This window comes from Rana temporaria, chromosome 7 (genome assembly GCF_905171775.1).
Source record: "Rana temporaria chromosome 7, aRanTem1.1, whole genome shotgun sequence".
Lineage (NCBI taxonomy): Eukaryota > Metazoa > Chordata > Amphibia > Anura > Ranidae > Rana > Rana temporaria.
Window position 1 is genome coordinate 11,109,613 of NC_053495.1, and position 288,358 is coordinate 11,397,970.

Here is a 288,358-nt window from a genome sequence, read left to right on the forward strand (position 1 = left end):
GGTGTGATAATAAAGGATGACCATGACTACATGGGATACAGAGGTGTGATAATAAAGGATGACCATGACTACATGAGATACAGAGGTGTGATAATAAAGGATGACCATGACTACATGGGATACAGAGGTGTGATAATAAAGGATGACCATGACTACATGAGATACAGAGGTGTGATAATAAAGGATGGCCATGACTACATGAGATACAGAGGTGTGATAATAAAGGATGACCATGACTACATGAGATACAGAGGTGTGATAATAAAGGATGACCATGACTACATGAGATACAGAGGTGTGATAATAAAGGATGACCATGACTACATGAGATACAGAGGTGTGATAATAAAGGATGACCATGACTACATGGGATACAGAGGTGTGATAATAAAGGATGAATATGACTGCATGAGATACAGAGGTGTGATAATAAAGGATGACCATGACTACATGGGATACAGAGGTGTGATAATAAAGGATGACCATGACTACATGAGATACAGAGGTGTGATAATAAAGGATGACCATGACTACATGAGATACAGAGGTGTGATAATAAAGGATGACCATGACTACATGAGATACAGAGGTGTGATAATAAAGGATGACCATGACTACATGGGATACAGAGGTGTGATAATAAAGGATGACCATGACTACATGGGATACAGAGGTGTGATAATAAAGGATGACCATGACTACATGAGATACAGAGGTGTGATAATAAAGGATGAATATGACTACATGGGATACAGAGGTGTGATAATAAAGGATGAATATGACTACATGAGATACAGAGATGTGATAATAAAGGATGAATATGACTACATGGGATACAGAGATGTGATAATAAAGGATGACCATGACTGCATGAGATACAGAGGGGGGATAATAAAGGATGACCATGACTGCATGAGATACAGAGATGTGATAATAAAGGATGAATATGACTACATGGGATACAGAGGTGTGATAATAAAGGATGACCATGACTACATGGGATACAGAGATGTGATAATAAAGGATGAATATGACTGCATGAGATACAGAGATGTGATAATAAAGGATGAATATGACTACATGGGATACAGAGATGTGATAATAAAGGATGGCCATGACTGCATGAGATACAGAGGTGTGATAATAAAGGATGACCATGACTACATGGGATACAGAGATGTGATAATAAAGGATGAATATGACTGCATGAGATACAGAGATGTGATAATAAAGGATGAATATGACTGCATGAGATACAGAGGTGTGATAATAAAGGATGAATATGACTGCATGAGATACAGAGGTGTGATAATAAAGGATGACCATGACTACATGGGATACAGAGATGTGATAATAAAGGATGGCCATGACTGCATGAGATACAGAGGGGGGATAATAAAGGATGACCATGACTACATGAGATACAGAGGTGTGATAATAAAGGATGAAAATGACTGCATGAGATACAGAGATGTGATAATAAAGGATGAAAATGACTGCATGAGATACAGAGGTGTGATAATAAAGGATGAAAATGACTGCATGAGATACAGAGATGTGATAATAAAGGATGAATATGACTACAATCCAGCATAATATGTCTATATCTATAACAGGCACCTAGTAGCTTCAACACATGCAAAAATCAATACTATACTATCAAAATCTTCCTTTATATACAGCTTTTTTATTGATCGGTTTTACTTGTGCCTTTGTTCTAATGTGTGACAAATCACGTCTCCTGGCCTCGGACAGCTCCAGATGTAAGTTTCAATTGAATTTGATCCGAGTTCTTCTTTTATTGTTTAAAAGGATACTAAAGTCTTATTTTTATTTATTTTTTCGTTTAAAAATAACAAACATATTATACTTTCCTGCTCTGTGTAATGGTTTTGCACAGAGCAGCCTGGATCCTCCTCTTTTCAGGTCCCTCTTTGGTGCTCCTGGCCCCTCCCTCCTGTCGAGTGCCGCCCACAGTAAGCAGCTTGCTAGGGGGACACCAGAGCTGCTGCTCTGTTTTTCCATTCAGACACGGAGCAGTGGCTCAGCCCCACCCCTTCTCTCTCCTCATTGGCTCACTGACTTTGGTTGACAGTAGCGGGAGCCAATGGCACCCCACTGCTGTCTCAGCCAATGAGGAGGGATAAACCTGTACAGCACAGACTCTCGTGCAACATCAATGGATCGACATGGGGCTCAGGTAAGTATTAGGGGGGCGCACTGCACACTGAAGATTTTTTATCTTAATGCATGTCCCCATCAAGAATTGCCCTTTACATCAGGTGTCCCCATCAAGTGTGCCCCCTTACATCAGGTGTCCCCATCAAGAGTGTCCCCTTACATCAGGCGTCCCCATCAAGTGTGCCCCCTTACATCAGGTGTCCCCATCAAGAGTGTCCCCTTACATCAGGCGTCCCCATCAAGAATTGCCCTTTACATCAGGTGTCCCTATCAAGTGTGCCCCCTTACATCAGGTGTCCCTATCAAGTGTGCCCCCTTACATCAGGTGTCCCTATCAAGAGTGCCCCCTTACATTAGGTGTCCAGAACAGAGTGCTTGCTCATATCAGACATCCCTATCAAGCGTGTCCCCCTTACATCAGGTGTCCCCATCAAGAGTGTCCTATTACATCAGGTGTCCCCATCAAGAGTGTCCCTTTACATCAGGTGTCCCCATCAAGAGTGTCCCTTTACATCAGGTGTCCCCATCAAGAGTGTCCCTTTACATCAGGTGTCCCCATCAAGAGTGTCCCTTTACATCAGGTGTCCCCATCAAGAGTGTCCCTTTACATCAGGTGTCCCCATCAAGAGTGTCCCTTTACATCAGGTGTCCCCATCAAGAGTGTCCCTTTACATCAGGTGTCCCCATCAAGAGTGTCCCCTTACATCAAGTGTCCCCATCAAGAGTGCCCCCTTACATTAGGCGTCCCCATCAAGAGTGCCCCCTTACATTAGGCGTCCCTATCAAGAGTGCCCCCTTACATTAGGTGTCCAGATCGGAGGGCCCCCTTATAATCAGGCACCTCTATCAAGAGTGCCCCTTTACATCAGGTGTCCCATTCAAAAGTGACCCCCTTACATCAGGTGTCCCCAACAAGAGTTTCCTATTACATCAGGTGTCCCCATCAAGAGTGTCCTATTACATTTGGCGTCCAGATCAGAGTGCCCCCTTATATCAGGCGTCCCTATTACGTGTGCCCCTTTACATCAGGTGTCCACATCACAGTGTCCCCTTACATAAAGTGTTCCCATCAAGAGTGTCCCCTTACATCAGGTGTCCTATTAGAGTTTTCCCTACTTGGGTTGTCCTCAGAGTGCCTCCTTATATCAACTGCCTTCCTTTAGACTGACTCATGGATCAATGGATGCATTCTCAGAGACCTGGGGGGGCACAACTAAAATCTGGGGGGCGCAGCCCCCCCCCCCCTAGATTCAGCCTCACCCAGCAGACTCCTTGCTTCGTGTGTCCAGTCTGCTTCAACCTCTTCTGTAAGCTGCTCCCGGGCGTGGGCACACGTTTGTCCCCTTCACATACAAGACACTGGGGTGGATTCAGGTACGAATTGCGCCCTCTTACAGAGGCGCAGCGTACCGTTTTAACGCTGCGCCTCCGTAAATTACCTGCGCTACGCTTCATTCAAGCAGTAGCTACGTAATTTGCGCGAGCGCTCCTTAAAACTGCCCGGCGTAAGGGCGCGTCATTTAAATGATCCCGTAGGGGGCGTGGATCATTTAAATTAGGCGCGTTCCCGCGCCAAACGTAGTGCGCATGCTCCGTCGGGAAACTTTCCTGACGTGCATTGCGGCAAATGACGTCGCAAGGACGTCATTTGCTTCAACGTGAACGTAAATGACGTCCAGCGCCATTCACGATTCACTTACGCAAACGATGTAATTTTCAAACATCGCGACGCGGAAACGACTGGTATACTTAGCATTGGCTGCCCCTGCTAATAGCAGGAGCAGCCTTACGCGGAACCTGACGAACGTAAACAATGTAAAATGCGTACGTAGGGCGCGCGTACGGTTGTGAATCGGCGTTAGTATGCAATTTGCATACTCTACGCTGACCACTACGGGAACGCCACCTAGCGGCCATCGTAAGAATGCAGCCTACGATACGACGGCATAAGAGCCTTATGCCAGTCATATCTTAGGCTGCAGTCGGCGTAACGAGCTTTCTGAATACAGAAAAAAGTCGTTACGCCGGCGCAACTAAGCAATTGCGCTGCGTAACTATGGATACGCAGACGCAATTGCCTACTGAATCCACCCCAGTGAGAATAGCCCTTCATCGTATGGGAGGACTCCGACGCTCCATCCAGACTGGAGTACGCAACCTCGGCCCTCCAGCTGTGGTGAGACTACAAGTCCCATGAGACATTGCAAGACCCCGACAATCACAGGCATGACTCCTAGAGGCCAGAGGCATGATGGGATTTGTAGTTTCACCACAGCTGGAGTGCCGAGGTGGCCTACCCCTGCCTTAGATTAAGAAATTGTGGGCAATAGGTAGGGCACTGCAAGGGTTTTAATTATTTGTGTGCTTTAACTGCGGCAGAGAGGAGAGAAAAATCAGGGATCACTCGCCATGCCAAGCAGCGCTGTGTGGCAGAGCTGTGTAAATCTCAGCACTGGATGGACAGAAATGCAAACCCTTTGTTTCCTGCCCACAGCCCAACACTGGCTCCGGCTTTCTAATTCCACAACAAAAAAAAAATGTCATCTGGATTGAGTGCATTGCTGGGATCAGCACTCCCCCCCCCCTCCCAGTTCTGGTCCTTGTCCCCGCAGCCTCCTTCCACCCAGCAGGCAGAGACTCAATTTCTAGTGTAGATATGAAGTGACTGCACCCGCTGGTCACTTCATTGCACCGCGCTCCGCCCCTGCAGATGATCCCGCCATATAGTTTATTTCAGGAACTCTTACAGAGAGAATGGCTTTTATAGCACATGATTCACCCGCACTTTTATGGCCGGGCGCAAATCCTTATTTGATGTTCAAACAAGTTTTACTTTGTATTCCTCTATCAAGATGACTTCCGTATTTTACAGAAAGGACGCCAATTGTACTCCGGGAGGGTATGGTATGACTATGGTTATCATCAGGCCCCGGCTGGGACAAAAAATAGGGGCGCGGCGGCTATCAATGATGGGATGTGGGGTTCCAGCACCCTGCACCTCTGGACCCTTTTACATTACATAGCACCCTGCACCTCTGGACCCTTTTACATTACACAGCACCCTGCACCTCTGGACCCCTTTACATTACACAGCACCCTGCACCTCTGGACCCCTTTACATTACACAGAACCCTGCACCTCTGGACCCCTTTACATTACACAGCACCCTGAACCTCTGGACCCTTTTACATTACACACCACCCTGAACCTCTGGACCTGGACCCTTTTACATTACACAGCACCCTGCACCCCTTTACATTGCACAGCACCCTGCACCTCTGGACCCCTTTACATTACACAGCACCCTGCACCTCTGGATCCCTTTACATTACACAGCACCCTGCACCTCTGGACCTCTTTACATTACACAGCACCCTGCACCTCTGGACCCTTTTACATTACACAGCACCCTGCACCTCTGGACCCTTTTACATTACACAGCACCCTGCACCTCTGGACCCCTTTAAATTGCATAGCACCCTGCACCTCTGGACCCCTTTAAATTGCATAGCACCCTGCACCTCTGGACCCCTTTACATTACACGGCACCCTGCACCTCTGGACCCTTTTACACTGCACAGCACCCTGCACCTCTGGACCCCTTTACATTACATAGCACCCTGCACCTCTGGACCCTTTTACATTACATAGCACTCTGGACCCCTTTACATTACACAGCACCCTGCACCTCTGGACCCCTTTACATTACACAGCACCCTGCACCTCTGGACCCCTTTACATTACACAGCACCCTGGACCCTTTTACATTACACAGCACCCTGCACCTCTGGACCCCTTTACATTGCATAGCACCCTGCACCTCTGGACCCCTTTACATTACACAGCACCCTGCACCTCTGGACCCCTTTACATTACACAGAACCCTGCACCTCTGGACTACTTTACATTACATAGCACCCTGCACCTCTGGACTACTTTACATTACACAGCACCCTGCACCTCTGGACCCCTTTACATTACACAGCACCCTGCACCTCTGGACCCCTTTACATTACACAGCACCCTGCACCTCTGGACCCCTTTACATTACACAGCACCCTGCACCTCTGGACCCCTTTACATTACACAGTACCCTGCACCTCTGGACCCCTTTACATTACACAGCACCCTGCACCTCTGGACCCCTTTACATTACACAGCACCCTGCACCTCTGGACCCCTTTACATTACACAGCACCCTGCACCTCTGGACCCCTTTACATTACACAGCACCCTGCACCTCTGGACCCCTTTACATTACACAGCACCCTGCACCTCTGGACCCCTTTACATTACACAGCACCCTGCACCTCTGGACCCCTTTACATTACACAGCACCCTGCACCTCTGGACCCCTTTACATTACACAGAACCCTGCACCTCTGGACTACTTTACATTACATAGCACCCTGCACCTCTGGACTACTTTACATTACACAGCACCCTGCACCTCTGGACCCCTTTACATTACACAGCACCCTGCACCTCTGGACCCCTTTACATTACACAGCACCCTGCACCTCTGGACCCCTTTACATTACACAGCACCCTGCACCTCTGGACCCCTTTACATTACACAGAACCCTGCACCTCTGGGCCCCTTTACATTACACAGCCCCCTGCACCTCTGGACCCCTTTACATTACACAGCATCCCACAGTTTGTTACACAGACACCCCATCAATTGTCGCCACTGTGCCATGCCATCAATTGTTGCCACTGTGCCATGCCATTGCCGCCACTGTGCCCATCAATTGTCGCCACTGTGCCCATCAAATGTCGCCACTGTGCCATGCCAAACGCAGCCACTGTGCCCATCAATTGCCGCCACTGTGCCCATCAATTGTCGCCACTGTGCCATGCCAAACGCAGCCACTGTGCCCATCAATTGTCGCCACTGTGCCCATCAATTGTCGCCAATGTTCCATGCCAAACGCAGCCACTGTGCCATCAATTGTCGCCAATGTGCCCAGCAATTGCCGCCAGTTTGCCCCTAAAATGCTGCCAGGGGACTCTAACATACGGGATACTCTGGGAACCCTGATTTAAGGGGGGAACACTGAGAACTCTGATGTACAGAGAGCACTCCGATGTAAGAGGGAAACACTGTGACTTCTGATGTAAGGGGAACTCTGAGAACCCCGATTTACCTTAACCTACTCATTCAGAGGCAGGAGATAGAAGGGGGGGGAGACTTCAGTCACAGGCAGGGATGGATGGTGAGCTCACTCACTCCTTGGCAGTCAGCACCTCTTATCCAGATGTAGCTGAGGCTGTTGGAGTGTGGGCAGACACAGAGTTGTAGGGGTGGGAGGAAGAGGAGCAGATCAAGCCCTTTCTCCTCTCCTGTCTGTGTAGGGGGAGGGGTAATTTGTATGTTAGTGTTGGCTTTGGGCAGTGTGAAAGAGAGAGTAACAGACACTCTCGGCCTACACAACTGCAGCCAGCAACCCTGCTGGGAGGCCATAGTCCAGTCTGAACAACGTGTCCGGGTTTCAGGCGATCTGAAACCCGGACGCATGATTCCAAACCCGAACTGTCCAGGCGAATCCCAGACAGGTGGCAACCCTACTCCCTTGCAGCTTCACTGTCAGTTTCCTACTGTGCATGAGCAAGTCGCGTGGCTCTTTGTGAATGGCCAGCGGTCTTCTGGGACATACACACACAGGTCCCAGAAAACAGCGCACCTCCATTCTCCAGAGGACAGGAGGAGAAGAATGAAGAATAGGACGTGGCAGATTAGGACGATCTGCCTAGCAACAGCCATTTCTGGTAAGTATATATATAAAAAAAAAAATCTTTTTTTTTCCGTATTTTAGGAGCATTTTTATGGAACTTTTTTTTTTTTAGGGTGGACCTCCGCTTTAAGAGAACTTTAACCACTTCCATACCAGGTACTTATACACCTTCCCGCTCAAGCCAATTTTCAGCTTTCAGCGCTGTCGCAATTTGAATGACAATTGCGCAGTCATGCTACACTGTACCCAAACAAAATTGGCGTCCTTTTTTCCCCACAAATAGAGCTTTCTTTTGGTGGCATTTGATCACCTCTGCAATTTTTTTTTTTTTTTTTGCGCAACAACTAAAAAAAGACTGAAAATTTTGAAAAAAATTACATTTTTATTTTTTTCTGTTAATATTTTTTGGAAATAAGTACGTTTTCTCTTTCGATTACGGGCACTGATATGGCGGCACTGACGAGGTGGCACTGATGGAGACCGATGAGGTAGTACTGATGGGCACCCATAGGCGGCGCTGGTATGCAGCACTGATGGGCACTCATAGGCGGCACTGATGGGCACTCATAGGCGGCACTGATGGGCACTTACAGGCGGCACTGGGCACTCATAGGCAGCACAGATGGGCAGTCATGGGCGGCACTTATGGGTGGCACTGATGGGTACTTATGGGTGGCACAGATGGGCACTGATAGGTGGGCACTGGGCATGGTTGGGCACTGAGGGGTGGCACTGATGGACACTGTGTGGTGGCACTGATGGACACTGAGGGGTGGCACTGATGGATACATGTTGCCAGTCAGTGCCCATTTGTGGGCACTGATTGGCATCTTTTTTTTACTGTCCTTTTTTTATTTTTATTTTTTTTACTGACTTTTTTTTTTTTTTAGTGCCTCTTATTTTTTATTTTTTTTGCCCTTCCCTGGTGGTCCAGTGTGGGCTTCCCTGGTGGTCCAGTGTGGGCTTCCCTGGTGGTCCAGTGTGGGCTTCCCTGGCGGTCCAGTGTGAGCATCCGAGGGGGGCTGCGCTGATAAACAAGGGGGGGCTGCGCCGATCGGCTCTCCTCTACTTGCGTCCATCAACGGCTCTTCCTGTTTACATCGTGATCAGCCATGATTGGACACGGCTGATCACGTGGTAAAGAGCCTCCGCCGGAGGCTCTTTACCAAGATTGGAGATGCAGAGTGTCAGACTGACACATGCATCACCGATCGCCGCGCTGCGCTCCCCCAAGGGCGCGCGCCAGCATGAAATCCTGCAGGACGTCAATAGACGTCCAGTCAGGATTTCACAACCACTTCCCGGACGTCAATCTGCTATTGACCGGGCGGGAAGTGGTTAATATAGACGGTTATTATTGAAGAGGTGCCGATTTGAGAGGTCAGCGCTGATTTGTTTGTTTTTTGTGTGTTTGGACTCTTATACTTTGTTCATTTCTCCCCTGAAATAACCAGGATCTGTGTTGTTTACACACACAGCTCCAGGTCCTCGCTGTGTCATGAGCGATCGTGGGTGCCCGGCGGTCGTCGCGCCCGTTGGGCACTCGCATCGGCTCCGAGAGCGAGCAGCAGGCGCACGCGTGCCCCTAGTGGCCACAGGGCGAAGCGATCTAACATAATGTTGTTTCGCCCAGCCGCGCCATGCTGCTGCAGTGAAACTGGTCGGCAAGTGGTTAAAAACTAAACTCCCCAGTGATCCTGCCTGGAAGGTCCTTGCTCAGTCACTCTTCCTGGTATAGGGTGACAACTAGGGTGACCACATTTCCAAACTACCATTCAGGGACACCCCCCCCCCCCTTCCCAAAAATCAGCTTGTGCTGTAACGAATCACAGCACAGTGTTTGGACACAAGAGGCGGGATTTCTGATTTCTCCAATCACAAGCAGGGGGTGGGGATTGTGCTCCTCCAGGCATTCCCGGCCAGGACAAGTACTGTCAGTGAGTAAAGTGGTGATGTGGCGCCCTTTTTTGGGGGAATCAGATCGGCCCGGGGGGGGGGGGGGGGCTGTGTCAGTTTCATTCCGGGACACTGTATTGTCCTGGAATGAAGGTGCCCGGGACAGACCTGTAAAATGCGTGACTGTCCCGGGCAATCCGGGACAGGTGGTCATCCTAGGTGACATGGAGTTTGGTCTTGGAACAGCTTGTCCAATAGGTGACTTATTTACATCTCTCTCCTTACAGCTCTGTTACATAGAAGTTGATTTACTAAAAGCAAATAGACTGTGCACTCTGCAAGTTGCTCCAGAGCTTAATAAATGGGGGGGGGGGGGGGGCAAAGTGCACAAGTCTGTTTGCCTTTAGTAAATCAACCACTTGCAAAAAAAAAAAGGACAAACTAAAGGCAAATAGACTGTGGGTTCTAGAACCGCCTGTCCTGTGTGTGACTTATTTCTTCTGTCTATACACTAAAATCTTCCTATAGCCGCCTCCTCCTCTCCATACAATTGTGTTACATTGTATCACTGGCAAAAAAACAACAAGAAAAAAATATGTTTTTCTTTTCTTTTCTTAGAAATGAGCTAAACTCAGAATGAACAGGTGGCATGCAGTCTTGATTCTAGAACAGCCTGTCCTGTATGTACGGGACTGACATCTAGTTATAGACTGTAAGGGCCAGATTCACAAAGGAAATACGCCGGCGTATCTACTGATACGCCGGCGTATTTTCAAATTTGCCTCGTCGTAGCGTTGTTTTGAATCCTCAAAACAAGTTCCGACGGCTTTAGGCTTCGATCCGACAGGCGTCCGGCTTCGTACGCCTTCGGATCGTAGGTGTAATTTTCCGGCGGCTGCTGGGTGGAGTTCGCGTCGTTTTCCTGCGTCGGGTATGCAAATTAGATGTTTACGGCGATCCACGAAGGTACGCGCGTTCATCGCAATCGCTTACGTCGCTGCTCGTCGGTTTTTCCCGTCGCAATGTTACGAGTCCTCTTTAGGTGGTGTAAAATTACACCATCCATGTTAAAGTATGGGCGTCGTTCCCACGTCAAATAATTTTTTATTTTTTTTGCGTAAGACGTCCGGGAATACAAAACGACGTAACGCACGTCGCCGTTCAAAAAAATACATTGGGGCGCCGTAATTTCGCGCAAAGCACCGCGGGAAATTTCCTAACGGAGCATGCGCAGAACGTTCGGGGCGGGAGCGCGCCTAATTTAAATGGTACACACCCCCATTTGAAATAGGGGTGCTTGCGCCGGACGGCTTTACGCTACGCCGCCGCAAGTTTACACGCAAGTGCTTTGTGAATCAAGCACTTACGCGGAAAACTTGCGGCGGTGTAACGTAAACGGGATACGTTACGCCGCCGTAATCGTTCCTAAATCTGGCCCTAAGTCGGGAGACTCGGGACATAGAGGGCGTCTCTCTGACAGCTCGGTCTCTGTGCTGGGAGTGCCCGGTACGCACACGCTCTTGGCATGTAACTATCGGCTGCAAAGTGGCGCAAAGGTGCGACGTGTGTGCGTTGAAGCCCGCCCCCTTTTGCCGCCGCACATATGTGTTGGACCATTGCAGAGGGGGTTCTACACATCCCAGTTACAAGATACGTCCTCCTTTATGTTTCCTATGCTTGTATATTGATCTAAATGGCACTGCGGATGACCCCTGAAAAGGCCTTTCCCCTTCGCCCCCGAGGTCGGCGATTACGGCGCACACTCAGCTCAGTGTTAGGCGGCACACAGAAACGTTTGTAGCGGCTCGGTGTAATCTGTGTATTTGGCAGGGAGAGGAGGGTCAGATGTTTAAGCTGTCCATGTAAGCCGAGTCTCTGCGTTATAGGATTATTGACTCGGATCACGTAGAAGCAGCTACAGCCCAGAGCTTCGGCCGTGTCCCCCCCCCATCCCCTACCAGACACACCACAGGGACCCACTATCCCCCTTCGCCCCCCCCCCAAATGCACCACAAAGACAGGGACCCACTATCCCCCTTCGGGCCCCCCCCCCCAAATGCACCACAAAGACAGGGACCCACTATCCCCCTTCGGGGCCCCCCCAAATGCACCACAAAGACAGGGGCCCACTATCCCCCTTCAAGCCCCCCCAAATGCACCACAAAGACAGGGACCCACTATCCCCCTTCGGGCCCCCCCCAAATGCACCAGAAAGACAGGGACCCACTATCCCCCTTCAAGCCCCCCCCAAATGCACCACAGAGACAGGGACCCACTATCCCCCTTCGGGCCCCCCCCCCCCAAATGCACCTCAAAGACAGGGACCCACTATCATCCTTCGCCCCCCCCCCCCCAAATGTACCACAAAGACAGGGACCCACTATCCCCCTTCGGCCCCCCCCCCAAATGCACCGCAGAGACAGGGACCCACTATCCCCCTTCGGGCCCCTCCCAAATGTACCACAAAGACAGGGACCCACTATCCCCCTTCGGCCCCCCCCCAAATGCACCACAAAGACAAGGACCCACTATCCCCCTTCGGGCCCCCCCAAATGCACCACAAAGACAGGGTCCCGTGTCGAAATTTGAAAAATTGACGTCGTTTGCGTAAGTCGTCCGTGAATGGGGCTGGACGTAATTTACGTTCACGTCGAAACCAATGACGTCCTTGCGGCGTACTTTGGAGCAAAGCATACTGGGATATGTACACGGACGGCGCATGCGCCGTTCGTAAAAAACGCCAATCACGTCGGGTCACGAGTAATTAACATAAAACACGCCCCCCCATCCTCATTTGAATTAGGCGCGCTTACGCCGGCCGCATTTACTCTACGCCGCCGTAATTTAGGAGGCAAGTACTTTGTGAATACAGCACTTGCCTCTCTGACTTAAGGCGGCGTAGCGTAAATACGATACGCTACGCCGCCTTAAAGTTGCGGCGGCGTCTATGAATCTAGGTAAAAATTTGGAAAATGTCAAGGGGTATGAATACTTTTTCATGGCACTGTGCCTAATCCTACTTTCTAAGACTAGTATATTCCTTTGAAATCTCGATATTTATGTGTTTATATAATGATTGCTGTCATTTTCTTTCATTAATGTATTTCCTTCTCCTCTTTGGCACTTTAGGATATTTTCATGTCTTGTTCTCAGTATTTACAGTTACATTGTTACCATTTTAGATGATTCCACATCAGTGATATTCTTTTCTGTATTTTTGTGTTAAAACTCAATAAAACTTCTTGGAAAAGAAAACCAAAGCCCCGGAGCTCTGAGCACGTGCGCCGAGTGCCCTGCATGCCTGCCAAGGATTTATATTTCCAATTGTGACCGGAGAGGACTTTGTGCATCAATATAACCCCGGGCCGGGACAGTTATTTCTGTGTTGCTCAGGAAATAAGAAATATGTAATGTTTTAGAAGAGAAATAATCAGATTTGGTTCTCCATCAGCGCACAGTCAATCCTTAAATAAATAAAGCCTCCCGGGGACAGAGGGGGGGAAAGTTTGTTTGGGAAGAAATGTCTAATCGGAGGTTAGAGCCGAGGAGCCCAGTGTCTCTCCGAGATTGCTGCCAATTTCTTAAATATTTGCAGAATTTAAATATTAACATTGCACTTCAACCACCAAAGAACTCCACCATAAAAATATGGGATGACGCTCTAGAGGCCGCAGACGAAGGAGAATCTTGTCTCCTGATACTGCTGGACCTAAGCGCGGCTTTTGACACTGTAGACCACGGACTACTACTGGCTAGGCTAGCTGAAGTGGCCGGAGTCGCTGAAGGTGTTTTACCCTGGTTCTCCTCCTTGGAAAACCGATCACAAATAGTGAAACTGGGGTCTTTCACTTCTGAAAAACGTACGGTGTCATGCGGAGTCCCTCAGGGATCTCCCTTATCGCCCGTATTATTTAATATCTATCTTCGCCCTCTCTTTGAAATCATCAGTAACCAGCAGGGATGGACTGGCCATTGGGACTACAGGGAGTTTCCCGGTGGGCCGATGGCTCAGTGGGCTGGCTTCAGTGACAGCCGGCCGCCGCCCCCCTCCGCTCCTCTCTCTCCCTTCCTGCAGCGCTCACCTCCTCTCCCTGCCCACAGCGCTCACCTGGGGGGAACAAAAAAGCAGGGGGAGGAACAGAGGAGCAGGGGGGACGACAGAGGAGCATGGGGGGAGGGGACAGACAGCTCACTCAACAGCTATGGCCTGGGAGTTTCTAATTTCTGCCTAATCTTGTCCCATAAGGGGGAGCACCAAACTGATTCTTTGCCCCGGGTGAATTAATGTCTAGCTTCCCCACTGGTACTGCCTATAAGAGTACCAGTCGTTCTACTCTAATAAAGTAGAACGGCTAGTGGCTAGTGAAGGGGGAGTGGGGGCTTGAGTGGCCAGGGGTTGCGGTAGTTGTCCGGCCGCCATGGGAGAGACCTGTCAAAGTGGGCCAGTCTGGATGAAGTCCAGGGCCAAATTTTTGTCCCAGTCCAGCCCTGGTAACCAGAAGTTACTTTACCACTCCTATGCAGACGACACACAACTGTATTTCCGCATCTGCAACAAAAAGGATCATTCTCTTGGACTAGAGAAATGCCTCACTCTAATAGATAACTGGATGACAAACAGTTATCTTAAACTCAATGGTTCGAAAACAGAACTTCTCCTGTTTCACGCTAACCGGAAAAATCACCCTGCGTCAACATGGACTCCCCCACCCATTCTGGGTAAAACTATCACCAAAGTCAAAAGTCTCGGAGTCATCTTCGATACCTACATGACAATGGACGCACAAATAGGGTCAGTAGTCAGCGGATCCCACCATCTGCTGCGCCTACTACGCAGACTCACGCCCTTTATCCCCGAAAGAGGACATTGCAGTCGTGGTGGGAACAATCATCAATCCCAGACTCGACTACGCAAATGCCCTCTATCTAGGACTCCCCAAATACCAAATCACTCGTCTGCAAGTCGTTCAAAATACGGCCGCTCGACTCGTGACTGGGAAAAAAAACCATGGGTATCAATCTCACCTTCGCTGAGATCCCTTCATTGGCTGCCAGTAAAAGACAGAATCACTTTCAAGGCACTCTGTCTAATACATAAGTGTATTCAAGGCAACGCCCCCCAATATCTATGCGAAAAAATAAAAGCCCATAACCCCAATCGCATTCTGCGATCCACCAATCAAAACCTCCTCCAGATACCCAAAGCCAGATACAAGTCCAAAGGAGATCGAAGATTTGCAGTCCAGGGACCTCGCCTGTGGAATGCACTACCAACCACCATCCGTCTGGAGTCGGACCACTTGGCCTTCAGGATAAAGATTAAAACCCATCTCTTCTGAGGTCAAGGGGTTCCTTACCCATGAAATGGATACAGCGCCCAGAGGCGATTCAGTTCGCACGTGTTGCGCTTTACAAGTCTCTCTCTCTCTGCAGTGAAGGACCCTTGCTCTCTAGGTGGTCTCTCTGCAGAGAAGGACCCTTGCTTTCTAGGTGGTCTCTCTGCAGTGAAGGACCCTTGCTTTCTATGTGGTCTCTCTGCAGAGAAGGACCCTTGCTCTCTAGGTGGTCTCTCTGCAGAGAAGGACCCTTGCTTTCTATGTGGTCTCTCTGCAGTGAAGGACCCTTGCTCCCTAGGTGGTCTCTCTGCAGAGAAGGACCCTTGCTCTCTAGGTGGTCTCTCTGCAGAGAAGAACCCTTGCTCTCTAGGTGGTCTCTCTGCAGAGAAGGACCCTTGCTCTCTAGGTGGTCTCTCTGCAGAGAAGGACCCTTGCTCTCTAGGTGGTCTCTCTGCAGAGAAGGACCCTTGCTTTCTATGTGGTCCCTCTGCAGAGAAGGACCCTTGCTCTCTAGGTGGTCTCTGCAGAGAAGGACCCTTGCTTTCTAGGTGGTCTCTCTGCAGAGAAGGACCCTTGCTCTCTAGATGGTCTCTCTGCATAGACGGACCCTTGCTCTATAGGTGGTCTTTCTGCATAGAAGGACCCTTGCTCTCTAGGTGGTCTCTCTGCAGAGAAGGACCCTTGCTCTCTAGGTGGTCTCTCTGCAGAGAAGGACCCTTGCTCTCTAGGTGGTCTCTCTGCAGAGAAGGACCCTTGCTCTCTAGGTGGTCTCTCTGCAGAGAAGGACCCTTGCTTTCTAGGTGGTCTCTCTGCAGAGAATGACCCTTGCTTTCTAGGTGGTCTCTCTGCAGAGAAGGACCCTTGCTTTCTAGGTGGTCTCTCTGCAGAGAAGGACCCTTGCTCTCTAGGTGGTCTCTCTGCAGAGAAGGACCCTTGCTCTCTAGGTGGTCTCTCTGCAGAGAAGGACCCTTGCTCTCTAGGTGGTCTCTCTGCAGAGAAGGACCCTTGCTCTCTAGGTGGTCTCTCTGCAGAGAAGGACCCTTGCTCTCTAGGTGGTCTCTCTGCAGAGAAGGACCCTTGCTTTCTAGGTGGTCTCTCTGCAGAGAAGGACCCTTGCTTTCTAGGTGGTCTCTCTGCAGAGAAGGACCCTTGCTTTCTAGGTGGTCTCTCTGCAGAGAAGGACCCTTGCTCTATAGGTGGTCTCTCTGCAGAGAAGGACCCTTGCTCTCTAGGTGGTCTCTCTGCAGAGAAGGACCCTTGCTCTCTAGGTTGTCTCTCTGCAGAGAAGGACCCTTGCTCTCTAGGTTGTCTCTCTGCAGAGAAGGACCCTTGCTCTCTAGGTGGTCTCTCTGCAGAGAAGGACACTGGCTCTCTATGTGGTCTCTCTGCAGAGAAGGACCCTTGCTCTCTAGGTGGTCTCTCTGCATAGAAAGACCCTTGCTCTCTAAGTGGAAGCAATGGTTCCTCGGCAGAGATCCAACAAACCCCCTGTTGAGTCACAATCAGGAAGCACCATGAGCAATGCGTTAGGTTGGAGAAGGATTGCTATTCAGCTTGTCACCCTAATGATTCCTTTAAAAAATAGAGCAATTGTGTAACAGTTCTCTACACAGTGAATGAATCGAGTTGCAGGGACTACATATGGGATCATTCACACTGCTGAATCGGAGGTGTTAAAAAAAAAAATCCCCCCTTGCCACATTTCACGTGCGGTTTCCATCAGAACAAAGCTTCCATAGACATAAATGGTGAACCATGCTGGACTTGTAAAAAAAAGAAACGCATGGAAAACACATAAAAAAAAAAGCATGCAGAGGTGTGAAGGATTATGTGGTATAGCAGGTCTGTGATAACTATGAGGGGTCGTGTGTATATATATATATATATATTACAGGACAAGAATATTTATGTCCCAGGTATACGGGGACTTCCATGCCTTATTTTGTTAATTGATAAGAATAAACTAATAACACTTCTATATCTGAAGGCGTTTTTCATTTACAGCATTTTTTTTCACACCTGCCCAAAACTTTTGTACAGTACTGTGTGTGTGTGTGTATATATGTATATATACAGATATATATATATACACAGTGGGCCAGATTCACGTAGATTCCGGCGTAGCGTAAGCTATTTACACTACGCCGCCGCAACTTAGTGGAGCAAGTGCCGTATTCTCAAAGCACTTGCTCTGTAATTTGCGGCGGCGTGGTGTAAATGGCCCGGCGTATCCCCGTGTAATTCAAAGGGGGCGGCTTGTATTTAAATTAAGCGCGCCCCCGTGCTGAACGAACTGCGCATGCGCCGGCCTTAAACGTAGCCCAGTGCGCATGCTCTGTAGTACGCCGCAAATACATCGGTTTCGACGTGAACGTAATTAACGCACAGCCCTATTCGCGACGAGTTACGTAAACGACGTAAACGACAGAAAAACCCGACGCTGTCCCGACAGCCATACTTAACATGGCATACGGCGGACCGACGTAAGGTTACCCCTCATATAGCAGGGGTAACCTTCCGCTTACGGAAACGACGTAAACTACGGCAAAGCGGCGCAAAAACGTTCGGGAATCGGCGTATCGGCTCATTTGCATATGCAACGCTGAAATCTACGTAAAAGCCACCTAGCGGCCAGCGTAGTATTGCATTTAGGATCCGACGGTGTAAGTGACTTACACCAGTCGGATCCTAGCCTAATTCTGGCATATCCCGGCGGGATTTTCGAATTACGCCGGTGTATCTGTAGATACACCGGCGTAATTCTTTTGAGAATCTGGCCCAGTATATATATATACACACACACATACACACATATACACATATATTATATATATATATATATATATATATATATATATATATATATATATATATATATATATATATATATATATATATATATATATATTTTTATATATATATATATATATATATATATATATATATATATATATTTTTTTTTTTTTTATTATTATTTTATAATATTTATAAATATAAAATAATTATAATGAAAAAAAATATTTTAAAGGGTATGTCAGGAATGTATTCATGAAGACTTGGGCAACAGGGGCGCCGTACGGCCACCCAGAGGCGTACTAAGGGGGGGCAAGCTGCCCCCGGGTACCACACACTGGGGGGGTGTGAGACCGGCACCCCCCTCCGCGATTGTATTACACCCGCGGTGGAATTTTTTTCCTCTTTGTGTATGTTTAGGTGACCAGGGGGCAAGGGGTGAAGATGGGGGGGCGCCACAGGATTAGCTCGCACAGGGCGCCTGAACACCTAAGGCCGGCCCTGCCCGCAGCGCTCACCTCCTCTCCCTCCCCGCAGCGCTCACCTGGGGGGAACAGAGAAGCAGGGGGGGGGCGACAGAGGAGCATGGGGGAAGGGGACAGACAGCTGACTCAACAGCTATGGCCTAATAAAGTAGAACAGCTAGTGGCTAGTGAAGGGGGAGAGGGGGCTTGGGTGGCCGGATGGGCGGGGGGGGTGCGGGAGTTGTCCGGCTGCCATGGGAGAGACCTGTCAAAGTGGGCCAGTCTGGATGAAATCCAGGGCCAAATTTTTGTCCCAGTCCAGCCCTGCCCCCCAGTATACTCCTCTGGGTAATGATGTTCCTGCTCTCAGTACAATAACCCAGCAAGCTTCTCCTCTCTCTTTCTGTACCTTTATGACATCATCGTTCCCTTTATACAAGTACCTGCTGTTCCGTGTCATGTTGTAATGATGTAGATGTTCCCAGATAAGAGTGTTATGACTGTACAGGGAGGTAATAAAGATTACTAGTGTTTGGAAAGAAGCAGTAAATGTAGATGAACGCAGTGCGATGCGATTGGCTGCACCGGGTATTTGCTATGGGATTTGGAGTGAGGTGTTGGCGGCGATGCCTCCTGGGAGGAGAGGACGGGGGTGTTAAGCTGGTGATTTAAAAAAAAAGGAGAAGGGGGCCACAGTTAATTATCGCTCAATCACTGGAACATTACCAGCAGAGGTGTGCGCTAGACATGTGCACTGCCAAAAAAAAAAAAAAAACGTTTTCGTTGGTTTATTTTTTGTTTTTCGGGTCATTCGTTATGATCGAAATTCGCAAATTAGTAAAATTCAAAAATCTGTAAATTCGAAAATCCAAAAATTCAAAATAATAACTATTAATTTATAGCTATTGGAATTTCAGTTAAAATTCAGCTGTTAGTCAACGTAACGAATACGAATTTATCAAAAGTTACGAATTATCCAAAATAACGAATGCCGCATCTAAACAAATGGAATGGAATGAATTATTAATAATAATAATAATAATAATAATAATAATAATAACAAAATGTTTCTATTATTATTTCAAATTCTTTACGTTCCATTCGTTTAGATAGGGCATTCGTTATTTTGGATAATTCATATTCGTCACGTTGACCAACAACCGAATTTGAAAGGAAATTCCAATACCTATAATTTAATAGTTAGTAATAGTTAATTAACAACTGAAACAACTACAACTGAATAAAAAACTACAACTGGAAACAACTACTAAAACAACAACAACTGAAACAACTACAACAACTGGAAAACAACAACAACTGAAACAAAAACTACAACTGGAAACAACAACAACAGAAAACAACAACAGCAACAACAACAACAATAACAACTGAAACAACTACAACTGAATAAAAAACTACAACTGGAAACAACTACTAAAACAACAACAACAACAGAAAACAACAATAACAACTGAAACAACTACAACTGAAACAAAAACTACAACTGGAAACAACAACTACTGAAACAACAACAGAAAACAACAACAACAACTGGAAACAACAACTACTGAAACAACAACAACAGAAAACAACAACAGAAAACAACAACAACAGAAAACAACAACAACTGAAACAACTACAACTGAATAAAAAACTACAACTGGAAACAACAACAACTACTGAAACAACAACAGCAACAGAAAACAACAACTACTGAAAGAACGACAACTGAAACAACTACAACTACAACTGAAACAAAAACAGAAAACAACAACAACAACAACTGAAACAACTACAACTGAAACAAAAACTACAACTGGAAACAACAACAGAAAACAACAACAGAAAACAACAACAACTGAATAAAAAACTACAACTGGAAACAACTACTAAAACAGCAACAACAACAACAGAAAACAACAACAGAAAACAACAATAACAACTGAAACAACTACAACTGAAACAAAAACTACAACTGGAAACAACAACTACTGAAACAACAACAGAAAACAACAACAACAGAAAACAACAACAACTGGAAACAACAACTACTGAAACAACAACAACAGAAAACAACAACAGAAAACAACAACAACTGAAACAACTACAACTGAATAAAAAACTACAACTGGAAACAACAACAACTACTGAAACAACAACAGCAACAGAAAACAACAACAGAAAACAACAATAACAACTGAAACAACTACAACTGAAACAAAAACTACAACTGGAAACAACAACTACTGAAACAACAACAGAAAACAACAACAACAGAAAACAACAACAACTGGAAACAACAACTACTGAAACAACAACAACAGAAAACAACAACAGAAAACAACAACAACTGAAACAACTACAACTGAATAAAAAACTACAACTGGAAACAACAACAACTACTGAAACAACAACAGCAACAGAAAACAACAACAACTGAAAGAACGACAACTGAAACTACTACAACTACAACTGAAACAAAAACTACAACTGGAAACAACAACAGAAAACAACAACAACAACAATAAATGAAAAACGACAACTACTGAATTTTCGAATTTCTGAATATTCGGAAAAAATTGTTAAACAGGTTTTCGTTAATGCGGATATTTCCGAATTAACAAATTTGTCCAAATTGCACATGTCTAGTGTGTGCAGCTTATTGCATTAGGGCACCCAAACCTCAAAAACACGCCTTTCTCCGCAGCCTCCGCTGTACTGTACAGTGAATAAATCGGAAGTGCTCTGTGCTGAGCGGCTTCCTGTTCATTCACAAATTGAAGCATAGTAAACACATTTTACTATGCTTATGAAGGGACACAGTGAGTGAGTGTGTTCATTTAGAAAAGGAAGGGGCTGGTAAATGACATACAGTATTGACTAGCCCTTTTCTCCGCTCTCCATCCTGAAACATCCCCTGCAGCAGCCGAGCAAAAAAGTAAAAAATATTGCATTTTTTTCAAAATTGGCGCTCTATTTTTGTAGCGCAAAAAAATAAAAACCGCAGAGGTGATCAAATACCACCAAAAGAAAGCTCTATCTGTGGGGAAAAAAAGGACATCAATTTTGTTTGGGAGCCACGTCGCACGACCGCGCAATTGTCAGTTAAAGCGACGCAGTGCCGAATCGCAAAAAGTGGCCGGCCAAATGGTCCGGGGCTTAAGTGGTTAACCACTTTACAACCACCGAACATCTAATTACATCCTTGACTTTGTGCGGTGATATCTGAATGATGGGGGCAGCTACAGGCATCATTCAGATATCAACGTCTTCAGCCGGCGATTCTGTGCACGATAAGAATGATCAAAGCAGAAGTTCCGCCGCTTGATCGTTCTTATAGGCAGCAGGAGGGGAAGTCCCCCCCTCCCGCCGCCACCCGATGCTTTTCCGGGCTCTCCCCTGCCATCGGGGGCCCGGAGAGCGAATCGGTCGGCGCTGGCTGGGGAAGCATAGAGATGACTGGTGACCAGATGGAGCAATGCACACTGGGATATGTACACGGACGGCGCATGCGCCGTTCGTAAAAAAACGTCAATCACGTCGGGTCACCACCCATTTACATAAAACACGCCCCCTTATCCTCATTTGAATTAGGCGCGCTTACGCCAGCCCCATTTACGCTACGCCGCCGTAACTTAGGAGGCAAGTGCTTTGTGAATGCAGCACTTGCCTCTCTGACTTACGGCGGCGTAGTGTAAATACGATACGCTACGCCGCCGTAAAGATACACACATGTACCTGAATCTAGCTATAAATCCGGATCTTTGTAAAGGACGTACAGAGAACATTCACATGACTGACTTTTTTGTGTTTCTGCTCGGTGAATATCTTTTTCTCTCAGACCTGGCTGAGGTTCAGCTCTATAAATACATCGCTGAATGGAAATACCTCTCCATCATAACCTCTGACAATAGAAGAATCTCTGAGGAGAGGAATCTGGAGGACCTCGGGGGGGGGGGGGGGGGGGGAGGGGAGGGGGGGGGGAGTGCATCTGGAAGGAAAAATGAGACAAGTTTTATTACCGATGGACTGACGTGGATTGTTTGCCATCTCGTCTCCTTAGATATTATAGGCATGGGGATCGCTGAGGTTTGCGATTGGGTTTGGCAAAATCCTGAGGGAAAATCCTGGGGGAAGACATTTTCTGGTACTCCCATGTCTTCCTGCTGGAGCGGAATACCAAGAAATACAAGTTAAAGTGGGAGGTAAAATTAGGAGATGCTTACTGTACACGCCAGCCAGTAAAATAACTGGCAGATGCGCTCTGAAGAAACCAGGACCGTCTTTAATGTTGATTGGACCCCGGGCAAAACTATTTTTGCGCCCCGCCCCCCCCATGCAATTTTGCTCTCCACCTGCTCTGAGACATACAATAAATATCAGCTAGACTTACTGTATAGCTGGATTCAGGTAGGGCGGCTTACTTTTGAGGCGGCGTAGCGTATCGCATATACGCTACGCCGCCGTAAGTCAGAGAGGCAAGTGCTGTATTCACAAAGCACTTGCCTCCTAAGTTACGGCGGCGTAGCGTAAATGGGCCGGCCTAAGCGCGCCTAATTCAAATGTGGAACAGGGGGGTGTGTTTTATATTAATAACTGGTGACCCGACGCGATTGACGTTTTTAAGGAACGGCGCATGTGCTGTCCGTGGACATATCCCAGTGTGCATTGCTCCAAAGTACGCCGTTTCGACGTGAACGTAAATTACGTCCAGCCCGATTTGCGTACGACTTACGCAAACGACTTAAAAAGATAGCCCTGTTCCGACGTCCATACCTTGCATGGGCTGCGCCACCTAGGGAGCAGCTTTATCTTTACGCCGGCGTATCTCTAACGTAAACGGCGTAACTAATTGCGACGGGCGCACGTACGTTTCTGAATCGGCGTATCTAGTCATATGCATATTCTACGCCAAACTCAACGGAAGCGCCACCTAGCGGCCAGCGTAAATATGCACCCTAAGATACGACGGCGTAGGAGACTTACGCCGCTCGTATCTTAGCCTAATTTAAGCGTATCTGGTTTCCAGAATACGCTTAAATTTGCGACGGCGTAGATTCAGAGTTACGACGGCGTATCTACTGATACGCCGGCGTAACTCTCTGTGAATCTAGCGATTAAAAACAGTTTACTGTATCAGATCAGGCAGTGATTGTGATTGGTTGCCAGAGGTTACAGCAAATCATTACCACTTACTAACTGGTTGCTAGAGGTTACAACCCACATTTGGCTCACTAATTAGTTGCTAGAGGTTATAGCGCATGATTTCTTCTTGTTGATTGGTTGCTAGAGATTACTGTACAGTAATACTGCTCACTGATTGGTTGCTAGAGGTTACAGCATATCATCTCTTCACTGCAGAGGGGCATGATATACATATGACTGCTGCCTTAATTTACATATGAATGCCGCCGGCCTCAGCTATTTACATATGAATGATCCCTTTATTTAAATGTGAATGACGGTTATTTACATGTAAACACAGGGTCTGCAGGTGAGTCATCTGTACACAACAATAGGGCAGAGTTGGGCAGCATTAGTAGCAGCACTTCACACTGAGATATCAGGACACAGCACATAACTAAAACTTCAAGGGACGGGGGAATATAAACTGGGATAGTTGGCAAGTATGAGGCAGCTGCTTTGGGCCCCACAACACTGACAGGACCTAGGGCAGCTGCCCCTTTTGCCCTGCCTTAAAGACGGCCCTGGATGGTGGTGGGGTGGGATCAGGGACAGAGAGATGGTGTGATGAGATCAGGGGCAGAGGGATGGTGGGGGGGGGTGGGATCAGGGACAGAGGGATGGTGGGGGGGGGGGGGGGGATCAGGGACAGAGGGATGGTGTGATGAGATCAGGGGCAGAGGGATGGTGGGGGGGGGGGTGGGATCGGGGACAGAGGGATGGTGGGGGGGGGGGGGGTGGGATCAGGGACAGAGGGATGGTGTGATGAGATCAGGGGCAGAGGGATGGTGGGGGGGGGGGGGGGGATCAGGGACAGAGGGATGGTGTGATGAGATCAGGGGCAGAGGGATGGTGGGGGGGGGGGGGGGGATGGGATCAGGGACAGAGGGATGGTGTGATGAGATCAGGGGCAGAGGGATGGTGGGGGGGGGGGGGTGGGATCAGGGACAGAGGGATGGTGTGATGAGATCAGGGGCAGAGGGATGGTGGGGGGGGGGTGGGATCAGGGGGGGGGGGATGGTGTGATGAGATCACGGACAGAGGGATGGGATCAGGGACAGTTTTACCAACCTCCCGCAGCATTTTTTACTGACAAAACATGAATTTTTTACAGACGGAACATATTTTTTTACCGCCAACCTAAAAGTGAAAGAATTCTAAATTAAAGACTAAGACAGATCAATATTTAAACAGTATAAAACACACTATGGAAACACTGACAATAGTCATAACAAGTAATTTGCCTGATTTTATACTTTAAAAAGTTATCATAACATGACAAATAATTTTTTACACACTGTCAGTAAAATTACTGACGGTTGGCAATGCTGATCAGGGACAGAGGAATGGTGGTGGGAGAGTGGGATCAGGGACAGGGGTATGGCGTGGGGGGGGAGCAGGATCAGGGGGGTTGTCATGGGATCAGGGACAGGGGGATGGTGTGGGGGGGTGGGATGGGATCAGGGACAGGGGGATGGTTTGGGGGGGAGCAGGATTGGGGGGTGGGATGGGATCAGAGACAGGGGTATGGTGTGGGGTGGGAGCAGGATTGGGGGGTGGGATGGGATCAGGGACAGGGTGATGGTGTGGGGGGGGGGCGGGATTGGGGGATGGGATTAGGGACAGGGAGATGGTGTAGGGGAGCAGGATTAGGGGGGTGAGATGGGATCAGGGACAGGAAGATGGTGTAGGGGAGCAGGATTAGGGGGGGTGGGATGGGATCAAGGACAGGGAGACGGTTTGGGGGGGTGGGATGGGATCAGGGACAGGGGGATGGTGTGGGGGGGGCAGGATTGGGGGATGGGATCAGGGACAGGGGGATGGTGTAGGGGAGTGGGATTGGGGGTGTGGGATGGGATCAGGGACAGGGGAATGGTGTAGGGGAGCAGGATTAGGGGGGGTGGGATTAGGGACAGGGGGATGGTGTGGGGGGGTGGGATGGGATCAGGGACAGGGGGATGGTGTAGGGGAGTGGGATTGGGGGGGTGGGATAGGGACAGGGGAATGGTGTAGGGGAGCAGGATTAGGGGGGGGTGGGATTAGGGACAGGGGGATGGTGTGGGGGAGTGGGATTGGGGGGGTGGGATGGGATCAGAGACAGGGGGATGGTGTGGGGGGGCGGGATGGGATCAGGGACAGGGGGATGGTGTAGGGGAGCGGGATAAGGGGGGGTGGGATGGGATCAGGGACATGGGGTGTTGTAGGGGAGCGGGATTGGGGGGGTGGGATGGTATCAGGGACAGGGGGATGGTGTAGGGGAGCGGGATTAGGGGGGTGGGATGGGATCAGGGACAGGGGGGGGGATCAGGGACAGTAACACTCACTTGCTCTTAATTTCAGCCAATTCCCTCTCCCAGCTCAGTGTTCTGGACTTACAGTGCCTCCAGTAATGAATCTCCTGGTATGGGGGCACCGTCTGCAGACCTCACTAATAGGAGAGCTCCTCCCCCTTCACTTGACTGGTCTGTCAGTCAGCTGACTTTCTCCTCCACTCCAGTTTCTTCCTCCCGACATGGATCTGCTTGGAGAAATGGGCTCAGTTCAGGCACATTTCTAGAAATGGTGAGCGGTGCGTGGTGAGTGGTGACCCCCCCCCCCCCCACTGCTATGTGTGGGACCTAATGTCCCAATCATTGCCTAGAACTGGCCCCCCACAGTGGCGGGACGCGACCGCTGCGACCGTGGTCGTTTTGCACCTGATACACAGCACTTTACATATATTGTACATGCATATCGGTCACCGCCCCCAAGGAGCCAAAAAACCTACCAGCATATCTTTTGAGTATGGAGGAACCCAGAGTACCTGGAGGAAACCCCTGCCAGCCCAGGGAGTGCCATGGTTGGGATTTGAACCCATAAACTTAGTGCTGTAAGAGGGATAACCATTCAGCCACTATTCTGTTTACCTGGAGCTCGGCTTTATCCAAGTTGTAGACGCACACCTGAGAAAACGTATGTGAAGTACACGCGTGTCTTGTGCCTCTGCCCTGCTGCCACTTTCCCTTATCATTCAATTTCCAGCTGTCAAAATGATGGCAGAGATTTGCCGAGTTATTCCAGCAGCTGCTGTCCAAAAAAACAGATTGTGTGTCACAATGGGGTTGATTTACTGAAACTGGAGAGGAGAGAACAAAATCTGGTGCAGCTCTGCATGGGAGCCAATCGGCTTCTAAGCTTGTTCGATAAAAAATAAAAAATAAATAAACTTGAAGCCGATTGGCTACCAGATTTTGTACTCTCCTCTGCAATTTCAGGAAATCATCCCATGTGTTTATAAACATTGGGCTAGATTCGGGTAGGGGCGCGCAATCTAACGGCGGCGCAGCGTATCGTATTTACGCTACGCCGCCGCAACTTACAGGAGCAAGTGCAGTATTCACAAAGCACTTGCTCCGTAAGTTGCGGCAGCGTAGCGTAAATGGGGCCGGCGTAAGCGCGCGTAATTCAAATGTGTAAAGGGGGGGGGCGTGTTTTATGTTAATGTGTGTTGACCTGACGTGATTGACGTTTTGTACGAACGGCGCATGCGCCGTCCGTGTACATATGCCAGTGTGCATTGCTCCAAATGACGTCGCAAGGACGTCATTGGTTTCGACTTGAACGTAAGTTACGTCCAGCCCTATTCGCGAACGACTTACGCAAACGACGTAAAAAAATTCGAAAATCGAAGCGGGAACGACGTCCACACTTAACATTGAGTGCGCCTCATAGAAGCAGGCACAACGTTACGCCGAAAAAAGCCTTACGCAAACGACGTAAAAAAACGAACGTCGGGCGCACGTACGTTTGTGAATCGGCGTATCTAGGTCATTTGCATACTCTCCGTTGAAAACGACGGGAGCGCCACCTAGCGGCCAGCGTGAGAATGCACCCTAAGATATGACGGCGTAAGAGACTTACGCCAGTCGTATCTTAGGCTAATGTCGGCGTATCTAGCTTTCTGAATACAGAAAGTAGATACGCCGGCGCAGCTTAGAATTTACGCGGCGTATCTATGGTTCCTGCTCTACTCATCTGCGATTTCATTGAGACTCGCATCGACTCTTGTTAAATGAAGTCGTAATGAAATCGCACATAACGTCCCACTGATCTGCGGCTTTGAAATTTGCGCTGAAGTAGCGCGTTTTTCAAAGCCGCACCCGTATGCGAACCGGGACTCAATCTGCAAATGTTGTCAGCTAAAGCAACCCGACAAGGAAAAAAAATAAAAAACAGTTGCGGCAGTGGAACCATGGGGGGGGGGGGGGCTGCCGCCGCCTGAAATTGAGAAGCGGGGGGGGGCTGCCGCGAATTGAGAAGCGGGGGGGGTCCTTTACAAAAAAAGATGAAAAACAGATGAAATAAAGAAAAAAAAAGGGGGGTTTCCATCCTGGGCCCTGGGGGCCTCTGGACCCCTTACAGGTGTACTGCCTGTACCCCCGTGATGGCGGCCCTGGCAGCGGGGGTGGCCTTGAATCTCCGGGAAGAAGCATGGCTGACTCCGAATCATCCGAGGATGTTTATTTTGCCATAGAGATTGGCATCTTTCGACTATGGTCAGAAATCTTTTAGGGCCTTTTAAAATATGCGCCACGCACACACTTCACGGAATTCCATGTGGGTGTGGAACGCCAAAGACCGTGACTCATCGCCCTTGTGCCGGACCCCAGAGGTCATTATATTCAATCGCGTTCCTCAGTGGGAGGATCGGCATTATTGTCTGTCCAGACCCTCCCCGTTCTTGTATCTCTATCAGGATATCACATTCCTGCAGGATTAGTCGGACTTGATATGTGAGGGATTAACGAGAGAGATCGGCGGCCCGCTCAGAATCGCAACTGCCCCCAATGTAATGAGCACGCAATGGAAAACTTTATTTCAAAAAATAAAAAAAAACGTTTTCAAGCAGTAAAGACTGGCCACATGTTCAGCCAATCACTTCCACCGATTTTTCCCTCTCTATTTCCCCCTATTTTCAACATTGGGGCTGATCATGGGATCGCCATCCCACTTCGCCCTTATTGACATGGTAACAGGAAGCACTAGATACACTAATGCCGCATACAGGGCCGCTATCAGGGGGGTACAGGCAGTACACCTGTAAGGGGCCCGGAGGTCCCCAGGGGCCCGGATGGCAACCCCCTTAAAAAAATATATATATATATTTTTTAGGGGGCCGGAGGTTCCCAGATGGCAACCCCCCCCTTTTTTTATTTATTTTTTATAAAACATATATATTTTTTTTAAATATTTTTATTTTATTTTTTATTAAAGGGACAATTTTTTTTTTCGCATATACGCTACGCCGCCGTAAGTCAGAGAGGCAAGTGCTGTATTTACAAAGCACTTGCCTCCTAAGTTACGGCGGCGTAGCGTAAATGGGCCGGCCTAAGCGCGCCTAATTCAAATGAGGAACAGGGGGGGCGTGTTTTATGTAAATGACTCCTGACATGACGTGATTGACGTTTTTAACGAACGGCGCATGCGTCGTCCGTGTACATATCCCAGGGTGCATTGCTCCAAAGTACGCCGCAAGGACGTATTGGTTTCGATGTGAACGTAAATTACGTCCAGCCCCATTCACGGACGACTTACGCAAACGACGTAAAATTTTCAAATTTCGACGCGAGAACGACGGCCATACTTAACATTGGCTAGGCCAGCTATTTGTTCGACTAACTTACGTAAACGACGTAAAAAATGCACCGGGCGCACGTACGTTTCTGAATCGGCGTATCTAGCTCATTTGCATATTCTACGCCGAACTCAACGGAAACGCCACCTAGCGGCCAGCGTAAATATGCACCCTAAGATACGACGGCGTAGGAGACTTACGCCGCTCGTATCTTAGCCTAATTTAAGCATATCTGGTTTCCAGAATACGCTTAAATTTACGACGGCGTAGATTCAGAGTTACGACGGCGTATCTACTGATACACAGGCGTAAACGTCTCTGAATCTAGCTAATAGGGACCAACGTATGTCCCTTTTTCATCCGCAAACGGATGGATGAAAAAGCGGACATACGGTCCGCACGTCTGAAAGGGCCCTTAATCTGAATTATTGAAGAGTAAACTGCCTGTGGATGCTGCCAAGTCAGCAGGTGACCACACTGCCCAGGCAGACTGGGTCTAAGGAGGTATATCAATAGATAAAAGGGGTAGATCCACGTACAACGGCGCATTATTGCACCGGGCGTAGCGTATCTAAGATACACTACGCCGCTGTAACTTACTTTTTTTTGTTTCGAATCCTCAACGAATTCGCGCCGTAAGTTACGGCGGCGTAGCGTATCTCTTGCAGCGTAAGGGCGCGGAATTCAAATGGATGTAATGGGGGCGTGTTTTATGTAAATACGTCGTGACCCGACGTAAACAACGTTTTTTTTTAAACTGCGCATGCGCCGTCCCTGGGGGTATCCCAGTGCGCATGTTCGAAATTTGACCGGAAGAAGCCAATGCTTACGACGGTGACGTCATTCTACGCAAATTCCTATTCGCAAACGACGTAAAAAATTCAAAATTGTACGCGGGAACGACGGCCATACTTAACATTGAGTACGCCACCATATAGCACCTTTAACTATACGCCGGAAAAAGCCGAACGAAAACGACGTAAAAAATGCGCCGGGCCGACGTACGTTCGTGGATCGCCGTAACTAGCTAATTTGCATACTCGACGCGGATTTCGACGGGAACGCCACCTAGCGGCCGCCGAAAAATTGCTGCTTAGATCCGACGGCGTACTAAGACGTACGCCTGTCGGATCGATCCCAGATGCCGTCGTATCTTGTTTTGTGGATACAAAACAAAGATACGACGCAGAAAAAAATTTAAAATTACGCCGGCGTATCAGTAGATACGCCGGCGTAATCCTTTTGTGGATCTGCCCCCAAGTGTTATTTGAAAACAGATCGATAATAACTGTGAGGAGCAGCAATATATTTTTCTCTCTCCAGCCAACCAAAAAAATAAATAAATAAAGCCGCTGAGCAGACAGGCGCTCTCCTTCGCCTTACATGGGCCTGAAATGTCTAAAAGTTACGTTTTTGTTATTTTTGAAGAAAAGTAGCCGGGGACAGCTTCATCGTGTTTGCGGATGGGGAAGATTGATAAAAAAAAAACAGCTTTCAAACATCACGGTACCGACAGCCGCAGAGAAGTGACTAAAAATCGCAGACGTCCAGAAATAGCTCCCGGCTTCCTCCGAGCGCCACTCATGTCTGTATAAAGCCGGAGAGATCTTTCCAAACATACAATCCATAACCGGATTTATACAGAGAGGAGCCGTCACGGCGCACGCCGACTTCTTATACACATTCTATGAGTTATGTGCCGTGATGTGTAATCCTTTATTATGGATTCCTAGCATGCGATGCAAACCAGTTGAAATTTGAAATTTGCATTGGCCCAGATTCAGGTACATTTGCGCGATAATTGCGGGGGAGCAGGGCAACGATTTTGCCCTGCGTCCTCGCAAATATTTTGCGCTGCCCTCGATTCACGGCGTAAGCGCTCAATGTAAATGATTTAATCATTTAAATTAGGCGCGCTCCCGCGCCGAGCATACAGTGCATGCTGTGTCGGGAAACTTTCCCGACGTGCATTGCGGGAAATGACGTCGCAATGACGTCATTTGCTTCAAAGTGAACGTGAATGGCGTCCAGCGCCATTCACGAAGCACTTACGCAAACGACGTGAAATTCAAATTTCACGTGGCGGGAGCGGCGGCTATACTTTAGCATTGGCTGCCCCTACTATTAGAAGGGGCAGCCTTGCGCTAAAGTTGCCGTACGGAAACTCCGTACCTAGCTTGCGCAGGGCCCGCGCAAGTTTGTGAATCAGTGGTAGTATGCAATTTGCATACTACACGCTGATCACAATGGGAGCGCCCCCTAGCGGCCTACGCAAGAATGAAGCCTAAAATCTGCGTGGCATAAGAGCCTTATGCCGCGCAGATTTTAGCCTGCAGTCGGTGTAACGAGGTTCCTGAATCAGGAGGACTCGTTACACCGGAGCAAGTAAGCAATTGCACCGTGTAACTTATGGTTACACAGACGCAATTGCTTCTTGAATCTGGGCCATTGAGTGGAAGATGGCGAGTCAGAGCAGAAGTGATATAAAGTAGCCCTGTGAGCTGCCATCGCTGAACTCCTGGCAGATATAAAAACAGAAAGTAGTGCAGCTCTGTGATCAGTGGCGGTGCGTCCATAAAGGGCGCATGGGCACTGCCTCCTCTCTCCTGCCACCCAGTGGCGGCTGGTGCTCAACATTTTTTGGGGGGGGCGCAAACAAACGAAAAAAAAAAAACACATCAATTGCAGCCTCACTGTGCCCATCAAACGAAGCCACTGTGCCATGCCATCAAACGCAGCCACTGTGCCATCAATTGTTGCCACTGTGCCATGCCATCAAACACAGCCACTGTGCCATCAATTGTTGCCACTGTGCCATGCCATCAAACGCAGCCACTGTGCCATGCCATCAAACGCAGCCACTGTGCCATGCCATCAATTATTGCCACTGTGCCATCAATTATTGCCACTGTGCCATGCCAAACGCAGCCACTGTGCCATCAATTATTGCCACTGTGCCATTTTATCAATTACATTGCAGATACAACATTCATGCATCCGCCCCTGAAGAAGCGAGCAGGGTCTCGCGAAACTAGTAGGGCTTCACCGATGCGTGTTTTATGCCTGTACATGCTGGGTATTATTGATGTCTGTATTATGTCTACATATTTCTGTTTATATGTATGTACATTTTATTTGTTTATTGTATATGTGCATCCACTGGCCCTGCCAACTTTCAAGTTTTATTGTTGCTCATTGATGTATAACATTTGTAATAAATCTTTATACATTTACTTTCACCTGTGCTGTGTACATTGGCTATTATGCCGGGGAACTCACAATCATTGTTGTTGCCACTTCGTTACAGAACACTTTGAAAATAATGAATTGATTTTGTCTCATTGGCCCAGATTCAAGAAGCAATTGCGCCTGTGTAACCATAGGTTACGCAGCGCAATTGCTTACTTGCTCCGGCGTTACGAATGCTCCTGATTCAGGAACATCGTAACGCCGACTGCAGCCTAAAATCTGCATGGCATAAGGCTCTTATGCCACGCAGATTTTAGGCTCCATTCTTGCGATGACCGCTAGGGGGCGCTCCCATTGTGGTCAGTGTATAGTATGCAAATTGCATACTTACGCCGATTCACAATGTTGCGCGCCCCCTGCGTACGCAAGTTACGTCGTTTCCATACGGCGTGTTTAGCGTAAGGCTGCCCCTTCTAATAGCAGGGGCAGCCAATGCTTAACTATACCCGGCGTTCCCGCGTCGCGACGTTCGAATTTTACGTCGTTTGCGTAAGTGAATCGTGAATGGCGCTGGACGCCATTCACGTTCACTTTGAAGCAAATGACGTCCTTGCGACGTCATTTGCCGCAATGCACGTCGGGAAAGTTTCCCGACGGAGCATGCGCTGTAATTTAAATGATTCCCGCCCCCGGCGGGATCATTTACATTGCGCGCGCTTACGCCGGGCAATTTTGCCGGCGCGCCCTCGCAATTTACGGAGCTACTGCTCCGTGAATCGAGGGCAGCGCAAAATATTTGCGTGGGCGCAGGGCAAAATCGTTGCCCTGCGCCTCCGCAAATAAAGCGCAATTCTTTCTGAATCCGGGCCATTGTTGTTGCCACTTCGTTACAGAACACTTTGAAAATAATGAATTGATTTTGTCTCATTGTTGGTTGTGAACATTGGCTAAACCTCTCTCACCTCATTCAAAGTCCCAGGGCTGCCCCCCCTTTTTGTCTTTTCGTTTTCTGTCAGACAGAGCTTTGCTGCGTGGCAGAGCTGTGTTAATCTCAGAATTGGATGGTTAGAAATACAAATCCTTTGGCAAACAGAACAGCGCACCTGTATGTATATTAGACGTTGTCTGGAGTTCAGAGTCACTGACCCAAAACAGAAAAAAAGAAAGAAAAGGGATGCAGACAAGAAAAGAGGAAGCGTTGGCAGAACTCCATATCTACAATCACAAATGTGTTTCCTTCAGCCCAGGTTTCTGTAAAAGATAATTGTAATTTCAGTTATTCTTTAGCTGCCGCCATTTTTATACACAATGGGGTAGATTCAGGTAGGGCTGCGCACTCTTACGGAGGCGCAGCGTTCCGTTTTTACGCTACGCCTCCGTAAATTACTTGCGCTACGCTTCATTCACGAAGCAGCAGCTCCGTAATTTGCGGGGGGCGTTGCGTAAAAGTGGCCGGCGTAAGCGCGCGTAATTTAAATGATCCCGTAGGGGGGCGTGGATCATTTAAATTAGGCACGTTCCCGCGCCGAACGTACTGCGCATGCTCCGTCGGGAAACTTTCCCGACGTGCATTGCGGTAAATGACGTCGCAAGGACGTCATTTGCTTCAACGTGAACGGCGTCCAGCGCCATTCACGATTCACTTACGCAAACAACGTAATTTTCAAAAATCGCAAGGCGGGAACGACGGGTATACTTAGCATTGGCTGCGCCTGCTAATAGCATGAGCAGTCTTACACAGAAACCGACGAACGCAAACGACGTAAAATTCGAACTCAGGGCGCGCGTACGGTTGTGAATCCGCAATTTGCATACTCTACGCTGACCACTACGGGAACGCCACCTAGCGGCCAGCGTAAGAATGCAGGCTACGATACGACGGCATAAGAGCCTTATGCCAGTCATATCTTAGGCTGAAGTCGGCGTATCTAGCTTTCTGAATACAGAAAGTCGATACGCAGGCGCTACTTAGCAATTACGCTGCGTATCTATGGATACGCAGGCGTAATTGCTACCTGAATCTACCCCTATATGAATATAATCATAAATAAAATGTTAATTTTTAATATTGTGTTGAGAATCTTTTACTGGCAATGACTGCTTGAGGTCTGGAACCCATGGGCATTACTAAAGACTACCTTTCCGATGTTATGCCAGGCTCTACCTGCAGCGGTCTTCAATGTTCATCCTTTGTGGGTCTTTCTGCCTTTAGTTTTGCCTTCAGCAAGTGAAATTTCCACTCAGTTGGGTTGAGATCGGGTGATTGACTCGGCCATTGCAGAATATTCCACTTCTTTTCCTTCAAAAGCTCCTGGGTTGCTTTTGCAGCGCGTTTTGGATCGTTGTCCATCGGTACTGTGAAGAGCCGTCCAATCAACTTTTGCTGAATTTGGCTGAATCTGGGCTGGAAGTATCTCTAAAAACACGGCAGAATTCATCCGGCTGCTTCTGTCTTCTTTAGATTTTTTTGGGCAAAAGTCTAACCAGAGCATAGCTTCAATAGCAGCCCCATCATGAAAATTATCCTGGCCAAAAATGTGTGCCTACTAAAGACGAGTCCAAATACTCATCTCTCCTGTTGCCTATATAGTTTTAAGAAAATGAGCTCCAGTCCCCTGCATTTTCCTCCTGCAGCCACTGAATGCCTGTAGGAGGGAGAGGAGGCGAAGCAGGCTTTCAGCAGCTGCAGGAGGATAATGGAGGGAATTGCTTTCTCGATATGCCACCCCCACCCAGGGAGATCCTGGCAGAGCTGCGGGGAGACAAGAGGGTCCAGGGGAGCAAACAAAGGCCCGGGACAGCAGAAAGAAGAAAAAAGAGGAAGCAGGATAAGAGGAGCGGCAGGGGGAGCATTTAGAGCAGGGGTCTCCAAATTGCGGCCCGAGGGCCAGATGCGGCCCTTTGCTAGCCTTTATCTGGCCCTCAGGGCTTTATTTCTCCCACTGATATGAGGCACTATCACTATTCTTCCAACTGACTCCAACAAGGGGGCACTTTGAGGTACAATTACTCCTACTAATAGGGGCACTACTCCTTGTCCTACTGATCGCAAACTGTGAGGCCATATTTATTCTCACCAATGCTGGGCCCGGGGCTTTTTGTGTCCCCGCTGGCCACAATCCGGCCCTCCTAAAGGCTGAAGAACAATAAACTGGCCCTTTGTTTGAAAAGTTTGGAGACCCCTGATTTAGAGGAACCAATCCCTCCATTTTCCTTCTGTAGTCACTGAACACCTGCAGGAGCGAGAGGAGGAGAAGCGGGCTGTCAGCAGCTGCAAGAGGAAAATGGAGGGGGTCGGGTCTCTATATGCCACCCCCATCACCCTTCCTTTTTAGGTGTACAGGGGGGCTGCACGGGTCCCCTGGAGCATGGGGTTGGTCACAATTAGGACCTCTGTAATTACACCCCTGCTCCTGTTAGTCCCCTGCTTCCTATCCTGTTGACAACCCAGCCAGTCACTGGTGCAGAAATTTCCCTAAAAGGGATTTCCAACTGGTGGTGTTCCAATTGAACGCCCCGAATTGAAATGATCACAGCCCTGATAAATGGCCATTAGAAGATACATTTATTGGGGGGTTATCACAGTGCCATAAATTAAGCAGCAAAAATTGGAATTTCCAGTGAGTTTGATCGCAACGGCCTAAATTTTGTCTAAAAAATGGCGGCTGATGCATTCGATAATTTAGCAATCATAACAAAATACGAAATCCAAAAGTTTGATGGTACAAATCGGATTTTCATGTTTATGACTAAAGGGATCAACAATACGGCACGGCCCGCCGGGTCAAAAGGCTTACAATCTAAAGCCGTATGATTTTGCAGCGCACACGCGGGGGTTTCTAAGGGTCATTTATCCGTTGCGGCTGTGATGCTTCAGTACTTTTCCATTCTGCCTCGGATTCCGTTCAGTTGACAGCTGCTTGAAGAACACACGTGACATCCATCAGCTGGTGTGACAATTAGAAAGACGGCCCATCCAACGAGAGAGAGAGAGAGAGAGAGAGAGGGAGGAGGGGGACATTCTCTCGGCCGCATCCAGCCAAGACACCAGATAGCCTGAGAATGTCCTGGCACCGTTTATATAAACGAGGAAAAATGGAAAGATGCTTAGCGCTATTCTGTACAGAATATTGTTATATATATATATATATATATATAACATGACTCTGAAAATCACTTTAAGTAGGTCATGGGGCTTACAGGTGACTTTGAACATTCGTATTGTAAAGGAGTGCTAAGAATACAACGGCTCCGTGGTTGGCACTTCTGAGGGTTGGCACCCTCAGCATGGAGATTGCATGCTCTCACTGTGCTTGTGGGGCTTTCCTCCCACAAGCCAAATCATGCTGGTAAGTCAATCGCTCCTATCTAAACTGGCCTTAGTATATATACACGCTATATTACCAAAAGTATTGGGACGCCTGCCTTTAATGGCGTCTCAAAAATGTGCTTCTGGAAGAATGGTCAAACCATAGACACACTCCTAAACCTTGTGGACGGCCTTTTCAGAAGAGATGAAGCCGTTATAGCTTCAAAGGGCGGGGCCAACTCAAAACTGTTATAGCTTCAAAGGGCGGGGCCAACTCAATATTGAACCCAACGAACTAAGACTAATGGCTAGATTCACGTACCTGTGCCTAACGTTAGGCAGGCGTAGCGTATCGCATATACGCTACGCCGCCGTAGGTTAGAGAGGCAAGTGCTGTATTCACAAAGCACTTGCGTCCTAAGTTACGGCGGCGTAGCGTAAATGTGTCGGCCTAAGCGCGGCTAATTCAAATTGTGAGTGGGTGGGCGTGTTTTATGCAATTGTTTTGTGACCCGACGTGATTGACGTTTTTTACGTTTTCAACGTGAACGTAAATTACGCCCAGCCCCATTCACGGACGACTTACGCAAACGACGTTAACATTTCAAAATTCGACGCGGGACCGACATCCATACTTAACATTGGCTAGGCCAGATTTTTGTTGGACTAACTTTACGCCTGAAAACGCCTTACGTAAACGGCGTTTCTTTACTGCGACGGGCAAGCTTACGTTCGCGAATAGGCGTATCTCGCTGATTTACGCATTCTAGGCGTAAATCAGCGTACACGCCCCTAGCAGCCAGCGTAAATAGACAGCTAAGATACGACGGCGTAGGAAGACTTACGCCGCTCGTATCTTAGCTAGATTTAAGTGTATCTCAATTTGAGAATACACTTACATTTACGACGGCACAGATTCAGAGTTACGACGTCGTATCTACTGATACGCCGGCGTAACTCTCTCTGAATCTGGCTATAAGATGCCATTAAAGTTCATGTGTGTGTAAAGGCAGGCGTCCCAATACCTTTGGTAATATAGTATATCTCCAACAGTGAGATCACCTTTATGCTGAGCTTTGGTTCTGCCCATCTATAGTTTTATATTAATGGGGAAGAGTTAGACGTGGGGGGCAAGCATTAGACAACTGGCAGGGCATGCCAGTGAACAATAGCGCATTGTAGTCTTATTTTGTTTTAATATCTGAAATCATTGCTGTCCTGCTAATGGCGTGTTATATCATGATTAATGAGTTTAACTTGCCACTAGCAGTGCAGAAATCGATTACTTGGTGCGCACAGAACATGTTCAGCCCCAATACTGTATGTATTTCAGACCTCAGATCAGCCACATTGCATGCACATCAGTCCCCAGATCAGCCCCAATGCTTGTACATCAGATCTCTGATCAGTTTCAAAAGAATGCAGCGGCGGCCCATGCATTGTGGGCGCACGAGCGCCACCCCCCCCCCTAACACCGCCACTGCCCTCCCTATCCATGCGCCCGGCCCCTTTCAGAATGCCGGACACATGAATTACAATTGCGGGGATAGGCAGGGGTGTGTATCGTGGGCGCATATTTACGCTGGGCGCATTTTCCGCTCCCATTGATTTTCTATGCACATATGCAAATGAGGGAGATACGCCGATTCCCGAACGTAGTTGCGCCCGGCGCATAATATACGCGGCACACACAATTGTCGGTCAACAAACACGAACGTAGTTACGTACTACGTAATTTTTCGGCTCTTTAGCGCCAACCCTTGGGCACCTTCTGCCAATGTCGCGTTTGGTGAGCATTGATTCAGAGCATGCGTGTTTGTACTTTGGAAAATCCAACAACAGACCATTGTAATAGAAATTTCTCCAACAAGAACGGAGGAAAATAAAACGTCTTGAGGAGTTCCAACCATAATTGTAAATGATCAGATGAGCACAGCCCTGATAACGGCAGTCAGGAGATGAATTTATGGCCGGTTATCGCAGGGCTATAAATTAACAGCAGCCGGGCAGTGTGTTGTTTTCCTTTGGCGTGCTGCTGGTTTTGTAATCGGATGACGTTTCTCCGATATAGAATTTCCAGAAGTTAAACACTAAACCGTCAAGAGCCTATTCTCAGCTACAGATCGCCCAGTTCTTAATGGAGCGGCTCCAGAGGGTTCCCGGTATGTTCTGACCACCAAGTGTCCGGCGTCACCCAAGTGTCCGGTGTGAGAGGGACACAGCTGTCCGATTACATCATAACCATCCGGAATGCGTGAATCAACAACCCCCGTCCAATCACAGACAACTGCCGATGACTCTGATTATGGGCCAGATTCTCAGAAGAGTTACGACGCTGTATCTCAGGAAACACCGTCGTATCTCTGTTTTTTGACGCGGGTATCTATGCGAGGGATTCCTAGAATCATTTTCGCATAGATACGGCCAAGATCCGACAGGTGTAAGTGACTTACACTGTCGGATCTTAAATGTAATTCGCCGCTGGCCGCTAGGTGGCGTTTACGTTCAGGTCTCATTTGACTATGCAAATGAGCCTGATACGCCGATCCCCGAACGAATTTGCGTCGCGTAGTCGTCGTTTACGTCGTTTCCGTAGGCGTAAGGTTACCCCTGCTATATGAGGGGAAACCTTACGCCAGTCCGCCGTATGCCATGTTAAGTATGGCGTCGGGTCCGCGTTGGCTTTTTCCGTCGGTTACGTCTTTTTCCTAAGTCGTTCTTGAATACGACTTTACGTCAATGACGCTCACGTCGGCGTCATTGACGTTTTCCGTCGTGAGCTGGAGCAGTGCGCACTGGGCTATTTTTCAGCCCGGCGCATGCGCAGTTCAATCGACGCGGGGGCGGGCTTAATTTAAATACAAGCCGCTCCCTTTGAATTACGCGGGGATACGCCGGGCCATTTACACTACGCCGCCGCAAACTACGGAGCAAGTGGTTGAAGAATACGGCACTTGCTCCAGTAAGTTGCGGCGGCGTAGTGTAAATGGCTTACGCTACGCCGCCGCAGGATCTACGAGAATCTGGCCCTAATTTACTAAAGGCACATAGGAGTTGCTCCAGAGCTTAGTAAATTAGTAGAAACTCTGACGACTTCCATCCAGGGGCGGACTGACCATTGAGGCTCTCGGGCACTGCCCGAGGGCCCCATGCCACTAGGGGGCCCCATCAGGGTTGCTAGGCTCAATAAAACCAGGGACAGTATGTAAAATTCTGTGTTTTTTTTACATCTGTCCCTGAAATGTCCAAAACCGGCATGCTTTTGATGTAAAAATCCTGAGATTTTAGCTGCCCTGCCTCTGCACTGCCTCCTGGCGTGGTGGCCATCTGTAAGCCCGGGGGCCCATAAACTTCTATTGCCCGGGGGTCCCATGAGTTGTCAGTCCGCCCCTGCTTCCATCATCCAATCATGTGCACGCAAAAATGCCTTTTTTGGGTATTCTTTTCAAATTCCTCATTTACAGTGGAACCTCGGATTACGAGCATCATCCGTTCCAGGAGAAAGCTCGTAATCCAGAGTACTCGCATATCAAAGCGAGTTTACCCATTGAAGTCAATGGAAACGAAAATAATTTGTTCCGCATTGACATCAATGGTATGCAGTGGCGTTGCTAGGGGGGTGCGGGCCGCACCGGGTGACACCCACTAGAGGGGTGACACCATCCCGATTTAAAAAATTTTTTTTTAGCTGACATGACCAGAGGTGCAGGTGGCTGTGTCATGTAAAAGGGGTGCAGTGATGCAGGGTGTTGTGTAATGTAAAAGGGTCCAGAGGTGCAGGGGGCTATGAGATGTAAAGGGGGCCAGTGATGCAGGGTGCTGTGTAATGTAAAGGGGTCCAGAGGTGCAGGGTGCTGTGTAATGTAAAGGGGTGCAGAGGGCTGTGTAGTGTAAAAGGGTCCAGAGGTGCAGGGGGCTATGTGATGTAAAGGGGTGCAGAGGTGCAGGCGGCTGTGTAATGTAAAAGGGGTGCAGTGATGCAGGGTGCTGTGTAATGTAAAGGGGTCCAGTGATGCAGGGTGCTGTGTAATGTAAAAGGGGTGCAGTGATGCAGGGTGCTGTGTAATGTAAAAGGGGTGCAGTGATGCAGGGTGCTGTGTAATGTAAAAGGGTCCAGAGGTGCAGGGTGCTGTGTAATGTAAAGGGGTCCAGAGGTGCAGGGTGCTGTGTAATGTAAAAGGGTCCAGAGGTGCAGGGTGCTGTGTAATGTAAAGGGGTCCAGAGGTGCAGGGTGCTGTGTAATGTAAAGGGGTCCAGAGGTGCAGGGTGCTGTGTAATGTAAAGGGGTCCAGAGGTGCAGGTGGCTGTGTAATGTAAGGGTCCAGTGATGCAGGGGGCTGTGTAATGTAAAGGGGTCCAGTGATGCAGGGGGCTGTGTAATGTAAAGGGTCCAGTGATGCAGGGGGCTGTGTAATGTAAAGGGGTCCAGAGGTGCAGTTGTGGAGAGGGGTACACAGTAGTAACAAAAAGATATTGAAGGATGCAGAGGTATGCAGGGGGCACAGTGGGGTGTTTTTACATTTTAACGTGGGGGGGGTGCCAGATATTGGACCCCCCCCCCGGGTGCCAAATTCTCTAGGTACGCCCCTGGCCTATAGGCTCCTGAGATGTGAATTCCGGTCCTGGAGAAAGAGAGGTGGGGGGAGGGGACAAAGAAAAATGGAGAGAAAGAAGAAGGGATAGAACGAACAAGAAAGATGAATAGGGAGAGAGAGAAAAGGGGAAGAAAGGAGAACAGAGAGCAAACAGTAGGGTAAAAAATATTTGAATTTTTTTATTGGGGGGGGGGGGGGGGGGGGGTGACACCATATTTTACCGCACCAGGTGACACCAACCCTAGTGACGCCACTGATGGTATGCAATACCGCATGTGTCCAGAGGCCAGGGGGGGGCGCCGGAGAGCCTCGGAAACGGCCGGAAAGGCCCAAGGACAGTTCGACTGACCTTGGCAAATCTAGACACCCAACAAAAGCTGGACGCACGGATACCTTGTAGGAAAAGGATAGCAGGATGCTCAGAATGTGCAGCCTTATACCTGGGGTATTGGCCATTATGACTACCTAGAAAGAGGTCAGCTGGGACTTCCATCCAAATCTAAAAAGAAAAGCTTTGAGTAGACTTCTACTTTGATCTAAGGACCAGGCTCCTCGCCCCAGAGTTCTGTAAGATCGTCCCAGAGGGTTAGGGTCCAGATTTCTGACATTTTGTCATGGTTGGTGGAAAATCTACTCTTCAGTAGCAAGATTGTGTGACTCAATTTATCGTTATTTCATATTCGCCCCTTATTAGGGATTTTATGGCCAAGCTTCTGTCTCAGTACGTGCCAAGATGCTGTGTCAGCCGACGTGCTGCTCTGCCATGGAAAGTCTTTTGTCCTGTATGTATATTATTATAGCTGACGCCGGAATGGCCATCATTGATAGATTTGCCATGTTCCAAATTCTTTGCTTTCATTTTGCCCTTGAAGCAGACAAAGCCAGTATCGGGTTTCTGTTTGGGATGAAGGCTCCATAGCAGCAAGGTGATAAAAGCAACTCCTTGTATGGATGATAAAATTAACGGTGTTTAAATGGAGAGATTGTGTCACTGTGTTTCTAAGTTTTGACTATTATGGGCTTATTCAAACTTATCTGGTCATTTGCGGTTGTTAACCACTTGCCGCCCGCCATATAGCAAAATGACGGCGGCAAAGTGGTTTCAATATCCTGACTGGACGTCATTTGACGTCTTCAGGATATTGAGCCGCTGTGCGCCCCCGGGGGCGTGCATCGCGGCTATCATTGTTGCATGGTGTCAGTCTGAGACTCTTTACCATGTGATCAGCCGTGTCCAATCACGGCTGATCACAATGTAAACAGGAAAAGCCGGTTATCTGTCAGACGCGAGTAGAGGAGAGCCGATCGGCTGCTCCTCTGACAGGGGGGGTTTGTGCTGATCGATTATCAGCACAGCCCCCCGAGGATGCCCACACTGGACCACCAGGGATGCCCACCACAGGAATGCCACCCTAGACCACCAGGGATGCAAATCAGAAATAAATAATGGATGCCAATCAGTTCCCACAATGGATGGCAATCAGTGCCCATAATGGGCATCACCGATTGGCAGGCATTATTGTTTGGCACTGATTGGCATCCATTAGTACAACACATTACAGTCTATCAGTGCCCATCTGTGCCACCTATCAGTGCCCATCCATTTCGCCTATCAGTGCCCATCCATTTCGCCTATCAGTGCCCATCCATGCAACCTATCAGTGCCCATCCGTGCCACCTATCAGTGCCCCCTATCAGTGCCCATCAGTGCCGCATATTAGTGCCCATCAATGCCACCTCATCGGTGCTCATCAGTGCCCGTCAGTGCAGTACTATCAGTGCCCATCAGTGAAGTAGAAAACGTACTTATTTACAATGATTTGTAACTGGAACAAAAAAAAAACGTATTTGGAAATTTTCTGAAAAACTAACGATAAATCACGACCAAATGTTCATTTTTCGAAAGTTCGTTCGGACGATTTTTCGTGGAGTGTATGGCCAGCATTAGGCTCCATGTACACTGAAGCTGATAAAAGCTATAAAAAAAACAGGAGCCTTTCAACCTTTTTTTAGTTTTTTTGCAATAGCAAAAATAGCAGTGTAGCTTTTTTTTTCTGCGTTTTGCGTTTTTTGGCGTTTTTTCCCCGCCGAAAAACTGCACTTTGAACGCAAATTTCGGGCGTTCAGAAAAAATCCAATAAACTCCAAAGCTCATTAACACTAAAAAATGCCCAGGTGTGCATGGGCACATAGGCTAACATAGATGGGCTTTAAAAAAAAAAAAGCCAAAACGCCATTTTTTTTATCAGCTTCAGTGTGCATGGAGCCTTAGGCCCAGATTCACGTAGATGGGCGCAAAAATGTGCGGGCGTAACGTATCTCATTTACGTTACGCCGCCGCAAGTTTTTCAGGCAAGTGCTTTATTCACAAAGCACTTGCCTGTAAAGAGTACTTCACATTAAAACAGAGATAAATTGTGCTTAATATGAGATGTTGGCAAAGCAGTGCTTTATATAACACAATGACAGATCACATCCAGGCTATGAGGGAAATCCACTGATAAACTGCTAATGCCATCCAGGGGCTTATGTCTACTCATGTGCCAGGGGGCATCAGATTTTTTATCATTTATGTTGATTAAGGCTTACGGTACATTATTACATTTAGGCCAGCCTAAATTGATATTTTATTCAACTGGAGCTGGGTGGGCGGAGTCATGTGGCATTTTGTAAATTGTGGGAACTGCCACTGGAGATGCAAATAGAAGAAGAAAGAAGAAAAAAGAAGAAGGAAGAAGGAAGAAGGAAGAAGGAAGAAGGAAGAAGGAAGAAGGAAGAAGGAAGAAGGAAGAAGGAAGAAGGAAGAAGGAAGAAGGAAGAAGGAAGAAGGAAGAAGGAAGAAAGAAGAAAGAAGAAAGAAGAAAGAAGGAAGAAAGAAGAAGAAGGAAGAAAGAAGAAGAAGGAAGAAAGAAGAAGAAGGAAGAAAGAGAAGAAGGAAGAAAGAAGAAAGAAGAAAGAAGAAAGAAGAAAGAAGAAGGAAGAAGGAAGAAGGAAGAAGGAAGAAAGAAGAAGAAGGAAGAAAGAAGAAGAAGAAAGAAAGAAGAAAGAAGAAAGAAGAAGGAAGAAAGAAGAAAGAAGAAGGAAGAAAGAAGAAGAAGAAAGAAGAAGAAGGAAGAAGAAAAAAGAAGATGGAAAAAGAAGAAGAAAAAAAGAAGATGAAGAAAGAAGAAGATGGAGAAAGAAAGAAAGAAAGAAAGAAGAGATGGAGTTCAGTATTGAGTTGGCCCCGCCCTTTGCAGCTATAACAGCTTCGACTCTTCTGGGAAGGCCGTCCACAAGGTTTAGGAGTGTGTCTATGGGAATGTTTGACCATTCTTCCAGAAGTGCATTTGTGAGGTCAGGCACTGATGTGGACGAGACGGTCTGGCTCGCAGTCTTCGCTCTAATCCGGGGATATGCAATTAGCGGACCTCCAGCTGTTGCAGAACTATGATTCCCATGAGGCATAGCAAGACTCTGACAGCCACAAGCATAACACCCAGAGTCTGAGGTATGATGGGACTTGTAGTTTTGCAACAGCTGGAGGTCCGCTAATTGCATATCCCTGCTCTAATCCTTTCCAAAGGTGTTCTATCGGGTTGAGGTCAGGTGTCAGGGAAGATTCCATCCGCTGATGACACTGCCTGATATTTGGCGTGCAGTACTGTGGTCCACCAGCAGGTGTCTCCTGGCAGTCTGGAACTGCCAGGGGAGCTTTCCCCTGGTGGTGGTATTTTGTGATCTTTGACCCGCAGTACTGGCGTCCACCAGCGTGTGGTTCCTGGCAGTGTGGGGCCGACATCATCTCCTGCACTCAGGCATCCCCTGAGTCTGATTGCAGGAGATGTGTATTCAGTAAAACCTTGGATTGCGAGCATAATTAGTTCCGGAAACATGCTTGTAATCCAAACGAGGGCCCCATAATTCCTGATGGCGGCCCTGCTCCTAAACCTTGTGGACGGCCTTCCCAGAAGAGTTGAAGCTGTTATAGCTGCAAAGGGCGGGGCCAACTCATTATTGAACCCTACGGACTAATGCCGCGTACACACCATCACTTTATGTGATGAAAAAAAATGACGTTTTTAAAAACGTCACTTTAAATGACCGTGTGTGGGGGAAAACGTCGTTTTATGTCTTGTGAAAAACGACAAAAAAAAATTGAAGCATGCTTCAATTTTATGTGTCGTTTTTCAAAACGTCGTTTTTTACTTCACAGAAATTGACCGTGTGTAGCAAAAAACGTCATTTAAAACGACGTTTTTTTCACCCGCGCATGCCCAGAAGCTACTTATGAAGCGAGCTTCAATGGAAAAACGTGGTGAGAACGTAACCTCGCTTTGCTAGAGCATTGTGAGAAAAACGATGGCGTGTAGGCAACTTCGTCTTTGAAAATTGAAGTTTCAAAAACGTTGTTTTTTACTTCACAGAAAATGTCGTTTTTTTTTCATCACATAAAGTGATGGTGTGTACGCGGCATAAGACTGGGATGCCATTTAATTCATGTGCATGTAAAGGCAGGCGTCCCAATACTTTTGAAAATATAGTGTACATATATGTGCCCCAATATTCAGAGATTACATACCAATAAAATGTAATCGATAGCCAATAAAAATAGAACAAAATGTATTCAATAAAAATAGAACAAAATGTATTCAAAGTAATGCAAATATTATAAAGGTAGGAATTAGTGCTGTCAGTTAAACGCGTTATTAACGGCGTTAACACAAACCCATTTTAACGCCCTCAATTTTTTTATCGCGCGATTAACGTTCGGGGTTATACCGGGATGATGCCTGCAGCCGCAGGCATCATCCCGGTACCGTTGTTTAGAGCGGGCGATCGGCTATCCAAACATAACAACCGATGCGGCTAAAAGCCGCTCGGTTGTTATGCCGGAGGAGCGGGAGGGGACATCCCCCCCTCCCGCCGCCTTTCGCCGCTCTGACCGGGCCTCCCGTCCCACCCGGAGACCCAATCCTCCATCCGCCGCGTTCTGTGTTCAGGCGGAGACTGACACTAAGCCGTAAACGGCTTTGATTCAGTCTCCGCATTGAAACCACGGAAGCGGCGTCATGACGTCACTTCCGGGTTTCTCGGCTGCCAATGGCGCCGGATTTAAAAAAGTACACAGTATTCAGAATCGCCGTTTTCGGCGATCTGAATACTTTGAAGTGCAAAGGAGGGATCGGAGGTCTTTTAGACCCCGATCCCTCCATAAAGAGTACCTGTCACCACCTATTGCTGTCACAGGGGATGTTTACATTTCTTGTGACAGCAATAAAAGTGATCAAAATGTAAAAAAATAAAAAAACACAATTTAATATTATAAAAATAAATAAGAAAACAAAAAAAAAATGTTTTAAAGGGTGAACCTCCTTAATCGCGCGATTAATCGTGAGTTAACTGACATTAATGCGATTAATCGCGATTAGAAATTTTAATCGCTTGACAGCACTAGTAGGAATAAAAGATACTAATATAATACTTGCATTTAAAAAGAAAAAAAAAATACTAATGTGCGGAACATTCTTGGAATCTGTATAAAGACAGAAAGCTCTGGGAAGAAACTGCTCTTCAGTCTGCTTGTCCCGCCCACGTTTGGCCGCCACAGCCAATTACATTCTCTAATTTCCTCCCAGTCGTCAGGTGAACCCCCCTCCATCTTTTCGGTGAACTTTGGCGCAGGTGGCTGGAATGAAATTACTTCTCTTTTGTTTTCTTCCCTCCCGCACGTCAGCCGGGGAAAATGTCAAGTCATTTAGCAGCAATTTGTTCCCCAGACGGAAACAAAAAAGCCCTTCACAGCTTGAGATTTGCTGCCTAAAAATAATTAATTAACGACGTTAATCTGATCCATTAAGGAAGGCGGGGCGGCTGATTACAGCGACCTGACACAATGCATTAGGATTAGGCAAGGTTAGCGAAGGGGTGGGGGGGGGTCGACAAGCGGTTCAGCCGGGCCCGGTTCAAGGGTTCATCTCGGCACCGGAGCCAAGCATGACTTTTACATCTCAGTGTGAATTGAAAACAAAAACTAATCTTTTTAAAGTTCAACTTCCAACCAAAAAGTTTGTTTTCTGTTACTTTGTATCAAAATGTAAAGTCCTGAGCTATTAGCCAGGCCTTAAGGGTTAGTTTCCCCACCCAACACCTACCCTGCCCCGCCCCTGATTCCACCCCTAAACACGCCCTAATGAACTGACACTGTTAAATGGTTTATGCAGAATTAACCACTTAAGACCCGGACCAAAATGCAGCTAAAAGACCAGGCCGGGTTTTGCGATTCGGCACTGCGTCGCTTTAACAGACAATTGCGCGCTCGTGCGACGTGGCTCCCAAACAAAATTGGCGTCCTTTTTCCCCCACAAATAGAGCTTTATTTTGGTGGTATTTGATCACCACTGCGGTTTTTATTTTTTGCGCTATAAACAAAAATAGAGCGACAATTTTGAAAAAAATTCAATATTTTTTCCTTTTTTCTATAATAAATATCACCCAAAAATATATTAAAAAAAAGTTTTTTTTCCTCAGTTTAGGCCGATACGTATTCTTCTGCCAATTTTTGGTAAAAAAAAAAAATCGCATTAAGCGTTTATCGGTTGGTTTGCGCAAAATGTATAGCGTTTACAAAATAGGGGATAGTTTTATAGCATTTTTATTATTATTTTTTTTTACTACTAATGGCGGCGATCAGCGATTTTTTTCATGACTGTGACATTATGGCGGACACTTCGGACAATTTTTGGGACCATTGTCATTTTCACAGCAAAAAATGTATTTAAAATGCATTGTTTATTGTGGGAATTACAGTTGCAGTTTGGGAGTTAACCACAAGGGGGCGCTGAAGGGGTTATGTTTCACCTAGTGTGTGTTTACAACTGTAGGGGGGTGTGGCTGTAGGAGTGACGTCATCGATTGTGAATCCCTATAAAAGGGAAACACACGATCGATGCAGCCGCCACAGTGAAGAACTGGGAAGCTGTGTTTACACACGGCTCTCCCCGTTCTTCAGCTGCGAGGACCGATCGCGGGACTCCAGCGGCGATCGGGTCCGCTGGTCCCGGTGCTTCGGACCGGGTCGCGGGCGTGCGCCCCACGGCTGGGCTTAAAGATCAACCTACATATACGTTGATATGCCATTCTGCCGACGTATATGTGCAGGAGGTCCTTAAGTGGTTAAGTTACAAAAATAAATATGAACAACTTTATCAGTGCAGCCCATCAGTCAGTGTCAATGAATGCTGCCTCACCAGTGCCAATCAATGCAGCCTCCCCAGTGCCCATCAATGCAGTCCATGATTGCAGCCTCACCAGTGCCCATCAGCGCAGCCTCACCAGTGCCCATCAGCGCAGCCCATGATTGCAGCCTCTTTTTGCTTACAAGGAAAAAAATCCGTTTTTGTTTGCTGTAAAATAACTTAGAACCCCCAAATATATATTAATGCTTTGACAGTAGGGTTATGCACCTTCCTTCCAGGAGAGTTTCTCCTGGAAGGAAGGTGCATAACCATACTGTCAAAGGATGCTGTGTCCGTCCATGAACGGAAGAGAAAAAAGGACGCCAATTTTGTGTGGGAGCCACGTTGCGCGATTGTCAGTTAAAGCGGCGCAGTGCCGAATCGCAAAAAGTGCTCTGGCCTTCGGCCAGCCAAATGGTCCGGGGCTGAAGTGGTTAATGGAAAGCCTGCATTTCCATCCATGGATGTTATCAGAACCTCGGTGAATTTTAATTGGGATCAAAAGCAAACCGCTACATTCAAAAGTTCAAAAAAGGTGATACAAAAGGCGGCGCAGTAATTATATTGCCCTTCATTGCACGGCTACGAAATAACAGGAAATAGGCGATTAATTGGGTGCCGTGGGAAGCTCAGCGATCTCTGGCGAGAGGTACGGTTTTGGAATGAGAATTAAACAACAAGTTTTGATACAAGGCTGATAAATCCTTTTATTTTAAAAACAATTATAATGGCTGGAAAAATACAGAGGGACCCGCGCTCTAATTATTGAGTTCCGCTACAATTAGTAGTAGTACCCAAACATCAGCGCGCATGATCGTGTCATTTTACAACCAAAATGATGAAAGTTAAGGGCTGGTTCACATTAGACATGTGCGGGTCGTTATGTTTGGAATTGAAATTCGAAAAAAACAAAACAAAAAGGTAGTTAGAATACTTACCCCCCTGCTGCCACTCCCCAAATCCCCCCTTCCCTCCAATCACCTTATGGCACCACAGCCCCCCCCCCCCCCCCTCTACGGCCCCCCTTCTGCCCACCCTTCGTCCGGGCCCTGGATGTACGACATCATTAGCTTAGGCAAGAAACTCAAGGGAAAAAAAATGTTTTTATATATATATATAAATAAAAATATTATTAATAATAATAATAATAAAAAAAAAGAAATTTTTTGTCCAGGGTCCAATCAAGTGCTTTTATTTTAATTTTTACAACTACTGGCTTTTGAAATGCAGCAATTTAGAAATCGGATGAAAGGTTTAGCGCTGAGAAACTCTTTTTGAAAGATAACAATTTAATTTTATATACAACTATAGAGATCAGACCAAAATGAGGGACAAATGAGGGGGACAGAGGGACTGAGGGACAGAGGGACAGAAGGACAGAGGAACAGAAGGACAGAGGAACAGAAGGACAGAGGGACAGAAGGACAGAGGGACAGAAGGAAAGAGGGACTGATGTACAGAAGGACAGAGGGACAGAAGGACAGAGGGACAGAAGGAGAGAGGAACAGAAGGACAGAGGAACAGAAGGACAGAAGGACAGAGGGACAAAAGGACAGAGGGACAAAAGGACAGAGGGACAAAAGGACAGAGGGACAAAAGGACAGAGGGACAAAAGGACAGAGGGACTGATGTACAGAAGGACTGAGGGACAGAAGGACAGAAGGACTGAGGGACAGAAGGACAGAGGGACAAAATGACAGAGGGACAAAAGGACAGAGGGACAAAATGACAGAGGGACAAAAGGACAGAGGGACTGATGTACAGAAGGACTGAGGGACAGAAGGACAGAGGGACAGAAGGACAGAGGGACAGAAGGACAGAAGGACTGAGGGACAGAAGGACAGGACAGAGGGACAGAAGGACAGAGGGACAGAATGACAGAGGGACAAAAAGGACAGAGGGACAGAAGGACTGAGGGACAGGACAGAGGGACAGGACAGAGGGACATTGCTCCAAATCAGGGACAGTTGGGAGCTCCGAGTTCCTCCTGTAATCCTGACACAGCTCTGTATATCCGGATGGATGTTCTTCTCTCGGTCACAGCTAGAAGCCCCCGGGAAAGGAGAAGGGATGGTGGGGACCCCCGCAAGGCTGTCACTTTTCTCTGGGCGTCACTGTCATGAAGCAAGGACAAGGCCGGCGCTGACAAGGTGACATACAATCTCACCACATGCTTGGGATCATTCATTGGGGGCAAGGCTTAGGCTGGCAAATCCATGACAAGTACGAATTAAATGATTAGGCATCCTGGCAGATCGGACCTTTTCTTTAGTGGTACGTGACCGGATAACTGGCCCAAGGGCGAGGAGTTACAGCGCCAACCCGCCGCCGTCCAAGACAAGAGAGAGAGCGACGTTTTCTCAAATCAGAGCTGCAAAACGTGGTGCCGCTGTGCCTGGCAGCCAATCAGCTTCTAATGTGCAGGTAGAAAAGGTTTTTATTCTTCTTAAAGAAATCAAAGTGCCCGATAAAGACTTTATATTACTTTTACTCCAGTGAGACCGCACCATCATCCAGGGTTACCATCTACTTTCTGAACTGGGAAGGTGGCTCAGAGAGGACACAAATCATGTAAGTTCTGCCTGCGGTTGCTTCACCCTGTGACCTGTTGGTGTAAAAGTCCATCACACTAACAGCTCAGTCACTCCTTGCCTCTTTACTCTGTGACCTGTCATTGTAAAAATCAATCACACTAACAGCTCAGTCACTCCCTGCCTCTTCACTCTGTGACCTGTTGGTGTAAAAGTCCATCACACTATAACACAGCTTAGGCACTCTCTGCCTTTTCACCTCTGTGATCTGCCATTGTACAAGTCCATCACACTAACAAAGCTTAGTCACTCCCTGCCTCTTCACTCTGTGATCTGTTGGTGTAAAAGTCCATCACACTAACAGCTCAGTCACTCCCTGCCTCTTCACTCTGTGACCTGCCATTGTAACAGTCCATCACGCTAACACAGCTTAGTCACTCCCTGCCTCTTCACTCAGTGTGATGGACTTTTACAATAGCAGGTCACAGAGTGAAGAGGCAGGGAGTGACTGAGCTGTTAGTGTGATGGACTTTTACATTGGCAAGTCACAAACAGCTCAGTCACTCCCTGCCTCTTCACTCTGTGACCTGCCATTGTAAAAGTCCATCACACTAACACAGCTTAGTCACTCTCTGTCTCTTCACCTCTCATTGTAAAAATCAATCACACTAACATAGCCTAGTCACACCCTGCCTCTTCACTATGTGACCTGCTAATGTGCAAGTCCATCACACTAACACAGCTGTCACTCCCTGCCTCCTCACTCTGTGACTTGCCAATGTACAAGTCCATCACACCAACACAGCTCAGTCACTCCCTGCCTCTTCACTCTGTGACCTGCCATTGTAAAACTCCATTACACTAACACAGCTCAATGACAGGTCACATAGTGAAGAGGTAGGAAGTGACTGAGCGGTGTTGGTGTGATGGACTTGTACATTGGCAAGTCACAGAGTGAGGAGGCAGGGAGTGACTTGGCTGTATTAGCGTGATGGACTTGTACATTAGCAGGTCACATAGTGAAGAGGCAGGGAGTGACTGAGCTGTGTTGGTGTGATGGACTTATACATTAAGTCACTCCCTGCCTCTTCACTATGTGACCTGCTAATGTACAAGTCCATCACACTAATACAGCCAAGTCACTCCCTGCCTCCTCACTCTGTGACTTGCCAATGTACAAGTCCATCACACTAACACAGCTCAGTCACTTCCTACCTCTTCACTATGCGACTTGTCATTGAGCTGTGTTAGTGTGATGGAGTTTTACAATGGCAGGTCACAGAGTCAAGAGGCAGGGAGTGACTAGGCTGTGTTAGTGTGATGGACTTTTACAATCACTCCCTGCCTCTTTACTCTGTGATCTGCCATTGTAAAGGTCCATCACACTAACACAGCTTAGTCACTCCCTGCCTCTTCACAGTGACCTGCTAATGTACAAGTCCATCACACTAAGACAGCTGACAGCTTAGTCACTCCCTGCCTCTTTACTCTGTGACCTTCCATTGAGCTGCGCTTGTGCGATGGACTTTTACAATGTAGGTCACAGAGTGAAGAGGCAGGGAGTGACTGAGCTGTGTTAGTGTGATGGACTTTTACAATGGCAGGTCACAGAGTGAAGAGGCAGTGAGTGACTAAGCTGTTTTAGTGTGATTGATTTTTACATAGACAGGGTGTAGAGGCAAGGAGTGACTGAGCTGTGTTAGTGTGATGGACTTTTACAATGGCAGGTCACAGAGTAAAGAGGCATGGAGTGACGATCTGTGTTAGTGTGATACACCAACAGGCCAGGGAGTGAAGAGGCAGAGAGTGACTGAGCTGTTAGTGTGATAGACTTTTACGCCAACAGGTCACAGAGTGAGGAGGCAGAGAGTGACTGAGCTGTGTCAGTGTGATGGACTTTTACACCAACAGGTCAGGGAGTGAAGAGGCAGAGAGTGACTGAGCTGTTACTGTGATAGACTTTTACGCCAACAGGTCACAGAGTGAGGAGGCAGAGAGTGACTGAGCTGTGTCAGTGTGATGGACTTTTACACCAACAGGTCACAGAGTGAAGAGGCAGAGATTGGCTGAGCTGTGTCAGTGTGATGGACTTTTACACCAACAGGTCACAGAGTGAAGAGGCAGAGTGACTGAGCTGTTATTGTGATGGACTTTTACGCCAACAGGTCACGGAGTGAAGAGGCCGAGATTGGCTGAGCTGTGTCAGTGTGATGGACTTTTACACCAACAGGTCAGGGAGTGAAGAGGCAGAGAGTGACTGAGCTGTTATTGTGATAGACTTTTACGCCAACAGGTCACAGAGTGAAGAGGCAGAGATTGGCTGAGCTGTGTTAGCGTGATTGACTTTTACACCAACAGGTCACAGAGTGAAGAGGCAGAGAGTGAATGAGCTGTGTTAGCGTGATTGACTTTTACAATCACTCCCTGCCTCTTTACTCTGTGACCTACCATTGTAAAAGTTCATAACACTAACACAACTCACTCCATGCCTCTTCACCCTTTGATCTGTCAATGTAAATATCCATCACACACACACACAGCTCAGCCCCTCTACTGGCTCTTCTCCCTGTGACTTGCCAGTGTAATAAACCCAAAAACGTATAATATATTGCAGCTTACCAATCATTAGATGTGGTGGCTGCATTAGTTTTCATTTTCCCCTTCTCTGTTTTAACCTGGCAATCTGGCCAGCAACACACCTCCTGTATTAGAAATCCTCCACTCTGGATGAAGGAGCACAGGGAGCACAGCAGCACTGTCAGTCGGGGGGGGGGGGTGTTAGATGGACTAGCAGATTTAGATACACTAGCAGATTGAAGCCAAACTCCAGCTCACATTTTATAATCAGTCACAGTTTTGTTCATTATTGTGATAAAGGTTTTACATGGATAAATGAAAGCCAATCATTGTAAGCGCCCCCTGCCAGTGGTAAATGGTTTGTCTCATCTCTGTAACTGCTACATCTGCTGGAGAGCATGTTCTTTTGGGGAAAAAAAAACAGACTTACTGGCTGGATCACCAGATGAAAATGGAAGTAAAGAAAACAAATGCAGCCATCACATCTAAGAATTGATAAGCTGCAATATAATAAGGCCCGGATTCAGATACAATGGTGTATCTATTGGCGGGTGTAACGTATCTCATATCTCAGATACGTTACCCCGCCGTAAATTAGAGCGCAAGTTCCGTATTCAGAAAGAACTTGCGCCCTAAGTTAAGGCGGCGTAACGTATATGTGGTCTGGCGTAAGCCCGCGGAATTCAAATGTGGATGATGTGGGCGTGTTTTATTTAAATTAATTGTGACCCCGCGTATTTGACGTTTTTTACGAACGGCGCATGCGCCGTCCGTGAAAGAATCCCAGTGCGCATGCTCGAAAATTACGCCGCAAATTGCCAATGCTTTCGACGCAAACGTAAATTACGCACAGCCCCATTCGCGAACGACTTACGCAAACGACGTAATCGACGGAAAATTTGACGCTAGCCCGACGTCCATACTTAACATAGGATACCCCTCATGTCGCAGGGGTAACTTTACGCCGGAAAAAGCCTAACGTAAACGACGTAAAAAAATGCGCCGGGCGGACGTACGTTTCTGATTTGGCGTATCTACCTAATTTGCATATTCCTCGCGTAAATCTACGTAAGCGCCACCTAGCGGCCAGCGTAAATATGCAGCCTAAGATCCGACGGTGTAAGAGACTTGCGCCGGTCGGATCTTAGGGAAATCTATGCGTAACTGATTCTATGAATCAGGCGCATAGATACGACGCCGCACCCTCAGAGTTACGACGGCGTATCTGGAGATACGCCGTCGTAACTGCTATCTGAATCCGGGCCTCAATGTTTACTTTGGGATTAATAATACCACTTTAATTGTAAGCGGTGCAATGCCTGAAGTATGTGACCCAGTATGAGCCTCGTCTCTGTACACAGACCACAATAAAAACCTGCCAGGGGCTCTACACTCCATCCAAAACGAAGGAAAGGAGTTTTACCTTCACATTCACTTCAACACACGTAATGGAGAGACTATTCCACTGCATGAGTATAAGAGGAGCACAGCACCCCCTAGTGACCGAATATAGATATGGCATGTTCAATATACAGCAAATATTCATACAGAGAAATAAATGAGAATTTGTTCTTTTTTAATCCTTTTCTGCGTCTTTAAACAATTCGCTTAGAAAGTTCTCAGCAGAACACGTGTCCCTATTGGGAGATTTCTCCTTTATTCGGGTTAGGCCCCTTTCACGCTGGGGCAGGATGTGCGGTGGCGCTATACCGCTGGAATTGCGGCAGTATTCGGGTGCCAACGGTGCGGTATTAACCCCCGCTAGCGGCCAAAAAAGGGGTCAATATCGCCGGCAATGCGCCTCGTATTACTGCGGTATAAATGCCGCTCCTCTCACCGTTTCAAAGATGCTGCTTGCAGGAGATTTTTTTTTTTCTCCCGCCAGCGCATCGCCTCAGTGTGAAAGCCCTACGGCACTGAGGCGTATTTCAGCGCTAAAAATAACACCCGAAATAAACCTGCCCCGGCATTCTCAGTGTGAAAGCCCTCGGGCTTTCACACCGAGAATGCCGGGGCAGGTTTATTTCAGGCGTTCCTTTTAGCGCTAAAACGCCTGAAATACGCCTCAGTGCCGATCCTGACCTCCCTGGGGCCCTAAGCAAAATGACATGTCACATTACAGTTGAGAAGCGGGGGGGGACGGGGTGTTCTGCTGTCGGAAATTACATCTTACATTAGAGTGAGAAGCGGGGGGTGCTGACTTCTTACCTCTTCTCCCATTCACCCAGCGAGTTGAGGGGCTGAAAATTACTTCTCACCACCGGTGCATGCGCACTGAAGAAACGGCCACCCGTGCCGTGACCGGTGGCTCCCACGCACACAACCGCTTAAGACCCCTTTCACACTGAGGAGTTTTTCAGGTGGCACAGCGCTAAAAATAGCGCTGCTATACCGCCTGAAAAACTCCTGCCCAGCAACCTCAATGTGAAAGCCGGAGGGCTTTCACACTGAGGCGATGCGCTGGCTGGAGAGAAAAAAAATCTCCTGCCAGCAGCATCTTTGGAGCGGTTGAGAGGAGCGGCGTTGTCTATCGCTCCTTCCCATTTAAAACAATGGGAAACCGCGGCAATACCGCCCGCAATGCACCTCTGCAGAGGCGCATTGCGGGCGGTATTAACCCTTTATCGGCCGCTAGCGGGGGTTAATACCGCACCGCTAGCGGCCAAATCCGACTGTATAGCGCCGCTATTTTTAGCGCTACTATACCGCCACTGAGGCTCCCGCTCCGAGCCACGTCGCACGACCGCGCAATTGCCAGTTAAAGCGACGCAGTGCCGAATCGCAAAAAGTGGCCTGGTCCTTTAGCAACAAAATGGTCCGGGGCTTAAGTGGTTAAATGCAAGTCGTGCTGGGGTCTGGGCTCACGCTGCAGTGTTTTAAATGATGGGGAAAAAAAGAAAACAAACACAAAAAAAAATAAAACACAAAGAACACAAATGATTTTAGTCGGCTCTAAAAATAAAAGTTTAATTGACATGACGACATGTCCACTCCAACACAAGCATCAGCGATTTGAAAGTTCCATTCTAAACCAAACAGATACAGTAAAACCTGTACAAGCCTTCTGCTGCTTCCATCAAATATAAAAAAGGAAATTTTTGGGCCGACTTTCACACACCATCAAAATTCATTACAAAATAAAAACTGCGGCATCTGCCAAAAGGAAACACAATTTTGCTGTATTAAGATTAAGGCCCGATTCACACCTATGGCATTTTTAGTGCTTTTTGCACTACAGAACCTGTTCCATAGGAAACCATGATAAATGGAGTGTAGTGCAAATCTGAAAAAAGCACAAAAAATAAAAATGCATAGGTGTGAATCAGGTCTAAAGACTAGAATTGCCTCTCTGCAATGCAGAGCTACAGAACCCATAGGCAATCTGAAGCTCTCCTGCTGATATGAAACAAGGCAGTTTCTGCTCATCCCTAGCTGGGAAGGAATGCTGGGTCTTGTAGTTTCCCATCAGAAGGAGATATATTGAATTAGGCTCTGTGTTATGAACTCTTGCCATGAGCAAGAAAAATATCCCTGTGTCTGGGATTGGGTGAGAAGAGACAGTGGAGGTTCTTGGGACTCGGGCTTGTTAGAGACTCTTTGCTGAAACTCATCATCCAACTCTTAATGGAGGAGCTACGAGCACAACGCCATCACCGCGGACAAAAAGCATGGGGATGTTTCTCTTCGTAGACTAGAAGAGAAAATAAAAGGAACGTCACCGATTCATTCAAGCATGCCTATGGTCAAAACATAAAATCATAATTAATTTCCCCCCATTTATCGCTATACCCCCAGGCCGAATGTGACACTTACATGTAAAGACGTGCATTTTTTTTTTGCTAGAAAATTACTTTGAACCCCCAAATTATATACATTTTATGAAAGCAGAGAACAGAATTTTGGTAGAATATTACAGAGCTGCAGATTGAAAAGGAAAGGGAGGGAGGGAGAGGGATTTATGTGCCACCACCCCCCCCCCCCGAAAGTAGAGTAACCCTTTCTCCACCGGGCCTATTCTGGCACTTCTCTCCTTCATGTAAAAATCACAATGCAAATGTAAACATCCCTTGTATTAGGAATCACTGTGACAGGTCCTCTTTATGGAGAGATGTGGGGTCAATAAGACCCCACATAAGTCAATAAGACCCCACATCTCTCCTCCAGGCTTGAAAGCATGAGATTGTGCACTGATCTTATGCCGACAGCCGCAATTGCGGCTTTGTTTACTTCCGGGTAAACGTTGTGACGTCACACCCGGGCCTCCGACGGTCATAGAGATGACTGGTGACCAGTCATCTCTATCATCGTGAGCTGGCGCCGGCCGATTAGTTCTCCAGGCCCCCCGATGGCACGGGAGAGCCCGGAGAAGCACCGGATGACGGCGGGAGGGCGTCCCCTCCCGCTGCCTATAAGAACGATCAAGCGGCGGAAATGCCGATATGATCGTTCACAGAATCGCCGGCAGAAGAGGGGGATATCTGAATATAGATATATTCACCAGCACACCAAGGATCGTTTAAAACGTCCAAAAAAAATGTAATGCATAGAAACGATCACAGAAAACAGCAACGTTTCGAAGTCGCACAGGACCTCTTCGTCAGGCAAGTCACTTGCCTGACGAAGAGGTCCTGTGCGACTTCGAAACGTTGCCGTTTTCTGTGATCGTTTCTATGCATTAAAAAAAATGTTGGGACGTTTTAAACGATCCTTGGTGTGTATATATATATATATATATATATATATATATATATATATATATATATAGCGCTTTTCCAGTTCCCAGCTGGTGATCGGTTCAGCACCCTCTTTTCTCATTGGCCACTCTCCAGGAAGGTGTGCAATTTGAATATTTTTGAGAGAGGCGATATCTGAATGAGGCCTGTAGCTGCAGGCATCATTCAGATATCACCGCACAAAGTCGAGGACGTCATATGACGTCCTCGGGAGACAAGTGGTTAAAGTTACACAGGTGATCTAGCCCTATTTTTTTTTTTTGCTCTGATGTTTGCGGCGATACATCATATGCAATTACCATTTACACATGCAGGTCATTTGAATGTGAACAGGGGGGGGGGGGGGGGCTGGGTATTTAATTTTGTACACTGTCCCTTTTATTTTTTTTCCCTTGATCATATTTCTTGCCATGACAACATCCCTTGTGGTAAAAATAAGCATGACAGGTCCTCTTTATGGAGAGATCTGGGGTCTATTAGACCACCAGACCTAGCTTCTGATCAAACGGAGATTTGTTTGATCAGATGCCTTACAAGCCATTAACGGCTTGCAAACATCACACCGAAACCGGACATGACGAAATCCTCATTGATTCTGGTTTCTTACATCACAGAGAGGAGGAGGGGTATGGACGGATGGACCGCCACTGAGAATACGAGTGGTCGGTGGTACCCAGCTCCTCAGGTCGCGCCAGACAGCCGGCCGGGGGAAGGGGGGGGGATGAGAGGAGGCAGAGTCAGTACAGTAATTTGCTTGCAGGCAGCAAGGTACAATGGGATATGTAGTCCTTAGAAATGGAGGAGAAGCTGCAAAGCATGCTGGGAATCCATGAAGTTGTGGAAAAGAGATGGCCAGCAGACAGGCAGAGCTCACAACATGAAAGGAGATTTCTCAAGGAAGATTATATTGGATTGCCAAATATAACAATGCATTTACAATGCTGATGGTATAAAATGAAAGTGTATGCTGTGACTATAGAACTCCTTCATCTAGTGAGAACATTTTACAAACATAGCGGTCATGTGACTTGCACTCACCTTATAAATCTCCTCATAGGTTTCCTCATCAATTTCGATGGTGGTCACCGTCTCCTCCACATCTCCCAGGATCATATTCAAGTGCTGATCATAGGCCTGTCCAGACAGGGAGAGATTAATGTAGATCCCGGGGGTTGTAATTATACATCATAGAGATAATAGGGAGACACTCACATGTAACCTCCCCCGGAGTTCTCTGTCGTTCCTCATCTTCACATAGATCCGTTCATCCAAGCTCAGCCGGATCAAGTCCAGAGGCTCCTCCACCGTGTTTGTGGTCGGCTGCCGGTCAAAGACAGAAGGTATCAGTTAATATTTGTAAGACTCAACCAATCAGTGAGGTGCTAACACTATCCAGCCAATACGGCAGCTGTGTTAAGGTCAGAACTAGGGTTGTCCCGATACCACTTTAAGACCGAGTACAAGTACCGATACTTTTTTCCAAGTACTCGCCGATACCGAATACCGATACTTTTTTTCAATGTCATGTGTCAGTTTGACAGATGGGGACGGATAGGCGGCACTTATGGGCACTGACTGGCGCTGATGGGCAGTAATAGGTGGCTGGCACTGATAGGTGGCACTTGTGGGCACTGATAGGTGGCTGGCACTGAAATGCTGCACAAATGACACTGAATAAAAATAAATGCTGCAACGCCCATCTTGGTACACCCTGCACTCCGCTGCAGCAACAGACATCTTGTTACACCCAGCCCATATAGCTCAGGCTGGTTGTAACAAGATGTCTGCTGCTGCTTACTGCAGCGGAGTGCAAGGTGTACCAAGATGAGTGTAGGGACGTTCAGCCGCTGACATGTTACACAGACCCCTCCCCCTTACAATATAGATCCCCCCCTACACTAGACACCCCCCCTCCTACAGGGTGTACCAAGATGAGTGTAGGGACATTCAGCCGCTGACATGTTACACAGACCCCTCCCCCTTACAATATAGATCCCCCCCTACACTAGACACCCCCCCTCCTACAGGGTGTACCAAGATGAGTGTAGGGACATTCAGCCGCTGACATGTTACACAGACCCCTCCCCCTTACAATATAGATCCCCCCCTACACTAGACACCCCCCCTCCTACAGGGTGTACCAAGATGAGTGTAGGGACATTCAGCCGCTGACATGTTACACAGACCCCTCCCCCTTACAATATAGACACCCCCCCCTACACTAGACACCCCCCCTCCTACAATACAGATCCCCCCCACTTCACACCCGTAATTGCTGTAGGCTGCTCAGATGACCAGCGGGCAGCATGGCTGCGACAGAGAGGCAGTGACACACAGGCTGAAGCCTGGCTTGGGGGGGGGGGGGGGGGGTTGGGAGTCAGAGCCGCGGCTGGGTCCCGGGTGTGTGACGACGGACCCCCCCGCAAAGCCAGGCTTCAGCCTGTGTGTCACTGCCTCCCTGTCACAGCCATGCCGCACGCTGTTCTTATCAGTCGCGGAAGCACCGGCCCGACACCCCCCTCTACAGCCAAACTCCGCCTGCACTCCCCCCGCATTCCACAGACACTGACTCCTCTCCGGCCACATAAAAAAAAAAAGTATCGGGGAAGCATCGGGAGCATTTGCGTGAGTACAAGTACTCGCGCAAATGCTCTGTATCGGTCCCGATACCGACACTAGTATCGGTACAAGCCTAGTCAGAACATTTACTTTGTTTAACCTTTACTGGAAAATCAAGTATGTAGGTGAGGAGTTCTGGCTGCACTGGCTGTATACTTGTTGCAGTTCGGAGGCTCAAAGCAATAAAGCCAGGGGGTACAGCATGACAGCTCCACCGCCGTCCTCTGGATTGAGTCCCCAACCCCCCGGTACACAGAGCCGCTAGGAGTCCTTCGGTGACCATCATGGGACATCCATAACATCGGGCCTCAGACCTCTCTATATACTTGCCAGTTGCTATTTAGCCCAAATAAGTTTGTTTTTCCCCTTAACCACTTGCCGACCTCCTCATGTACATATACGTCGGCAGAATGGCACGGACAGGCACATCAACGTACCTGTACGTCCTCTGCTTGACGTGGGTGGGGGGTCCGATCGGGACCCCCCCCCCCGGTACATGCGGAGGTCGGTAAGCCTCGGGGAGCGATCCGGGATGAGGGGGCGGCTATTCGTTTATAGCCGCCCCGTCGCGATCGCTCCCCGGAGCTGAAGAACGGGGAGAGCCGTATGTAAACACGGCTTCTCCGTGCTTCACTGTGGCGGCTGCATCGATCGAGTGATCCCTTTTATAAGGGAGGCTCGATCGATGGTGTCAGTCCTACAGCCACACCCCCCTACAGTTGTAAACACACACCAAGTGAACACTAAATGTTACAGCGCCCCCTGTGTTTAACTCCCAAACCGCAACTGTCATTTTCACAATAAACAATGCAATTTAAATGCATTTTTTGCTGTGAAAATTACAGTGGTCCCAAAAATGTGTCAAAATTGTCCGAAGTGTCCGCCATAATGTCGCAGTCACGAAAAAAAAAAAAAAATCGCTGATCGCCGCCATTAGTAGAAAAAAAAAAAAAAATGCAATAAAACTATCCCCTATTTTGTAAACGCTATAAATTTTGCGCAAACCAACCGATAAACGATTATTGCGATTTTTTTTTACCAAAAATATGTAGAAGAATACGTATCGGCCTAAACTGAGGAAAAAATACGTTTTTATATATGTTTTTGGGGATATTTATTATAGCAAAAAGTAAAAAATATTGAATTTTTTTCAAAATTGTCGCTCTATTTTTGTTTATAGCGCAAAAACTAAAAACCGCAGAGGTGATCAAATACCACCGAAAGAAAGCTCTATTTGTGAGGAAAAAAGGACGCCAAGTTTGTTTGGGAGCCACGTCGCACGACCGCGCAATTGTCTGTTAAAGTGACGCAGTGCCGAATCGTAAAAACACCTTGGGTCTTTAGGCAGCATATTGGTCCGGGGCTTAAGTGGTTAAACACTTCCTGCCGGCCGTACGACCGCAGTGTGGATGCCAATTGCCGCGGGGGCCGTCTATATACGGCCTCCAGCCACTGGGGGGCACGCTAGCGCCCGCCGCATTACTGAGATGCCAATGCGCATGCCTGGCGGCCGCGATTTCCACCAGGCACCCGCCGATCGGCGGTTACACAGACAAGGACGTGGATCTGTGGGTGTAAACAGCCTGAAGGGAAGGGGGGGGGGGGTGTTAGTAAAACCTTCCAGGGCTGAAGTGAATAAGACAATCGATTGAAGTCAATGGGCAGCCAACACACAGAAATATCCTGAAAATTTGACCCGCCATAAAAATAAAAGGCGCAACGCATCATGGCGGACTGCGACACTCTGCAACACACCATCTGTGATTGGCCCAGCCACGTATGTTGCCATGGGGAGTGCTCTGGGGGCTCATTGTGGTAACCCATGGCAACTAGAGTTGCCACCTCACCCCTTCGAGCCCAATAACACATAAATGATACGGGTTCTGAGGCTGATTTAATACAGGTAATGCACCAAGTGAACTCAATTACCACCTTAATTAGCCACAGGAACTATGCGATTCATATGTGTTCGGTTTTAAAGGGAAGAGGTGGCAACTCTAGTTGCCATGGGTTACCACAATGAGCCCCCAGAGCACTCCTCCAATGAGGGGCCAGCTATAGGCTGAGAGGGAAGGTCAGACACAGGGGACCCCTCTATACACAGGTCTGAGAACACAAAGGACCCGCCGGGGCTCCCCCCTCTGAGCACAGCCTCACCTGCTCTCCATCGTCCGCCATGTTACCGGTGGCGCGCAGCGGAAGAGGCAGAGTCTCCAAAGGTTACCGCGCTCTCTCGCGAGATATCCGCGGCCAGTCCGGGACAGCAGGAGGCGGCTCGGCCAATCAGAAAAGAGCAGAGTGACACGTGACTTCCTGCGAGGAAAGTGGGGGGGGGTGTGGGTTTGTTACACAACAGAGGCATGTGAGGACGGAGGGGAGCCACCGGGATGGCAAAGAGAGGCGGCGGGGAGTCCGGGGGACCGAGCGGGGGGAAGAGAGCCAGGAGAGCCCCCGCCAAGAGGAGAGAGGGTGAGGGGGGCGGGGACTACTGCTCACAGGGGATTGGTGGAGAGACACTGCAGAGTGTCACATGCCCTGTACACCCCAATCATTGTCATTATAATACCCATTATCATCATTATATACTTTATTATCTGCACCCCATCATCATTATATACTATATTATCTGCACCCCCATCATCATTATATACTATATTATCTGCACCCCCATCATCATTATATACTATATTATCTGCACCCCCCATCATCATTATATACTATATTATCTGCACCCCCATCATCATTATATACTATATTATCTGCTTCCCATCATCATTATATACTATATTATCTGCACCCCCCATCATCATTATATACTATATTATCTGCACCCCCATCATCATTATATACTATATTATCTGCACCCCCCATCATCATTATATACTATATTATCTGCACCCCCCATCATCATTATATACTATATTATCTGCACCCCCATCATCATTATATACTATATTATCTGCACCCCCATCATCATTATATACTATATTATCTGCACCCCCATCATCATTATATACTATATTATCTGCACCCCCATCATCATTATATACTATATTATCTGCACCCCCATCATCATTATATACTATATTATCTGCACCCCCATCATCATTATATACTATATTATCTGCACCCCCATCATCATTATATACTATATTATCTGCACCCCCATCATCATTATATACTATATTATCTGCACCCCCATCATCATTATATACTATATTATCTGCACCCCCATCATCATTATATACTATATTATCTGCACCCCCCATCATCATTATATACTATATTTATTATCTGCACCCCCCATCATCATTATATACTATATTATCTGCACCCCCATCATCATTATATACTATATTATCTGCACCCCCATCATCATTATATACTATATTATCTGCACCCCCATCATCATTATATACTATATTATCTGCACCCCCCATCATCATTATATACTATATTTATTATCTGCACCCCCCATCATCATTATATACTATATTATCTGCACCCCCATCATCATTATATACTATATTATCTGCACCCACATCATCATTATATACTATATTATCTGCACCCCCATCATCATTATATACTATATTATCTGCACCCCCATCATCATTATATACTATATTATCTGCACCCCCATCATCATTATATACTATATTTATTATCTGCACCCCCCATCATCATTATATACTATATTATCTGCACCCCCATCATCATTATATACTATATTTATTATCTGCACCCCCATCATCATTATATACTATATTTATTATCTGCACCCCCATCATCATTATATACTATATTTATTATCTGCACCCCCATCATCATTATATACTATATTATCTGCACCCCCATCATCATTATATACTATATTATCTGCACCCCCATCATCATTATATACTATATTATCTGCACCCCCCATCATCATTATATACTATATTATCTGCACCCCCATCATCATTATATACTATATTATCTGCTTCCCATCATCATTATATACTATATTATCTGCACCCCCCATCATCATTATATACTATATTATCTGCACCCCCATCATCATTATATACTATATTATCTGCACCCCCATCATCATTATATACTATATTATCTGCACCCCCCATCATCATTATATACTATATTATCTGCACCCCCCATCATCATTATATACTATATTATCTGCACCCCCATCATCATTATATACTATATTATCTGCACCCCCATCATCATTATATACTATATTATCTGCACCCCCATCATCATTATATACTATATTATCTGCACCCCCCATCATCATTATATACTATATTATCTGCACCCCCCATCATCATTATATACTATATTATCTGCACCCCCCATCATCATTATATACTATATTATCTGCACCCCCATCATCATTATATACTATATTATCTGCACCCCCATCATCATTATATACTATATTATCTGCACCCCCCATCATCATTATATACTATATTATCTGCACCCCCATCATCATTATATATACTATATTATCTGCACCCCCATCATCATTATATACTATATTATCTGCACCCCCATCATCATTATATACTATATTATCTGCACCCCCATCATCATTATATACTATATTATCTGCACCCCCATCATCATTATATACTATATTATCTGCACCCCCATCATCATTATATATACTATATTATCTGCACCCCCATCATCATTATATATACTATATTATCTGCACCCCCATCATCATTATATACTATATTATCTGCACCCCCATCATCATTATATACTATATTATCTGCACCCCCATCATCATTATATACTATATTATCTGCTTCCCATCATTATCATTATTATCATTATATACAATATTTATTATCTGCACCCCCATCATTATTAATATTTTATTTTACTATATTTATTATCTGCTCCCCATTATTATTATTATTATTATTATTATATACTTATGTTTATTATCTTCTCCCTATCATTATTATTATTATTATTATTATGATATACTAGATTTATTATCTGCATCCCCATCATTGTCATCATAATAATAATAGGGATGCAGGTAATAAATATAGTAAAATATAATATTTACTATATTATCTGCATCCCCATCATTATTATTATTATTATATACTGTATTTATGATCCTCATCCCTATAATTTATTATTATTAATCATTATATACTATATTATCTGCATCTCCATCATTGTTCTCATTATTATTGTACTATATTTATTTTCTGCACCCCCATCATTATCATTATATGCTATATTTCTGCACCTCCATCATGTGTTTTCATTATTATTAATATTATTTTATTTTACTATATTTATTATCTACATTATTATTATTATTATTATTATTATTATATACTGTATTTATGATCTTCATCCATATCATTATATACTATATTTATTATCTGCATTCCCATCATTGTCATATTAATTATAATGACAATGATGGGGATGCAGATACTAAATATAGTATATAATGATATGAATGAAGATCATAAATACAGTATATAATGATAAGGATGTAGATAATAAATATAGTAACATTAAAATAATAATAATGAGGACAAATAATAGGGATGCAGATAATAAATATAGTATATAATGATGATGATAATAATAATAAATTATAGGGATGATGATCATAAATACAGTGTGTGTATGTATATGTATGTATGTGTGTGTGTGTGTATATATATATACATACTGTGTGTGTGTGTGTGTATATTTATATATATATAGGGATGCAGATAATAAATATAGTATATAATAATAATGATGGGGATGCAGATAATATAATAATAATAATTTACTATATTATCTGCATCCCCATCATTATTATTACTATTAATAATAATAATAATAATAATAATAATGATGGGGATGCAGATAACAAATATAGTAAAATATAATATTAATAATATTTTACTATATTATCTGCATCCCTATTATTATTATTATTATTATTATTATTATTATTATTATTATACTATATTTATTATCTGCATCCCCACCATTATTATTATATACTGTATTTATGATCCTCATCCCTATAATTTATTATTATTATTATTATCATATACTTTATTTATTATCTGCATCCCCATTATTATCATTATATACTATATTTATCTTCTGCACCCCCGTCATTTGTTTTCATTATTATTACGATTTTTTTATTTTACTATATTTATTATCTACATCCTTATCATTATTATTATATACTGTATTTATGATCTTCATCCATATCATTATATACTATATTTATTATCTGCATTCCCATCATTGTCGTATTAATAATAATGACAATGATAGGGATGGATGCAGATAATATAGTATATAATGATATGGATGAAGATCATAAATACAGTATATAATAATAATAAGGATGTAGATAATAAATATAGTAAATTAAAATAATAATAATAATGACAATGATGGGGTTGCAGATAATAAATATAGTATATAATGATGATAATAATAATAAATTATAGGGATGAGGATCATAAATACAGTGTGTGTGTGTATATATATATATATATATATATATATATATATATATATATATATATATATATATATATATATATATATATATATATATGATGCAGATAATAAATATAGTAAAATATTATTATTATTATTATTATTATTATATACTTATGTTTATTATCTTCTCCCTATCATCATTATTATTATTATTATTATTATTATTATTATTTACTATATTATCTGCATCCCCATCATTACTTTTAATAATAATAATGATGATGGGGATGCAGATAATAAATATAGTATATAATGATGGGGATGCAGATAATATAGTATATAATGATAGTATCACCATTATATACTGTATTTATGATCTTCATACCCATCATTTATTAATTTATATTTTCAATTATATACTATATTTATCTGGATCCCTATTATTATTATTATTATTAATATCATTATTATTATTATTATGAATGCCCTGGATGTGAGAAGTGACGGCTCCTCTATAAAAACAAGCCCGTCCTATATGAAGGCTGGAGCGCCCCTCCCCCATGCAGTGTTTGTCCTGGCTGAGCTTTGTAGTCCCCCCGGGTGGTTGTAGTACAGACAGTTGCTCGTGTCTCCCATGTTGCTCTGTGTGAGGTTTATCACCTGTGAACATCTTCTGTTTGTTGCTCTGATCTGACAGATGAGAAGGCGGACGTTTCCGATGACGGGAAGGTGTCTCGGAAGAGACGCAGAAGCTCGGCGCCAGGTGGTAAAACCACAAAGAAGGCTGATGGGGGCGGAGAGATCGCGGCAAAGAGAGGCGCCAGAAAAACAAAGAAAACCACAACGATTAAATCTGAAGACACGGAGAGGGAGATCGAGTGAGTGTGTCATCAGATCACCGGAGAGATATTATAATTTTATTATATTTATAATAAAAGGCGAAAAGTGCTAACATCAGAAATTCCCTATTTTATATCCTTTATCTGACCAATGTGTACATAAAAATATGATACTATATTACCAAAAGTATTGGGACATCTGCCATTACAGTGTGGGGTTGTTTTTCAGGGATTGTGTTGGCCTCTTAGTTCCAGTGAAGGGAACTCTTAAGGCGTCAGCATACCAAGACATTTTGGACAGTTTCATGCTCCCAACTTTGTGGGAGGAGATTGGGGACGGCCCTTTCCTGTTCCAACATGACTGCGCACCAGTGCACAAAGCAAGGTCCACAAATACATGGGTGAGCGCGTTTGGGGTGGAGGAACTTGACTGGCCTGCACAGAGTCCTGACCTCAACTTGATGAATTAGAGATGGGACTTCAAGCCAGGCCTTCTCGTCCAACATCAGTGCCTGACCTCACAAATGCGCTTCTGGAAGAATGGTCAAACATTCCCATAGACACACTCCTAAACCTTGTGGACGGCCTTCCCAGAAGAGGTGAAGCTGTTATAGCTGCAAAGGGCGGGGCCAACTCAATATTGAACCCTACGGACTAAGACTGGGAGGCCATTAAAGTTCATGTGCGTGTAAAAGCAGGCGTCCCAATACTTTTGGTAATATAGTGTGTTTGTGTATTTTTTTTTATATAGTATATATTTAAAACTTCATCTATTTGTATAAATCAGCATAACTCCAAAGGTACAAAATTGCATTTAATTACACATCTTTCAGTAAAAATAAATAAAATAAAATTAGATGAGAATGCCCCGAGTCAATAGATACCAAACATGTCAAGCTTTAAAATTTCTCGCACCCCTGATATGGTGACAAATATTGCTACTTAACATTTTCCATAGGCGCCACTTAAAAATTTCCCACAAGTCATCAGTTTGGAGTGATTTTTGGGCCTAGAATTCCGAGGGGGAAAGGTGGCCGGGGCAGCGGGTAACTAGGAAGCCCGGGGGGGGGGGGGGGGGTAATCATATAGGATGGGAGGGAAGAGGGCACCTGGTGGGAAAGGTAAAGAGGAGGGGAGGAGAGTCTCGGGGATGGGGGAGGAGAGGCTCTGGGATGGGGGAGGAGAGTCTCGGGGGTGGGGGAGGAGAGTCTCGGGGGTGGGGGAGGAGAGTCTCGGGGATGGGGGAGGAGAGGCTCTGGGATGGGAGAGGAGAGTCTCGGGGGTGGGGGAGGAGAGGCTCGGGGGTGGGGGAGGAGAGGCTCGGGGGGTGGGGGAGGAGAGTCTCGGGGATGGGGGAGGAGCGGCTCGGGGATGGGGGAGGAGAGTCTCTGGGGTGGGGGAGGAGAGTCTCTGGGGTGGGGGAGGAGAGTCTCTGGGGTGGGGGAGGAGAGTCTCGGGGGTGGGGAGGAGAGGCTCTGTGATGGGGAGGAGAGGGGAGGAGAGTCTCGGGGGTGGGGGAGGAGAGTCTCGGGGATGGGGGAGGAGAGTCTCGGGGATGGGGGAGGAGAGTCTCTGGGGTGGGGGAGGAGAGTCTCTGGGGTGGGGGAGGAGAGTCTCTGGGGTGGGGGAGGAGAGGCTCGGGGGGTGGGCAGGAGAGGCTCGGGGATGGGGGAGGAGAGTCTCGGGGGGGTGGGGGAGGAGAGTCTCGGGGGGGTGGGGGAGGAGAGTCTCGGGGGGTGGGGGAGGAGAGTCTCGGGGGTGGGGGAGGAGCGGCTCGGGGATGGGGGAGGAGAGTCTCTGGGGTGGGGGAGGAGAGTCTCTGGGGTGGGGGAGGAGAGTCTCTGGGGTGGGGGGGGAGAGTCTCGGGGGTGGGGAGGAGAGGCTCTGTGATGGGGAGGAGAGGGGAGGAGAGTCTCGGGGATGGGGGAGGAGAGTCTCGGGGATGGGGGAGGAGAGTCTCGGGGGTGGGGGAGGAGAGTCTCGGGGATGGGGGAGGAGAGTCTCGGGGCTGGGGGAGGAGAGTCTCGGGGCTGGGGGAGGAGAGTCTCTGTGGTGGGGGAGGAGAGTCTCTGTGGTGGGGGAGGAGAGTCTCTGTGGTGGGGGAGGAGAGTCTCGGGGCTGGGGGAGGAGAGTCTCGGGGATGGGGGAGGAGAGTCTCTGGGATGGGGGAGGGGTCATTTCTTGATCCTTTTTATCCAGATATTTAGTTTCTGTATTGTATTGTGTTGTGCAGAGCCTTGCTGAGTTTGGAAGGGAAAGTCCTGGATGTGACTGTGATAGAAGACAGCAGTGCGGAGGACAGCGATGAGGAATGGGAGGATGTGGAAGGTATCACTGCAAATATTAAAATCCGCCAATGAGATCATCCGTGTGCTTCATACATCACTTCTGGTGTCCAATAGAAACCTTGCAGCTTTTTATCTCTTTATAGTCCTCTACCCTGGAATGTTATAATTTGTGGAAATGTCTTAAAGCAGAACTAAAGGCAAAAATTTTGTTTTGGATAAAGTGGAGAGGGATTAGAACCCCTGTCGGGTTTTTATTGCTGTGTGTTTCCCCCGGTAGGGAGATTCTTCCTCTCTGTTTCTCATGTTTACCATGAAAGAAAATCCCACATTTTAAGTGGTTGTTGGAATAGAGGGGAATCTTCCAATGGGGACACTTGTTCTGGTGACAACCAGGGATTGCCCCAATTTGGAGGGATTTCCTCTCACTTCCTGTTTTAAAAAAACTGTGCCGCCAATCGGTGCTCACCAGGGCCGCCAATTGGTGCTCACCAGGGCCGCCAATCGGTGCTCACCAGGGCCGCCAATCGGTGCTCACCAGGGCCGCCAATCGGTGCTCACCAGGGCCGCCAATCGGTGCTCATCAGGCCCGCCAATCGGTGCTCATCAGGCCCGCCAATCGGTGCTCATCAGGCCCGCCAATCGGTGCTCATCAGGGCCGCCAATCGGTGCAAGTTTGCGGTAAAATCTCAGCAAGTTTGCGGTAAAATCTCAGCAAATCTGCCGGAAAATCTCAGCAAATTTGCCGGAAAATTTCAGCAAGTTTGCGGTAAAATTTATGTGAATTTACAGAAAAATCGCAGCGAATTTGTGGTAAAATTGTGGTGTGTTTTTGGTGCCATTCTTGTCAACATGGTCGAATGTCGATAACACAATTTTTTCAAAATTGCAGATATGTTTTGGCAACCGAAATTTCGGTGCATCTCTGCTTCCAAGCATACCTTAGTACATTTTCAATCATCGGTGCTGCCAATCGGTGCACATCAGTGCTGCTAATCGGTGCTGCCAATTGGTGCACACCAGTGCTGCCAACTTGCTGAGATTTTCCGGCAAACTTGCTGAGATTTTCCGGCAAACTTGCTGAGATTTTCCGGCAAACTTGCTGAGATTTTCCGGCAAACTTGCTGAGATTTTCCGGCAAACTTGCTGAGATTTTCCGGCAAACTTGCTGCCAATTGGCGCACACCAGTGCTGCCAATTGGCGCACACCAGTGCTGCCAATTGGCGCACACCAGTGCTGCCAATTGGCGCACACCAGTGCTGCCAATTGGCGCACACCAGTGCTGCCAATTGGCGCACACCAGTGCTGCCAATTGGCGCACACCAGTGCTGCCAATCGGTGCTGCCAATTGGTGCACATCGGTGCTGCCAATTGGTGCACATCGGTGCTGCCAATTGGTGCACATCGGTGCTGCCAATCGGTGCACATCGGTGCTGCCAATCGGTGCACATCGGTGCTGCCAATCGGTGCACATCGGTGCTGCCAATTGGTGCACATCAGTGCTGCCAATCGGCCCAAATTCGTGGTAAAATATCTGCAAATTTGCCAATTGGTGGACATCGGTGCTGCCAATTGGTGCACATCGGTGCTGCCAATTGGTGCACATCGGTGCTGCCAATCGGCCCAAATTCGTGGTAAAATATCTGCAAATTTGCAGCAAAATGGCAGCGAATTTGTGGTAAAATCGTGGTGCGTTTTCTGTGCCATTATCGGCACCATGGCCGAATGCCAATAACACAATTTTTGGACAAAAAATTGCCCATATGTTTCGGCAACCAAAATTTCGGTGCATCTCTGCTTGCAAACATATCTTGGTACATTTTCAATCATTGCATTGGAGGATTTTTTTTTTACTTATCAACATGAAAGAGGAACCGTTATCAACCTATCAGATTACTCCTTTCATCTTCTTCAGATTTCCATTAGTTGGTAGGTTGGTGGGGAGCACAGGCAGTTCTTTTCTCAGACACTTTGATGTCTACGGTAGTCAGTTCTTTCCATGACATGTTTTTCCATCAACTATCCGTTTTGTGTGTTTAGAGCTCAACGAGCCGACTCTGGAGTCGTTGCAGGCCTCCACCTCTGCTGACCGGGAGCCCTCGGTGAAGCCGGTACAGATCGAGATCGAGACCGCGGAGGCAGCAAAGAAAAGACTGATGAAGTAAGTACATATTGGACAAGCGATTGGTCAGGAAGCTTTGCTGACAAATCTGGGAAATGCCCCCCTGAGGAATAATGCCCACCCGGTACTTCGCTTGCGCATTACGGAGCCGCCAAACATCGGAATTTACGATCAGCCGTAGACGGCGCCTGCGCACAATCCGCCCCTTGCAGACTCGCACGAGCATCGGGAGCACGTGGCATAACGTCGGCGATTGTGCGCAGGCGCCGTCTACAGCTGATCGTAAATTCCGATGTTCGGAGGCTTTTAGGCGGCTTCGTACTGTGCATGCGCATGCGCACTCCCGGCTGGCCTTATTCGACATGGGACATTTATTGTCAGAACACCGGTCCTGATATCCAAAGGACTTAAAAAATATCAATGAGATTAATTTACTAACTTTGGAGAGTGCAAAATCTGGTGCAGCTCTGCTTAGAAACCAATCAGCTTCCAGGATTTTTTTTTTTTTTGTTAAAGTTTAATTGAAGAAGCTGAAGTTAGAAGCTGATTGGCTCCCAAGCAGAGCTACAACAGATTTTGCACTCTCCAATTTTAGTAAATCAACCCCAGTGAGTGATTAACCTCTTGCCGCCCGCCAATGACAGATTGACGTCGGCAAAGTGGTTTCAATATCCTGAGTGGACTTCATATGACGTCCTCAGGGTATTGAGCCGTTGCGCGCCCCCGGGGTCTGACACCCCGCAACACCGATCTAGGTAAAGAGTCTCTCACGGAGACTCTTTACCACGTGATCAGCCGTGTCCAATCACGGCTGATCACGATGTAAACAGGATAAGCCGGTAATCGGCTTTTCCTCACTCGCGCCTTACAGACGCGAGTAGAGGACAGCCGGTCGGCTGCTCCTCTGACGGGGGGTTTGTGCTGATCAATTTTCAGCGCAGCCCCCCCGAGGATGCCACTAGACCACCAGGGATGCAAAACAAAAAACACAGGTATGCTACCCTAGACCACCAGGGATGACAATGACACAAATAATGGATGCCAATCAGTGCTCACAATGGGCATCACTGATTGGCAGGCATTGTTTGGCACTGATTGGCATCCATTAGTACAATACATACAATAGTGCCGCCTATCAGTGCCCATCCGTGCCGCCTATCAGTGCCCATCCATGCCGCCTATCCATGCCCATCCATGCCGCCTATCCATGCCCATTAGTGCTGCATATTAGTGCCCATCAGTGCCGCCTTATCAGAAGGAGAAAACGTACTTACTTACAATGTTTTATAACAGAAACAAAAAAATACATTTTTTTTTTTTCTACGTTTTCGGTTATTTTTTTTTGCAGAAAATAAAAATCCCAGAGGTGATCAAATACCACCAAAAGAAAGCTCTATTTGTGGGTACAAAATGATAAAAATTTAGTTTGGGTACAGTGCAGCATGACCGCGCAATTGTCATTCAAAGTGCAACAGCGCTGAAAGCTAAAAATTGGTCTGGGCGGGAAGGTGTATAAGTTCCCGGTATGGAAGTGGTTAAAGCGGACTTCCACCCATTTTTATAAAACTTGCTGTCTATAGTATCCCCTTCTAGCATACTTTTACCAATGACTGTCCTTTTATGTTCTACAGGGAGAAGAGGAAGGCGGAATTTGCTGCTTATCTGCGCAGAATGATGACCCGCTTCAGCAAGGAGCTTCGTGAAGATACACATAAGGTGGGAGAAGGGGGACAGATCCCAGTGTCTCTGATTGGTCTCAGTCATGGACTACCAGAAAATGGCCGCTCCCTAGGTATTAGATATGAATAACAATTTAAGGCTGCATTCACACCTGAGCGTTTTCAGCTTGTAAAACGCCCCCCCCCCAAAAAAAACGCCCAACAAGCAAATTCCCTTTCATCTCAATGGCACCTGTTCACATCTTTGTGTTTTGTCCCCTGAAGCAAAACGCCTTAAAGTGGATGTAAACCCGATTTTTTTTGATGTCGCAATGAACAGTATAAGATTTCCTATCATCTGTGCCCAGCCTTGCCACACAGAGTTAATCCAGCTCTGAGCAATCCTCTTTTTTATTTTTATTGTTCAGTGAGATAAAACGGACTTACAGAGAAAAACCTTGGTCCGTTCTTCCCCCTTGCTGTGAGTGACAGGTTATTTACATATCTCATGCACTAGCCTGAGACGGGCATTATTTTTTAATTCCCACCCCCACTCCTTTTCTGAAGTCATGTGGTTACTTTTCTGGATTTTGACTGGATGTTAGTGATCATAGTAGAATTTAGTGTAAGGAATACACAAGAGAAAATGCATGTTGACAAGGGGAGTGTAGACGTGGGCGGGGAGCCTACTGACATCACGACTCCACCCACCGAGCTCCAGACAACAGACCCACCCACAGAATCTGCAGTTTTTCAGTTCTTATAACAGACAGAGGGGAGACATTTGACAGGTAAGGACACATGCAGGAGGCGTCTATATCCTTATAGATCAGCACTATGGCAGTAGTTTAGAAAGGATGAGAGGGGCTTTACATCCACTTTAAGCTCAAAAAAAGAACATGAGCTTCTTTGGGGCAGATTATAGGCGTTTTTCTGCTTTTCACATTGGTGACCTGTACAAAATCGCAGCTAAAAATGCGCAACCTTTAAACGCTCAGGTGTGAATGCAGCCTAAAGGATTTTTTTTTTTTTTTTAGCCGCTGAGTTATTGTATTCCCTGTTAAATGTCAATAGTGTTAAAAAAAAAAGCGTCCTGTCTTGCATGGTGAAGATTTTCATTCTACCGTGTTTCCCTGAAAATAAGACCTAGTGTTATTTTCCAGGAGGGCTGCAATATAAGCCCTACCCCGAAAATAAGTCCTAGTTTAAAATGCTTGTAAAATCCTATAAGCCACTATGTTACAGTAGAATATATTGTACAATGTGTGTGTTTCTGTAATATAATTGCGGGGAAGAGAGCTCCGGCGGGTCACAGAAGCGCAGAGCGGCGCTATAATGAAGGTATTTGGCACAATTACCGTATTTATCGCCCTATAGCGCGCACCGGCGTATAGCGCGCACCCCAAACCTAGAGGAGAATCCTAGGGGGAAAAAAAAGAAATACTGACATTTTACAGATACAGTTGCCCGGCGTCCATCGGCAGTCTTGTCCGGAGTCTGTCTGCGGCATTCGCGGTGTCCTTCCCGCTTCTCCCACGCTGTTTTTGAATGCCGCCGCCGACATATACCGAGTGCAGTACACTCGGGTACACTCGGCTGGGCTCGGCCACGCTCGGCTCCTTTCGCAGAGACGAGCGTGGCCGAGTCCAGCCGAGTGTACTGCACTCGGTATATGTCAGTGGCGGCGCTCAGAAAGCCAACGTATACCGAGTGCAGTACACTCGGCTGGGCTCGGGCCACGCTCGGCTCCTTTCGCGGAGCCGAGCGTGGCCGAACCCAGCCGAGTGTACTGCAATCGGTATATGTCGGCGGCGGCGCTCAGAAAGCGGGGATCGGCGTATAACGCGCACCCACGATTTTCCCCTGATTTTAAGGGGAAAAAAGTGCGCGTTATGCGCCGATAAATACGGTATATTACAGAAATGCACACTATATAATACTGTAATCGAAAGGATTATAGGATTTTACAAGCAGTTCACACTGGGGATTCCTGACAGGCAGGGAGGGAGAGGGGGAGAGAAGACAGAACATTACATGGTAAGACCTACCCCGAAAATAAGCCCTACTGTGTCTTTTGTTGACAAAATTAATATAAGAGCCGGGATTATTTTCAGGGGAACGCGGTACCTATGTTCATCTCCCAGCATTTTTAAGAATATCTTATGCTGCAGCATTAAGATGTGCAGATTCGTGGCTGCAGATAACAATAATATAAAAGTCCAGGTGTGTGTTATTTTTCGCCTCCTTTTTGTCTTGTGTGATTCTTTACTCTGAGCTCATCTTAGACATCTCTCGCCCTCCAGGTCCACCTCCTCTGCCTCCTGGCCAATGGCGTTTACCGCAGCAACACCTGCAACTCACCCGATCTCCAGGCCGTGGCGCTGTCTGTTGTTCCCGCCAAGTTTGCCAACATTCCAGCTGCTAGGGTGGATGTGGTGTACCTGACCAACCTGGTGAAATGGTATGTCCATCATCTTATTCAAAGCCGAATTCCGGGCACATGCATGCCATTGAAGTCAATGCGGAACTAATTATTTTCGTTTACATTGACTTCTATGGGGAAACTCGCTTTGATATGCGAGTGCCTTGGATTATGAGCGTTCCCCTGGAACGGATTATACTCGTAATCCGAGGTTCCACTGTATAAGCTCTGTCTACTGTTAAAAATAAGTGTAAAATGCCAGACGGCGGTGGGTGTAACAAGTTGTCCTCTGTATCCTTACTGTGTGGGGTGTAGCAAGATGGTGGCGACGACGCGTCATTTCTGTTACCAATTCTGACGGGTTGCCTAATCTGACAGAACACCTGCAGAAAACTACATGAGGGGAGTGGAGATGGGACCAGTCACCCTGCACAAGGAGAGAGAGCAGAGCTGTGGGAGGGGCCTAGCAGTCCTGACCCATTTCAGGTTGCCTGCATAAAATGACAGGAGGGGGCGGAGACAAGACGAGTCACCCTGCGCAAGGAGAGAGCGCAGAGCTGTGGGAGGGGACTAGCAGGCTCCACCCACTACAGACTGCCTGCAGAAAACTACAGGAGGGGGCGGAGACAGGACCAGTCACCCTGCGCAAGGAGAGAGAGTAGAGCTGTGGGAGGGGCCTAGCAGTCCCGCCCATTTCAGGTTGCCTGCATAAAATGACAGGAGGGGGCGGAGACAAGACGAGTCACCCTGCACAAGGAGAGGGAGCAGAGCTGTGGGAGGGGCCTGGCAGGCCCAACCCACTACAGGCTGCCTGCAGAAAACTACAGGAGGGGGCTGAGACAGGACCAGTCACCCTGCACAAGGAGAGAGATCAGAGCTGTTATTGTATTCCCTGTTAAATGTCAATAGTGTTAAAAAAAAAAAGTGTCCCGTCTTGCATGGTGAAGGTTTTCATTCTACCATGTTTCCCTGAAAATAAGACCTAGTGTTATTTTCCAGGAGGGCTAATGTAAGTCCTACCCCAAAAATAAGCCCTAGTTTAAAATGCTTGTAAAATCCTATAATCCACTCTATTACAGTATTATTTCATGTACAATGTGTGTGTTTATGTAATATAATTGCGGGGAAGAGAGCTCCGGCAGGTCACAGAAGCGCAGAGCGGCGATATGACGAAGGTATTTGGCACAATTATATTACAGAAACACACACACAGAAAACTACAGGAGGGGGCAGAGACGGAACCAGTCACCCTGCACAAGGAGAGAGAGCAGAGCTGTGGGAGGGGCCTAGCAGTCCCGACCCATTTCAGGATGCCTGCAAAAAATGACAGGAGGGGGCGGAGACAAGACCAGTCACCCTGCGCAAGGAGAGGGAGCAGAGCTGTGGGAGGGGCCCAGCAGGCTCCACCCTCTACAGGCTGCCTGCACAAAACTACAGGAGGGGGCGGAGACAGGACCAGTCACCCTGCACAAGGAGAGAGAGCAGCAGTGGGCGGTCTTTATGACAGGAAGTCTCACACTGGATTACTGCACAGATCTGGAGGAAATACATAAAGGACACTGAGATTGAAGGAAGAAGCCACATGATTGTTTATCTCAGAGTCCAGCTGTAACCACTTGTTGGAAGTATCACTTGTATGTATGACGGCAAGGCGGCTCTGCTTCGCTGGATCAGGTACAGATGCCAATCGTCGGGGGAAGACACATAGGACAGGGCTCTGCCTATGTAAACAAGGCAGAGCTATGTCCTGTCGGCGGGGGAGTGATGGATTCTCTTTCCCTGCTCGGAGCCGGGAGATTGGGATTGGAATTTTTTTTTTTTTTAACAATAATTTGTAACAGAATACATATTGACCTAAATTTCTGAAGATTTTTTATTATTATTGGATGTGTTTTATACCAGAAAGTAAAAAAGATTATTTTTTGGTCTTTTTTTTTTTTTTATTATTTTTTTTGTTTATAGCACAAAAAAATAAAAATGCAGAGGTGATCAAATACCACCAAAATAAATCTGTACTTGTGGGAAACAAATGACATATCGGTTTTATTTATGGACAGAGTCGCACGACCGTGCAATTGTCAGTTAAAATAACGCAGTGCTGTTTTGCAAAAAATGGCCTGGTCATTAAGGGGGGGGGGGGTAAATCTTCCAGAGGTCAAGGGGGTTAATAGAAAATCCACCCAGATACCCCAACCATATATAGAATACCTTTTTCTTGCTTCATCTTTTTCACTCGTGTCTGCATTCTTCAGGGAAAGAGTCGCCACCCGGCTAGGATAGAGACTTACAGGAAACGTCTGATTTTTATTTCCAGGTTCGCATCGACCTTCACCCTGAATCCTGAAATGTCATTGGATGAACAAGAATCTTTGTCCGGTACCTTGGAGCGGAGGTTTGGGGTGTACGGAGTGAGAGACGCCGAGGAAATGGTTCATGTAAGAGGAGAAATAATGCCTATTATTATTATTAATGGGTCAAGTGACAATTCATTAAAGTGGTTTTAAACTCTTGCATATACCAAATAAGATGACTGGCCTCAGGTGATACAAATTCCTCCTACATACGTTGTACCGGTTTATCTGCCGTATTCTCTTCTCCACAACTGTTCAAAGTGCTAAATGTACAGTGCCTTGAAAAAGTATTCATACCCCCTGAAATGTTTTACATTTTGTCATGTTACAACCAAAAACGTAAATGTTTTTTATGCGCTTGACTCACACAAAGTGGCACATAATTGTGAAGTGGAAGGAAAATGATAAATGGTTTTTCATTTTTTTTACAAATAAATATGTGAAAAGTGTGGGGGTCATTTTGTATTCAGCCCCCTTTTACTCTGATACCCCTAACTAAAATCTAGTGAAACAAATTACCTTCAGAAGTCCCCTAATTAGTAAAGTTGGAGTCTTGTTTGTTGACCTGCTTAAAGCGGAGGTTCACCCAAAAAACAAGTATATAACATTACCTTCTGTATACATGTACAGTATGCCGTTTTTTTTTTTGGGGAGGTGTACATACGGTATTATCGCTATTTTTCACCTGGCTTCCGGGTACTAGCTAGGCGTTCATATGCAGTGGCGCAATGTCCTCTGGGACTTCCCCCCGGTGGATAAGGTGCGTCACGAGTTTTCGTAACTAGCCGATTTGCGAGTCAGCTCTATACGGCGCCTGCGCAGTCAGCTCTACACAGCTCCTAGTCGGTGCGCAGGTGCCGTATAGAGCCGTATAGAGCTGGCTCGCAGTTCGGCTAGTTTCGGAAACTCGTGACGCGCCTTATTCGCCGGGGGGGGAAGTCCCAGAGGACATTGCGCCACTGCATAGGAACGCCTACTCCCGCGGGAGCTAGTACCCGGAAGCCAGGTGAAAAATAGCAATAATACCGTATGTACACCCCCAAAAAAAAAAAAAACAGCATACTGTACATGTTTGAGGTATACAGAATGTAATGTTATATACTTGTATTTTGGGTGAACCTCCGCTTTAATGTTTTTTTTGGGTATTTTAACTATTTAAAGGGGTTGTAAAGGTACAATTCCCCCCCCCCCCCCCCTAAATAGCTTCCTTTACCTTAGTGCAGTCCTCCTTCACTTACCTCATCCTTCCATTTTGCTTCTAAATGTCCTTATTTCTTCTGAGAAATCCTCACTTCCTGTTCTTCTGTCTGTAACTCCACACAGTAATGTGAGGCTTTCTCCCTGGTGTGGAGTGTTGTGCTCGCTCCCTCCCTTGGACTACAGGAGAGTCAGGACCCCCACTAACACACAGCTCCTTTCTCTATCTGCAACATAGAGAGCATACATAGTCACATGCTGAGTGGTTGCCCTGCTACATTTTGAACGCAGAAGGTCGGCCACTTGGCACAGGTACCAGTCCAAAAACACCAACGTATGGTAAAAATGTGATAACAATTTTCAGAAACACATCTGATTGCGTTTTCTGGTTTCTCTGCAGCTTTTCCTGATCCTCCTGCGAGCTCTGCAGCTTCTGAGTCGGTTGGTGTTGTCACTGCAGCCCATCCCTCTGAAGGAGCCTTCTGCCAAGGTAAGATCGGCTCTGTGCCCCTCATTCTTATGTGTTCCTGTTTACTGACCTTATTGCTCAATCCATATTTCAATATATTGAAGCATAAAATGACTGTTATATAAAACTAGTTGTCCATAAAGACAGGATGAGCGGGTTTGGGGTGGAGGAACTTGACGCCTTAAGCGTTCCCTTCACTGGAACTAGGGAGCCAAGCCCAACCCCTGAAAAACAACCTCACACTATAATCCCCCTCTCCACCATATGATATGACTGTGCCCATCAAGCGCAGCCACTGTGCCCATCAAGCGCAGCCACTGTGCCCATCAAGCGCAGCCACTGTGCCCATCAAGCGCAGCCACTGTGCCCATCTAACGCAGCCACTGTGCCCATCAAGCGCAGCCACTGTGCCCATCAAGCGCAGCCACTGTGCCCATCAAGCGCAGCCACTGTGCCCATCAAGCGCAGCCACTGTGCCCATCAAGCGCAGCCACTGTGCCCATCAAGCGCAGCCACTGTGCCCATCAAGCGCAGCCACTGTACCCATCAATTGTTGCCAGTGTGCCCATCAAATGCTGCCAGTGTGCCCATCAATTGCCGCTGCCAGTGTGCATTTCCCAGCACTTACCTGTCTCGCAGTGGGTCAGCGGCGGTGTCCTGCACGCTCCTCTACGTCTTCTTCCGTCCTCTCTATCAGGCGTCCAATCGCAGCGTCTGACGTTTCAGGTAACAGACCCGAGCACCTGATTGGCTGAGAGACGGTTCTGTGTTAGCAAAGCGAATACCTTTGCTTTGCTAACACAACGCTGTGCACCCATTAGAGCCTATGGCTCTAATCAGATTTTTGTGCACCTATTAGAGCCTATGGCTTCTAAAAAACACCCCCGTCGCTGTAATTCTGGTGCCCGGCGACCAAAAAGGGGCCGGACACCTGAATAAGGGGAATCAGTGGCGACCATAGATCGTTAATCGATCTATGGTGATAGAGTGGTGCAGGAGAGAGGGGGCGGCGCCCATGCGCCCCCTATGGACACACCGCCACTGTGGAAATCAGACTTTGGCTCAGTTTTATAACCTGGATTTGTGATCCTCTCCAGACGAAACGTACTTCTACAGGGAAGTCATCCTCTAAAACGACAAAGAAATCCTCCAAACCCAGGAGGCCTTCTAAATCTAAATCAAAAGCGAAGCCCCTAAAAAAGAAGCAGCTGAAACAAGAGAACGCGGTTTTTGGTGACGCCGATGAGGACGAGACTCCAGTGGCAGCAGAAAAATCTGTGAAAGAGGCCAACAAATCAAAGAAGATGGCTAAGAAGGCCCAAGCCAAGAGTGATGAGGAAGCCAGGCCGAGACCCGGCCCCAAAAACAAGCTCCGGAGAAAAGCAGCCTCTAAAATCTCATACAAGGAAGAAAGCGAAAGCGGGGCGGCCAGCAGCGGTTCTGAATTTGCCTGCAGTGACAGCGAGGCCAAGGAGGACAGCGAGGACAGCGATTCCTCCGACGCGGACGAGCCTGTGTGGAAAGTTGCAAGTCCCTCAAATCAGAACACAAAGAACTCTGCAATAGTACCATCAAAGAGCCCGGGACAGCCCAAAGCAAAAAGTTCTCCCAAAAAGGACGATGCCCAGCCGACAGGAAGAGGCAAGGTCATCTCATCAGATGATGACGTTGAGGAGATCCCACCGGCCCCCAGAGGCAGCGATCAGTGGTTGGAAGTCTACCTGGAGAAGGAGGAGAGGTGGATCTGTGTGGACTGCCTCCATGGGACGGTGAACAAGCCTTCAACGTGCTTCAAGGCTGCCACCAAGCCCGTCGTCTACGTGGTGGGGATCGATAACTCGGGCCACATGAACGACGTGACGCGCAGGTACGATCCGGAGTGGATGACCAAAACCCACAAACGCCGCGTCGATCCGGAGTGGTGGGAAGAGACGCTGATGCCTTTTAGAAACCGTGACATGAAACTGGAAGATCGAGAAGAAGCCGAGGTGAGAAGTTACATTTTATATTTCTTCTACAATTTTTTTAGCAGAATTTTCATGACTGGAGAAAACAGAATGACTGTGAGAACTATATGTGTGGGAGCACAGAGTGTATTTACCAAAGTGGTTGTAACACTCAGATACAAAATAGCATGGCCCGGATTCAGATACATTGGTGTATCTATCGGCGGGGCGTAACGTATCTGAGACACGTTATGCCGCCGTAAATTAGGGCGCAAGTTCCGTATTCAGAAAGAACTTGCGCCCTAAGTTACGGCGGCGTAATGCATGTGGTCCGGCGTAAGCCCGCCTAATTCAAATGTGGATGATGTGGGCGTGTTTTATTTAATTTACATGTGACCCCGCGTATTTGACGTTTTTTACGAACGGCGCATGCGCCGTTCGTGAAAGAATCCCAGTGCGCATGCTCGAAATTACGCCGCAAATCGTCATTGCTTTAGACGTGAACGTAACTTACGTACAGCCCTATTCGCGAACGACTTGCGCAAATTACGTAAAATTTTTATAAAATTTGACGCGGGAACGACGTCCATACTTAACATAGGATACCCCTCATATAGCAGGGGTAACTTTACGCCGGAAAAAGCCCAACGTAAACGACGTAAAAAAAATGTGCCGGGCGGACGTACGTTTCTGAATTGGCGTATCTACCTAATTAGCATATTCCTTACGCCAGTCGGATCTTAGCCTAATTTCGGCGTATCTTGCTTTCTGAATACCGAAAGAAGATACGCCGGCCCAGCTTTGAATTTACGCGGCGTATCAATAGATACGCCAACGTAAATTCTTTATGAATCCGGGCCCATATCCCTCTATAGCAGGGGGTCTCAAACTGGCGGCCTTCCAGCTGTTGCAAAACTACAAGTCCCATGAGGCATTGCAAGGCTGACAGTTACAAGCATGACTCCCACAGGCAGAGGCATGATGGGACTTGTTGTTTCGTAACAGCTGGAGGGCCTGCCAGTTTGAGACTCCTGCTACAGAGGGATATGCTTTGTTCATATTTCATGCCTGAGTGTTACAACCACTTTAAAAGTTTCAGCAAGGTAACACTCAGACATGAAATATGAACAAAGCATATCCCTCTATAGCAGGGGGTATAAAAACTGGCCGCCCTTCAGCTGTTGCGAAACTACAAGTCCCATCATGCCTCTGTCTGTGGGAGCCGTGCTTGTAACTGTCAGCCTTGCAATGCCTCATGGGACTTGTAGTTTCGCCACAGCTGGAGGAACACCAGTTTGAGACCCCTGCGTCTATAGTGTATACTTGTCTCATTCCAGAGCACTCAGTGTAATTTCTCTCTGCTGCCTCCTTCCTCTGCTATCAAAATGAGTCATTTCTGACAAGTTTTCCTGACACCAAAAATTAAAAAGATGGCAGGGGAGGGAGCTGCAGTACACAGCCTGTGATTGACAGCTCCAGCTCTGTTCCTGTGTGCTGCGTGAAGGGGGTGTGGCTTTTCATCGTCTCTTTTGTAAACCGTGTAGGTTTAGGAGATATTTCTTGCACCTACAGGTAAGCCTTAATCTAGGCTCACCTGTAGGTAAAAGCAGGGCTGTCTTAATGAGAGGGCACACCTGGGCACTGCCCAGGGGCCCCAGCTGCATGGGGGGGCCCCTGTACTTTCCCCAAAGCAGCTGGTCCTTGAGCCCACGCTGCCCTGAAATTGGGGGCCCCATGGTGGCACTGAGAGTGATGGATATACAGGGGAGGCAGTCTGCCTCCTACCTACTTGATGTCTGTTTACCTGCACTGTCATCATTGTAGGGGCCCCAGAGCATTTCTTTGCCCAGGGGCCCATGATGCTATTAAGACGGCCCTGGGTAAAAGTGGTTGTACAGGGTGTACTTTAAAAACGTTAGCTGGAACTGGGTTTAAAACGAGTTACTGAAATGAAGACAACCTTAAATACCCGTTATGACGGTAAATCTCTGCTGTCTTATCTGCAGTTTGAATCTAAATTACTGGATAAACCACTGCCAACCTCAATCACAGAATATAAGAATCATCCCCTGTACGCCTTGAAGAGACATCTACTGAAATACGAGGCGATCTACCCAGAATCTGCCGCCGTCCTGGGCTACTGCCGAGGGGAAGCCGTCTATTCCAGGTAAAGAACATGACAGCTGATTGCATTGTACTCTTCAGATATGATAATGGATGAAAAAATAACATGGTTGACCATTATAACAAGTCTGAAACATACATTATTTATTTATTTTTTCACCTCCTATCCATTAAATTTGTGCAGAGGACCAAAAATAAGAACATTTGTGTCTGAACTGTTGTTTTGTTGTAGGGGGGGGGGGAGACACTATGTGAGAAAGCCTCCCCAATGTGAGAGCCCGAGTGCTTTCACACTGGAGCGCTGCGCTGTCAGGACCTTAAATTTTTTTTTTTCTTGCAAGCAGCATCTATGGGGCGGTGGAGGAGCGGGGTGTATACACCATTCCTAAAGTGCCCCTGCCCATTAAAATGAATGGGCACCGCTGCCGAAGCGCCTGCAAAGCGCTTCAGCAGTGGAGCTACACAGGCGCATTTAACCCTTTCTTCGGCCGCCAGCGGGGGTTAAAAGCATCCCGCTAGTGGCCAAATAGCGCCACTAAAACAGCGGTAAAGCGCCGCTAAAACTAGCGGCTCTGTACCGCCAACGCTGCCCGCGGCTCAGTGTGAAAGGGCTCTTACAATTTATGAGTTTGTTGGACATTCCGTTTCAGAACCATGGCCATTAATATGGAGTTGGCCCTCTTGGCTGCTTTAACATCCTCCAACATCTTGTAGAAAGTCTTCCCAGAAGAGTGGAGTGTGCTCTCTGCATTTTGCCGATAAAGAAAAAGCCGAAAACACATGATTTTGCCGTATAATGTTTCCACCTCCATGCTTGACTGTAGGGATGGTGTTCTTGGGGTCATAGTCAGCATTTTCCTTCCTCCAAACACGCTGAGAAGGCGGCACACGTACAGTCATGACAATGAACATCTAAATGATTCAGAGGAGGATTGGGAGAAAGTTCTGTGGTCAGATGAGACCAAAACTGAGCATTAACTCGACTCGCTGTGTTTGGAGGAAGAAAAATGCTGACTATGACCCTAAGAACACCATCCCTACAGTCGCACATGGAGGTGGAAACATGATGCTTTGGGGCTGTTTCTCTGCTAAAGGTACAGGCCGACTTTGCCCCATTGAGGGGCCAATGGATGGGGCAGTGTATTGTAAAATCTTGGATGAGAACCTTCTTCCCTAAACCAGAACACTGAATATGGGTCATGGATGGGCCTTCCAGCATGACAATGACCCAAAACATATCACCAAGGCAACTAAGGAGTGGCTCAAGAAAAAACACATTAAGGTCATGGAGTGGCCTAGCCAGTCTCCAGACCTTATGCTGCGCACACACGATCATTTTTCGGCATGAAAAAAAACGAAGTTTTTCCAACTTCATCATTAAAACGACGTTGCCCACACACCATCGTTTTTTGAAAATGCTCTAGCAAAGCCCGGTGACGTACAACGGCACTGTAAAGGGGAAGTTCCATGCGGATGATGCCACCCTTGGGGCTGCTTTAGCTGATTCCGTGTTCGTAAAAGACGATTCGCGCTTTTCTGTCTGTTACTGCGTGATGAATGTGCTTACTCCATTACGAACGGTAGTTTTACCAGAACGAGCGCTCCCGTCTCATAACTTGCTTCTGAGCATGCGCAGGGTTTTTAACGTTGTTTTAGGCCACACACGATCATTTTTTACAACCCGAAAAACGACATAGTTTAAAACGTCGTTAAAAAATGCAGCATGTTCGAAATAATTTTTTGTTGTTTTTCAGAAGCCGAAAAATGATGTAAAGCCCACACACCATCATTTTAAATGACTTTTTTTTAAAACAACGTTTTTTTCATGGCGAAAAATGATCGTGTGCACGCAGCATAAGTCCTATAGGAAATTTATGGAGGGAGCTGAAACTTTGAGTTGCCAAGAGACAGCCAAGAAACCTTAAAGCGGTTCTCCACCCTAAAGTGGAACTCACGCTGATCGGAACCCTCCCCCCCTCCGGTGTCACATTTCTAAAGACAGGTATTTGCACCCACTTCCGGCCACACAGTCTCGGGCAGACTGCGGGCAGAACGTCACCTCCCGTCCTCCCCCCCCGTTGTGCTCTGGCAACACTCGGCTCCCAGAGCACAGCGGGAGCCAATCAGCAGGCACAGCGCAACCCGCGCATGCGCCTTGGGGAACCGGGTAGTGAAGCCGGAGCGCTTCACTTCCTGGTTCCCTCACTGAGGATGGCGGGGGGAGCAGCAGAATGATGAGCGGTCGCTCGTCCTCTGCTGCGGACGGCGCTGGACTCCAGGACAGGTAAGTGTCCTAATATTAAAAGTCAGCAGCTGCAGTATTTGTAGCTGCTGGCTTTTAATATTTTTTTTTTCATGGCACATCCGCTTTAGGGATTATGAGAAAATCTGTAAAGAAAAGTGGAGACCAAAATCCCTCCTGAGATGTGCAAACCTGGTCAACTACAAGAAATGTCTGACCTCTGTGCTTCCCAACAAGGGTTTCTCCTCCAAGTACTAAGGGGATCAAATACTTATTTTACTCACTAAACTGCAACTCAATTTATAACATTTGTGTTTTTTCTGGATTTTTGGTTGATATTCTGTCTCTAATATATAAAATACACCGATGATAAAAATCGTAGACCCTTCATTTCTTTGTAAGTGGGCAAACTTACACAATCTGCAGGGGGTAAATTATTTGTATATTTGGCCATTTAGTGTACAGGGGCGGACTGACAACTCATGGGGCCCCCGGGCAATAGAAGATTATGGGGCCCCTCTGGCTTACAGATGGCCACCACGCCAGGAGGCAGTGCAGAGGCAGGGCAGCTAAAATCTTGGGATATTCACATTAAAAGCATGTCAGTTTCGGACATATCAGGGACAGATCTAAAAAAAACACAGATTTTTACATACTGTCCCTGGTTTTACTGAGCCTGGCAACCCGGATGGGGCCCCCTAGTGGCATAGGGCCCCCTAGTGGCATGGGGCCCTCGGGCAGTGCCCGAGTGACTCAATGGTCAGTCCGCCCCTGTTAGTGTATCTTCCTCCCTCCTGGAAGCAGTGATAGAAGATGTGTGCAGTGGGTTCCCCGTTGTAAATCTTGCACAGAGTTGATTGTGATCTCTCCTTCAGGTCGTGTGTTCAGACGCTGCACTCCAAAGACACCTGGCTGAAGGAGGCCCGTGTGGTGCGGCTGGGAGAAGTGCCTTACAAGGTAACCAACATCTCTTGTGTGCCCACATCTTCAGATACATGCACAACCGGAAAACTTAAAGTGGCTCTAAAGGCAGAAGTTTTTTTTACATTAGTGGATTCTCTGCATTAACCCGCTTCAGCCCCGGAAGATTTTACCCCCTTCTTGACCAGAGCACTTTTTACATTTCGGCACTGCATCGCTTTTAACTGACAATTGCGCGATCATGCAATGCTTCACCCGAATGAAATGGAGGTGGGGTGTGATAGTAGTATCTAAAAATGTTTTACCTTATTGCATTCCTTTTAGTTTTACTCTAAGACCCCTTTCACACTGGTCGGTTTGCAGGCGCTATTGCGCTAAAAATAGCGCCTGCAAACCGACCTGAAACAGCGCTAGCGGGACCGCTCCAAAAGTCCTGCTAGTCGCATCTTAGGAGCGGTGTGTTTGCCGCTCCTTCCCATTGAAAGAAATGGGAAACCGCGGTATTTAAAGTGGAGGTTCACCCTAAAAACAAGTATACACCATTCCATCCAGCATACTGCCGACATGTACAGTATGCTGTTTTTTTTTCGCTATACATACCGCCGTATAGCCATTTCTCCCCCCCCCCCCCCCCCGGTTTCCGGGTAGTGGATCCCGCAGGAGTGGGCGTTCCTATTCAGAGACTAATGCCCCGTACACACCATCACTTTATGTGATGAAAAAAAACGACACTTTCTGTGAAGTAAAAAATGACGTTTTTGAAACTTCAATTTTCTAAGACGAAGTTGCCTACACACCATCGTTTTCTCACAATGATCTTGCAAAGTGATGTTACGTTCCACCACGTTTTACCATTGAAGCTTGCTTCTGGGCATGCGTGGATGAAAAAACGTCTTAGAAAACGACGTTTTTTGCTACACACGGTCAATTTCTGTGAAGTAAAAAGTGCACTTTTGAAAAACGACACATAAAATTGAAGCATGCTTCAATTTTTTTCTGTCGTTTTTTACAAGACATAAAACGACGTTTTCCCCCACACACGGTCAATTAAAGTGACGTTTTTAAAAACGTCATTTTTTTTCATCACATAAAGTGATGGTGTGTACGCGGCATTAGTGATTGACGTGATGACAAAAGCTTCCCTCCGGCACATAATACGCGTCACCAGTTTCCGAAAGAAGCCGAACGTCGGTGCGCAAGCGCCGTATAGAGCCGACTCGCAGTTCGGCTTCTTTTGGAAACTGATGACGCGCTTATGCGCCGGTGGGAAGCTTTTGTCATCACGTCAATCACTTAGTCTCTGAATAGGAACACCCACTCCCGCGGGATCCACTACCTGGAAGCCGGGGGGGAAAATAGCTATATGGCGGTATGTATAGCGGAAAAAACCCCAGCATACTGTACATGTCGGCAGTATGCTGGATGGAATGGTATATACTTGTTTTTAGGGTGAACCTCCGCTTTAACCCTTTTTCGGGCGCTAGCGGGGGGGTAAAACCGCACTGCTAGTGGCCAAATATGTCACCGCACCTCCCGCCCCAGTGTGAAAGGGGCCTAAGTATTTTAAAGCGGAGTTCCACCCAAAAGAGGGACAGGATACCTGTCTTTCACAGGTATCTTGTTCCCACTTCTGGGAGCCTCAGCCGCGGGTATTGATGTTCCCGCGGGGGCTGCCGGGCCAGTAGGAGAGAGGAGCGGAGCCTCGCGCATGCGCAGTAAGGTTCCCGGCGTGAAGCCGTAAGGCTACACTGCAGGATTCCCTTACTCACAATGGAGGCGGCATGCACCCGACAGCTGATGGAAACCTCTGCTGCAGGGTGCCGACATCGCTGGACTCCAGGATTGGTAAGTGCCCATTTATTAAAAGTCATCAGCTGCGGTATGTTAATTGTTGCAGCGGTGGGCGGACCTCCACTTTAACCACTTCCGGACCGCCGCATGTACATTTACGTCGGCAGAATGGTACGGACAGGCACATTGGCGTACCTGTACGTCCCTGCCTAGACGTGGGTCAGGGGTCCGATCGGGACCCCCCCCCCGGTACTTGCGGCGGTTCCTGTGGCTTCAGGAGCGATCCGGGACGACGGCGCGGCTATTCATTTCGAATAGCCGTCCCCTCGCGATCGCTCCCCGGAGCTGAAGAACGGGGAGAGTTGTATGTAAACACGGCTTCCCCGTGCTTCACTGTGGCGGCTGCATCGATCGTGTGATCCCTTTTATAGGGAGACTCGATCGATGACGTCAGTCCTACAGCCACACCCCCCTACAGTTGTAAACACACACTTGGTGAACCCTAACTCCTTCAGCGCCCCCCTGTGGTTAACTCCTAAACTGCAACTGTCATTTTCACAATAAACAATGCAATTTAAATGCATTTTTTGCCGTGAAAATGACAATGGTCCCAAAAATGTGTCAAAATTGTCCGAAGTGTCCGCCATAATGTCGCAGTCACGAAAAAAAATCGCTGATCGCCGCCATTAGTAGTAAAAAAAAAATAAAAAAAATAAAACTATCCCCTATTTTGTAAACGCTATAAATTTGGCGCAAACCAACCGATAAATGCTTATTGCGATTTTTTTTTTTACCAAAAATAGGTAGAAGAATACGTATCGGCCTAAACTGAGGAAAATTTTTTTTTTTATATATATATGTTTTTGGGGGATATTTATTATAGCAAAAAGTAAAAAATATTGCATTTTTTTCAAAATTGTCGCTCTATTTTTGTTTATAGCGCAAAAAATAAAAACCGCAGAGGTGATCAAATACCACCAAAAGAAAGCTCTATTTGTGAGGAAAAAAAAAGGACGCCAATTTTGTTTGGGAGCCACGTCGCACGACCGCGCAATTGTCTGTTAAAGCGACGCAGTGCCGAATTGTAAAAACCCCTTGGGTCATTTAGCAGCATATTGGTCCGGTCCTTAAGTGGTTAATATGACTTGGTATATTCCTCTTGCAATCTCCTACACAGCAGAGCTCAGACCGGGAGAGAGAAGCAGCATAAGGTGCTGCAGTGCAATGTCCCTGCAGATGGGGGAGAGCAGAGAGAGGAGTTCATCACTCTGCTGCTTCTCCCTTCACTGTCCATTTACAGGCTGAGGGACAAGACCTGCAGGCGCTACTAAAATGCAGCTGAGAATAAAATTTGGTCTGCTGAACTGGGTGGCAGAGCTTTGTAAATCTCAAGACTGGATGGACAGAAATACAAATGCTTTGGCTCCCATAAATGTATTTTATCTGTGCGTTTTGTTTCTGTGGTTGGTCTAGAGTTCACCTTTAACCTTACATGTATAAAGTAAGTCCACGTTGTGCATTTCTCTGTGTCAGCATTTCTCTGGTTGTCTGCACAGATGGTGAAAGGACAGTCCAACCGAGCGCGGAAAGCCCGTATGGCGGATCCAGAGAGCAGGGACAGCAATGACCTCGCTCTGTTTGGCCCGTGGCAGACGGAGGATTATCAGCCGCCTGTCGCTGTGGACGGGAAGGTGAGTCGCTGTGTCCGGGGGTCACCTCTGGTCCCCCTGAAGGAGACTCTCCCTCATCCTGTCTGCTCTTCGCTTTATTTGCAGGTTCCCCGCAATGAGTTTGGAAACGTTTACCTGTTCAAGCCTTGCATGTTGCCGATCGGCTGCGTTCAACTGCAAATGCCGAACCTGCACCGCGTGGCCAGGAAGCTGGACATCGACTGCGTCCACGCCATCACCGGATTTGACTTCCACGGCGGATACTCGCACCCTGTGTAAGGCTGTTATTGTAGCAGGGGGGGGGGGGTCTATACCCAGGGCCGTCTTAATAGCATCATGGGCCCCTGGGCAAAGAAATGCACTGGGGCCCCCACCAGCCTATGCGCCTAGTCTCAAGAATTAAATTATAAATAGTCGATAGAATTAAACATATATTCATTAGTACGTTCAAGAACATTGATTTGAAAAAATAAGAAAACATGTCATAGATCAAAGACTAATAAACACAAAGGGCACAGTACAGGGGACAATCAGGAGGGCACATTACGGGGGTGTCAGGAGGGCACAGTACAGGGGACAATCAGGAGGGCACATTACGGGGGGTGTCAGGAGGGCACAGTACAGGGGAGAATCAGGAGGGCACATTATGAGGGGGGGGTCGATCAGCAGGGCAAATTACAGAGGGGGGTCAGGAGGGCACAGTACAGTTGAGAATCAGGAGGGCACATTACAGGGGGGGGGTGGGTCAGGAGGGCACAGTATGGGGGGGGTCAGCAGGGCACATTACAGGGGGCAGGAGGGCACAGTATGGGGTGGGGGGGAGAATCGGGAGGTCACAGGGGGAGAATCGGGAGGTCGCAGGGGGAGAATCGGGAGGTCGCAGGGGGAGAATCGGGAGGTCGCAGGGGGAGAATCGGAAGGTCGCAGGGGGAGAATCGGAAGGTTGCAGGGGGAGAATCGGAAGGTCGCAGGGGGAGAATCGGAAGGTCGCAGGGGGAGAATCGGAAGGTCGCAGGGGGAGAATCAGGAGGTCATGGGGAGAATCAGGAGGTCACATTGTGGGGGGCAGGAGGGCACATTGTGGGGGGCAGGAGGGCACATTGTGGGGGGCAGGAGGGCACATTACAGGGGGGGCAGGAGGGCACAGTATGGGGGGGGGTCAGGAGGTCACAGGGGGAGAATCAGGAGGGCACAGTACGGGGGGGGGGGGGGTCAGGAAGGCACAGTGGGGAGGGTGGGGGGGGGTCAGCAGGGAACATTACAGGGGAGGTCAGCAGGGCATATTACAGAGGGGGGGGGGGGTTCAGCAGGGCACAGTACAGGTTTCAGGATGCTGCCCGGGACACAGCAATCCTGGGATAGCTTAGCAAAAAGCATGACTTTTCCGGCAAATCCAGGACAGTTGGCAAATACGTATCTTGGGGTCCCTGGGCAGTGCCCATGCATTAAGACCGCCCTGTCTGTACCGAATTCCGGAAGTATAACTAGTGATAACATGCCGTCCAGGAGAGGGAGGATCAGTTGTGTAAAGCTTACATGAGAGTGGACATGTTTTGAACTACTTCCTGCCAAGCCAATGTACATAAATGGCCAGGTGGGTGCTCTCTCATTCCGGGACGACATACTTCCTTCCAGAATTGTACCTTGTACCACTGTGGTGGTGTTCATGTACAGTGCCTGGCTGCTCTGATATCACTGTATGTCTGTGCTGCCAGCCATCATCTCTGATCACCACCACAGCTGTACAAGGTCACCAGACCAGCGCTGTCATTCAGTGTCCCTGATCTCCGCCACACCAGTCATATTGTCCCTGATCACCGCCACACCAGTCATATTGTCCCTGATCTCCGCCACACCAGTCATATTGTCCCTGATCACCGCCACACCAGTCATATTGTCCCTGATCTCCGCCACACCAGTCATATTGTCCCTGATCTCCGCCACACCAGTCATATTGTCCCTGATCTCCGCCACACCAGTCATATTGTCCCTGATCTCCGCCACACCAGTCATATTGTCCCTGATCTCCGCCACACCAGTCATATTGTCCCTGATCTCCGCCACACCAGTCATATTGTCCCTGATCTCCGCCACACCAGTCATATTGTCCCTGATCTCCGCCACACCAGTCATATTGTCCCTGATCTCCGCCACACCAGTCCTATTGTCCCTGATCTCCGCCACACCAGTCATATTGTCCCTGATCTCCAACACACCAGTCATATTGTCCCTGATCTCCAACACACCAGTCATATTGTCCCTGATCTCCACCACACCAGTCATATTGTCCCTGATCTCCACCACACCAGTCATATTGTCCCTGATCTCCACCACACCAGTTATATTGTCCCTGATCACCGCCACACCAGTCATATTGTCCCTGATCACCGCCACACCAGTCATATTTTCCCTGATCTCCGCCACACCAGTCATATTGTCCCTGATCTCCGCCACACCAGTCATATTGTCCCTGATCTCCGCCACACCAGTCATATTGTCCCTGATCTCCGCCACACCAGTCATATTGTCCCTGATCTCCGCCACACCAGTCATATTGTCCCTGATCTCCGCCACACCAGTCATATTGTCCCTGATCTCCGCCACACCAGTCATATTGTCCCTGATCTCCACCACACCAGTCATATTGTCCCTGATCTCCACCACACCAGTCATATTGTCCCTGATCACCGCCACACCAGTCATATTGTCCCTGATCTCCGCCACACCAGTCATATTGTCCCTGATCACCGCCACACCAGTCATATTTTCCCTGATCTCCACCACACCAGTCATATTGTCCCTGATCTCCACCACACCAGTTATATTGTCCCTGATCACCGCCACACCAGTCATATTGTCCCTGATCACCGCCACACCAGTCATATTTTCCCTGATCTCCGCCACACCAGTCATATTGTCCCTGATCTCCGCCACACCAGTCATATTGTCCCTGATCTCCGCCACACCAGTCATATTGTCCCTGATCTCCGCCACACCAGTCATATTGTCCCTGATCTCCGCCACACCAGTCATATTGTCCCTGATCTCCGCCACACCAGTCATATTGTCCCTGATCTCCGCCACACCAGTCATATTGTCCCTGATCTCCGCCACACCAGTCATATTGTCCCTGATCTCCGCCACACCAGTCATATTGTCCCTGATCTCCGCCACACCTATCCTATTGTCCCTGATCACCGCCACACCAGTCCTATTGTCCCTGATCACCGCCACACCAGTCCTATTGTCCCTGATCTCCGCCACACCAGTCCTATTGCAGCATCCTTGATCACAGCCACACCAGTTACAGCGTCCTTGATCACCGCCACACCAGTTGGTGTCCTTGATCTCGCCACACCAGTTACAGCGTCCTTGATCACCGCCAGACCAGTTACTGTGCTGGCAGGAATCTGTAAATAGCACCCTGAAAACATCACAGCACTTTACTTCAGTACTCCTCTCAAGAGCCCTCACCCTGCAAATAATAAAATGCCTTGATGGGTGGGAAATCTTATTTGTTTTATTTGCATGTGAGACCGACCCTCCGTGCTTTGAATGAACTAAAGGAGCAGGCCAGGGACAGTCAGTGTGTAGTAAGATCAGAGTCCAGTCCAGGACACAGGAGCCTGTCCAAACTTTGTGTGTGGGGTCACTTTAATCCTGTGCCTAACATTCTTTTCCTGCTCCTGCAGTAGAAGATTGTAATCTCAATAGGCCAGCTCTGAGCAAGATTTTATATCCGTTATGTGCGGCTGGTTTTCTTCCAGGACGGACGGTTACATCGTGTGTGAGGAGCACAAGGACATCCTGATGGGCGCCTGGGAGAACGAACAGGTTGACATTGAGCGCAAGCAGAAGGAGGTGAGTCGCTAAGCAGAGTCCTTGCAGTAAAACAGATCTGCATGGGGATGCATGGAGTCCCCCCCCCCCCCCCCCCCCCCCAACTGCCTGGGATCCCCGGCATCTCCCCTGCTGATAACAACCATCCGCCATCTGAAATACGACTGATAATTCTAGGGCCGAGACAGCCATATAACCCCCTAATCTGTTCTTGTTCTGCAGAAGCGGGAAAAGCGAGTTTGGGGAAACTGGAAGCTGCTGATCAAGGGACTTCTGATCCGGGAGAGATTAAAAGCACGCTATGGCAATAAGGTGAGTAATGGAAGAAGTACAACGAGGGATTCTTTGGCCTTCTGTGTATAGAGAGATTTCAGAGTTCCCCCCCCCCCTCTCCCTATCAGATCTGTAATTCATTTTTCATTATGGAGGAGCGGAAACATTCCAATATGATCAATAACCAAGTCAAATACTATAGCTGTAGAGTTGCTGATTTTTCAATATTTTTAGCCTTCAGATGTATCGCCCTGTCAACAAAAGGTGTGCCATTCCAGAATGGGCAATGAGGGGGGGGGGGATTTGGGTTTGCATTTAGCAGAGTGTTGAGAGTATCAAAGGGGGGCATTTGACATAGTGCTAAAAGCGAGTGGGGGTATTTGGTGGAGTATTGGAGGTCAGCTATTTGCCAGAGTGCTGGGAATGTAGTGAAAGAAGGGGGCATTTGGCACAGTGCTTGGGGGGGGGGGGGGGGGGGTTTGTTTGTCAGAGTACTGAAAGCGAGTGGTGGTGTATGGCATAGTGCTGAGAGCAGGGGGTGGGGGTCTGGCAGAGTGATGGGAGCAGAGGGCTTTTCACAGAGTGGTAGTGGGGGTGGTAGATTGCTGAAAGCGAGAGTGGGTGTATGGTGGGTTGCATTTAGCAGGGTACTGAGAGCAGCGAAAGGGGGGGGGGGGGCGTTTGGCATAGTGCTGAGAGCAGGGGGTGGGGGTCTGGCAGAGTGATGGGAATAGGGGGCTTTTGACAGAGTGGGGAAGGAGAGTTGGGGGTGGCAGAGTGCTGAAAGCAAGAGTGGGCGTATGGTAGGATGGGGGGTGCATTTAGCAGAGTGCTGAGAGCAGCCAAAGAGGGGGCATTTGGCATAGTGCTTAAGGAAAGTGGGGGTACTTGGCAGGGTGTTGGGAGCCAGGAGGTGCGGGTGGTATTTGACAGAGTGCTGGGAATATGGACGTGGGGGTCTGGAAGAGTGATGGGAGCAGGTGGGGTGTTTGGCACAGAGTAGTGAGAGGAAGGGGCATTTGGCATAGTACTGAGAGCAGGGGGGTGGGGATCTTGCAGAGTGATGGGGTGCTTGGCAGAGCAAGGTGAGCAGGGGGGTTTTGACAGAGTAGTAGTGGGAGTCCTGAAAGTGAGAGGGGGTGTATGGCAGGGTGTTGGGGGGGAGGGGGTGGTGTTTGGTATACTGCTGAGAGTAAGGCGGGGGGTGGTGTCTGGTGAGTAGCGAAAGCATATTTGGCAGAGTGCCAAGAATGGGATTTTTTTTTTGGGGGGGGGTTGGCAGTATGGGCATGTAAGCAGGGGGGTTTGATTTATTAGTCAAACATCATTTTTCTTTCCTTCTAAAGGGCCTAGCTCTACAACAGAGATCCTCAAACTACGGCCCCCCAGCTGTTGTAGAACTACACATCCCATGAGGCATTATAACACACTGACATTCACATACATGACTAGGCATGATGGGAATTGTAGTTCCTCAACAACTGGAGGGCCGTAGTTTGAAGACCCATGAGCTAGGCAAACCTATACTTGGATAAGTGAACATGATTGATGCTGGAAGTCATCAGAGCTTCTGCTCATATACTGAGCTCTGTGCAGTTGCTCCAGTCTACTTGCCTTTAGTAAATCAACCCCTATGTATCTGGGAAAAGTACATCGAAGATAGTTTAGCGACGTCGCAATCTGTGAATTTCCTTTGCACAATGGGATGTACTGTACGGCACCTCCACCAAATGCTGCAAACCCCCTTCAAGGCAGCGGAGAATCTGAGTTCACCAATAATGTGTATGATCAGATGGCGTGCCGTGTGTCTAGATCAGTGGTCATCAGCCCTGTCCTCAGGGCCCCACTAACAGGCCAGGTTTTATGTATTACCTTGGGGAGATGCAGACTAGAATACTGCAATCACTGAGCAGCAAATGATATCACCTGTCATGTATTTCAGTTACAGTGGCGGTGCGTCCATAGGGACGCAGGAGCGCCGCCCCCTCTGGCTCGCTCACAGCCAGTAAAATATACAGATTCATACACTGTATGAATCTGTATATTTTCGCCGCTGCCGCCCACTATTCAATAGCTGACCGGACATTGAGCGCCGGTCAGCTGAATAGCGGCAGCTGGCTGGCTGTGTGGAAGTGCCTATCAGGGCTAGCGGCCAGAGGCTGTAGTCGGCTTCCCGAAGCTCATCCTCGGGACGCACCGGCCGTGCGTCCGAGGATAAGACTGACAGGCGTCTCAGCCAATCAGGGCGGGACGAGGGACGTAGAGGCCATAAAGGTAAGTGCCAGGGGGGGGGGGGGTACTGGGCACGGTGGCTAGTGGCGACGATTGGGGGCACAGTGGCTGTGTTTGATGGCATAGTGGTGACAATTGATGGCACAGTAGCTGCGTTTGATGGCTTGGCACGGTGGCTGCGTTTTGATGGCACAGCACAGTGGTGACAATTGATAGGTACAGTGAGGCTGCAATTGGTATTTTTTTTTTTTTCGTTTGCGCCCCCCCCAAAAAATTTTGAGCACCAGCCGCCACTGTTCAGTTATCTTCCAAACCTGGCCCGTTAGTGGGCCCTGAGGACAGGGCTGATGATTACTCTCCTTTTATTTATTATTGAACTGTCCACCACCGTTTTGAGATCCAGAGAGCAGTGAACGTGATTCTGTGTGTCACTCGAGTTGTTTTCTTATAACAGGATGCAGATCATTCACACGCAGCATTCGGGGGGGAAGAAGGATTCTCATCTGATGAGGAGGCAAAACCATCATCCGAGACCCCAGCCCAGGACACCGCCATCTCCTGGCCTCAAAACCGCCAGACCGAGGAACTGCAGGTGGGGAAAGCTAAACGAAAGAGCAAGAGGGAGAAGAAGGGGGAGGAGAAACATTTGTTCCCATTTGAGAAACTCTGACAACATCAATGCTATAAATCCCCACCAATCAAGGACCATCAGGGGGACTACATGTCCCAGCATGCTTCAGCAGCTGGGAGGAATCGGGGTTGTTTTAAGGCTGAAGTCCTTTCTATTTCTAATGACTGACAATGGTTTTCTCTAATGTAGAGATAATAGATTTGTTTTATATTGAAAAGATAAAGTCATGTACATTTTCCATTCATAAAAATAAATACAAATTTGTAAATGTGTCGTCATTGATACTCAAGGGCCAAGTAATACACGTGTGAATTATTTTTTTTTTTTTTTTGTATTTTAATATGAATGATTATATGAACTCCAGGAACTGAAAAAATGTAAAATAACTTTTAATATTATAATTGCAGCAATTCTGGTCAAGAGGGAAAAATGCAATGGTATGTCCCTCCTAAATAAATAGAGATCCTATTTCTTTAACCACTTGTCAACCGCACGCCGTCAAATGACGGCGGGCGGAAGACTCCATTGTTCCGACAGGACGTCATATGACATCCTGTCATTTAAAGCCGCTAGGGGGCGCGCGCTCCCGTCGCGTTACTGGGAACACAATGCGTGTGCCCGATGGCCGCCGGGCACCCGCGATTGCCCAGTAACTGAGCAGGACCGTGGATCTGTGTGTGTAAACACACAGATCCACGTCCTGTCAGGGAGAGAGGAGACCGATCTGTGTCCCTTGTACATAGGGACACAGATCGGTCACCCCCCTACAGTTAGAACACTCACTAGGCTACACATTTAACCCCTTCCCCGCCCCCTAGTGGTTAACCCCTTCCCTGCCAGTCACATTTATACAGTAATCTATGCATATTTATAGCACTGTTCACTGTATAAATGTGAATGGTCCCAAAAATGTGTCCGATGTGTCTGCTATAATGTCGCAGTCCCGAAAAAAAAAAAAAATCATAATTATGTCCCCTATTTTGTAGGCAATATAACTTTTGCGCAAACCAGTCACTATACGGTTATTGCGATTTTTTTTTTTTTTACCAAAAATATGTAGAAGAATGCGTATCGGCCTAAACTGAGATAGAAAAAATAAATGGGATATTTATTATAGCAAAAGGTAAAAAAGTGTTTTTTTTTTTCAAAATGTACACTCTTTTTGTTTATAGCTCAAAAACTAAACTGCACAGGCGATCAAATGCCACCAAAAGAAAGCTCTGTTTATGTGAAAAAAAAGTACGTCAATTTTGTTTGGGAGACACGTCGCACGACCGCGCAATTGTCAAAGCGATGCAGTGCCGGAAGCTAAAATTTTGTCTGGGCAGGAAGGGGGTGTATGTGCACAGTAGGCAAGTGGTTAATGAAAAAACAATCAAAAGTACAAAGTTCTTTTAAAAAAAGAAGGCCTTTTATTATGACACACACACTATAACAACAAGCTTGAAGTGACAGTTGTGCTGGTACACCAGGTGGGATCGCCAAGGCCTCTTTCACACTGGGGCGGTGTCAGCAGTAAAGCGCCGCTACTTTTAGTGGCGCTTTACCGCCAATTTTGTGGCGCTATTCGGCCGCTAGCGGGGCAGTTTTACCCACCCACCCCTGCTAGCGGCCGAGAAAGGGTTAAAAACCACTGCAAAGTGCCTCTGCAGAGGTGCTTTGCCGGCAGTATAGCTGCGGTGTCCCATTGTTTTTAATGGGCAGGAGCAATGGAGAAGCGATATACACACCGCTCCAAAGATGCGACTAGCATGACTTTTTTTACTGTCCTGCTAGCGCACCTTTCCAGTGTAAAAGCCCTCGGGGGTTTCACACTGGAGACACGGCAGCGGCTGTTTCAGGTCAGTTTTGCAGGCACCATTTTTTTAGCAATAGCGCCTGCAAAACGACGCAGTGTGAAAGGGGTCCAAGTGTCCTGGTATCCTGTTAGAATATTATTCAGTACATAGATGCAGTGGGTAGACAGAAAAAAGTGTGAGAACAGATTCAAGTCTTCATTGTGCAAATATAACAGATGTTGCTGTTCACAACCAATCAGATTTCAGTTGGGAATGTAAATGCATAAGAGGAGAAAAAAAAAAAAAACACTTTATTCCGATTTGTGGTTACTGGCAACAGCACTTTATAGTGGAGTTCCACCCAAAAGTGAAACTTCAGCTTATACGCTTCCCCCCCTCCCCCCTCCGGTGTCACATTTGGCACCTTTCGAGGGGGACCCGTTTTTGACAGGTCCCCTTTTCACTTCCGGGAGATAGACCACGGGCCGATCTCCCAGAAGTTTGTGCCCCCTCCTCCACCTTCCCAATTAGAAAGGACTGCATTTCACGCATGCTCGGTAAGGAACCAGCAGTGAAGCTGAAAGGCTTCACTGCTAGGTTCCCTTACCAGGAATGGTGACGGCGGCAGCACCAGTGAGTCGATCAGTTGGGGTGCTGACATTGCGGGCTCCCTGGACCGGTAAATACCCTAATATTTGTAGCTGCTAATTATTTAATTTTTTTCGACCAGGCTGGACCTCCTCTAATTTTTACCTTTTAGAAGACAAGCGAGATATTTATCCTACGGGGCATTTTTTTTCCCATAAAGACCAACTTTTGGTTTATGGTGGCATACATGTGGTGGCTCCCACACACCTACTTGCCCCCTCTCCCTCCTTCCTGGCAGTGATGCAATGATGGGTGGTCCTGTGCTCCCACACACCTCTTTCTCCCTCCTTCCTGGCAGTGATGCAATGATGGGTGGTCCTGTGCTCACACACACCTCTTTCTCCCTCCTTCCTGGCAGTGATGCAATGATGGGTGGTCCTGTGCTCCCACACACCTCTTTCTCCCTCCTTCCTTGCAGTGATGTCATGTAGGGTGGTCCTGTGCTCCTGCACACCTCTAGCCCAAAACTTTCTCTGCCTTTTCCTTGCGGTAATGAGAAGCAAAACAAGTCCCATTCAGTGGTGTATCATGGGAAACAAGGCTCCTCTGCAGTTCATTGTCTTGTGGATACCAGAGGGATCCCCAGCATTGGGTGCGCATCTTTTGAAATTCACACCAGAGAGGAGGAAAATTCACTGCGGTCGGAGGGAGTAAGCGAGAGCCAACAAAAGAAAAAATAGCTGGGGGGGGACGGGACAAAAGAGCAAGCCAAAGACTTCATTTCATCATGAAAACTAAAAATCTGCTACAAAGTGTCAGATCAGCCTGCAAATACGGTAGAAAAAGATGGAACGTGCATAAATAACAACAAGGGAAACTTACTAAGACCGGAGTAGACAGAATCTGCAACCAATCAGTTTCTGGAAGTTAGAAGCTGATTGGGTACTATGCACAGCTCCTCCAGATTCTGTATGCTCCTCTTTTAGTACATTTCCCCCCCCAAGAAATCACAACTACAAAACAATTCCTTTTTAGGTAACAAAAGCCAGTGTGCACCATGGGCCTACAATCCCAATTGAATGAAACGGTCATGAGAAAAACAGAAAGGGGTTCAACCACTCACCTTCTGGTAAAAATGCTAGCTGTGTGGTCATCATTGTTCAAGATCTAGCTTAAAGGATTAGTTCACGTTTTCAGCATTTTTTTTTTTTTTTTTTTTTAAGGAATATGCATACCATCCATATACCCTCCCAATCACCACTGTGCAGTACTTGCCTCCATGGGTGATGAGCTGTCAGTGCCCACACAGCCTGTATAGCAGCCCGGGGGGGGGGGGGGGGGGGCTTTGAACTCCCTGCTCTTCTCCCACTTCTTTATACAGGGCATCTGTGATTGATCAGGGCAAATTATCTGTGCCAGCGCTGACCAATCAGAATCGCTCTGATCCATCCCAGAAGTGCCACAGAAAGAAGAGCGTGATTTTCAAATCCCCAGACCACTACACTGTCAGCGTGGGCACAGCTCATCACCCACGGAGGCAAGTACAGCAGAGACCAGGGGTGTGGAAGTTGTACAGCGTTAGTTTACCTATTCAGGAAAAACGAAAAGGTGAACAAACACTTTATAATGCCTTAGAAAGCACTATACCTTGAGGATTAACATGGCCAACTGCATAACTAGCATTCCTAAAGGATAAGTTCATCATTCCTGAAAAAAATTACTTAATGCACATATACAGTACTTTTTTTTTTTCTGTAAAAGTGCATTTATTATTTTTCCTGCAGGAGCCTAGAAAACATTGCAACCCGGATCCACTGATCACAAGTGCAATGTCAGACTTCTACAGGCGAGCCCTGCAGCTTTCTGCCTGTACTTGCATACGGGGGCTGTTTGCTGCAACCTGCAGGGCTTGTGAATAACGAGAGTGCTCATCAGCGCCCTCGCAGTTCATTCAGAACTACAAGCTGCCAGCTGCCGTGGCTGATGATACTTGTAATTAATTAAAGGGGCTGTAAAGGTTTGTTTTTTTGTTTTGCTTTTTTAAACAAAAAACATGTTACACTTCCCTCCTGATCTTCCTTTTTCCAGGGTCCACCAGCAGCACTCCTGGCTTTTCCTCTTCTCCAGTGCCCCCCCCCCCCCTCCCCTCGGAGAAGCGCTTTCCATAGGGGCACTCGCTCCCAAGTCCTGCTGCTGCATCCATTGACACAGACAGAAGGACTTGGCCCCGGCTCCCACATCATTGGTTTGATTGACAGCACAAGGAGCCAATGGCTCGAGTCCAGCATTTGCGTCCATAGACACGAATGCCGGACTCGGCACCGCCCCCGGCAGCTGCGTCATTGGATTTGATTGACAGCAGTGGGAGCCAATGACTGTGCTGCCATCAATCTATCAAGAGCCGAAAACCCCGGGCAGAGGGACGGCGCGTCCCCGGCGTGGGACATTCCGGGGCTCAGGTAAGTAAAACGGGGGGGGCTGGTCACTGGCAGGTAGGGTTGCCACCTCATCCCTTTAAAACAGAACACATATGAATTACACAGGTTCTGAGGCTTATTTAATTTAGATAAGGCTCCACTTGAGTTCAATTACTACCTTAATCAGCCACAGAACCTGTGTAATTCATATGTGTTCTGTTTTAAAGGGATGAGGTGGCAACCCTACTGGCAGGTGTTTTTTCACCATACTGCATAGGATACAGCAAGGTGAAAAGAAAAAAAAAAAAACACGAGTGTTTACAACCCATTGAATGCATTAACCGCTTAACGACCGCCACTTGTACATATACGTCCACAGAATGACACGTACAGGCAGATGGGCGTACATGTACGTCCCTGCCTTTCCGCGGGTTGGGGGGTTCGATCGGGACCCCCCCGGTACATGCAGCGGTCAGAAATCGTCAGGGAGCGATCCAGGATGAGGGCGCGGCTATTCGTTTCTAATCGCCCCCCTCGCGATCGCTCCCCGGAGCTGAAGAACGGGGAGAGCCGTATGTAAAGACGATTTCCCCGTGCTTCACTGTGGCGGCTGCATCGATCGAGTGATCCCTTTTATAGGGAGACTCGATCGATGACGTCAGTCCTACAGCCACACCCCCCTACAGTTGTAAACACACACTAGGTGAAACATAACTCCTTCAGCACCCCCTTGTGGTTAACTCCCAAACTGCAACTGTCATTTTCACAATAAACAATGCAATTTTAATGCATTTTTTGCTGTGAAAATGACAATGGTCCCAAAAATGTGTCAAAATTGTCCGAAGTGTCCGCCATAATGTCGCAGTCACGAAAAAATAAAAAAATAAAAATCGATGATCGCCGCCATTAGTAGTAAAAAAAAAAAAATTATCCCCTACTTTGTAAACGCTATAAATTTTGCGCAAACCAATCGATAAACACTTATTGTGATTTTTTTTTACCAAAAATAGGTAGTTCTTGGCCTTTAAATTTTATTTTCAGCCCTTCAAATCCCCTTTAACACATAAATACAAAATGAGCTACAAAACACAATACAAGTGTATAAAAATAAATTGCATAGTGATAAAGAATACATTAATGCATAAACCACCCCAGAGTTATAGTCTGAGTACAGTAACCCCATTACCAGCTTCAAGCCCTAAGCAATACTGCATGAAGACCACAGAGCTTTTTCTTATTGGTGCTTCTTGGATGGCACACGTGTTCGAGCGAGGAATATAATGCCAACTGCAATGGCGCTCAGCAGTAACGACAACAAAGGGCGATAGAAGAACCAACCGGCGCCGATAGTCAGCAGGGAAAGGGAAGAGGACAAACACAAAGCGAAGAGCTTGAGTCCAAGATTGACGAGATCACGGACGATGGGGAACCAATCCACTACAGAGAGAAAAAAAAAAAAAATGGACAGCACCTTTAATTACAATCTTATATGAAGACACTACATACAAAAAAGGACTGTACAGTTTTTACATTTCTAGTGGCATTTAAAAGGAAGGCAATGGGTGAACTTCTAAAAGGGAAGAGTCCATGCCCAAAGCCCATTGCAGCTGCCATTCCTCAGAAAAAGGTAAAGAAATAAAAAGGGATGGATTTTTCTTGGGGGGGGGGGGGGGAGTGGGGGCTTCGGTAGGAGTGGGACTTCCTGTCCCACTTCCTCCTTCCGCCCAGCCACCGCATCGGCGACTTCTCCTCTCGTCTTAGTTGGTCCTTCCCTCTAGGCAATCTCCTGGGACATGTGACAGGTCCCAGGAGATCACCTGTCCACTCAGGAAGCGCAGTGAGTGCCCGGCCGTGAAGCCAAAAGCGGTCACGGCCGGGTGCCCACAGAGTGATTGGAGGTGCCGGTGGGGGGGGGGGGGGGGGGGGGCGTAGCTCCGGACAGCCGCATCGATGGACACTTACCTGCTGCACAGTCTGTTTATTAAAAGTCAGCAGCTACGCTTATTGTAGCTGCCGACTTTTGATAAACCTAAAAAGGCTGGAACTCCCCTTTAAAGATGCCATGGATCGAATACAATGATTAGTGGCACCTTAAAGTGTTACTAAACCCAGTAATGTGAAAAATAGTTCATTGCTGCGCATGCACCGCTGACATCAGTGGCTCCATGCAAAGGGAATATCTCCTAAACCGTACAGGTTTAGGAGATATTAATTTTGCCTACAGGTCGCCGAGTGTATGACTCGGCCGCGTCATTGGATTTGATTGACAGCAGCGGGAGCCAATGGCTGCGTTGCTATCAATTATCTGATGAGGAGCCGATCGGCCATGGAGAGAACGACGCGCGATCGTGCCCTCTGGAAATTTGCGGCTCAGGTAGGTCAAGCAGATGAGCTGGGCACCCATGGCAGGGGAGGTAGCAATAGGTACTTCTATGAAGTTATTATGGGCTTACCTCATACGTTCCAAGTCTTTTAAACTGGTTCCTGGCATTAAGTTCCATGGCCTAGGTGTGGCATGGGCGTGTATAGTGTTCTAATTGTATAAAAGCTCACCCAGCGTATGGAAGATCTTGATCATAAGACTGATGCCCATAAACATCATGAACCAGCCGGCACCTCGTAGCATCCAGGTCTTCAAAATGTTACTCTGATGCTCCGCATGGAAGATCTCCTGTAAAGTGGAAAGTTTTCAGAAATAATAATATAGTTACAAACAATGCTTAGCGGGGTTAGTCTTTGACAATAGGGGGGGTCATTGAGAACAATGACTAACCTCAGCGCTGTGACTCCCAATGTAGAGCAGCTCCAGCTGGTCCCCGGATTTGGTTTTGTAGGGGACCAGCTCCACCCCTCGCTGCCGCGCCACGACACTCACCTAACAGGAAGATATGGAATAAGTAAGCAGAACAGCAACTCAGCAGATGAAAGCTGGACCTACAACAGATCTGATCTAATCAAAAGGGATTATGTACTAACCCAGGGGTGGAGACACTTTCTAGACAAAAGGACCAGGTTACTGTCCTTCAGAACTTAGGAAGGGCAGACTTTGGCCAGTGGAAGAAAAAGCACCAAAGTCAGTGTGAGCAAATAAATTGTATAATAACTTTGGTCAGTAGGAGACTAAATAGTGTCCCGTCATGGGTATTATTGCAAGAAATAGTGCCAATTGTAAGTATGAGTGGGAGAAAGGGTGACCCCGTCGCTGGTGTCAGTGGGAGGAAGGGTGTCAGTGGGAGGAAGGGTGACCCCGTCGCTGGTGTCAGTGGGAGGAAGGGTGACCCCGTCGCTGGTGTCAGTGGGAGGAAGGGTGACCCCGTCGCTGGTGTCAGTGGGAGGAAGGGTGACCCCCGTCGCTGGTGTCAGTGGGAGGAAGGGTGACCCCCGTCGCTGGTGTCAGTGGGAGGAAGGGTGACCCCCGTCGCTGGTGTCAGTGGGAGGAAGGGTGACCCCCGTCGCTGGTGTCAGTGGGAGGAAGGGTGACCCCCCGTCGCTGGTGTCAGTGGGAGGAACCGTGACCCATCGCTGGTGTCAGTGGGAGGAACGGTGACCCATCGCCAGTGTCAGTTGGAGGAACAGTGTCTCGTTGTTGGTGTCAGTGGGAGGAACAGTGCCTAATTGTTGGTGTCAGTGGAAGGAATAGTGCCCCAAGGGCCGGATAAAGGTTTCTTTTTTTTTGTGTTGGGGGAAAAATTATTTGGCAGTTTTCTAAACCCATGTGGGCTTTTCCCAAGGGTTATAGTATTTTATGATCCCGGATTAGGGTTTTTTTTTTTTTTTTAAGTTTATGACCGAAGTGGGAAAACTTTCTAGACAAAAAGGGCCAGGTTACTGTACTTCAGACCTTAGAAGGGCCGGACTTTGGCCGGTGGAAGAAAAAGCCCCAAAGTCAGTGTGAGCAAATAAATTGAATAATAACTTCGGTCAGTAGGAGACTAAATAGTGTCCCGTCATGGGTATCGTTGCAAGAAATAGTGCCAATTGTAAGTATGAGTGGGAGGAACGGTGCCCCGTCCCCGGTGCCAGTGGGAGGAACGGTGCCCCGGTGCCAGTGGGAGGAACGGTGCCCCGGTGCCAGTGGGAGGAACGGTGCCCCGGTGCCAGTGGGAGGAACGGTGCCCAATTGTTGGTGTCAGTGGGAGGAATAGTGCCCCAAGGGCCAGATAAAGGTTTGTTTTTTTGTGTTGGGGGAAAAATTATTATTTGTCAGTTTTCTAAATCCATGTGGGCTTTTCCCAAGGGTTATAGTATTTTATGATCCCCGATTAGTGGGAAAGTTATTAGATTGTTGGGGTGATGTATATCTATCACTTTATTGGACAGACCGGATCAGATTTTTCAGCTATAATGTCTATTGTTTTGATATTTGGTTATGATCATCTCTGTTATAAATGTGTTCATGGAAATGCCTTCTTCTGCTAAAATAAAATCAACTATTAAAAAACAAAAAAAAAGAGGAAACAAAAAAAAAAGATATTCCCTATAAGATAACAAATCTTCACTTTTTGGGCTCATTGTGTTTTTCGGTCATTTCTTAGGATGTCAAAATGTTGTGATTAGAAACAAACTTTTAAAACGATATAAAAAGATAATTACCGTGTCCACTGATCCAAATGAATTTCCCAGGGAAACGCCAGCGTACCAGAAAGAGATCCGTAGATCCCCCACCTGAAATGTGAAGACAGGAAATAAATAAAGTGCCCGTTTGTTGCACACAAAAAAAACAAAAAAAAAAACAATCCCCTTTGGAACATTGCACATTGCAGTGATTTTAAATTGAACGTAAACCCACACAAGAAGAAGAAAAAAAAAACTGCAAGGCAAAGGCATAATGAGCTAGTATGCCGCGCAGACTAGCTCATTATGAAATACTCACCTCAGAACGAAGCCCCCGTATCGGAGCCCGGTCCACGCCGAGGGAGCTGACATCTTGCCCCCGGCGTGTCTTCTGGGTTCGCAGCTCCGGTGCTGCGAGTGGCCGGAGCCGGGCATTCAGAGCGCATGCGCCGCTGACATCAGTGGCTCCATGAAAAGGGAATATCTCCTAAACCGTACAGGTTTAAGTGGATATTTATTTTACCTACAGGTCGCCGAGTGTATGACTCAGCCACGTCATTGGATTTGATTGACAGCAGCGGGAGCCAATGGCTGCGTTGCTATCAATTATCTGATGAGGCTTTAACAATTTATAACATTTGTATCATTTGTGTTTTTTTCTGGATTTTTGGTTGATATTCTGTCTCTATCATATAAAATACACCTATGATAAAAATTCTAGACACTTCATTTCTTTGTAAGTGGGCAAACTTACACAATCTGCAGGGAATCAAATAATTATTCCCCCCTCACCTGTATTTGTTGATTCTGCCACAAAATGGTTTCAAATGTGTCTTTGTCTCTTCCTGTGTACTGAACTGATCACTCAAAACAATGTAAATCAGCCTTTTCAGTTGTCTTATGCAAACTACAGAACACCTCCCCCTATGTACAGGAAATGAGGAGAGAAGGCAGTGTTCTGTAGTCTATATCCAAAATTTGGTTTAACCTCGCTTGCAAAGTATTCAGTACCTCTGGATTCCTGGGGTTGGCGCTGTGATAGAAGTAATTTCCTTCTGTGATGATGTCAGCCTGTAGATTCCTCTTCTGCGTCAGGCTCAGCTGTTTGAAATTGTCAATCTTCTCAACCAGACCTATCAGAAGCAAAAGTTAGCCAATGTAAGAGCCTTCTCCCCCGGGGGGGCAAATCAGATACCCAGCACCCCCTCTGCATTGCTGGATATCATACCTCCCAACATTTTGAGATGGGAATGAGGGACACCTACTATCAACACGTATGTAGGCACAGGACATGCCCCCTGCCATACCCCCTTAAAGGAGAATTAACCAAAAACAAGGTCAATTAAATCCACAAGGGTCTACGGCGCCCCCCCCCCCCAACCTCTGGCCACATGCGGTATTGCACACCATTGAAGTCAATGCGGAACAAATTATTTTAGTTTCCATTGACTTCTATGGGGAAACTCGCTTTGATATGCGAGTGCTTTGGATTACAAGCATTCTCCTGGAACGGATTATGCTCATAATACAAGGTTCCACTGTATTAAACACCTAGATAGCTTGGTGGGGGGGGGGGGGTGTCAGGCTAGAGGAGTGGGTGTTTCTATGTAGGCTGCATTTGTATACAGCCCAGCCTACCCAACGCCCACATGCGATGCTGAACCTCCACGATTGCCAAATCTGAAATTCAGTGAATGAAAAGGGGTGGGGCCAGGGACAGTCAGGAGGGGGGCGGAAATAGCTAGATGATGCTGGAGGCCCCTTATCCAGGAAATGAGGAGGGGCTCCACCTGACTTGCTGCAGCTTCTAATGCAGATTGTGAGAAGCTCACAGTGTGCAGTGAAATTGGAGAAAGCCATTTCAGGACATAAAAGCAATTTGTACAGCTGTGAAAAAAATAAATAAATAAGGAAATGTTCATATTCATTATTCTCACCTTTAGACAGGTAGTAACTTCCAACCTGGACATCTGACGCAACAGCTGTGAATGACTCCACCGCCATGGCGCTGCAGAAAGAAGAAGAAGGACGCTTGCTTTACATGACTTTGTAAGGACACAGAAAATGGAGACCGTGCAAACAAACAAATCCTAACACATATCGGCATACTCCCATTAACCTCTTCACAACCACGATGACCATGTCATTCGGCAAATATAGCGCAGTCGAACATTGACGGATGGCATCTATTGGCATCCTCCCGTGAACGAGCTTCTTGCGTGCCCCCTGCAGCGCGCATCAGCAGGGGTCTGTGATCAGGGCCGCCATCAGGAATTTTGGGGCCCCTTACACAGCTTCAGGCAAGGACCCCCTGGAGCAGAGAACACGGGGAGGGGGGTGGGGTGCTGCCGCCGCAAATTGAGAACCGGGGGGGGAGTGTCGCAAGTTGAGAAGTGGGGGGGGGGTGCCGCAAATTGAAAATGGGGGGACCGCTGCTCGAATCGAGAAGCTGGGGGGGCTGCCGCCGCAAATTAAGGTCGGGGGTCTTTGGGTGCTGACGAACAAAAAAAAAAAATAGGGGGATGCCATCCGGGGGCCCTGGGGACCACCGGGCCCCTTACAGGTGTACTGCCTGTACCCCCCTGATGGCGGCCCTGTCTGTGATTGCTGTGTTCTTTGGACGCAGCTGATCACAGATCGGGCAAAAGAGCCAATCACATCGGCTCTTAACCACTTGATCAGTTGTGTACAAATCACAGTGTAAACAGGATGTTCCGGTTATCGACATTCCTCTTCTCACGCTGACCGCGCATAAGGAGAGGGCAGCCGATAACATAAAAATCCACACAGGGGACACCTACACTGATTATTAGTACAGGCCCAACAGTGCCCATCATTACTGCATATCAGTGCATCCTCATCAATGCCGCCTATAAGTGCCGCCTACCAATTCTGCCTATCAGCGCCCATCAGTGAGGGGGAAGAAAGAAAAAAAAAACACTTATTTACAACATTTTATTACAGAAACCAAGTAAAAAAAAATAAAAAATCCCCAAAATGTTTGACCTTTTTTTTTATTTGTTTAGCAAAAAAATAAAAAGTCCGGCCTGAGCTTGTTTGGCTGGGTTTCTCCTATGGGTCACAGTAGTGCGGGAGTACGGAGCTCTAGCACAAGGCTGGATAAGGAGGTGAGATCCAATGAGAAGCCTGTGTAAGGTAGCAGAGTGGGGGGAGGGGGCAGAGAGACGAAGCATTGGGTGTATAAGACAGCAGTGTTATCCAAGCGGAGAGCGAAGCATTGTGTGTATAAGGCAGCAGTGTGATCCAGGGGGAGGGGGGCAGAGACCTGGAGCATTGTGTGTATAAGGCAGCAGTGTGATCCAGGGGGAAGGGGGTAGACAGCGAAAGATTGTGTGTATAAGGCAGCAGTGTGATCCAAGGGGGGCAGAGAGCCGGAGAATTGTGTGTGTATAAGGCAGCAGTGTGATCCAGGGGGAAGGGGGCATACAGTGAAGCATTGTGTGTATAAGGCAGCAGTGTGATCCAGGGGGAGGGGGGCAGAGAGCCGGAGCATTGTGTGTATAAGGCAGCAGTATGATCCAGGGGGAGGGGGGCAGAGAGCCGGAGCATTGTGTGTATAAGGCAGCAGTGTGATCCAGGGGGAGGGGGGCAGAGAGCCAGATCATTGTGTGTATAAGGCAGCAGTGTGATCCAGGGGGAGTGGGGCAGAGAGTCAGATCATTGTGTGTATAAGGCAGCAGTGTGATCCAGGGGGAGGGGGGCAGAGAGCCAGATCATTGTGTGTATAAGGCAGCAGTGTGATCCAGGGGAGGGGGGCAGAGAGCCAGATCATTGTGTGTATAAGGCAGCAGTGTGATCCAGGGGGAGGGGGGCAGAGAGCCAGAGCATTGTGTGTATAAGGTATGTTAAATTTAGGTTAGTGATCCATGAGGTTCAAAATTGTGAGTTTAGTGGTTTGTGAGGTCCGAAAAGTTGGCCGCCACTGATCTAGATGATGCTGGGTGTCCTCCAGCCAAGAAATGAGGTGGGCCTCTATCTGACCTGCTGCAGCTTGTGAGAAGCTCACAGTGTGCAGTGAAATCAGAGTAAGCCATTTCATGCCAGGAGAGGAGTTGGTACACCTGTGCAAGACTGAAGGGAATGCTGGAGTTTGACTTTATAAAAAGAAGATCACCTGGGATTGCGATGGGCGATTTCTCGGTCGAAATGTCTGCTGCTCACCACCTCCGATTTCCACTCCGTATCTAAGAAAAAAAAAAAAAGCTTTTAGGCGAGACGTAACATTATCACTTCAGTTGACTCCTGCATAGGGCTGGTGCACACTCAGTTTCCATGCATCCACCATGGTATGTAGGAGGGTTCAAAGCAAAGCGCACATTGATGTAAAACTGATCTTCAACTCAATTCAAAAATATATATATATATATATATATGAAAACAAAATGCAATGATTTGCAAATCTCATGAACACGTATTTTATTCACAATAGAAAATAGTAAGCATATCAAATGTTTAAACTGAGAAATTGTACACCGTATATACTCGAGTATAAGCCGAGTTTCTCAGCACTTTTTTTGTGCTGAAAATGCCCCCTCGGCTTATACTCGAGTCACCTTTTTGCGCCTGATCTCCCGGACTTTGGCCGTAGGTCCCCTGGACCCCACATGTAGCCACACTCTTCCTCTACAAGTGTGCAAAGTTTGTTGTCTGTGGGACCTACGGCCAGGCACCCCCTCCATAGACTCCCATGTTAAACGGTCATTTCTCCGGTGAGTTTGGGGACCCGGTAACGGCCGGTCGTAGGTCCCCTGGACCCGGAACTTGGCACACATGTAGCCCCAGTTCTCCCCTACAGTGTGCAACAGTTTGTTGTCTGGGTCGATCTACGGCTGGGGAGCACCGATTTATCAAAGCCAGGCACCCCTTACATAGACTCCCATGTTAAAGGGTCATATCTCCGGTGAGTTTGGGGACCCGGTACCGGCCGGTCGTAGGTCCCCCTGGACCCGGAACTTGGCACACATGTAGCCCCAGTTCTCCTCTACAGTGTGCAAGAGTTTGTTGTCTGGGGGATCTACGGCTGGGGAGCACCGATTTTTCAAAGCCAGGCACCCCTTACATAGACTCCCATGTTAAGCGTCAGTCTAGTCATGGGCACAGTGAGGCATGCAGATGGACACCCTAGGCCAGTGATGGCGAACCCATGGCACGCCGAGCCCTCTCTGTGGGCACGCCAGGAGAAATTAGAAAAGCAAACGCTGACATGCAATCGCGCGCCGCACCCCCATCGTGAACTACATTTCCCACAGGTCTCTTGGCCAGCGGTGATGGCAGTGACGTGTCCGAGGTGGGAGTGACTAAGATCAATGTGGAGTGGACATGTACAGTACAGTTAGAGACTTTACTAAATTTTGCACAATAAAGGTGTTAATTCGGGGAGTGCATGTGTCAGGTAGGTAAATGTATGTGTAAGGTAGGCGAGTATAATGGTCAGGTAGGTAAGTGCATGTTGCACAGGGCATTCTGAGCACAACGCATTCCTAGTCCCTGTTTTCTGAGAAAATCTGGCAGAATCATACGTTTTTTGGTCCCTTACGGCTCATTCAGAGGGATAATCAGTCTCATTCTCTGTACAGAGCCGCTGGTAGGTTTGTTTCTGTGTTGGCACAAAAAAAAAAAAACGCTGATCGCCGCCAGTAAAAAAAAAAAAAATAATTAAAATGCCATAAAAATACCCCCTATTTTGTAAACGCTATAACTTTTGCACAAACCAATCAATAAACACTTATTGCGATTTTTTTTTTTACAAGTTTTTTTTTTAGTCCTCCTGACTAAAAAGGAGAGAGACCTTCTGGCTTGTTACCAACGCTCAATTCAGACGCCTTCATCTCTGATGGTATGGGGGAGGGGGGAGGCATTAGTATGTATTGAATGGGCAGCTTGTACATCTGGAAAGGCACCATCAATGCTGAAAGATATATCCAGGTCTTAGAGCCGCGTATACTCCCATCCATACGACATCTTTTTCAGGGAAGGGCTCGCATATTCCAGCAGGACAGCGCTAATCCGCATACTGCATCTTTGACAACAGCATGGCTTCCTAGTAGAAGAGTCCGGGTGCTTAACTGGCCTGCCTGCAGTCCAGACCTTTCAACAATGGAAATATCTGGCGCGTTTTGAAGCAAAACAGGACCCAGGACTGTTGAGCAGTAATGCCCTGTACACACGACCGTTTTCCTGACATGCCAAAACCCGTCGTTTTTCCCGAAGCGATTTCTCTCAAGCCTGCCTTGCATACACACGTTCAGTCAAAAAAAAAAATTGACCAAAGCGCGGTGACGTGCAACATGCACGATGGCACTATAAAGGGAGAAATGGGACAACATTCCCCTCCCAAAACAAGCACTGGGTCTCCTCAGTTCCCAGACATTTACAAAGTGTAGGTAAAAAGAAGAGAGGGGTGCTACACCGTGCTATACATGGCCCCGCCCATAACTTTTTTGAGACGTGTTGCTTCCATCAATTTCCAAATGACCTTTTTTCCTAAAATGGTCCATTTTCTCAGTTAAAACATTTGATGTGTTTTCTATTTTCTATTGTTAGCAATTAACAGAGAAGTTTGTAGGATGGGACTGGCTGCATGCTTGTTCTAGGTCACTAACTTTATAGAAACCGCCACTTAGGTCAGCCATGGCATGTCCTATAATTTAGATCCGCATTCCGTTTCCCTGGAAAAGATGGTACTTACTGTAAGTGTATCTCGTCTCGGTTTTTTTCTCTCCGTTTTCTTCATACTCTCTGTGAAAAACATAATAAAAAAAAGTTAAAATAAGTGTTTGCACTGTCTCACCCCACTTGTGCACCGTCAGGGGGGCACAGCCCTGCGATTGGCGTCGCGCTGCGTCCCTGGGACACCGGCGCAAACCCCGATCTCGATAAAGAGCCAATGACACGGCTCTTTACCCATGTGATATCACAGCTGATCACCCTGTGAGGGGACATCCCCTCCCGCCGCCTATAAGAACGATCAAGCGGCGCAACCACCGCTATGATCGTTCTTATGGTGCACAGAATCGCCGGGTGAAGAGATGGATATCTGAATGATGCCTGTAGCTGCAGGCATCTTTCAGATATCCCCACTGAAATTCTAGGACATCATATGACGTCCTTGGGCGGAAAGTGGTTAATCACCACTGGGGTTTTTATATTTTTTGATAAGTAAACTAAAAAACACTTAGAATATAAAAAAAATAAAACGTTTTTTATAAAATTTTGCAAACAGGTAATTTTTCTCCTTCACTGATGAGGAGGCACCGATGGGCAGCACTGGTGGGTCTGTACTGATTAACTAGCCGGTTACCAGCTCTCCTCTCCTCGCGCTGTCAGCATGAGGAAAGGAATGCCGATCACTGGCTTGTTTTTATAACGTGATCAGCTGCGATTGGACACAGCTGATCACGTGGTAAAGGTGTGCTGTGATTGGCCCTTTACCCCGATCTGTGATCAGCTGTGCCCTAAGGACTCATCGATCGCACGGCGGGCGCCATCACAGGAGGCCGTGATGTGGCGCCAGCCCAGAACTGGCCGGCCGCGCTGTAGCCGTCACTCGGCCATAGCGTGGCTGGGAAGTGGTTAACAAATCTGCAGTAGAAAGCATTATTCTCACCCATTATCCTTCACAGAGATAATACAGTATATCACAGGGTTTGTCTCTTACTTGGACTCTTCTTGCTCCACCCACTGGAACATCTCCACCTGGCGCTTCAGTTTTACGCATTGTACGGAAACCCCGTAGTTTGGGTCAAACAGCGGCTGCAATTGGACATAAGCAGATAATTTACAAATGTACAGAGAAAAAAAAAACCCATCAGATCAGAAAAAGTTTAATCCAAAAATATTTTTTTTGTGTCTAGGATTTATTCTAAGTAAAAGAGAGAGCAGCTTCTGGGGCATCTCAGGCCTTCAAAAACTGAAATATTATAAATTGTGAGTGAAGAGGAAACAGGTAATATGACCACCCAGGTGTACTTAGGTAATGCAGGAAAACTGTCAGTGACCCGTTCAGTCCCTGAATACATTTCCTGTTCTAACTGTAACATACCATATTGAGATGAAGACAGGAACCTGCATTATCAGGATGGAAGCAGATGTTTGATAGAGATATCGTGTGTCTTTTTCTGATAACATATAGGAAGTCCCTCCTACCCCCCCAACTTTATCGTCTTTACAACTGCATAAATACTGTGTATCTGTGTTCAATAAAATAGACACTCCTTGATAACACTATAACTGTTCATGAGTATTCTTGGGTGTCTCTCAGATCTGAACAGGTCACTGACAGTTATCCTGCATTACCCAAGTACACCTGTGTGACCGGTTTCCTCTTCAGTGAGGAGAAGAACAAAGCTGGGCTCCAGGTGATTGGGAGTGTGTCTAGGGACTAGACATGCACACTGCCTCAACATACGTTCAATTTCGTTTCATTAATTTTAATTTTTTTCCCATTTTTTGGGTCTTTGGATCGCAATTCGTAAAATTGATAGATTAGAAAATTCTTAATTTTCTTAAAAAAAAAATTTCCCCTTAGATTCCTGCTTGTTTGGTCTAGGGGAATCGGCTATTTGTTTTAAAATATGATCCGTACTTACCGTTTGAGATGCATCTTCTTCCGTCGCTTCCGGGTATGGGTCTTCGGGAGCGGGCGTTCCTTCTTGATTGACAGTCTTCCGAGAGGCTTCCGACGGTCGCATCCATCGCGTCACTAGTAGCCGAAAGAAGCCGAACGTCGGTGCGGCTCTATACTGCGCCTGCGCACCGACGTTCGGCTTCTTTCGGAAAATCGTGACGCGATGGATGCGACCGTCGGAAGCCTCTCGGAAGACTGTCAATCAAGAAGGAACGCCCATTCCCGCAGCCCATACCCGGAAGCGACGGAGAGGATGCATCTCGTAAACGGGTAAGTACGGATCATATTTTAAAACAAATAGCCGATTCCCCTAGACAAAACGAGCATCCATCTAAGGCTAAAAAGTGCCCTCTAAGGGTGAACCACCGCTTTAAATTCGAAAATCCGAATATAAGAAAGAAAATCCGAAGACTGGAAAGAATAACTAAACTAAAAATAACTATTAAATTATAGGTATTGGAATTTCCTTTCAAATTTGGCTGCTAGGGAACTTAACGAATACGAATTTATCCGAAGTTACGAATTTTCCGAAATAACAATTGCAACTTAACGAATAAATCCTAATAAAAAGTTTTTTTTTTTTATTATTATTATTAATAATTTGTTATGCTATATTCGTTTAGCTGCGGCATCATTTTTTTGGGATAATTTTCTAATTTCGGATAAATTTGTATTCGTTACGTTCCCTAGCAGTCAAATTTGAAAGGAAATTCCAATACCTATAATTTAATTGTTACTTATAGTTATTATTAGTTGGTTATTTCAGATTTTCAAATTGTCGGGGTTTTCTAATTATCAGATTTTTCGCTCTTATCTTCGTTCTTTAGAATTTTCGGCTTTTTGAATTTCCAAATTTACAAAATAATAACGGGTTTTCGTTAATTTGAATATTTCCGAATTAACACATTTTTCGAATTTAGTTGAGAAAACGGAATTTATCCGAAGTTATGAATTATCCAAAATAATGAATGCCGTATGTAAACAAATGAAAAACGGAACAAATGAACCACTTGCCGACCTTCTCATGTAAATATACGTCAGCAGAATGGCACGGACAGGCACATCAACGTACCTGTATGTGCTCTGCTTGACGTGGGTCGGGGGTCCGATCGGGACCCCCCCCGCTACATGCGGCGGTCGGTAAGCCTCGGGGAGCGATCCGGGACGACGGCGCGGCTATTTGTTTATAGCCGCTCCGTCGCGATCGCTCCCCGGAGCTGAAGAACGGGGAGAGCCGTATGTAAACACGGCTTCCCCGTGCTTCACTATGGCGGCTGCATCGATCGAGTGATCCCTTTTATAGGGGAGACTCGATCGATGATGTCAGTCCTACAGCCACACCCCCCTACAGTAGTAAACACACACTAAGTGAACACTAAATGTTACAGCGCCCCCTGTGTTTAACTCCCAAACTGCAACTGTCATTTTCACAATAAACAATGCAATTTTGGTCCCAAAAATGTGTCAAAATTGTCCGAAGTGTCCGCCATAATGTCGCAGTCACGAAAAAAAAAAAAAAAAAAAAAAAAAAAAAAAAAAAAATCACTGATCGCTGCCATTAGTAGTAAAAAAATAAAAATAAAATAAAAATGCAATAAAACTATCCCCTATTTTGTAAACGCTATAAATTTTGCGCAAACCAACCGATAAACGATTTTTGCGATTTTTTTTACCAAAAATAGATAGAAGAATACGTATCGGCCTAAATTGAGGGAAAAAACATTTTTTATATATGTTTTTGGGGGATATTTATTATAGCAAAAAGTAAAAAATATTGCATTTTTTTCAAAATTGTCGCTCTATTTTTGTTTATAGCGCAAAAAATAAAAACCGCAGAGGCGATCAAATACCACCAAAAGAAAGCTCTATTTGTGGGGAAAAAAGGACGCCAATTTTGTTTGGGAGCCACGTCGCACGACCGCGCAATTGTCTGTTAAAGCGACGCAGTCCCGAACTGTAAAAACCCCTTGGGTCTTTAGGCAGCATATTGGTCCGGGGCTTAAGTGGTTAATAATAATCATTTTTTTTTTATTCTTTATGGTTATTTATTAATTATTATTATTATTATTATTAATTATTATTAAATTTGTTATGTTCCAATCTTTTAAGATACAGCATTTGTTATTTTGGATAATTCGTCTTACGGGAGCCAGGGGGGCTCTCTGGGCCACTATGGAAAGTTGGAGGCACTGTGGGAAGTTGGGGGGGGGGGGGGGGGGTCCGCAGCTAGCTGGGGGCCAAGAGGAGGCAGACAAGGGGGCCACAGCGTTGTTCTGTTTCCTCTAGTCTTGTGGTCCAGGCACCTGTGCCAGACATCACTGCCAAATCATGATCTCACTTTTCTCCCCTGCAGCCCAAACCTCAGACAAGAAAAGAACGAGGGGGATGGGGGGAATAACATGCCTATTAAAATACTAGTTGCCTGGCTGTCATTTGGATCAAAGCAACCAGCATTTTCAGAGAAAATCAAACTATTTCTCTTAGCGCAGGTTTTCTTTCACAATCAATGTTTAGAACCCGAATATCTTCCACTCCCTTCTCAGAGGACTTTTATTCCAGATTTCCGTCTCCTGGACCCGATGATTCATCAGAGCCAACGCCCTTCGTGTCTGACAGCCTTCCAACATTGCAAATTCACAACACCACTGGGATTTTAGGAGGTTTATAGAAGAAGTTATAGGAGTAAAGCGAGTCGGAGCCCCGAGATAAAAGTGTCATTGAGCCCAGGTTCACACTGGGTGCGATTTCATTCGATTTGAGATGCGATTTCACATGTGAAATCGCATCTCAAATGCCGCCAATTGTCGGCAATGGCGCCGTCCTAATCGGTGCGACGCCGCATCTGCGGCGCTGCACCGATTTCAAAAAGTAGTTCTTGTACTACTTTTTGCGATTTCGGGCCGCGATTTACATAGACATCTGTGCAGAAACCTGCACAGATGTCTCTTAAATCGCGGCCGAAATCGGGACTGCCGGCGGGAGTGAAATCGTGCGAGTTCAGCTGAACTCGCACGGCTTCACTCCCGCAGCCCAGTGTGAACCAGGGCTGAACCCTCAATGCAGAAAAAAAAAAATGTAGCGGGGTACTTTATATTGGTTTCCAATCCCCTTTTGTGTGCAGCCTGCTGTGATTTTGCACCACCAGCCCCGATATTGCATTTTGCACTGCAGAGCGTGTTCCATAGGAAACCATGTTAACCACTTCAGCCCTGGAGGATTTGGCTGCCAAATGACCGGGCCACTTTTTGCGATTCGGCACTGCGTCGCTTTAACTGACAATTGCGCGGTCGTGCGACATGGCTCCCAAACAAAATTGACGTCCTTTTCCCCCCACAAATAGAGCGTTCTTTTGGTGGTATTTGATCACCTCTGCGGTTTTTATTTTTTTGCTCAGGGAGCTGCGAGAACCGAGCGATGTTTGATCGCTCGGTTCTCTGCCTTAGAGCAGCCAGGGGAGAGATGCAGCATCCACCTAGGTAAGTATGAATCTGCAAAAAAAAAAAAAAAAAATACACTTCTCTTTTAACCGTATTTATCGGCGTATACCGCGCACTTTTTTGCCCTGAAAATCAGGGCAAAATCGTGCATGCGCGGTATACGCCGATACCAGCGCCGAGTTTGAATACTGCGCCGACATATACCGAGCGCAGTACACTCGTGTATTGTCAGGCAGTCTCGGCTCCTCTCGCGCTGACGTCCTGGACGTACAGGACGTCAGCGCGAGAGTAGCCGAGCCTGCCCGACAATACACTTTTTTTCGGGGCAACTTTAGGGGTGCGCGCTATACGCGGGAGCGCGATATACCCCGATAAATATGGTATATACAGTTACATCCAGCATACTGCTGACATCAACAGTATGCTGGATTTTTTTTTTCTTTCCAGCTGTACTTACGTTTTTTTTTTGTTCTATTCACCCGGCTTCCGGGTTCTCGCTCGCCCGGGAAATAGGCGTTCCTAAGACGAGGCATAGATGATTGACGTGCGGGTAAAGCGCGTCATCGCCTTCCGAAAATATCCGAGGGGGGTTCGGCACTTTACGAAGCCTGCTCAGTCAGCTCTACACGGCAGGCGCAGACGCCGTAAAGAGCCGAGTCCCCGTCCGATATTTTCGGAAGGCGATGACAAGCTTTACCCGCACGTCAATCGTCTCCTGGGAGGATCAACACTCACTCCCAGGAGACATTGCGCAGAGGTCCCCGTCGGGGAAAAGGAGCGACACGCCCACTCCTCGCAAGGAAGAAGACCCCGAAGTGAGGCTGAAGACAGGTAAGTGTACAGACTTAAAAAAAAAAAAAAAAATGACAACGCTACAAGCCTTTATTAAGGTAAAAAGTTAATTTTGAGGGTGAACCTCCGCTTGAACTACTTGCCGACCAGCGCACGACGATATAGGTCGAGACAATGGCACGGCTGCGCAAAGTACAGGTACATCCCCTTTAAATCGTGGCATAGTGGGCTCACGCGCCCGCCGCATGCTCCGTGCCCGCAGACCCGATGTCCGCCGGTGCCACACAATCGTGTCACGGAGCTGCAGAACGGGGGGACGCCTGTGTAAACAAAGCTGTAATTTATGACATTTTTGGTTAAATATCGCTTTAATGAAACCACTGCTGCCGCTTGGTCTTCACATCATTTGTACTCACAGCGGATGTCTGCAGAACTCCAGAGACGTGGAGTAACTTTGCCTCATTCATGGGGTCTATTCTTTGGATGTTCCCGATCGTCAGTACAACAGACAGACCCTCCTCCAGGGATTTCGCCGTTTGCACCGCTCGACCCTGCAAGAAAAAGACATTGGAAAAAGATACTGTGTGAGGACATCAATGCTGCAAACAGCTCTAAGGCCCCTTTCACACCAAGGCGTTTTTCCAGGCGTTTTAGCGCTAAAAATAGCGCTTAAATAACGCCCTGAAAAAACCCTGCCCTGCCGTCTCTTTAGTGTGAGAGACCCAAGGCTTTCACACTGAAGCGGTGCGCTAAGCAGGACCGCTCCAAAAGTCCTGCTAGCTGCATCATTAAAATATGTGAATATATATATATATATATATATATATATACACACACACACACAACAATATGTTATCCCTTTTATTCATATTTTAATCTGGATGGGTTGTCCTCACCTCATTGGTGAAGAGAAGGTAGAAGGACAGACAGAAGGAGATCAGGCCGATCCCCACCCCCCCGGCCGTGTCGCCGAGACGCTCCAGGAATCCGGACTTCGGCTCCGCCCTCACGGTGGTGTGTTCCCTCATCGCGTCTGTGTACTGAGAACACAACAACAGCAAGTTAGCGGAGTCCCCCCCATAACATGACCAGCAAAGACTATGGAGGGGGTGTGATATACCACACTGACCAATCAGAGTTCATCTGGCTGAAGATAGACACAGTACATAGGGCAGTATAGTACATGGTGGAGAGGTATGGCATAGTACATAAGATAGAGATAGGACAGTATAGTACACAGAGAGGAGACATGGGGCAGTATAGTACATAGGGCAAAGATACAGCAGTATAGGACAGTATATTACACAGGGAGGAGACATGGGGCAGTATAGTACATAGGACAGTATAGTACACAGGGAGGAGACATGGGGCAGTATAGTACATAGGACAGTATAGTACACAGGGAGGAGACATGGGGCAGTATAGTACATAGGACAGTATAGTACCCAGGGAGGAGACATGGGGCAGTATAGTACATAGGATAGTATAGTACCCAGGGAGGAGACACTGGGTAGTATAGTACATAGGACAGTATAGTACACAGGGAGGAGACATGGGGCAGTATAATACATAGGACAGTATAGTACACAGGGGGGAGACATGGGGCAGTATAGTACATAGGACAGTATAGTACACAGGGAGGAGACATGGGGCAGTATAGTACATAGGACAGTATAGTACACAGGGGGGAGACATGGGGCAGTATAGTACACAGGGAGGAGACATGGGGCAGTATAGTACATGGGACAGTATAGTACACAGGGGGGAGACATGGGGCAGTATAGTACATAGGACAGTATAGTACACAGGGAGGAGACATGGGGCAGTATAGTACATAGGACAGTATAGTATACAGCAGTGGTGTTCAAACTGCGGGCTGGGGGCCAGATGCGGCCCTTTGCTTGCCTTTATCCGGCCCTTGGTGGACCTATTTCTCCCACTGATACAAAACACTATTAATCCCACTAACACCAACTTTGGGGCACCATTCTTTCCACTGACACCAATGATGGGGACACTATTCCTCCTGCTGATAGCAATGATGGGGCACTGTTCCTCCCTCTACCATTGATTGGGCACTATTCCTCCCACTGACACCAACCTCTGGCCCCTCTACAATCTGAAGGGCAGTAAACTGGCCCTTTGTTTAAAAAGTTTGGAGACCCCTGGTATACAGAGAGGAGACATGACAGTATAGTACATAGGGCATAGATACAGCAGTATAGAACTGATAGGACAGTATAGTACACAGGAGGGAGATAGGACAGTATAGTACATAGGACAGAGATACATATGGTGGTAAAGTACATAGTACAGTACACAGGGAGGAGATATGACAGTATGGTACATAGGGTAGATATAGGACAGAAACACATACGGTAGTATCGTACATAAGACAGAGATACACATGGTAGTGTAGTACAAAACGAGGAGATAAGACAGTATAGTACATAGGGTAGAGATAGGACAGAGATACATATGGTAGTATAGTAGATAGGACAGTATAGTACATGGGGGGGGGGGGGGAGAGGTATGGCAGTAAAGCATATAGGACAGTATAGTACATTAGGGCAGACATATGGTAGTATAGGACAGTATAGTACACAGGGAGGAGACATGGGGCAGTATAGTACATAGGGAGGGGATAGGACAGAGATACAAATGGTAGTATAGTACACAGGACAGACATATAATGGAAGTATAGTACACAGGACAGACATATAATGGAAGTATAGTACACAGGACAGACATATAATGGAAGTATAGTACACAGGACAGACATATAATGGAAGTATAGTACATAGGACATATAAATGGAAAGCAGACAGACATGTGGTGACAGATGGACACACAGCAGTCTCTCTAGCAGAAAAGCCCCCTGTACACAGACCATGCTGGGAGTTGTGGTCCCCCATCCCCCTCACTTACACTCCTGGCTGTGCACGGCTTCCCCTCCCTTCAGAACTTGATAAAAAAAAGTTTCCTCCCGGTCAGGATGTTGTGCGCATGCGCAGTGTGTCCTTCTAGCAGACTAGGATCCTCCCTGATCACAGCTCTGTGTATGACCCGTGTAGCAACCACACCAAACAGACCGACAACATTACTCTGGCCCGCCCACTGTCCATGTACAGGCAGAGCAACGGCAGCCCCAGCAGGGGGTCCTCTTCCCTGCACAGGCAGTGAGGCGGGCAGCCCTATCCCGGGGGTCCTCTTTCCCTGTCACCGCTGATGACGACATCAGCGTGCGCGGAGCCGGTGTGTGTGTGAGAGAGCTGCAGACATGTCCTACTGCAGGCAGGAGGGTGAGCAGAGGGCACCATGCGGAGGGCCGCTTCTGAGGGGCCCCTGAGCGGGGGTGAAGGGGCCACAGGGGAGGTGGGGGAGCTGAGACACATGACATGAATTTTGTAGCCTGTTTATCCCCCAAAACTGAGGGGTCACAGGTCACTTAGAATGACATTTATTGACCCCTTCAGTCCTGGAGACATTTCTCAGTTTTTATTGTTTATGTTTAAATAAATCATTTTTAGGTCTGAAGATTAGTAACAGTCCCCAAAACATGATATATTTTCTGAAAGCAGATCTCCTGGAGAATAAAACGGCGGTCGTTCCAATCTTTTATGTCACGTGATATTGGCGCAACGGTTTATGAAACGCAAAATGTCACCCAAAAAATACGCTAAAGTTGATTTTTTTTTTTTTTAGGGCGCACAAATGCAATACGTTACCCAGTATTTTGGTTAATTAGAAAAGATAACGTGACCTAGGCCATTTTTTTGAGATACGGCACTGCGTTACCTTAAGTCACAACTGCGCGGTCGTGCGACGCTGTACCCAAATAAAATGTATTTCCTCCTTTTTTCCCCTCACAAATAGAGCTTTCTTTTGGTGGTATTTGATCACTTTATTTTTTTTTTTTGCGCTATAAACAAAAAACCAACAATTTTGAAAAAAAAAAAAAATATATAATTTTTTTTACTTTCTGCCATAAAACATATCTAATAAAAAAAATTAAAAATGAAATAAAAGTCAAATTTCTTCATCAATTTAGGCCAATATATATTCTGCTACATACTTTTGTTAAAAAAAAAAAAAAAAAAATTCCAATAAGCGTATATTGATTGGTTTGCGCAAAAGTTATCACGTCTACACGTCTGACTTTTTTTAATTTTTTTACACTAGTAATGGTGGTGATCAGTGACATATCGGGACTGCGATTTTGCGGCGGACAAATCTGACACTTTTTGCATGTCCATAAGACCCCTAATGTCTGACACCTGTCCTCTAATGGAACGCGGATCGCACTGCATTAGCTTCTTCCGCTGCCATTCTGTGGGGGGGGGGGGTGGAGCCACACGAAAGCCTTAAAAGCCACCAAAAGTATTTTTAACCACTTCCCGCCTTTACTTTGGTGATACCAGGATGATGCAGATACAGTAAAACCTTGGTTTGCGAGCATAATTCGTTCCAGAAACATGCTTGTAATCCAAAGCAGTTGTATGTCAAAGCAAATTTTCCCATAAGAAATAATGGAAACTCAGATGATTCGTTCCACAACCATTTATTCATAAATCCTTCAGTTTATCCACTTAACCCCCGGACCATATTGCTGGTCAAAGACCAGAGCACTTTTTGCGATTCGGCACTGCGTCGGTTTAACTGACAATTGCGCGGTCGTGCAACGTGGCTCCCAAACAAAATTTGCGTCCTTTTTTCCCCACAAATAGAGCTTTCTTTTGGTGATATTTGATCACCTCTGCGGTTTTTATTATTTGCGCTATAAACAAAAATAGAGCGACAATTTTGAAAAAAATTATATATTTTTTAATTTTTGCTGTAATAAATATCCCCCAAAAATATATAAAAAAAACATTTATTTTTTCCTCAGTTTAGGCCGATACGTATTCTACATAGTTTCCGTAAAAAAAATCGCTATAAGCGTTTATTGATTGGTTTGTGCAAAAGTTATAGCATTTACAAAATAGGGGGTAGTTTTATGGCATTTTTATTAATATTTTTTTTTTACTAGTAATGGCGGCGATCAGCGTTTTTTTTTTTTTCGGTACTGCGACATTATGGCGGACACTTCGGACACTTTTGGCACATTTTTGGGACCATTGGCATTTTTATAGCGATCAGTGCTATAAAAATGCATTCATTACTATAAAAATTCCACTGGCAGTGAAGGGGTTAACACTAGGGGGGCGGGGAAGGAGTTAAGTGTGTTCCCTGGGTGTGTTCTAACTGAAGGGGGGTGGCCTCACTAGGGGAAATGACTGATCGCTGTTCATACATTGTATGAACAGACGGTCAGGCATTTCTCTCCCTGACAGGACCGGGAGCTGGGTGTTTACACACACAGCTCCCGATCCTCGCTCTGTAACAAGCGATCGTGGGTGCCCGGCAGTGATCGCACCCGCCGGGGACGAGCGGGCAGCGCGCACGCTCCCCTAGTGGCCGCTTCGCGAGGTGATGTAGAGGTACGGACTCTCGCGCAGGGGAGCCGACCTGCCACCGTATAAATGCGGCGGCTGATCGGCAAGTAGTTAACCACTTCCCGCCCATATGACGTCCTTTAATTTGGTGTATGCAAACGCGCAAATAAGGCCAGGAATCCGGTCCGGTCGGCTGTACACACGACCAAACTTGTCTGCTGAAACTGGTCAGCGGACCAGTTTCAGCAGACATGTTCGGTCGTGTGTACGAGGCCTAACAGTTCTAGAGGATCTTGGTGAGATTTAAAGGGGAGGTTCACCCTAAAAACTACTTTTTCTTATTACACTGGCCCCCCACATTACAATACAATTAAGGCTATTTTTTTTTTTGATGCTGTACATACCTTTTGCGGGGGTTGCGAGTCCCGCGGGAGTGGGCGTTCCTAACATGTCTGTGATTGACATTTTGACCAAAAACGAGCTCCCCCCCCCCGTCGCGTAAGCCGCGTCACGATTGGCGAAAGGAGCCGAACGGCGATGCGCAGTATAGCGCCGACTCGCCGTTCGGCTCCTTTCGCCAACTGTGACGCGGCTTGCGCGACGGGGGGGAGCTCGTTTTTGGTCAAAATGTCAATCACAGACATGTTAGGAACGCCCACTCCCGCGGGACTCGCAACCCGGATGCCGCTGGTGAATAGCTGTACGAAGGTATGTACAGCATGAAAAAAAAAACAATAGCCTTAATCGTATTGTAATGTGGGGGGCCAGTCTAATAAAAAAAAAGTAGTTTTTAGGGTGAACCACCCCTTTAACATATAAATGTAACCAAAACACCCCTGTATTTCCTATGCTCTTTGGCGCCATCTAGTGGCCATATGATTAGGGGTTCTAATGATCTGGTAGCAGGTGGTGTGCATATGTGGTGTTGGAACACTGAAGTTTTTAAAGTCTGCACTGTGGATTGTCAGCACTTGTATCTCACATGATACACAGATTTATTGTATTTGCTTTATATATTTAGTGTTATTGCACTCTTTTTTATTTTGTCTGCAATTTTTTTTTTTTTTCTTCATAAATGGACCCCATAGTTTATAAAATGCTTCTGAGTCTGTTCACAGTTGTCACTGAATACCCATCTTGGCACACATCGCTCCGTACTCAGATATGCCCATGGAAATGCCTTCTAAAATGTAATTAGATTTTTTTTCTGATCTCTTTTAGGAAAGGACAAAATTATTTTTGTAACCAAAGAAGATCATGACACCCCAAGCAGCGCAGAGCTGATAGCAGATGACCCCAACGATCCCTATGAAGATCATGGTGAGTGAGTCTGAGTGCAGTATGGGGGTGTGTGGGCTCTCTCTGAAGGTTCTCATTTATCCAGGCCATGGTTTAGATCTGCAGCAGCTCAGGGGCTGGATATGGCCCTTTGCTTGCCTTTATCTAGCCCTTGGGGCATTAATACCAAAAATGGGGCCCATTGACGCCCACAATGGGGCACTCTTCTTCCCGCTGACACCCGCCGTAGGGGCACTCTTCTTCCTGCTGACGCCCGCCGTAGGGGCACTCTTCTTCCCGCTGACGCCCGCCGTAGGGGCACTCTTCTTCCCGCTGACGCCCGCCGTAGGGGCACTCTTCTTCCCGCTGACGCCCGCCACGGGGCCTGACACCCAGCAACGGGGCACCCTTCCTCCCACAGCACACCCCAACAATAATGGACACAGAGGGCACCCACATACCTGACATCAGCCCGTGCAGTCAGGGCACAGGAGAGCAAGAAGAAAGGAGACATTGTCTGCTGGAGAGAGTAGCCATCGGGTCTTTCAAGAGTGAAAAATAGGAGGAGTTTGCCTAAATTGCCACGGAGTGTTCTAGTTTCCACCAATCAAGCAAAACTATTGCTGTGTATGACTGACTGTGGTAGGAATGTTACACTGAAATCTCCCTCAGAGGCCAGGACTGATTATAAATAGTTCAGTTTTTTGGGGCGGGGTTTCTCTTAAAACTGAACCCTAGGCTTACCTTCAGCAGATTGCACAGCTAAAATCTGCAGCGACCAGCAGGGAGGAGTGTGGACATCTGGAGGGATGCCGGGGATGTATTCTTTTCATTTAAGAAGACCTTTACAGGGGTCAGCAGCTCCCATATATGGTTTGCCTGCAGTTCTGCTTTAAAGTGGTTTAAGAGTTTTTGTGAACATAAAATGTTGGGTATCCTCCGAACACTAATTGCAAGATACTTTGGGGGCGAGGGGGACAAGGGAAGGTATTATATGCTGTACTTTACACTTCAGCTTTAACCCTTCCACTGCTATGTTTATGGTTAAGTAAATTATTTTTACAACCGTTGTCTTCCAGCTTGTCTACCATGTTGCTTGGCATCCATTTTTTTATGGTCCATTAAAATATATGTGCAGGGTGGTATTGTTTGTACTTTGTTGAGCACTACATATGCTGGTTCTCTATAAATACATAACAATTCTTCATTCAGCTGTTCGGATCAATCACTGAGGTTGATTTACTAAAACTGGAGAGCGCAAAATCTGGTGTAGCTCTGCATAGAAACCAATCAGCTTCCAGGTTTTATTGTCAAAGCTTTATTGAACAAGCTGTTAGAAGCTGACAGTTTTAGTAAATCTCCCCCATTGTGTTGCAGACTTTACCATTTTCATTTCCGTTCCCTGCCTTTGCCTCCAGGGGGCAGCGTTAACACGCTTTTTCAGTCCAGGGGTGTTGCGGTCCACGGAATGCAGATCTCAGACTTTGGCGTTGCTACCAGATTATAAATTAATTCATTGGTCCCTTCTGCCTCAACTTCAGGGAGCGGTTCTCCTGTAAGAATTCAGTCCAGTTCAGGGGGTTAAATTTCAAATGGACGCTCATCCAAAAAACTGATTATCCCAGCATGCCGAGTCAGCGATGTCTCTATGCATGTCCTGGTATGGGAAGCACGTACCCGCGGATTATCTGTACGTGTTCATTAAAGGGGGAGGAGCTACGGGCACAGGATGTTATGGCCTTGGATTCTACGGTTCTTGACTCAGTCCAAATCCAAACAGTAGTCCTGCACAACGCATATCTATATATTAGATGTATTTTATGGAAAGTGTACGTTCAGATTCTGAAAGATTTTTCCAAAAAATCCCCCTGCACAGTTCTGTATAGTGGGGGAGAGATGGAGGGAGGGAGGGAGAGATGGGGGGGAGAGAGATGGAGGGAGTAAGAGATGGTGGGAAAGAGGGGGGGGGAGATGGTGGGAAAGAGGGGGGGGGAGATGGGGGGAAAGAGGGGGGGGGAGATGGTGGGGAAGAGGGGGGGGGAGATGGTGGGAAAGAGGGGGGGGAGATGGTGGGAAAGAGGGGGGGGGGGAGATGGTGGGAAAGAGGGGGGGGGAGATGGTGGGAAAGAGGGGGGGGGGGAGATGGTGGGAAAGAGGGGGGGGGGGGAGATGGTGGGAAAGAGGGGGGGGGGGGAGATGGTGGGAAAGAGGGGGGGGGGGAGATGGTGGGAAAGAGGGGGGGGGGGGAGATGGTGGGAAAGAGGGGGGGGGGGGAGATGGTGGGAAAGAGGGGGGGGGGAGATGGTGGGAAAGAGGGGGGGGGGGATGGTGGGAAAGAGGGGGGGGGGATGGTGGGAAAGAGGGGGGGGGGATGGTGGGAAAGAGGGGGGGGGGGGAGATGGTGGGAAAGAGGGGGGGGGAGATGGTGGGAAAGAGGGGGGGGGGAGATGGTGGGAAAGAGGGGGGGGGAGATGGTGGGAAAGAGGGGGGGGGGAGATGGTGGGAAAGAGGGGGGGGGGAGATGGTGGGAAAGAGGGGGGGGGAGATGGTGGGAAAGAGGGGGGGGAGATGGTGGGAAAGAGGGGAGGGGGGTGAGAGATGGTGGGTGGGAGGGAAGGGGGGAGAGATGGTTGGAGGAAGGGAAGGGGAGAGAGAGATGGTTGGAGGAAGGGAAGGGGAGAGAGAGAGAGATGGTTGGAGGAAGGGAAGGGGAGAGAGAGAGAGATGGTTGGAGGGAGGGAAGGGGAGAGAGAGAGAGATGGTTGGAGGGAGGGAAGGGGAGAGAGAGAGAGATGGTTGGAGGGAGGGAAGGGGAGAGAGAGAGAGATGGTTGGAGGGAGGGAAGGGGAGAGAGAGAGAGATGGTTGGAGGGAGGGAAGGGGAGAGAGAGAGAGATGGTTGGAGGGAGGGAAGGGGAGAGAGAGAGAGATGGTTGGAGGGAGGGAAGGGGAGAGAGAGAGAGATGGTTGGAGGGAGGGAAGGGGAGAGAGAGAGAGAGATGGTTGGAGGGAGGGAAGGGGAGAGAGAGAGAGAGATGGTTGGAGGGAGGGAAGGGGAGAGAGAAAGAGAGATGGTTGGAGGGAGGGAAGGGGAGAGAGAGAGAGAGATGGTTGGAGGGAGGGAAGGGGAGAGAGAGAGAGAGATGGTTGGAGGGAGGGAAGGGGAGAGAGAGAGAGAGATGGTTGGAGGGAGGGAAGGGGAGAGAGAGAGAGAGATGGTTGGAGGGAGGGAAGGGGAGAGAGAGAGAGAGATGGTTGGAGGGAGGGAAGGGGAGAGAGAGAGAGAGATGGTTGGAGGGAGGGAAGGGGAGAGAGAGAGAGAGATGGTTGGAGGGAGGGAAGGGGAGAGAGAGAGAGAGATGGTTGGAGGGAGGGAAGGGGAGAGAGAGAGATGGTTGGAGGGAGGGAAGGGGAGAGAGAGAGATGGTTGGAGGGAAGGGGAGAGAGAGAGATGGTTGGAGGGAAGGGGAGAGAGAGAGATGGTTGGAGGGAGGGGGAGAGAGAGAGATGGTTGGAGGGAGGGAAGGGGAGAGAGAGAGAGATGGTTGGAGGGAGGGAAGGGGAGAGAGAGAGAGATGGTTGGAGGGAGGGAAGGGGAGAGAGAGAGAGAGATGGTTGGAGGGAGGGAAGGGGAGAGAGAGAGAGAGAGATGGTTGGAGGGAGGGAAGGGGAGAGAGAGAGAGAGAGATGGTTGGAGGGAGGGAAGGGGAGAGAGAGAGAGAGAGATGGTTGGAGGGAGGGAAGGGGAGAGAGAGAGAGAGAGAGATGGTTGGAGGGAGGGAAGGGGAGAGAGAGAGAGATGGTTGGAGGGAGGGAAGGGGAGAGAGAGAGATGGTTGGAGGGAGGGAAGGGGAGAGAGAGAGATGGTTGGAGGGAGGGAAGGGGAGAGAGAGAGATGGTTGGAGGGAGGGAAGGGGAGAGAGAGAGAGATGGTTGGAGGGAGGGAAGGGGAGAGAGAGAGATGGTTGGAGGGAGGGAGGGAAGGGGAGAGAGAGAGATGGTTGGAGGGAGGGAGGGAAGGGGAGAGAGAGAGAGATGGTTGGAGGGAGGGAGGGAGGGAAGGGGAGAGAGAGAGATGGTTGGAGGGAGGGAAGGGGAGAGAGAGATGGTTGGAGGGAGGGAAGGGGAGAGAGAGAGATGGTTGGAGGGAGGGAAGGGGAGAGAGAGAGATGGTTGGAGGGAGGGAAGGGGAGAGAGAGAGATGGTTGGAGGGAGGGAAGGGGAGAGAGAGAGATGGTTGGAGGGAGGGAAGGGGAGAGAGATGGTTGGGATGAAGGGGGGGGGGAGGAGGGAAGGGATGATGGGGGGGGGGGGAGGATGAGGGGGGGGGAAGGATGAAGGGATGGGGGGGAAGAGGGAGGGGGGAAGAGAGATGGTGGGTGGGTGGGAGGTTGGAGAGAGAGATGGAGGGGGAGAGAGAGATGGTGGGTGGGGGAGTGGTAGGGAGGGGGAGAGAGAGATGGTGGGTGGTAGGGAGGGGGAGAGAGAGATGGTGGGTGGTAGGGAGGGGGAGAGAGAGTGAGTGGGTGGGTGGGTGGGAGGAAGGGAGAGAGAGATGGTGGGAGGGAGAGAGAGGGAGGGAGGTAGAGAGATGGAAGGAAGGGGAGAGAATGAGAGGAGGGGGGAGAGAAATAGAGGAGAAAGGGAAGGAAGGAGAGGGAGGGGATAGGGAGAGAAGGAAGGAGGGAAAGAGAAGTAAGGAGAGGGAAAGAAAGAGAGGAGAGAGAGTGGGGGGTGTGTGTAGGGGAGGGGATAGGGAGAGAAGGAAAGAGAGGAGATAGAGTGGGGGTGTGTAGGTAAGGGAAGGAGAGAGGGAAAGGGAGGGGGGAGAGAGGGGAAAGGGAGGGAGGGGGGGGAGAGAGAGAGGGGGGAAGGGGGGGGGGAGGAGAGGGGATCCATAGTGAAAGTGCACTGCTCTCTTCTCTTCAGAATGGCTGAAATAGTATATCGTACTTGTTTTTCATGCATTGTGGACATTTGGGAGGGTCTCCTGAGATTATATTTAAAAAACTATTCTAAACGCAAACGCTCATTAACACGGTATAAAAGAAAGCAGCAAAACTGTCGTTTTTACACCTCGGTTACTAGCTGTCGAGTTTCCAGCATTCAGAAAGTCCTAAGTGATGTACGAATGATTCCAGAGTCTCTTCTATCTGATTGGAGTTCATCTTTAATAGTTCTGGTCCCACTGACAAGGTATGAAGTGACAGTAGCAGGATGTGCGGAGCTCGGAGGGTGTACACACAGATCCCGAGGGACACAATGTTATCATTTTACTGTTAATTGTTGTGCGTTGGTAGGAGCCCGCCGCCTCCGATGCCAGGGCCGGCTTCCGCAGAGTTAATGCCATCTCTCATTGATTCGTCTGCCACTTCTGACTGCGTCTGAAAAGCCTGGTGTCACAAGCGGGCAGCAGCTGGCTGAGAGATGTGAATAGTCGGATTCATCCCGCCTGTCACTTGTACCAGGGGGTGGGGGGGGGGGGGCAGCGGGGTGGAAGACATTGTCTAATGCTGCCACTGACCTCGAAAAGAAAAAATAGAAAACATGGCCCGGCATTCCAGGGAGCTTTGTGCAGGGAGCCGGGCATTATGTCACCGGCAACCTTAACAGCAGGTCGCTGGGAATTACTCTGGGGCATCGCAGGGCACGGTATGTACAGCGTCATCCGCCCACCCCAGCAGGGGATGGATAATGTGGGCGGGGCTGTGCGGTGACCTCGTGGAGGTTCTGATCTTTAGGTCAACGGGGGGGATACTAGATGTGCACTGGCACTGTGCCACGGCCATCAGTGAGGCCAATGCTATTTAATGTAGTGTCCATGATATAGGTGGGTACCTGGGTGATGTGGGTATCAAATAGTACTGGTTCGGTAACAGTGCCACTGCAGGCTAAAAATGTAAAGTATTTGTAAACTTCAGACCTGAAATATGAACAAAGCATATCCCTCTATAGTGTGTAATTGTCTCAATCCACAGCAATAAGTGTAATTTCTGTCTTCTGCCTCCTTCCTCTTCTATCAGCTTGAATCACTTCTGACTAGTTTTCCTGACACCAAGAGAAAAATGGTGACCGGTGATGGAGCTCCAACACACAGCCTGTGATTGACTGCCTCAACTCTGTTCCTGTGTTTTGGGGTGTCCCTTCCCTTCTATTCCTCCCTTCCAATTGGCTCTCAGCGGTCTCCTCACTGAGCTCTGCAGAGTGTAATTTCAGCTCTTTGCCCTCCTGTTTTCTGAAAGCTCGAACTATAAATCCTAGTTTTTGAGAGGCGGAAGAGAAGACTGCAGATAAACAAATATAACTTGTGTAGGAGGATTTGTTTCACCTCTGTATCACCTGAGGTCAGTCACTTCACTGGGTTTACAGCTGCTTTAATACAGCTCTTTATTCAATAATACATAAATACGAGCAGTGACCTGGTATCGGCCTTTTGCAGTCCCTGTACAGCAGGGCTGGAGTTAGGGGAAGAAGCAGTAAAAGCAGCTAATCAGTTCATATGCTGATAGGTCAAGAGCGCAGAGTGACCGCTCATCACTGTGCTGCTTCTTCTTTTACTGTCCAGTTACAGCTTGTGGGCAGGTCCAGGATGGCTTGGGGCTCTCTTTTTTTTAAAGGTAAATTTTTATTTTGAAATTTTTGTACAAACAAAACAGACAATACAAGAAACACACATCCTAGGCGAACATCGCCCGGTACATCATTTTACAAAACTTTGGTAGCTGGTACACATTGAGCATTTTCATAAAAACGCACAGAGAAAGGTGGGAGAAAAACAACAGAATCGTTAATTTACTCACTTAGATCTATTCAACGGGCAGAGGTATCAGTCAAAGTTCAAGGAGCAGGAGGTATGGTGCTCTGGCTTGGGGTTCTCTGATAGGAGAGAGCAGAGTGATAGCGATGAGCTCATCGCTGTGCTGCTGCTTCTTTTTCTGTCCAGTCACAGCTTGTAGGCAGGTCCAGCATGGCTTGGGGTATGCTGATAGGAGGAGAGAGAAGAGTGGCAGTGTTAGCGCTTGACGGTGCTGCTTTTCCTTTTACTGTCCAATCACAGTCTGGGCTCAGAGGAAGTGGCTTGAATGATGCTGGCCATCAGCGTCCTGTTAGTTCAGGTGTGTGGGTGACATGTTCTCTTGGAAGTTGTAAACCCTATTAATGCTTTCCTTTTTTTTTTTCTTTTTTTTTTTTTTTTTTTTTTTTTTCATACAGGTTTGATTTTGCCTAATGGAGACATCAATTGGGGCTGCCCTTGCCTGGGAGGGATGGCCAGCGGGCCGTGCGGGGAACAGTTCAAATCGGCCTTCTCCTGCTTCCACTACAGCCAGGAGGAGGTGAAGGGCTCAGATTGCCTAGACCAGTTCCGGGCCATGCAGGAGTGCATGCAGAAATTCCCCGACCTCTACCCGCAGGAGGACGACGAGGAGGAGGAGCGCAGCAAAGACAAGCAGGGCGAAGAGCAGGAGAGCAGCAAAGACCAGCAGGGGGGCGAGGAGGAGAAGAGCAGCAAAGACCAGCAGGGGGGCGAGGAGGAGGAGGAGAACAGCAAAGACAAGCAGGCAACAGAGCCGGAGGCAGCAACAGCGGAGGCTGCGGAAGGCAAAGCGTCCAGCTAATGGCGGAGAGGAGGCGGAGTCCTCCCGTTTCCGATCCTTTTGCCTCCCACTGTTCTGCGGACCACAAAACGGGAAGGGAAGCTGTGCTACCGCTCTACTACTACCTTATCTACGGGTCACTATGATTTCCTATCGGAACTCTGCGATCTCCGAAATCGCACCTCCAGACAAATGTACACAATGTTGTTTCCTTTCGTTTCTGATTCACCTAAAGGCTGGAAGTACGTTTGACGTAAAATGTTGTGAAACACGAGTTAAACGTTCTAAAGTTTCTTCATTGGCTTGTGTCGTTCGAGAACCACAAGCTGTGGCTGAGCTGGTACTGTCCCCTCCTGTTCCCTAGAATCAAGATGATTGTGAAAGAACAATTGGCGCTTAATCACGCATGCTCGTCTCTGGGCAGTGTGCAGGTCTGTATGCTGTAGATCAGGGGGTCTCTCAATTATGGCCCTTCAGTTGTTCAGGAACTACAATTCCCATCATGCCTAGTTCAGAGTTTTGCAATGCCTCACAGTTCCGCAACAGCTGGAGGACCATAGTTTGGATATCCTTGCTGTAGATCATGGGTGCTCAATCTCTCCCCCCCCCCCCCCCACAAGCTGTTTCAGAACTATAAGTCCCATCATGCCTCTGCCTTTGGAGGTCATGCAACTGTCAGCCTTGCAATGTCTCATGGGACGTGTTGTTCCGCAACAGCTGGAGGGCCATAGTTTGGGGATACTTGCTGTAGATGATGGGTGCTCAACCTGTCCACCCCCCCCCCAAGCTGTTTCAGAACTACAAGTCCCATCATGCCTCTGCCTTTGGGAGTCATGCAACTGTCAGCCTTGCAATGCCTCATGGGACGTGTAGCTCCGCAACAGCTGGCGCTTAATCATGCATGCTCGTCTCTGGGCAGTGTGCAGGTTTGTATGCTGTAGATCAGGGGTCTCTCAATTACGGCCCTTCAGTTGTTCAGGAACTACAATTCCCATCATGCCTAGTTCAGAGTTTTGCAATGCCTCATAGTTCCGCAACAGCTGGAGGACCATAGTTTGGAGATCCTTGCTGTAGATCATGGGTGCTCAACCTGTCGCCCCCCCCCCCCCCCAAGCTGTTTCAGAACTACAAGTCCCATCATGCCTCTGCCTTTGGGAGTCATGCAACTGTCAGCCTTGCAATGCCTCATGGGACGTGTAGTTCCGCAACAGCCGGAGGGCCGTAGTTTGGAGATCCTCGCTGTAGATGATGGGTGCTCAACTTGTCCCCCCCCCCCCCCCCAAGCTGTTTCAGAACTACAAGTCCCATCATGCCTCTGCCTTTGGAGGTCATGCAACTGTCAGCCTTGCGGAACTTCACGTCCCATGAGGCATTGCAAGGCTGACAGTTGCATGACCTCCAAAGGCATAATGGGACTTGTAGTTCTGAAACAGTTTGGGGGGGGAGACAGGTTGAGCACCCATCATCTACAGCGAGGATCTCCAAACTACGGCCCTCCAGCTGTTGCGGAACTACACGTCCCATGAGGCATTGCAACAGCTGGAGGGCCGTAGTTTGGAGATCCTCGCTGTAGATGATGGGTGCTCAACCTGTGTCGTCGTCCCCCCCCCCCCCCCCCCCCAGCTGTTTCAGAACTACAACTCCCATCATGCCTCTGCCTTTGGAGGTTATGCAACCGTCAGCCTTGCAATGCCTCATGGGACGTGTTGTTCCTCAACAGCTGGTGGGCCACAGGTTGCGCACACTTGCTGTAGATGGACCTGCTGCTGTAGGAAAAAAAAAACAGGACAAGCGCAGAACGTTTCAAAAGGTGCAAAAATAAAAAGGGGCGTGCAAAGTCTTAGTTTCTTTACTTTAGAAAACAGCCACAGCCTAGGTAAAAGAGCCTGAGCCCTGCCAGCATGCTGCAGGGAAGTTCACTTGCTTTCTGTGGGGAACATAATCACTGATTAAAAAAAAAAATCAAAAGTCTGGCAACCCTGCGCTCCAGCGGTCTTGAAAATGGACTGTTCCTGTCTACAGAGCGTTATGACGTCAGGAACAGTCCACTGAACCGTGGGGGGGCGCAGTTTTCTGGAGGTTAGGCAGATCAGGTAAGTATCAACTGTGTGGTCACCCCTAGAAAAAATTGGCAGTTCACCCATGCAGTGCGGGCACAGCCCCATGGCATGGGGACTTTTTTTTCTCGGCGTTGGGCTCTAAAGCAGACACAGCTTGAGTAGAAATGCCTGTCTCCAGCCAGCATGCTGCAGAGAAGGTCCCTTGCTTTCGGTGGGTCAACTGCTCTTTTTTGTTCTAGGGAGAGAACAGTGGAGATGACCCGCCAATCCTCCCAGCACAAGACCAGTACAGCACCACCCCTGCGCTCCAGTAGTCTTGAAAATGGACTGTTCCTGACGTCGTCACACTCCATAGACGGGAACAGTCTACCAATGGGCTGTGGAGGATCGGTGGGTCAGGGAAGTATGAACTGTGTGCCCAACCCTAGAAAAAAAAAATAGTAGTTCACCCATGCAGTGTGGGCACAGGGAGAAATGCTTTTTCCTGGAGTTGGGCTTTAAAGTAGCCACAGCCTGAGTAGAAAAGCCTGTCCTCTGCCAGCAGCTTCAGAGTTGGACTCATGCTCCAGGGTTAGGCAACCTCCGCCCTCCAGCTGTGGTGAAACTACAAATCCCATCATGCCTCGGGCCTCTAGGAGTCCTGCCTGTGATTGTCGGGGGTCTTGCAATGTCACATGGGACTTGTAGCTTCAAAACAGCTGGAGGGCCGAGGTTGCCTTCCCCTGCTCTATATGGAAGCAGTGGTTTCTCTGCAGTTGTCCAACACACTGGGCTTGAATAACTAAAACTGGAGAGTGCAAAATCTCACTGCAGCTGTGCAATTTTAGCCAATCGGCTTCTAACTTCAGCTTCTTCAGTTAATCTTTGACCAAAAATCCTGGAAGCTGATTGGTTTTTATATTTAGAGCTGTACCAGATTTAGTAAATAACCCCCCACTGTCTACTGAGTCCTCCAATCAGCAGGAAGCGTGTGCTTTACTGATTGTAGACCTATTGGTGTGACTCAGCAGTAGGCATGTCTGATTTGTGCAGAGGGACCGCTGCTTCCCCACAGGGATCGAGGGTCCTTCTCTGCAGCATGCTGGCAGGAGACAGACTTTTCTATCTACGCTGTGGCTGGCGTCTAAAGAAAAGGAACTACAGTAACGCGGCTAACGAGCGTTTCGTAATACGACCGCTGTATTTGGAACAATCCTGACTCGGTTTGCGAGTGTTGTCTCGCGAAACTAGCAGGATTCAGGCCAAAGCGGCGTGCAGTACCGCGTTTGGCCTGAGGCGAGGGGGTGCCGAAGCGGAGCCGAATGGCACCGTTCGGAAATACTACGTTCCCGAGATCCTCTGGCCTTTCTGGCTGTTTCCGAGGCTCTCTGGCGATTCCCCCCCAGCCTCTGGCCGCATGCGGTATTGCATGCCATTGGTGTGAATGCAGAACTAATTATTTTCGTTTCCATTGGCTTCAATGGGGAAACTCGCTTTGATATGCGAGTACACTATTTATCGGGGTATAGCGCGGAACGCGTATAGTGCGCACCCCTAAAGTTGCCCGAATTCCTGTGGAAAAAAAGATGTTTTGTACTTACAGTTTTGCGCGTCGGCCTCGTTGGGTCCGGCGTCCATCTGCGGCTTCGGGTGTCCTCTTCGTCGGGTCTGGCGTCCTTCTGCGGCGTCCTCCCCGCTCGTTTCCCGCGCCGAGTTTGAATACTGCGCCGACATATACCGAGCCCAGTACACTCGTGTATCGTCGGGCAGGCTCGGCAACACTCACGCTGACGTCCTGTACGCTCAGGACGTCAGTACGAGAGGCGCCGAGACTGCCCGAAGATACACGAGTGTACTGCGCTCGGTATATGCCGGCGCAGTATTCAAACTCGTGGCGGGAAAGCGGGTATTGGCGTATATCGCGCACCCACGATTTTGCCCTGATTTTCAGGGCAAAATAGTGCGCGGTATACGCCGATAAATACGGTACTTTGGATTACGAGCATTCTCCTGGAACGGATTATGCTCGTAATCCGCGGTTCCGCTGTATAATACTTTTCACGCCTTTTTGTTCTTGTTGCACCTGGAATGTATTTTGTTTGATTTAAACCGAAAAAGTTAACTGGTCTATAACAGTGATGGAGAACCTTGGCATCCCGGATGTTTTGGAAATACATTTCCCATGATGCTCCACTACACTGCGGAGTGCATGAGCATCATGGGAAATGTAGTTCCAAAACATCTGGGGTGCCAAGGTTTGCCATCACTGACCTATAAGAACCCACCGGCAATGGCATCCTCCATGTTTCTACCCTAGAAGTCCAGCAGAAGTTCACATTATGTTTGGAGCATGCCAGTAGGGTGTACACCCCTTTCCCCTCCTTCCACAGTCTCACTCCTCTTGATATATATCAGTTAGGGAGAACCTTAGCACCCCAGATGTTTTGGAACTACACTTCCCATGATGCTCATGCACTCTGCAGTGTAGTGGAGCATCATGGGAAATGTAGTTCCAAAACATCTGGGGTGCCAAGGTTCGCCATCACTGATATATATATATATATTCCTTCTTATAAAGTAAGTTCAGAATCCAAAAAGGGGGGAGAATAGGGCTCCCCCCAAAGGCCGTGGCAGGTGTCCACACCCAGGAACACGAGCACAGATACCTCCCCCACCCCAGCAGGGCCCATCAGAGATTTTCAAAGTCTCCGGGTAATTCGTCTCTACCAAAAAGTGAATTGCAGGCTTTTGGTGGACTCCGCCCTCGAAGGACCCGATGATTCTTTCCTCCTTTTGTCATGCCAAGGCTGAGCAGAAGACGTTCGAAATCAGAACATTCACTATCCTGTACTGTCTGTGCCTGAAACCCGATGTGTCCACCGTTGCCTCTCTCCTCCAGACTGCACTGAATCAATCAGCCAACACTCTGCCCGGTACGCTGTGTGATCCGGTGTGCTACTTGAAAAAAAAAAAAAAATTAAAACCTTTTTACCTTTTTGTTGCAAAACGTCTAAATCTGTGTGTTTTTTTATGTGCGATTCTTACACTGAAAACCTACAGTTGTGTTTATAGTGCAAAAATCAGACTGTAGTGAATTTATCCTTCAGGCTCCGTTCACACTTGTCATGCGACTTTGGACACAAAGTGGCAGGACAAGCCGCGGTCCATTGTTTTCAATGGCACCCGTTCACATCTGTGCAACTTAAAGCGGAGTTCCGGCCACAATTTCACTTTTTAAATATAAATACCCCTGTAATACACAAGCTTAATGTATTCTAGTAAAGTTAGTCTGTAAACTAAGGTCCGTTTTGTTAGGTTGTTACAGCATTTAGACACTTTATAAAATAGAAATTGACTGGGGCCATCTTAAGTGTGGGCATCATGAAGCCAGACTGTATGACTTCCTGGATTTCAGCCTTGAAAATCTCGCACATGCTCAGTGCTGCACAAGCAGTGTCAGATCAGGTTTCAGCACCTGTGCTGTCCAAGTCACATGATTCTTTGAGACTGGGGAATGCACAGACTCCTGGAAAGTTACACCCACTACATTCCCAGGAGTCTGTGCAGTATAGGTTAGGAAGCATTAAGCACCTAGGTGCAGGAAGTGGGGAAGATTAACTATTCTGCCTAGCAACAACACTTTGAAGGCATCTAAAAAAAAAAAAAATTGTCATTTTTTTAAAACTACTGATGTAATGTTATAATTATGGGTGGAACTCCACTTTAAAAGGTGCCTGCAGTACTTTGATGCGACTTATTGCCAAAGGCTGCATTCACAGCTGAGGGTTGTGTTTTGGAGTATTTATTCTGGCTTTTCTTTTTTTTTTGGATGTTTGTATAGGCATTATTTAGCGTGTTTGGACAGCGGTTTTTCAGCTTTTTTTTTTTTTTTGTTACGTTTTTTCAGCTTTTTCATCCACTTTTATTTATTATACATTACATTTTTTTTTGTAAGGAGTTCATTTATTTACCGTATTTGCCGCCGTATAAGACGACCCCCTAATTTTCCAGCTAAAATGTTGGTTTTGGGATATACTTGCTGTATAAGATGACCCCCTTCCTACTAATCATGCCAGACTGTGCCACCGTTACATGCCAGACTGTGCCACCGTTACATGCCAGACTGTGCCACCGTTACAAGCCAGACTGTGCCACTACATGCCTCACTGTGCCATTACATGCCAGACTCACTGTGCCCCATTTCATGCCTCACTGTATGTCTTGACGATCCCTTACCTTATCCTAAGACATGCAGTATCTGTCAGACCGCGGCAGTCCATTTTTTTCAAAAGCCGCGCCTCCTTCTTCTGCTGTTCCGTGATAGGCGGAACACTCGGCTTCCCAGGAGACACTGTGTACTGTGTTCAGTGTTCCGCCTATCACGGAGGCCCTCTCGTCCTCGGTCTCTGACAAGAGGGCCTCCGTGATAGGCGGAACACTGAACACAATGTCTCCTGGGAAGCCGAGTGTTCTGCCTATCACGGAACAGCAGAAAGAGGAGGCGCGGCTTTTGAAAAATGGACGGCCGCGGTCTGCATGTTAGGTTACCGGCGTATAAGACGACCCCCGACTTTTAAGAAGAATTTCAGGGGTTAAAAAGACGCCTTATACGCCGGAAAATACGGTAGATTAAATTTAGGTCCATTTCACACTGGGGCGTATTTCAGGCGTTTTAGCGCTAAAAATAGCGCATAAATAACGCCTGAAAAAATCCTGCCCCAGCATTCTCAATGTGAAAGCCCGAGGGCTTTCACACTGAGGCGATGCGCTGGCAGGAGGAAAAAAATCTCCTTCAAGCAGCATCTTTGGAGCGGTGAGAGGAGCAGGGTGTTTACCACTCCTCTGCAGAGGCGCATTGCCGGCGGTATTAACCTTTTGCTAAAAATTGCGCCGCTATACCACCACCGCACTTCCACTGCCCCGTGTGAAAGGGGTCTGAGGGTCCCCAGACATACCGCTCCAAAGATGCTGCTTGCAGGAGATTTTTTTCTCTCCTGCCAGCGCATTGCCTCAGTGTGAAAGCTCTCGGGCTTTCACATTGAGATTGCTGGGCAGGAGTTTTTCAGGCGGTATAGCAGCGCTTTTTTTAGCGCTGTACCGCCTGAAAAACTCCTCAGTGTGAAAGGGGGTCTTAGTCTTTGACAATAAAACCTGGAAGCTGATTGGTTACAAAGCACAGCTGCACCAGATTCATACATGGTTTCGTCACTTAAAGGGGTTGTAAAGGTACCATTTTTTTTCCCCCCTAAATAGCTTCCTTTACCTTAGCGCAGTCCTCCTTCACTCACCTCATCCTTCCATTTTTCTTTTATATGTCCTTATTTCTTCTGAGAAATCCTCACTTCCTGTTCTTCTGTCTGTAACTCCACACAGTAATGCAAGGCTTTCTCCCTGGTGTGGAGTGTCGTGCTCGCCCCCCTCCCTTGGTCTACAGGAGAGTCAGGACGCGCTCTACGTTGCAGATAGAGAAAGGAGCTGTGTTAGTGAGCGTCCTGACTCTCCTGTAGTCCAAGGGAGGGGGCGAGCACGACACTCCACACCAGGGAGAAAGACTTGCATTACTGTGTGGAGTTACAGACAGAAGAACAGGAAGTGAGGATTTCTCAGAAGAAATAAGGACATTTAAAAGCAAAATGGAAGGATGAGGTAAGTGAAGGAGGACTGCACTAAGGTAAAGGAAGATATTTAGGGGGGGAAAAATTACCTTTACAACCCCTTTAAGTCCTGATGAAGAGTTACAGCCCCCTAAAACGCGTTGACTTTATAAACAATCTATCGCTGGATTAAACTTGTATTTGGACTTGAATATTGTGGTGCTTCAGTTCCAGATTCCTCGATCCCCTATCACAACCCAAAGTGATCGTGGAAAACCTTCGGTGTGCAGTGGCTGCCAGCCTACTACTCGGACTTTCCTCTATACCACCACCATGCTGTTGGATGCTATCAATAAGATAAAATAAATGTATAAAAAAATAAATAAAGGGGTTCCAGTGCCCTTTCCTTAGCAATACATATGACCGATTCAGACCCCCAACCAGGTCAAGAAGTGAGGAGAAGCAATGAAAATTTATGGAGGGAGCTGAAACTTCGGGTTGCCAAGAAACGTTAGGGATTTAGAGAAGATCTGTAAAGAAGAGAGGAGACCAAAATCCCTCCTGAGATGGGTGGAGACCTGATCACCAACTACAAGAAACGTCTGACCTCTGTGCTTCCCAACAAGGGTTTTACTCACTGAACTGCAACTCAGTTTTTAACAATGTGTTTTTTCTGTATTTGTGGTTGATATTCTGTCTATATTATTTAACATACACCTATGATAAAAATGATAGACCCTTAATTTCTTTGTAGGTGGCCTGTGTGAAGGGGTATGTCGCCCCCCCCCCCCCCCTCTCCAATCAGCTCTCGGAGCTCCCCTCACTGAGCTCTGCAGAGTGTAACTTCAGCTCTCTGCCCCCTGTTTTCTGAGCTCTGACAAGCTTTATAAATCCCGAACTTTGAATGGAAGAAGAGAAGACTGCAGATAGACAGGTACAACTTATGTAGGAGGGGATATGTTTCATCTCTATAACAGTCCACTGGGTATATGGAAGAGTTTACAATCACTTTAACCACTTAAGCCCCGGACCATTTTGCAGCTAAATGCCCAGGCCAGGTTTTGCGATTCGGCACTGCGTCGCTTTAACAGACAATTGCGCGGTCGTGCGACGTGGCTCCCAAACAAAATTGGCGTCCTTTTTTCCCCACAAATAGAGCTTTCTTTTGGTGGTGTTTGATCACCTCTGCGGTTTTTATTTTCTGCGCTATAAACAAAAATAGAGCGACAATTTTGAAAAAAATTCAATATTTTTTACTTTTTGCTATAATAAATATCCCCCAAAAATATATAAAAAAAATGTTTTTCGTCAGTTTAGGCCGATACGTATTCTTCTACCTATTTTTGGTAAAAAAAAATCGCAATAAGCGTTTATCGATTGGTTTGCGCAAAATGTATAGCGTTTACAAAATAGGGGATAGTTTTATTATTATTTTTTTTACTAGTAATGGCGGCGATCAGCGATTTTTTTCGTGACTGCGACATTATGGCGGACACTTTGGACAATTTTGACACATTTTTGGGACCATTGTCATTTTCACAGCAAAAAATGCATTTAAATTGCATTGTTTATTGTGGAAATGACAGTTGCAGTTTGGGAGTTAAACACAGGGGGCGCTGTAGGAGTTGGGGTTCACCTAGTGTGTGTTTACAACTGTAGGGGGGGTGTGGCTGTAGGACTGACGTCATCGATCAAGTCTCCCTATAAAAGGGATCACTCGATCGATACGCCGCCATAGTGAAGCACGGGGAAGCTGTGTTTACATACGGCTCTCCCCGTTCTTCAGCTCCGGGGAGCGATCGCGACGGAGCGGCTATAAAAGAATAGCCGCGCCGTCGTCCCGGATCGCTCCCCGCGGGTTAGCGCATGTACCGGGGGGGGGGGGGGGCCCCATCGGACCCCCGACCCGCGGCAAGGAGGGGGCGTACATGTACGCCCATCTGCCTGTACGAGCCATTCTGTGGACGTATATGTACATGCGGCGGGTGTTAACCGGTTAAATATGTGTGTTATTTGTACATGCTGTGGAGGCAGCTTGTAAGTTCAGAAGGGTCTAATGGTGTCTATAAGGAATCGGTAGACTCGGGAGTCATTCAGCAGGCACAATAATTCTCTACAAAGCTTGTGGACAGTTGGTGCTCTTGAAGCAAACCTTTGCTTTAAATCCCCTCCAGTATCATAGACTTACCTTTACTTCATTCTTCTACCATTCCATTTAGCACTGGAAGCTAAAGAGCTACCCAGTTGAGGCCAGTCAAGTTCCTCCACCCCAAAGTCGCTCATCCATGTCTTTATGGACCTTGCTTTGTGCACTGGTGGGCAGTCATGTTGGAACAGGAAGGGGCCGTCCCCAAACTCTTCCCACAACGTTGGGAGAATGAAATTGTCCAAAATGTCTTGGTATGCTGATGCCTTAAGAGTTCCCTTCACTGGAACTAAGAGGCCAAGCCCAACCCCTGAAAAACATCCCCACACCATAACCCCCCCCCCCCCCCCCCCACACACACACACACACCATAATCCCCCCTCCACCAAATGATTTGGAGGGGTGGCACAAAACTTTTGACAATATAGTGAGGGTGAGTGAGTTTGGGGTGGAGGAACTTGACTGGCCTGCACAGACCTGACCTCAACCCGAGAGAACACCCTTGGGATGAATTTGAGTGGAGACTCTGAGCCAGGCCTTTTCACCCAACATCAGTGCCTGACCTCACAAATGTGCTTCTGGAAGAATAGTCAAACATTCCCATAGACACACGCCTAAACCTTGTGGACGGCCTTCACAGAAGAGTTGTAGCTGCAAAGGGCGGGGCCAACTCAATATTGAACCCTACGGACTAAGACTGGGACGCCATTAAAGTGTGTGTAAAGGCAGGCGTCCCAATACTTTTGGCAATATAATGTATATCTGATGCTAGCTCTGCATTAAAGGGTTAGTTCGCCTTTTCATAAAAATGAAACTATGGACTACCAATACACTCCCCTCCCTTCTGATCCCAGCTGCAAGTTGTTGCAGCAGTCAATCAATGCCTTGGTGGCATCACCTACATCTGCAATAATGCCTTGTGTGCCATCCCATGGTTGTCATCACTGTCTGTGAGAAGTGCACTTTATGTCATATTACTCATTATCCCAGCAGATAGAGACTAGGTTACACATAACCTTTATTTACAAAGCAGTTCAGGAAAAGCTGGACATTACTTTGGCGCTGCATTCAATTGCGAGAAGCCAAAGGCAAGATAAAATATAAACTCAATGTGTTGCCATTTTAAGTGATTCCATCCTTTCCATTTCAACGTGATTTTGGTTTCTCTTGTACCTATATTACGAACATCCCTTGAATCGTCTCTTGATTGGTCAGCCTGTTATTAGAATGTCCTTGGATCTTCTCTTGATTGGTGGACCTGTTATAATAACGTCCCCTGGATTTCCTTTTGATTGGTGAGCCTGCTAAAAGAACATCTTGGATCTTCTCTTAATTGCCAAACCTATTATAAGAACATCCTTGGATCCCGGCTTGATTGGTGGACCTATTTATAAGAACGTCCCTGGATCTCTATTTGATTGGTGGACTTACTATAGGAACATTCTTGGATCTTCTCTTGATTGATGGACCTACTAGTAGAACATCCTTGGATCTTCTCCTAATTGTTGGACCTATTATAAGAACATCCTTGGATCTTGTCTTGATTGGTGGACTCTTAATATAAGAACGTCCTTGGACCTCCTTTTGATTGGTGGACCTACAATAGGAATATTCTCAGATCTTCTATTGATTTAACAGACCTACTATTTGAAAAACCTTGGATCTCCTCTTGGACCTGTTATAAGAACGTCCTTTGGATTTCCTCTAAATTGGCGGACCTATTATAAGAACATTCTTGGATCTCATCTTGATTGGTGGACTTACTATAAGAATGTTTTCAGATCTTCTCTTAATTGCTGGACCTACTTGTAGAAGATCCTTAGATCTCCTCCCAATTGGTGGATCTGTTATAAGAATGCCCCTTGGATTTCTTCTTAATTGGCGCAGCTATTATAAGAACATCCTTGGATCTCTTCTTGATTGGTGGACTTAATATAAGAATGACCTTGGACCTCTTTATGTTTAGTGGACCTACTAAAAGGACGTCCTTGGATCTCCTTTTGATTGGTGGACCTACTATAAGAACGTCCTAGGATCTCCTTTTGATTGGTGGACCTACTATAAGAACGTCCTTGGATCTCCTTTTGATTGGTGGACCTACTATAAGAACGTCCTTAGATGTCCTTAATTGGCAAACCTGTAAACTCCTTCATGTGAAATGTTAAACTTTTTGGAAAAATCCAGGTACAAAACAGCCAGGATAACATATAAACATCCTCCAGCACTTTTCCAGAAAGCACCTGATATTATTGGTTACAGGAACTTAAAAAAAAAAAAGTCAGTTAGGTGCGTCATCTGGTGCTCCACAGACCACGTACTGAAATTTCAAGCCATGCGAGACAGGTGTCTATCGAGAAGCTTGTCTATCCAAGACACGCAAAGCTTGCCAGTGGAGGCTGCGCAGTTAGTTCCTTCTTGTAGTGAAGTCTATGCTACTGCCGGAGTTGGGCTTGTACAAGACGTCCTGCTAAAGTCAAGTGCCAAGGGAAGAGAAGATACTTCCATCTTCTCCCCAGAAGAGTCAATAACTATTTGCAGCCTGACCGGATGAAATCAACGGCTTGTTTCGCCCAAACCGCCTTCCAAGGCTTGACTAGGCTGTTCATGTTGACAATCAGTTTGTTGGTCCGACTGTCTTCTGGTCCGGCAATCAGGTAGTCTGTGCCTAAAAATGAGATAAATTGTTACTTAAAGCGGAGTTCCGGCCACAATTTCACTTTTTTAAATATAAATACCCCTGTAATACACAAGCTTAATGTATTCTAGTAAAGTTAGTCTGTAAACTAAGGTCCGTTTTGTTAGGTTGTTACAGCATTTAGACACTTTATAAAATAGAAATTGACTGGGGCCATCTTAAGTGTGGGCATCATGAAGCCAGACTGTATGACTTCCTGGATTTCAGCCTTGCAGATCTCGCACATGCTCAGTGCTGCACAAGCCGTGTAATATGTTTCAGATCAGGTTTCAGCACCTGTACTGTCCAAGTCACATGATTCTTCGAGACTGGGGAGTGCACAGACTCCTGGAAAGTTACACCCACTACATTCCCAGGAGTCTGTGCGGTGTAGGTTAGGAAGCATTAAGCACCTAGGTTCAGGAAGAGGTAAGATTAACTATTCTGCCTAGCAACAACACTTTGAAGGCATCTAAAAAAAAAAAAAAAAAAATTCTTAAACGACTAATGACATTTTTTTAAAACTACTGATGTAATGTTATATTTATGGGTGGAACTCCACTTTAACTGGCTAAAGATTGTGCTTTCCATGTCAATGCGGCCATTTGTGTAAAGGGCCAGCCCATCCCAAGATAAGTTATAGGCACAGCCTGGACTAAGTGATGAAAAGAAAGAAAATTCAGAGAGCCGCACATCACACAAAACCTCTAAGGCCGCGTACACACCATCGGTCCAAACCGATGAAAACGGACCGAAGTTCAGTTTCATCGGTCCAAACCGTCCGTGTGTACGGCCCCATCGGTCTTTTGTCCTTCGGACAAAAATTAGAGAACTTGCTTTAAAATCGAACCGATGGACTGCTGACCGATAGGTCCAAACCGATGGTTAGTACACAAAAGCATTGGTTCAAAACCCGCGCATGCTCAGAATCAAGTCGACGCATGCTTGGAAGCATTGAACTTCGTTTTTTTCAGCACGTCGTTGTGTTTTACGTCACCGGGTTCTGACCCGATCGGTTTTTGGAACGATGGTGTGTACGCACATCAGACCATCAGTCTGCTTCAGCGGTGAACCCGATGAAAACGGTCCGTCGGACCATTCTCATCAGATGGATCGACCGTGTGTACGCGGCCTAAGAAGCAGTCTCAGCCCGGACTCTGTCCAGGCCACGCCCCCCCGGCATGTTTTGCGTCAGCGTATGGCCTGGATGGAGTCTAGGCTGAGGCTGCCTCTACTTCTAATGCCGCGTACACACGAACGGGTTTTCCGTTGGAAAAAAAAATCGGATGGTTTTTCCGACGGAATTCCGCTCAAGCTTGGCTTGCATACAAACGGTCACACCAAATTCCGACCGTCAGGAACGTGGTGACGTACAACACTATGACGAGCCGAGAAAAATTAAAGAGGATGTCCGGCGAAAAAAAAAATATTAAAAGTCAGCAGCTACAAATACTGCAGCTGCTGACTTTTAATATCGGAACACTTACCTGTCCTGGAGTCCAGCGCCGTCTGCAGAAGAGGACGAGCGGTCGCTCATCACTCTGCTGCCCCCCCCCCCCCCACGACATCCTCGGTGAGGGAACCAGGAAGTGAAGCGCTCCGGCTTCACTGCGCGGTTCCCTACGGCGCATGCGCGAGTTGCGCTGCGCCTGCTGATTGGCTCTCGCTGTGCTCTGGGAGCCAAGTGTTCCCAGAGCACAACGGGGGGACGGGAGGTGACGTCATGCCCGCAGTCTGCCCGTAGACTGTGGCCGGAAGTGGGTGCAAATACCTGTCTTTAGACCGGTATCTGCACCCCCCTCCCCCCTGAAAGGTGTCAAATGTGACACCGGAGGGGGGGAGGGATCCGATCAGCGGGAGTTCCACTTTAGGGTGGAGCTCCGCTTTAAGTTCAATGCTTCCGAGCATGCGTCGACTTGATTCTGAGCATGCATGGTTTTTAGTGCGTGGGAATTGCATACAGACGAACGGATTTTCCAATAGGATTTTTTTTTCCGTCTGAAAAATTGAGAACCTGCTCTCTAATTCCGTCGGAAATTTCGGTGGAAAAAGTCAGATGGGGCACACACACAGGGTCGGAATATCTGACTTTTTCCATTGGAAATGGAAATTCCAACCATGTGTACGCGGCATTACACTAGTGTTTTGTGTGATATGCGTTTCTTGGGATTTTCTTTATTTCCTTCTTTATTGACTTCTATGGAGCTGTTACAAGCCCTTTCCCTGCCTGCACTCCCAGAAGTTGACAGTAGATAAGGACCTACCAGAGGCTGGAGCTGCACCCTTTAATCTTTTGTATGGGGGTCATGCAACTTGTGCACTCAAAGTTGGAGCAATTGTCGCACCAGTGTGAACCGGGCCTTAGTTATAGGCTAACAGATGAACAAAATTACAACTTTTGAAAACTCATTGCACCACAATACTTGTGTAGCGTTGTGCATTGGGCTCCACAGTAAAATGCATTGGATGCGATTCCCAATGAATGGCTCTGGGAGCTGCGGTGGCTCAACGCGATTGGCACTGCGCTGACAAGCCATTCACCTCTGCAGCTAGGGGTTCGGATCCCGGTCCCGGCTACATGTGAATTGAGTTTGGTGGTCTCAGCCCGGCTCCCGGTGGGTGTGCTATGCGAGGTAAGCCTGCGCTTAGTACGCCCACCCCCCTCCCACAAAAACCACCACACTTACACACACTCGCAATTGGGTTAACATGCATGCACTTTGACCACGCGGTCTCTAAAAAGAGAGGCGAAGGACTAACGGGGCTGGTTGAGCGGGCTAGATCCTCTCACTCCCTTGCCCCGTTGGGCTTCAAAGCGGAGCAGGTAGGGCGGGCTGTGTGGGAGGACCCCCTCACACACCCACCATTGCCACCCGGGGCATGGAGAAAGGTGGCAGATTGCCTCTGGGGGAGGCCTGCCTACTCCCAACTCCTGCAGTCCGGCTCCTCTCTCGAGTACACGCACAAAATACACTTTAAAAAAAAAAAAAGAATGGCTCTGCACTGCACATATAGGCAGTGGCGCACAGGCAGCAATAAAAGCTCACTGGGGTTGTAGCCCTTCCTACATCTATCCACAGAAAATATGGTACAAAATACATGGTGAAAGCTGCATTCATCATAGAAAAGGAAATGATCACCGTTGGCAATATCCAGTCAGCACTTTCCACGGCTGCAGCTGCAGGGGAGATCTATATTATGTGAACCAGAACATAACTGAGCTTTGCAGAAGATGCTCAAAGCAGGTCAAAAGCAGAACTATTCACCCATATTAACCCTCCACAACCCCCCCCCCCCTCCTTACCATCCTGCCATGCTATGCCACGGGCAGGTACAGCCAATTAAATGCTGCTCAGTGCGATCAGAGGCACTCTCAATGACGAGTGTTAGAGTCTGTGATCTGGCGGAGACGGATGGGCTGCCCTGCCAGCTTACGTCTAATGAACGGCCCCCGATTCATTCAGCTCCGCTTGTAGAATGAACGTTTTGGACAAGAGACAGAAGCGAGTGATCTGGTCCCCCCCGCGCGGCACAGACGTGTGGGAACAGAGAGGGCACTGTGTCTGCCGGCAGTTTCTGCGAGAGAATAGAACGCTGGTATTCGCTGCGGGGTGCCCACTCCTGACCCTCTGAGGAGCAGATGAGGCTTGTGCCATGCTGTGTGGGCACGACCCGCGCCCCAGAGTCGCACTGTTATGTTTCATAGTAAGCTCTAACGAGCAGGGCCCTCTGATCCCTCCTGTATTGATTCGTATTGTGACTGTACTGTCTTCCCTGATGTAAAGCGCTGCGCAAACTGTTGGCGCTATATAAATCCTGTATAATAATAATAATAGTCACACTGCAGGTTCTAGTAAACCCAAAAGCAAACATTTATTATATTGCAGCTTACCAATTCTTACATATGGAGGCTGCATTTATTTATTTTTTACTTTATTTCCTTTATTTTAAGCTGGTGATCAGGCCAGTAAGTAAGATGTGATGGCTGCATTTGTTTCCTTTTTTAGGCTTTATTTTCTTTCTTTTCTTTTTAAAGGGGAGGTTCACCCTAAAAACGACTTTCTCTTATTACACTGGCCCCTCACATTACAATACGATTATGCCTATTATTTTTTTTTTGATGCTGTACATACCTTCGTACAGCTATTCACCTGTAGCTTCCGGCTTGCGAGTCCCGCGGGAGTGGGCGTTCCTAACATGCTGGTGATTGACGTTTTGACAAAAAACGAGCTCCCCCCGTCGCGTAAGCTGCGTCACGATTGGCGAAAGGAGCCGAACGGCGAGTCGGCGCTATACTGCGCCTGCGCATCGCCGTTTGGCTCTTTTCGCCAATCGTGACGCGGCTTACGCGACGGGGGGAGCTTGTTTTTTGTCAAAACGTCAATCACCAGCATGTAAGGAACGCCCACTCCCGCGGGACTCGCAACCCGGAAGCCACGGGTGAATTAGCTGTACCAAGGTATGTACAGCATCAAAAAAAACCTAATAGGCATAATTGTATTGTAATGTGGGGGGCAGTGTAATAAGAGAAAGTCGTTTTTAGGGTGAACCTCCCCTTTAAGCTGGTGATTCTGACAGTAAGTCTGTTGTTTTTTAAAAACACAAGCTATCCTGCAGATGTAGCAGTTACAGGGATGAGGCAAACCATTTACCACTGACAACAGGGGTGCTTACTATGATCAGCTTTTATTTATTTATGCAAAACCTTTATCCCAAAAGGAAAGAAACTGTTTGCTGTAACGATTTGGCGTTGCGGCTGGCTGCTCCTGTTGGTGATCAAAGAGTTAACACTCTTTGATCCACTCTATGGCCTTGGAGGACCAGAGCGAGTCCAGGCTAGAAGAATTTTTTATTTTTATTTTCAAATCAAAAGAAAATATATATATTTTTGATGTTTCGATTTAAAAATATATATATATACTGTATTTTTTTTATATCTTTTGCTTTTAAAAAATAAAGAAGAGATCTGGGGTCTTTTTTGATCCACTCTATGGCCTTGGAGGACCAGAGCGATGTCATGACATTCACTTCCGGACCAGGCTGGAATAAAACATTTTTTTTTTTTTAAAGCCAAAGATTAAAAATATATATATACATATATATATATATATATATATATATATATATAGTAAAAAAACAATCCCAATAAGCGTATATTGATTGGTTTGCCAAAAGTTATCGCGTCTACAAATTATGGGAGATATTTTATGGATTTTTTTTTTTTTTTTACTTGTAATGGCATCAATCAGCGACTTATAGCAGGACTGCAATATTGCGGTGGACATTCTGGCCTGGATTCAGAAAGGACTGCGCCGTCGTATCTATGCGCTTATTCAGGAACTGAGATACGCCTGAATTTTGCAAGATACGACCGACGTAAGTCTCCTTACGCCGTCGTATCTTGGGGTGCATATTTCCGCTGGCCGCAAGGGGCGCTTCCGTAGATTTACGCGTCGAATATGCAAATGACCTAGATACGCCGATTCCCGAACGTACTTGCTCCTGTCGGATTTAGCTACGCCGTTTACGTAAGGCTTACGTCTGGCGTAAGTTTACCCCTCATAAAGCAGGGGTAAGTCATGTTAAGGTATGGACGTCGGAACAGCGTCTTATTTTATGTCGTTTGCGCAAGTCGTACGTGAATGGGGCTGGGCGTAAGTTACGTTCACGTCGAAAGCATTGGGCCGACGTATCTTAGGGAGTATTTGCAACGTGATTCTGAGCATGCGCGCGCATGCGCCGTTCGATCGGCCATGCATTTTCATTAGCGGAAGTTTCACTTTTGGTGGGAACTGAGCTTTAAGAGATCCCAGTCCTGATGCAAGCAGTGGGCCGGCTCTTGGGAGGAGTTAGCAAATATCAAAATGCCTGGATTGGGTGGGTGTCAGTCTGGAGGAGTGGGCGTTCCTAGGTAGACTGTATGCAGATTGCCATAGGTAACACCCACATGTGCTGCTAAGCCTCCATGATTGAACAAACTGAAATCCAACGAATGAAAGGGGAGAGGTTGGGCAGATGCCGAACCTTGGCACCCCAGAGGCCTGGATTCAGATACGACGGCGTATCTCCATATACGCCGTCGTATCTCTGAGTCCGGCCGTCGTATCTATGCGCCTGATTCCGAGAATCAGTTACGCATAGATTTCCCTAAGATCCGACCGGCGTAAGTGTCTTACACCGTCGTATTTTAGGCTGAATATTTACGCTGGCCGCTAGGTGGCGCTTTCGTATAGTTACGCGAGGAATATGCTAATTAGGTATTTACGCCGATTCAGAAACGTACGTCCGGCCGGCGCATTTTTTTACGTCATTTACGTTGGGCTTTTTCCGGCGTAAAGTTACCCCTGCTATAGGAGGCGTAGCCAATGTTAAGTATGGACGTCGTTCCCGCGCCGAGTTTTGAAAATTTTACGTCGCTTGCTTAAGTCGTTTCGCGAATAGGGCTTTGCGTAAGTTACGTTCACGTCGAAACCAATGAGGCTTTGCGGTGTAATTTCGAGCATGCGCACTGGGATTTTTTCACGAACGGAAAATACGCAAGGTCATGTGAAATTTAAATAAAACACGCCCACAACATCCCCATTTGAATTAGGCGGGCTTACGCCGCCTCACATACGTTACGCCGCCGTAACTAAGGGCGCAAGTTCTTTCTGCATACGGAACTTGCGCCCAAATTTACGGCGGCGTAACGTATCTGAGATACGTTACGCCCGCAGAAAGATGCGCTCATCTTTCTGAATCCGGGCCCAGATGTTTTGGAACTACATTTCCCATGATGCTCCACTACACTGAGCATCATGGGAAATGTAGTTCCAAACCATCTGGGGTGCCAAGGTTCACCATTACTTGCCTAGACAATGCTGGACATCCTCCAGCCAAGACATGAGAAGGGGCTCTTATCTGACTGGCTGCAGCTTCTAATGCACATGGTGAGAAGCTCACAGCGTGCGGTGAAATCGGAGTAAGCCATTTTCAGTCCAGCAGAGGAGCCGCTACAACTGTGCAAGACTGAAGGGAAGGTGACCATGTGGGGATCTGCCTGGACCATAGGTGGCTCCGGATCCCACGGGAAACATACCTGGGTTAAGGATGGGGCAGGTGCAACCACGGTTGGTCCACGATTCCGGATAGATGCTCCGGTTGTTTCGTCCAATCTTGACTTTGCCAGATTTCAAGACCTTCTTGACTTTCACCACCACCTCAGCGTGGGTGCCTTTGTCATGAGCGGACAAGATCCGAGCTTTTATCACTGATAGAAAGACAGAAAGGATCGTTAGATATCACCATTCCCATCAGAATATAAGGGAGACCCCCGTTAGGTGAGAATATTCCCTACACCGAAACTGCAGTGAAAAATCGTGACAGTTCAGAAGAATGAACAGAGGAAGAAGGACGTCTCCTTTCCTTTTACATTACAGTGTTCTGTCCCCCCGGGGCACACAATACATGTAGTACTATGTCCCATTTTCCTACACGCTGTGACAGGCAAACTACACTATGTTGTCAAAAGTATTGGGACCAGTGGCGGTTCGTCCAAAGAGGGCGCTGGAGAGCCGCCCCTTCTGGCTCTCGCACCGCCATTGAGTCTAATAACATTGATTCATGCATTGCATGAATCGATGTTATTGTCGCCGCTGCCGCTGGTCTATTCAGATGGCCGGACCTTGAGCGACAATGGGCACAGTGGGGACAATTGGCACAGCGGCATTAATGGGCACAGTGGCGACAATTGAGGGGCACAGTGGCTGTGTTTGATGGCATGGCACAGTGGTGACAATTGATGGCACAGTGGCTGCGTTTGATGGCATGGCACAGTGACTGCGTTTGATGGCATGGCACAGTGGTGCGAATTGATGGCACAGTGGCTGCGTTTGATGGCATGGCACAGTGGCTGCGTTTGATGGCATGGCACAGTGGTGCGAATTGATGACACAGTGGCTGCATTTGATGGCATGGCACAGTGGCTGCGTTTGATGGCATGGCACAGTGGCTGCGCTTGATGACATGGCACAGTGGTGCGAATTGATGGCACAGTGGCTGCGTTTGATGGCATGGCACAGTGACTGCATTTGATGGCATGGCACAGTGGTGCGAATTGATGGCACAGTGGCTGCGTTTGATGGCATGGCATAGTGACTGCATTTGATGGCACAGTGGCTGCGTTTGATGGCATGGCACAGTGACTGCGTTTGATGGCATGGCATAGTGACTGCGTTTGATGGCATGGCACAGTGATGCGAATTGATGGCACAGTGACTGCGTTTGATGGCATGGCACAGTGACTGCGTTTGATGGCATGGCATAGTGACTGCGTTTGATGGCATGGCACAGTGGTGCGAATTGATGGCACAGTGGCTGCGTTTGATGGCATGGCACAGTGGCTGCGTTTGATGGCATGGCATAGTGACTGCATTTGATGGCACAGTGGCTGCGTTTGATGGCATGGCACAGTGGTGACAATTGATGGCACAGTGGCTGCGTTTGATGGCATGGCACAGTGGCGACAATTGATGGCACAGTGGCTGCATTTGATGGGCACAGTGAGGCTGCAATTTTTTTTTCCGTTTGCGCCCCCCAAAAATTGTGAGCACCAGCCGCCACTGAAACTGAAGCATAGTAAACACAGTTTACTATGCTTCAAATATAATTGAACACAGTGAGTGAGTGTGTTCATTTAGAAAAGGAAGGGGCCGGTAAATGACATATTGATTGGCCCCTTCCCCACTCTCCATCCTGAAACATGTGGGGGGGGAGCCTGAGCAGTAGGGGGAATCGGCAAAGCGCAAAGTGATTAGGGTGTGCCCTGGCACACCCCCTGCGCACGCCTATGGCTATAGCAACTAAACGCATTTAGTAGTAGCTGGGGGGGCTCCCAGAATCCTCCTGCTCCTGTAATTGGCTCACTGCTTCGGTCACAGAACTGTGAGCCGATCCTTAGGTCCCGTCACAGCGCATGCGTGAGTTACCGCATCCCCAGGCCGCTATGATAACGTCGCGAGCATGCTGAGAAAGTCTATGTGTTACAGATTTGTATATAAAAAATGCCTTGACAAAGCTGGACTACTCTTGGGATCTTAATTGCATGTGGCGTGGGATTTAAACCCCCGCTGACAACTGCTTTGTCTGTATTACGTCAATTTCAGTTGAGGCAGTCATTAGCAAGGATGCTCACATACAATGGGGGGGGGGGGGGGGGTATTGCTGTATGTTAAAAGGTTAGATCACACAAAAGTAAAACCTGATTAATCAAGCTGACAGACCACTGAAGGCACCTCTAAAGGGTAACTCCCCTTTCGTGGGGGAAAAAAAAATAAAAAGTAAAGAAGAAATAATCCTAGCGTATACAATTGCTATACAAGTCATATTGTAATTGACTGTTATTAAACACGACCTTTCCTTTTTAATCTGCAGCCGCTGTAATATTTTACAAATACAGTGCAATATGGATACATGGAGTTCTTCTGTACACAGAGGGCCAGATTCATGTACAATTCCGGCGGCGTAACGTATCCCATTTACGTTACACCGCCGCAAGTTTTCAGCGCAAGTCACGGATCACGGATCGGTTAGTGAGGTGTATTAGTCTAGCATCAGCATTCACATAAGAGTAGGCCATTAAGGAGAGAGTTGCAGTAGTGAAGGCGGGAAATAAGCGGGAAACCGTCATGTCTGCAGTTTCTGACCATCTCTGGTATCATGTCTGCAGTCTCTGACCATCTCCTGTATCATGTCTGCAGTCTCTGACCATTTCCTGTATCATGTCTGCAGTCTCTGTCCATTTCCTGTATCATGTCTGCAGTCTCTGACCACTTCCTGTATCATGTCTGCAGTCTCTGACCATCTCCTGTATCATGTCTGCAGTCTCTGACCATTTCCTGTATCATGTCTGCAGTCTCTGTCCATTTCCTGTATCATGTCTGCAGTCTCTGACCACTTCCTGTATCATGTCTGCAGTCTCTGACCATCTCCTGTATCATGTCTGCAGTCTCTGACCATTTCCTGTATCATGTCTGCAGTCTCTGACCATCTCTTGTATCATATCTGCAGTTTCTGACCATCTCTGGTATCATGTCTGCAGTCTCTGACCATCTCGTGTATCATGTCTGCAATCTCTGACCATCTCCTGTATCATGTCTGCAGTCTCTGACCATTTCCTGTATCATGTCTGCAGTCTCTGTCCATTTCCTGTATCATATCTGCAGTCTCTGACCATCTCTTGTATCATGTCTGCAGTCTCTCACCATCTCTTGTATCATGTCTGCAGTCTCTGACCACCTCTTGTATCAGGTCTTTAGTCTCTAACCATTTATTGTGTGATGTCTGCAGTCTCTGATCATTTCTTGCATCATGTCTACAGTCTCTGACCATCTCTTGTATCAGGTCTTTAGTCTCTGACCATTTATTGTATAATGTCTGCAGTCTCTGACCATTTCTTGCATCGTGTCTGCAGTCTCTGACCATCTCTTGTATCATGTCTGCAGTCTCTGACCATCTCTTGTATCATGTCTGTAGTCTCTGACCATCTCTTGTATCATGTCTGCAGTCTCTGACCATCATTTGTATCATGTCTGTAACAAGGCCGATTATTGTTCTGTCAGTAGGGAAGGCATCCATGCCTTCCCTAACCATCTTGTATCATGTCTGTAGTCTCTGACCATCACTTATATCATGTCTGCAGTCTCTGACCATCTCTTGCATCATGTCTGCAGTCTCTAACCATCTCTTGTATCATGTCTTAATCTCTGACCATCTCTTGCATCATATCTGTAGTCTCTGACCATCTCTTTTATCAAGTCTGCAGTCTCTAATCATCTCTTGTATCATGCCTATAATCTTTGACCCAAATCTGTTGTGTGTCTGCTGTCTTTGATAATGAATATTCACTGAGTTTTTGTGTGTGGCCCTTAGGTGATGTCAGAAGCCACACTTGAGGCCCCTCATATCAAGAAAGTTGACCTAAAATACAACCGAAGCTGTAAACATGGTTGCTAGAATCCGATTGGTTGATAACACAGACGGGTTCTATGGACCCTCATGAACATAAGACCCGGGTACTCACCGTAGGCGTATTTCATCTGACAGAAGTCCGTCATGCTGCCCAGCATTCGCTCTTTACACACACACTTCTCTGTGGAGACGAGGAGAAATAAGAGATACGAGAATATTAAAGAGAACCTGTCACCAACTGAAAGAAGTGCAGGCGGAAGACGGAGAATACAAGCGGAAGGCATTTAGAGGGCTAATGCGCTTTCAGAATTAAATCCAGCTTGTTTGCTCGTGGGATGTCCGTTAACAGGAGTGACCTAAAATGGCCGACTGCGGCACGGGATCCCAGTTTTCACTGATGTTCCACGAGCAAACAAGCTACTTTACAGATTTCCCCCGAAACGCGTTTCTCCGAGTCCATGCAAGCTCTAATAACCATTACAAACCCTGATGAAGGGGGAAGTGTGTCGGCTTCCAGCCCCCCCCCCCCCCTCGAAACGCGCTTCACTTGCATTCCCCTTCTTTTACAGTGTATCCAGAAGTTTGTTTGAAATCTTTGCAAATTTATAAAAAACGAAAAAAATAAAAATATCCCATGATTATACACAGCGGGAGCTGATCTGCGGGTACCGTGGACTCGATGTCCGCCGGCCATCCCGTACAGAGGCAGAATGTAAACAAGGCCGATTACCGTTCTGTCAGTAGGGAAGGCATCCATGCCTTCCCTAACCATCTTGTATCATGTCTGTAGTCTCTGACCATCACTTATATCATATCTGCAGTCTCTGACCATCTCTTGTATCATGTTTTAATCTCTGACCATCTCTTGTATCATATCTGTAGTCTCTGACCATCTCTTGTATCATGTCTGTAGTCTCTGACCATCTCTTGTATCATGTCTGCAGTCTCTGTCCATCTCTTGTATCATGTCTGTAGTCTCTGACCATCTCTTGTATTATGTCTGTAGTCTCTGACCATCTCTTGTATCATGTCTGCAGTCTCTAACCATCTCTTGTATCATGTCTGCAGTCTCTAAACATATCTTGTATCATGTCTGTAGTCTCTGACCATCTCTTGTATCATGTCTGCAGTCTCTAAACATATCTTGTATCATGTCTGTAGTCTCTAACCATCTCTTGTATCATGTCTGCAGTCTCTAAACATATCTTGTATCATGTCTGTAGTCTCTAACCATCTCTTGTATCATGTCTGCAGTCTCTAAACATATCTTGTATCATGTCTGCAGTCTCTAAACATATCTTGTATCATGTCTGTAGTCTCTAACCATCTCTTGTATCATGTCTGCAGTCTCTGTCCATCTCTTGTATCATGTCTGTAGTCTCTGACCATCTCTTGTATTATGTCTGTAGTCTCTGACCATCTCTTGTATCATGTCTGCAGTCTCTAACCATCTCTTGTATCATGTCTGCAGTCTCTAAACATATCTTGTATCATGTCTGTAGTCTCTGACCATCTCTTGTATCATGTCTGCAGTCTCTAAACATATCTTGTATCATGTCTGTAGTCTCTAACCATCTCTTGTATCATGTCTGCAGTCTCTAAACATATCTTGTATCATGTCTGCAGTCTCTAAACATATCTTGTATCATGTCTGTAGTCTCTAACCATCTCTTGTATCATGTCTGCAGTCTCTAAACATATCTTGTATCATGTCTGCAGTCTCTAAACATATCTTGTATCATGTCTGCAGTCTCTAAACATCTCTTGTATCATGTCTGTAGTCTCTGACCATCTCTTGTATCATATCTGCAGTCTCTTTTTTTTTTTTTCCCACTTCAGACTCCACCGACCATGAGACCCGCTCACCATCAGATTGCTCATAACGTCTCTGTTTGGGTTTCGCATCATTTGTGGGGTTTTTTTTTGTTTTGTTTTTTTTACTCCATATCCAAAAGGAGCAAGTATATATTTTGTTTGCATCTACAGGTTTTTATACTTTTCTTCCTTAATTATTATAACTAGGGTTGTCCCGATACCACTTTTTTAGGACTGAGTACAAGTACCGATACTTTTTTTCAAGTACTCGCCGATACCGAATAAAAAAATAAAAAAAATTGTCAGTTTTTTTGTTTATAGCGCAAAAAAATAAAAACTGCAGAGGTGATCAAATACCACCAAAAGCCTACATCACATTAACTTTATATTTCTTTATAGGTTCATTCTATTCTATTCTCTTCATAGATGAAACAATTATATTATTTCAAATTAATGTCTCAATTACTTGTCGTCAAATAGCTGCCATGAAGCTATGATTATGACACTTCATGTTACATAATCTTATCCTACAATCCGCTAGGTTATCTATTTTCATTTACATTTATAAGAGTTACTTTCCTGAATGATTACGCCTTTTTCTACTATGCTATTTTACATGTTCTGTTAATGGAATATCTATTTCTATTATATTATTGTAGATGCTCTGTTAACCACTTAAGGACCGCCTCCTGCAGATATAAGTCGGCTGAATGGCACGGCTGGGCACAAGCATGTACCTGTACGTCCTCTTTAAGTGCCCAGCCGTGGGTCGCGGGTAGTGCGCCCGCGAACAGGTCCGAAGCTCCGTGACCGCGGGACCCGATCGCTGCTGGAGTCCCGCGATCGGTCCCTGGAGCGGAAGAGCGAGGAGAGCTGTGTGTAAACACAGCTTCCCCGTTCTTCACTGTGGCGCCGTCATTGATCGTGTGTTCCCTGATATAGGAGAACACGATCAATGACGTCACACGTCCAGCCCCTTTGTTTATAGCACAAAAAATTAAAACCGCAGAGGTGATCAAATACCACCAAAAGAAAGCTCTATTTGTGGGGAAAAAAGGACGCCAATTTTGTTTGGGAGTCACGTCGCACGACCGCGCAATTGTCAGTTAAAGCGACGCAGTGCCGAATCGCAAAAACTGGCCTGGGTCCTTTACCTGCATTTTAATTCGGGTCTTAAGTGGTTAATGGAATTTTGTTGATAATTATAACATTTAATAAAATATTTGAAACAGAAAAACAAATAAAAAATAAAAATACCACCAAAAGCTCTATTTGTGGAGAAAAAAGGACATCAATTTAATTAGGTCACATTGTCAGTTAAAGTAATGCAGTGCTGTATAGCAAAAAATTGCCTGGTCATGAAGGGGGGGGGGGGGGGGTAAATCTTTCAGACGGCAAGTGGTAAAGCGCTCTGTAAAAAAACTTGTGCAAGCTTACATTTAGGCTTGATTCACACTAATGCGTTTTTGGTGCATTTTGCGTTTTTGCAGAAAAGCAGGGAAATTTTTCAACATGGGTTCCTATGGAACATGTTCACATCAATGCTTTTTTGTGCCTCTGCGTTTTTGGAAAGGGTCTGGGACTTTTTTTCCTGCAAAAAGCAGCGTTTTGCATGTAATAAAATTCAATGGACCCGCATCCAAAACGCAAGTACCACGTTTTTCCTGCGATTTTTTTTTCTTTTAACCTGTTTATAGCTGGTTGTTAAAGCGGAGGTTCACCCTCAAAATTAACTTTTTCGCTAACCTATCTCCAGCCTTAATAAAGGCTTGTAGCGTTGTCATTTTTTTTTAAAGTTTACACTTACCTGTCTTCAGCCTCACTTCCGGTGCATTGCCATGAAATGAGATTTGCCATGGAATGAGATGGTCCGCCTCCATCTCATCCTATTGGCTCACTCATGTCACGTGACAAAACATCAGTCACAGCTAGGCTATCATAGGGAGAGGATCTCCTCTCCCTGTGATAGCCCGATAGCACTGTCAGCAGCGTGCCTCCCGCCAGCGCTAAGTACACCCCGCGCCCGCAACTCTACTCCCCGTCCCCCGCACCCCGCGCCCGCAGCTCTACTCCCCGTCCCCCGTTAAGGCTCAGGGAACGGGGCGAGTCTACGCTATTAGCGTAGACCTAGCGTTGGCTACGTTAGTAGTGTAACGTAGCCAACGCTAGGTCTACGCTAATAGCGTAGACTCGCCCCAGAATGATGGCAGAGCTGGTGGTCTAATAGCGTAGACTCTAATAGCGTAGACTCGCCTGGTTCCCTGAGCCTTAACGGGGGACGGGGAGTAGAGCTGCGGGCGCGGGGGACGGGGAGTAGAGCTGCGGGCGCGGGGTGTACGTAATCTGGGAGTAGAGCTGCGGGCGCGGGGTGCACTTAGCGCTGGCGGAAGGCACGCTGCTGACAGTGCTATCGGGCTATCACAGGGAGAGGAGATCCTCTCCCTATGATAGCCTAGCTGTGACTGATGTTTTGTCACGTGACATGAGTGAGCCAATAGGATGAGATGGAGGCGGACCATCTCATTCCATGGCAAATCTCATTTCATGGCAATGCACCGGGTCTTCTTCCTTGCGGAGAGTGGGCGCGTCGCTCCTTTTCCCCGACGGGGAGCTCTGCGCAATGTCTCCTGGGAGTGAGTATTGATCCTCCCAGGAGACGATTGACGTGCGGGTAAAGCGCGTCATCGCCTTCCGAAAATATCCGACGGGGACTCTGCTCTTTACGGCGCTATATGGTGCCTGCTGTGTAGAGCTGACTGCGCAGGTGCCGTAAAGTCCCCCTCGGATATTTTCGGAAGGGGATGACGCGCTTTACCCGAAAGTCAATCATCTAAGGAACGCCTACTCCGAGTGAGAACCCGGAAGCCCCGTGAAAAATACCATAAGACCGTAAGTACAGCGGTATGAAAAAAATAATCCAGCATACTGTAGATGTCAGCAGTATGCTGGATGTAACGGTCTATTGGTGTTTTAGGGTGAACCCCGCTTTAAAGGAAATGTAAAAAAATTCAAATTGATGGAAAAAAATAACAAAACGCAAATCGCGGCAAAATCGCGGTAAAAACGCAAGTCAAAAAAATGCAGCAAGCACCGAAAAAACGCTCAAAAGCAACATGCATAGGTGTGAATGGAACCTAAGTCCAGGCTTGGCCATCACAACATCATTACCTGGATGTCTTAACGCTGAAAATCCCTTTTCGTTGTTCCACTTCCACTCGTCCTCGCTCTCATTGGCTGGAGTGTCTATGAAGTCAGGGATCCTCCCACCAATAGGAATGTTTAGAAAATGTTCATTGTCACTGCTGCAAAACAAAACAGGGCAACACTTTTCTGTTAATAAATAAATGACCCCTTGCTTTTAGGAACTTTAAGGCTGAAATGAAATAAAGGCACAAAAACCTTCAATATATTCCTCAAGAGCCTCAAATGGATAGAAATACTCAGATAGAGCAATGCTGTAGATAACCTGTGCAGAGAGCAGAGCTGTGGGAGGGACCCTAGCGGGCTCCACCCACTACAGAAAACTACAGGAGGGGGCTTTCATGTAAAGGACGTCCCCCCCCCCCCCCCCGCCATCCGGTGCTTCCCCGGGCTCTCCTGTGCCATCGGGGGCCCGGAGAGAGAATCGGTCGGCGCTACCTGGGAAGCATAGAGATGACTGGTGACCAGATGGTCACCAGTCATCTCTATGACCGTCGGAGGCCCGGGCGCGACGTTATGACGTCACGCCCAGTACCCGGAAGTAAACTTTTTTTTCACCGATTTCATGCTTGTAAGCCTGGAGGAGAGATGTGGGGTCTTATTGACCCCACATCTCTCCATAAGGAGGACCGGTCACACTGATTCCTATTACAAGGGATGTTTACATTCCTTGTAATAGGAATAAAAGTGATAAAAAAAAAAAAAAAAAGAAGTAAAATAAAAATACTTGACTATGTATATTCTGATGGCAGTTTACACTGAACTGTGGATCACCCCATATTTTGAAAACATTTAATCAAACCACAGGTAAGACAGCCAATCCTGGGAGAGGAAAGGAGGAGAGGGGAGGGGGATGTGAATTGTGCACTTTACAGAAGCTGTGCATGTCTGCAAGCTAGTGCACGAGATATGTAAATAACCTGTCACTCGAGCAAGGACTTTGGTCTTTATCTGGAAGTCTGTTTTATTTCACTGAACAATAAAAAGAGGATTGCTCAGAGCTGGATTAACTCTGTGTGGCAAGACTGGGCACAGATGATAGGAAATCTTATTCTCTACATCGTGACACCAGAATTGTTCAAGGTGAGAACCTGATCCTACCTGAGGACAGGTGTTAGTGATCATCATCACGAGGTGAGATGTTGTACCTGTTTTGGCATTCTCCTGTATTGGGGTCGCAGTCTCTGGAGCAGTCGCAGGGCCGGCAGCCATTTTCCCCGAACCCCCAGTATCCCACCAAGCAGTGGTCGCAGTATGGGCCGGCCACACCGGGCTTGCAGTAACAGAATCCCGTTCGGGGGTGACACTTCCAGCTCCGGTTTAATGTTTCGTTCATTGAACCCATGACATTGCAAGAGCATTCTGTATGGAGAGAACAAAAAAAAAACGCTGATGCGGCACAACTCCACTTCTCCTTTCCCTTCATTAAAAAACTAAAGTGGGCCTAGGTATAGATATACTTAGGTAGATTCAGGTAGAGTTAGGCCGACTTATCACTAGATAAGCCGACTTAACTCAGAATCTACGCCGACTTATGTTTAAGCGTATTCTCAAACAGAGATACTCTTAAACACATCTAAGATACGACAGCTTGCGCCGTCCTATCTTAGATTGCAATATTTTGGATGGCCGCTAGGTGGCGCTTCCATTGCGGTCGGCGTAGAATAAGTAAATGAGTTGATACGCCGATTCACGAACGTACGCCCGGTGTATTGTCACAGTTTGCTGCCTATCGTAGAATGCTCCGGGAAGTCACGTGGCGGCCAACTGCGCATGCGCGATGCGTTCCAAACGCAAATGCGATGCGTTCCAATGGATTCACGACAGTACACACCAGTGAAACCTCGGTCGGCATCCAGGCTCTTTCCTTAACATCCCCGTGGATTGGAGGATGTTAAAAAAAGAGCCAGGAGGCCGAGCGAGCGCAGCGAGTCGTCCAAGCGAAGCGAGGACGTGAGGCCAACTGGCCACTTTCCTCTAAATCCACGTCGCCCTGAATGCCGGGTTCGCTGGTGTGTACTGTCGTAAATCCATTGGAACGCATCGCACTCGCGTTTGGAACGCATCGCGCATGCGCAGTTGGCCGCCACGTGACTTCCGCAGTATTCTACGATAGGCAGCAAACTGTGACACTACACCGGCCACCGCAGTCGATTTACGCCGTTTCCGTAAGGCATTAGCAGGCCTAAAGTTATTCCACCTATTAGGTGGAATAACAATGTTAAAGTATGGCCGCCGTTCCCGCAGCGAGATTCAAATTTTTTACGTCGTTTGCGTAGGTCATCCGCGAATCAGGATTTACGTCGTTTACATCCACGTCGAAATCAATAGGCCCGTGCGGCGTACTTAGCCGAAATGCGCATTAAAAAAAAACGTCAAAAACGTGAGGTCAAGCCTCATTACCATCAAACACGCCCCCCTCCAAGACATTTGAATTCGGCGCCCTTACGCCCGCCCGCTTTAGGCTACGCCGCCGTATATTAGCAGGCAAGTATATTGAGAATCATGTACTTGCCTAGCTAACTTACGGCGGCGTAGCCTAAACAGGCTAAGCTACGCCGCCGCAAGTTTGCACCCAAGTACCTGAATCTACCCAACTGTGTTTTTCATGTTTAATGCATGCATTGTGAGTAACGAGTCCAGGTTTTTCCTACCCATAGATCACAATACTCCCCTTCTGCCTTTTTGGCTGGAGCTCCCCTTTACCCTAGCCCAGGATGAAGCTAAATTAGACAGCTCCCTCCTCGCCTCGCTCACAGCTGTGTCCCGCGTACACAAGCTTTGGATTATTGGGCTTCAAAAAAAAAAAAGGAGCCAAGATTTAATTGAATGAGCATAGCTAATGCCACAGATGTACCACAGAAGGAGACAGAGGCTTAAGGGAACAAAGGGCTGGCATTACGGCCCCCGCGAGGAGTCATGCCCGACTATGAGCGAAAATCCCAGTTCCAGATGAATCATATCACACCGTATCAGAACCCAGGAATCTGGTGTTCTGCCCTAGCTGAAGGGCAGGTGTGTGTCAGGCGGCTGGCGGACTTTTACCCCCCCCCTTCTTCTTTTGTGTCTGAGGGGCCGGAGATGGCACACAAAGTGGGGGGGACTTTTCTGGCAGAGACACGAGCTAAATTGCTCACCAATGCATCACATCACACGCTCTCTCTTTATATTTCTTTTCATATACACTTTTACTCTTTATCTCCCATTCCTTCCATACACTTTCTCTTCCTCTCTCCTGTTGTTTCCATACACCTTCTCTTCTTCCTCTCTCTCTCCCAATTCTTTCCATACACCTTTTCCTCCTATCTGTCCTGTTACTTCCATAAACCTTCTCTTCCTCTCTCTCTTATTCCTTCTATACACCTTCTCTTCCTCTCTCCCGCCTTCCATACATATTCTCTTCCTCTCTCTCTCCCCCAATTCTTTCCATACACATTTTCCTCCTATCTGTCCTGTTTCTTCCATAAACCTTCTCTTCATCTCTCCCATCTCTTCCATACACCTTCTCTTCATCTCTCCCATTCCTTCTATACACCTTCTCTTCATCTCTCCCATTCCTTCTATACACCTTCTCTTCATCTCTCCCATTCCTTCTATACACCTTCTCTTCATCTCTCCCATTCCTTCCATACACATTCTCTTCATCTCTATCCCATTCCTTCCATAAATCTTGTCCACTCTCTCATTCTTTCCATACACCTTCTCTTCATTTCTCTCCCAATCCTTCCATACACCTTTCCTTCCTCTCTCTCCCCCGTTACTTTCTATCTCTCCCATTCCTTCCATACACCTTCTCTTCCTCTCTCTCCCATTCCTTCCAAACACCTTCTCTTCCTCTCTTTCTCGCTTATTCCATACACCTTTTCTTCTTCTCTTTCCTATTCCTTCCATAAACCTTCTCTTCCCGTCTCCCGTTTCTTCCAAACCTTCTTTTCCTCTCTGTTCCATGCCTTCCATATACCTTCTCTTCCTCCCTATCCCATTCCTTCCGTACACTTTCTCTTCCTTTCTCTCCTGTTTCTTCCAAACACCTTCTCTTCCTCTCTCCCATTCTTTTCATACACCTTCTCTTCCTCTCTCTCTCCAATTCTTGTCATACACCTTTTCTTCCTCTCTCTCCCACCTCTTCCATACACCGTTTCTTCTTCTCACTCCCATTCCCTTCATACACCTTCTCTTCCTCTCTTTCCCATTGCTTCCATAAACCCTCTCTTCCTCTCTCTCCCATATCTTCCACACACCTTTTCCTTTCTCTCACATTCCTTCCATACACCTTCTCTTCCTCTTTTCCATTTCTTCTATAAACATTCTCTTCCTGTCTCTCTCCCATTGCTTCCATACACCTTCTCTTCCTCTTTTGCCCGTACCCCTCATACACCTTCTCTTCCTCTCTCCCATTCCTTCCATACACCTTCTCTTCCTCTCTCTTCCATACACCTTCTCTTCCTCTCTCTTCCATACACCTTCTCTTCCTCTCTCTTCCATACACCTTCTCTTCCTCTCTCTTCCATACACCTTCTCTTCCTCTCTCTTCCATACACCTTCTCTTCCTCTCTCTTCCATACACCTTCTCTTCCTCTCTCTTCCATACACCTTCTCTTCCTCTCTCTTCCACACACCTTCTCTTCCTCTCTCTTCCATACACCTTCTCTTCCTCTCTCTTCCATACACCTTCTCTTCCTCTCTCTTCCATACACCTTCTCTTCCTCTCTCTTCCATACACCTTCTCTTCCTCTCTCTTCCATACACCTTCTCTTCCTCTCTCTTCCTCTCTCCCATTCCTTCCATACACCTTCTCTTCCTCTCTCTTCCATACACCTTCTCTTCCTCTCTCTTCCATACACCTTCTCTTCCTCTCTCTTCCATACACCTTCTCTTCCTCTCTCTTCCATACACCTTCTCTTCCTCTCTCTTCCATACACCTTCTCTTCCTCTCTCTTCCATACACCTTCTCTTCCTCTCTCTTCCATACACCTTCTCTTCCTCTCTCTTCCATACACCTTCTCTTCCTCTCTCTTCCACACACCTTCTCTTCCTCTCTCTTCCACACACCTTCTCTTCCTCTCTCTTCCATACACCTTCTCTTCCTCTCTCTTCCATACACCTTCTCTTCCTCTCTCTTCCATACACCTTCTCTTCCTCTCTCTTCCATACACCTTCTCTTCCTCTCTCTTCCATACACCTTCTCTTCCTCTCTCTTCCATACACCTTCTCTTCCTCTCTCTTCCATACACCTTCTCTTCCTCTCTCTTCCTCTCTCTTCCATACACCTTCTCTTCCTCTCTCTTCCACACACCTTCTCTTGCTCTCTCTCACATTCCTTCCATACACCTGCTCTTCCTCTCTCTCTCTCTTATTCCTTCTATACATCTTCTCTTCCTCTCGCTCTTCTTCCTTCTATACACCTTCTCTTCCTCTCTCTCTCCCGCCTTCCATACATATTCTCTTCCTCTCTCTCTCCCATTCATTCTATATACTATTTATTCCACTTATATCTGTTCCTTTCACATGCCTTCACTTCCTCTCTCTCATTCCTTCTATACGCCTTCTCTCCCATTCCTTCCATGCACCTTCTCTTCCTCTCTCTCATTCCTTCTATACGCCTTCTCTTCTTTTCTCTCCCATTCCTTCCATGCACCTTCTCTTCCTCTCTGTCCTGTACCTTCCATACACCTTCTCTTCATCTCTCTCTCTCTCTCTCTCTCTCTCTCTCTCTCTCTCTCTCATTTCTTCCATACACCTTCTCTTCATCTCTCTCATTCCTTCCATGCACATTCTCTTCTTCTCTCTCTCTCATCCTCTCTCATTCCTTCCATACACTTTCTCTTCTTCTCTCCCTCTCTCTTATTCTCTCTCTCTCTTATTCTGTCTCTCTCTTCCTCTCTCTCATTCCTTCCATACACCTTCTCTTCTTCTCTCTGTCTCTTCCTCTCTCTCTCATTCCTTCTATACACCTTCTCTTCTTCTTCTCTCTGTCTCTTCCTCTCTCTCTCATTCCTTCCATACACCTTCTCTTCTTCTTCTCTCTGTCTCTTCCTCTCTCTCTCATTCCTTCCATACACCTTCTCTTCCTCTCTCTCTCTCATTCCTTCCATACACCTTCTCTTTCTCTCTTTGCCCCCTCCACCTCCCAACCTCTGGGACAACAAAATGTAGGTTTTCTTTCATCCAAAAATGACATATCAGATTTGGACGGACACCAATGAGTAAAATTCAGTCATCGCAATTTCCTGGCTTCTCCCCTCTCTTCTTTTTCCAGCACATATTTAATGATTGCGCTCTCCCTGCTCGGCCTTTTTGCTTCGTGTTGCTTTTCTTGTCCTTTGTTGGTGCAGATCATTTTCTGCATATGCATATTTAAATTCTTTTTTCTATATTTGTATTTATTTTATTAAAAGAGTTTTTTAACTTATAACCTTCGCTTGTATAGAAAATGTAATAAAGGCTTCCTCTCCACTTCCTTGTATTGCTTTTCACATTTTTCTTTAACGCAAATCTACCCCCCAACCCTATTATTATGAATACATGGTGGATGCCCTTTTCCTTTTCCTTGCAATTTTTTCTCTTTATTTTCACCTGGTGATCGTGCCAGTAACACACCTTCTGTCCTAGGGTGACAAAATTTGCTGTACTACCTATGATGGAGCTGCATTGTCACCCTAGGACAGGACTACCGACACCTCCTCCTCCCCCCTTTACATAGGGAGGGAGGTGGAGGTAGTCAGTATATCAGTTTGAGATATCAGTTCAGTGCACAGGGAGTTACAAGAACATTGAAAACCTGGCAGGTCTTTATTATATACTTTCAGAAAATGTTCATAGCCTTAAAAAGGAAAACGAATACAGCCACCACATTTAAAGTGATTGTAAAGGTTCGTAATTTAAAAAAATAAAATAACAAACATACTTACCTCGGCTGTGCAGCTCATTTTGCACAGAGTGGCCCCCGATTCACGTCTTCTGGGGTCCCTCGGCGGCTGTCTCGGCTCCTCCTTGCATCAGATAACCCCCTTTGGGAAGCGCTTTTCCAAGGGGGTTACCTTGCGGGCGCGCTCCCGAGTCCAGCATTTGCGTCCATAGACACGAATGCCGAACACGGCCCCGCGTCATTTGTATCCAATGAAGAGTCAAGAAAACTAGGCCCAGTAGAGCCGAGAAGCCAGTGTGTTCTCGACGTGGGACTTTCGAGGGCTCAGGTAAGTAAACCGGGGGGCTGGGGGGCCAGTAACTATCAGATGTTTTTTCACCTTAATGCATAGGATGCATTAAGGTGAAAAAAACTGAGGGCCAGATTCTTAGAGGAGATACGACGTATCTCTGCATCCGGCCGGTCGTATCTATGCGCCTGATTCTTAGAATCAGTTACGCATAGAAATCCGTTAGATCCGACAGGCGTAAGTCTCTTACGCCGTCGGATCGTAACTGCATTTTTAAGCTAACAGCTAGGGGCGTGTATGCTGATTTAGGCGTCAAAATATGTAAATCAGCAAGATACGCAAATTCCCGAACTTACGCCCGGCCGACGCAGTAAATTTACGCCGTTTACGCTAGGCTTTTCCCGGCGTATAGTTGCCCCTGCTATATGGTGGCATAAGTGCGGCCTATCAATGCTAAGTATGGCCGTCGTTCCCGCGACAAAATTTTTAAATTTTGCGTTGTTTGCGTAAGTCGTCCGTGAATGGGGCTGGACGTAATTTACGTCCACGTCAAAACCAATACATCCTTGCAGCGTATTAGGAGCAATGCACACTGGGAGATTTCCATGGACGTCGCATGCGCCGTTCGTGAAAAAAGTCAATCACGTCGGGTCACAGAAGATTAACATAAAACACGCCCCCCTGTCCCACATTTGAATTAGGCGGGCTTACGCAGGCCGATTTACGCTACGCTGCCGCAACTTACGGAGCAAGTGCTTTGAGAATACAGCACTTGCCCATCTAAGTTGCGGCGGCGTAAAGTAAATCGGATACGTTACGCCGCCGCAAAGATACGCGCTCCTACGAGAATCTGGCCCTGAAGGTTTACAACCCCTTTAAGGAATGGTAATCTGCAATATATTACTTTTTTGTACTTGGGTTTTCATACACTTTAAAAACATTATAGAAGGACCCAGTAGCAGTGTCTCCCTCACCACCTTCTCCTCTATATGTTTATTGCTGCAGGCTCTCCACCCAGGGGCGGACTGACCATTGAGGCACTCGGGCACTGCCCGAGGGCCCCATGCCACTAGGGGGCCCCCATCAGGGTTGCCATGTCTCAGTAAAACCAGGGACAGTATGTCAAAATCTGTTTTTTTTACATCTGTCCCTGATATGTCCGAAACCGACATGCTCTCGAGATTTTAGCTGCCCTGCCTCTGCACTGCCTCCTGGCATGGTGGCCTTCTGTAAGCCCGGGGGCCCCCATAATCTTCTATTGCCCGTGGGGCCCCATGAGTTATCAGTCTGCCCCTGTCTCCACCTACCCAATACATGTCCATGCCACCCCTTACCTTTACATGCCAGTGGGGAGCTGATGGGCTCGGTGTATTCTCGGTAGTAGCCGCCCTTGCAGCGCTGGCAGCGGGACCCTTCCGTGTGGTGCTGGCAGTTCTCGCAGACCCCTCCGCTCTTATTTCCAGAAGCAAGCCAGAGGTTGTGATCAAAGCGGCAGCTGAGGGCGTGATTGTGACAACGGCACCCTGCAAGTGATGCACAACATGGGCAAATTGTAGCTTAAAGAGGCCCTGTCACCAACTTAAAACATTTAAAAAAAAAGCAGAGAAAACTCAAGAACTTTACATGCTTATAGTGATTCTTCATTCAATAAATTATATTTATTCACTTGTAATGTGTCTTTGAACTAGTCATATTTCTAGCATAGTCCCCTCCCTCAATTCACGTCATACCGTGTTTTTCCCAAAAATAAGACCTAGCGTTATTTTCCAGGAGGGCTGCAATATAAGCCCTATCCCGAAAATAAGCCCTAGTTTAACCACTTAAGGACCCCTTCACGCCGATATACGTCTGCAGAATGGCACGGCTGGGCACATCAACGTACCTGTATGTTGCCCTTTAAGCCCAGCCGTGGGGTCGCTGGCGCGGGACTCGATCGCTGCTGGAGTCCCGCGATCGGTCCCCGGAGCTGAAGAATGGGGAGAGCTGTGTGTAAACACAGCTTCCCCGTTCTTCACTGTGGCGCCGTCATCGATCGTGTGTTCCCTTATATAGGGAATCACAATTGATGACGTCACACCTACAGCCACACCCCCCTACAGTTGTAAACACACATTAGGTGACACATAACCCCATCAGCGCCCCCCTGTGGTTAACTCCCAAACTGCAATTGTCATTTTCACAGTAAACAGTGCATTTTAAATGCATTTTTTGCTGTGAAAATGCCAATGGTCCCAAAAATGTGTCAAAATTGTCCGAAGTGTCCGCCATAATGTCGCAGTCACGAAAAAAAAAATCGCTGATCGCCGCCATTAGTAGTAAAAAAAAAAAATTTATAAAAATGCAATAAATCTATCCCCTATTTTGTAAACGCAATACATTTTGCACAAACCAACCGATAAACGCTTATTGCGATTTTTTTTTACCAAAAATAGGTAGAAGAATACGTATCGGCCTAAACTGAGGAAACATTTTTTTTTATATATATATTTTTGGGGGATATTTATTATAGCAAAAAGTAAAAAATATTGTTTTTTTTTTCAAAATTGTCGCTCTATTTTTGTTTATAGCGCAAAAAATAAAAACCGCAGAGGTGATCAAATACCACCAAAAGAAAGCTCTATTTGTGGGAAAAAAAGGACGCCAAATTTGTTTGGGAGCCACGTCGCACGACCGCGCAATTGTCAGTTAAAGCAACGCAGTGCCGAATCGCAAAAACTGTCCGGGTCCTTTAGCTGCCTAAAGGTCCGGGTCTTAAGTGGTTAAAATGCTTGTAAAATCCTATGTAGCACTACCCCCGAAGGAGCTGCTGGTTTGATTTGGGTGGCATTTTACCTCATGTGTCTCCGCCGTCTAGGGGTATTTGATGAAAGCAAATGGAATGTCCACATAGCAGGTGTCTTTTCTGTGCTTTTTATTACCCAGTTGGGTAAAAACAGTAGAACTTGGTGAAGAATGAAGAGATAGTAGAAATGAGGAATAACAGATTCAGGTGTAAATAATAGGGAAACAGTCCTGCTTTCAACGACAACTTATTTTCTCGCCACTCCAGCCGGAAAGGGGTGTAGCGCACCTGGACAGGCCTCTCTCACTAGCCTGGCAGCCAGAGTGTCACTCGGAACTTGGGGATAAGTCTCTGCATAGGTGTACGCAACTTATTGCATTAGGGTGTGCACCCCAAAGCCCAAACACACACTACCAATCGCTCACGGTGTTCATTCAGAAAGGGAAGGGGCCGGTAAATTACATATTTACTGGCCCCTTCCCCACTCCTAAAACATCCCAGCAGCAACAGCCGATAGGAGAGGAGTGAAGCTGATAGTGCTGCAGAGGGAAATATGGGAGCCAGGGCAGTAGGGGGAAACTGTGCTGCACAGGATGATTAGGGTGTGCCTGGGCACACCTGGCACACCCTGTGCGCACGCCTATGAGTCTCTGCCACAGACCCTCCCTATGGTTCAAACAATGGAGATAATCCTCCTTAGCAGATTCGACACCTGGATCTCCTTCAGGTAGTTTAGCAGGTTACCGACTGATAGGCGACCGGCGTCCAGCCTCTCAGCACCCGGTTACCTTGGTCCCCGGTGGATGGTCAGAACCCTCTTGGAACACCAGCCTCTCTTGGTAATCCTCAGGCAGTCTCTCCACCGAACAACCTCCTCTAGCAGGACTAATGCTTGGGACCTCCTCAGATCGGGGACCCAGTCGATCACTGGGCCCCAGCCACAGCTCAAATGTTCCAGGCCAACGTGGTCCCGGAACATGGAACACCGCGTAGCACGCACACCTCGGCCCGGAAGGCCATTTCGCCAGGGTGCCGTGGTATGGCTACCCTGAAGGTGGGCGCCACACGTGAAGACCCAGAAAAATGGTGTCTGCCTCATAAATACCCTCTCCCAGCATGCCCAGCGAGGAAACCCTCCTCCTGATAGGCTGCTGGGAAAAAAAGCATCCAAATCTCTGACTCCGCTGCTGCCACCTGCTGACCTGGGGTGTGATCAGCACCCCAGAAACAACAGCATGAACCCACAGTACAGCCAAAGCTGAGACAGAGGCTTAAAAATTTGAACTGGTTAACCTCTAAATTTACACTAGCACCGGTTCTGGAAAGTAACCAGGCCCTACACCTATATAATCCACTCTATTACAGTATTATATAATGTACAATATGTGTGTTTCTGTAATATAATTGTGGGGAAGAGAGCTCCAGCGGGTCATAGAAGTGCAGAGCGGCGCTATAACGAAGGCATTTGACACAATTATATTACAGAAACACACATTTTTTTAAAAAGCATTTTATCTCAGTTCACGCTGGGGATTCCTTTCAGGCAGGGAGGGAGAGAGAGGGGGAGAAAAGACAGCACATTACATGGTAAGACCTACCCCGAAAATAAGCCCTAATGTGTCTTTTGTTGCCAAAATTAATATACGACCTGGGCTTATTTTCGGGGAAACACGGTAGCTCTTTCCTCTTCTGTGAGTGTCTAATTACTGTCAATGCTGGCCCAGCTCTTTCGCTCCTCCCCTCCCTACTTTTTATATACCTGCCAGGGAGGAGCATCCATGCTGGAATTTTTTATTTATATAAAGATAGAGAATGTAATAGTAGGCGCTGGGACACGCAAAGGTAGAGGGGGACACCCTAAAACTCTCGGGTGGAGAGGAACAGAACTAGGAATTAGGACAGAGAATTGAAGTTTTTGGCGTATCCAATACAAATTGGAAGCCAGGGACTCACTTAGTCCATTAGTCTCCAGCCATACCTAAAATCTCATTTTTGGGTGGGCGGCTCCTTTAAATAACTATTAACATATCATCTCTCTTTATGTCGGCCATCTTTTCTGTACTCACTCTGACACTCGTTGGGCGCTCCTGTTTTCCCATCTCCAGGCCTCCATGGGTGGTCGTTGTACAGAAGGGCACACTGCTCACAGTGCTCTCCGGCTGTATTATGCTGACAGATACATTTTCCAGGGACCTGTTAAAAAATGAAAATAATAATAATATTCATTTATTATGATCTGTCCCATAATTAGATTTTACCACCCATGTGAACAACAAGGTCTAAGATGTCTCATTAAGAGACAAGGCCAAGGTCTTCTATCTCAGGTTAGGAGAGGTTCCCCATGATCGGTGGCAGTGCTGCCTGGTGCTCAAATTTTTTGGAGGGGCGCAAACTAAAAAAAAAAAACATCAATTGCTGCCTCACTGTGCCCATCAAACGCAGCTACTGTGCCCACGAATTGCCGCCACTGTGCCATCAACTGCAGCCACTGTGCCCATCAATTGCCGCCAGTTTGCCACATCAATAGCTGCCAGTTTGCCACATCAAATGCCGCCAGTTTGCCACATCAATAGCTGCCAGTTTGCCACATCAAATGCCGCCAGTTTGCCCCATCAAACGCCGCCAGTTTGCCACATCAAATGCCGCCAGTTTGCCCTATCAATAGCTGCCAGTTTGCCACATCAAATTCCGCCAGTTTGCCCCATCAATAGCCGCCAGTTTGCCCCATCAATAGCCGCCAGTTTGCCACATGTATAGCTGCCAGTTTGCCACATCAATAGCCGCCAGTTTGCCACATCAAATGCCGCCAGTTTTCTCCATCAAACCCTGCCAGTCTGCCCCATCAAACGCCACCAGTTTGCCCCATCAATAGCCGCCAGTTTGCCACATCAATAGCCGCCAGTTTGCCCCATCAAATGCCGCCAGTTTTCCCCATCAAACCCTGCTAGTCTGCCCCATCAAACGCCACCAGTTTGCCACATCAATAGCCGCCAGTTTGCCACATCAATAGTCGCCAGTTTGCCCCATCAAATGCCGCCAGTTTTTTCCCCATCAAACCTTGCTAGTCTGCCCCATCAAACGCCACCAGTTTGCCACATCAATAGCCGCCAGTTTGCCACATCAAATGCCGCCAGTTTGCCCCATCAAATCCCGCCAGTTTGCCCCATCAAATCCCGCCAGTTTGCCCCATCAAACGCCGCCAGTTTGCCCCATCAAATCCCGCCAGTTTGCCCCATCAAACGCCGCCAGTTTGCCCCATCAAATCCCGCCAGAAACAATACAGAGGAGGTTCTAACACTACCAATAGTTGGCCAATTTATGTAGAATGTCCTACATAAAACTGATCACGATTAGTTGCCACAGTGATCACATGATCAGGAGCCGGCAGTACAAGACCAGGAGCTGTCTATGGGAATTTTGGAAGTGCATTAGTGAGGTCAGGCACTGATGTTGGACGAGAAGGCCTGGCTTAATGTTGTAAAAAATGGTTGTGTGTGGGCTTTAACGACGTGAAAAAAACGCGCATGCTCAGAAGCAAGTTATGAGACGGGAGCGCTCGTTCTGGTAAAAGTAGCGTTGGTAATGGAGTAAGCACATTCATCGCGCTGTAACAGACAGAAAAGCGCGAACCGTCTTTTACTAACACGGAATCAGCTAAAGCAGCCCAAAGGGTGGCGCCATCCGCATGGAACTTCCCCTTTATAGTGCCGTCGTACGTGTTGTACGTCACCGCGCTTTGCTAGAGCATTTTTTTTTTCACGATCGTGTGTAGGCAAGGCCGTTTTAATGATCGGGTTGAAAAAAATTACGTTTTTTCTAGACCCTTAAAAAAATTAATTTTTTTGAACCCGAAAAACGGTTGAGTGTCCAAAGTGTCCCCAATAATGTCGCAGTACCGGAAAAAAAAATCACTGATCGCTGCCATTACTAGTAAAAAATAAATATTAATAAAAATGCCATAAAAATACCCCCCATTTTGTAAACGCTATAACTTTTGCGCAAACCAATCAATAAACGCTTATTGCGATTTTTTTTTTTTACGAAAAATAGGTAGAAGAATACGTATCGGCCTAAACTGAGGAAAACAATTTTTTTTTATATATATATTTTTGGGGGATATTTATTATAGCAAAAAGTAAAAAATATTGATTTTTTTTCAAAATTGTCGCTCTATTTTTGTTTATAGCGCAAAAAATAAAAACCGCAGAGGTGATCAAATACCACCAAAAGAAAGCTCTATTTGTGGGGAAAAAAGGACGTCAATTTTGCTTGGGAGCCACGTCGCACGACCGCGCAATTGTCAGTTAAAGTGACGCAGTGCCGAATCGCAAAAAGTGCTCTGGTCTTTGACCAGCAATATGGTCCGGGGGTTAAGTGGTTAAAGTTCATGTGCGTGTAAAGGCAGGCGTCCCAATACTTTTGGTAATTTAGGGCCAGATTCACAAAAGGGATACGCCGTCGTATCCCTGTTTCTATCTATGCGACTGATTCATAGAATCAGTTACGCATAGATATTCCTAAGATCCGACAGGTGTAATAGTTTTACACTGTCGGATCTTAGGATGCAGTACCGCGGCCGCCGCTGGGGGAGTTTGCGTCGTAAACCAGCGTCGGGTATGCAAATTAGGAGTTACGGCCGATCCACGACGGTTTTTCGCGTTCGATACGTCGCCGCTAGTATAGTTTCCCGTTGCCAAGTTACACTTTTTTTTTGGTGCCTTAACTTTAGTCATTGCTGTCTAAAGTATGGCCGTCGTTCCCGCGTCGAAATTTAAAAATCAACGATGTTTGCGTAAGCCGTCCGGGAATACGGAAGTACGCTACGCGTGTCGCCGTTCAAAAAAATGACGTCACGGCGCGCAAAGCACGGCGGGAGTTAGGAAACGGAGCATGCGCAGGTGGTCCGGCGCTGGAGCGCGCCTAATTTAAATGGCACATGCCCATTTGAATCAGGCACTTGCGATGAAAAATTGCGGCGGCGTAACTTATCTAGGATAAGTTACGCCGCCGCGATTCTACGTGAATCTGGCCCATAGTGTATGTGCAGCACCATGAACAAAAAAAAACGACTTCTACATGGCATCATAGTAAAGGGGTTAATATTATCCACTGGGAAAGACGAGGAGGGAATGGGATTAAATGGCTTTATGGGCCGGGAATAAATGTTTCCAGTAGAAATATTATTTTGTAGTTTTAGATTTCTTTATATATCTCTATAGAAGATTTAGTCGCATTCTCATTCACTTGATGTTTGGGATGAAAACGTGGAACTTCCCTGTATATCGGCCCCATAACAGATCAGTTCCGGACGCTCATTGTTCCCCTCCATTACATTAATCTGCAGCTAGCAGCGGGCAGTGGCAGCGTTGGGTGGCAGCCCCCCTCCCCCCCTCTGCGGGCACAGCCAGCCCCATGTCACTGTCTGGGATGTGTTTTTTTCTGGCATTAAACTTTTTTTTTTTTCCTTTTTTCTTCCAGCTGCTCTTTGAATTGCCGACCCAACAGCAGAGCTGCACGATGCCCGGGGGTCACCCAGCCTGGCACGGCCTAGATCAGATACTTTGGAAACCCTGCTGGGGATTATGGGGGGGGGGGGGGGGGCACAAGATGTTTGAACAAGAGATAACTTTTAGAAATGGAGGAGGGAGACAGAAGGAATGTGAGCAAATCCACCAAGGAACGGCTCTGTGCACAAACAAGGCTCACCTCGGGTGACCCGGGGGGGGGACACACAGCCCGAGGTTCCGTCATATAGTATTATATACAGGATCTCACAAAAGTAAGTACACCCTGCACATTTATGTAAATATTGGGCCAGATTCTCAGTGGAGATACGACGGCATATCTCTAGATACGCCGTCGCATCTCTGCGTTGCGCCGTCGTATCTATGCGCCTGATTCTTAGAATCAGTTACACATAGATATCTGTTAGATCCGACAGGCGTAAGTCTCTTACGCCGACAGATCGTAACTGCATATTTACGCTGGCCGCTAGGGGCGTGTACGCTGATTTACGCGTATAAATATGTAAATCAGCTAGATACGCAAATTCACGAACGTACGCCCGGCCGACGCAGTAAAGTTACGCCGTTTACATTAGGCTTTTCCCAGCGTATAGTTACCCCTGCTATATGGTGGCGTAAGTGCGGCGTACCAATGTTAAGTATGGCCGTCGTTCCCGCGTCGAAATTTGAAAAAGTTACGTCGTTTGCGTAAGTCGTCCGTGAATGGGGCTGGACGTCATTTACGTTTCTCGCAGCGTACTTTGAAGCAATGCACACTGGGAACTTCTACGGACAGCGCATGCGCCGTTCGGGAAAAACGTCAATCACGTTGGGTCAAGCCTGATTTACATAACACACGCCCACCTCTTCACAATTTGAATTAGGGGAGCTTACGGCTGCCTATTTACGCTACGCTGCCGCAACTTTTCTTTGAGAATACGGCACTTGCCTGTAAAAGTTGCGGAGGCGTAAATAGGATACGTTACGCCCGCACAAAGTTACGTGATTCTACGTGAATCTAGCCCATTGTATTCTATCTTTTCATGTGACAACACTGAAGAAATGACACTTTGTATCTACAATGTTGTGTAGTGAGTGTACAGCTTGTATAACAGTGTATATTTTCTGTCCCCTCAAAATAACTCAACACACAGCCATTAATGTTTAAACCGCTGGCAACAAAAGTGAGTACACCCCTAAGTGGAAATGTCCAAATTGGGCCCAAAGTGTCAATATTTTGTGTGGCCACCATTATTTTCCAGCACTGCCTTAACCCTCTCGCGCACAGAGGTCACAGGTTGTCGCTGGAGTCCTCTTCCCCTCCTCCATGATGACATCACGGATCTGGTGGATGTTAGAGACCTTGCGCTCCTCCACCTTCCATTTGAGGATGTCCCACAGATGATCAATAGGGTTTAGGTCTGGAGAGATGCTTGGCCAGTCCATCACCTTTACCCTCAGCTTCTTTAGCATGGCAGTGGTCGTCCTGGAGGTGTGTTTGGGGTTGTTATCACGTTGGAATACTGCCCTGCGGCCCAGTCTCTGAAGGGAGGGGGATCATGCTCTGCTTCAGTATGTCACAGTACATGTTGGCATTCATGGTTCCCTCAATGATCTGTAGCCCCCCAGTGCCGGTGACTTGTCCTTAAGGTTCCCCTAACGGGAAAGTTCCTTCAAGGACTGCGCAGGCGCAAAATTGCTGACGGAAATCTCCGAACATTGCACGGCATCCAGGCTCATTCTATAACATCCCTGTGGATTGGAGGATGTTAAAAAAAGAGCCAGGAGGCCGAGCGAGCGGAGCGAGCCAGCCGAGCGAAGCGAGGACGTGAGGCCGACTGGCCACTTTCCTCGAAATCCACGTCGCCCTGGATGCCGACCGAGGTTCGGAGATTTCCGTCGGCAAGTTTGCGCAGTCCTTAAAGGAATTTTTTTCGTTAGCCGGAACCATATCGGCAGATCACCGGCAGCACTCATGCAGCCCCAGACCATGACACTCCCAACACCATGCTTGACTGTAGGCAAGACACACTTGTCTTTGTCCTCCTCACCTGGTTGCCGCCACACACGCCTGACACCATCTGACACCAAATACATTTATCTTGGTCTCATCAGACCACAGGACATGGTTCCAGTAATCCATATCCTTAGTCTGGTTGTCTTCGGCAAACTGTTTGCAGCCTTTCTTGTGCATCATCTTTAGAAGAGTTTTTCTTCTGGGACAACAGCCATGTAGACCAATTTGATGCAGTGTGCGGCGTATGGTCTGAGCACTGACAGGCTGACCCCCCACCCCTTCAACCTCTGCAGAAATGCTGGCAGCACTCATACGTCTATTTTCCAAAGACAATCTCTGGATATGAAGCCGAGCACGTGACCTCAACTTCTTTGGTGGACCATGGCGAGGCCTGTTCTGAGTGGAACGCGTCCTGTTACAGGCATACCCCACTTTTAAGTACACAATGGGACCAGAGCATGTATGTAAAACGAAAATGTACTTAAAGTGAAACAATACCTTTTTTCACTTCTAGGGTGTAGTAGGGGGTTAGGGGCTGTATTTGGGGTGTCAGGAGCTGTAGTTGAGGTCTCAGGGGCTGTAGTGGGGGTGTCAGGGGCACACTGGAACAGGGCGGGCTATGCTCTTGAAGCTTCAGCTCCTTCTACTGCGGCTGCAAAATGTCTGTACAGTACTTGTAAGGCACTTTACATACACTCGGGGGTATGTCCTTACTCGCGAGTGTATGTAAAGTGAGTGTACTTAAAGCGGGGTATGCCTGTATACCGCTGGATGATCTTGGCTAAGGTGCTGCAGCTCAGTTTCAGGGTCTTGGCAATCTTCTTATAGCCTAGGCCAGTGATGGCGAACCTTGGCACCCCAGATGTTTTGGAACTACATTTCCCATGATGCTCAGCTACTCTGAAGAGTGCATGAGCATCATGGGAAATGTAGTTCAAAAACATCTGGGGTGCCAAGGTTCGCCATCACTGGCCAAGGCCATCTTTATGTAGAAACACAATTCTTTTTTTCAGATCCTCAGAGAGTTCTTTGCCATGAGGTGCCATGTTGGACTTCCAGTGATCAATATGAGAGAGTGAGAGCGATAACACCAAATTTAACACACCTGCTCCCCATTAACACCTGAGACCTTGTAACACTAATGAGTCACATGACACCGGGGAGGGAAAATGGCTAATTGGGCCCAATTTGGACATTTTCACTTAGGGGTGTACTCGCTTTTGTTGCCAGCGGTTTAGACATTAATGGCTGTGTGTTGAGTTATTGCGAGGGGACAGCAAATGTACACTGTTATACAAGCTGTACACTCACTACACAACATTGTAGCAAAGTGTCATTTCCTCAGTGTTGCCACATCACATGAAAAGATAGAATAAAATATTTACAAAAATGTGAGGGGTGTATTTACTTTTGTGAGATACTGTATGTGCCGTATATACGCGAGTATAAGCCGAGTTTTTCAGCACATTTTTTTTGTGCTGAAAAAGCCCCCCTCGGCTTATACTTGAGTCTCCCTGCCTCACTGTGCCCATCTGCAGCCTTATGATCTCCTGGCGCTGTGACATGAAGTCTAGTCGGCGGCCGTCCAGTGTAACAAAGCCCCGCCTTCTCCTCGTCCTCTTCTGTAATAGGTTAAACACTGACTCACTGCTGGGAAACTGAGTCAGTGTTCCGTCACGGACAAGTACAAGGAGAAGACGGGGCTTTGTTACACTGGCAACCTCCAATAATGGCACACTGTGGGCTACTATGGGAGTCTGAGAAGCATTGCGGGCCTTTATGGGAGGTTGAGGGGCATTGTGGGCTGTTGTGGAAGGTTGAGGGGAATTGCAGGCCATTATGGGAGGTTGAGAAATCGAAATTTGCTGCCAAAATTACTTATGGGCCACTATGGGAGGTTGAGAAGCATTGTGAGCCGTTATGGGAGGTTGAGAAGCATTGTGAGCCGTTATGGGAGGTTGAGAAGCATTGCGGGCCTTTATGGGAGGTTGAGAAGCATTGTGGGCCGTTATGGGAGGTTGAGAAGCATTGTGGGCCGTTATGGGAGGTTGAGAAGCATTGTGGGCTGTTATGGGAGGTTGAGAAGCATTGTGGGCCGTTATGGGAGGTTGAGAAGCACTGTGGGCCGTTATGGGAGGTTGAGAAGCATTGCAGGCCGTTATGGGAGGTTGAGAAGCATTGTGGGCCGTTATGGGAGGTTGAGAAGCATTGTGGGCCGTTATGGGAGGTTGAGAAGCATTGTGGGCCGTTATGGGAGGTTGAGAAGCATTGTGGGCTGTTATGGGAGGTTTAGAAGCATTGTGGACCCTTATGGGAGGTTGAGAAGCATTGTGGACCCTTATGGGAGGTCGAGAAGCATTGTGGGCCGTTATGGGAGGTTGAGAAGCATTGCGGGCCGTTATGGGAGGTTGAGAAGCATTGTGGGCCGTTATGGGAGGCTGAGAAGCATTGTGGGCCGTTATGGGAGGTTGAGAAGCATTGCGGGCCGTTATGGGAGGTTGAGAAGCATTGTGGGCCGTCATGGGAGGTTGAGAAGCATTGTGGGCTGTTATGGGAGGTTGAGAAGCATTGTGGGCCGTTATGGGAGGTTGAAAAGCATTGTGGGCTACTATGGGAGGCTGAGAAGCATTGTGAGCCGTTATGGGAGGTTGAGAAGCACTGTGGGCTACTATGGGAGGCTGAGAAGCATTGTGAGCCGTTATGGGAGGTTGAGAAGCATTGCGGGCCGTTATGGGAGGTTGAGAAGCATTGTGGGCTGTTATGGGAGGTTGAGAAGCATTGTGGGCTGTTATGGGAGGTTGAGAAGCATTGCGGGCCGTTATGGGAGGTTGAGAAGCATTGTGGGCTGTTATGGGAGGTCGAGAAGCATTGTGGGCTGTTATGGGAGGTCGAGAAGCATTGTGGGCCGTTATGAGAGGTTGAGAAGCATTGTGGACCCCTATGGGAGGTCAAGAAGCATTGTGGGCTGTTATGGGAGGTTGAGGGGCACTATGGGGCGTTATGGGAGGTTGAGAAGCATTGTGGACCCTTATGGGAGGTCGAGAAGCATTGTGGGCCGTTATGGGAGGTTGAGAAGCATTGTGGGCCGTTATGGGAGGTTGAGAAGCATTGCGGGCCGTTATGGGAGGTTGAGAAGCATTGTGAGCCGTTATGGGAGGTCGAGAAGCATTGTGGGCCGTTATGGGAGGTTGAGAAGCATTGCGGACCCTTATGGGAGGTCGAGAAGCATTGTGGGCCGTTATGGGAGGTTAAGTAGCATTGTGAACCGTTATGGGAGGTTGAGAAGCATTGTGGACCCTTATGGGAGGTAAAGAAGCATTGTGAACCGTTATGGGAGGTTGAGAAGCATTGTGGACCCTTATGGGAGGTAAAGAAGCATTGTGGGCTGTTATGGGAGGTTGAGGGGCACTATGGGCCACTATGGGAGGTTGAGGGGCATTGCGGGCTGTTGTGGAAGGTTGAGGGGAATTGCAGGCCATTATGGGAGGTTAAGAAATCGAAATTTGCTGCCAAAATTAACACTGGTGAATTGGTGACAACACAAGAGAAATACCGGGAAACAGTTGTCAACCTATACAGGAAGTGCCTGAACATGGACGTTCCTGGCAGAATCACCATGGAATATTTTAATGAATATTGCAGATTTGGAAATGACATGGGCATGGTAAAGCTTTTAGAGATTTTAGTGATTGGGTTTAGATCTACTGTAAATACAATGTGGATGGCTGGTAAGGCTTGGTCATAGAGCGGCGGAATAAGGCGGCGGTGGGCGCGCTGCCAGCTGGGTGGTATGTGATGGGCGGGGTGGTTTAGCTGAGCCCAGCCACCCCTTGGCTCTGGAGGTCAGGTTGTGCCAGCTTCCCCCAGGGCCTCATGCTCAGTGAGTGTGACAACACTGGGCTCAGCTGACCGAATTATCACTAACACAACACGGGTTGCCATTTTCTGTCTCGTAGGGCAAAACAAAAACGACTAATACCGCTGATATACAGCGCCAGGACATCAAACTGATGTTATCATGACATGACACACAGCTGAAGTCTAAAGTGAGCAAACACATTCCTGACCAATAATTTAATTATAGAAGTTCCAAAACCCAATGACTAAAATCTCATACGACCTCTAACATGTTCATCTCAATCTTTCCAAATAGGGATCTTTTATTACCTGGTGATCCTGCCATGAAGGTCCTTGTTCAGACACTTCAGGTTATGGGGTGACAACACTTTTCCTTGTTTTCCATTTGTGTTCCTGTGTTGTCCTCCCGATGGAGGCTACCAACACATATTGGGCAGGCGTGGTCCATCATTGACACTTCCTATTAAGTGGTGACAACGCCTATCCTTGTCTCCCATTTGTGTTCCTGCGTTGTCACCCTGTCACATGCACCCCCCAATGAAGACCACCCACACACTTGGGGCAGGCATGGTCCACCACTGACACTTTCTGGTATGGGATGACAACACTTGTCCTTGCCTCAGATTTGAAAACAGAACTGTGGGAGGGGCCCAGGATTCCCCACCCACTACAGGCTGCCTGCAGGAAACTACAGAAGGGGGGGCGGAGACAATTTAAGTCACCCTGCACAAAGGGAGAGAGATAGCAGAGCTTTGGGAGGGACCTAAGAGGTCCCACCCACCACAGGCTGCCTGCAGGAAACTACGGGAGGGGGGCGGAGACAAGACCAGTCACCCTGCACAAGAAGAGAGAGTAGAGCTGTGGGAGGGACTCAGCAGCTCAACCCACTGCAAACTCCCTGCAGAACTCTATAGGAGGGGGAGGAGACAAGACCTGTCACCCTGCACAAGGAGAGAGAACAACAGTGAGCGGTCTTTATTACAGGAAGTCTCACACTGGATTACTGCACAGATCTGGAAGATCAAGGCACACCAAGATTGAAGGAAGAATACACATGACTCCAATATTTAGACAATATTTGTTTATCCCGGAGTTCAGCTGTAATGTTTTCCTTGACTCACCATGGTGTCCACACCGGCCGCGTTCCCAGCCTGCTCGCACTCCTCGGCGTGCCCGTTGCAGAAGCAGCTTCCACGGACGATGAGGTCGTAGATGGCATAATGGGCGAACCTCTGTGGCTTCTCCAAGGACCCGGGCGCGCTTTGGCAAGGACATTCCTGTCTCTTTAAAAGGAGGAGCCGGAGGTTGGTGATTTTTAGCTGGTCCTGGGCCTGGGGGCTGTAGGGGTCTTCAATCCGGTTTGCCGGAGTTATGGCACGAAATATCACCTGCAGGGGAAAAGGGCAAAGTACTGAATCAACACAGCTATATATATATCATTTGAAATAAATAAAGCCAAGCTGTTGCCCATTGCAAATGATCCTTAGGGCACCGTTCACATAAGGCGATTCCAAATCTATTCTATTCCAAACCTATTCTATTATTCTTAATGGCCATTATATATACCGTATTTATCGGCGTATACCGCGCACTTTTTTCCCCTTAAAATTCGGCCAGGCTCGGCTTCGCTTGTGCTCACGCATAAACGTCACAGAGCGTGAGCACGAGCGAAGCCGAGCCTGGCCGAATGTAGACGAGTGTACTGCACTCGGTATATGTCGGCGCAGGCATTTAAACTGAGCGCGGGAAGCGGCGATTCGACTGGGAGACATCGCGGGAGAAGCCGGGAGGACACCACCGCAGACGGACGCTGTACTAAAATGTTTTTTTTACAGGAATTGCTGGTCCACATTAGGGATGCGCGATATACGCCGGAGCGCGCAATACCCCGATAAATACGGTATATATATTCTATGCATATATTTGATTGCCTGATATTCTGCTTTAAATTGCATAGAAGACTTCTTACCTCCCCTTTTGTACAGGGCCAGGAGTCTGAATACCTGGAAGTACACCGCGCTCCCTCCTCGAACAGGTCATCTGCCAAACCAAACGTGGCCGTACAGTTATTTGCAAAGTATTTATAAGCCCTCCAGGTCTTGCCGTGGTCCCCGGACCTCTCCAGCACCATGGCCGCTGGGCGCGGAGACTTGAACACCATGATGACATGAGTCAGGTAGAACTCTGTCTCGAAGTCCAGCCTTATCTCCTCCCGGAGGACACCTTGGGCGGACTGCCACCACGTCGCCGGACTCGAGAAGACGTCATCGGTCATGTGAGCAGGTAGGTGGGAATTCTCAGGCTGGTTAAGGCTACACTTTGTACACTGGGGTGGTCCACAGGAGACCGGGGCCTTATGGAATAACTGGTCCTCGGTGTAAAAGCAGTAGAGTTCACTGGCGTCCATTCCGCAAGTGGTGAGCGTGACCGGTGTCCGGCCAGTTGCAAGGTTCCCAACCGGCGGGTTACAAGAGTGTCCATCACAACGGTGCAACTTGGCTGCATCTGTAGCAGTGAAGGAAAACATATGAAAATTACCATTAAGAAAATTCAGTAATCATATAAAATCGCTGGAAAAATGCATTTATACATGTACCCACTTGACACTCCCATTCAGTACTGATGGGTACTTATGGGTGGCACTGATAGGTGGCACGGATGGGCACTGATAGGTGGGCATGGATGGGCACTGAGAGGTGGCACTGATCGACACTGATGGGTGGCACTGATGGGTGGTATTGTTTGGCATCACTTGTTTGATCTGGACCATAATGTTGCCAGTCAGTGCCCATTAATGGGCACTGATTGTCATCTATTGTGCATGTTTTTTCATATATGGATGGCCATGGGGTAAATACCTGGCCATCCACATGTTGGGGGCTTCCCTGGTGGTCCAGTGTGGGCATCCGCAGGGGGGCTGCGCTGATAAACAATCAGCGCAGACCCCACCTGTCAGGAGAGCCACCGATCGTCTCTCCTCTACTCGCGTCTGTCAGACGCGAGTGAGGAAAAGCCGTCAACGGCTCTTCCTGTTTACATCGTGATCAACCGTGATTGGACATGGCTGATCACGTGGTAAAGAGCCTCCGTCGCAGACTCTTTACTGAGATCGGTGTAGCGGTGTATCAGACTGACACACCGCACCACTGATCGCCATGATGCGTGCCCCCACGGGCATGCGGCGGCTGTTATCCTGATGGATGTCATATGATGCCCAGTCAGGATAACTGAACCACCACCCGGCCGTCATTTTGCTATAGGCCGGGCGGGAAGTGGTTACATTTATTACCCAACGGGATGCATTGGCTAATGCCCTTATTTAATAAGCTACTAAAGCAAACCCATCTCTCCTCCGTGTTCTTTGTTCCTGATATTTTATCCCAATTCATGCCTTCTAGCAAGGTTCGCCGTTTAGGGAAGTTGGCTCTTTTAAAATTCAGTGTCTTTGGCCCAGATTCACAGAGAGCAAGGCGCACATTACGCCGCCGTAGAGCAAACACTGTACGCTACGCCAACGCAGCGCGGAGAGGCAAGCACTGCATTCAGCAAGCCAGTGCTCCCAACGCTGCGCCAGCGTGGCGTGGGTTTCGAAGGCGCACGCCGGCGTAGGTTGAAGTGGACCCATGCAAATGAGGCGTGACCCCATGCAAATGATGGGCCGAGCGCCAGACAGGTACGTATCACGAACTGCGCATGCGCCGTGACATGGACGCAAGCACAGCACCCCCATGCGCCTGCTCACAACCCTGCCGGCACAACTGCCTAAGCTACGCCGGATCACTGCGTACGCTGTGAACATAATGTACGCTCAGCCAGACACACGTCCAACGCACAATACGCCGGTTTGTGTTCCCTGGTGCAGACCTGTGCATGTCTGTTGCCGGGTTGCACCTCCTTTATGGGGAATAACTTTACGCCGGACGTACAACTTACGCGCATCTCGCGTAGCATGCGCCGGGCACACGCACGTTCGTGAATCACTGTATTTCCCTCATTTGCATGTTTGAATGGCTAATCAATGGGAGCAGCACCATGCGCCCAGCCTAAATGTGCGCCCACCCTACGCCGGCGTTTGCAAGCTACGTCGGCGGGGTGTAGCCTGTTTTTAGGCGCATATTGGTTTGTGGGTTTGGCGCACAGATACGCTGGCGCACATTTGCACTTACGTTGGCGTAACTTGTTATACGTCAGCGTAAGTGCTTTGTGAATCTGGGTCTTTGTATTCCCCTTAATGGCGATGGTGTGTTTTTTTTTTACACCTGGTCAATTTGAATAGATTGTAAGCTCTTGAGGTCAAGAAAATTATACTATTCTAACCTTTTGTTAATAGTAAATAATTTGGAATAGCTGAAATGCTTTTCTGATCCAATCACTGACTGCTTGGAAAGTTCTCCTCCTAAACACAGCCCTTAACCACTTAAAGAGGGGGTTCCCCCCAAAAAAAAATTTTAACATTACATTCAGGCGAGTTGTTAGAATGACAATCGGGTGTTTTTTTTTTAATCGTTGCCGTACATAACGTTTTATATCTATATGTTCACCGCCGCTTACGGGTATAATCTGCGGGACTGGGCGTTCCTAATTGATTGACATGCTTCCGACCGTCGCATACAGCGCGCCATGAGTTGCCGAAAGAAGCCGAACGTCGGTGCGCAGGCGCCTTATAGAGCCGACTCGCAGTCTGGCTTCTTTCTGCAACTCGTGACGCGCTGTATGCGCCGGTCAGAAGCATGTCAATCAATTAGGAACGCCCAGTCCCGCAGATTATACCCGGAAGCCGCGGTGAACATATAGATATAAAAAGGTTATGTACGGCAACGATTTAAAAAAAATACCCGATTGTCATTCTAACAACTCGCCTGAATGTAATGTTAAAAAAAAATTTTGGGGGTGAACCCCCGCTTTAAGTGGTTAAGGGCTGTGTTTAGGAGGAGAACTTTCCAAGCAGTCAGTGATTGGATCAGAAAAGCATTTCAGCTATTCCAAATTATTTACTATTAACAAAAGGTTAGAATCGTATACTTTTCTTGACCTCAGGAGCTTACAATCTATTCAAATTGACCAGGTGTGGAAAAAAAACACACCATCGCCAATTTTTGCAGTTTTCTTAGGGTAAGTGGAGTGATGATGGGCCATGGTGCCAGCCGGCGCTGTAATCCGGGCACACAGACAGGAGGGGGGCAGACGGATTCTAGATACTGCCACAGAACTTCAATAATTCATAAAGTGCTGATGACCCGCATAGCTGTCTTATCTCTTTTGGAGCTGCTGTTGCATACACTGATTGACCGACGGCCGCAGCCGAGAGTCACTGTTCTCCAATAATCATCCGGCATCCTGTCTAATAACCCCGGGATAAGCCAAGGGCCGGCTCCATTAACCACATCATGGCCCAACCACAGAAGCAAGCGGACCCGTCATCAGGCGTGAGTCATGGGGTGCCATGCTGTGTCTGTGGATGGCGGAGAGAGCGGAGACATATAGGGCCAGATCCACAGAACAATTACGCCGGCGTATCTATTGATACGCCGCGTAATTTTAAAGTTCCCGCGTCGTATCTTTGCTTTGTATCTACAAAACGAGATACGACGGCATCTCGGGTCGATCCGACTGGCGTTCGTCTTAGTACGCCGTTGGATCTAAGGTGCATTTTTCCGCCGGCCGCTAGGTGGCGTTTCCGTCGAATTCCGCGTCGAGTATGCAAATTAGCTAGATACGGCGATCCACGAACGTACGTCCGGCCGGCGCATTTTTTTACGTCGTTTCCGTAAGGCTTTTTTCGGCGTATAGTTACCCCTGCTATATGAGGCGTATCCTATGTTAAGTATGGCCGTCGTTCCCGCGTCGAGTTTTGATTTTTTTTTACGTCGTTTGCGTAAGTCGTTCGCGAATGGGGATTTGTGTAGAATGACGTCATCGTCGTAAACATTGGTTTATTTTCGAGCATGCGCACTGGGATACCCCCACGGACGGCGCATGCGCCGTTCAAAAAAAACGTCATTTACGTCGGGCCACAACGTATTAACATAAAACACGCGCCCATCACATAGATTTGAATTGCGCGCCCTTACGCCGCCAAAGTTACACTACGCCGCCGTAACTTACGGCGCAAATTCTTTGAGGATAAGGAAAATGCGCTGTAAGTTACGGCGGCGTAGTGTATCAGAGATACGCTACGCCGGACGTAGGAATGCGCTGCGCTACGAGGATCTGGCCCATAGAAGCAGTAAATTATCCATGTTGGAGATCATCAGCGTTTTCCACATTAAGGCCCCATACACACTATTATGCCGCGTACACGCGGTCAGTCCATCCGATGAGAATGGTCCGACGGACCGTTTTCATCGGTTCACCGCTGAAGCAGACTGATGGTCTGATGTGCGTACACACCATCGTTTCAAAAACCGATCGGGTCAGAACGCGGTGACGTAAAACACACGACGTGCTGAAAAAAAACGAAGTTCAATGCTTCCAGGCATGCGTCGACTTGATTCTGAGCATGCGCGGGTTTTAAACCGATGCTTTTGTGTACTAACCATCGGTTTGGACCTATCGGTCAGCCGTCCATCGGTTCGATTTTAAAGCAAGTTCTCTTTTCTTGGACCGAAGGACAACAGACCGATGGGGCCGTACACCCGGTCGGTTTGGACCGATGAAACTGAACTTCAGTCCGTGTTCATCGGTTTGGACCGATGGTGCGTACGCGGCCTAAGATTTTCTGCAGATTTTTGTCTTCAGATTTATCAAAACCATGTGGTGCAAGGGTCGGCCTGACCGCATACAAATTGAAACTCATATGCCGCGTACACACGACCGTTTTTCGGGTTGTAAAAAATGACGTTTTTAAAATGGTCTCGAAAAAACAACGTTTTTTTCAACCCGATTTCAACACACGATCGAAAAAAAAAAATGCTCTAGCAAAGCGCGGTGACGTACAACAAGTACGACGTCACTATAAAGGGGAAGTTCCATGCGGATGGCGCCACCCTTTGGGACTGCTTTCGTGTTAGTAAAAGTCGATTTGCGCTTTTCAGTCTGTTACAGCGTGATGAATGTGCTTACTCCATTACCAACGGTTTTACCGGAACGAGCGCTCCCGTCTCATAACTTGCTTCTGAGCATGCGCGTTTTTTTCACGCCGTTAACCACTCAAGGATGCATTAAGGTGAAAAAACATTTACCTTTACAACCCCTTTAAGGGAATCCCTTGCCCCCCGGCCCCACCGGGCCCTCAGAACTCGTGTCCCCACTCGAAAATGTCAGGGCGGGTCTTAAACAGCAAGGGGTGTGGCATTGACAGGAAGGGGTGTGTCATATGTAAATTAGGGGGCGCACGAGTTTAGTTAGGCCTAGGGAAGCACAAACCCTAAATACACTACTGGGAGGGGGCAGGGCCGTCTTAATAGCATCATGGGCCCCTGGGCAAAGTAATGCTCTGGGGCCCCTACAATGATATCAGTGCAGGTAAACAGACATCAAGTAGGTAGGGGGCAGACTGCCTCCCCTGTGCATCTATCACTCTCAGTGCCATCATGGGGACCCCATTTTCGGGGAAGTGTGGGCTCAAGGACAAGCTGCTTTGGGGAAAGTGCAGGGGGCCCCCCATGCAGAGTATTCCCATCACTTCCTGTCCTGGCATTGTTCAGAGATCGATATACTTCACAATAAGGCTGCCATGATGTCATAGGACAGCTTACTCCACTATATGTAGGTGATAGTCTTCTGGCTCAGCCCAAAAATATGGTACAGTCCACCGTTGTATGGCAGTTCGTTTTCATAAAAAAAACAACACAAACTTAAAGTGGAGTTCCACCCATAAATATAACATTACATCAGTAGTTTTAAAAAAATGTCATTAGTCCTTTACGAAAATTTTTTTTTTTTTAGATGCCTTCAAAGTGTTGTTGCTAGGCAGAATAGTTAATCTTCCCTCTTCCTGCACCTAGGTGCTTAATGCTTCCTAACCTACACCACACAGACCCCTGGGAATGTAGTGGGTGTAACTTTCCAGGAGTCTGTGCACTCCCCAGTCTCAAAGTATCATGTGACTTGGACAGCACAGGTGCTGAAACCTGATCATGACACTGCTTGTGCAGCACTGAGCATGTGCGACATCTGCAAGGCTGAAATCCAGGAAGTCATACAGTCTGGCTTCATGATGCCCACACTTAAGATGGCCCCAGTCAATTTCTATTTTATAAAGTGTCTAAATGCTGTAACAACCTAACAAAACGGACCTTAGTTTACAGACTAACTTTACTAGAATACATTAAGCTTGTGTATTACAGGGGTATTTATATATAAAAAGTGAAATTGTGGCCGGAACTCCGCTTTAATTCAGCTTTCCAACATAGTTCATTATGAGGAAAGGTCAGTCACAGGCTTCAATACACCATCCAAACATCTGTGAGGCTGAGAGAAGTCCAACAATCCCAATATTCTTTTATCAGAGTTTCCTGATGTGGGATGAAGTGTCCTCGGGGCTGGGCAGGACTGAAACACTCTGGGCGAGCTTCTCACACCGTCCCCAATACAAATCTTATTGAAATCCAAGCTCTACCAAAGTTTTGTTTCCTGTTTCCTACATAACATAGCTCCCAACTGTCCCTGATTTCAAGTAGTGATGGTGTAAAGGGGAACTCTGATATGAGTAGTGATGGTGTAAAGGGGAACTCTGATATGAGTAGTGATGGTGTAAAGGGGAACTCTGATATGAGTAGTGATGGTGTAAAGGGGAACTCTGATATGAGTAGTGATGGTGTAAAGGGGAACTCTGTAATGAGTAGTGATGGTGTAAAGGGGAACTCTGATATGGGTAGTGATGGTGTAAAGGGGAACTCTGATATGGGTAGTGATGGTGTAAAGTGGAACTCTCATATGAGTAGCGATGGTGTAAAGGGGAACTCTGATATGAGTAGTGATGGTGTAAAGTGGAACTCTCATATGAGTAGCGATGGTGTAAAGGGGAACTCTGATATGAGTAGTGATGGTGTAAAGTGGAACTCTCATATGAGTAGCGATGGTGTAAAGGGGAACTCTAATATGAGTAGTGATCATAGCTCCCAACTGTCTCTGATTTCGAGGGACTGTCCCTGATTTGGAGCAATGTCCCCCTGTCCCTCATTCCTCCCCATTTGTCCTTCATTTTGGTCTGATCCATATAGCTGTACATAAAATTCACTTTTTATCTATCAAAAAGTGTTTCCCAGAGCTAAACCTTTCATCTGATTTCTAAATTGCTGCATTTGTAAATTCCAAAAGCCAATATAAAGGAATAGTAGTGGTAAAAAAAGGACTTGTGGGTTTAACCAATCTTGTTTTTTTGTACAATTCTCCTTTAAGGGGGCGTGGCAAGGGGTGTGTCCTATGCCTGCATACTTTTGCTAATAGGTGTCCCTCATTCCCATCTCAGAAAGTTGGGAGGTATGGTAGTGATGGTGTAAAGGGGAACTCTGATATGAGTAGTGATGGTGTAAAGGGGAACTCTGATATGAGTAGTGATGGTGTAAAGGGGAACTCTGATATGAGTAGTGATGGTGTAAAGGGGAACTCTGTAATGAGTAGTGATGGTGTAAAGGGGAACTCTGTAATGAGTAGTGATGGTGTAAAGGGGAACTCTGATATGGGTAGTGATGGTGTAAAGGGGAACTCTGATATGAGTAGTGATGGTGTAAAGGGGAACTCTGATATGAGTAGTGATGGTGTAAAGGGGAACTCTGATATGAGTAGTAGTGATGGTGTAAAGGGGAACTCTGATATTAGTAGCGAAAGTGTAAAGGGGAACTCTGATATGGGTAGTGATGGTGTAAAGGGGAACTCTGATATGAGTAGTGATGGTGTAAAGGGGAACTCTGATATGGGTAGTGATGGTGTAAAGGGGAACTCTGATATGAGTAGTGATGGTGTAAAGTGGAACTCTGATATGAGTAGTGATGGTGTAAAGGGGAACTCTGATATGAGTAGTGATGTTGTAAAGGGGAACTCTGATATGGGACGCATTTTCTGCATTAAGGTAAAAAAAGTTCCAGTATTTGTATCGCTCCCTCCCTCACCCCCTAACTACTTACCTGACTCTTCACTCGGTCCGGCGCTGTGCCTGTCTGTAGGAGCTCTCTCCTCTCTTTCACAAGACAGAGAGACAGCAGTGGGACCCTTTGGCTCCGGCTTCGGTCAATCAAATCCTGTTAGCAGAGAGTGGGGGGGGGGGGGGGGAAGGGCCAAGCCATGCTGTGTGTGTGTCTATAGATGCACACAGTCCGGCTCAGGAGCGAGTCAGCAGGTGTGCCACCATAGAAAGTGGTTTCCTATGGCGAAATACTAAGAAGAGGAGGAGCCTAGAGCCGGAGGAGACTCCAGAAGAGAGGGAGCCTAGAGCAGGTGGCAGACTTCAGAAGAGGAGGAGCCTAGAGTCGATGGGAGACTACAGAAGAAGAGGAGCCTAAAGCCAGTGAGAGACTCCAGAAGAGGAGCAGCCTAGAGCCGGTGGGAGACTCCAGAAGAAGAGGAGCCTAGAGCCGGTGGGAGACTCCAGAAGAAGAGGAGCCTAGAGCCGGTGGGAGACTCCAGAAGAAGAGGAGCCTAGAGCCGGTGGGAGACTCCAGAAGAAGAGGAGCCTAGAACCGGTGGGAGACTCCAGAAGAAGAGGAACCTAGAGCCGGTGGGAGACTCCAGAAGAAGAGGAGCCTAGAGCCGGTGGGAGACTCCAGAAGAGGAGGAGCCTAGAGCCAGTGGGAGACTCCAGAAGAGGAGGAGCCTAGAGTCGGTGGGAGACTACAGAAGAGGAGGAGCCTAGAGCCAGTGAGAGACTCCAGAAGAGAAGGAGCTTAGAGATGGTGGGAGACTACATAAAAGGAGGAGCCTAGAGCCAGTGAGAGACTACAGAAGAGGAGGAGCCTAGAGCCGGTGGTAGACTACAGAAGAGGAGGAGCCTAGAGCCAGTGAGAGACTCCAGAAGAGAAGGAGCTTAGAGATGGTGGGAGACTACATAAAAGGAGGAGCCTAGAGCCAGTGAGAGACTACAGAAGAGGAGGAGCCTAGAGCCGGTGGTAGACTACAGAAGAGGAGGAGCCTAGAGCCAGTGAGAGACTCCAGAGGAGAAGGAGCTTAGAGATGGTGGGAGACTACAGAAGAGGAGGAGCCTAGAGCCGGTGGAAGACTCCAGAAGAGGAGGAGCCTAGAGCCGGTGGGAGACTCCAGAAGAGGAGGAGCCTAGAGCTGGTGGGAGACTACAGAAGAGGAGGAGCCTAGAGCCGGTGGGAGACTCCAGAAGAGGAGGATCGGGGCCGCCCTGTGAATGCGTAAGTGTGGAAAGACAGATGAATTCCGGTATATTAGGAAGGTGTGTATCCCGATCTATTATCAATACATGTGTGGAGTGTACATATCTGTGTGCTCAGCCAACTCTCAGCATCGATCGAATGTCAGACATTCCTGGAAGTTACATGAAAAAACATCAATAATTCATTACAATATCTCTGGAGAGTGTATAAGATCAGGAATAGAGGGATCAATACAGATCATCAATATCAGCACCGCCGTCCATCACACAGACCGGGGAGGATGCTGCAGAATTCTATCTACTGTATTTATCTATTCATATAGGTCCGGATTCACAGACAGTGGCGCACATTTATGCCGCCGTAGCGTATCTCCTTTACGCTACGCCGACGCAGCGCAGAGAGGCAAGCACTGGCCTAGATTCAAGAAGCAATTGCGTCTACGTAACCATAGTTCCGCAGCGCAATTGCTTACTTGCGCCGGCGTTACGAATGCTCCTGATTCAGGAACCTCGTTACGCCGACGGCAGCCTAAGAAATGACTGGCATAAGCCTCCTTATGCCGTCATATCGTAGGCTGCATTCTTACGTTAGCCGCTAGGGGGCGTTCCCGTTGTGGTCAGCGTATAGTATGCAAATTGCATACTAACGCCGATTCACAACCCTACGCGAGCTGGACGCCATTCACGTTCACTTTGAAGCAAATGACGTCCTTGCAACGTCATTTACCGCAATGCACATCGGGAAAGTTTCCCGACGGAGCATGCGCTCTACGCTCGGCGCGGGAACGCGCCTAATTTAAATGATTCCCGCCCCCTACGGGATCATTTACATTAGGCACCCTTACGCCGGGCATTTTTGAGGAGCGCCCACGCAAATTACGTGGCTACTGCTTCATGAATGAAGCGTAGCGCAAATAATTTGCGTAGGCGCAGGGTAAAAAGGGTACACTGCGCCTCCGTAAGGAGCGCGCAGCTGTACCTGAATCTACCCCACTGAATTCACAAAGCACTTCCTCCCAAATCTGCGCTGGGTTTCCTAGGCGTAAGCCGGTGTAGGTGGAAGTGGGCGTGAGCCATGCAAATGGAGGCATGACCCCATGCAAATGATGGGCCGAGCGCCAGATAGATACGTATAACGAACGGCGCATGTGCTGTCCCGTGGGCGCATCTCTGTGCGCATGCTCACAATCACGTCAGAACAACTGCCTACGATACGCCGCATCACTGCCTACGGCGTGAACGTAACCTACGCCTAGTCATATTCGCGTTCAACGTAAAATACGTCGGCTTGTGTTCCCTGGTGCAGCCCTTTGCATGGATGCTGCTGAGTTACACCTCCTTTATGGGGCATAACTTTACGCCGTACGTACAACTTACGCGCACTGCGTCGGGCGCAAGTACGATCGTGAATCGGCGTATCTTCCTCATTTGCATATTTGAATAGAAAATCAATGGGAGCGCCACATGCGTCCAGTGTAAATATGCGCCCACGACACGCCGGCGTAGGCAAGTTACGTCGCTGGAATGAAGCCTGTTTTTAGGCGTATCTTAGTTTTGTGGGCACGGCGCACAGATACGACAGCGCATATCTGCACTTACGCGGCGTATCTCGAGATACGACGGCGTAAGTGCTTTGTGAATCCGGGCCTATCTATCTATATCTATTTTTCCCTCTCTGCATCTATCTATTTATATGCCTATATCTCTATCTATCCATTATCTATCTGTCTGTCTACCCATCTATTCATTATGGGGCAGATCCACAGACAGAGTACGCCGGCGTATCTACTTATACGCCGGCGTACTTTCATATTTCCCGCGTTTGTATCTTTAGTTTGAATCCTCAAACCAAGATACGACGGCATCTGGGTTTGATCTGATCATACGCCTTCAGATCGTAGATGCAATACTTTGGCGTCCGCTGGGTGGAGTTTGCGTCGTTTTCCACGTCGGGTATGCTAATTAGCTTTTTCCGACGATCCACGAACGTACGCGCGGCCGTCGCATTCTCTTACGTCGTCTCTAGTCGGCTTTTTCCGGCGTATAGTTAAAGCTGGTATTTTGCGGCGTATAGTTAGACTTGCCATGTTAGGTATGGACCCATGTTGGGTCTATGGGCGGCTCCGCAAATGTCACCCAAGCATGTGGCCCACGGTTCTGCATGTCCATTTACATCCGCCTGCCTATGGACTTACATGGGCTTCTGATCCGGTCCACCTGAAAAACTGACAGGAGAACCAGATCCTAACGTCTATGTGAAAGTAGTAGCTCGAAGAATAAACTGAGAAAAACAAATGTGGCATGCTTAGAGTAATTGATGCCCAGGGCCAACCAGAAAAGAAACAGACAGCGAAAAATGTAAAGCCCCCCTTACACTGGTGGTCTTCAGGAAGATTTTTGAGGTACAAGGGTCCGTGGAAAGAATTTCCACCTTACACTGGTGGCCAGTGAGAAGAACGTCCCTCTTACATTGGTGGTCAGTGGGAAGAATGCTCCTTACATTGGTGGTCAGTGAGAAGAATGTTCCTTACATTGGTGATCAGTGAGAAGAATGTTCCTTACATTGGTGGTCAGTGATAAGAATGTTCCTTACATTGGTGATCAGTGGGAAGAATGCTCCTTACATTGGTGATCAGTGAGAAGAATGTCCCTTACATTGGTGATCAGTGGGAAGAATGTTCCTTACATTGGTGATCAGTGAGAAGAATGTTCCTTACATTGGTGATCAGTGGGAAGAATGTTCCTTACATTGGTGATCAGTGGGAAGAATGTTCCTTACATTGGTGGTCAGTGGGAAGAATGCTCCTTACGTTGGTGGTCAGTGGGAAGAATGTCCCTTACATTGGTGATCAGTGGGAAGAATGCTCCTTACATTGGTGATCAGTGGGAAGAATGTTCCTTACATTGGTGATCAGTGGGAAGAATGTCCCTTACATTGGTGATCAGTGGGAAGAATGCTCCTTACATTGGTGATCAGTGGGAAGAATGTCCCTTACATTGGTGATCAGTGGGAAGAATGTTCCTTACATTGGTGATCAGTGAGAAGAATGTTCCTTACATTGGTGATCAGTGGGAAGAATGTTCCTTACATTGGTGATCAGTGGGAAGAATGCTCCTTACATTGGTGATCAGTGGGAAGAATGTTCCTTACATTGGTGATCAGTGGGAAGAATGTTCCTTACATTGGTGATCAGTGGGAAGAATGTCCCTTACATTGGTGATCAGTGGGAAGAATGTTCCTTACATTGGTGATCAGTGGGAAGAATGTCCCTTACATTGGTGATCAGTGGAGAGAATGTCCCTTACATTGGTGATCAGTGGGAAGAATGCTCCTTACATTGGTGATCAGTGGGAAGAATGTCCCTTACATTGGTGATCAGTGGGAAGAATGTCCCTTACATTGGTGATCAGTGGAGAGAATGTCCCTTACATTGGTGATCAGTGGGAAGAATGTTCCTTACATTGGTGATCAGTGAGAAGAATGTTCCTTACATTGGTGATCAGTGGGAAGAATGTTCCTTACATTGGTGATCAGTGAGAAGAATGTTCCTTACATTGGTGATCAGTGGGAAGAATGTTCCTTACATTGGTGATCAGTGGGAAGAATGTCCCTTACATTGGTGATCAGTGGGAAGAATGTTCCTTACATTGGTGATCAGTGGGAAGAATGTCCCTTACATTGGTGATCAGTGAGAAGAATGTTCCTTACATTGGTGATCAGTGGGAAGAATGTTCCTTACATTGGTGATCAGTGGGAAGAATGCTCCTTACATTGGTGATCAGTGAGAAGAATGTTCCTTACATTGGTGATCAGTGAGAAGAATGTCCCTTACATTGGTGATCAGTGAGAAGAATGTTCCTTACATTGGTGATCAGTGGGAAGAATGTCCCTTACATTGGTGATCAGTGAGAAGAATGCTCCTTACATTGGTGATCAGTGGGAAGAATGTTCCTTACATTGGTGATCAGTGGGAAGAATGTCCCTTACATTGGTGATCAGTGGGAAGAATGTTCCTTACATTGGTGGTCAGTGGGAAGAATGTCCCTTACATTGGTGATCAGTGAGAAGAATGTCCCTTACATTGGTGATCAGTGAGAAGAATGTTCCTTACATTGGTGATCAGTGAGAAGAATGTTCCTTACATTGGTGATCAGTGGGAAGAATGTCCCTTACATTGGTGATCAGTGAGAAGAATGCTCCTTACATTGGTGATCAGTGGGAAGAATGTTCCTTACATTGGTGATCAGTGAGAAGAATGTCCCTTACATTGGTGATCAGTGAGAAGAATGTCCCTTACATTGGTGATCAGTGGGAAGAATGTCCCTTACATTGGTGATCAGTGGGAAGAATGTTCCTTACATTGGGGATCAGTGAGAAGAATGTCCCTTACATTGGTGATCAGTGGGAAGAATGTCCCTTACATTGGTGATCAGTGGGAAGAATGTCCCTTACATTGGTGATCAGTGGGAAGAATGTTCCTTACATTGGTGATCAGTGGGAAGAATATTCCTTACATTGGTGATCAGTGAAGAGAATGTCCCTTACATTGGTGATCAGTGAGAAGAATGTCCCTTACATTGGTGATCAGTGGGAAGAATGTCCCTTACATTGGTGATCAGTGGGAAGAATGTTCCTTACATTGGTGATCAGTGGGAAGAATGTCCCTTACATTGGTGATCAGTGAGAAGAATGTTCCTTACATTGGTGATCAGTGGGAAGAATGTTCCTTACATTGGTGATCAGTGGGAAGAATGTCCCTTACATTGGTGATCAGTGGGAAGAATGTCCCTTACATTGGTGATCAGTGAGAAGAATGTTCCTTACATTGGTGATCAGTGGGAAGAATGTCCCTTACATTGGTGATCAGTGGGAAGAATGTTCCTTACATTGGTGGTCAGTGGGAAGAATGTTCCTTACATTGGTGATCAGTGGGAAGAATGTCCCTTACATTGGTGATCAGTGAGAAGAATGTCCTTACATTGGTGATCAGTGGGAAGAATGTCCCTTACATTGGTGATCAGTGGGAAGAATGTTCCTTACATTGGTGATCAGTGGGAAGAATGTCCCTTACATTGGTGATCAGTGGGAAGAATGTTCCTTACATTGGTGATCAGTGGGAAGAATGCCCCTTACATTGGTGATCAGTGAGAAGAATGTTCCTTACATTGGTGGTCAGTGGGAAGAATGCTCCTTACATTGGTGGTCAGTGGGAAGAATGCCCCTTACATTGGTGATCAGTGGGAAGAATGTCCCTTACATTGGTGATCAGTGGGAAGAATACTCCTTACATTGGTGATCAGTGGGAAGAATGTTCCTTACATTGGTGATCAGTGGGAAGAATGTTCCTTACATTGGTGATCAGTGAGAAGAATGTCCCTTACATTGGTGATCAGTGGGAAGAATGCTCCTTACATTGGTGATCAGTGAGAAGAATGTCCCCTACATTGGTGATCAGTGGGAAGAATGTCCCCTACATTGGTGATCAGTGAGAAGAATGTTCCTTACACTGGTGGTCAGTGGAAAGAATGACCCTCTTATATTGGTGGTCAGTAAAGAAGTGCCCCCTTCCATTGATGGTCAATAGAAAAAATGTCCTCCTGACATTGTTGGTCAGTAGGAGGAATGTTCCCCTTACAATAGTGGTCATTAGGAAGAATGGCCCCTATACATTGGTGGTTATTAGGAAGAATGGCCCCTATACATTTGTGGTCAGTGGGAAGAAGGTCCTCCTTACAGATAGCTGAAATGACCATTGCTGTCAGTGATAGCCATATATTGCTCATTGCTCAATGAACCCCGAGTTATTCTCTGGAGAACCCCTAATTGAGGAAGACAAGATGTGAGGGAGAGGTCGGGGGTCTTACCTGAGTCTGTGTGCACAAGAAGGACCATCCATAGGAGGACCATCCACTCCAAGAGGACAAGAAGGGCGATCTTCTGCATGTCAGGTTCTCAGTCCCAGGTGATGGGAGAAGATCAGATAAACAATGATGAGAGGAGATCTTCAGTCTTGCATGTTCTGCACCCTCCCAAGTCACCCAGAGTCTGAGCCTCAGGGATCTCTGACAACCCCTCTACTCTCTGGTTGTCACTGACACATCATACAGCAGCAGCAGGTATTCGCCTCCTTGGCATAACATTAAGGGCTTGGCTGTCTTCTCTAACCCCCTGAGTGTATAATTATCTCCTGTACCTCCACATCCCTCTGGCTTTTATCTCACCCCACCCCATGGAACAGACTTCACACAAAGAGGGGAACTATGTCAGCTTGGCACACAACCCTGCCCCTCTCATCCCTGCTGGAGCAGCTGCATGCAATTCCCCTTCTCTGCCATCACTCAGAGATTGCTAAATTTCCAAGGACAACTCTTGTGTCTAATCAATGCTGCAGATCCTTGCAAACAAAAATTAAACATGTGGGCAGAACTGCCAGTGTGGTCCTGCTGCTGCTGCTGCCACCCCTCCCTGCTCCAGGAGGACCATGCAAGGTGCCCAGGTGATGCTGCGGTCCTCTGCCTCTCTCCCTCCCCTGAGGATGCTTCAAAGTCCTCTCCCTCCTGCGATCCCCCAAGGCTGTCACTTTCTCAGGCTCTCCGGGGTTGTTGTCCCTTTAAATTAAATGCCCAACACGTGGGGGAAAGGCTCCGCCCACTGGCTCTGGAATGTGACGGGGCATCGCCATCTGCTGGGGGGAAAGGGGGACTGCAGGCACCTGCTGCACGTGGCAGTATGGATAGTAATGGGAATGATGTTATTGTTATTATTTATTACATAATTATTATATTATATAATCTAGTTATACATATAACAATCGGTATTATTATTACTATTAGTAGTAGTATTATTATTATTATTACAAAAGCTACTTGTACAAGTATCAACAGGGGCTGACTGAACATTGAGTCACTCGGGCACTGCCCGAGGGCCCCATGCCACTAGGGGGCCCCATCCGGGTTGCCAGGCTCAGTAAAACCAGGGACAGTATGTAAAAATCTGTGTTTTTTTTAGATCTGTCCCCGATATGTCCGAAAATGACATGCTTTTAATGTGAATATCCCAAGATTTTAGCTGCCCGCCTCTGCACTACCTCCTGGCGTGGTGGCCATCTGTAAGCCAGAGGGGCCCCATCCTCTTCTATTGCCCGGGGGCCCCATGAGTTGTCAGTCCGCCCCTGTATCAATCTCCTTTATTATTATTACTACCAGAGCTTTTTTTCTCAGAAAATAGGTGCAGGAGCTCAACCACGACCCCATTCAGATTTCAAAGACAGTAGAAAGGTCTTAAAGCGGGGGTTCACCCTATAAACCCCAAAAAAAAAAAAAAAAAATTTCTTCTACCATAAAATCAGGCATTGTAGCGCGAGCTACAGTATGCCTGTCCCGATTTTTTTATCCCCGTACTCACCGTGTACTCGTACATCGAAGATACCGACTCCCCTCGGGGAATGGGCGTGCCTATGGAGACGGAGGATGATTGACGGCCGGCTCTGGCGCGTCACGCTTCTCCGGAAATAGCCGAAATAGGCTTGGCTCTTTACGGCGCCTGCGCATAGCCTGTGCGCAGGCGCCGTGAAGAGCCGAGACCTACTCCGGCTGTCTTCGGGGAGAGTGACGTGCCAGGGCCGGCCGTCAATCATCCTCCCTCTCCATAGGCACGCCCATTCCCCGCGGGAGCCGAAATCTATAATGTACGAGTACACAGTGAGTACGGGGGTAAAAAAAATCGGGACAGGCATACTGTAGCTCGCGCTACCATGCCTGTCTCGATGGTAAAATCGTGTCACTGAGGGTGAACCACCGCTTTAAAGGGGCATTAACCACTTCATTACTGGGCACTTAAACCCCCTTCGTGCCCAGACCAATTTTCAGCGCTGACGCATTTTGAATGACAATTGCGCGGTCATACAACACGGTACCCAAATTATATTTTTTATCATTTTTTCCCCACAAATAGAGCTTTCTTTTGGTGGTATTTGATCATCTCTGCGATTTTTATTTTTTGCGCTATAAACATAAAAAGACAGAAAATTTTGAAAAAAAAACACAATATTTTTTACTTTTTGTTATATTAATATCCCATTTTTTTTCTAAAAAAAATAAAAATTTCCCTCGGTTTAGGCCGATACATATTCTTCTACATATTTTTGTTAAAAAAAATCGGAATAAGCGTATATTGATTGGTTTGCGCAAAAGTTATAGCGCCTACAAAATAGGGGATAGATTTATGTTTTTTTTTTATTTTATTTTTTTATTAGTAATGGCGGCGATCTGTGATTTTTTTGTCAGGCCTGCGATATTGCGGCGGACGTATCGCACACTTTTGACACAATTTTGGGACCATTCACATTTATACAGCGATCAGTGCTATAAAAATGCACTAATTACTGTATAAATGTGACTGGCAGTGAAGGGGTTAACACTAGGGGGTGAGGAAGGGGTTAAATGTGTATCCTGGGTGTGTTCTAACTGTGTGGGGGGAGGGGACTGACTGGGGGAGGTGACCGATGCTGTGTCTCTATGTACAAGGGACACAGATCGGTCTCCTCTCTCCCTGACAGCACGCGGAGCTCTGTGTTTACACACACAGAGCTCCACGTCCCTGCTGTCACTGCCGATCGCGGGTACCTGGCGGACATCGCGGCTGCCAGGCACACGCATCGGCTCCCGAGCGATGCGCCGGGCACGTTGTTTCCCCGCTGCGCGCCCCCAGTGGCGCTCACGGGGAATGACAACAACCGGACGTCCAAAGACGTCCACTCGGCACTTGAGAGCCGCGCTGTGGACGTCTTTGGTCTATAGCGCGTATCCCAAGTGGTTAAATACCAGGATTGCATTACATACAGAATGCAGAATTCAGGGGGGGTTACACACAGAATGCAGAGCTGTCACTTGTAAACACAGAAACCAGACTTCTGTGTTTACAAGTGATTGTGGTGAGTAGGCACCAAAGGGTCTGAGCCAGAGGTGGTGAAACCGAGTTCCCCATGAAAAAAAAGCCCTGATTAGTACTAAATCTGTCGTCAATTGGCTATACATTGAAACATTTTTTTTTTTATTATTATTATTATTATTAATATTGGCATTAAAAAAGCTAGTTGTACATATAACAATCTGTTTATCATTCTTCTTATTATTATTATTTCGAAAGCTGGTTATACATGTAACAATTTATTTTATTATTATCATTATTATTACTATTAATAATAATAAAAGAGATTATTATATGTATAACCAGCTTTCGCAATAATTAATAAAAATAATAATAATAATAATAATATTACTACAAAAGCTAGTTATACAAATGACAGTCTGTTTTATTATTATGATGATGATTATTATTATTATTATTAATAATAATAATCATCATAATAATAATAATAATAATGATAAAACAGATTGTCATTCGTATAACTAGCTTTTGTAGAAATATTATTATTATTATATTTATTATTAACAATAATATTATTATTGCGAAAGCTGGTTATACATATTACAATCTCTTTTATTATTATTATTATTAATAGTAATAATAATAAAATAAAGTGTTACATGTATAACCAGCTTTCGCAATAATAATAATAATAATATTATTATTAATAATAATTATAATAATAATATTACTACAAAAGATAGTTATACAAATGACAGTCTGTTTTATCATTATTATGGTGATTATTATTAATAATAATAATCATAATAATAATAATAATAATAATAATAATAATGATACAACAGATTGTCATTCGTATAACTAGCTTTTGTAGCAATATTATTATTATATTTATTATTATTAATAATAATATTATTATTATTGCGAAAGCTGGTTATACATATTGCAATCTCTTTTATTATTATTAATAGTAATAATAATAATAAAATAAATTGTTACATGTATAACCAGCTTTCGCAATAATAATAATAATAATAATAATAATAATATTATTAATTATTATAATAATACTACAAAAGCTAGTTATACAAATGACAATCTTTTTTATCATTATTTTGATGGTGATGATTATTATTATTATTATTATTATTATTATTATTATTATTATTATTACTACAAAAACTGGTTATACATTAAAAATCAGTTTTATAATTATTGTTGTTTTTATTGCAATCAGTATTTTTATTTTTATTATTATTATTATAAAAGCCATTTATGCACATAACAATCTGTTTTATTATTATTATTATTATTATTATTATTATTATTACAAAATCTTGTTATATATGTAACAATCTGTAGTATTATTATTATTCTTATAATTATTGCAAAAGTTTGTAATACATGTAAGAGCCGGTTCACACAGGTGGCGACTCGTCAGCCGCCTGACAAGTCGCGTCCCGTTCTGTACAATGGAACCGTTCTAATAGAAGCGACTTAAGTCGCTCCAACTTCGAAAAAAGTTCCTGTACTACTTTGGGGGTCGATTTCCATTGACTTCAATACAGAAGTCATTTTGAAAGTCGCCTCTGAAGTCGTCTTCACATCGCCTTGCCGAGTCGCACGGCAAGTCGCGCCGCCCCAGTGTGAACCGGCTCTAACAATCAGTTTTATTATATAACCAGCTTTCCCAATAATAATAACAATAATAATTTATTATTATTATTATTATTATTGTGAAAGCTGGTTATACATGTAAAGTGAGCCGATCCCTGCAATACGATCATTTCCTGCACTAGTCAACTGTACGATTGGATCTGATCTAAAGCCCCTTTCACACTGCTCTGTAGCAAAATCAGGGTAAAAACAAATATGCGTTTTTTAACCATGATTTTGATGCGTTTCAGATGTGTTTCCCCGGCTTCTCTGTTGCATTTTTTGGGCCACCTGCACCTGTGAAAAATGCACATGTGATTCAAAAATGCACAAAAAGCGCAAATCACTGGTGTGTTTTTACAGCGATTTTGCTGCGCTTTCCATTCATGGGAAGCTGCATTTTTGGTGCACACCCACAGAGCAGTGGATGTGAAAGGTCCCATAGGATTTAAAGGATTTAAACATTTTTCCTGCGTTTTTCTTGCAAGGCGGTTCGGCAGCGCTGCCCCATTGATTTCAATGGGTAGGTGCGCTTTAGAAGCGGTGCATATACCGCTCCTAAAGCGCTGCAAAGAAGCTGCATGTAGGACTTTTGTTGACGTCCTGCCAGCGCACTCCGGCTTTCACATTGGGATTGCAGCTGAGGCTTTTTTCAGGCGCTTTACAGGCGCTATTTTTAGCTCTAAAGTGCCTGAAAAACGCCTCCAGTGTGCAAGGGGTCGAGGAGTTTCAATTTGTATGCAATCAGGCCGGCCCTTGCACTACTTGGTTTTGGTAAATCTGAAGATAAAAATCTGCAGAAAATCTAATAGTGTGTATGTGGGGGGGGGGGGGGGGGGCCGTCCTCCTTCACTTACCTCATCCTTCCATTTTGCTTTTAAATGTCCTTATTTCTTCTGAGAAATCCTCACTTCCTGTTCTTCTGTCTGTAACTCCACACAGTAATGCAAGGCTTTCTCCCTGGTGTGGAGTGTCGTGCTCGCCCCCTCCCTTGGACTACAGGAGAGTCAGGACACCCACTAACACACAGCTCCTTTCTCTATCTGCAACGTAGAGAGCGTCCTGACTCTCCTGTAGTCCAAGGGAGGGGGCGAGCATTTGTACCTTAACAACCCCTTTAACCCCAATGACAAATTGACGTCGGCAAAGTGGTTTCAATATCCTGAGTGGACGTCATATGACGTCCTCAGGATATTGAGCCGCTGCGTGGCCCCTGGGGCGCGCATCGCGGCGATCATTGTTGCAGGGTGTCAGTCTGACACCCCACAACACCGATCTAGGTAAAGAGTCTCTCACGGAGACTCTTTACCACGTGATCAGCCGTGTCCAATCACGGCTGATCACGATGTAAACAGGAAAAGCCGGTAATCGGCTTTTCCTCACTCGCGTCTGTCAGACGCGAGTAGAGGAGAGCCAATCGGCTGCTCCTCTGACAGGGGGGGGGTTTGTGCTGATCGATTATCAGCACAGCCCCCCCCTGAGGATGCCCACTGGGCCACCAGGGATGCCACTAGACCACCAGGGATGCCCACTGGACCACTGTAAAACACTGTAAAACTGGACCACTGTAAAACAAAGGTATGCCACCCTAGACCACCAGGGATACACAAATAATGGATGCCAATCAGTGCCCGCAATGGATGCCAATCAGTGTCCACAATGGGCATCACTGATTGGCAGGCATTGTTTGGCACTGATTGGCATCCATTAGTACAACACATACGTTAGTGCCACCTATCTGTGCCACCTATCATTGCCCATCCATGCCGCCTATCAGTGCCCATCCATGCCGCCTATCCGTGCCCATCCGTGTCGCCTATCCGTGCCCATCCGTGCCGCCTATCTGTGCCCACCTGTGCCGCCTATCCGTGCCGCCTATCCGCGCCCATCTGTGCTGCCTATCAGTGCCCATCCGTGCCGCATATTAGTGCCCATCATCAGTGCCCATCAGTGCCGCCTTATCAGTTCCCGTCAGTGCAGTACCATCAGTGCCCATCAGTGAAGGAGAAAACGTACTTATTTACAGTGGGGTAGATTCAAAGAGCAATTGCGTCTGCGTAACCATAGTTACACAGCGCAATTGCTTACCTGCGCCGGCGTTACAAATGCTCCTGATTCAGGAACCTCGTTACGCCGACTGCAGCCTAAGAAATGACTGGCATAAGGCTCCTTATGCCGTCGTTTTGTAGGCTGCATTCTTACACAGGCCGCTAGGGGGCGTTCCCGTTGTGCTCAGCGTATAGTATGCAAATTGCATACTAACGCCGATTCACAACGTTGCGCGAGCCCTGCGTACGTCGTTCCCGCGTCGCAAAATTAGAATTTTACGTAGTTTGCGTAAGTGAATCGTGAATGGCGCTGGACGCCATTCACGTTCACTTTGAAGCAAATGACGTCCTTTGCGACGTCATTTGCCGCAATGCACGTCGGGAAAGTTTCCCGACGGAGCATGCGCTCTATGATCGGCGCGGGAACGCGCCTAATCTAAATGATTCCCGCCACCTACGGGATCATTTAAATTGTGCGCGCTTGCGCCGGGCATTTTGGCGGCGCGCCCACGCAATTTACGGAGCTACTGCTCCGTGAATCAAGGGCAGCGCAGCAAATTTGCGGGGGCGCAGGGCAAAAACGTTGCCCTGCGCCTCCGTAAATAATGCGCAATTCTACCGGAATCCAGCCCAATGTTTTATAACAGAAACAAAAAAAAAGTTTTTTTTTGTAAATTTTCAGTCATTTTTAATTTTTTTTTGCAGAAAATAAAAATCCCAGAAGTGATCAAATACCACCAAAAGAAAGCTCTATTTGTGGGTACAAAATGATAAAAATTTAGTTTGGGTGCAGTGTAGCACGACCGCGCAATTGTCATTCAAAGTGCAACAGCGCTGAAAGCTAAAAATTGGTCTGGGTGGGAGGGTGTATAAGTGCCCGGTATGGTTAAATCTCACTTTTTGGGTGGGCTGACGATGGCGGAGCGGTGACTGCGCTGTCACACAGGGACTGACCCTTCCATGCTGATACACACCCCAATCATTCTTTCACAAGCCAAACTTACCTTTGCGGCTGCCTGGCCCTTTAAGCGCAGGATGCTCCCTGTGTCTGTGCAATGTTAGGTCAGGTAACACATTAATTTGGGGAAGCCGCACCGACCAATCAGGTGGCAGATCCATAGTGGGTGTGGACTTTTCACCTGATAGGCACCCAGGGTCACACTTGTGTGTGTTCAGCTGACCTGTCTGCTGCTTCTTTCCCTGATGATTAGTCTGCAGGAACTTTGTGCTGGGCTGCCCCTCCACCCCCTACCCTCAAACCAGGGGAGGGATAATGGGGTACCCCACGCTCCCATCCGCACACCCCAGCTGTCGGCCCAGGAAGAGAAGGTAGGTGTATGGGGGGGGGGGGTTGCAGGGAACTTCTGGGAGATAATGCAAAAAGTTACAATGGAGCCAAAAAAGTCCAAATTGCTACTTTTTTACATTTTAAATGTTTTTATTTTCATTTTTTTTTTTTTTTTTAACCACTTTGCCGATTTATCCTGAATTATTGGTTCTCTTTGGCTGACGTCGGATGGCTGACTCTGACAACTCATGGCAATCCCTGTGGCAGAGTCGCAAGCAAAAATGGCTCCCTCTGAGGCTGTAAGATGGGGGGGGGGGGGGGGTCCCAATGCCAGTGACATATAGGAGAGATTCCATAGACAGACAGAGACAGACCGGTGTTCTGGCGAGCTGGTTCCTACCATCGATATGGTTCCCCCCAGAGTGCGCAGGCGCAATCCGAGCCGACGGCAACTTCTTTAGCGATCCTGCCGCTGGCAATTTGTCTAAATGCAGAATTGTCTGTCTGACATCAGCATTAAGCCCCGTACACACGATCAGAATATCGTATAAATAAAAAAATGCAGATTTCGAATCGATTGTACGATAATCTGATCATTGGTATACAGCTGTCGTCTGAATTTTTTTCCAAAGGGACAACCATGAACAGAGATGGTGGTGGGCTGTGGGTCCGGGAGATGGTGGTGGGCTGTGGGTCCGGGAGATGGTGGTGGGCTGTGGGTCCGGGAGATGGTGGTGGGCCCGGGAGATGGTGGTGGGCTGTGGGTCCGGGAGATGGTGGTGGGCTGTGGGTCCGGGAGATGGTGGTGGGCCGTGGGTCCGGGAGATGGTGGTGGGCCGTGGGTCCGGGAGATGGTGGTGGGTCCGGGAGATGGTGGTGGGTCCGGGAGATGGTGGTGGGCGGTGGGTCCGGGAGATGGTGGTGGGCGGTGGGTCCGGGAGATGGTGGTGGGCGGTGGGTCCGGGAGATGGCGGTGGGTCCGGGAGATGGTCGTGGGCTGTGGGTCCGGGAGATGGTTGTGGGCTGTGGGTCCGGGAGATGGTCGTGGGCTTTGGGCCCGGGAGATGGCTGTGGGCCCGGGAGATGGTGGTGGGCTGTGGGCCCGGGAGATGGTCGTGGGCTTTGGGCCCGGGAGATGGCTGTGGGCCCGGGAGATGGTGGTGGGCTCTGGGCCCGGGAGATGGTGGTGGGCTCTGGGCCCGGGAGATGGTGGTGGGCTGTGGGCCCGGGAGATGGTGGTGGGCTGTGGGCACGTTGCAGGAGATGGTCATGTTTTAAGAAATGGCCATAGACTGTAGACGTGTTACACAAGACTGCTAGAGATCCCTGCTATAACTGGGGAATAAACAGAATGGTGCCTGCAGGGGCCCCCGAGGGCCGCACAAGGAGTGCCAAGGGCCACACGCAGGTTGGGCAACAGGGTTGTAGATTGTTCAAATAGAATTTCCCAACCTTCTATTTACTTTTACAATGGCACGTGAGCGCAGGATTACTGCAACCGTATTTGTTTGTCTGAAACTAACCTTGTTTAGGTTGCAATTCCTCTTTAAGACCGCAGACAAGGTTCTCCTCACACATCGGGTTAATGATTGTCAGCTCTTGTGTAACAGCTTCTCCGTGTTCCACGAGGATCCTATCTGTAGGATGATCTTCCGTGTCTTCGCCGCCAATAAACATTTTGGGCCAGATCCTCAAAGAAGTAACGCTGGTGTATCTATTGTTATGCCGCGTAACTTCTAGGTTGCTCCGGCGTATCTTTGTATCCACAAAACAAGATACGCCTGAAGCTGGGCTAGATCCGACTGACGTACGCCGTCGGATCTAAGGTGCATATTTACGCTGGCCGCTAGGTCGCATCTCCGCGTCAAGTATGCAAATTAGCTCGATACGGCGATCCACGAACATATGTCTGGCCGGCGCATTTTTTTTTTTACGTGCTTTTCGTAAGGCTTTTTTCGGCGTATAGTTACCCCTGCTATATGAGGCGTATCCTTTGTTAAGTATGGACGTCGTTCCCGCGTTGAATTTTGAAAATGTTACGTTGTTTGCGTAAGTCGTTCGCGAATAGGGCTTTGCGTAGAATGACGTTCATGTCGTAAGCATTGGCTTGTTGCGGGTTAATTTCGAGCATGTGCACTGGGATACCCCCACGGACGGCGCGTGCGCCGCTAAAAAAATAAAAAAAAAACGTCATTTACGTCGGGTCAAGACGTATTCACATAAAACACGCCCCCATGACATCCATTTGAATTGCGCGCTCTTACGCCGCCAAAGTTACACTACGCCGCCGTAACTTACGGCGCAAATTCTTTCAGGATAAGGAAAATACGCTGTAAGTTACGGCGGCGTAGTGTAGTGTATCAGAGATGCGCTACGCCGGACGCAACAATGCGCCAGGCTACGTGGATCTGGCCCTTTGTGTTTATTCCAGGGGCAAAATCTGCATTCTCGGCTTCTCCCCCCAGTCCAAGTACTTATCTATGGGGGAGGGGGTGACCAGCAAGGGGTTAAAGTAGTATTAAACTACGTGCACAAAACCTTCCCCAGTAAACTATTTGTTTAAAATCCTTACCCCCAGCACTTGCAGTTTACAACTTTTCAATGCTGCTGGCACCTGGTGTCAGTGCTGCTTTCCTGAACCTCACAGGAAAGTGTTAACAGTGGACAGTGCAGTCTTCAGCCAGTCTGTTGGCGTGGAGGTGAGAAGGGCCATGCCTTGCCATTCTTGGCTGTGGGGCTGTGTGTTTCTATTGATGTACATAGTGTAGGAAGACGCCACTCTAGTCTCTGCATACAAGGGTGGTTCCGTACGACATTGATAGCGAAAGGAGCCACCCTGAGACGGGAAACCTGGGGCAGCGGACTTGGCACCAACTTAAAGTGGAGTTCCACTCTTTTTTTTTTTTTTTTTTTTTAATACTGTTTTTAGCTTTAGTACTTGCAGCCCTTCTGGTCCGGTGACTTGTCCTTAAGGTTCCCCTAACGGGGAAGTTCCTTCAAAGAGTCCATGGGAATCACCTTGCGACGTAATCGCCTAGATGGCCGGTGATCTGCCGAGCTGGTTCCGGCTATCGTGAAAGTTCCTGCGCAATCTGATCTGCCGAGATAGTTCCTGCTAACAGGAAAGTTCCTTCAAGGACTGCGCAGGCGCAAACTTGCCGACGGAAATCTCCGAACCTCGGCTGGCATCCAGGCTCATTCTTTAACATCCCCGTGGATTGGAGGATGTTCGAGAAAAAAAACAGGAGGCCGAGCGAGCCATCCGAGCGAAGTGAGGCCGACTGGCCACTTTACTTGAAAGCCACGTCGCCCTGGATGCCGGCCGAGGTTCGGAGATTTCCGTCGGCAAGTTTGCGCCTGCGCAGTCCTTGAAGGAACTTTCCCGTTAGCAGGAACCATCTCGGCAGATCAGATTGCGCCTGCGCAGGAACTTTCACGATAGCCGGAACCAGCTCGGCAGATCACCGGCCATCTAGGCGATTACGTCGCAAGGTGATTCCCATGGACTGCTGGGGTGTCGGCTATCCCAGTAGTCCATGGGAATGGCCTATTGCTGTAATCGGCGCCGTCTGGAGACTTTACTGCGCAGGCACAAAAATGGGAGGTGCATGCTGGGTAGCCAGCTGCACTGAAATCCCTGAAATTAAGACTGGCGGGCTTCAGATGCCCACAACTGCAATGGACCCTGCCTGCTTCCATTTTTGGTGGCGGGGTTTTATTTAGTAATATTTTTTTTTTTTTTTAAATGCTCCTTGTTTTTGTTCCTACTGCTACATTTTGATTCTGTGAATAACAGTTTTCCTTTTAAATTGTTCTCTCCTCTCCTCTCCTCTCCTCTCCTCTCCTCTCCTCTCCTCTCCTCTCCTCTCCTCTCCTCTCCTCTCCTCTCCTCTCCTCTCCTCTCCTCTCCTCTCCTCTCCTCTCCTCTCCTCTCCTCTCCTCTCCTCTCCTCTCCTCTCCTCTCCTCTCCTCTCCTCTCCTCTCCTCTCCTCTCCTCTCCTCTCCTCTCCTCTCCTCTCCTCTCCTCTCCTCTCGCAGACCCTTTAAAGTGGTTGTAAACCCTCTCTGACCACTTGCACCTACAGGTAAGCCTAGATTAAGGCTTGCCTGCCCTGTATTTGCAAGAAATATCTCCTTAAAGCAGGGGTTCACCCTAAAAAAAAAAAAAAAAAAAAAAGCATACTAGCGTCAGCTACAGTATGCCTTTTTTTTTTTTTTTTTGCGATGTACTAAGGTTTAATCCGTAACTTTCATTTCAGACTCCGGCTGGGAAATGGGCGTTCCTATGAAGAGGGGTACATGACTGACGTCCAGCTATGGCGCGTCATGCCTTCCAAAAAAAGCCAAAATAGGACGCGGACATATAGGGCGCCTGCGCAGTCAGCTCCTAGTCTGTGCGGAGGCGCCGCAAAGAGCCGAGTCCTACTCTGGCTATTTTCGGAACGTGTGACGCACCATAGCCGGCCGTCAATCATGTTCAACTCTTCATAGGAACGCCTACTCCCCGCGGGTGTCTGAAACGAAACTTACGGATTAAACCGTAAGTACAGCGCAAAAAAAAAAAAAAAAAAAACATACTGTAGCTGATGCTAGTATGCTAGTTTGGATGGTACAAAGTTGTGTTTTTGGGTGAACCTCCGCTTTAACCTACACGGTTAAGGAGATATTTGCAGAAAGGACTGCACCGATGTCTACAGCGCAAGCGCGTCGTAGACAATGGTGCAGGCGCACTGAGCATGCCGGTTTTATCAATGGGATAGTGCCGGAAACTCACGCATGCGCGGGGATCGTGCCGGTCCCACGCGCATGCGTGGGAGTGACGTCATTGCCGCTCCGGCCAGTCACAGCGCCGATGCATGCAAGGGACTCGTGGGGAATGAGGAGCGCTTCGGGGGCTCATTATGCCTTTCTCTTGCAGGGTTTTTTTTGTTTTGTTTTTTTAATTATAAGAGAAAAAAAAAATTGGGTTTACTTCCTCTTTAACAGCAGTGACATGTGCAGACACACTTTTTTGTTTTCAACTCTTCCGTGTGTGTGTGTGTGTGTGTGGTTTTTTTTTACACAGTTGGGTTAATATAAAAAAATGATTTCCCTTTGGGATAAATAAAGGTAGATTAATAATATCATCTTTTTTTTTTTTTTTTTTCTTGTATTTTAGCTTGCCCTGGAGAATGCCTTGCGATATTTCCCCCCGGAACATCATGGGATTTTGGCTCCGGAATTTGTGGATGAGCTGCGGAATTATGGACACATCTACATGTACCGCTTCTGTCCCAATATCCACATGAGGTGACTGCCCCCCCCCCCCTCCCTTATCATAGTAAATGAGGACTCAAATTGCTGGAACACTTCCAAAAAAATTGCTGACCATACAGCTAAAATACAAATACGTAAAACAGTTTAATCATAGCCAAAAGGCTCCTTGTTCCGCTCAGCCAGTATTGCGATCCAGATAGCTCAGTCTGCTCTGTGACCTCCCAGTGTAATTGGGGGAAGTACAGCTTTGTCGGGGACCACCCCTTTATGCTGATTGGTCAGCAAAGGAGAAGCAGTCACATGACACTGGGGAAGGGGGGAAAACGGCTAATTGGGCCCAATTTGGACACTTTCACTTAGGGGTGTACTCCCTTTTGTTGCCAGCAGTTTAGACCTTCAGCCTAGGTTCACACTGCTGCGAATTCAAAATCGCGGTAAAATGCGCGATTTCGCGGCTGTGATTTTGCCGCGATTTCGGCCGCAATTTAATGTAAATCGCAGGAACAGGAACTACTTTTTGAAATCGCAGATGCGGCGTCGCACTGATTAGGACAGTGCCATTGCCGACAATTGCCGCCGATTTGAGATGCGATTTGACATGTCAAATCGCATCTCAAATCGTACCCAGTGTGAACCAGGGCTAAAAGAAAAGTATGTGGGTTTTTTTTTTTTTTTTCCATCCATCATACTTGCCTAGGTAATCTGTCCTCGGCGCCTCTACACTGAGCACCGAGTGATCGAACACTGCCGATGGCTCGGTTATCACAGCTTTCCAAGCAGAGAGCTGCCGACTGTCAATCAGCAGCTCTCCGCTCTGCTCCTCCTCCATGCTCACTGGAGCGCTGAGCTTCCCATAGACACCCTCCTAAACCTTGTGGACGGCCATCCCAGAAGAGTTGAAGCTGTTATAGCTGCAAAGGGCGCGGCCAACTCAATATTGAACCCTACGGACTAAGACTGGGGCGCCATTAAAGTTCATGTGCGTGTAAAGGCAGGCGTCCCAATACTTTTGGTAATACAGTGTATATAAAGATCTTAGATCGCAGAGCTGCGTGTTGCAGGGTGCACTGATCTCATGATGTTGCACCTACAAGGCGGCTGATGTTGCACAAAGATGAAAAATCTGTATAATCTCGGATTGCTATTATTTTTCAGGGCGTATCCGATTTCGAAGTATCCGTGCAAAATAAATCATGCAGCGGCTGTAATGCACATGATCATGAATAATCTGGATCCAGCCGTAGCTCAGGTATAAATTCAATGTGACTTTATTGTGTCGTCATTTATTTTATTTTTGTCTAGCACAGGGGTCTCCAAACATTCTAAACAAAGGGCCGGTTTGTTGTCCTTCAGACTCTTGGAGGGCCGGACTTTGGCCAGCGGGAGTGAAAACTTTCCTGGCATCAGTGGGAGTAAACATTTGGTATCAGGGGGAGGAATGGTGCCCCATTGCTGGTATCATAGGGAGGAATAGTGCCCCATTGCTGGTATCATAGGGAGGAATAGTGCCCCATTGCTGGTATCATAGGGAGGAATAGTGCCCCATTGCTGGTATCATAGGGAGGAATAGTGCCCCATTGCTGGTATCATAGGGAGGAATAGTGCCCCATTGCTGGTATCATAGGGAGGAATAGTGCCCCATTGCTGGTATCATAGGGAGGAATAGTGCCCCATTGCTGGTATCATAGGGAGGAATAGTGCCCCATTGCTGGTATCATAGGGAGGAATAGTGCCCCATTGCTGGTATCATAGGGAGGAATAGTGCCCCATTGCTGGTATCATAGGGAGGAATAGTGCCCCATTGCTGGTATCATAGGGAGGAATAGTGCCCCATTAGTGGTGTCAGTGGGAGAAATGGTGTTCCATTGTCGGTATCAGATGGCAGAATAGGGTCTCGTATCATTGGGAGGGATAGTGCTCCAAGGGCCGGATAAAGGCAAGCAAAGGGCAACATTCGGCCCTCGGGCCGCAGTTTGGAGACCACTGGTCTAGCACAATGAGGATAGAAAACTGGTATGAACGGAGCCTTGCTCTGACATGGTAGGCTAATCCTGACGGCTGTCTTGGTTTTCTTTCCGGTAACAGTTTCCCCAGGAACTGGTGACCTATGGAGGGAACGGGCAGGTCTTCAGCAACTGGGCCCAGGTATGTCCTACAATTGATTATTTATTCTGTAAGCAAATGACATAATTATACATTAAATTTAAAACAAATTTCTATTTTTTTTTTTTATTTTTTTTTTTTTTTTCCCACTACTATTCCTTTTTTACACTGGCTTTTGAAACCTACGAATGCAGCAATTTAGAAATTGAATGACAGGTTTAGCACTGGGAAACGCTTATCTTTTTAAAAAAACAATGGCCCGGATTCAGATAGAATTGTCTATCAGCGGGCGTAACGTATCGCAGATACGTTACGCCGCCGTAAATTAGGGCGCAAGTTCCCTATTCAGAAAGGACTTGCGCCCTATGTTACGGCGGCGTAACGTATGTGTCGGCGTAAGCCCGCCTAATTCAAATGCGGGCGTGTTTTATTTAAGTTACATGTGACCCCCGCGTATTTGACGTTTTTTTACAAACGGCGCATGCGCCGTTCGTGAAAAAATCCCAGTGCGCATGCTCGAAATTACGCCGCATATCGTCAATGCTTTAGACATAAACGTAACTTACGTACAGCCCTATTCGAACGACTTACGCAAACAACGTAAAATTTTCAAAATTCGACGCGGGAACGGCGTCCATACTTGACATAGGATACCCCTCATATAGCAGGGGTAACTTTATGCCGGAAAAAGCCGAATGCAAACGACGTAAAAAAATGCGCCGGACAGACGTTTCTGAATCGGCGTATCTACCTAATTGCCATATTCCCCCGCGTAAATATACAGAAGCGCCACCTAGCGGCCAGCGTAAATATGCAGCCTAAGATACAACGGTGTAAGAAAATTACGCCGGTCGGATCTTGGGGAAATCTATGCGTAACTGATTCTATGAATCAGTCGCATAGTTACAACGGCTTGCACACTCAGAGTTACTACGGCGTATCCGGAGATACGCCCTCGTATCTCCTTTCTGAATCCGGGGCCAATAAGATCAGACCAAAATGAGGGACTTTGTTTCAAATCGGGGACAGTTGGGAGCTTTGTAACTGTAAACAAATGACCAAAGAAGTGGAAAAGCACAAAAGAACTCTCTGAATTGCTAATCCCGCCCGCTGCGTTCCCCTTGGACTGACGCACACTGCAACCCCAAACTAGTTAGAGTCTCTGACAGACTCTTTACCATGTGATCAGCCGTGTCCAATCACGGCTGATCACGATGTAAACAAGAGCCGTTGACTCCATCACCCCCCACAAAAAATAAATACAAATGTTGCCCATAGTTCTACTTCAAGGTTTGGTCTTCTCTCCATTGACTCTTCAGTTCTGGCTTGTGATGTATTACCTGGCTGAGATGACGGAAGATCAGACTCTGGTGATGTACAGCGGACATCCTCTGGGCCTCTTTCCCAGTCACCCCAGAGCTCCACGGCTCATCATCACCAACGGGATGGTAAGTCGCAACCTACATCCTTGTTTTCATTCCACTTCCTGTCTAGTTGGACTCATTCTCATAATTCATTTTTTTTTCTTTTTTCTTCTACTTTTAAGGTGATTCCAAACTACTCCTCCAGGAAAGACTACAACAGGATGTTCGCGTTGGGTGTGACAATGTAAGAACATTCCCTTATTTTTAGCAGATTAGAGTCCCCCCCCCCCCCCCCCCCACACCTGCTGTGTTTTTTCGTGATCTGATAGTAAATTGGTCATTGCAACGAAACGTCCCACACTGCGCTTGAGTGCTTTCGTCATATACCACTTCCTCCCAGTCCGAATGTAGATATCGGATATTCTAATCCGCTGACGAGCACAAAACAAGATGATACTCGTTTTTGATTGCATGGACTCTTTATTAGAACAAGAATACAGTTAAAGAGGAGCCCCCCCCCCCCCCCTGCTCATATTACTCTAATGCCGCGTACACACGACCGTTTTTCGGGTTCTAAAAAAACGAGGTTTTTTTTAAACCCGATCATTAAAACGGCCTTGCCTACACACGATCTTGGGGGGGGGGGGGGGGGGGGGGAATGCTCTAGCAAAGCGCGGTGACGTACGACGCCACTATAAAGGGGAAGTTCCATTCGGATGGCGCCACCCTTGGGGCTGCTTTTGCTGATTTTTGTGTTGGTAAAAGACGATTCGCGCGTTTCTGTCTGTTACAGCGTGATGAATGTGCTTACTCCATTACCAGAACGAGTGCTCCCGTCTCATAACTTGCTTCTGAGCATGCGTGTTTTTCTCACGTCAAAGCCCACACTCGTTTTAAGGTTATAAAAAAATAAATAAAAAAAAACGACTGTTAAAAACGTTGTGGAAAAATAGAGCATGTTCGAAATTTTTAATGGCCATTTTTTTTTTTTTAGATCGTTAAAAATGCTCTGGAGCCCACACACGGTCGTTTTTAATGACATTTAAAAAAAAAAGGGGGGGTTTTTTTTTTAGAACCCGAAAAACGGTCATGTGTACGCAACGCAGCATTACAATACACCTGCAACCAGAAACATAAATTTAACATGAGCTAATTAACTAATCCCTTAAAGCAGCCAATGTGAATCCCTAACTACAATACACATTATCATACATAACCACACAGAACTCCTTCATACAATTGCAGGGTCAATTAGCACAGGCAACAATGGGTGAAAGACTCTTATGCCCGGTACACACGATCCGATTATCGGACGAATGATCGTCCGTTTTTTCAAAAATTCAAAATGACTATAAACTATTACATTTTTAGGCTTCTTTCTTCTTGTTCCCAGGCCTTACACAGCACTCGGCTTTTACCACGAGGGCTCTGACCAGAAAGCTCCCTTCCTGAAAGCCAAAACTTATTTTATTTATTTTTCCTTCACAGGTACGGACAAATGACTGCAGGGAGCTATTGTTACATTGGCCCGCAGGGTATTGTGCATGGTACAGTGGTAAGTAATATTATCACTAAGGACGTCTGGAGTGATTGAGGTGGTCGGCTATGACTTTGTACCAGACTAAAGGGAGGAGGGGGGGGGGGGGTAGCTCTGCAGTTTCAATAGAAGAATGGATGGGTGTTGGCAAGGTTTGATGGGTGTTGGCAAGGTTCGATGTCTTGTCTCTGTTTCTCACAGTTGACCGTGTTGAATGCTGGACGCCGTTACCTTGGCTTGGAGGACCTGGCTGGGAAGGTGTTTGTCACGTCTGGTCTCGGAGGGATGAGCGGCGCTCAGGCGAAGGCGGCCACCATCGTTGGCTGTGTAGGAGTCATTGCAGAGGTATCCTCAATTTATGAAGGCTGCCATCTTTTATCCTTCGCTACTTAGCAAGTCGCTGACACAACAAATGTACATATATTGGCTTCTCTGAGAGCTGATATACACTCACTGGCCACTGTATTGGGTACACCTTGCTAGTACCGGGTTGGACCCTCTTTTGCCTTCAGAACTGCCTTTTATTCTTCATGACGTAAATACAACAAGGTGTTGGAAACATTCCTAAGATTTTTCTCCATAGTGGTATGATGGCTTCATGCAGTTGCTGCAGTATTTTCGGCTGCACATCCATGCAGGGCTTCTGTTAGAAATCATGGGGCCCCGTACAGCCTACCTGGCAGGGCCCCCCTCAAATATATCAAAACAAGATTTTTTTCACTTAGAATATACTAAAATCATTCTTGGCGGACACAAAGATAACAGAGAAGCTGTGTGAATTAGCCCTTTATTTTTTTTAAAAAAATTTTTTTACATTTTTGAACAAACACTTTTTTATAAATTTTTTTTTTTTTTTTTTTTTTTTTTATGTTTTAAAAATATTTTAAAATTTTTACTAAAATGTTTTACATTCTCTCCCCCCCCCCCCCCCCAATGAAAAATGATCCAAATGGCTTCCTTTCATCTGTTTTACTGCTCAGACCAGCCCGTCTGGCACGAACCACCATGTCGCTTAAATCCCCATTCTGATGCTCGGTTTGAACTTTAACAATTCGTCTTCACCACGTCTAGATGCCTAAATGCATTGAGTTGCTGCCATGTGATTGCTTGGTAACAAACTGCTAATCGGTCAATTGAACAGGTGTACCTAATAATAAAGTGGCCGGTGAGTGTATATTGGCTTCTCTGGTTGTTCCCTATAATGGATCTATATCCCTCACATGCTGTCTTTTTTGGTCTTGTCAGGTTGATGAAAATGCGTTGTTAAAGCGTCACAAGCAGGGTTGGCTGATGGAGATTACAAACTCGCTGGATGAGTGTATTCAGAGGATCCGGTAAGCTGTGTGTTCGGGAGATCTCACCGGAACGTAGATGCCTATACCTTACCCTAGAAGTTTTTCTAAAGCATGTATGAAGTTTAACCACTTCAGTCCCCGGACCATTTTGTTGCTAAAGGACCAGGCCCCTTTTTGGGATTCGGCGCTGCGTCACTTTAACTGACAATTGTGCTCCGGGGCTGTGAGTGGTCAGAGCCGTGATGACATCACTCCTGCGCAGGAGCCCTCGGTTCCCGCAAGAAGATCTGAAGGTCCTGCATGCCCGGTGACGTCAGACGCTGCATGCAGGGTGAATGGCTCCTAAACGGTGCACATTTTTAGGAGTTTATTAATTTTTACCTACAGGTAAGCCTTATTCTATGATTGACAATGGCTCCTGTTGCTGTCTCTGAGCCAATAAGGAAGGAGAGAGCCATTGCTCTTGTGCACTGCATCCAGTAAATGCATCAACTTGCAATTTAAATGTATTTATTTTTTACTAATAAGAAAATTTATTTTTGTGTCTTTCAGAAAAGCACGAAAGAATAAAGAAACCCTAAGCCTGGGATATCATGGGAACGTTGTGGACCTCTGGCAAGTCCTCTTTCTCCGTGAAATGATATCGGGGTGGGGATTGGGGAGTGTTGGCTCTGCTCTGTATTATCATTATAAACACATGTGAGATAGGATCGGTGTGAGTGCCAGGCGGCAGTCTGTTACCCATTATGTACTCGTGTCACATGATGGGTTGTGATAGGACATGAGATGAAATATTGTCCGGCAACGTGGTGGGTGATTCAGTTTTTCCTCGCTATTGCCAACGTCTGCACCGGTTTGGTAAATATTGGCAAAACGGATAACAAAATGTTCTGAATAAAAATCTCCAAAACCGTTTCCGGTGTTAGGCGGAGTAGGAATTTTGTTATTTTCTGGGTCATTGCAATTATATGTGACTATGGTTACTATTGTATGTCCCGTATAATAGGAACCACACAGAGGGACCAAGTTCTCTTGTAAATTCTATGGGGAGAAGATCTCCAAAACCACATGCTGCTTTTCTAGGTCTAAGGAAGATATCGCTAGTCTAGTCATGGTTTATATGTGACTACCCGTGTTTTCCCAAAAATAAGCCTGGGTCTTATATTTTGGCAACAAAAGAACACCGTAGGGCTTATTTTCGGGGTAGGTCTTACCATGAAATGTGCTTTCTTCTCTTCCCCCTGCCTGACAGGAATCCCCAGTGTGAACGGAGTTAAAGTGGATTATAGGTTTTTACAAGCATTTTATTACAGTATTATATAATGTACAATGTGTGTTTAGTGCCGCTCTGCGCTTCTGTGACCCGCCAGAGCTCTCTTCCCCGCAATTATATTACAGAAACGTGCACATTGTACATTATATATTACTGTAATAGAGTGGATTATAGGATATTTTTTTTTTTTTTTTTACAAGCATTTTAAACTAGGGCTTACATTGCAGCCCTCCTGGAAAATAACGCTAGGTTTTATTTTCGGGGTAGGTCTTATTTTCAGGGAAACGCGGTATGTAGGGAAGATATCCCAAACAGTTTTCCGGTCATGGGTTGAGCAGGAATTTGCTTCTTTTGAAGGTCTTCACTATTGTATGTCGATATGGAAGAAGGATATCCTCAAGAGTTCGCTTGATGATCTTGACCTACTAGTATTCCTTGCTCCTGTGTATCCTGTATTACTTGGACCTCCCGTTACCGTTTTCTCCTCCATAACTATTTCTTGTCTTGGAAAAATAATTTGGTTCTTCTCTTGGTCTTTTTATAGTTCTTATATGTGACCATGGAAATTATATCTCCAAAACAATCTTCTGTCTTAGGTTGAGTAGGAATTTGATCCTTCTCTGGCTCAAATCACTGTTGTACATGACTGTGGAAAGAAGAGATGTCCAAAACTGTTTCCTATGTTGGGTGTAGTAGGAATTTGGGTGGTTGCTATTACACGGGACTATGGAGAGATTATATATCTAATGCCACGTACACACAATCGGAAATTCCGAAAAGGAAACCGTAGCTTTTTTTTTTTTTTTGCTTCAGAATTGCATACAGACAATCGAATTTCCTCCAAGAACTTTCCTTGTCGGAAAAATTTGAGAACCAGCTCTCACATTTTTTTTTCTTGGCGGAAATTCCGACAGAAAATTTCCGATGGAGCCTACACTTGGTCGGAATTTCCGACCAAAAGCTCACATCGAACTTTTCTTGTTGGAATTTCCGATCGTGTGTCTGTGGCATTAGACGCTTCTTATCTTGGGTTGTCTTCTTTATAATATGTAACTGTTGAATGAAGGTATCTACAAACCAGTTCCTCTTATAGGTAGTGAGAACTTGAGTCTTCTCTGTGTCATCACTATTGTATATGATTTATAGAAAGACATTCTCTGCCAAGATGTTTCCTGTCTTGGGTGGAGTAGGATTTCGGTCCTTTTCTAGGTCTTCACTATTGTATGCGACTGTCGCATTCCTGGTTGGAGGCCGGCTTGATGAGAGGGTTCCCTTGCAGCTGAGTGCCAAGCACACCTGAAGGTGTCAACAGGGAGTGCAATGCTCAAAGAAGTAAAGGGTGCCCTTTAGGTATCTCTGCTGGTGGTTGTTGGCAGTGGAGTCCTCCAGATGGTTGTCAGCTGGTCTGTCAGGACTGATGACGGGACCTTTTTGTTGCCCTTGGAGAGATGCATCAGAACCAGGGCAGTAATCACAAGCAAGATGGCACCTGAGGTGGTGGCATGACCAGACTAAAGAAGTGTAGGCAGAATGGAAGCCAGGGTCATACAGGGAGAGGCAAGCCAAAGAGTGGGCAGGAACAATAGTCAAGGTCATATCCAGGAATCCGAAGGAGCAGGCAGAAGGCCAGTCAGTTGACAGGCCAGAGTCATACACGGTTGAACAAGAGAGGCAGAGTCCTTGGAGCAAGCCGGGGTCAAAATCCAGAATCTAGCAACAGGAAGGTCCAGCGACAAGCTGGGTCGGTAACGGGAGGTCCAAGTAATGCACGATACACAGGAGCAAGGAATACTAGTAGGTCAAGATCATCAAGCGAACTCTTGAGTGTAGCCACTGTCCTCATCTATCTATCATTTATTAGTGTTTGGCACTAGTCTCGGCAGCGTGTGTGTGAATGTGCACCAGTGCATGGACTCTTCCTAAAGTGCGCATTTCTATGCAAACAATCACGGCCCTGTATAGTATTTACAACTATGCCAGGTCTTTTTCCTCAGCCCATGCTCATTTTTGTTCTGCCGTCTTCTCAGCCCATGCCCACCTTTGCCCTGAATGGTGCCCTGACAGTGACTATGTAAGGAAGAGTTTCCTACAACCTTCAGCACAATCAAGACTGTATAAGCTCCTATATATATTCTTTAAAAAGGCAACTAAAGGGCGAAAGATTAGTCGTGTCCTCCAGTCGATTATCCAAAGGCCTATTTGGAAACTGTAACATGCTGGTAATAAAAGTAGCTTTGCTTATAAAACCGCTCTCGGCCTATTCTGACTGTGGTAGTAGTGGTTGCAAAGGGTGAAGACCAGGCAGCCACCCTTACCACTGAAGTGTTGGACACAGACCACACACCTGAATATTATTTTATGTGTCTTGCATTGCAGGGAGAGGTTTGTGGAAGAGTATGAGAAGACGGGCGAGTTGCTGGTAGACCTGGGATCTGACCAAACCTCCTGCCACAACCCATTCAGCGGCGGATATTACCCGGTACAGCTTCCTTTCCAGGAAGCCAACCAGATGCTTTCCACTGACCCTCAGACCTTCCACCAGCATGTACAGGAGAGGTGAGGAGGACCAGCACTTTTTAGTTATTAAGCAACAAAAATACTCTGTATATTTCCTTTTTTCCACCTGGGGATAAAGTCAAAACACATTAAACTTGCTGACATTTGTGTTTTTTATAACTTTTTGTTTTGTAAACTCTTCAAACTAAAGCTAAACTGCGTAACCTTTAACAATAAACCAGCTGACGCAACACAGGGTTCCTAAAGCACTATGGGTTAGCTAAAGAGCTAGCAGCACAGTTTTACTTTTTGTGTCTCCTTTTTGTAGCTTGGTCTTGTAAAACTCAGACTAAACCTAAATTGAACAAACCAGTTGACATGACACTGAATTCCTTAAGCACTATAAGCTGGCTAAAGCGGTAGCAGAGCTGCTTGCTTTGGGGCTCCCTTTGTATGATTGAAACCCCACATTTAGTTTAGCTTTTTGGTAAGTGAGGAGTGACTGCTGTGGTGATTTCCATAGCTCCTACCTTTTTCTTTATTTTCAGGTAAATACCTTTTTCAAATTATTTACTGCGGGTATATATCTTGTTATAGAATGCTGAATTGCGTTTTTCTTACAGCCTAAGAAGGCAGGTAGCGGCGATCAACAAGCTATCGGAAAACGGAATGTTCTTCTGGGATTACGGAAATGCATTTCTGTTGGAGGCTAAGAGAGCAGGTAATGTCAATACGGAATATAAGGCAGCCAATATGTATGTTGAATAGGGGGGGGGGGGGGTTGGAACGTTGTTGGCGTGACTGAATACAATATTAGATCTTCGTGGAAAAATTTCATGTTTGTTAAATAACCTCTTTAGAGGCATTCAGGCTAATTGCAGACTATTTGAAGATACCTCTGACTTCTCCCATTTCTCTACCAAAATTAATTTAAAATGAGCCAGCTACTGTTATCACTTGCCATTCTTCTAGTGGTGTGTGTGTGTGCTACAGGGCTCGACAAATCCCGGTCGCCATGTCGACTAGAAATAGGGTCCTGGCGACTTGGCTTGGAAGGGGGTCATCTTGTGGTGAGCCGTGGGCATTACAAGTTATTACCACCAGATGTGTAAGCTGGAGCCATCCGGTGGTGGCCGTTGGTATTACAAGTTAAGCATTACAAGTTAAACAGCAATTCTAATGTAATTTTTCACTGCCATCTTCTTCCCTCTAATTAGAACCCCCCAAACATTATATATATTTTTTTATCCTAACACCCTAGAGAATAAAATGGCGATTGTTGCAATACTTTCTGTCACGCCGTATTTGCGCAGCGGTCTTACAAGCGCACTTTTTTGGGAAAAAAATTACACTTTTTTTAATTAAAAAGTAAGACAACAGTAAAGTTATCCCCTTTTTTTTTATTTTTTATATTATGAAAGATAATGTTACGCCGAGTAAATTGATACCCAACATGTCACGCTTCAAAATTACGTCCGCTCGTGGAATGGCGACAAACTTTTACCCTTTAAAATCTTCATAGGCGACGTTTAAAAAAAATCTACAGGTTGCATGTTTTTAGTTACAGAGAAGGTCCAGGGCTAGAATTATTGCTTTCGCTCTACCAATCGCGGTGATACCTCACATGTGTGGTTTGAACACCGTTTACATATGTGGGCGCTGCTCACGTTTGTGTTCGCTTCTGCGCGCAAGCTCGTCGGGACGGGGTGCGTTTTCTGGCTCCTAACTTTTTTAGCTGGCTCCTAGATTCCAAGCAAATTTGTCAAACCCTGGTGTACTACATAACCTTATGTTATGGCTGGGAAAGGAGGAAGGTGTGCTTTAGTCCTAGGGTGACAACTCTGCTCCTCCATTGACACAGCGCAGTTAATGAACGTAGTCACCCAAGGATGGGAAGTGTGTTGCCGGTGGCATCACCGGGTGAAAATAAAAGGGGGGGGGGGGGGGGGGGGGGGAAATGAAGCCTTAAAACTAAGGCAACCATCACACCCAAATACTAAACTGCAATATGTTACATTTTGTTTAAATCTGTTTTATCTGAAACCATTTTATCCCTGAACCAGGTGCTGATGTGGAGCAAAAAGGAGGAAACGGTGCAGAATTCAGATACCCGTCCTATGTCCAGCATATAATGGGGTGAGACATCATAGATCACAGGTGTCAAACACAAGGCCCGCGGGCCGAATCCGGCCCTCCAGGCCATTTCATGTGGCCATTGCACCTCTCCGGCAGCAAGGTAATAACATCACATTCAGGGGAGGGCTGGCAGCCTTAGGCCTGGGGGGCAAGTCCAGTCAAGTGGCCCATAGAGCGTGGAAAAGTGATGGATCGAGGAAAACAGTGTAAGATTTTTCATGATCACAAGAGTGCGCACAGAGGCCCCCCTTGCATCAGAGTCCTCTTGTCTGTGCAGAGAGAGAAGGGGATGTCGGTGCTGGTGTGCGCTGAGGCTGAGCTATGTGTGAGACGAGACATAGCTCTGCAGCCATCTACCTTGGCGCTGACACAGGCACAGTGGGCGGTGAGCAGCGGCCGTGACCTGTGTTAACAGAGCTCCAGCAGGCATATTCCTGCTCTGCAAAAACAGCATTTGCTAGTGGCGGCCGGTGGCTGTGCATAGTGTCACCAGCCTGGGGGGAGATTTCCACCCTGCCAGCCCTCCCCTGATCACATTGCAGCAGCAGCCGCCACAGACGATCCCGGTGCAGATACCAGGGCAGGACAGTTGATCACCCTTCCAAGTCTTCCGTCCCCTACTACAAGCAGGACTCGGGAGAAGCCGACTGTCCACTTTGAGCGCCCGCCCTGCAGTGCATTCTGGGAGGTGTAGTCTCTGCAGTGTGCAGGCACAGCCTGGCCGAGTCTAGTGTGCGCTGTAGAGAACTAAATCTCCCATCATGCAATGTGGTGCCAACTAGGACAGTGGTGGAGCCTGCTATTGGCTGCTGCCGCTGATGAGGGTGTAACGGGGGAGGGGGGGGGGACTTTTAATGTGTGTTGGCGGTGATTCTTTCTGTCACGCTAATCTGACAGACCGCCGGCCCGCTCGCGGCTCACCCTGCCAGCCTTTGCCTAATTAGAGAGCCGACCTCTGCAGGCCGGGGTCCATGGGCTTGAGCCCAGTCAAGCCCAATGGTAAGTCCGGCCCTACCCAGAGCCCTTGGGCCTCCCCCAAGCAGTGGGCTGGCTCATGGGTGGAGCTGTGCTTTGATAGGTGGGGTGTGCCTTGGCAGGCTGTATTTGCATGCAAATTACCCTAGGTAATGCCCACATGTGGTGTTGAGAATACCTGGTTGGAAAAATGGAAATCCACTGAATGAAAGAGTTTGGCCAGTCAGGATAGGGAAGATGATGCTAGGTGTCCTCCAGCCAGGAAATTAGGTGGGCTCCATCAGACGTGCTGCAGATTTTCATGCACACTGTAAGAAGCTGAGTGTGCAGTGAAATCCGAGTAAACCATCTCAGTCCAGGAGAGGAGTTGGTGCAAGACTGAAGGGAAGTCCGGCGTTCGTCATGGCTTATAAAGAGAGGTAATGGGATGGAAATTGCACAGATCCCTCGTTTCTGAAGCCCTGAAGGCTAATTTTATCTCCTAAAGCTTCTCAGGACAGGGTTATGGGTTGAATCTTAATGATGATTTTGGCTGCTAAGCGATCGTCTACCCCCCCCCCCCCCCCACCAGATTAGATGAAAGTCGGCCAGGATTAATCAGCGAGGAATCTCAAACATCTGCTAATTAAGTTGTGTTTTTTGTTTTTCCTCCTTTTCAGAGACATCTTTTCTCTGGGATTCGGGCCATTCCGATGGGTGTGTACATCCACTGAGCCATCCGACCTCGCTGCCACGGATGAAATCGCAGCCACTGTACTAGAGGACATTATCTCCCGGGGAGGTAAGGTCTGCCCTCTTTATAATGAATTTATACAAAGTTACCAAATTGGTTGATGGATATAAACTCTGCAACAGATATGGTATTGTAAAGGCAAGACTTCTGGGTGGGCCAGACCTTGGCTTGGGGGCCACCTTCTGGGTGGGCCAGACCTTGGCTTGGGGGCCACCTTCTGGGTGGGCCAGACCTTGGCTTGGGGGCCACCTTCTGGGTGGGCCAGACCTTGGCTTGGGGGCCACCTTCTTGGGTGGGCCAGACCTTGGCTTGGGGGCCACCTTCTTGGGTGGGCCAGACCTTGGCTTGGGGGCCACCTTCTTGGGTGGGCCAGACCTTGGCTTGGGGGGCACCTTCTTGGGTGGGCCAGACCTTGGCTTGGGGGCCACCTTCTTGGGTGGGCCAGACCTTGGCTTGGGGGCCACCTTCTTGGGTGGGCCAGACCTTGGCTTGGGGGCCACCTTCTTGGGTGGGCCAGACCTTGGCTTGGGGGCCACCTTCTTGGGTGGGCCAGACCTTGTTTGGGAGCCACCTTCTTGGGTGGGCCAGACCTTGTTTGGGAGCCACCTTCTTGGGTGGGCCAGACCTTGTTTGGGAGCCACCTTCTTGGGTGGGCCAGACCTTGTTTGGGAGCCACCTTCTGGGTGGGCCAGACCTTGTTTTGGGGGGCCACCTTCACGAACAGACTGACTGGTTATCCTATTACACTGCTGGTCATCAGTGGTCACCATAGGCACTTATATACTATAGTTTTCAGAGTGCAAAATCCTGGTGCAGCTCTGTACAGAAACCAATCGGCTTCCAGGTTTTATTGTCAAAGTTTAATTGAACAATGAGAAATTGGAAGCCGATTGGCTACCATGCACAGTTACATCAGATTCTGAGTGCTCCAGCTTAAACCATGTGTCCACTGTGCTTGGTCATGTGAGCAATCTTGGGTGTGCAAAAGGCAGCCATTGGTAAATTGTTGGACTGTAAAGTGGGGTGAGGGACAGTGGTCCAAAATTTTGCATGATCAGTGCAAGCAGAATGAATTTATCCACTGGCCTCTTAAAGAGCAACTCCACCCTCCCTAACTAATTTCCTAGCACATGTAAATTTAATCCTGTATGCCTACTGTTCACTCCGTATCTCTTGTACCTCTGCTGAACTCAAAATGTTGTTGGATTAAAAAATAATCCTGGGGGGTGGAATATATATTGTCCTTCATTCAGACAAAACTTCCTTGCCGCTCTGCACCACCATCTTGGTATGATATGTTGCGCACCTACTGTATGGGCATGTAGCATGTCTGCACTGGTGCAAACTTAAGTGAACCCCCCCCCCCCCCCCCCATGCACGCATGTCCAAGACTGGCAGAAACTTCCTGCCCTCTGCCCAGGTGGGGTGATTTTGCACCTGCAGACCCACTGCAGGTTTCTGCCGGGTTCCCATAGACTGGTGGCATGCCTGCGTGAGATGTGCTCAAATTTCACCTTGCTGTGCCACTCTTGCCTGGCAAGCGTACAAGAACTAAAAAGGGGAAAAAAATATAGGCCCAGATTCTCAAGAGATACGAAGGCGCATCTCCAGATACGCCGTCGTATCTCTGCCTAGCGCCGTCGTATCTATGCGACTGATTCTTAGAATCAGTTACGCACAGATATCCCTTAGATCCGACAGGCGTAAGTCTCTTACGCCGTCGGATCTAAACTGCAATATTTTTTTTTGCCCGCTAGGTGGCGCTTCCGTCGATTTCCGCGTCGAGTATGCAAATTAGCTAGATACGCGAATTCCCGAACGTACGCGCGTCCGACGTAGTAAAGTTACGACGTTTACGTTAGGCTTTTCCCGGTGTAAAGTTGCCCCTGGGTCTATGAGGCGCAGCCAATGTTAAGTATGGCCGTCGTTCCCGCGTCGAAAATGTATAAAATTACGTTGTTTGCGTAAGTCGTCCGTGAATGGTGCTGGACGTAATTTACGTCCACATCAAAACCAATGAGACGTCCTTGCGACGTCATTTAGAGCAATGCACGCTGGGATATTTTAGGGTCGGCGCATGCGCAGTCCGTTCGGCGCGGGGACGCGCTTCATTTAAATGAAACACGCCCCCTACCCGCCGAATTTGAATTCCGCCGGGTGATTTGCGCTACGCCGCCGCAACTTTACAGGCAAGTGCTTTGTGAATAAAGCACTTGCCTGAAAAACTAGCGGCGGCGTAACGTAAATGAGATGCGTTACGCCCGCACAAGTTTGCGCCCATCTACGTGAATCTGGGCCATAGACTTTAAAATCCAATTGTGTAAGAGGAGGCGGCGTCGGAAGACGTCAAATTCCTGGATGAAGGACTCCCAACAGAATTATCTCAGCACTTGAGCTCCCAGCTCTGCCCACCTTTGCCGCCTTCACAATGCCGTCTCACTCCCTCTGTTGGAATATTTAATTTGCATGAGTGCAGCAGCAGAACTGAGTCTCCATGTAAGGAGTTTAGTCACACATCCTTTCTGCTGGAGTCCTTTTCAGATCTAAGAGCATTGTCCAGGCTGCACTCCGCTATCCATTTCCAGTAAATTGGCTTTTGGACTGTAATGGGGTGTAGAGCTCAGAACTGTACGGAGTCATAAATTCTGATGTCTGGAAATAATAAAGATGTGTTCTTCTTCTTCTCTCTTCAGTCAGTGATTCCGTCCGGAAGCAATATGGAGACAATATTCGATGGATCCGGGAAGCTGGAAAACATCAACTAGTACTTTTATATCATTATTTTATTCTTTTTACAATTTAAAAAAAAAGTGTTACCGCTGTAAAATCTTGGTTTGAGAGGCGCTGCTTGTACAGGAGGAAGCCATGTTGTCTGTTACAGCAGATGTATTCTTCTGAAGTTTACTGTCTGTTTTCTATAGCAGCCCAAGATTCCCCCCCTCCCTCGGTGTGCAGCCTGCTAGAGGTAGAAAGGCTAAATATATATTTTTACATTAGATTTGGCCTTTCTACCTATAGAAGGCTGCATAATATCTATCTACCGTATTTATCGGCCTATTGCGCGCCCCGGCGTATAGCACGCACCCCTGAACTTGAAGAAAAATTCCTGGGGGGAAAAAAAAATACTTAGTTTGGATGCCCCTCGTCGGTGTCTTGCCTGTCGTCCATCGCGTCCTGCCCGTCTTCCATCGGCGGCCTCGTCCGGTCCGGCGTCCTTCTGCGGCCATCGTGGTGTCCTCCCCGCGCTGAGTTTGAACCACTGCGCCGGCATATACCGAGCGCAGTATAGTCGGGCAGGCTCGACTCATCTCGCGTAAAGGACGCACAGGACGTGACCGAGCCTGCCCGAGTGTACTGCGCTCGGTATATGCCGGCGCAGTGGTTCAAACTCAGCGCGGGTATCGGCGTATATCGCGCACCCACGATTTTTGCCCTGATTTTCAGGGCAAAAAAGTGCGTGGTATACGCCGATTAAATACGGTATCTATCCAGGGCCGCCATAAGGAATTATGGGGCCCCTTACACAGCTTCAGGCATGGGGCCCCCTGGAGCCGGGGGGAGGTGCGCTGCCTGAAATTAAGAAGCGGGGGCTGCCGCGAATTGAGAACCGGGGGGGGGGGGGGCCCTCTACAAAAAAATAAAGAATCCGGGGACCTTTGAGCCCTTTAATAAAAAAAAAATTGCCCCTTTAATAAAAAAATAATTATATATATATATATATATATATATATATATATATATATATATATATATATATATTAAAAAAAAAAAAATTTGTATAGGAAAAAAAAAAAAAAAAAAAAAAGGGGGGCTTCTGGGGACCTCCAGACCCCCTTCTTCTTCTTTTTTTTTTTTTTTTTTTTAAGGGGGGTTGCCATCCGGGCCCCTTACAGGTGTACTGCCTGTACCCCCCCTGATGGCGGCCCTCCTATATATCTATCTTTCCCGCCAATGGCGGGGTTGAGAGCCGCTGCAATGCTCTCCTCACTGATATATTGAAGGCCCATACCATACATGGGGGCGCTTTGTTCTTCCTCTTTTCCCATAGCGGGAATGGGCCCACAGGTTTGGAATGTCCTTGTGTAATAACAAACCGAAGTACGGGAGGCACTTGTTTATGGCTAATGAACCCAGCGTCTGAGCCATGTCATTGTGTAAAATCCACCTCTCATATATGATCACCCCAAGAAACAAACTTCAAGAATGAGTCCAGCAAAATTCAGAAAACTCGCAATGCACATTCATCTCCCTTTTTTTTTTTTTTTTTCTTTTTTTTTTTTTTCTGCAGGTTGTTGGCTCTCAAGCAAGAATTTTGTATTCTGACCAGAAAGGGAGGATTGCCATCGCTGTCGCCATAAACAACGCTGTAGCGACTGGCCAGGTCCAGGTAATGCGGGAGGAGGTCAAGGAGCAGAACTGTTCTCCTCCCACTTTTTTTTTTTTTATTTTTTTTTTTAGGCCTGGTTTACACCTTTGCAGTTTGCATATTCAAAGTGCATTTTGCGTTTTTTTCAATGCACGCTTTATCTACTGAAGCCTATGGAACCAAAAAAAAAAAAACGGAAAAGTCCTGGGCCCTTTCCATTAAATGCACAGATGTGAAACCATGTTGTATGGACTGTAGTCTAACAAAAATGCATGGTGAAAACCAGGCCTTAAAGGAAATCTATAGTATTTCACAATTTTTAGATATACAGGATAATCTTTAACATTGATTAAATTGGACCTCCAACCTTCCCTTCAGTCTTGCACAATTCTACAGACTTCTCCTGCATGGAATTGGCTTACTGTGATTTCAGCTGCACACTGTGGGCATCTAACAACGTGCATTAGAAATCAGATCCCACCTAATTTCCTGGCTGGAGGTCATAACTCCTCTTCATCAGGCCTAAGGGCTCTTGGGAGGAGTATTAAGGATGAGCAATGTGATGTTTTCAGCCAAGGTATATTCTAGGGTGACCAGATGTCCCCGGGGACAGTCCCCAGATTGAGGACACTGTCCCCGGCCACATCTGTCCCCAGATTCAGGGGGGGGGGGGGCTGCCCATACTTATTGCTGACAGCCTAGCCCTAGCAGGATATTCAGCAATGTCATTATCCAGCACAGCCAGGAATTGGTGGGCAAGCCAGGAGCGTACTACCACAGTGACACTGGGAGTGAATAGAACTGTCAAAATCAAGCTTGATGTTGGGGATTGTGGGGCTGATATGTGGAGCTCCGCCCCCTCTGTCAGACAGCCTATGCATAGACAAATAGCCGGCGTTTATACAGCATGTGCTGCGCCTCATCCCTCTATCTTATCTTTACATTTTGGTATACATACCCCAAAAAATTCTTGTGTGTGTGTGTGTTTTTTTCAGGAGATCAAAAAAAAAAAAAAAAAAGTGAGAAATAATGTATATCATACCATAAACACATATACTGCCTATATAATTTAAGGGAAATATGCTTATAAAATAGTTTACCATTTTGCCAATTAAAAACAAAAAAACAATGTCCCAGGCATTCATTTAAAAAATCTGGTCACCTCACTAACCCCTCCCACCGGCTGATTCGCCTGCAGTGCATAGAGAAGCACAGAGACTCGGTAATAACCTCACACATTAACCCAGAGAAATCTGAAATGGGGGGGGGGGGCGTAGCCAATGCATTCATATGCTCCTTGTACTAGACTGGATCATCACTCCAGATTCTTTTCTTCTTCTCCAGGCTCCAGTGGTTATCAGTCGGGATCACCATGATGTGAGTGGGACAGACAGTCCATACAGAGAAACTTCCAATATATATGACGGCTCCGCCTTCTGCGCAGGTATTTATGAGCGGACCATGTGAGCATTGACTAGGACCAGTAGTGTATTTAGGTTTTGTGCTGCCCTAGGCCTGACTAAACTCATGCATTCCCTAATTTTAAAGCGGTGGTTCACCCTCCTTAACATGATTCTAGCATTAAATTCGGCATCGTAGCGCGAGCTACAGTATGCCGGTCTTAAATTTTTAATCCCCGTACTCACTGTGCTATCAAATCATTGAAGATTCTGACTCCCGCGGGGAATGGGCGTGCCTATGGAGAGGGAGGATGATTGACGGCCGGCTCTGGCACGTCACGCTCCCCGAAGACAGCCGGAGTAGGTCTCGGCTCTTCACGGCGCCTGCGCACAGGCTATGCGCAGGCGCCGTGAAGAGCCAAGCCTATTTCCGGAGAAGCGTGACGTGCCAGGGCCGGCCGTCAATCACCTTCTCTCACCATAGGAACGCCCATTCCCCGGAATCTTCAATGATCCATAGCACAGTGAGTACGGGGATTAAAAATTTAAGACCGGCATACTGTTTTTTTTTTTTTTTTTTTTTTTTAATAGGGTGAACCACCGCTTTAAATATAAATATAAATATTTCAGCGAGAAGAGTTGCTGCCGGACACAGCAGAGGTTCAGGTCCTGGTGGCTAAAGTCTGTAGTGCCCAACAGAGAGGAACATTCACATCTAATTGGATGTTGGAGGTGGTGTTTCCTATTACAATCTAGATCTGAGGCAGGGTGCAATGATGCTTGCTGAATTATATAAGGATATGATGAGGAAATGGGATATCCTTGTGGTTCTTTCGTGTTAGAACTGCATCTTCAGATCTATTAAACGGGAAATGGCTGTTTTGTGTCCATTTTTATACTCTATGAACATTCTTATTTTACATATATTTAATACACTACAAAGGAATCCTAGAGCACTATGGGTTATTTTAAAGACGCGGTACAACAGAAGCTGGGGGAGATGCCTGTCTTTGACTTAAACCTTGGGTGGAGTATAGTGATATTACATGAGTTGCACCAATGGGCGATTTTTTTTTTTTTTTATTCAAAGAACAAGGGCTTAGTCTGGAAAATGTGAAAAGGGAGCCTACAGCTCCATCTGGTGGCTCAAAAAGAGAATACAAAAGAACTATAACTATTTTTAAAATGTGTCTTTTGTCCCAATCTAAAGAAAATCTCCTTGTCCTGTCTTGTAGATATGGCTGTTCAGAATTTTGTGGGAGATTCCTTCCGTGGAGCCACATGGGTAGCCCTACATAATGGAGGCGGCGTCGGCTGGTGAGTGGATGGGGCATAGTGGTGGGATTTAACAGAAAAAGAATGGTTTGTGTTCTGTAACCCAAGTGTGGAGGTTCTTCTTCTTTTTTTTATTTTTTATATTGCTTAATCTAACTGTTTGATTTCACAAATGTTAGGCCATTGCCTCTCCAGGTCGAATGTTCATCGAAAATAGAGCAGATCGTGGAAGATAATGCGTTCTAGACACTAGATGGAGCTGATGATCATAGGAAAGAAATGCTTATTTAACTCCATCTAAGGGGCATAATGCAGTATTTTCCTGACCCCACTCTATTGTGTATGAATGAATAACACTTGACCTAGAGAGAAAATGGCCTAAAACGTCTATTTTATTTATTTTTTTATTATGTTTTTATTTTTTTAACCCCAGTTTCCACAGAACGAATGTGCAGTTAATGGCTCTGCAAATATATTTATAAATTTATGTAAGGCATAAAGTCCCCCCCCCCCCCCCCCCTTATTTAAAAATGCATTTTGACTTTACAATAATTTTTTATAACCTTTCGTTAATTAAAAAAAAAAAAAAATATATATATATATATATATATATATATATATATATATATATATATATATTTCTCCTACCAGTGACCCCTTCTCCCTTGTTGGTACTTGCCTGGATGTCCCTGGCCATAATACTGAGCCACTGGTAACAAGCATGCAGCAAGTAAAGTCAAATCCATTGAGCCCAGTACAGATGCAGAGTTCTGTGGCTCGCCCCCCCCCGACATTTTGCAAGTGTGGGAATACGCAGGGACAATCTTTAGAATAAGATGAATGGAATTAATAAAGAGGACAAATGTTTTTTTCCTGGCAGTGACCGAGCCTTGCGTTTTTTGTGTTTCCCAGTAAAGTAAAACTCCTCCCACTCCTTCCCAGGGTCATAACCGAGATTCTCTTTCTTTTTTTAGGGGCGAGGTCATTAATGGAGGTTTTGGCTTGGTGCTAGATGGATCCCCAGAGGCCGAGCACAATGCTAAAATGATGCTGAGCTGGGATGTGTCCAATGGGGTAAGAGGGCGTGTGTGTAATATATATTATGTAATTGTATTCATATAAACGACTTTATTTTTTTAATTGTAAACAAATGTATTAATCTCCATTTTTATCTTTGTGTGTGTATGTATGTATGTATGTATGTATGTATGTATGTATGTATATATTTATTCCTGCCAATCATTAACCAATAGAGATGTGGCGCTGGTTCAAATGCAATTTCTTCTTTAAAATGAAACATAGAATTACTGGGCCAGATTCACGAAAAATTACGGCGGCGTAACGTATGTCCTTTACGTTACTCCGCCGCAAGTTTTCATCGTAAGTGCTTGATTCACAAAGCACTTGCGTGTAAACTTGCGGCGGCGTAGCGTAAAGCCGTCCGGCGCAAGCCCGCCTAATTCAAATGGGGCGGGGACCATTTAAATTAGGCGCGTTCCCGCGCCGGACGTACTGCGCATGCTCCGTTTTGAAATTTCCCACCGTGCTTTGCGCGAAATGACGTCGCCCCCGACGTAATGTTTTGAACGGCAACGTGCGTAACGTACTTTCGTATTCCCGGACGACTTAACGCAAAAAAAAAAAAAATTTTGAAATTAGACGCAGGAACGACGGCCATACTTTAACATGGGCTGTCTATTGTTACACCACCTAAATAGCAGCCGTAACTTTGCAACGCGAAAAGCCGACTAGCGACGACGTAAGAGAATGCGACGAACGCGCGTACCTTCGTGGATCGCCGTAAACTGCTAATTAGCATACCTGACGCGGAAAACGACGCGATCTCCACCCAGCGGCCGCCGAAGTGTTGCATCCTAAGATCCGAAGGCGTACGCCTGTCGGATCTTAGCCAAATGCCATCGTATCTTTGTTTGTGAATTACAAATAAAGATACAACGCGGCAAATTTGAAAGTAGGCCGGAGTATCAGCAGATACTCCGGCGTACTTATTCTCTGAATCTGGCCCATTGTATTTATTGGTGTATAACACTCACTCTTTTACCCCCTGAAAATAGAGGGTAAACTGTGCCTGTGTGTTATACGCAGGGGGCTGTGGAAAGTTTTTTTTTCCTGAAACTACCCTCTTAAAGTTGGGGTGCGTGTTATACGCCGATTAAATACGGTAATAATTGCAGGCAATTGGTTCCACTAGATCAGTGGTCTCCAAACTGCGGCCCTCGGGCCGGATGTGGCCCTTTGCTTGCCTTTATCTGGCCCTTGGGGCACTATCCCTTCCACTGATACGAGACAATATTCTGCCATCTGACACCAACAATGGAGCACCATTTCTCCCGATGATGCCAGCAATGGGGCACTATTCCTCCCCCTAATGCCAGATGTTTACTACCAATGATGCCAGGAAAAATTTCACTCCCGCTGGCCAAAGTCCGGCCCTTCAAGTGTCTGAAGGTCAATAAACCTGCCCTTTGTTTAAAATGTTTGGAGACCCCTGCACTAGATTATAGTGGGGGGGGGGGTTAATCAGTGTAAAGGGGGCTGAATACAAATGCATGCCACACTTTTCACATTTGGGGGGGAAAAAAGTTAATTTTCCTTCCACTTCACAATTATGTGACGCTTTGTGTTGGTCTATCACATTAAAACCCAATAAAATATATTTCTGTTTTTGGTTGTAACATGAGAAAATGTGGAAGATTAAGGGGGGTATGAATACTTTTTCAAGGCACTTGGTCTTATTCTATATATTTTTTTTTTTTTTTTTGCCAGGTGGCAAGGCGTTGCTGGTCAGGTAACAAAAATGCCTATGACACCATCATCGAAACCATGGAGGAGAATCGTAAACTGAGAGTGACTCTTCCATACACTGTGAAAGATCCGAGTGTCCTGGAGAAGGCTCTGGCTCAACCTTGATCTCCTCCTTGCTGCCGATCGCTCGCATCTCAACTGACCAATGAATCGATTGCTTGCACCTCTGGCTCCTTCCCACCTGCACACGTCCAATTGTCCTGATGTGCAATCCGCATTTTCACTCTTTTGTAATCTGATAGAGCAACGCCCAATAGTCCTTCTTTTTTGTATGTCGGACGTTGAGATTAGAACCGGGCCATTCTCTTCTACACCAACTTCACCTGAATAAAAAAATCTTTTATTGCATCCTGTGTGAAGATCTCAATTGTGTGTCCTATATTATAATAATAAAAAAAATATGTGTGTGTGTGTATGTATGTATGTGTATGTATATGTGTGTGTGTATATGTGTATATGTGTGTGTGTGTATATATATATATATATATATATATATATATATATATATATATATATATATAATATTTTTTTTAGCATGGGGGGGAAAAAAATACGTTTTTCAAACTTCCTTTTTAAAAACGACGTTGCCTACACACCATCGTTCTTTTCAAAGAGCTCTAGCAAAGCGCGGTTAGTTCAGCACGTACGGCGGCACTCTGTTCCATTCAAGCTTGCGTCATAACTTGCTTCTGAGCATGCGCGGGTTTAAAAACGTTGTTTTAAACTTCGTTTTAGCTACACACGGTCATTTTTTTTTTTTTTTTTTATGACACAAAAAACAACGTTTTGAAAAAGGACATGAAAAATTGAAGCATACTCGAATTTTTTTTTTTTTTTTTTTTTTACGTTTTTCAGAAGACATAAAACAATGTTTCCCCCCACACACGGTCATTTTAAATGACGTTTTTAAAAATGTTTTTTTTTTTTTTATCACAAAAACGACCGTGTGTACGCGGCATCAGACTTACTGCTATTAAAAAAAAAAAAAAAAAAAAAAAATCAAAAACCATTTAAAAAAATGTTCAAAAAATTTAGGCCAATATGTATTCTGCTATTTGAGTTTTTTTTTTTTTTTTTAAATAGCAGAATACATATTGGCCTACATTTTCTGAACATTTTTTTTTTAAATGGTGGTTTTTGATTATATATATATATATATATATATATATATATATATATATATAAAAATTTTTTTAAATGGCAGAAAGTGTAAAAAAAAAATACACCCAGTTTGAGGTATATTGATGGGTTTTATTTTATTTATTTATTTATTTATATATATATATATATATATATATATATATATATATATATATATATATATATATATATATATATATATATATATATATATATATATATATGTTTTTATAGCACAAAAAAAAATGCAGAGGTGATCAAATGCCACCAAAATAAAGCTCTATTTGTATAAAAACAATTATATAAATTGTATTTGGGTACAGTGTTGCATGACTGCTCAACTGTCAATTAAACTAACGCAGTGCCTTACTGCAAAAAATAACCTGGTCATGAAGGGGGGGGGGGGGGTAAACCTTCCAGAGATCAAGTAGTTATTGGCGAATACTGACTTGTAGGTGGGATAACGGGGGAGAGAGAGAATCGCAGCAGTGTTCATCCAGACTCGGCCCTGTAATGTGTCAAGATTTGTGTTTTGGACGTTTTTCATATGAAATCCTAACAAGTGACAAATGTTTGAAATCCAGCTTTCCGCCCCTTTCTCGTGAGAATGTCCTCTCTAGGTATGGATGAGGTTCATACTGACCGGCATGGTCCAATGAGGATGCACATCGCCACCTAGTGTATAAGAGGAGAAATAACCTAACTTGTTCACTCCGGATATATGATGGGCTTAATTTGCCTACCCCCTGCTCTGAGATCTCCATCTCTCTCAGCTACAATAATCCTTATTTGATTTACTAAAACTAGAGAATGCAAAACCCGGTGCAGTTCTGCATAGAAACCAATCGGCTTCCAGGTTTTATTGCCAAAGCTTAATTGAACAATTTGAAGTTAGAAGCTGATTGGCTGCCATGCACAGCTGCACCAGATTTTGAATGCTTCAGTTTTAGTAAATCTCCAATGGCGGCTATCTCTTAATTTCCCCGGGCTTTTCTATTTTTCTCCCTTTTTTTATTTTTTATTTTTATTTTTTTATATTTTACACCCCCCCCCCCCTGCATCCAGGCACACTGGGTTTTATAGTCTCCCGTGTCAGTATTAGTAATGGAATATCTTCTGGTTGGAGATATAGAAGGGTTTGGCAACATGGTAAGTTAAAATTAAATCTTTATTCGGGATCCAACAAGACATAAGGGGGTTTAAAATGCACGTCGACGCGTTTCAGCCCCCAAAAAGACTTTAGACGTAACAAAAAATGTGTAATGAACAGCTCCAATATATGATTCATCCAGGAGAGGAAGCGGGCCTGGAGTTTATTTTAAAGCGGAACTTCAGTCATTTTTTCATCTTTGAATCTAATAAAGGGGTTGTAAAGGCACACGTTTTTGTTCACCATAATACATTAACCACTTAAGACCCAGACCAAAATGCAGCTAAAGGACCCGGCCAGGTTTTGCGATTCGGCACTGCGTCGCTTTAAGTGACAATTGCGCGGTCGTGTGCGACGTGGCTCCCAAACAAAATTGGCGTCCTTTTTCCCCACAAATAGAGCTTTCTTTTGGTGGTATTTGATCACCTCTGCGGTTTTTATTTTTTGCGCTACAAACAAAAATAGAGCGACAATTTTGAAAAAAAATTCAATATTTTTTACTTTTTGCTATAATAAATATCCCCCAAAAATATATTAAAAACAAATGTTCCCCTCAGTTTAGGCCGATACGTATTCTTCTACCTATTTTTGGTAAAAAAAAAAAAAAATCGCAATAAGCAGTTATAGGTTGGTTTGCGCAACATTTATAGCGTTTACAAAATGGGGATAGTTTTATTGCATTTTTATAAATTTTTTTTTTTTTTTTCTACTAATGGCGGCGATCAGCGATTTCACAGATATACTCTCCCCCAGCATGTCCCGCGAGGGTAAACTCCTCTGGCTGCTGGGGAAAACTTGCTCTGCCAGAACCCCTCTGGTGCCAACTGCTGGCCAGGGATGGCAAAGCATCCCTGGAGTACAGACTGACCCAGTAGACATCTCTGGAACGACAGAAGTCCAAATTTTAGAAAATTGCGAATGAGAGCAAAATAACTCTTCCATTCCCCACTAACTTTAGCGTAGTGCCCATACTGAAGGTAAGGGGGCGCCACATATAAAATAATATGCAAAGTGGTTGGAGGGAAGCTTCAGAATGGCAAAGATGTTTGGCAGACTGCAGTTCCTCTTTAAGCACTGCCAACTCATCCAAATGGTAAAAAGGTACAAAGTATTACAAGAATATGAAAAAAAAAAAAAAACAGCATGTTACAAAATAACAAGAAAGAAAAGAATAAAAAATTAAAAAAAAAACAATAATAAAGAAAATACAAACCTATATAAAGAGAAAAGCAAATAAAATACCAAAAAAAAAAGCTGCCCCCCCCCCCAAAAAAAGGAACACCAGCCGCCACTGGGGCAGTGGTGAGCGGATATGTAGGTCGCGCCCGCATATGTAACTGGTGATCGCACCCCACACGTGAGGTATCATTGTGATAGAGCGAGAGCGATAATTCTAGTGCTAGACCACTGTAACTCTAAACTAGTAACCTTTAAAAATGTTAGCTTTTACCCTTCATTCTCCCTCGCAGCTCATTGGTTGCAATGAGCAAGAGCGCCACTCCTTTGCTGTCAATTTGTGCTACCCATAACAACCAATCAGGTTTTTACCCTTCTTTCTTACTTACATCTCATTGGTTACCATGAGCAACAGTGCCACTCTTTAGTGGCCAGGTTGCACTGTCCATAACAACCAATTAGCTTTCACCCTTCTTGGTAACAGCTCATTGGTTGTCATGAGCTCCACTCCTTAGTGGCGAGCCCATGCTGCATATAACGGCTTTTTTTTTTGGGCTGGGCGATGGGGTTGTGTGACTTACCAGTGCCCATCAATGCTAACCAGTAAACACACCTGCCTGACACTGACCTACACACACTGTGACCTACTGACAATGGCATACATATTACACACGCTGTGTGTCTGACCTACCTCAGCCATGGTGTGCAGGCAGGCAGTCAGTCAATCGTCGGCGTCAGAGAGGAGCCGAGCCGTGGAGGAGATGAGAGCCACCCACCCGCGCGGGCGGGGATGTAGTGTTCCCACCTTCTGGAGCCTGCAGGCTAAGATGGATGTCACCGTCGTCACATCACACGTTCCACGATCTTCGCATTGGCGCTGCAAGGCTCCAGAAGGCGGGACCTGCGGCACACGGCCACATTCGGCTGCTATGGCACTCGGCCACTTTCACCCGCACCCGGCCACTTTCAGTCGCACTCGCGACCAGATTGGTCCCGGCGGCCGGTGCTCGGGGCTAACAATGGAATGCAGCATTCCATAGACTCTGGGATTTTCGGGGGCACATTGGGGGCTTCAGCCCCCCCTAGCCACCCCCTCCCGACGCCCTTGGTGGCTGTGTTTGATGGGCACATCGGCTGCGTTTGATGGGCACAGGGGCAGCGTTTGATGGGCACAGAGGCTGCGTTTGATGGGCACAGCGGCTGCGTTTGATGGGCACAGCGGCTGCGTTTGATGGGCACAGCGGCTGCGTTTGATGGCACAGCGGCTGTGTTTGATGGCACAGCGGCAGCGTTTGATGGGCACAGTGGCTGCGTTTGATGGGCACAGTGGCTGCGTTTGATGGCACAGTGGCTGCATTTGATGGGCACAGTGGCAGCGTTTGATGGGCACAGTGGCAGCGTTTGATGGGCACAGTGGCAGCGTTTGATAGGCACAGTGGCTGCGTTTGATGGGCACAGTGGCTGCGTTTGATGGGCACAGTGTCTGCGTTTGATGGGCACAGTGTCTGCGTTTGATGGGCACAGCGGCTGCGTTTGATGGGCACAGCGGCTGCGTTTGATGGGCACAGCGGCTGCGTTTGATGGGCACAGCGGCTGCGTTTGATGGCACAGCGGCTGTGTTTGATGGCACAGTGGCAGCGTTTGATGGGCACAGTGGCAGCGTTTGATAGGCACAGTGGCTGCGTTTGATGGGCACAGTGGCTGCGTTTGATGGGCACAGTGTCTGCGTTTGATGGGCACAGTGTCTGTGTTTGATGGGCACAGTGGCTGCGTTTGATGGGCACAGTGGCTGCGTTTGATGGCACAGTGGCTGCATTTGATGGGCACAGTGGCAGCGTTTGATGGGCACAGTGGCAGCGTTTGATGGGCACAGTGGCAGCGTTTGATGGGCACAGTGGCTGCGTTTGATGGGCACAGTGGCTGCGTTTGATGGCACAGTGGCTGCATTTGATGGGCACAGTGGCAGCGTTTGATGGGCACAGTGGCAGCGTTTGATGGGCACAGTGGCAGCGTTTGATGGGCACAGTGGCAGCGTTTGATAGGCACAGTGGCTGCGTTTGATGGGCACAGTGGCTGCGTTTGATGGGCACAGTGGCTGCGTTTGATGGGCACAGTGTCTGTGTTTGATGGGCACAGTGGCTGCGTTTGACGTCTTTTCAGTTTGTTTGTGCCACCCCAAAAATTTTAAGCACCAGCCGCCACTGTCCGCCAGTAAATTTCCCATGTTTTGTCAGTAAAAAATGCTGCAGGGGTTGGAAACCCTGCTCCCTCACAGCTCATTGGTTGCCATGAGAAACAGCTGCACGCCTTAGTGGTCAGCACTTTTCGTTTTTTCGGCCCCGGTCTCTCTTTACTGATTGGTTGCCATAGGAAACCCCCTCAGCCCTCAGAAAAATAGTCCCGGCGGCCCGTCGCCAAGCAACGGCGGATGGGTTTGAATCACCGCGATGCCTGACCGCTTCCCCCTCCTCGTCTCCCTCCGCGCGCACTTGATGCTACAGGGACACCAAGATGGAAATCCAGGGGCCGTCAGCGGGGCAGCGGCACCAAGATGGCGGCCCGGGGCTCCTCGTCCCCTGCGACGGAACGGAAGACGGTGAGGAAGAGGCCGCCGCGGTCGCCACCCCCGCCCCTTCCCCGTACCCCGTCTACATGGTGGTCAGCCTCGGCGGGGAGGCCCCCCGGCCCGGCCTGGCTCCGGAGCAAGGGTTGCTGCCGTCCTTCGTCACCGTCCGGCTAGAGAACGGCGTGCTGAGCCTGGAGAGCTGCGAGGCCCCCGGGACTAGGCCGCAGCCCCGGGGTGGGAGTAGCAGCGCGCCGGCCACCCCCCACCAGAGCTGGGAGGAGGAGGAGGAGCCGTGCGGGAGCGGCCCGGGGCCCCAGAGCGGCTTCCCCGACTCCCTGGAGGACGTGGACATGGTGCTGAAGGAAGAGCAGGTGGACGGCTTCCTGGTGGAGGATATCGGGGAGCTTCAGGTGAATCTGGGGGAGGCCCTGGACCTGGCCAGGAAGGGGGTCCTCCTGGTCTTCCGCTGCCCCGAGCCCGGCTGTGCCAAGGCCTTCGACCGCAAGCAACAGCTGAAGGTTCACCTGCTGAGCCACACGGAGGAGCGGAGACCCTACAAGTGCGAAGAGGAGGACTGCGGCTGGTCCTTCACCACCCTCTACAAGCTAAGGAGACACGTCCAATCCCACGGCAAGCGGAGACCCTTCCCGTGCCAGGCCCCCGGCTGCGGCAAGAGCTTCACCACCGTCTACAACCTCAAAGCCCACCTCAAGGCCCACGAGCAAGAGAACCTCTTCCGGTGCGAGGCCTGCGAGGAGGCCTTCCCCACCGCCACCAAGCTGGGAGCCCACCGAAAGACTCACTTCGAGCCCGAGAGGCCCTACAAGTGCGAATTCGAGGGTACGTGGTGGCGGGCATACCCGCTGTGAGGATTGGCAGAGTTCTCAGGGTGTAGGAACCCCACTGGTAAAGGTGTCCTAACCTCTGAGGGTGTAGGGACCCTAATCGTTAAAGGTTTCTCCTCCATGGGGGTGTAGGAACCCTAATCGTTAAAGGTTTCTCCTCCATGGGGGTGTAGGAACTCCACTGTAAAGATTCCAGGGGGTGTAGGAGCTCCACCGTAAAGGTTCCCTTGCCTCTGGCGGTGTAGGAACCCCACTATAAAGGTTCCCTTGCCTCTGGCGGTGTAGGAACCCCACTATAAAGGTTCTCTGGCAGTGTAGGAACCCCACCGTTAAAGGTTTCCTGGCCTCTGAGGATGTAAGAACCCCACATTTAAGGGTTCCTGGCCTCTAAGGGTGTAAGAACACTATAAAGGTTTCCTGGCCTCTGAGGGTGTAGAAACCCCACCGTTAAAGGTTTCTACTCCATGGGGGTGTAGGAGCTCTACCGTAAAGGTTCCCTGGCCTCTGGCGGTGTAGGAACCCCACTATACAGGTTCCCTGGCCTCTGGCGGTGTAGGAACCCCACTATAAAGGTTCCCTGGCGGTGTAGGAACCCCACTATAAAGGTTCTCTGGCGGTGTAGGAACCCCACTATAAAGATCCCCTGGCCTGTGGTGGTCTAGGAACCCCACTATAAAGGTTTTCTGGCTTCAGAGGGTGTAGGAGCCCCACCGTTAAAGGTTTCCTGGCCTCTGAGGGTGAAGGAACATAATCCATAAAGGCTTCCTGTCCTCTGAAAGTGTAGGAACCCCACTGTTGAAGGTTTCTCCTCCATGGGGGTGTAGGAGCTCTACCGTAAATGTTCCCTGGCCTCTGATGGTGTAGAAACCGCACTATAAAGGTTCCCTTGCATCTGGCAGTGTAGGAACCCCACTATAAAGGTTCCCTGGCCTCTGATGGTGTAGAAACCCCAATATAAAGGTTCCCTTGCATCTGGCAGTGTAGGAACCCCACTATAAAGGTTCCCTGGCAGTGTAGCAACCCCCTATAAAGGTTTCCTGGCTACAGAGGGTGTATGAACCCCTCCATAAAGGTTTCCCGGCCTCTGAGGGTGTATGAACCCCTCCATATAGGTTTCCTGGCTTCAGAGGGTTTAGGAACTCCACCAAAGATGCCCGTCTGGCCTCCATGGGGGTGTAGGAATCCTGCCATAGATGTTGCCTAGCTGAGGTGTAGGAACCCCATCATAAAGGTGGTCTGGCTTGCAGAAGTGAAGGAACCCCATCTTAAAGATTGTCTGACTTCCATGGGGGTGTAGGAATTCCACTGTAAATGTTCAAGGGTATGTAGGAACCCCACTATAAAGGTTCCCTGGCCTCTGGCGGTGTAGGAACCCCCTATAAAGGGAGTGTTTCAGAGGGTGTATGAACCCCCTTCAAAAAGGTTTCCTGGCCTCCTGAGGGTGTCGGAAACCCACTGTTAAAGGTTTCCTGGCCTCCTGAGGGTGTAGGAACCCTGCCATAAATGTTGCTGGCTTCCATAGAGGTGTAGGAACCCAGTCATACACGCTTCCTGACTTCTGGGGGTATACCATCCTCACCAAAGACACTACCTTGTTTTAGGGGGGATGTGTAGGAACCCTGCCCTAGACATTGTTAGGTTTCCATGGAGGTGTAGGAACTCCACCATAGACTCTGCATGTCTTCTGGGGGTATACCCTCCCCACCATGGATCTTGCCCAGCTTTCCATGGTGTAGAAACCTCACCTAAGACACTGCCTGGCTTCCAGGGTTAGGGTGGTATAAGAACCCTGGCACAGACGTTGCTAGGCTTCCATGGAGGTGTAGGAACCCTGCCATAAATGTTGCTGCCTTCCATGGAGGTGTTGTAACCCCGCCATAGACGCTGCTATAGAAACCCTGCAAAAGAAAGCCTGGCTTCCGGGAGGTGTAGTGACCACAGTGTAAAGTTTTCTTGGCTTCCATGAAGGTGCCATAAATGTTGCCTGGGGGGAGGAGGGGACCCCTGCCATACAGATTGCCTGGCTTCTAAAAGTGAAGGAACCCTGCAGTAAGGATTACCTGGTGTCCATGAAAAATCGCAGAGATGATAAAATACCACCAAAAGAAAGCTCTATTTGTGTGAAAAAAACTATAAAAATATAATTTGGGTACAGTGTTGTATGACCGCGCAATTGTTATTCGAAATGTGTCGGCTCTAAAAGCTGATAATTGGTCTGTGCACGAAGGGGGTTTAAGTGCCCAGTAATTAAGTGGTTAACAAAGGTTGTACTGTGATTCTCAATAGGTGGGGGGGTTGAGTCATTCAGTGGCAGCTGGTGCTCAATATTTTGGGGGCAAACAAACCTGCCCCCGTCACTCACGGGAGATGGACGGAAAGGCGGCTATCGGAGGCCTTACCGCAAGGAGGCAGATGGGATCTGGAGTGAGATGAAGAGATGAGCTTGCCAAAGGAAGAGCCGGGGCTTTTCCTGCTGGCCAAACAGGAAGTAGATCCTGAGACCCGATTGGCCGGGAGTCCTAAGATGTTTACATTCATTGTAATAGGAATTAAAGTGACCCAATTTATTTTATTTTTTAAATCGATAAAATAAAGTAAAATAAGTAATAACATTTTTTAAAGCGCCCCAATCCCTACGAGCTCACGCGCAGAAGTGAACGCATACGTGTGCAGACCACACGTGAGGGATCGCCACGATCGTTCGAGCGAGAGCAATAATTCTAGCCCTAAACCTCTATAACTCAAAACATGCAACCTGTAGAATTTTTTTTTTTAAATGTATCTATATCTAGAAAGTCTGAGCAAAGTTACATGTTTCTTGAAAGCATTAAAGTACTAATGTCAGAGAATCGCCTTTACACCCGGATGGTATTTGTGGAATGCGAAGGCTCTAGTGGCTGCTTTTTGTCAGTTGTGACTATTTTTTACAATTTGAATGCAGTAAAATAAACAAAAACCTTTTTGTTTCCTATAGGTTGTGACAAGACGTTTATTACAGTGACTGCCTTGTTCTCCCATCACAGAGCTCATGTCCGGGAACAGGAACAGTTTGTTTGCTCTTTTCCTGGCTGCAACAAGCAGTATGATAAAGCCTGCCGCCTGAAGATCCACCTACGGAGCCACACAGGTCAGTGTTCCAGGAGCTGCACTTCTGCAGGGAGCTCAGTAAGAGGTGTCGGCACTGACGGGAGTTGGTGTAAATCCAGATCAGTGTTTCTCAACTTCAGTCCTCCAGGCGCCCCAACAAATCATGTTTTCAGGATTTCCCTCAGATGAAACGGCTGTGATAATTACTAAGGCAGTGAAACTGATCAAATCCCCTGTGCAAAATAAATGGAAAGCCTGAAAACATGACCTGTTGGGGCGCCTTGAGGACTGGGGTTGAGAAACGCTGATCCAGGCAACCCAAATTTGGGCTTTTCTTTTACTTTCTATTTCAGTGGTAAACAGAAAACGTAGAGGTTACTCTCCCCTAACGAGGACACAGACGGCTATAAAAAAAAACTACTAAAATATAAAAAAAAAAAAACAATAATGTGTTCTAATTCTCTCCTCCTATCCAAGATTTAAAAAAAAAAGTGCATTTAGTTATACTTTAATTTTTTATTTTAACCCCTTTGTGCCTAAGGGTAAAATAGATGTTAATGCCTAAGCACAATTTTTCAACTTTGAAATATATATATATCTATCTATATAGTGTGTGTGATCGGGCATATGTTGTAAACAGGGATAGAGAGGTCCGTGTTGGATCCCTGGTGTCTATAGATGCAGGGATTTCAGCTTTTGCATGGACTTTCACTTTAAGTGTTGCAGATTTTATATACAGAATAACCTCTACATTTGTTTATATTAGACTCTTTATTAGATATATAAAGTTTGTCTCTTTTGGGTGAGGGATCTTTGCTTCCTATGTAATCTGATTTCACTACTTACCCTACAGGTGAGAGACCTTTTATCTGTGACTATGAAAGCTGCGGTGTCTCCTTCACAAGTATGTCAAAGCTGCTAAGGCATAAAAGGTACGGATTCCGTAATATTGTATGTGGTTGGGTGCAATATGCAGTGTAAAGCCTCGTACACACGATCAGATTTTCATTGGACAAAGTGTAGGACTTTTGTCCGAAGGGCGTTGGCCAGGAACTTGTCTTGCATACAAACAGGAAAGAATTGTTGGCCAGCAAACACACAACTACGTGTTTTTTCAGCTCTTTAGCGCCACCCTTTGGGCAACTTTTGCTAATGTTGTGTTGTGGTGGGCATTGCTTCTGGGCATGCGTGTTTGTTCTTTACACACAATCGCATAATCTGACAACACACAATTGTTGGCAGACAAATTTAAAGCATGCTATCCCACATTGGTTGACGGAAAGTCTGACAACAATTGTCTGATGGAGCGTACAAACGGTCGGATTTCTCTTCCGTTCATGGCCGGACACAGCAGCATTGACATTAGGGTTATATATCCTTCCTAAGGTCAATGCTGCTGTGTCCGTCCATGAACTTAGAGAAATGGATTTTACGGTGAGTACAAAAAATCCTATTTTTCCGACAACAGCCTGTCATCACACAATTCCCGTCAAATTATCCGATGTGTGTACTTTAGTGTTTCCAGTTACTAAAAACATGACCAAGTCCTGGTGAGAGTCTTCTTTTCATTTTTGAGAGAGCCTCTCGGATACATCAGTTTTTCCTGAATAACACACATGAATAGTTTGTTGCAGTAGCAGGATAATGGAGTATAAACACGATGGATGTTTTCTGTGGGTGACATTAAATCAATTTACTGTTTTTGTATTCAAGGAAACACGAAGATGACCGGCCGTACCCGTGTCCTGTAGAAGGCTGCGGGAAGTCGTTCACTAGAGCGGAGCACTTGAAAGGCCACAAGATTACTCACCTGGGCACTAAACCTTTTGAGTGCCCCGTGGATGGTAAGCCACTTCATTGCATTCATAGACGGGGTAAACTCTTCCTGTTCTGAGAACTATCTATATCTCATTTACTTTATTACATTTTTATATATATATATATAAGTGTGTGTGTGTGTGTGTGTGTGTGTCTAGATCTAGATACAGTGAGTATAGAAAAGAATCACCCCTCCTGGGCGGAAAATGGATTGGGCAAAATACCGTCAAATACCGTATTTATCAGGGTATTGTGCGCTCCGGCGTATAGCGCGCACCCCTAAAGTTGCCCCGAATTCCTGTGGAAAAAAGTTTTTTTTCTTTTGTACTTACAGTTTTGGTGTCTTGCGCGGCGGCCTCGTCGGGTCCGTCTGCGGCTTCGGGTGTCCTCTTCATCGGGTCCGGCGTCCTTCTGCGGCGTCCTCGCCGCTCGTTTCCCGCGCCGAGTTTGAATACTGCGCCGACATATACAGAGCGCAGTACACTCGTGTATTGTCGGGCAGGCTCGGCTACTCTAGCGCTGACGTCCTGTACGTCCAGGACGTCAGTGCGGGAGGAGCCGAGACTGCCCGACAATACACGAGTGTACTGCGCTCGGTATATGTCGGCGCAGTATTCAAACTCGGCGCGGGTATCGGCGTATACTGCGCACCCACGATTTTGCCCTGATTTTCAGGGCAAAAAAGTGCGCGGTATACGCCGATAAATACGGTACATGAGGAAAATCTGCTGATTGAAAGTTATCAATGGGGGAAGAAGGTTTACCTTCCAACATGACAATGACCCAAAGCACACAGGAACAATGAGCACACAGTGGTTGAAGGAGAAAAAGGTAAATGTCCTTACATGGCCTAGTCAGAGCCCAGACTTAAAGAGGAAGTAAACCCGGCATACATTTTTTTTTTTTTTTTTTTTTTTTTTTTTTAAACACCTGCAAGAGAAAGGCATAATGAGCTAGTATGCACAGCATACTAGCTCATGTGGCACTTACTTGAGACCGAAGCCCCCGAAATCCGCCTCGGTCCCATCCACCGCCATGTCCCCTGGAGCTTCTTTCTGTTTTCGCCGCTCCGGTGCTGCGATTGGCCGGAGCGGCGATGACGTCACTCCTGTGCATGCGTGCGAGACCGGCAGATCCCCACGCATGCGCGAAAAAATGCGGCATTAATCTCTGATGCCATTCACAAAAACGGCACGCTCAGTGCGCCTGAGCCGTTGTCTATGGCGCGCATGCGCCCTACATGGCGGTGCCCGTTGTTTTGTCAAAATATTTCCTTAACCGTGTAAGTTAAGGAGATATTTCTTGCACCTACAGGTAAGCCTTAATCTAGGCTTACCTGTAAGTGCAAGTTCTGTGGTTGGCTTTACAACCACTTAAACCCAATTGAATATCTGTGGAATGACTTTTAAGACTGTAGTTCATAAAATTTTAACTGATCTTGCCCTGAACTAAACATTCCCATAAGAACGCAAGCACATGTTGGAATTACAAAAAACAGCTTGAAAGGCAGTATATATGTATGAGGACCAACAAGGAGGTCACATTACACTTCCTAATGGTGGTTGTAAAGCCTAAACATTTTTTTACCTTATAGCATTCCTTGCATTTAAGGTAAAAGAATGTTTAGGTGTCAGCATCTTGGACCTGTGAAGTGTCCCAGAAGGCTGCAAGGGATGGGGGAGGGGCCAAACTGAGACGGAAGTGGGAGCGGGCACCTGTTAGGACCAGGTACCTGATTTGATAACCCACCCAAATGTGGCAATGGGGGGGGGGGGCAGACAAGCTGAGCTCCCTTTTTTGGGTGGAGCTCGGCTTTAATATCTGCCTGGATATTGGTGCTGTGTATGGAGTCAAACCCTGGATGTTTTATCACGAGGTTGGTATTCTGAGATGGTGTTGGGGTTTCTTCATATCGCCAGTTTAGATGCAGATACAGCACTACGCTAATCTCTTAGTAGCGCTCATACGTGAGTAGACTCTGAACGGCTTTCTTTGTGCTTCATCCTCAGGCTGTGGCGCCAAGTTCTCTGCTCGTAGCAGTCTGTACATCCATTCAAAGAAGCACCTTCAGGATGTGGATGCCTCCAAAGCTCGATGTTCTGTGTCCAACTGCAGCAAGATCTTCACATCCAAACAGAGCCTGAAGTCCCACATGGTTAAGCAGCACGGCCAAGGTGAGAATGGTCATCGGTGGGCCTCAAACAGGCTGGCAGATTCTGATGAGGCCAATTTGTAAATTGTTTTTCTTTTATACCTGCAATCTTATAACAAGCGGCACCTAAATTGGCAAAATATTTAAAACTCAACATTCACCTAACACAAAGTGTAAAATTAAAATTTGGTAGGTAGTGGGCGTGTTGTATTAAAAATAACCGTGACCCCATGTAAATGAATGGCTGAACGAACGGCGCATGCGCACGCATGCTCAGAATCACGTCGCATATACTCCCTAAGATACGAGGGCTCAATGCGTACGACGTGAACGTAACCTACGCCCAGTCCCATTCACGTACGACTTGAGCAAACAACGTAAATTCCGACGGCTGTTCCGACGTCCATACCCTAACATGACTTACCCCTGCTTTATGAGGGATAACTTTACGCCGGACGTACGCCTTGCGTAAACGGCGTAGCTTACTGCGACGGGCGCAAGTACGTTCGTGAATCGGCGTATCTAGGTCATTTACATATTCAACGCGTAAATCAATGGTAGCGGCCAGCGTAAATATGCACCCAAAATACGATGGCGTAGGAGACTTACGTCGGTCGGATGGAGCCAGAATTCAGGCGTTTCTGGTTTTAAGAATACGGCGCATAGATACGACGGCGCATCCTAGAACTTACGCGGCGTATAAGAAAATACGTTGGCGTAAGTCGTTTGTGAATCTGGGCCAAAGTTTACACTATTATACCTGCATCACATTTTAATAGCAGCCTGGTTTGTGCTTCGTCAGTATGAGTACTAGTTTCACTCTCAGTTCCCCGGAGCACAATATCACTTTAGGGGTGCTGTAGATTAGTGAGAATTAGTGAGAATAATTGCATTGCATCGGCAGGCTTTTGTTTGCTTTAAACAGGTTTTGCACTCTTAAGTGGGAATGCCAAGCCTGCAGGTCAGGAGGAGGTCGAATGCAGGTCATCTGCACATGTCCATAAATGCCTGTGGCAGCTTGACCTTTGTGACATTATGGACTTGCACTAAATTGTGGAAATGTGTTTTTGGAGTGCTGATGAATTCTTACACACTGATTGATTATATTTGTGTACGGCTATCTATTGTGCTCATTAGAAGTTCCCCTTGAAGTTGTAAACTTGGTCGAAAGCACCATAAGTTTCGGTGCTGCTCTGCATGGGACTTATTTTTTAAACTAATGCCATTGACACAATCCATAGGCTTAAAGCAGGGGTTCACCCAAAAATAAATTTTTAACATTACATTCAGCCGAGTTGTCCTAATGACAATCGGCTGTTTTTTTTTTTTTTTTCCCGTACATACCGTATTTTCACCGCCGCTTCCGGCTGTGTCTTCTGCAGCACTGGGCGTTCCTATCTGATTGACAGGCTTCCGACCGTCGCATACAGCATGTCACGAGTTGCCGACAGAAGCCGAACGTCGGTGCGGCTCTATACGACGCCTGCGCACCGACGTTCGGCTTCTTTCGGCAACTCGTGAAGCGTAGTATGCAACGGTCGGAAGCCTGTCAATCAGATAGGAACGCCCAGTCCCGCAGAAGACATACCTGGAAGCGGCGGTGAAAATACGATATGTACGGGGGGAAAAAAACAGCCTATTGTCATTAGGACAACTCGGCTGAATGTAATGTTAAAAATTAATTTTTTGGGTGAACCTCCACTTTACCTCTGGAAGGTTTTACCCCCTTTCATGACCAGACCATTTTTTGCTATTTAGCACTGCGCTACTTTAACTGCCAATTGCGCAGTCATGCAATGCTGTACCCAAATTACATTTTTATAATTATTTTTTATTTCTTTTTTTAAACTGAGCTCTATTTCGGTGGTCTTTGATCAAGACTGGGTTTTTGATTTTTTTTTGCACTGTAAACGAAGAGACTGACAATTTTGAGGGAACCCCCCCCCCAATAGGTTCTATTTTGTTATAGAACAATAAAATCTAGATTCTTCTTAAATGTACGCCAAATTGTATTCTGCTACATGCCTTTTGATTAAAAGAAAATTGCAGTGTATGTATATTGGTTTGTGCAAAAGTTCTAGTCTACAAACTATGATGTGTATGTGTGTTTGTGTATTTGTATATATGTATGTGTATATATATATATATATATATATATATATATATATATATATATATATATATATATATATATATATATATATATATATATATATATATATATATAGCAATCTGGGCGTTTCTTCGCCCTGCAAAGCTATTATAAAAATGTGTGTGTGTGTGTGTGTGTATATGTATGTATGTATGTATATATATATATATATATATATATTATATATGAATTTTTATAATAGCTTTGCAGGGCGAAGAAACGCCCAGATTGCTGTTCGTAGTACAGAGTTCTGCAACTCCTGTGTTTGATTTGGCGACAGTCGATCAGCTGATTTCAGCCAAAACCAGCTGCCAAGCTCGTGCTGTGACCACAGCACGGGTCTGGTGAAGGGGCACAGAAGAAAGCTGCGACATACAGGTACGTCGCCTGGAGCTGCCACCTGCTCACAGTACAACTACTATTTTGTCTCTATTGCCTGGTTGATCCTGCCAGTTCCCTAGTATAAAACTGACCACGCCAACCATGGAAGTAGATCCATGCTGGCGTGGTCAGTTTAGTCCCTTCGCCATCCTGTTCAGAGATACAAGCACATTGTGCATGCATCTTCCATGGTCAGTTTAAATCCACATCCCATGCCCATCCCTCACCCCTTCTGATTGAACGCAGAGCTCGGCTGGGGGAAGGGGGAAGTGACGTAATGCTGCCGGGTCTATGATAGCAATTTATCACCTTGGAAACTCAGATGCTCGTCGGCAAACGTCACTTCCGGTTATGACGTGATGCCCCGGATATTGATACGCCCATCTGCAGGTCCGTGAATTGCTCAGGGATAAAAAAAACGATAATTTTGACCTGCAGTTTTCAAATTGTCAAGGGGATATCTAGACGAGTTATCTTGAGTATACAAATATTGATCTATTAAATGTTCACATTTATCTATTCAATGTTGTACTTTGGTTTACTTAACAACTACTTTAAAGTGGTCTCCTGTGTTGCTGACCTGTGCTCTCTTGCCTCGCAGACCTGGAAGCCCCCAGCTCCCTCACCCCCAGCAGTGAACTCATAAGCTCAGGGCAAAGTGACCTCAGTAATCTGGACATCTCGTCTCTCTTCACCAATGTGTCCTCAAATGGTTCTGGAATCTCGGCTGACCTGACCCTTGTCAACTCTGGAATACTGACCATCGATGTATCTTCTGTGAGGTCCACCCTGGGCGGCAGCCTGTCGGCCGACAGTATCTCTTTGGTACATCCCGTTGACCCCTTGGTGCTGGCGTCCAACAACGAGAACCACAGCAGCCTGGACAGCTCCCTCCTGCTTAGCGCAGCGGCCTCCATCCTCCAGCAGGGAAATCTGAACTTGGATGATGTACAGACTGTGAATGCCGAGGCACTGGGCTCCCTGGCTTCCTTATCTATGAGAAGCTCCAACCAAGATTTGCATGCATTGACCTCCACTAATAGCCTGACTATAGATTCAGCTAGCCTGACGCCTTCCGTTAGCCTGGGGGCCAGCGGCTCAATGCCAGAATTGCTGACGCAGATCAAAGCGGAGAGAAGCCTTCTGCACAGCTCGGAGGTTGTAGATCAGCAGGAAGGCAGTAAAGTCGTGACGCAGTTTGTGTTCCCCAGCGCCGCGGGCAGCTACAGCGCACAGAAGGAGGTGGATTTCATTGTGGCTGGAAATTCAGTATTGGTAAGAGTTTATAGTCTCATGTTTTATAATGTGGAGCTGTCTTTAATAATTGCATAGTCAAACATATACATGCTTGTGATTGCGAGCTCAGCATAGACTTGGAGCGCCGCTCAAAGCTGAGGAAGAATCTCTATTCCTGTGATCCGCAGAAACAAGGGGGTGCTGGTCTTCTCATCCAGAGAGTAGTGTGCACATGAATAAAGAAGAATGCTGCTCTCACGACCAGCACGTGTATGGAGCGGCCTCAGCCTAGTTGCCTGCCCAAAAAAAAGGCGCCCCCCACTGACGTGTTTCACCCTGCCCCCCGGGGCTTACTCATAGGGTGCGATCCTGCCCCAGGGGCCGAGGCCGCTCCGTACCTCTGTTACATGGGCTATTTGAGAGAGCAGCGTTCTTTCTTCATGTGCACAAATGCTTGTGATGCGTAAAGCTAAACCATAGCCTTCTCCTCAGTCTTGCACAGTTGTACCGGCTCTTGTCCTTTACAGAAACTGCTTACTCTCACTGCACACTGTGAGCTTCTCATTCGATGCATTAGAAGCTGCAGCATGCCGGACACAGCCCGTCCCATTTCCTAACTGGAGGACACCCAGCATCATCTAGCTTTGACAGGCCCCTTTATTCATTAGATTTCAGTTCTTGTAATCATGGAGCCTTGGTGTCACATGTCAGCATTTTTCCTACGGTGGTCTGCATGCAAACAGCCTGCCTAGGAACACCCACTCTTCCAGACTGACACCCACCCATCAAGGACTTTCAATATTTGCATAACTCCTCCCAAAAGTCAGCCCACTGTTACATCAGGGCTGAGGGCTCTTAAGGGGAGTACTAAGTGAGGGTGATGTTTTTAGGATGCTATATAAAACCCCTGGGGGAAAAAGTATGGAATCTTGGGAAAATGTTAAATCAATTGTGTAAAAAAAAAAAAAAATTGGGCTGCTTTCACACTGGGGCGCAGGCGGTAAAGTGCTGCTATTTTTAGCGCAGCTTTACTGTAATTTTTGCGGAGGTATTTGTCCATAAGCAGGAGCTTATAAAGTGCAAAATAAACAAAATGTAATTGCACTGCCCAAATAATAAACGTAGATGATGAAATTAATAATGCTTTTATCACCATGAACGTCAAAATCATGGGCAGTATTTCTAGCAACAGTTGTCCTGTATAACTCTAAAGTGGTGACCCGTAAGACCCCTTTATTGCAGGCGCTCTAGCGTCTGCAATCCGCCCTAAAACAGCTGTCATTCACTCCAGTGGGAAAGCCTGAGGGCTTTCCCACTGGAGCGTTGCGCTAGCAGGACTAAAAAAAGTCCTGCTAGCCTCATCTTTGGAGCGGTGTGTTTACCGCTGCTGTCCATTGAAATCGGGTGGGCGGTTTTTAACCCTTTCTTGGCTGCTAGCGGGGGTTAAAAGTGCCCCGCTATCGGCCGAAATGCGCCCTGTGATTCTTAGGAGAAGCCCAGACAAACGAGCTCAGGCTGGACTTCTCCTTTTTAAGGGATCGCCTATGGATAGTAAAATTTACATCGTTTGTTGTTGCATGGACGTGCACAATTTTTTAAAGCGTTACTGTAACATTATATTTTACCAACAAATTGTGTGGGGTGTGTTTTGTTGTGTTTTTTTTATTTATTTATAGTTAACACTTTAAGGTATAGATCCATGGTAAATGCTGGTCAGTGTTGAGGCCCGTACACCCGATCGAATATTCCAACAACAATTGTGTGATGGATGTGTTTTTTCTTGTGTACACACGATCGGATAATCCGAACGGAACACATTTGTTGCCGGACAATTTGAGAGCACGGACAGCCAACATCCTTCGGACAATTGTCGGAATTTCCAACAACAAATGTTGGCTGTCCATGCTCTCAAATTGTCTGACAACAAATGTGTTCCGTTCGGATTATCCGATCGTGTGTACACAAGCATGCTCCGAACCAATGCTAACCATCAGACAACATTGGCATAAGTTGCCCAAAGGGTGGGGCTAAAGAGCAGAAAAAACACGTAGTTTTGTGAATGTTGGCTGAAAATGTTCTGCCGTCTGTATACAGAACAAATTCACGGCCAATGCCTTTTCAGACAAAAATCCACGGTTTTGTCCGATGGAAGTCCGATCGTGTGTACGAGAATGAAGTGTGTGTAACTGCCTGGAGAAATTGGTTCATTAAAAAAAGTGCATAATTTTTATTTTTTATTTTATTTTTGAGTCTTTGGACTTTGAGACAGAAGTGCCATGGTCCTGGCAGGATGTGGACTTCCTCTAAATCTTATCCCTGTCTTAGCAGGAGAGTGGTGGATCGGCTAGGACAGACTACAGAGCCATCCAGCTGGTGAAGAGCAAAAAGAAAGGTGGCAGCAGCAGCTCAGGTGAGCAGAGATCTCATCCTAAAGAAAGTTGTAAAACTCTTGACACTCAGACATGACTAGGCATGATGGGAATTGTAGTTTGTAGTTTGAAGACCCCTGCTCTACACTTTTTATGTTTGTTCTGTTATTTCACCATTTGTCCATTGGTAGTGTTGGCTCCTTCAATTTAGATGGCGTGGAATTTTTTGTATTTTGTTACCATTTCTGCTTTGATATGAGTGCTTTGGATTACAATCATGCTTCTGGAACAAATTATGCTCATAATCCAAGGTACCACTGTTGTTCGTTTTGCTCCTTAAATCAGGAAAAAAAGGGAAAACTTTTGCATTTTTTTTTTTTTTTTCCTTTTGACAACAGGCCCTTCTGGTCAGGTGACCAGTGCTAAGGTTCTGGTCTTGTGGTCTCTGCCATAGGCACATAGGGGACTAAGATTCATACAGTGGTGGCCTGCCTACTGAACAATCTGCTAATGTCGTTCTTTCAGGACACTTTGGGGTTGATTCACTAAAACTGGAGAGTGCAAAATCTGGTGCAGCTCTGCATAGAAACCAATCCGCTTCCAGTTTTAATTTTTTTCGGTTTACTTGAACAATCTGAAGGTAGAAGCTGATTGCCTACCATACACAGCTGTACTAGACTCTGAGTGATCCAGTCTTAGTAAATCTCTCCCTTTTGGCTTGGCAGAGACCACATGTGCAAAACTTTTTTTTGTATTTTTTCACATGACTAGGAGGTGGATTTTTACAAAATGGGAAAGGCTTTCTATTTGGGCTGTGGCTTATGATTTGGCACTAGGGATGAACTCCGGCGTATTCGCCCAGTCCACGTGCAGAGCCCGCCAGGAAGTCTGCACGGCGCTACACTAATCACAGGCAGGGAGACATTTCCCGATACTCTGCTGCAGAGATTGGGAAATGTCTCCCTACCTATGGTTAGCGCAGCGCTGTGCAGACTTCCTGGCGGGCTCTGCACGTGGACTGTGCGAACACACCGGAGCTCATCCCTACTTGGCACACCTTTTAGTTTTGATGCACCTGGAAATGTATTTAGCAGATTTTAAACGGTTAATTGAGGCATTAAAAGAGAAGTGTTGGATTTTTTTTTTTTCCATACTTGCCCAAGTTGGAGTCCGCATCCCCCGCTCTAAGACTGAGAACCCAGCAATCAAATGCCACCGCTCGCTTCTGTCTTTTTTTTTTTTTTGCCTGTTTTCCATTGTTGGCCGCCACATTGTTTACTGGACAGTTACTGCATGCACCCTTTTTTCTGTATTGACTTATTTAACATCTAATGTAAATGTGTTGTCTGTAAATTTTTAGGCACTTCACCTACTCAGAAGAAAAATAAAAGTACAAAACAAGTGTCTCCGACTGGTAACCGGATAGGGAACAGTGTTGTTATGCCAAATGGTGGCCTGACGTTACGGGACCCAGCCACAGGGGCTCAGTATGTACAGATCCAGCTTCTTCAGGTAAGACTTCCCTTACTGGAATTTTGTACCAACACTGGCGCAGGCGGCTCTGCATGTTTGTTGTCATGGCTTTGTTACCACTTTGCGTAGAAGTTCATTTTTTAAAATCGTAGAATACTGAATGGCGCACACACAAAAAAAAAGGAAAGGTCAGGACCGACTTGGAACATCTAGAATAGATGGGAGGTCAATCGGCCACAGCTCAAGGGTCTCCTAGAAGCCTTTGGAGGAACCCTAACGTTTCACTGAACCATGGCTGAGAATGGCTTTGCTGTGTAAAGCAGTGGTCATCAACCCTGTCCTCAGGGCCCACTAACAGGCCAGGTTTGCAAGATAACATGACAGGTGATATAATTTGATGCTCAGTGATTGCAGTATTCTAGTCTGTATCTCTCCAAGGTAATACATAAAACCTGGCCTGTTAGTGGGCCCCCTGAGGACAGGGTTGATGACCACTGGTATGAATGACTAACCCATTTTTGCTAGCACGTGTTTTCTTACTGGCCCGGATTCAGATACAATTGCGTATCTATCGGCGGGCGTAACGTATCTCCGATACATTACGCCGTCGTAACTTAGGGTGCAAGTTCCGTATTCAGAAAGAACTTGCGCCCTAAGTTGCGGCGGGGTAGTGTAAATGTGTCGGCGTAAGCCCGCCTAATTCAAATGTGGATGATGTGGGCGTGTTTTATCTAAATTACTTGTGGCCCCACGTATTTTACGTTTTTTACGAACAGCGCATGCGCCGTCCGTGAAAGTTTCCAAGTGCGCATGCTCCAAATTATGCCGCAAACTGTCAATGCTTTCGACGTGAAGGTAACTTACGTATAGCCCTATTCGCAAACGACTTACATAAACGGCGTAAAATACAACGCTGTTCGTGTGTTTCCGTCGTCCATACCTAACATGACTTACCCCTGCTTTATGAGGGGTAACTTTACACCGAAAAAAGCCTTACGCAAACGACGTAAAAAAATGCACCGGGCGGACGTAAGTTTCTGAATCGGCGTATCTACCTAATTTGCATATTCCTCTTGTAAATCTACGGAAGCGCCACCTAGCGGCCAGCCTAAATATGCAGCCTAAGATACAATGGTGTAAGAGACTTACGCCGGTCGGATCTTAGGGAAATCTATGCGTAACTGATTCTACGAATCAGGCGCATAGATACGACCCTGCACACTCAGAGTTACGACGGCGTATCCGGAGATACGCCGTCGTAACTCGTCACTGAATACGGGCCCCTGACTGCAGCCATCTAGCATGGTCACCCTAAACCTGCCATGCTAGACAGGACCTTGTCAGGATAGCTGGCAAGTGACCTTGAGTGCTGGGCTTTTTTCAGACTCCGTTCTGTTAGCCGCAGAGAACTATAATATATATTCTATGCAGGGAACGGCCTCCTTGTAGCAGGCGGCAACTAGTTCTAGAAATCTGTCTCAAAAAGATAAGAATAAAAAAAAAAGGTAATTTGAGTACAGTATTGCATGAGTATTTGTCATTCAAAGTGTGACAGTGCAGAAATCTGAAATTGGCCTGGGCAGAAATGGGGTGAAAATGTCCGGTATTGAAGTGGTTAATGTGCACCTCTTACTATGCAGAAGTATTACACTTTCCTTATTATAGATATAAACAAAACACTACACAGACATGCAAATAATGAAGCTACAATGTTTTCCTTGTCTGTAGGATGATCCTTCCGGGGACAGCGATCTGCCTTTCCAGCTGAGCGCCCAGTCTCCAGCAGCGCATGCTCAGCTCACAGTCGATCATGCTCAGCTCACAGTCGATCTACCAGTGCATATCCTACAGGTATCAGACTTTGTCACTTGAAGCATTTTGGCTCTGTAAACATTTAGTAGCAGTTTAATAAAATAATTATGTCTTGTTTTTTTTCCCTAGGAGCCCCACGCCTCCACCGAGGATGACGCCGCCTCAGACAGTTCACAATTTACAGGAAGCACAATAAACCTGCAGGACCTCGAGTAAAACAGTGGACCCCTCCCCCCCATCCATAGGATACAAGGAAGTGTCAATGCAGTGCTGCAGTCACAGCTTCCTCCTCCGTTTATCCGCCCGCCCCAGCCATAGGAGTATTCTGGAGCAGAGAGAACTGCCCCTCCCCCCCCATCTGTCTGTGGAAAGTTATCTCTTTGCATTATGTATTATGCTTTCTACTTTTACACGGTAGTGCACAAAAAGCTGCTTTCCGCTATGGTGTCTGCTGAATCCCCTGAGGATTTGGTATATCAGTATAAGATTTTCTACGTATTCTTTCCCAGAAAACTGGAGAAGTTTCTTCTGGAGTGGAGTATTCTGTAACCGGCACAAAGGACCATTATCCTGAAATGTCAGAATGAATGATATGAGTGTGTGCATTCCTTGCTGGGCAGACTGATAGACTTCCATCTAAAGAGCCTCACCTCTGTAAAGTTTAAAGGGCAAGTTCACTTTTTACCAAAAATATAAAAAGTGCTTGTGCACATGAGGAGCCCCAGCAGATAAAAACAAAATTGCAGCGATGACCAAAGTTAAATAAAGACCTTGATATAGGTGTAGGCCATTTGCATACCTCCTGAAGCTTAATGAAAAATGGATGTTGCTAAGTGAGGCCTCGTTGTTACTGCTTACCGTCACAGGAGTGAACATTTTTCTCCCTCGCTTGCTTTTTCTCATCCCTTCCTGCCTTGTTGCTAAGATCCTCCCAGCCGTTACTGCTCCCCTACTACCACTGGAGTGAGCTCTCTACTACCACTGGAGTGAGCTCTCTACTACCACTGGAGTGAGCTCTCTACTACCACTGGAGTGAGCTCTCTACTACCACTGGAGTGAGCTCTCTACTACCACTGGAGTGAGCGCTCTACTACCACTGGAGTGAGCGCTCTACTACCACTGGAGTGAGCGCTCTACTACCACTGGAGTGAGCGCTCTACTACCACTGGAGTGAGCGCTCTACTACCACTGGAGTGAGCTCTCTACTACCACTGGAGTGAGCTCTCTACTCCCCACACATGCGCAGTTCACCATCTCCTCCACTGCAGTATTGCTGAGCTTGGATCTATTGCAGCTGGGGAGGGAGAGAGCACATGTTTTGAATTGACTGGGGGTGTTTTAGCATCAAGGCACGATGGGCTGATGCTACCTGTGAGAGCTTTTCAGTCAGGCTTTGGGAGGAATGCAGATTGCCTGTAGGGTGTTATTCAACTTTGGTCAAAGCTGTACTGTTTTTTTTAAATATCTACATGTGCCCCCTTCTCTGCATAGGCACTGTCTGCTGAACAGAGCAGGCAGATTACAGGTCTGTGTCCGTTTATGAAAAGCAGACATGGGCAAGCCCCGCTCTACTCTAAGGCTGTCTGGGGGGTATACTGACTGCTATTCCTTTAGCCCACGTTCACATTGGCCAATTTGACAAATTACATGACAAAGTGGGGCATATTGCCGCCAATGGCACTGTTAGAATGGGTGCGATGCCAACTTTGCAGTTTCAAAAGTAGTTCCTGCACTAGCTTTGGCGACTTCAGAGGCAATTTCAATAAACATCTGTGAATATATATATCTGTCATATCGCCCCTGAAGTAGCAATGAAATGCGGGTTTGAAATCGTGCGAGTTCAGCTGAAGCACAATTTCAAACCCGCCCTCAGTGTGAACTAAAACTTATGGCCCTTAAACACAATCTTAATATTGGACGAAAACTGTTGTCCGAAGAAGAAGAAGAATCCGTATGATTTTTGGATTGTGTGTACACTACTTTCGAGAGCCGATGACGACAGTTTATCCGATTTAATATTATTCGATCGAACAAGCACAACAATTTTCCTTGTACAATGCCAGATCGGACGATTTTTGTTTAGTCAGTACAGTTGTCGACCGAAAATACAACACATGACATCACTTCCGATTTTCTATTTTTTCTGTCGTACGAGAATTTTTGCGACTTTAGTAACCTATTTAATTTCTATTTGCGACTATTAAGCCAAAAAAGTTGTACGATATTCGGATCGTGTGTACGGGCCATTACACCCGGCTGCCTCTGATCGGACCTGGTGGTAACAGACACAAGGTCTATTTACACCTGCTAGTCCATACGAGTGCCGCAATTTACCTTCCAATTTGGTCCGCCTAAAAAACTGACATGTGGACGTGATTGGATCACAGCCCTAAGGTGAATGACCCCCCCCCCCCCCCCCTTAAAAGCCTGTAAGTGAAATGACCCAATATGGCCGCCGTTGTAGAAAAAGGATTACAAAGTGGTAAGAGTGTGAGAAACACAAAAACTTTAAAGTGTGCCATCAAAACATTTTCACTTTAGTTACAGCGGAGGTTCACCCTAAAACAATTATATACCATTACATCCAGCATACTTCCGACATGTACAGTATGCTGTTTTTTTGCCACACATACCGTTTTATTGTTATTTTCCCCACGGCTTCCAGGTTCTGGCTCCCGCGGGAGTGGGCATTCCTATTCAGAGGTTAAATGATCGACGTCTGGTGAAAAACTTCCCCTGGCGCATAAGGTGCGTCACCAGTTTTCCGAACTCAAACTGGCTCTATATGGGCGGGCGCAGGCGCCGTATAGAGCCGACTCGCAGGTCGGCTAGTTACGGAAAACTGGTGACGCGCCAGGGTAAGTTTTTCACCAGACGTCAATCATCTAACCTCTGAATAGGAACGCTCACTACCGCGGAAGCCGGAGGGAAAAAAATAATAAAACTGTATGTACGGTAAAAACAAACAGCATACTGTATATAGATGTTTTAGGGTGAACCTCCGCTTTGAGGAGGGGAAGGTGTAAGGCCTTGTGCACAATGGTAATGCTGGAGTTTTCTGCCAGGAACTGCATATGTGTATTTGCATATTGCGTTCAACGTAAATGCATTCTACTGGCCAGAATATTAAATCATTCTCGATGTTGAAATAATTTATGCTCATTTAATCCTAAAGAAAAAGAAAATTACTTTGAACTCAGATTTTTTTTTTTTTTTTTTAAATCCCTTTGAACGCTTTTTGCAAATATGCGCATAAGCTCCCATATTTCCGAGGCCACATTAAATAACATGCAGCTGCATGCCTGGGTATAAGAGAAATAAATGACAGACACTTCTTTTTTTTTTTTAACCATTTAATCTAATCTAAGAAAAAAAGAGAAAAGTGTTGCACGGCTTAAAGCTGAACTGCAACCAGATATTTAAACACACTCAAATGTAAATGTATTTTTAATAACCACTTAAGGACCGCCTCCTGCACATATACGTCGGCAGAATGGCAAGGCTGGGCACAAGCACATACCTGTACGTCCTCCTTAAGTGCCCAGCCGTGGGTCGCGGGCCCGCGACCCGATCCAAAGCTCCGTGACCACGGCCGCGATCGCCGCTGGAGTCCCGTGATCGGTCCCGGAGTTGCGTTTCTTTTTTTATTTTTTTACCAAAAATAGGTAGAAGAATACGTATCGGCCTAAACTGAGGACAAAAAAGTTTTTTTTTTATATATTTTTTGGGGATATTTATTATAGCAAAAAGTAAAAAATATTGTTTTTTTTTCAAAATTGTCGCTCTATTTTTGTTTATAGCGCAAAAAATAAAAACCGCAGAGGTGATCAAATACCACCAAAAGAAAGCTCTATTTGTGGGGGAAAAAAGGACGCCAATTTTGTTTGGGAGCCACGTCGCACGACCGCGCAATTGTCAGTTAAAGCGACGCAGTGCCAAATCGCAAAAACTGGCCGGGTCCTTGACCTGCCTAAAGGTCCGGGTCTTAAGTGGTTAAAAAGTAATTTTAAATGCAACATGTAAGGTCCATGAATTGAACTTCCAGCCTTCTGTAATCATGTGTTAAGTAGTCAGAATGGGAGAGGGACAGGCAACATTTGGTGCCGGTCAGGTGTGCTGCCAGGAGAGAGCAGAGGGAAGACCTTATCAGCCCATTTCTGCTCCTTTCCAGTCCAGCTGTGAATGGGGGGCAGGGCGGTGAACGAGTTGTATATGATCCTCCCGTCCTGCACTGTCTAGGGAAGGCCTGTTAACGCAGGCTAGCTGACCTGCACATGCTCAGTTGTGTCTTTAATGCTGGAGAGAACATTTCCTTGTTCTCAGAGATGGCCAGGTCACATGATATTGACATCACACATGTGGGCGTGTCTACAGGCTGCAGTGGAAATCTCCACCTTCCTAAACACACAGCTCTGGACAAATTGTAGTTTATGATGTAACCGTGGTATACAGATCCGCCAAAAAGGTATATAGTGGCAATATTTTAATGTAAAAAGAAGATTTATAAGCGGGGGGCAGATACATTTATTTTCATATTACTGTGTTCAGTAACACTTTAATATCTGACCTCGGAGCCCCCCAGTGACCAGCAAGGAATGCATGTTTATAGATTTCATCTGACTTGTCCTCTTCCTTCAGCCTGTGATTGGACGGTGACTGGCTGTATAAGTGGCTTCCGTTGACAGGATTCCCGTCATTCTTGCAGCATTCATTCAGCTCTTTTTCTTACATTGGAAATCTCTTCATTGAAGGTGAACCTACCTCTGGAATACAAATCGGTCCGCTGTGAATCGGATGAGTTGGCACCCCGTCCCGCATTAACGGCCGGACCCTTTTCTAGCAGACTGCGGACGTCGCTGACTTGAGCATCCACTGCTCTACTACCCCTTAAGTTATATGGGATTGTATTTGTGTATATGGCAGAACTGTGATCCTCCTCCTTTTTTTGTAATGTACAAAGTTGTACAAATGAATATTTATATACTGTACTCCTGGTAGACTGCAGAGCGTCTGTCTTATTCTTTGTTTCCCCCCCCCATTCTGGATGTGTTTTTTGTTTTTTAATGGGTGAAGTTTGGTGGATGCGGAAGGTATTAAACTTTTTTTGCTTTAGTGCTTGGTTTTATGTAATGAGAAAAGTTCAAGCTGAACTCCGGCCTTCCCTTCAGTCTCGCACGGTGGTACCGTCTCCTTTTCTGCATTGAAATTACTCACCGAGCTTCTCACAATGCACACATGGCAGGCCCCTCCAGCTGTTGCGAAACTACAAGTCCCATCATGCCTCTGCCTGTGGGAGTCATGCTTGTAACTGTCAGCCTTGCAATGCCTCATGGGACTTGTAGTTTTGCAACAGCTGGAGGGCCACCAGTTTGAGACTCCTGGCTTAAAGTGATTGTAAAGTCTCATGGTTATTCACCATTCTATGCATTAGGGTGAAAAAACGTCTATGCTGCGGCTCCCCCCCCCCCCCACCGTTTTTCTTAAAGGGGTTGTAAAGGTAAATTTTTTTTCACCTTAAAAACATCCAACGGCATTGCACCCCCCGAACCCCCGTTTTACTTACCTGACCCCTCGAAAGTCCCGCGCGCGTCCACATGATCCTCTACGGTTCCCAGCCTGGCCGTTGATTGGCTAGGCTGGACGGATTGATGGCAGCGCAGCCATTGGCTGGCGCTGCTGTCCATCACAGCAGATGACACGGGGGGGCGGGGCAGAGTTATACAGTCGGCGGCTATGCCCGCCGCTGTATCATGGGAGCGCAATCGCAAAAGCTTTCCACCATGCGAGCTCACATGGAGGTGGAAAGCTTTTGCGAGGAGGAGCCGAGACAGCCGCCGAGGGACTGTCCTCATTTGATAGATTGATAGCAGCGACATCAGCCATTGGCTCCAGCTGCTGTCAATCAAATCCATTGACACTGGAGCAGGGGGGAGGGGGCTGTCTGTGTCAATGGATAAAGCAGCAGGACTCAGGAGGGTTTCCCCATGAAAAGCAACTCTCCGTGGGGGCAAAAAAAGGAATAAAAGTGTTAAAATTAAATAAACAATAATATATATATTTTAAATGCCCCTGTCCCCGCGAACTTTGGTAAAAAAAAATCCCAATAAGTGTTTATTGATTTGGTTTCCGCAAAATGTATAGCGTTTACAAAATAGGGGATAGTTTTATGGCATTTGTATTACTCATTTTTTTTTTTACTAGTAATGGCGGCGATCAGCGATTTTTATCGTGACTGCGACATTATGGCGCTATTTTGGGGCCATTGTCATTTTTACAGCGATCAGTACTAAAAAAAATGCATTGGTTACTGTGTAAATCTGACTGGCAGTGAAGGGGTTAACCAGGAGGGGGCGCTGAAGGGGTTAAGTGTGTCCTAGGGATGTGTTCTAACTGTAGGGAGGATGGGCTACGTGTGACAGGACACTGATCACCGCTCCTGATCACAGAGAGCTGTGATCAGTGTCCTGTCACTAGGCAGAATGGGGAAATGCTTGTTTACATCAGCATTTCCCCTGCTCTTCCTCTCCATGAGACGATCGCGGGTATCCCCACAGACATCGAGTCCATGGGACCCGCGATCACACTCACGGAGCTCGCCGTCTTAAATAAGACATACAGGTACATTAATCTGCTTGTACGTGCCATTCTGCCGACGTATATCGGCGCGAGGCTGTCGGCAAGCACTTAAATATGCTAATTGTTAATGACTTGTAAACTCGGGATTCCATGAATAAAAACATATTTAATGTGTCACATCTCATGCAATGGATGACGGGACCCCATAAGTGTGTCAGTCTTCCGCGCCCTGCAATAGAGAGTAGTCCCGACTTTTTAAAACACGCTTCTGAATCGCCAGGGCCAGCGCGCTCAATACGGCCATCATAGCGATCACAGCCACGAGCATAAAGGAGGGAACTGTATGTGACGTCTGGAGATCACCTGGGAAAAAAAAGTGTTATTAACACATCAAGGAATATATACTGGACTGAACTTTCTGTATATGACTGAAAATATTTCACCTTTGACCTTTGACTTGTGTCCTCCTACTAACACCTGCTCTGTGTGTGATCTTATGGTGGACGGATTATGGCAACTGAACTGCCTATAAAGTCATAAAGCAGATCTATGCAATGTTTTGAAGCAGTGGTCCCCAAACTGCGGCCCACAGGCGGGATGTGGCCCTTTTACTTTCCTTTATCTGGCCCTTGGGGCACAGTAATACCCACTGATACAAGGCATTCCTCCCACTGACACCAACAGTGCATAATCCCATGTACACCAACGATGGGGTCCTATTCCTCTCTCTAATTTCAATGAAGGGGCCCTATTCCTCTCACTAATTCCAATTAAGGAACCCTATTCCTACCACTAATTCCAATGAAGGGGCCCTATTCCTACCACTAATTCCAATGAAGGGGCCCTATTCCACTCTCTAATTCCAATTAAGGGGCCCTATTCCTCTCTCTAATTCCAATGAAGGGACCCTATTCCTCTCTCTAATTCCAGTTAAGGGGCCCTATTCCTCTCTCTAATTCCCATGAAGGGGCCCTATTCCTCCCACTAATTCCAATTAAGGGACCCTATTCCTCTCTCTCATTCCAATGAAGGGGCCCTATTCCTCCCACTAATTCCAAAGAAGGGGCCCTATTCCTCTCTCTAATTCCAATGAAGGGGCCCTATTCCACTCTCTAATTCCAATTAAGGGGCCCTATTCCTCCCACTAATTCCAATGAAGGGTCCCTATTCCTCCCACTAATTCCAATGAAGGGGCCCTATTCCTCCCACTAATTCCAATGAAGGGGCCCTATTCCTCCCACTAATTCCAATTAAGGGGCCCTATTCCTCCCACTAATTCCCATTAAGGGGCCCTATTCCTCCCACTAATTTCAATAAAGGGGCCCTATTCCTCCCACTAATTCCAATGATGGGGCCCTATTCCTCCCACTAATTCCAATGATGGGGCCCTATTCCTCCCACTAATTACCATGAAGGGACCCTATTCCTCCCACTAATTCCCATGAAGGGGCGTGTCATATTTAAATTAGGGGGGTGCGCGAGTTTAGTCAGGCCTAGGGCAGCACAAAACCTAAATACACCCCTGCAAAACATGTGTTCCGTCGGATCATCCGATTGTGTGTACACAAGTCCATTAGACTAAAATCCAAAGTACAAACACGCATGCTCAGAGCCAATACTAAACATCAGACAACAATAGCAGAAGTTGCCCACAGGGTGGCGGTAAAGAGCTGAAAAAACACGTGTTTTGGTGTATGTTGGCTGAAAACAAGATCTGTGTTTGGCTCAGAGTTCCTAATGAACCTAAAATGTAAAAACCTCACCAGATTTAAACACAATGGGCCCCTGAGACAACCTGGCAGCGGCCAAATGTACTGGAGAGCCACGAGCGTCACGTCTGTGCCTTAGATGGTGGCACCCTTGGGTACAGCGGTTTGGAGAAGTTCCGTTATGGCAGACAAGGACATTACAGGACAGGTACACCTCCCCAAAACTGTTAAACTTAAAAACATGGAGGCTGAAGCGCTGCAGCCTCTGGTCGGGAACGGCGTGGGTCTGCAAAGTGGAGTCTTGGGGGCACCTGAGGATAAAAAAGAGAATTCAACACAAAAAAGATCAGAATGCAGAAATATAGGAAAGCAAAGGGAGGCTTCAGCTCGTTATGTACAGCAGTAGTCATCATCAACCCTCTAACAGGCCAGGTTTGCAAGATAACTGAAATACATCACAGGTGATATCATTTGCTGCTCAGTGACTGCAGTATTCTAGTCTGCATCTCCCCAAAATAATACAGTTGAACCTCGGATTACGAGCATAATCCGTTCCAGGAGAATGCTCGTAATCCAAAGCGAGTTTTCCCACTGAAGTCAATGGAAACTAAAATAATTTGTTCCGCATTGACTTCAATGGGATGCAATTCCGAATGTGGCCAGAGGTGGAAGGGGGGCGCCAGAGAGCGCCAAAAACTTCCGAAAAGGCCAGAGGACACTTCGGCTTGTTTCTTGCCCCCCCCCTACCTCAGGCCAAATGAGGTACTGCAGGCCAATGTTTGGCTTTTCTCGGCTCCTGGGCCCCGGTACCTCAGGCCAAATGAGGTACTGCAGGCCAATGTTTGGCTTTTCTCAGCTCCTGCGCCCCGGGAACCTCAGGCCAAATGAGGTACTGCAGGCCAATTTTTGGCTCTGTTCGGCTTGTGCGCCCCCGTACCTCAGGCCAAATGAGGTACTGCAGGCCAATGTTTGGCTTTTCTCAGCTCCTGCGCCCCGGGAACCTCAGGCCAAATGAGGTACTGCAGGCCAATTTTTGGCTCTGCTCGGCTTGTGCGCCCCCGTACCTCAGGCCAAATGAGGTACTGCAGGCCAATGTTTGGCTTTTCTCGACTCCTGTGCCCCCGTTCCTCAGGCCTATTTAGCTTGAATTCTGCTCGTCTTGCAAATCAACACTCGCAAAAGTTTTTAAAACGTTGCTCGCAAATTAAAATGCTCTCAAACCAAGATACTCTTAAACCGAGGTTCCACTGTACATAAAACCTGGCCTGTTAGTGGGCCCTGAGGACAGGGTTGGTGACCACCGATGTACAGGATAGTTACCCTTGTTGGATGAGACGGTAGACTTGCTCATTGTCTTCTAGCGATGGAGAAGCTTTACAGTTCTCGACAAGTATCTGCAGATTCTGGTCACCGGACACCACTTTAAACTCAACATACAAGCGCCCATGGATGTCCACCTCATAGGGATATGCTGTGATCAGGTCGCCGAAGTCTTCGGACTGATAGAGTTGCAGAGAGACGTTATAGTGACCTAGAGAGACTACATCAGTGACTTTAGGGTGAAGGTTCATCCCGAGGGTCTCATTCATCTCCATTTCGCACTTCACTGGGATCTCAATGCGATGGATGCTGGTCCCCGGGATCGTCCCATAGACCGTGTTCTCATAGAAGGTTTTTCCATCTTCACTCTATGAGAAAATGTATACATTTCCATGGACTGGGCACAAATGACACCATAAATACAGGACACAGCGGTAGAAGACGAGTATTGTCCCGTGTTAGCCATCAATTCATGCAGAAAGTTCGGGGTTAAAGTGGTACCCATAATTGGCTAACCTGTTTTTAACCACTTAAGGACCGGACCAATATGCTGCTAAATGACCCAAGGGGTTTTTACAATTCGGCACTGCGTCGCTTTAACAGACAATTGCGCGGTCGTGCGACATGGCTCCCAAACAAAATTGGCGTCCTTTTTTCCCCACAAATAGAGCTTTCTTTTGGTGGTATTTGATCACCTCTGCGGTTTTTATAATATCATTTTATAATATCATTTTTTATTTTCCTCAGTTTAGGCCGATACGTATTCTTCTACCTATTTTTGGTAAAAAAATCGCAATAAGCGTTTATCGATTGGTTTGCGCAAAATTTATAGCGTTTACAAAATAGGGGATAGTTTTATTGCATTTTTATTAAATTTTTTTTTTTTTTTACTACTAATGGCGGCGATCAGCGATTTTTTTCGTGACTGCGACATTATGGCGGACACTTCGGACAATTTTGACACATTTTTGGGACCGTTGTCATTTTCACAGCAAAAAATGCATTTAAATTGCATTGTTTATTGTGAAAATGACAGTTGCAGTTTGGGAGTTAACCACAAGGGGGCGCTGTAGGAGTTAGGGTTGTGTTTACAACTGTAGGGGGGTGTGGCTGTAGGTGTGACGTCATCGATCGAGTCTCCCTATAAAAGGGATCACTCGATCGATGCAGCCGCCACAGTGAAGCACGCAGAAGCCATGTTTACATACGGCTCTCCCCGTTCTTCAGCTCCGGGGAGCGATCGCGACGGGGCGGCTATAAACGAATAGCCGCGCCCTCGTCCCGGATCGCTCCCCGCGGGAATCCGACCGCCGCATGTAGCGGACCCCTGACCCACGTCTAGGCAGGCACGTACAGGTACGTTGATGTGCCTGTCCGTGCCATTCTGCCGACGTAAATGTACATGCGGCGGTCCGGAAGTGGTTAAAGATGCAAGCTTGGGGGGGGGGGGTCCATTCAGGGTTAAAGCGGAGTTCCACCCAAAATTTTACGCTACGCCACCGTAAGTCGGAGAGGCAAGTGCTGTATTCACAAAGCACTTGCCTCCTAAGTTACGGCGGCGTAGCGTAAATGGGGGCCGGCGTAAGCGCGCCTAATTCAAATGAGGATGAGGGGGCGTGTTTTATGTTAATTATTGGTGACCCGACGTGATTGACGTTTTTCCCCGAACGGCGCATGCGCCGTCCGTGGAATTTCCCAGTGTGCATCGCTCCAAAGTACGCCGCAAGGACGTCATTGGCTTCGACGTGAACGTAAATTACGTCCAGCCCCATTCACGGACGAGTTACGCAAAATTTTCAAATTTCGACGCGGGAACGACGGCCATACTTAACATTGCGTACGCCTCCTAATAGCAGGAGCAACCTTACGCCGAAAAAGCCTAACGTAAACAACGTAAAAAAATAGCGCCGGGCGTACGTACGTTTGTGAATCGGCGTATCTAGGTCATTTGCATATTCTACGCCGAAAACGACGGAAGCGCCACCTAGCGGCCAGCGTAAATATGCAACTAAGATACGACGGCATAAGAGACTTACGCCGCTCGTATCTTAGCCTAATTTAAGCGTATCTGTAGGTAGATTCACAGACAATCGCCTAAACTTGCGGCGGCGTAGCTTAGCGTGTTTAGGCTACGCCGCCGTAAGTAAGCTAGGCAAGTACATGATTCTCAATGTACTTGCCTGCTAAGTTACGACGGCGTAGCCTAAATCGGCGGGCGTAAGGGCACCTAATTCAAATGTGTTGGGGGGGGGGCGTGTTTAATGTTAATGAGGCTTGACCTCACGTTTTTTACATTTTTTATACTGCGCATGCGCCGGGCGCCTACATTTCCCAGTGTGCATTGCGCCTAAGTACGCCGCACAGGCCTATTGATTTCGACGTGGACGTAAACGACGTAAATCCCGATTCGCGGACGACTTACACAAACGACGTAAAAATTTCGAATTTCGCGGCGGGAACGGCGGCCATACTTAACATTACTATTCCACTAGGGCCTAGCTCTAACTTTACGCGGCCTATCTCTTACGCAAACGGCATAAAAGTACTGCGTCGGCCGGGCGTACGTTCGTGAATCGGCGTATCTCCTCATTTACATATTCTACACCGACCGCAATGGAAGCGCCACCTAGTGGCCATCCAAAATATTGCAATCTAAGATAGGACGGTGCAAGCCGTCGTATCTTAGATATGTTTAAGCGTATCTCTGTTTGAGCATACGCTTAAACTTAGGTCGGCGTAGATTCTGAGTTAGGTCGGCTTATCTACTGATAAGTCGGCCTAACTCTACCTGAATCTACCTACTGGTTTCCAGAATACGCTTAAATTTACGACGGCGTAGATTCAGAGTTACGACGCCGTATCTACTGATGCGCCAGGTGTAACTCTCTCTGAATCTAGCCCTGTGCATTTTAGCTAGTTTGTAAGCAAGCACCTGCTCAACTGCAGTTGGTCCCATACTCAGACCTGCAGGATATCAAGCATATAGGGCCAGATTCACATACATTTGCGGCCGTGTAACGTAACCCGTTTACGTTACACCGCCGCAAGTTTCCAGTTTTAGGGCCATATTCTCGTAGATTTCCCGCGGGCGGCGCGTAAGCCATTTACACTACGCCGCCCCAACCTACAGGAGCAAGTGCTGTATTCCCCAAACACTTGCTCCGTAGTTTGGGGCGGCGGAGTGTAAATGGCCCGGCGTAGCCACGCGTATCTCCAAGGGGGCGGCTTCTATTTAAATTAAGCGCGCCCCCGATTCTAACGAACTGCGCATGCGCCGGGCTTAAAATAGCCCAGTGCGCATGCTCCAGTTCTCGGCGTAAAACGTCAATGACGCCGACATGTGCGTCATTGATGTAAAGTCGTATTCAAGAACGACTTAGGGAAACGACGTAGCCGACGGAAAAACACGACGCGGACCCGACGCCATACTTAACATGGCCTACGTGGGACTTGCGTAAACGTACCCCTCATATAGCAGGGGTAAGTTTACGCTTACGCAAACGACGTTAGCGACGGTTACGCGACGCGAATTCGTTCGGGAATCGGCGTATCAGGCTCATTTGCATAAACAAATGAGACCTGAACGTAAACGCCATCTAGCGGCGGGCGGAGTAATTACATTTAAGATCCGACAGTGTAAGTGACTTTCACATGGCGGATCTTAAGTGTATCTATGCGAAAATGATTCTAAGAATCAGTCGCATAGATACGCGGGCCAAAAAAGGGAGATACGATGGAGTATCCTGAGATACTCCATTGTATCCTTACTCAGAATATGGCCCTAAGTGCCCGATCCACAAAGCACTTACCTGGAAACTTGCGGCGGTGTATCGTAAATACGTCCGGCGCAAGGCGGGCCAATTCAAATGGGCGTGTGCCATTTAAATTAGGCGCGCTCCCGCGCCGGACCTACTGCGCATGCTCCGTTTCGCCATTCCCGTCGTGCTTTGCGCGCAGTGACGTCATTTTTTCGACGTGCGTAGCGTAATTCCGTATTCCCGGACGGCTTACGCAAACGACGTTCATTTTTAAATTTCGACGCGGGAACGACGGCCGTACTTTATACAGCAATACGATTGCTGTGTAAAGTTAAGGCACCAAAAACGACGACTTACTTTGCGACGGGAAACTAGACTAGCGGCGACGTAGCGAACGCGAAAATCCGTCGTGGATCGCCGTAACTCCTAATTTGCATACCCGACGCTGGTTTACGACGCGAACTCCCCCCAGCGGCGGCCGCGGTACTGCATCCTAAGATCCGACAGTGTAAAACAATTACACCTGTCGGATCTTAGGGATATCTATGCGTAACTGATTCTATGAATCAGTCGCATAGATAGAAACAGAGATACGACGGCGTATCAGGAGAAACGGCGTCGTATCTCTTTTGTGAATCTGACTCATATGCACTATATTGGAGATACAACTCTATAAAATGCACCCATGCTCCTAATTTTTTCAAATATATACTTTAAAACATGCAATTAGGCAGTAAACCTCACCAGAACATTGGATCCGCATCCACTGAATGGTATTCGAATGAAAGCGAAATCTTCATCAGCCGCCGCCTGGCACAGAGGGTCTTCGAGGTGTATATCAGACACACCTAGGTGAGCGTCAACTACCATACTGAGAGGAAGTTGATATTCAGCACCATTAGAAAGACAACGCAGGGTTCCTTCTGGTTCATTGCCTTCTGTGGGTGTTGGCAAAGGTGGCGAAGGTGGCAAAGGTGCATCTAACAACAAGAACAAATGGACACATTAAATACTAAGCCGGTAAATATATATAATGACAAATAATATAAAAAATATAGGGCAGGACGTAATTTACATTCACGTCGAAAGCAATGACGATTTGCGTCGGAATTTCGAGCATGCGCACTGGGATTCTTTTACGCCGTTCGTAAAAAAACGTAAAAAAACGCGGGGTCACCATCATTTAAATAAAACACGCCCCCTCATCATCTTTTGAATTACGCGCGCATACGCCGGCCCCATTTACGCTACGCCGCCGTAAGTTACGAGGCAAGTGCTTTGTGAATACAGCACTTGCCTCTCAAACTTACGGCGGCGCAGCGTAAATACGATACGCTGCCCCGCCGTAAGAAGGGGCGCAGCTACGTGAATCTAGCCCTTTGTGTTTAAAGTAGCTGCCTGCCCCTTTATTGTATCCCAATTAAAGGGTACAATGACTCCAGAAAAAATATATCTATATAGGCGTGGCACTACAATACACCATACAACTGTTCAGTGCACTATAAAAAAAAATATTCTCAATAAAATAATGTGCAACAATACAAACAATAATCCATCTAAAAATATACCAATTTTATGTGTAAAAAAAAAAAAAATGCAATAAATCATATCAGATCAGCGATTTTTATTGTGAGTGCCATATTGCGACGGGCACATTTTTACGCAATTTTGGGACCATTGTCATTGATACAGCGATCAGTGCTATAAAAATGCACTGATTACTGTGTAAATGACACGGGCAGGAAAGGGGTTAACCAGTAGGGGCGAGGAAGGGGTTAAATATGTCCTAGGGAGTGCTTCTAACTGTGGGGGCTGGGCTACCAGTGACATGACCGTGATCGCTGCTGCCGATCACAGGGAGCAGTAGATGATGGCAAATGTCTCAGCCTAGCATGCAAACATACTTTTGGGGGATAAACCCCCTAGTACTGCTTTGAATATAAAAAAAATGTCTACCTGGATATATCGTTTCTTGGCCCATAGAGTATCCATATGAAGTATCTCTTTCAACACCGTAGACATAAACCGTAAAGGGCGTTGAGTCATGATATACTTCATGTTGACCTTCACTTTTATCCATAAAGACTTGGAATGCGCTGTAAGCTCTGAAATATTGTACGGTGAAATTATACCGACTCAGCGGGCGGTGATCCAGGTAGAACCCATCTTCTGACGTTGCCGGAGTCACAATCATAAGATAGTTGAAGTATATTTTTTGTGTTACGAATTTATAATAACTTCTTGATGCCGAAGAATGCGGGATGGTAACAAAAAAGGGGTCATAAGTAGTTACTACACCGGGCTTGAATTCTTGGAGGACATAGCTGACCATAATAGGTTTGGAAGCATTAATGATAGACATTTCCTTCAAACCAATTCGAACGGGGCTTCTCACGTCCTCAATTAAGTACTCCTTGGGTTCCATCGCTCCGTCAACAAATACTTGGGTTTCTGCACTTGATGTTACCATGGTGATAGAATCTTGGGTGTGGTTCAAGAACGGCGCCAAAACAAAAAAGCGCCCCCACCTAGACACGGGATACAACTGCTCAACCAGGGTATCACAGAAGTTGTTTATCCCCCTGAAGCATTTTTGGCCACTGAAAACCGCTACGGGAACCGTGGATGAGATCCTGGTGCCGGTTAGGTCAGAAGAACTTTGAAACTGAACGGACTGTTGGTATCTGAGACTAAAAGAAAAAGACTGTCCTTTGGTGTACTCCACGCCTTTATACGCCATCGATCCAGAGACGGTTACATTGACCAGAGCCACATCCTCCAGACCGTTGGCCACAGCGAATTGTTTTGCCGATCCTGATGCCGTGGTTGATATGTAATATTCTGTGCCCAGGTCTTCTACGGGGAGGCAGGTCATGGCGTCACCGCTGCCGGCAGCCGTGTAAAAACCGAAGACAGATAGAGCGGCGTCTGATTGGACCAGAACGGCCTTAGAAGTCACATCCTTTTCTGTGATCATATAAGTGTAGTCGAGGGTCACCAGGCGATAACTGTCCCTCTCGATGTTCAGGGTTTGGTTGAATTTCGGTAGGGACACCGTTACGGTGACTGTGGCTGGTTTATCGTAGGTGACGAGGTACAGCTGGAATGTTGTTTCTTCAGATACATAATAATTTTCCATGAAGGCCGTTATAAACCTTGTCTGAGCCCATCCTGTGGAATTATACAATTTCCCAAAAAGTGTTAATGATGAGAAACAATCGAGCGTCATAATAATAAATACACAGCGGTGGGCTTTATTTAGATGTCCTATGAGAAGAGGGCAACCCCCCGAGACCTGTACAGAACAAAAACGTTTCTAAGGCCGGGTACTAACGAGCAAACATGTACGATGAAACCGGTCCGTCGGACCGTTTTCACCGTACATGTCTGCCAGAGGGCTTCTGTACGATGGCTGTACTAACCATCGTACAGAAGTCCGCGCGTAAACAATACGCGGGGCGTGTCCGCGTCGTCACCGCGACGATGACGCGGCAACGTGGGCGGGCCTGCCATTTAAAGGCTTCCACGCATGCGTCAAAGTCATTCGACGCATGCGAGGGACGGCGGGCGCTCGGACATGTACGGTAGGTCTGTACTGACGACCGTACATGTCCGAGCGGGCAGGATTCCAGCGGACGGTTTTAAAACACATCCAGGAATATTTGCCCGCTGGGAAAAGGCCCGGCGGGCAAATGTTTGCTGGAATTCGGCCCGGTCGCGCCTACACACGACCGAACATGTATGCTGAAACTGGCCCGCGGACCAGTTTCAGCATACATGTTTGGTCGTGTGTACGGGGCCTTACGGTTCGTTTAGTTATTTAAATAATTTTGTTTTGTTAAATTTGTGTAAAATTTTATTTGTTTTCGGAAATTTGTTTTGTTACTTTATTTTCGAATTCGATTAGAATTTTCTTAATTCGATCTAATTGAATTGAATTTGACCGAATTCGGAAAATTCGACTCGTTATTCTAATTGGTATTCAAATTCGAATTTATTCTATTTGAAATTCAAATTTCCGAAGACGGTTATATTCTTTATATTTTATTTTAATCTATTGTTTTTTCTATTCTATTGTTTTATTTTCTATTCTATTCTTTTCTATTTTTTTTTATTCTATTCTTTTATTTTCTATTCTATTATTTTTTATTCTATTCTTTTCTAATCTAAACTTTTCAAATGTAACCCTTTCATGACTAAGCCTATTTCTGACATTTGGGGGTAGATTCAGATAGAAGATACGACGGCGTATCTCCTGATACGCCGTCGTATCTCTGAGTCCGGCCGGTCGTATCTATGCGCCTGATTCATAGAATCAGATACGCCTAGGTTTGACTAAGATCGGACCGACGTAAGTCTCTTACGCCGTCGGATCTTAACTGCATATTTACCCTGGCCTCTAGGGGCGTGTACGCTGATTTACCCCTAGAATATGTAAATCAGCTAGATACGCCAATTCACGAACGTACGCCCGGCCGATGCTGTACATTTACGCCGTTTACGTTAGGCTTTTCCCAGCGTATAGTTACCCCTGCTATATGAGGCGTATCCTATGTTAAGTATGGCCGTCGTTCCCGCGTCGAATTTTGAAAATGTTACGTCGTTTGTGTAAGTCGTCCGTGAATGGGGCTGGACGTCATTTACGTTCACGTCAAATCCAATGACGTCCTTGCGGCGTACTTTGGAGCAATGCACACTGGGATATTCCACGGACGGCGCATGCGCCGTTCGGAAAAAAACGTCAATCACGTCAGGTCAAGCCTGATTAACATAACACACGCCCACCTCTTCAGAATTTTAATTAGGCGGGCTTACACCGGGCTATTTACGCTACGCCGCCGCAACTTTCTTTTAAGAATACGGCACTTGCCTGTAAAAGTTGTGGAACGTAAATAGGATACGTTACGCCCGCACAAAGAAGCGCCATTCTACCTGAATCTACCCCTTGGTGTTTACAAGTTAAAATCCATACTTTTTGCTAGAAAATTACTTAGAACCCCCAAATATTATATATATATATATATATTTACATTTTATTCTATTCTTTTCTAATCTAAACTTTTCAAATTTAACCCATACATGACTAAGCCTATTTTTGATATATATATATATATTTAGCAGAGAATCTAGAGAATAAAATGGCAATTGTTGCAATATTTTATGTCACGCGGTATTTGTGCGGCGGTGTTTTAAACACAACTTTTTTGGGAAAAAAAAAAACTTTCATGAATTAAAAAAAAAAGAAAAAGTAAAGTTAGCCCAAATTTTTGGTATTATGTGAAAGATGATGTTACGCCGAGTAAATAGATACCGAACATGTCATGCTTTAAACTACTGTACTCTCCATAGGCGATGCTTTAATTTTTTTTACAGTTACCAGGTTAGAGTTACAGAGAAGGTCTAGTGCTAGAATTATTGCTCTCGCTCTGACGATCACGGCGATACCTCACATCTATGATTTGAACGCCGTTTACATATGCGGGCGCGACTTCCGTATGCATTTTCTTTGCTGCGCGAGCTCCACACAGTAATGCGAGGCTTTCTCCCTGGTGTGGAGTGTCGCGCTCGCCCCCTCCCTTGGACTACAGGAGAGTCAGGACGCTCTCTACGTTGCAGATAGAGAAAGGAGCTGTGTGTTAGAGAGCGTCCTGACTCTCCCGTAGTCCAAGGGAGGGGGGCGAGCACGACACTCCACACCGGGGAGAAAGCCTCGCATTACTGTGTGGTGTTACAGACAGAAGAACAGGAAGTGAGGATTTCTCAGAAGAAATAAGGACATTTAAAAGCAAAATGGAAGGATGAGGTAAGTGAAGGAGGACTGCACTAAGGTAAAGGAAGCTATTTAGGAAAAAAATTGTACCTTTACAACCTCTTTAATAAAATACCTGATTTCTAAATGTAATATTTACCACTACCAAACATAAACTCATCTATGAAGTTAGGAAGATATTTTCTTTACCGGCAGCAAACATTCCCATGAAAAGTAGGAATATCAGACATCTTCTTGGGGTCTCTTGATTGCGGAGATCCATGGTCCGCTCTTATTTGCAAATCCCTAATGTCCCCGGGATTGGTAGAATTTTATACGGGGTCTTATCTCCTTCTATTCGATTTCATTGGACCGTTGAACAAGTAATAAGCCTAAACTCTCTCATTGATATATTAGGTTTATACAAGGATATCAGATCATTCTTGCCAAAACAAAGCTTGGACAGCCTTGGCATTACATAACAACACCATCTGTTCTGAGGGCGTTTAGTTCTTATAAAACATCAAACTGTGTTACACTTGGGAGTGTGTTTATAAAGAAATTTGCATTGCAGTCTAGGAAAACTGCATATAAATTCATTCTGTGCAATTGGGGCAAAATCGTGTGAATAGGGACAATACTGCATTTCGGCCACTAGATGGAGCTGAGGAGTATACTCATTTCTTATGATACTCAGCAACATCTAGTGGCCAAAATGCAGGAACACCTAGCAAACTCAGGCCCAGATTCACGTCCAGAGGCGTATCTCTGCGGCGGCGTAACGTATCCGATTTACATTACGCCGCCACAACTTAGACGGGCAAGTGCTGTATTCTCAAAGCACTTGCTCCGTAAGTTGCGGCGGCGTAGCGTAAATCGGCCGGTGTAAGCCCGCCTAATTCAAATTTGGATTAGGGGGGCGTGTTTTATGTAAAACTACTGTGACCCGACGTGATTGACGTTTTTGCTGCACGGCGCATGCGCCGTCCGTGGAATTTCCCAGTGTGCATTGCTCCAAAGTACGCCGCAAGGACGTCATTGGTTTCGACGTGAACGTAAATGACGTCCAGCCCCATTCACGGACGACTTACGCAAACGACGTAACTTTTTCAAATTTCGACGCGGGAACGGCAGCCATACTTAACATTGGTACGCCGCACTTATGCCTCATATAGCAGGGGCAACTATACGCCGGGAAAAGCCTAGCGTAAACGTCGTAACTTTACTGCGTCGGCTGCGCGTACGTTCGGGAATTCGCGTATCTAGCTAATTTGCATACTCAATGCGGAATTCGACGGAAGCGACACCTAGCGGTCGAATCTAATAGATATCTATGCGTAACTGATTCTAAGAATCAGTCGCATAGATACGACGGGTCGGATTCGGACTTACGACGGCGCACATGAGAATCCGGACCTCAGTTTTGATTTGCCAGGGGTCACGAATCCTGGGCTGTTCCTGAAGCCTGCACCGCTCTCAAAGCCTTTTTGCGGCCGCCCAGCAAGGCTATCCCTGAAGCCCGGGGCCGCCCACTCAGCCTCTTTGCAGCCCCCCATTCAGTTCACGGCATGGCTGGGGGGCAGAGATTAGAGGTCAGCTGACTGGTGAGGAATGTGAAGTGGGAGGGGCTGGAGGAGACCCCATCTCCTGATTTCGGCATAGGTGTCACTGCTATGAGACACCACAAAGTCAGAGACACATTGAAGCCGGAGACACAGTGAGTGACACTACCTGTGATTATAGTTGCAATTAAAAGGACTTGGGGAGCGCTAAATGTCTGCCGATTAGAGGCGCAAATTACTTGTCTTGCCTTGGGTGCTGACAATACACGCTACGAAAATTATTTTACTGTTAGGGGTCCCCACAACTGGGGGAATTTTATCAAGGGGTCACGGCACTAGGGGGTTGAGAACCACTGGTCTAGAGCATGGGTCTTCAAACTACGGCCCTCCAATTGTTCAGGAACTACAATTCCCATCATGCCTAGATATATCTGTGAATGTCAGTGTGTTACAATGCCCTGGGATGTGTAGATCTACAACAGATGGAGGGCCGTAGTTTGAGGATCCCTGGTCTACAGGGATCTCCAAACTATGGCCCTCCAGCTGTTGTTGAACTACACGTCCCGCGAGGCATTGTAAAACTCTGACATTCACAGACATATCTAGGCATGATGGGAATTGTAGTTCCTGAACAAGTGGAGGGTCATAGTTTGGAGACCCCTTGTCTAGAGGAACCCTAGGGTTCCATAAAAAAAACTGGTTTAGAATGTCTGCATTACACTATTAACTTTTACTGAAACAATTATATGCAAAAAAAAAAAAAAAAAAAAACGCAGAGGTGATCAAATACCACCAAAAGAAAGCTCTATTTGTCGGAAAAAAAAGGACGTAAATTTTGTTTTGGGGGCCACGTCGCACGACAGCGCAATTGTCATTCAAAGCGTGACAGTGCTGAAAGCTGAAAATTGGCCTGGGCAGGAAGGGGGTGAAAATGCCCGGTATTGAAGTGGTTAAATTAAAGAGGAATGTTTTTTTTATGGGAAAAAAAATTGCATGAAAGAAGCGAATGTCTGAGTGCTTTTTGAAAACAAAATAGTTCATATCTACACCTGCCAGACTCACATGGTACTTACCATTAATAAATCAAGCTCATTTCCTCATATTAATCAGAACAAGTTAATATGTAACATGTAAAAGAAACAACATTAGCAGAACTTGGTGTAGATATATAACTGTATAATAATAATACAAGAATTAACCTGTAGGGAAAAAAGTTAGTGTATATATATATATATATACTTTTTTCCCCTAACGGTTAATTCTTGTATTATTATTATTATACAGTTATCTAGCCAGTTCCCGACCCCCCCATGTACATATACGTCCACAATATGGCACGTACAGGCACATGGGCGTACACGTACGTCCTCGCCTATTAGCGGGTGGGGGGTCCGATCGGGACACCCCCCGCTACATGCGGAGGTCGGGTCCGCTCGGGGAGCGATCCGGGACCACGGCGCGGCTATTTGTTTATAGCCGCCCCGTCGCGATCGCTCCCCGGAGCTGAAGAACGGGGAGAGCCTTATGTAAACACGGCTTCCCCGTGCTTCACTATGGCGGCGCATCGATCGCGTCATTCCCTTTATAGGGAAGACACGATCGATGACGTCATTCCTACAGCCACACCCCCTACAGTTGTAAACACACACTAGGTGCACCCTAACTCCTACAGCGCCACCTGTGGTTAACTCCCAAACTGCAACCGTCATTTTCACAATAAAGAATGCAATTTAAATGCATTTTTTGCTGTGAAAATGACAATGGGCCCAAAAATGTGTCAAAATTGTCCGAAGTGTCCGCCATAATGTCGCAGTCACGAAAAAAATCGCTGATCGCCGCCATTAGTAGTAAAAAAAAAAAAAATTATAAAAATGCAATAAAACTATCCCCTATTTTGTAAACACTATAAATTTTGCGCAAACCAATCAATAAACGCTTATTGCGATTTTTTTTACTAAAAATAGGTAGAAGAGTACGTATCGGCCTAAACTGAGGAAAAAAAATGTTTTTATATATGTTTTTGGGGGGATATTTATTATAGCAAAAAGTAAAAAATATTGCATTTTTTTCAAAATTGTCGCTCTATTTTTGTTTATAGCGCAAAAACTAAAAACCGCAGATGTGATCAAATACCACCAAAAGAAAGCTCTATTTGTGGGGGGAAAAAGGACGCCAATTTTGTTTGGGAGCCACGTCGCACGACCGCGCAATTGTCTGTTAAAGCGACGCAGTCCCGAACTGTAAAAACACCTTGGGTCTTTAGGCTGCATATTGGTCCGGGGCTTAACTGGATAGAGAGGTAGAAGGGCGCCTTGATGTAATCAACGTCTTACTGCTTTAAAAAGTCAAGAGAACTCAGACAGTGTGTGGCATAAATTGTCCACTTGGTGGCGCTATGCTACCGCTCTTTGTTATCATACAGAGTCAGTATGGGACAAAATCTGACAGTTCTTCCGTTAACTGTTCTCTCTCATTCATCAGAATACAAAATCTACACTGTTGAGCGGCCTGCAGTCCTTACATTTTATTCACATGATTTGTTTTTCCATTTTTACTAAATACAATGTATACCAGCTCAGATTCCTCCCCTGGCTCCGCAGCGCCGGAGGGAAGTTCACCTCTCCCCCCTCCCTGGTCCCAGAAGATTGCCCGGCCATTCACAGCGCAAATCCAGAAATTCGGAAATTTCGGAATTTACTAATTTGTTAATTTTTGTCTTTTTTTTTTAAACACATTTAAGAGCTCTACTGTGGATTATATTATATATACACTGTTATATATTTATGTTTTTCACCTTTGGTTATATTGTTATATATTGTTATATCACCCTTTGCAGTGATTTTGGGCCAGATTCTCGTACAGCGGCGTAATTTTGTGCGGGCGTAACTTATCCGCTTTACGTTATGCCTCCGCAACTTAGACGGGCAAGTGCTGTATTCTCAAAGCACTTGCTCCGTAAGCTGCGACGGCGTAGCGTAAATCGGCCGGCGTAAGCCCGCCTAATTTAAATTTGGATCAGGGGGGCGTGTTTTATGTAAATATAATGTGACCCGACGTGTTTGACGTTTTTTCCCGAGCGGCGCATGCGCCGTCCGTGGAATTTCCCAGTGTGCATTGCTCCAAAGTACGCCGCAAGGACGTCATTGGATTCGACGTGAACGTAAATGACGTCCAGCCCCATTCACGGACGACTTACGCAAACGACGTAACTTTTTCAAATTTCGACGCGGGAACGACGGCCATACTTAACATTGATGCGCCGCACTTATGCCACCATATAGCAGGGGCAACTATACGCCGGGAAAAGCCTAACGTAAACGTCGTAGCTTTACTGCGTCGGCCGCGCGGATGTTCGGGAATTTGCGTATCTAGCTAATTTACATATTTCGACGCGTAAATCAGCTAACACAAGCCCCTAGCGGCTAGCGTAAAATGCAGTTAGGCTCCGACGGAGTAAGAGACTTACGCTAGTCGAATGTAATGGATAACTATGTGTAAATGATTCTAAGAATCAGGCGCATAGATACGACGGCTCGGATTCAGACTTACGACGGCGTACATGGCGCTACGCCGTCGTAAGTCCTCTGAGAGTCCGGGCCTTTGTATTTATTTAATTATGACATGTTTGTTATTTTACCAAAAAAACAAAAAAAAAACCCTTGCAATCACTTGTAAATGTAAATAAATATAATGGAAGCTCTACCTAAACCAGGGGTCTCCAAACTGCGGCCCGCGGGCCAGATGTGGCCCTTTGCTAGCCTTTATCCGGCCCTTGGGGCACAATTCCTCCCACTGACATGAGGCACTATTCCTCCCATTGACACCAACAATGGGGCACTATATTATCCACTGATACCAATGATGGGGTACTATTCCTCCTACTAATAGGGGGAATACTCCTTTTCCTATTGACCACCAACCCTGAGGCCATATTTGTTCTCACTGATGCTGGGCCCGTGACATTTTCTTCCCTTGCCGGTACCAATCCGGCCCTCCTAAAGTCTGAAGGGCAATAAAGTGGCCCTTTGTTTGAAAAGTTTGGAGACCCCTGACCTAAACAATCCATTCCATTTGTCCCCACTCAAGTAGGATCACGTAGTTCATGTCATTGGTAGATCTAAAGGATATATGGCCAGCTAGGGAAAAGCATCCCAAGAACCTCCCCCCCCCCGACAAGTCCATTGGAATTTCCCAGGATCTTCTTAACTTACCATTCCCGCCGCAGGATACTGCTGGAAAATCACAGCAGACCCAATCTTCACCCATCACGGCGGGTTAGTGTCATGACAGACCTTCAAGGACCAGGTCCCCTTTGCATATAGGGTCCACTCCCTTGGACCTGTACAGCGCCCTGCCAGAGCAAACCTGTGGTATGGGAATGTGACCAAGGCGCTGGATCCCAGGGCCCAGCTCTCAGAGAGAAGCGTTACAGGCAGAAACCTCGTTCTTCCGTTCCCGAGGCTTGGGTACCATCCATTTTAGCCTTTTGTTCCTGGCTCTTTGAATGGATCCGATGGTGAAGCCCCTTGATCCTATCCAGGACCACCTACGGACAGGGCCGTCTTACAGTAATAGCATCATGGGCCCCTGGGCAAAGAAATGCTCTGGGGCCCCTACAATGATGACAGTGCAGGTAAGGAGGTAGGTAAGGTAAGTAGGTAGGAGGCAGACGGCCTCCCCTGTGTATCTATCACTCTCAGTGCCACCATGGGGGCCCCCAATGTTGGGGCAGAGTCGGCTCAAGGACCAGCTGCTTTGGGGAAAGTGCAGGGGCCCCCCCAAGCAGCTGGGGCCCCTGGGCAGTGCCCAGGTGTGCCCTCTCTATAAGACAGCCCTGCCTACGGAGCTCTTCATTAAAATTTTTGGTTTTGGGTTTAAAAACCGCTTTAATTGATTATTCTATTAAAATAACGTGAATAATCATTTTAAGCCAACACTGTGATACCTAAGGGACTGAACACGTCCTGTGTCCCGCTGGCTGACTGCCTCACATGGTCCTTTATCATTAAGCAATTCATAAACTAGACAGGAGGAATGTATGAAAGTTTATTAATACGACCTTCTGGAGAAATCGTTATCCTGCCAGGCGAGACCGGCCTGTCCTCCATAATAGCTTATCAGACAGAATCAAATCCCCATCAGTCTAAAAAATACCTCATTTTATTATACAAAGGAAAAGATTTACCCGCAGCAACCCCCATCCCCCGACAGATTGCCTGATGTGTAGCGGCGTGGAGAACAACTGCGCAGGCATACGCGAGGGAAACAATCGTTTTTAATGTTTTTTGTTTTTTTCGTTTTTTTTTAGATGCTGAATATTGATATGAAAATAAAGGTGTAAAGCGGAATTCTGGGATAAGCAGGCCCGTCGGAACAAGATAGGCAAACCA

The 288,358-nt window shown here is 47.0% G+C and overlaps 8 protein-coding genes across 11 annotated transcripts; 4 read left to right on the top strand and 4 right to left on the bottom strand.

Moving 5' to 3' along the window:
- Positions 1–56,564: 56,564 nt before the first annotated feature.
- LSM3 (LSM3 homolog, U6 small nuclear RNA and mRNA degradation associated) lies at positions 56,565–63,251 on the bottom strand. Its single transcript, XM_040358882.1, has 4 exons — positions 63,134–63,251; positions 59,570–59,677; positions 59,396–59,491; positions 56,565–57,315 (listed from the first exon to the last, which is right to left on the bottom strand). The coding sequence occupies exons 1-4, from the start codon at positions 63,152–63,154 to the stop codon at positions 57,235–57,237; spliced, it is 306 nt and encodes a 101-aa protein (XP_040214816.1). The 5' UTR covers positions 63,155–63,251; the 3' UTR covers positions 56,565–57,234.
- Positions 63,252–63,314: 63 nt separating this feature from the next.
- XPC (XPC complex subunit, DNA damage recognition and repair factor) lies at positions 63,315–98,756 on the top strand. Of its 2 annotated transcripts, XM_040358880.1 has the most exons (16): positions 63,315–63,445; positions 68,172–68,352; positions 70,547–70,641; positions 72,640–72,760; positions 74,353–74,437; positions 76,683–76,840; positions 79,116–79,236; positions 80,750–80,839; positions 81,916–82,806; positions 84,771–84,931; positions 88,006–88,087; positions 91,399–91,533; positions 91,618–91,787; positions 95,280–95,373; positions 95,575–95,664; positions 98,312–98,756. In XM_040358880.1, the coding sequence occupies exons 1-16, from the start codon at positions 63,364–63,366 to the stop codon at positions 98,525–98,527; spliced, it is 2,772 nt and encodes a 923-aa protein (XP_040214814.1). In that variant the 5' UTR covers positions 63,315–63,363; the 3' UTR covers positions 98,528–98,756. The 2 variants fall into 2 exon arrangements, with proteins under 2 accessions (XP_040214814.1, XP_040214815.1); XM_040358881.1 differs by lacking the exon at positions 81,916–82,806 and having other exon boundaries at positions 63,317–63,445.
- Positions 98,757–104,283: 5,527 nt separating this feature from the next.
- Positions 104,284–123,823, bottom strand: TMEM43 (transmembrane protein 43). Its single transcript, XM_040358883.1, has 12 exons — positions 123,630–123,823; positions 121,598–121,741; positions 121,118–121,252; positions 115,504–115,598; positions 114,535–114,584; positions 111,961–112,030; positions 109,763–109,833; positions 108,837–108,958; positions 107,865–107,936; positions 106,045–106,146; positions 105,825–105,942; positions 104,284–104,708 (listed from the first exon to the last, which is right to left on the bottom strand). The coding sequence occupies exons 2-12, from the start codon at positions 121,727–121,729 to the stop codon at positions 104,506–104,508; spliced, it is 1,170 nt and encodes a 389-aa protein (XP_040214817.1). The 5' UTR covers positions 121,730–121,741; positions 123,630–123,823; the 3' UTR covers positions 104,284–104,505.
- Positions 123,824–123,842: 19 nt separating this feature from the next.
- On the top strand, positions 123,843–135,292 carry CHCHD4 (coiled-coil-helix-coiled-coil-helix domain containing 4). The gene is made up of 3 exons (XM_040358884.1): positions 123,843–124,003; positions 127,358–127,456; positions 134,626–135,292. Exons 1-3 carry the CDS (start codon positions 123,982–123,984, stop codon positions 135,027–135,029), a joined length of 525 nt encoding a protein of 174 aa, XP_040214818.1. The 5' UTR covers positions 123,843–123,981; the 3' UTR covers positions 135,030–135,292.
- A 10,495-nt stretch (positions 135,293–145,787) lies between these two features.
- On the bottom strand, positions 145,788–202,627 carry LOC120945044 (netrin-4-like). Its single transcript, XM_040358885.1, has 10 exons — positions 201,886–202,627; positions 186,712–187,247; positions 185,864–186,130; positions 175,430–175,556; positions 171,916–172,104; positions 164,573–164,786; positions 163,392–163,525; positions 158,521–158,589; positions 154,540–154,710; positions 145,788–147,452 (listed from the first exon to the last, which is right to left on the bottom strand). The coding sequence occupies exons 1-10, from the start codon at positions 201,962–201,964 to the stop codon at positions 147,316–147,318; spliced, it is 1,923 nt and encodes a 640-aa protein (XP_040214819.1). The 5' UTR covers positions 201,965–202,627; the 3' UTR covers positions 145,788–147,315.
- Positions 202,628–209,760: 7,133 nt separating this feature from the next.
- On the top strand, positions 209,761–239,285 carry UROC1 (urocanate hydratase 1). The gene is made up of 20 exons (XM_040358886.1): positions 209,761–209,943; positions 215,061–215,191; positions 216,314–216,407; positions 217,244–217,303; positions 218,581–218,709; positions 218,808–218,869; positions 220,114–220,180; positions 220,364–220,507; positions 221,408–221,496; positions 222,010–222,072; positions 225,107–225,286; positions 225,850–225,947; positions 227,290–227,362; positions 228,997–229,118; positions 231,764–231,834; positions 233,359–233,457; positions 234,781–234,880; positions 236,072–236,153; positions 237,086–237,185; positions 238,899–239,285. The coding sequence occupies exons 1-20, from the start codon at positions 209,818–209,820 to the stop codon at positions 239,040–239,042; spliced, it is 2,034 nt and encodes a 677-aa protein (XP_040214820.1). The 5' UTR covers positions 209,761–209,817; the 3' UTR covers positions 239,043–239,285.
- A 5,584-nt stretch (positions 239,286–244,869) lies between these two features.
- Positions 244,870–263,983, top strand: ZXDC (ZXD family zinc finger C). 3 transcript variants are annotated; one of them, XM_040358887.1, is made up of 10 exons: positions 244,872–245,809; positions 248,789–248,941; positions 249,755–249,833; positions 250,615–250,745; positions 252,729–252,893; positions 256,006–256,679; positions 258,966–259,050; positions 260,370–260,521; positions 262,211–262,333; positions 262,424–263,983. In XM_040358887.1, the coding sequence occupies exons 1-10, from the start codon at positions 244,915–244,917 to the stop codon at positions 262,508–262,510; spliced, it is 2,544 nt and encodes an 847-aa protein (XP_040214821.1). In that variant the 5' UTR covers positions 244,872–244,914; the 3' UTR covers positions 262,511–263,983. The 3 variants fall into 3 exon arrangements, with proteins under 3 accessions (XP_040214823.1, XP_040214821.1, XP_040214822.1); XM_040358888.1 differs by having other exon boundaries at positions 258,969–259,050; XM_040358889.1 differs by lacking the exons at positions 260,370–260,521; positions 262,211–262,333; positions 262,424–263,983 and having other exon boundaries at positions 244,870–245,809; positions 258,891–258,979.
- Positions 263,984–269,016: 5,033 nt separating this feature from the next.
- Positions 269,017–281,780, bottom strand: LOC120945047. The gene is made up of 6 exons (XM_040358890.1): positions 281,617–281,780; positions 277,614–278,828; positions 276,402–276,637; positions 271,900–272,267; positions 270,634–270,890; positions 269,017–269,233 (listed from the first exon to the last, which is right to left on the bottom strand). Exons 1-6 carry the CDS (start codon positions 281,687–281,689, stop codon positions 269,085–269,087), a joined length of 2,298 nt encoding a protein of 765 aa, XP_040214824.1. The 5' UTR covers positions 281,690–281,780; the 3' UTR covers positions 269,017–269,084.
- Between the last annotated feature and the right edge of the window lie 6,578 nt (positions 281,781–288,358).

Excerpts from the sequence above, each read along its gene's own strand:
- LSM3 (XM_040358882.1), bottom strand. The coding sequence starts at position 63,154 with ATGGCGGACGATGGAGAGCAG. Across the intron at positions 59,678-63,133 it reads TGGCGGACGATGGAGAGCAG|CCGACCACAAACACGGTGGA; the intron begins GTGAGGCTGTGC and ends TTTGACCGGCAG. Across the intron at positions 57,316-59,395 it reads CCTATGAGGAGATTTATAAG|TCTACGAAGAGAAACATCCC; the intron begins GTGAGTGCAAGT and ends TTTCTCTTCTAG.
- XPC (XM_040358880.1), top strand. The coding sequence starts at position 63,364 with ATGGCAAAGAGAGGCGGCGGGGAGTCCGGGGGACCGAGCGGGGGGAAG. Across the intron at positions 74,438-76,682 it reads TTCGTGAAGATACACATAAG|GTCCACCTCCTCTGCCTCCT; the intron begins GTGGGAGAAGGG and ends CTCGCCCTCCAG. Across the intron at positions 88,088-91,398 it reads TGGGAGAAGTGCCTTACAAG|ATGGTGAAAGGACAGTCCAA; the intron begins GTAACCAACATC and ends TTGTCTGCACAG.
- TMEM43 (XM_040358883.1), bottom strand. The coding sequence starts at position 121,729 with ATGAGGGAACACACCACCGTGAGGGCGGAGCCGAAGTCCGGATTCCTG. Across the intron at positions 107,937-108,836 it reads CCAACCCCAGGAATCCAGAG|GTGGGGGATCTACGGATCTC; the intron begins GTACTGAATACT and ends TTCACATTTCAG. Across the intron at positions 104,709-105,824 it reads CAAGATCTTCCATACGCTGG|TGGATTGGTTCCCCATCGTC; the intron begins GTGAGCTTTTAT and ends TTCTCTCTGTAG.
- CHCHD4 (XM_040358884.1), top strand. The coding sequence starts at position 123,982 with ATGTCCTACTGCAGGCAGGAGG. Across the intron at positions 124,004-127,357 it reads GTCCTACTGCAGGCAGGAGG|GAAAGGACAAAATTATTTTT; the intron begins GTGAGCAGAGGG and ends GATCTCTTTTAG. Across the intron at positions 127,457-134,625 it reads CGATCCCTATGAAGATCATG|GTTTGATTTTGCCTAATGGA; the intron begins GTGAGTGAGTCT and ends TTTTTCATACAG.
- LOC120945044 (XM_040358885.1), bottom strand. The coding sequence starts at position 201,964 with ATGCAGAAGATCGCCCTTCTTGTCCTCTTGGAGTGGATGGTCCTCCTA. Across the intron at positions 158,590-163,391 it reads TTCAGCGTTAAGACATCCAG|AGAAGTGTGTGTGTAAAGAG; the intron begins GTAATGATGTTG and ends TCGTCTCCACAG. Across the intron at positions 147,453-154,539 it reads CTGCCCCATCCTTAACCCAG|GCACAGACTACCTGATTGCC; the intron begins GTATGTTTCCCG and ends TCTCATTTTTAG.
- UROC1 (XM_040358886.1), top strand. The coding sequence starts at position 209,818 with ATGATTAGTCTGCAGGAACTTTGTGCTGGGCTGCCCCTCCACCCCCTA. Across the intron at positions 209,944-215,060 it reads TGTCGGCCCAGGAAGAGAAG|CTTGCCCTGGAGAATGCCTT; the intron begins GTAGGTGTATGG and ends CTTGTATTTTAG. Across the intron at positions 231,835-233,358 it reads AAGCTGGAAAACATCAACTA|GTTGTTGGCTCTCAAGCAAG; the intron begins GTACTTTTATAT and ends TTTTTTCTGCAG.
- ZXDC (XM_040358887.1), top strand. The coding sequence starts at position 244,915 with ATGGAAATCCAGGGGCCGTCAGCGGGGCAGCGGCACCAAGATGGCGGC. Across the intron at positions 248,942-249,754 it reads CCACCTACGGAGCCACACAG|GTGAGAGACCTTTTATCTGT; the intron begins GTCAGTGTTCCA and ends CTTACCCTACAG. Across the intron at positions 260,522-262,210 it reads TACAGATCCAGCTTCTTCAG|GATGATCCTTCCGGGGACAG; the intron begins GTAAGACTTCCC and ends CCTTGTCTGTAG.
- LOC120945047 (XM_040358890.1), bottom strand. The coding sequence starts at position 281,689 with ATGGATCTCCGCAATCAAGAGACCCCAAGAAGATGTCTGATATTCCTA. Across the intron at positions 272,268-276,401 it reads GATGCGGATCCAATGTTCTG|AGTGAAGATGGAAAAACCTT; the intron begins GTGAGGTTTACT and ends ATTTTCTCATAG. Across the intron at positions 270,891-271,899 it reads TACCGTCTCATCCAACAAGG|GTGCCCCCAAGACTCCACTT; the intron begins GTAACTATCCTG and ends TTTTATCCTCAG.